Here is a 288,358-nt window from a genome sequence, read left to right on the forward strand (position 1 = left end):
CGCTCTTGGCACAGAAGCGGTAAGCAACTTTTTTCTTGTTTTGAAGGTCAAGTGTGGCAAATTTCATAAATGTTTGAATAAGATAGTATATTTTTATGAAAATCTTACAAACGCAGCAGCGCTGTGTCAAAATCAAATGTGTCGCCGCACAAATCTTTGTATAAATGAATTATAATTTAAGAATTCAATAGTCCTATAGTGTCAGAAATATAAGTCAGAAGGCATTCTCGAATACAATAAATAATCAGAAATGCCCCAGATCGATTTTTTGTAAGCAAAATTTTTCTTTTTACTAGGTACCTACTTAGTACTAAACATTCTTCAGTTGGCAGTTCGCGGCGTGCTTCTAGCCTCCAATAGAACTGGGAAGCCTTTACCGCCTTTCGTTTCAAAATTTTTCGTAGAACATGATCTTTTCTTCTCTATAATTCTGGAAAAATGAGCGTAAGTGTGATATTTTATTACTTTTTATTTTCCTAATGTAATCATAAATCCATTTTCAATTATTTGATAACTGTACACGGTATATGGATGTAATGAAAAGCATTATTATTTCGCCTAAGAATATCATTGCGTGTGTTGGTAGACCACCCATGTAGTAGTGGTATGTACTCTTGTAACTTGTAAGAAAAAAATGGCCTAGGTAAACGTCAGTACTGTTCGAACGTATTTTCATTAAATGGCCTTCAGTGATTTGTATAAAGAACGAAATATATATAAGGGAACGGAAAATGGACACGACGAGGTAAATATAACTGCTTAAAAAAATTATCCGTCTAAAATGCGTGAATGAACTTTCAAAAATATTTGTGTCATGTCATTTTGACCTACAAGTGGGAGGCGTTTTATTTTAGTGCCAGCGTTTCTTTTTTCTTTTGACGAACATCAGAACTCTTTATTTTATTGTTCACTGCAATGTTTTGAGTTGTTTTATGGCTTTTCATATCAGATATCGTTTGTTGTATGTGGGTTCTGTAACTAAATATGGATGCGCCTGTCAGTTGCATTTTGGTTATATTATATTGACTTGTATTTTACGAAACCCGGGTCGAAGACTCGCGCATACTCAATAAAGTGCATCTCCGCCTTGAACCCGGTCGTGCAACTTGCATAATAACAAATGGTTATTGATTTTTACAACATAATCTACATATATTCGAATGTTTTTGCTGCATCGATCAAAACCCAAAGCGACAATTTTCCAGAATTGAAAGTGTGTTCACGATAAACATATCACATATTTTGCGCACAAACATATTGTTTTCAAGCTTAAGACCTGCTTCGTTCTTCTATCGATAACGGACCTTCAAATGTTCCACAGTTTCCACAATATAAAGTTTTTTATAAAACTTATTTTTCTAGACATATTCCAATTAGAATTTGCTATCTTTGATATCATTGTTTACTATCATAAATCCACTGTATTGCACAGCCACCGCCTTTATCTGCCATTGATTCACTTTTCACTGCAAATATTCAATGTTTCTTCATTAAAACAGTTTAATTTATTTGTGCAATATGTTAAATCTGTGTGTTCTAGCATAAACTTGTAACAACATTTGTTTTAAGTCAGCATTGTCAGAACACCGATGAAAATAAAATTTAACGTATTATATTGTTCTATTATGGATAAAATTTGTTTTTAACCCATGAACCCAAAGTCAGGTCATTGTATCAAAAAACATTGCCACATCAAATAACTCACAATTGCATTATGTATAATAGATACCGAAATGGTCTCCTTTAAAACTGAGGCCAATGGCCCATATTTTCGCTTGATTCGTTTTCACAACTCCACCATGGATTTCTGACGTTTGTCCCTGTCGTATGCTGGCAAATCTATCTTGGATGGGCGAATCCACCTGAGGCCAAAGACCCGTGTTTTCGCCTGATTCCTTTGACAGTAACTCAGTCAAGAAATCCACCATGGATTTCTGACTTTTGTACCCGTTGTGTGCTGGAAAATCCACGTTGGATTAGCTCACTGCACTTTCCTCGATTTTATGGTATTTTGAACCTTAAAAAATGCATAAAATACATTTTATTTGCTTGCCAAGAAAATAAAGTATCTTAACCTTTTCTATGCGTCATTAATTTGTATCACTTCGTTCACACGCGGGGCTATTTATCATCAATCTAATTTATGACTTTAAACAATAATCACGCATGGATTTTAAAATTTGTTTTAAAAAATACGTCGCTTATGTCTTGAATTATCTTTTCAAGTATAAATAAACAATCCGAACATCAATGGGGCTTGATAAAAATTCGAAGTATATATTCATAATGTAACTGATATGGTATGCCCGGGCGGCCATGTTTATTTCAAGGATAACGATACACATGATTATAAACATGCCGGAGTAGAGCTCTTCAACTGTGGTGCGATGTAAGTGGTTGATTTATGGGTGCGATGTCGCGTTTGACTGGATACATGAAATATTGACACACTTAAAAAGGTTCATATAATAAAAAATAACTACACTTAAATTTACAAAAATAATGAAATAATTTTTCTGTTATTATGTCACCGTAAATATGTATCACTTAATATATTTTTTTATCGTGATTTTGAAACAGTTCTCAACGCATAACGGCAGAATCATGGCTTACATGTATTTCAGCAGCTTTGCAATTATTATCGACGTCACTGTCACTAATTTCAAAATCTGAATCTATTTCTAAAGTAGCACCAAATATTTCTTCGTCATTAAGACCACGACCCGACATTTTGTATTTTGGCAATAAAAATACTTTCAAAAATTGATAAAAAGTCAAACTTGTACAACTTTACACTTGATTTTTCACTATAAAAAAGTTTTAACCACGTATCTTTATTTGAAAATAATCTAACACTGACGAAATTTTATATTTCTTCAATAGTTTGAATGAATGTATGTAACTGAACTTATTTTAAAATATGATAAATCAGATTAATGTACACTGTAATTAAAATAGTTCATATCCACGAAGAAGCAAACAATAATTCGATAAAACAATGTAATCTACACGGCGAGCGTATCTGTTTGAGAATCTTATAAAATGCGCCTGCGCAATAACGTGTGTAAAGACGCGGGAAGAATTCAAACTGATTCATTTTTCGCTCTGAGTTGGAAGATCCCTTCAAATCTTTGTATCCATGATTAGGATACGTATTATGGATAAATATCGTAAGATGTCAGTAGTGTAAAGATGTGAGATTTTTTAGGAGTATAAGTTTTACCGTGCTCAAGCATGTTTCATACCCATAACGCCGAAGAAACTTTGCGTCGCACAGATGTGCCACCCGCGTACAGGGCATGCACAGTGCGTCGCAGGCGTGCGTCTCCCGCGGGGATAGGGTTAATATCACTCTAGCTTGTTGTTTCGTCACTTGCAAAAATATTTATTTTAACTGTGAAAAAGCGTGTTGCCAAATAACATAATTCCGATTTTCAAAAGTGATAATCTGTATTAATTTGATTTATTTTTATTGTGAAGAAAGCTTATTTAGCTGGAAAATATAATAAAACTCAGGAATATTTTCACATGGTCTTAACTATACTATATTTTTTAACATTAGAAAAACAAAAAGAATTCTTTGAAAATAAATAGTTATTCTGGGTAAACTACTTAGGATAGATTTTTTTTTTAAAGAAAGACAAACATTCCCGGGTTACAAATAACCTGACAATATTTGAAAATCTCCTACTACCACCACAGTAAGCTGAAAATGTTGCTTGTGTTGTGATGGAGGACTTAGCCAGCCGAGTCAACTCGGCCACCGACCGGTATATATAATTTTTATAAATAACTCATTATCTGGTAAGACGTTATAATTTAAAAAAACATAATTTTGCAAAAAAGTTATTTCGAAAATAGTGTTAGTCGGCATACGGCGGCTGATTGGCATTTTATCCCTGGCATGGAAAAGGTTAATAAAGTTCACTAGAGTTATCATTGAGTGTTCTGTCGTGTCTCCCGGTTCCTCGTGACTTCCTAAGTATCTGAATCTTCTTCCCGTCAAGGCAGGACATTGCTGATGAATGGATGTTTTTCACATTTCTTTTTGCTCTCAACAGCTGCATGTTTCTCCCGTTAATAGATCTATTAGTTCCCTCAGTGAGTTTCTATCCTAATTGTATTGTCTGGTTCAATTGAGTTTGGTACGTTTTCGTGAAGAATAATATTTTACTATCGAGCATGCTGACACATGTTCTGCTTTCAGATACTGTCCAGCCACAACAGACAAGGGATTGCTTATGGCATACATATTTATCCTCATCTAATGGGTAGTCTATGTCTACAAGACAGTATCAAAGTTCGCGATTTAGGAGCCAGCAATAATTTTCAATAAATATAAATACATTTTTGTTAAGGCCAACATGAAGACAATACAATACTTGATAAATTGACATTTTGATTTTTGTGCTTAACAAACCCTGTAGAAGTAATATCCAAAGGTAAAATGAATGAATAAGGTCGACAGTGCTACTGGATCTGCGTGGGCACAATTCCTCAACACTGCAGTTGCAGGTGTCCGCCTCCTCAGGGTTAATCATTTAGTTTTAGAATTTTTGTCTAAACAAAACTGTATAATTAACTCGTTTTTGGATAAATTGTCATTTACGCCCTTTTGACTTTCCGGCGTCGATATTATGACTCTCACAGAAAATTAAAAACGATGTTAGTGATAGGTTGATAAAAATGACAGTATGGAATTTGGGTTCGGTGGCACTCTGGTATCGCATCCACACGGCAAGCTGAAGATTCTGCATTTTAGACTTATTCGCACCCAAATCTTTTTTCTTTTCTCAATACTCGCAGTATCACCCTAGTGAGAGACCACACTTTAGCCATGTTTTGTAATCAGATTCGAAGAGCCGGGTACTTTATATCCTTTCTCTTCCTCATCACCTTCCCTTCCCCACACCCTTCAGCCTCACTACATACCCCAATTGTAAATGTCATAGTTCCACTGACTTCGGGCAATTTTGACTAGGGCTGTATTCAAATTATTTATAATTTAAAAAAAAACTGCAATAAAACTTCTATCCATCATTTTTGAAGAGTGCCTTTGAAATAAAATATGATTGCGGGAAAACAATCGTTGAAGGAATACTGAAAATAACTAGATTCATACTTAGTGATGTAATATATAAGTAGGTACATATTCCAAAAAAAGATTCATAATTCACATATAAATTAATGTGTTTACATAAAAAAATGCTGCGGTTCTTAGGCTGGCCGCATACATACGTTTTTCGTATTCGATTTCCGAATTCGTTTTCCGTATTCGGACATCCGAATGCACGGAATCAGTAGAAAATACATTAACTGCCGCACACGTTCGTTTTAGTTCCGAATGGAACAAATTCCTTACGCACGTTCCGAATGCGAGCCGGCGCTTTCGGAGAAACCGAATGGAAAAAACCTAATGACGTCATGTGGAACGCAGCTATTGCATACAGTTTGTTTGTGCTGACGCAAACGTACGGAAATTTCCGTTCGTAATTCAGTGTTGCCAACGGATCTTGACCTAATATCGCCGTTTCTCATACATAAGGTAGCGTAAAGTAGCCGAATTTGCTGTTAGGTGGGACATGTTTAAAATTGATGTTTTTACGTGAAAATAAAAATTTCGTGTGGGGGAGGGGGGTGGCTAGAGAATTTCAAAAAATTAAATTTGTCCCCAGAAAATAAAAAAAAATCATGGGAGGGTGGCTAGAGAATTTCAAGAAAATATAAAATTTGTCCCCAGAAAAATAAATTTCATGGGGGGGGGGGTGGCTAGAGAATTTCGGGACATGTTTAAAAATGATAGTAGCTTAATTGGCGACCAGTCGCCTTTTAGATTTTTTCGGCGCCGATTCTCGCTCTGAGTAGCCTAAATGGCGATATATCGCCCTTGGTGGCAACACTGGTACTGACGTTTATACATTCCGAATGAAGAAAAACGAACGTTTGCGCTAGTCTCACGGAATTCCGAATACGGAAAACGAATTCGGAAATCGAATACGGAAAACGTATGTATGCGGCCAGCCTTAAATGCTCGGCTTCATCAACGAATTTTTTTCCACCTCTTCGTCAATTTTTAATCTTTCTTGAAGAGTGCATACTTTATTTATCCGACAGTTAATTTTTAAGGTTGATACGCATAAAAACTAGAAAGTAAAATGATAACTGCATGCGTGCACTGCTGCGTTTAACTGTCTACCGACAACATCTAGCGATCGATCGAGTAAAATAGTAGAAAAATTGCTTGCTTTAACCCCTCCGACATTTCGCGAACTTGAAGCTAAGATGTCTTAACCGAAATGTCAATTTCACGAAAACGTTGTCTTATTACCGCCTCACAATCAAAGCTCTATAAATGAAACATTACTGAACGGAGCCGAATAGTAAAAACTGTTTTAGAAAGGTTACAAAATAGGCTTTCAAATTGTTGTATCATAAATAAATATTAACATTTGTAAATATTTAAATTTAGAATGGAAACATGAAAAATAGGTTAAAAATGACTCACGTCATGTTTTTAGGTGAAAATGGTACTAAAATCACAGATTATGTAAACAAAAATATTTATTCTATTGTATATATGTGTAATAAACACTTTTATCACCTCATTTTTTTATCATTTCATATAAAAATATTTTATAAAAATTTAATATGTGAAGCGCGCGGCGCTACCGGCAGACATTTTGCGCGGATAAAAATTTTGTGTCAATTATGCGACTGTCAGCAGATTCCTGTTTTGTATTTCCATAGACAACTTGGTAGTGATGTGTAGCTTGATCTATAATCGACCTTTTAGTTTTTGTTTGAGGGATGTAACTAAAATAATAACGGAGTAAGAACGATTTCTATGGAGAGACACGCGTTGACGTGTAAACACGCTTATTGTACTTGACTGCTGTCGTATTTTTAACGCATATATCTGCTTACGTTGCTGAGGGGTTAAACGATGCAAGGAGGAATGATTGATTCAATCTATTTTTGTATGAAATTAATTTGGGACTGTAAGAAATTAGCAAAATATGCTGGAAATAATTATTCAAGGAACGATCGATCAATCACGATTTCTCTGTAATTCGTATTGTTTGAATGTTATTAATATCGTTTCAATAATAATTTGTAATCTGCAACACAAAATCTTGTAAGATGTTTCATATTGAAAATACTAAATAAATTCTGCTTTATTTTTCTTGCACATTTCAAGGATTGTAGTGCGAATTTTCCTCTTTGTTTATAGTATATTTCAAGGTTTTTAATGAATATTACAAACATATTTCATTCCTTAGTACATGCATAGAAAAATAAACTGTTCGATGAGTTACCGTTTAAATATCAGTTGTATTGTGAAAATCAGAAAAAAAACGTCATAATACTTCCCTGATGACAATAATTAAAATAACATCAATCATTACAGCTTATACACTGTAATTTTCCATAAGGTTTTGTTACACAAATCTGGCAACAAGTACAAGTGTGTGATTATGTATATACATATATATTATTATAGTTGTATTAAGTTGTTTGTTTTTTCAACAGCAATAAAATGATAAGATTGATCTGAATATTGTGCAACACTACTAAACCTCCGATATGAAAATAGTAAGGACAAATAACATAATATTTTATATATATTATAATATATTATACCGTGTTGCACTACCTCCCTCTTTAGCCAACGTCTCAAACAGTATCCATCATCAGCGAGGTAATTGAAGATTGTGGTGGAATGTGTGCTTATGTATGTACATGAAAAAACATGTGCGATCTAATCCTCGGGTTTTTACTGAGTACCCCTTCAGCAAGAGCCCAAACTCGCGTACCCCTTGTAGGCAGAATGTCCATACCGCACAGGGCATGTACAAGGTGTGCGCATACTCCTTCAAGCGTCGCGTACCCCTGGGGGTATGCACACCGCTGATTGAAAACCATTGCTCCAAGGGGGTCTGGTATTTCAGTTTTAATTAGTTTATTTAAAAAGGTTTTTGGTTTTGGTGTGGCCGTCAAGTATACCAAGGACTATTCATGGGGTTTTGTTGATTTCAATTGTCTGCATAATTAGGCATACTCTATGTGTCTTGGAACTTCACAGGACTGGTAATGGCTGGTTCCAATTAAAAGCTCTGGAATTGCCGATTTATCAGGATGGCTGAGTTTGCACTCTCGAAAGTGTTCTGATATCTTTTGGAGATGGTTCATTCTAAAAAAGGAGGAGCGAAACTTTGGCTAAAAATGGAGTTAGTGCAACACGGCGAGTTATGTATATTATTTATAATAATTACAAAAAATGTATATTGTTTATCAACTGTGTTTTTGTTAATGTCACTAAAGAGGTAAACTTATATCAGCGTCTTGTGGCATTTCTTTGTGCCTGAAGTGAGCTCAATTTCACCTTACTTTAGGTGATATTGATTGAATATCGAATATATTTCTTGAATGGATAATCAATTTTGTTGGCATGTTTCAGTTTTCTTTCAAATCAGTATAGATCACACTTATAGATTTTCTGCTCAGTGGTCAAGGCATTATTCCACATTTTATAGCAAGGAAACTTAGGCCTCAGTGTAGGCATATTGGTCATGCTGTTACTCTTACGGCTTATTAAAATTTGACCAAATGGTGATACGGACCGAGAATCGGCAGTTAATGATTGACAATTGTTTGAACTGGTGACCGGGTAAATCATCAAAATGATAATTCATCTCTTCTTTAAAAAGTTATATAAAGTCAAGGAAAGTGATGAAACAAAAACTTTATTAACTGGGTTAAGTAGGTTAGGTTAGGTTTAAATTTTATTGTTTTTCAACATTTTTAATGACTTTATATCACTTTTTAAAGGTGTGTTGAAAAGTAACTGTGTTGAGTTATCATGGAACCGTTTGAACTATTTAAAATAAAAATAAAACATAAGTTATTGATTTGTGTCGAGATTCCAATTTGACATCAATACAAATTTTTGAATATTTTTTCTTTTGAAGAGTCATTTTCGGAGAGAGGTTTTCGGCCTATGTGCATTTATAAAAATTAAATTGTTTTTCCTGAAGGTCTTGTTTTTGCGACTGGATTCCGGGTACTATTTATCACTGATAATATTGATAAAAACCATTATCTTGTTTAGGCTAGACCTGGACAATTGTGTGGTATTCACTTATAAACAAATAAATTAATTTGAGGTTACGTTTGCAGTTCGACACAAAGGATGGCACCGGACCGGCGGAGGACGAGAACAGCATGGTGTATGACCTCATCACCAAAATCCTGGACGAGCCCGCCATCGACATTGAGGAAGAACTTTCCAAGTGAGTGATTACTGCTTAGTGACCACTCCGAACCAACTTATCTCTTTCTGTTCATGTCGTTGAAAGCTTATAGAGGTGTAATATGCTGCTACTGACAGCTCCATTGTGATGTCTATTTTTGTTGCATGTGTTGTTCATGTAGAAGAGGGAGAATTTTCTACTGATCTGTCAGCGGGGTGCTCTTATATCAACCTGTTTGCTTAAATTATTCATTTATACAGGGTGTCCGGGGGTAAAGTGCGCTAACTTCGGAGGGTGATTCTACAAGTTATCTATCTCCCGAAGTTTGCGTACTTTACGCCCGGACAGTCACCCTGTATTTAGAGTTTAATTTTTACATTCATGGGTTGCTTTATCCATTTTGATACGAATGTATCTTCCAGTTTCATGAAATTTCCTTTTTTTTTTCCTGGTCAACAATGCTACTTTCAGCTCGTAATGTTATTTCTTTCTGAATCTGTGCACCTTTGTAATACTGTCAAAATGTAAGACAAGCTTGTTGTTACATAGTTTTCAATAAGAAAAAAAATCTGGTGAAACCGGCTAGTAAATACTGAGCAATATAATTTCAGATGTGATACGTAACAATCTAAAATTCAAAAGTACTAATTCGTATGTTCGGTGTTTACATAAATGAGTAGTTGGTGATGAAATCTAAGTTGGAAGTCAGCATAGTTGCCTTCCAAGCCGTTGAAGGGGGTTCAATTCTCGACCGTGGCAAATTTTATTTAAAAAAATGATAAGACACTGATGTGATTTTTCATAGGTCTGCGCTAGTTATAAGTAAAACTGGTGAAAAATCATTGACTTTTCCCACATGTGAACATAAACCTTGATCATTCCCACCAGTAGTTATAAAACATAACCATTTACAATTAGTACTTGTTTCATTATTTTTTTGTTTTTTCTAGAGCATCACCGCCCTCCAGCTATCACAGCCCCCTGAACCCCTCTCTCAGACCCTACGACTCCTCTCTCACCCGATCCCCTCCCTTCAACTCCCAAACTTCCTATTACCCCCCTGACTCCACCCACAACCCCGTCCCTAACGGATACGGGAACATCCGCCTCAACGGATACGCGACCAACCTGGATTTCTCCCAAACGAACAAACAAAGTCAAGATTGGAACTATAATTCTCAAAGAGATAACATGGGGTACGGCAATGCAACACAGAAGTCGACGAACAACTACTATGACAACAATGTCAATACTGTGAATTACGATGGCTCCAACAACTACATCGATTGTTTGTCTGTGCCAAACTTCGATATTAACCTCTTGAGAATGGCAGCGCAAGAAGTTTGCAATAATCCTAATTTCAACATGAACAACAATAATAATAACAACGAGTTGTTTACGAATGGTTACGGGAAAGTGGATTACAATAATTACAACGGTAATGGGAATGCTAATGGGAATTACGGCGATTACAGTCAGTATTCTCCGAATCAGATGATGGATTCCCCCGGAGGTTATTCGATGAAACAAAGGGATAACAGGATGAATGGGACAGAGAGAAGTCTCACAATTCCTTTGCTGGATTTAACGGATAGGAATGGATACCACCACATGGGAAATAACGTGATGCCTCAGCAAATACAGAAACCGTCCAATTACAGAAACGGCGCAATGCCGGAACAGTACAATTGGAATAACGGACGTTACCCTGATTCGTTGCCTTTGAACGTAGACATTGATCAGATCAAGGATCTCTATAAGAATGAGAATAATCAACGACCAATACTGCCGCTGAATTATAATAACAAGCACGACGCCAGGTTGTACAACAATCCGCCTCCGCCGTTCACATATGATCTGAATTATAACGACGTTAAAGTCATGGACGGCAACAAAGAGTATAACAGGAATCCCGCCCAAGAACAACAGATAACCCAAGAGGAAGCGTTGCGCAAGATCCTGAATCAAAGAAACACCAATGCGTCGATGAATACTCCGCCCTATCGAGCAATAAGCAAAGCAAACCACTTCAAAAACAACAATGCGTACAATTATGATGCGGGCAATTATCAACACAACCAGTTTGTCGCTGCTCCTCCTACGACAGAACAGCGTAATTATAACAATGCACCCGTTAAGAAAAATGCCGTGCAAGCTTATTTAGAAGAGCAGAAATTCAAAGAGGCCGAGAACTTTGCGCTGGCGTTGCAACGAGAGCAGATGATACGCAACATCGAGCAGGCAAACTCCACGTATGTAACGCAGAAGCAGTTGTATCAGAGGAATATGGAGATGCAGAAAGAGATCCAGGAGAACATAAGGTTGACATACAATAACCAGAATTTTCAGCAAGCCGTGGAGGAGGGCAGGGTCAGTGGCGTGATGGTGCCGGCGTTGGGTCTTCCTCCACCAGCTCTCACCTCCGCCAAGGTTCTGGCCGCCTGGCTGGATTGGCTTCCCCTGATGAACCTGAGGAACTTCAGGTTTGTTTCATGCTATGATTTCTGTTTTGCAAATGCGATGGCTTGCAGTTCAAATCTGTAGTAGCTCAAGAAATTGATTAAGTTTTTTATCATAATCATCTTCCTAAGGAAGTACATCTACTAAGTAAATTTCTGTATAATTTTAACATGCCTTCAAATTTTTTGTGTATTTTATATCATATCGGATCAGTAATTCATAATTTCACAAATTGTAGCTGCCATGTTCCATTCCTTGATTTATTTAACACTAGAGGACTCAGCAATGCTTCACTATTGCTAATGTCTTTCTCGGGCGTCTCCGACTTCTTCCACCATTCACTACTGTATACCACAATGTTACCGTTAAAGAACTACATTACATGGACTTTAATTCGACTTCGTATCTCATTCCAGTCCAGAGATATTGTATTAAGTATTCCTCGAGTGTCCCCGACTTCTTTCCACCATTCAAACCACTCTCTAAACGCTCCTGGCACTAATAAGAACAAATTTTGAAATTTTCAGTGATATCGGTCGACTGCTTTTCGAGTTTTGCAAGAACAAACATACGTGGGCTGAATTTTTATTATATTAAGTAGATTGGCTTTTAACATTAAGGACGGTTTGTTTCAGAGAATTTGAACAATTCATCAAATTTCAAAGTTAATAATCAAGTTCTGTGAGAGTTCTGTTATACTGTGAACAACAGGTGATGAAATAATAACAGAACTTGAACGTTACTTTCACAAAATTTTTACTTTGAAATTTGATAAATTGTTAAATTCCATGAAACAACCCGTCCTAAATTTCTTACATTATTTTGAAAAGGAATTAACATATTGAAAAATTATTTCATAATTTTCTAATTTATAGTTGCCTCGTTGTATATTTTGAACAAATATTAAATGATATATGTACATACTTACACAAACTAGCTTTCATTAATATAATAATACTCTCGTCATAAGCAAAAAGGTGGCCTGAAATATGCAAAAGTCACATTCTGATATATGAGACCTTTCACCTATTATAATAAAAAGTACATCAGAGTGTGACCTTTGCAAATTCCTAACTGCCTTTTTGCTTACGACAGCAGAATAGGAACATACCCATAAATTTTGCATATTATGACAGAACTTTGAAATAAAAACTGTTTATTTATTTAAAATTGTTTTGAGTAATTTACTTACTAAATAATTGAGCCCCTTTTCGGAAAAATAGCTTTATCTTGATAATGCTGTTTTTGTGCAGATCCATTCAAATTACGCTTCATAGATCCCAACTACTTTCGCAGCAAAAATCGTTTTAAAATCTCAACCACAGATGACAGTACAAGGCGTATGGTGACGGCCGGTAGCACGCTCTCAGTACAAGTCGGCCATTACTTAATCGAAATGCTTAGGCGACAAAACGATAGGCGCTTGGCATATTTGTATGCATATTTGGCACTTCAGCCGGGAAAGGTAGTTCTACCCGTTTGGTCGATTGATGCTTAATGGGTAGTTCTACCTTTTATTTAGTTTAACCTATTTTCAATGGCAGAAAAGACAGAATTATTCAATGTTTTCATATGAATGTTATATACCAATCTCTTTGTAAAGGTCCCAACTATATGTACATAATTATCGAATCGTAATGCAAGACTTCTTTTTATATTTATCTTCGTGCCTTTCGTTTCTATCGGTATTTCAACAAAAGGAGAGTATATTATTTGTTATTGTAATAATTCAATTCCTGGAATGAGGGTTTTTATGATTGTGAAACCCGATTCAAATCTCTATCTCTATTCCGCACCAACTCAACTCTTATGTGAGAGATGTCGGCCATATTTAAAGAAAGTAGGTATGGAAAATACTGATAGGCGGACCATAATAAACATATTAAAAGATTAATTGAGTTGCATTTCAAATAATATTCGATTTTCGTTTAGCTGGGGTATGCTAAATATACACATAAATTTATTTTTTACTAAGAAATTTAATTTTTTCGAAGATATAGCGATTTAAAACAAATTAAAGAAATTCGCATGGGACCTTTATTTTCTCCCGGAGACAGACCCACCAGAAATGTGTTAATATGTTGTAAGACATGTCTTAAATTACTAATTTTCAAATTTAATTGAAATTTTTTTAGTAAAAAAAAAAATACTGATATATGGAAAAATGCCGTTATTTTCTTTTTCTTTTACATGTATTGTACTCAAAACTTTGTAATCCATTCATTGAAATACCTTATAAAACAACAGCCAATATCTCAGTTCACATAATGCTGTTTTTTTCTGCGTAAGGGCTCAATTATAACTGCATTAAAATATATCAGAACATTTATTTACGCAATCTTTTAGTGAAAGTTAGGTGAGTTTAGGTAATCGACAAAATAATCCAATACTCGGAACAGCAGGATTGTAATTTTCCATGTCTCCTAATGTAATCAAATATTTTGAATACTTTTTTATCTGCAGGCGTACCGACGCATCCGGCGTCCTCCACACCCGACTTGAAGTCTGCTACGAGCAGTGGCGCCAGCTGGAGCGTGAACGCAAGCAGACGGAGGCGGAACTTGCCCGCGCCTTCCCCGGCCGCATGGTGTCCTCGGCCAACAGTATCCCTATTCCACGCACACCCATCGCCGCCTCCAGGGTGGATCGCCTCGCGGTGGACATGCTTAGGGAACACACCAAGGTACATTACATCTACATCTGTATAGATTTTGCCTTTCCATCATTGATTTTAACTTTCCCTTCTTTTTTCTTCTTTCGTGTGGGGAGGGGGACAATCTATGGAAGTCTGCGAGCCAGTATAGAACCTCAGAAGTCGCCCTCTAGACCTCATAAGGCTATGCTATCTTATGACCAGGAGAATTGTCATCTAAATGGTGAAATCTCCATGAGTTTGTCTCCTGCAACGAAATTTCGTGTTATTTAGAAATGTATCAAATTAATTTGAATATGCCGAAGAAAATACTGAATAGTACCGATGATATAAGTTGTCAAAATGTTGATATTTGCGGCCGGCTGATAAGTGTGTGATGTCGTAGTACATACAATGACTGGCACAGCAGTATTGCATCACTGCCATTTGAATTATGAATTGTGTCTCGTATGACAGCGCGCAAGGTACAATTCTAAAAATTTTCCCAAGTCCACTTTGAAAGCTCATAACTTTGTTATTTTGAGAGATATCGAAAAGTACTTTTACTGTCATTGTTAACTCTTTAAATAAGAAAAAGATAACCTCATTCAGAATAAACCTTTAAAAAAAAAATTCCTGACTTTTGGGGAATTTATAGTAGGCCAGGGAATATTCCTGGGTGCACATCACTAGTTGTAGGAGCACTTTATCCTATTGATGGAGGACCAGAGTTTATGAGGAAGTGAGAACCCAGACTGTCTGTCAGTGGAGTCACATATGAGATGTGCATTTCTCAAGTCACCCAATTGCCACTCATGTTTCAATCTGTGTTTTTGAGTGAGAACTAACCAGAGGCGCCTATCTCCCTTTTCTCCCCTTTACCTCTTCCCTTAAAATTTTCTTATTCCTATCAATATCATTTAATTAAATTAATTTTCTTGTCCAGATGAAACATTAAACCATCTGGATAGGATAATCAGCCAACATTTATTCTTTCTAATTTTCGTGATAATTTTTCAGGTTATTACTCTGATGGGTAAAATGGAAGTCCTCCGCTCGTCCGCCATAAACAAGGATAAATCCGAGGCTCTAAAAGACTCGGACAAGTCGTCGTCAGCCAATGCTGGAGGCGTGGTCGTCACCAAGATCCTAACCAACAAAGAGCGCAACGGGTCACTGACCAAAACTGACGGTGATAAGGTTACCGTGCTGAAAAGGGGGGAACTGCTGGACTCCGGAGATGAAGTTAATCTCTGCGCCGAAGAGGAAGAAGAAGAAAATCTCCATGAGAGGTTTGTTAAATTCAATTTATGTATTTTATTTTATTTAGTTCTAAATGAGATGACTGTGGATATATGGAATGTCACACAACTCCTGTCTTCCCACATACCCTTGCTTCATTCACATTCATGCATCGACTCATACATACTCTTTTGTTTTTTTGACTCTTGACATGACCAGATGCAAAAATTTGATTCGCCTGAATGCCACGTCTCTCTCGGGCGTCCCCGACTTATTTTACCATTTACTTCTGCTTCCATATATTCTGCTTGTACTCCTTTATTTGTTCATCCGCCCTACATGATCAAACCAACTAAGCATCCCTTTCTTAATCTGTTTTTCTGTTCTTTTCTATTTCAACAGAACATTTAAATTAATTTTGAAAATACAACATGTTTTCACACTTAAAAAGTTTTGTTCTCATGCTTCCTTGAGAGCTGTAATGGAAAAAATGCCTGATTAGCAACCCACATTTTGGTTGTCCTAAATGCCCATACATAGTGTCTAGTTGTCAAGTAAAAATGCTATTTAGATATTTATAAGATGACAAAAACCATATCTAAATAGAGCATCTTTAGATAATGTGTAATCTAATTAGTAAAATGATCTTTATGCACAATATAAAGAGGTTTATAAAACTTTTTATTGATTTACTAAAATCAGATTCTTGGATAATGATCGGCATCGGCAACTTTGTAATCAGCACTTTCACTTGTGATACAGTAAGAAATCAGCATTGATATGCGGCCATTTTACATTTAATACTTTAGTTGCCGATAATACAGCATTCCAAAAATCACGATGCTGACCTATGCTGAAATTTGTCAAAAACAAAATCATATTTCATAAGGAATATCGATAATAAAGCACATGTCAGAAATGCACTATTTTGCGGGAGTTTACAATCTACTGAGCAGATGACTCCCTTACGAGGAGATTATAAATAATTGGTTCTTTGTGATAAATCATGGATTTATTAATACTTCGCGTATTACAATGGTGACTCGATAGTCGTCCTAACTAGAAGCTGGCTAAATGGGATCTGGGAACAGTAAGTTTGTCTGGGAGCATTCTCACTGGCCCTGGCGACTACTGGCCACTAGCTGCCATCTTGCGGACTTCCAAGCAAGCTCTATGCACTGCCCTCTATGAGTGCATCTGTGAAGCTCTTAAGTAACTCACTTCTCAACACATACTATCATACATGCGCAACGTAATATTTTGGGCTAGTGCCGATAAAGCAGTTTTGTTATTTACATATATTTATTGCTTGGGCGATCTAGTTTATAAGTGCAAAACACAGCCGAAACATAAGATACCTTTTCATATGGAGTTTGAAGTTTTTGTTTTATAACCACTCAAACGATGGAGTTTTCAGGGTGTTCAGTTTTTGTTTTGTAACACCACTGGTTTACGCTAGCTTTGTTCTTTGTTGAGTCTGCGCATTGTTGTACAAATAGTCACCTACAGCAATGAGTCTTCATCGATTTGCTGACCTTCTCATCGGTGCTAAGATGTTCCATTTTACGTATTGAAAGGTCTGTATCAGTAACTACTGATATAATCCGACGTAAATGCTGTGATCGCCATGTACTTGTGTTGCAGTGATTAGTTATCTTAAATGTGATTAGTGCTTGTGATCGAATTTATCTTAACATCATCAGATTGCGGGCCCCATTCAAATCAACACACCAAGATAATCAAATCTGCTGGTGAGTACAATCTTGTGTGTTACTCTGTGGATGGTTTGGGGAAGCACATTCCTGTATTGGGATCACAGGTTTTCATACGGCAGAGAGAGGACCCTAATCCTTTCCTCAGACCCGTACGTGACGCTAGCTACCGCCTCATCATACAGTTTTCGATTCGGCCATTCAATTTAATTAATATCATACCTCCTAATATTAATATTTAAATATATGAAGTGCGGACTTCAGTTTTAAGCCAATGAATCCATCTAGATTTAACCGTTTATCCAAAAATTTTAGGTTTTATAATTTTTTCATAAATCGTTAAATTTATAATTAATTTTAATTTATATATATCACCTACCCATATTTGGGTAGAAATCTTTCGAGTGATCAACATCTCAAGAGGTTTTTATTCGTGAATTTGATCTGACGTGATAAGTATTTTCATAATAATTTATTAAAAAACTAATTGAAGCGGTCAAAAGGTTTAAGGATTTCTATTGACTGTTGCCTTTGTGTTGTACACTTGTTAAGCTTAGCTAATTGAGATGTTAAATAGGCGTGACTATTTCAGGATCTCCAAGATATCGGTGAACACGCACGCGGAGATTGACGCGGCCATCCAGGCGTGGAAAGCGGCTGTGAGGGAAATGGAAAACGCCCGCCACCAAGAGCTGCAACAGCAGAACGAAGAGAAACGTGAGTTGGAAAATAATGCTAGTGTACAAAAGTCCTAACACACTGCGCTCCTAGCATTCGAGGCACTACCCAAGAACATTTCGTGCACAGGGCAAAAAAAATTAAACTTTATTTAGCCCCTATGGGACGTGTTAAATTTTGTTAACATCTGAAAGTCAAATTTAATATTTAAAATTAGATTTGAAATAATAGACACAATTCAACAAAATGTAATTTTTCGCTTTGGAATTTCCACGGACAGTAACAATATGCATTCGAAACTTATCAAATCTCGTTCTACACACTGCACATTGCAGTGCATCTCAGGGTAGCCATAATTTTACTGGACTGCAAATGTAGCCAGCCGCACAGCAGGGGTTAACAATGAGTAAAATATATTATTTGTGGACATTATATGTTATAGTGCAAATATACCCACCGAAGAGACAGATGAAGGATAAAGAAGAAGAAGAGATATTTAATTCATGTAAAGTACTCATTTAAGGCAGGGGTGGGGAACCTTTTTTGCCGTTGGGGGCCATTTGGATGTTTGTGGTATCACCCCGTGGGGAGGCACTATATTTATGGGGCGGGGAATGGGGATTTTAAATGGATTGACCATTTATCATTTTTACTATATAATATAATTTTTCTTTTTCCAGTCGTTTTTGCACTAGCCAACAGTGTGAAGATCCTCTCCCAGTGCGCCAAGAATGCCCGCCGCGCCATGTGGTGCGACCTCACCTTGACCAAGGCGATGGCTGCGAAGCCTAAGGTTGGTGCAATTACTTTTTTTCTCTTGTGTGCATACTGCACTAGAGTCGCCGGAGCCGTTGGGACTTTGGCATCCCCAATTGGGGTATATTAAAAAGAAATGAAATAAAATGAGAATTTCACTCATTTCTAATTTTTTATGTATTATCTTAATTTTTAATAATTTGATTTTTATTTCTATTTTCTTTAAATATCTTTTTATTAATTTACTTTATATGTATTTTTTGTTTATGTTCTTTCCCTGTTTCTACAAAATATTATTTTATATTATAATCTAAATCATGTATGACTACCGTAATATGGTAGTTGAGAAAATCACAAAAATTGTAATTTGTAAAATTAATGAATAGCAAAAAAAAATTATGAGTTGCTAGGCTGGAGAGAATGGAGAGGTAAAGGAAATGGTAAGGGGATGGTTTACTGGATTATGTATAGTTTCTTTTACTAGTGTTACAGTAAAACAACCAATAAATGCAATATAAAATGTGCCCTATCTTAATTTTATAAAAAATATATCTCTAATTTAGTTATTAACCCTTTCAGACCTGAATAAGGAATTCCAGTAAAATAAAATTATGAATGGTTAACCTTCTAACTTAAATACCAGAATTTTTTTTTACAAAGGTCGATTTCATAGTTAACCTTTCCTCATCTGTGGTGTGTATTTACTACACATTGCTTCTAATAACTTTAATAACTATAAATATAATAAATTCTGGGTTCAGATTTTAGGTATTCCTCCGCTATACATTTATGCACTGAATTAAATAATAATATTTTACATAGTTTTCAAATTCAATTAAAAATCAGATATTTTTGTTAAAAATCGGGAACAAATACACAAATACAATCAACCGTGAGACACTGCTACGCGAAGAGTGTGCGAGGAAATGACACGCTATTGATGTCCCGCTTTAGTTCGCTATGTGCGAACATGAGAAATCCACACGTCCACAATTGTATTTTGATTTAGACCATTGATACCTACGACCACATAGCTGTGTGTGCAGTACAGCGCCTGTTGTGCCAGCCGGTCGTTAGTTGGTCGCGGACCCTCGTTAGAAGTGGACCCCTCGCACGTTTTTTAAGCATTTGCCGATGGTTTTTTCATGTTCTCAGCAATTAAATTACAATTATTATCACTTTTGATATAAAATATAATAAACATAAGCGATTAGCTATGAATATTCATATTTTTCCGATATTAAATTGCTTATTTAGAGATGTGTATTGACCAGTGGCGGCCAGCTAATATGTGCTCCCGAGCGCCGAACAACCAACAAGATTTCCGACATGGCTAATCACAATACGAAACTCGGTTCGGTTATAATATCTCATTCAAAAGGTACCTACTTATTAAGCGCGCTTAACTTGCAGACCGACTTTGACTTGTGCCTATGTTCGTAGCAGTTCGTTTTCGATTGCGATCCAAAATTTAACTGCTTTGTCGCATATTCTGTGGAACAGTCGAAAGCGTGGGTCCATACCATTACATACTATTCTTTGCAAATAATACCATATCAAGAACGGCGTTCGGAGTTTTACCACCACATCAGAAGGAACGGTTTATTCAGTAGAAAGTTAAACTAAAACGCGTATGTTTGATATTATTGTCGATATCGTTGTTTCAATTTACCATCTGCTATTTTTCAGCGAATGTTACGCTTCTTCGATACAAGCATACAGGATAAAACTTGTCATTAAGAGATGAGTGATGGTCAGATTACTTATTATCAGTTCAGTCAGTATTCGCCGTTGCCAGGCATTGTCTCTTGAATTTAAAACTTTTCTTACTCTGAGAAAGTTTTGAAGTTTAATTGCAGGTTATATCGATCTTGTATATCAATTATTAATAAAGCATATCAATTGCATGTTATACTAATTTATGATTACTTTTGTGTTTGTTCAACGTATAAATTAAGAATGAGTTTGAATGTGGAATACATTAAGAATAATAGGTCGAGTTTTGAAAACAAAGTGATAATAAAAAATGCCGGTCCACCTAAAACCTGAACTGATAATAAAATAAGAGTGCAAATCTGGATCGAAGAAGTTTACTCGATCATTTAACAAAACAATGTATAACAAAGCTTGTAGCTCTGTGCATGTGATCAATTGAATAGTTTATTTTGTTTTACGTGTTTAATTTACGATGTTGATTCAGTTTGGACAATCAGCGGTGTTACTGATGTAACTCACCTTTCTGAAAAAATCAAAAAACATAATTCTTATCATTTACATTTACAAAAAGTTTTGAGCTTAAAGGTTTTAGGAAAAGTTGACATCAGAATGCAATTGGATTCAGGCTACCGTGCCTAAGGTAAACACCATAATGAGCTATTTAATAAAAATCGATACAGGTCAAATTTCCCAGAACATGATTTCAATGTGACGCTTAAAACGTATGACTTCCTAAATAAAGTTCAGTACCTAAAAGGTAAACTCTGTGCAATTTACGCCCGCGACGATTTTTCAAAAGCTAACGGCGCTTTATCAATTTTACAACTTTTTTATAGTACTTGTTTATTAGAAGACTTTCCCGAGACTGTGAAATTACTAAAACTTTTGTGCACCATTCGTGACCTTTGGAATGACCTCAGTTGAAAGCTAAAGATGTTTCTCAACGTTAAAAAGAATAAAATCTTTAAACACGTTGAGCCAGGACAGACTGAACGCACTATCAGTGTTAAGCATTGATAGAGGTCTTTGCTAAACAAAATGAACAGAGAATAGAACTTCTTTATAAATAGGTATGTACCTTTATTTAATTTATTTTATGACTTAATGTTGTAATCCAGTGAACCCCCACATATTTTGACCACCGGCCGCCACTGGTATTGACTACACAGCACCGGAACGCGTGGATTTTTTTAGCACAGTAAGGGAAAGCTTAAAATAATTTTAATAGTTAGCTTTTTTCAAAGTAACATCACATGTAGGGGTACCTGTTTAATAATTGTAATAAGATTTATGTATTCAGAATCAGCTTTTGTTGATCTATATGAATATGTATATATTTTCTAAGCCATAACATATTTCACTGAAGTTCCTTATTAAAACTGTCGTTGGTCAATTAATTTTTCAGTCTATGGTGCATGCACAAACGAACATTGCCCTCTATTTTGTCATCACTAATGACATCGCTAATGGAGATAATGATAATTTTATGTACATATTAAAAATTCAACTAAAACAAATGCACTTAATAAATTGGGATGGTCCAATGCTCTGTAGGGAACCCGCTTGCACACCGCGGGTGTAAACTGTGCACCCTAAAGCTTAAGTTTACACTTACGGAATTCAATTCAATACTTCTTGGCTGCAAGAAATCACTAACGCCATTTACTTTCCATCCATTTCCATTTATTTACTACACATAATTGTTAGTTTGTTAAAGTTTAAAAATCAACTTAGATTAACGTTTAATGTATGCAAAAAAAAAATTAAGATTTTCTAGCTATTTAAGCATATAAAAAACATGAAACAGTGATGATGAGCATATAAAAAACATGAACAGTGAAGGTTGAAAATGAGCAAAATCACCTGTCAAACTATTAACACGGCTATTTTTGTCCCAGAAATAGGTTGTACATGTCATCATCGACGATCACCCTAAAATGCCTACATAAACTCTTCCTTCTCATATGTCTTGTACGAAAACGAAAATGAGAGAAGATGATGTCACCTACAACCTCTCTCTGGGACTGCTATATTGCCTGAATAAGTAGCTTGAATACTACAAAAAAATAGTACACAAAGCCAGTACTGGAAAATAAAAATCTTTGATCTTTATTCACTCTAGATAGGGAGGAAAAAATTCTCTAAATCAATGTATTTCCAAATATAGATACGGTCTGTAAGGGTTAACCAAATAATTGAAAGATACAATTTTTTTTAAATTTATTTTTCCTTTCAGCCCAAAGAACAGAAAGCTGCCACAACACCAGCGATACCAAAACCCCAGCCTGTGACTCTAAAATCTTCAATCACCGAAGTTCCGAAAGCTCAAACATCTCCAGTTCCAAGCCTGAACTCTGCGGTGGTCTCCAACTCATCGGAACTCCTCGTCAAGAAACCTGCGACAGGTCCGGTAAGTCCAGTCGTCAAGTCCCCAGAAACCAAGAACAGTTCTCTTCAGTATACCAGGAACAATAAGGTCATCAGCGGCCGCACAAATGGAATGCAATACATGCAGAACGAACGCAACCGGTTCAATCAGCCACTCTGCAATATGGAGCGTGGTAAATTTGAAGTTAATGGAAATCACGGAACGCACGGTCAGGGTCGCCACCTGACCAAAGCCAATCATAATAACAACTACGTTACGGCCGCTCCGATTAAGTAAAATATTACTTTCGGTGATAAAACTGTAGAACTTGCAATTTAGATCAAAGATTTTATATAGTTTTGGTAGTGTATCTGAAATATAAATGTCTGAATTAATAACCTATGAATTTATTGAATTTCAGATTGTTTGAATTATAAAGTTTCAAATTTATGTAGAATGATTTAATTAATTAGTGCATTTTTTCCATAATTTGAATTGGGTCATTTTGCAAGTTTGTCAGTAAATGATTAGAGGGTTTGTGCAGTCGTAATGATTATTGTAATGTTTATGTAAATGCAATATTAGGATTGCTCCATTGACCAGGCATGTTTGAATTGATTATAGTAAAATGTGCAATTTACATATCCATATATATCTACCAAATGAAACATGTCAATAACGAGAAGTAGATCAGGAATTATTACATAAGGTTAATTTCGTCCGCATCGGTTTAATATGCTGGCTGCGTACTTCATATGCAGTTTCAATATGAAATGTATGGATTTGGTGCATACTTCGTGTCTAGTTTCGACACGAAGTGCACGTAAAAGGGTATTTTCGCAGTTTTGTTAATTCTGAAAATTTTTTTTGGATAAAATGGTATTTTTATGTCGACAAATAATTTTTTAAAATTGCTGACAGCAACTAACTTTCTAAGCACTCCCGGGTCCCAGTTGCAGTTGTTGTTAGCGGTAAACTGTATGGGCGGATCCTATCATATGAACCTGCTTTGGAAATTTCTGCCGGTTCTGATATATTCACAAAAACTGCTTAAGCAAATTGAAAATAAATAAATTATTAATATTTTCACTAAATATCAAAAGAATAATTTTATTCATTATCATAAAATATATATTCAAAGTGTTCCAAACAGTATCTTGTGACGTCTACAGATTTCCGAAAGATTCCAGAGCGGGTTTTGCAAGTCGACGACTCAATTACAGTTTCTAAATTCGATAAATTAGGAAAAATAATAAAATTACGTCTACATTTTGAAAAGTATCCCTCATTTGTGAAAATACCCCAATTCCGTTGCATAGTTTGAGTGCGTCTATATATGTGCGTATGTGTATGTTACCTTATATGTCCATGACAATAGGTATGTTCCCTGCTATTGTGATATATATAATACATTATCCCCTGATTGTTGTTGCTACCCAGGCTCGTAATGAGCTCTACTAGGCTTTCGGTTGGCACCAGTGAGTATTTGTTGAATTAATTCTCGCCGTTTGATGTATAAAATGATATTTATAATAATAATAATATTGTTTGACAGAGCTTTTAATAATATATTACATGTGTTATTCTAATTATTGTTTCGGAATCTTGCACCCGACGGCGCTTTAAGTATTTATTAATTGATTAATTATAGCCATTTGCAATTTCTTTACGTCCGAGTTCAAAGGGATCTTACTATGTAGAAAATTTAATAAAATGAATATTAGTATTTATAAGTCCTGCTGTTAGAATGTTAGTACTGAATGTTGCGTGTCTATATTTTATTAAAAATAAAATTGTACGTACTCTAAAAAATTTAAGTAAATATTATTATTGTATCCGGCGTTTTTATCGACTGGGATCGGACAGGCGGATTGTTCCGAGCTCCGTCAGCGTGATAGAGAAACGTTGTGTACTTTCCAAGACTGACGTCAGTTTTAATGTGAGTTGAGTAGTTTTAAAACGGAAGATGTTTAGAGAAGAGAGATAGCTCGTTTGCAAGCAAAGCTTTGACTGTGTGCGATCAACGTTATACATAATTCTTCTAAATCCTTATAGCTTGTCTGTTTATACTGAAACTTTATTTTTAAATTTTGCACGGAGTGGAAAAAAACTTGACAAATCGTCTTAAATTTCAATTTCCAAGACCCACATCATATCCCCGCTAAGAGAGGAATCATTTTAATTGTTTTTGATGTGTAAAAATAAGGTTTCACTGAATGTCTCGCATTTTTTAAATTCTAAAAAGAACAATGTTATCCAAATGCTAAATTGCATTTAAGAGTCTAGCTTTTGCCTTGTGTTTAATTTAATCACATTTTCTTAATCTTTATCTCATATTACGTATCTGCCATTTTCAAAGACTGAAAAATTAAATTCTTGTCCCATTTGTTCAAATAATATGTTAGAAATTCGTCTATCCGCAACTCTTCCTTTAAACTTTTGCACAAATGATCGACATACTTTCTGGAAAGCGTGAAGCATGACTTATCACGATTGAACATGGTTGAATATGATCTAGCATGTCTGAACATGTTTGAGCATGTTTTAGCTACAAAAGTTTGCCTAGCAATGTGATTAAGCGCCACAAGAAGGCATAGGAATTGTGCTTGTCTTTTAGAGACAGAATACTGTTAGCTATGGTATGAAATCTATATAGTTCTAAGAATACTATCCTTAACATATTTGTAAGCAAATCAACCTTTGAAATGTAGGAAAGATTGTCTCTTTATAAATTTTATCCTAAGTCTAGTGAAAAGACCAATCCCCTTTTTAAAGTTTGCCAAATTGTTAGTGACAAAGCTAAGCCTTTTGAGACGTGAATTTAAATATTACCTTGTTTGCCACCTGGTTTGTTCCCAAATCGATCAATGTGGGTTTTAACCTAGATTCCCGAAGAAAATAATATGCCTCGCAAACAAAGCAGTACATATAATATGGTATGTGAAGCCATTGCATTTTGAATCCATTTTTCATCTATATACGAAAGTCACGGGTCAATGTAGCGACTACCACCAGCGCATGTTGCGAGAAAACGATATTTCAAATTGTGAAAACATTAGACAAACTGGATTGAACACAGGTTTTCTCAAAGGCGCCTTTTAGAACCAAACGAAGTAATTTGCTACCATTGAGGGCCGTTAGTCTTCACACTGCATGTTGCGCTCTAGGTACATTGCAGTTTATCACAATCTAGGGTTTTGGGAATATGCATACTTACCAGAAGTAATGTTTGTGAATGAGTATCACCGAATGAACGTCTCAACTAATTTGTGTTCTGTGAATTTAGTGAATAGTTTGTAATACCAACTATCATTGTACTATTAAATTAAAACAAAATATGAGTGTATTAGTCGTGAAAAGCTAGAGAATCGTAGATTAGCCATGTAACAATAATTCTTTATATGTGACGAATAGGACAAAAGATATATTTATAGTATAATAATATCACTTGTAAAATTTAAGAATAATATTTACCTACCGACAACTTAATTTTTAGAAATTTCTAACACTTGTCGGGAATACCTTTATCTCTGTGTACTTATTTTTAACGTAAATATTTTATATTATATGTGAGCATATTTATTCAGGTGCTTAAAATATTTTTACATATTATTATATTCCGCCAATAGTGAATTTTAAGTCACCGCTTTAAATGTGAATTATTCTCTATTGGCTACGTTGTTAAATCGATTGCATGGATTTCGTCGGAAGTTCTACCAGGTGTTAGAAGACAGCTTTCGTAGCGTGAAAAAAACAGTAAAATGCCACGCGTTGGTTTGTAATTTATTTGTCAATATGTGTTATTTATTTACATATTCTAATTTATTATTGCATTTCATATACGTAATTAACTCCTTTGCTTTTTAAACTTTAACTTTTAACGCTATACACAAATTCATTTTCGTCAAAAACGTATGAAAGTCACAAAAAGTGCCGTGTACAACTGCTATCATATAAACGTCAGAAATGCTAGGTAAAGCTTAAAGGATCACCTTAAATATACCCAGTGTTTTATAGAATGTTTCAAGATATCCCCACATAACACAATTTTAGAAAATGTTGAAATTACAAAATTACAGTTGTAAGCCACAATTTTCACCCTATAATTTTTAATTTAGAAAAAATATATCTACAACGTTATTAGCAGCTTCTGTATCCCATTCAAAGTATTTATTAACCTTCACACAAGTCAATTATCCACTCGAGCGACGGGATATTTACAAAATAAATACCTTGAGCGATGGAGATTTCCAGGCATTCACTTTTGGATTCGGCCGCGCTCACTAAAACAATCATACCTCTGAATATTAATATTGAAACATGTAAACTGCTTACTGTGGTTTGAAGCCGGTATTTGCAGGTTTTATAAAAATTTTGAATTTTAAAATAAATTCCGAAAAATTGTCAAAATTTAGGCAGCCATCGCTTAAGGCCTGGAGCAATGAGACCTAAATATGGGTAGCCATCGTTCAACTGTTTAATTTTTTCCCCTTTGTCGCAATATGCCAACAACTTGTAATTTAGTTTTAGTTTTTAATTGGTAATATATAATTATTTAAATTTTCTTATTGTCACAAAGCAGGGCCAAAGTCAAATAGATATTTAAAATGTGACGTCTTAAAGAATTTGAATGCGTGACTAGACAATGTAAAACATTCTGTGATAATCCGAAATTGCAATGAAATTTTAATCGGGATGGCGTAGCTTAAATATATCCGCTTGCTATAATAATAATAAATTGATTTTAAATGCAAAATAATTAATACAATTAAAAAAAAATACTTTCATCCTTTTAACCCTTTGAAATGCCGAGCTCTCACCTCTGTGGTGCCTACAGTTAAAAACTAAACAATATAGAGTATTGTTGACCGATTACCAATATTGGATACGCCGGCAGTTATGGATACAATTTTTTAATATCCGATTGGTACTTTTGACACTTGAGAAGTTAGATCGACTAAATTGTAAATATTGTATACTTAGTTTACTTGCAGCACGTTCCATAGTGGTAGATACTCTCAGTATCACCCTGGAAAAATACTATCATTCAGAATTGAAACTTTGCTTGAAACTGTAGTCTACGATCTGAAAAAAAAACATTTCCGTCAAACAATCATATTATGTATAGAGTTGCCTAATGCCTAGCAATATAACAAAATATCTCCAAGATACATAAAAGCGATTTTTGTTGCATTGGTGTTACTTAAGGGATGGGAGGTACAGTTTGTTTATCGCATTCAAGGGTTGAAATGTTAATTGAAATTTAAATAATATTCTTAATCTTGCAAATTAATTGTGGAATTAAAAAAAAATTATAAGGTTTGTCCTGCAGCTAATATTCTTCAATGATATGTGCTTGCAAATTTGCCATCCATAACAAATTTAATATAAGGTTTTGACACCAAGCTAGTTACCATGATTGAAAAACGGTTGTATTATTACAATAATTGTCTTTGCTCGTTGCGATGTTTCAAATTGAATTTTGCATTGAGATAAAATAAACTGGGTGGACTTGAGACGTAAAAAACAGGTCACTGAATCAATAATCTCATTTAACAAATAGATCAATGTGCCCATTCTCTGTTCATCTGATGTTTTATTTTTCAATGAATCGATATTTCTAATAATGTAACATTGGTAGCATTCTTTTAAAAGATGTAACAATTCTCATAAATAATACTTATATAATTTTTTTTCAAAATCCTCAGACAATACTCACTGTACAAATAAAATATATTACCTACGAACACAAACATTTATTTATCGAACAAAATTAATAATTTAATTCTTTACCAGTGATTTCCATACCTTTTGGTTCCACAAACTCAACTATCGCCTACACTTTGGGAGTTACTGCTCTAGAGTGATCCTTTGTACAATGGTACTTACTACCCACTACTAAATCATTGATCTAATTTATCAAAAATCCACGCATGAAGATTTACTAAAAATTGTACCGCTGTAAAAATTATAAAAATAGAAAAATAATTACGTTTATTAGTTTTAAGGTGATGCACTTCGAAAATGCAAAAGCATGTGTTTTTCATTTGAAAATTTGATCACTTAGAAATATTATGGAACAACTTGGCCTTTGTCATAATCGAGCATTTTATTGCCTAGAAAAAATTATAGTAAAAATGCTTTGAAATGCTAAATTTCTTACTTACGAACCCCTTTTCAGGTATGGTATATTTTATTGTATAATGTGGCAAATTAAGTTCTTTAGATTATGATATGAAAATTTTTAATATTTGTGCCTGAACTTCACAGAATAAAATAAAACGAGCATTTTGTTAATGTTTTTTTAAAACAGGCATCGGTGTTAAGCGTGAATTTCAACCTTATCGCCATCTGCGTAAGGAGTACATGATTTCGCCAGATTCTGAATGTTACACGCCGAGGTGCATTGCCTTAAACAATACAAATATTTAAATTACAGATATGTAATTTATTAGTCACCTGCGTTATATTTCAAAATGCAAATATTGATGTTTTTACCGCTTTATAACGATATTTAAGCAATAAGTTTGAAATAGAATAATATTTATTAAAAATATATCATTTCGGTCTAAAAATACAATATTATCGAATATGTAAAACTTCAATTCACGACAACCGAAATCGAATTTAAACTAGAAATGCTACCCGTTATTATTATCCTTATTACTGATATATCACAAACAAAACATATTACACAGTAATAACTTCCCGTACTAATTTGGGACAGTGTAAAGATTCTTATAAATGTTTTTAACTAGCTTAATCTAGGAGACAATCTCTAAATATTGTGTGCTATAAATGTTGACCAATTTTTTATATACCGTATCCTGTGTGTGGTTCCTTTTGCTAGAGAATGAGCTGAGTATGTTAGAGTCCGTGCAATCTGTGTGTAGCACACCATATAATTATAAATTAATAAAACAAAAAACAAAAAAAAAATTATAATAATATATATAATAACATCGATGTTTTAGAAGATAATATGGATCTAAACTTTTGCATTCTTATGAACTTTCTAGATTAGCAAATATAATACATAACACCTTTTAGACAGATGATTTGTCCGACGTGTCAAAAAAATTATATAATAATTATAATAAATTGATATATTTTCAATCAATTTTCGTAAACTTTTTAAATGACCTGTTACAATGTGTGTTTTATTTTATCGAAGGCTCAATACAATTGCATTGAGGTTTGAAAATGTGACTATTTTTATCCATTTGTAAAATTTAACAAATCTGGCATTTATTTTGTACGCTCAATATTAATTTATTTAATCTGTTCTCAATGTCGTGATATTTATTTACGATATCTCAGAATATTAGTATGCAGTAATATTATGAGAATAACACTAGCCAACGCTGGTTTTGACACAATTTATCCTAACTCTGCTACATTAGTTAGTGATACAATAATAGAGATAATATGCTCGGTGGTTAACGGTCATAGTGGTTCTCTCGATGAATGTAAAATAGCTAATTCTAACACTGTATCTTTCTTTGATTTGCCGCTGTATACTTAGTGAGGATAGACAGCATTATTACATAACTACAGTGTTTGCCCGTGCATCAGTGTTTTAGATATTATAATAGATGAACATTATAGTCCAAGTATTTGTATTTCTATTTCCGTACTTCTGTAGTAACCAAATGAGAGTAACTTAATATTCCCATTCTAAAGAAATTCCATCTGAGATTACTTTGGTGTGATATCTGATAATGATTCTAAAATAACATTAGTCGAAATTAGTAAGTTTCGGAGAAATAATTGTTTGTTAAGAAAAAGGCAATACGAGAAGTAGTAATAAAAAACACTGGGCCGTTATTAAATACATACATGAAAACCCTTGTTGAAAATATTAAACATAGTATTTTTTTAGCCAAATAATAACAGATTGTGTTTTGATGGAATTAAAAAAAATTTAACTGCCGTTAGAAATTTGTCGCTCAATAATAATAATACAGATGAATCTCACTAATAATTCTATCTTACACGGCTGTGTTGATACTGAAAATAAAACGAAAGCGGTCTCATACATAACTCATTCTTACAAAGAAAAAAATTGGATTTGGACCTTTTGATTTCTGAGGCGCAGTTTTAAAAACTCTCACCCTGACTCATATACCTGACGGAGGATTACCGAAGGTTGCAGCAGACCTCTCAAGTTTCAGATTAGTGCGCTTCAACTGTAGTATATTACGAGCCAAATCATAATGGAGTGTTTGGATGGAATCGAAGCATTAAAATGTTGCTGGTTTTAATAAATACCCACAACAAATAAAATGAATTTAATTGTTAGTCATTTGTCGGTAGTGATATGTGGGATGGATAGTTGTGATACCTTAAATATTAGAATATATTTAATTTCAAACCTGTGCTTAATGAATACTTATGAATGTCATATTGTAGTTTAAAAAATATTGTTGTTACGTACGGTTACTAGTACATCTTGGATGTATTGTGGAGCTTCGTTTCGATCCTTCAAATCAACGTACAATTTGATAATAATTGATATTATTAATGAATGTTTTAATTTGCTCGGTATTTTATTCAATGTTTACAATATAAAGCTTGATAAATGGTATAGATGCGTATATTATATTTGTAATTTGATTGGAGAAAACATCAGAACAGATTTTATCATGAAAATATCACATATATGTATTTTGGAAAAACAAGTTGACATCAATACTGTACAACTATTGAGAAATTATCTATAACAGATAATCTGTAGCGTGCATAATTTATTCCATATTTTTTATAAAAGTACCTTTTTTTATTTATATCTGAAATTAATTGCTTTTAATGCATATTTATATTGTATGCATGTATCTCCGTAAGTCATTGTATTTAGAAATATAATTTATTTAATATTTGAAAATTATAAAAAAATTGATGTGATTCATATTCCGTATTTGATGGGGTATCCACTCGAGCGATTGGTTGTTTATGGATGCATTTACCATATTATTTAATTAGTATTGTTTCTTAAAATATTAATATGGAAACATATGAACCCTGCTTACAGCGGTTTAAAGCCAATAAATCCACCTAGATTTCGCCGTCTATCCCATATTTTTAGGTTCTATAAATTTGGTACATTATGACAAGCGATCGCTCAAAACATTTTTGTAAATTTGCCATAATACGCCAAAAATCGCCTGAGTGGGTATAGAAGGAAAGACAAATTAATCTCCACCAAACATTATTATTATTTTTAAACATACATAAATAATGTTTTCATTCAGTTTTCTTTCACAAATATATTGATAAAATTACCGATTATTGTTTCGAATAGTACAAATATTAATTAAAAAATTTTGACACCTAAAATTTCTGAAGTAATCATTTCAAAATGATGGTAGGTAAATTTTGTTCTCCATAATTCTTAAAAAATTAACGCCTTGATATAGTTAGCTTTAATCAAATGATAGCAATGTACGTAAGTCTAGCCACCATACTTACCAGACCTCGATATGTGATAATTTTCATTGCCACAAATAACGGTTTCCTGTGTTTTCTCCAACATTAAATCCAACCGGTTAACGGCTTCAGTGGATGCTTTTGATCTGGCTGCCAATATAATTAATATCAATTATAATAATAGTTAATAATAAATTATTCTCTTTGCATTCATATCCCTACTAAACGCAAAGTGTGATTTTAATCTAAGGGGGTATTTCACCACATCCGAGTAAAATCGGTAAGCGCTACTCGTCGAGTAGCGTCCATCATCCATTTCACCATTGCAGAGTAACACCGCCCTTCAAGTCTTGTTTTTACATCCTTGTTAAACTTGTGATTAAAGTTACTTGACGAGTAGATACTCAACAGTTTTCTCGGAGGTGGTGAAGTACCCCATAAATGTTATAAACTAAGTCTAACTACCTGATCCCATCGGTGATATAAATATAACATATAATACAATATTATGTCTGACCGAATTTATTTCCTAACCAAACAATAATATATATATACTTGTCAAAAATACTACTTATCCATGCATTTCGTCTAAATATTATGTATATATGTATGTATTTAACACACATTGGGTCCAATTGATAACGAACTTATTACATACGTCTGTATACTGTCCGCTTTATGCTAAAGACATATTATTTATTAATTTGTTTTTAATACATTACGCTGAAAATTTAAACAGGTGAAAATATTGTAATAAATTTTGTTCCATAGCAAAATAATTACAAAACTGCATTTAGTAAAAATATTTATTTTGCATAATTTTCTGCTAGATAATTAATATACATCCAGCTGAAATTACAGTAAATTTGCTTATTTTAAAATAAATCTTAAATGATATAGTACCTACATGCTTTTTTTGTTATGTTTTATATTATTATTAAAGTTTTTCAAATACACTTAATTGTTAAATGTGTCTATGCTCAAATAAAGACAACCATAAAGAGATTTAAATATAACCTAAAAAAACATATTTAAATTAATAATTGCTTTTCAACGCACAAACTATGATTATTTTTTTAAGATCTCAATTGATTTTCAAGTTCAGAATGATAATGTGATAACTAAGAATAATATTAAAATACAATTTTAATATTCATTGAATTGAGCATTTCACATTGCCAAAGTTATCCATTTGAATTCATGAATATTTGGCTTATAAAATCTCTGATTTCTTTTGTAAATTAACTTTGGTGCAGAGGTTTTATCATCTATCTCAGTGCCTTTCTTGTGAATGGTCGTTATCAGCAATAATGAGGATGGAAACGCATTTCTTGTTATTGTTTATTGTAGTGTTGGTATATATCATCTGACTTGAATGCTTGAATGAGAAATTTAATAGTTCTGAACATGTACTCTGATGATAGATATATTTATGTAAACAATTTTTAAAAATTATTTTATTTTTTGACCGTTACCGGTTTCAGCTTATTACCTTCGGACTGGTACAATTATTCCTTGAACTCAGTAAACTCTTAAAATTCGCTATAATATTGCATGTTCTAAAAATATGTATTTTCTTAAATTAAGAGTCCATTTCTACTCCAATGTAAAACATGTATGTATGTAAAATTATTGGAAATTCAGCTGGGAAAAGATGGGAAAATCCATATAATTGTTATAAAACTTTCCTGTTAACCCCCCCCCCCCCCTTAAATGTAATGTATATAAACCATAGTTTAAGGAATAATTGCACTGGTCTGAAGATGGCTATAATAAGCTGAAACCCGACATGGTCAAAAAATAAACAGAAAAAGTTTTAAATTGTTTCAACATACTATATTGGAATTGAAAAAGAATTAGAGAATTAAAAACTAAAAAAAAAGCTTGTTGTAGGAGAGCATTATTTTGGCAAATAAAACCTTCACAAAAACAATTTTTATAGGCTATCTATGAATACAATAAAACAACTTTTATTATATTCAGTGTTACAAATTTGGGTACGCCATATTTGTGCACCAAAGGATCTAATATTAGTACATTATTTTTAATTTATTGCTTTTGTCGAAAGAATCCATATTTTTAAAAGACCTAGTGTTAAAAATAATTGTTCTGAAACCTTACACATCCAATAAAAAGTTTTTATTTTGCAATTTTGTAATTATGTATGTAATGAACACCAAATTTCTTTCACCAAAATGGAGTTGTATGAATCCTAGTTATATGTAAACACCAAAATATTTATGAATAATTAATAATGCCGGTGTTACGCAGAGAGAATGGTTTAATTTTGTGGGAACAATAATATTCATAATTTTCACAATGTGTAACTCGAGGATTAAAACTTATCATATTGTATTATTTTATTATCCTATTTGTAATAATAATAATATACTAAATATATATATTTATATTTCTCAATGCCTTTCTATAATAACCAATCTTATCACAACTATCAATTTATTAATCCATTATTTCACCCTCGGTCAAGACGTTGTCTTTCTATCTTTGTAAATGAATAATTTATACCAAAAGTACCAAACCGTATCGGAAGCTATTTGATGCATATTATATTGTATCTTATACGGACTTGGATGAATATCACATGTAATGTACTGGGTCTATTCATTATTGATCGTAATCCCCTGGTAATATAATAAGACTTAGCGCTGTTAAAGTAAGAAATCACATGGCACGTAATACGTATTAACATGAATCCCTATTAATACTTTGCAATGTCCCCCATGTGATGGATGACTTGAACTATTAAATGATTGTAATCTTGTGTGACCAAAAGGGTCCTTATCTGAAGTTAACCTTATAAATGTTAAAATATTTGCTGTGGTAATTATATGATATCTAAGAATTTGCTAGTTGTAATAATAATTAGAAGAATGTAGATAGATTCTTGCTAGATTTTAAAGGAAACGTTAGGAAAAGTGTTGATGTACAGATCACTAGAGATGAAATTTAAATAAAACAGACGTAAAATAAATTAATTCTGTGTTCTTGGTGTGATTTTACATAATCAATAAAATACTGTTCACTCTGATGAATTTTTTTACGATTTTCGTTCATGTATGTTGTTTTCTCCATTTTAGTTAAACTTCCTAATTCAGAAAGTGCAAATTTATTAATTACTGAAAGCTCCATTTCTAGTTTTATTATTAATCTATCGATGTGTAAAATAATTATTGCTGTTTTTCAAATCTTGAGATAATTTATTATCGGAGTAATTGTGCATAGTTCTGCAGAATTCAACTAGCAATAAATATCCAATCCCATTTTCTAGAATTTAAAATAATAAATGTAAACTATTTTTATAACTTTAAATTAATTATTACTCCAGATTAATAAATAACATTAAGGATATAACTCAATAAAAAATATGTATAAATTTGTTTAATCTCACAGCCAAGTTGGTTGCAGACCTTTTTAAAATTATTTTCTTACATGGTGGATGTTTGTTACATTTACAGCTCGAAAAACGGAAAAATTTTAAATATAATAAATTGTTCAGGAGGGACAAAAAAGGATGATACGTATGGTGTATTGTTCTTGGAAGCGGTGTTACATATTGCCCAAAAAATATTCCACATTCCCTGAATGAACATAATCTGATAAAATGATTACGAATTGAATGGCATTAAAATATCAATTTTTGATAAAAATGTCGCTTTTGCGGAATTACATTCTGTGAATTATAAAATATGTATTTCTATGATTAGTTAATTTTTCTAAAAATTGTTTTATATAAACAGTATTCTGGATATTTTAAATATAGAACTTTGAATTGGATGTTTTGTTTTCTATTTAATTCATTTGAATTTGTGCAGAACTATGCTTATATCATTTCCCTTATTGGAGTAATTCATGGAATTGGACGACTTAGGCTTGTAATCATCAAAGTGTGTTACATATTGTTAAGACAATTAACTAAATGTTTGGTAGTTAAGACAAAAAAATGTATGTTCAATAAATGCAGCTAGTTATTGATGCCTATAATATTATTTATTTATTTTGCTTTTGGTTCATTATTATAATTGGTAGTTTTTAGGTTTTGGGTTGTGGAATGTGTTTGCTTTTTAAAAAGGTCACCTGTTTAAATAAACCTATCAATTTAGTTTTTCTAATTTTATCCATGCATTATTATTAGTTTTAAGTTTAGATAGATTATTGACAAATTCTGCCATCTAAGGGTATTAATCATAACTATTAACAAATCTATCTTATTATTTTCCTAAGTATAATAATATTAAATTTTGACTCTAAGCATAATAATTTGATGATTTTTTCTTAATATATATAATTATAAAATATATATTTTTAACTATTTATTATTAGATTTTCATTGGCTTAAACTGATCACCTAAAAGTCACAATTAAAAAAAATTATTATTTTTGAAAAATTAGTAATTATAAGGATGTACCATTGATATTATGTATTTTGTTTTCCAAAATATACACATTTGGATTTGGGTGATCTCTTGGGATACTTAGCATCAATTTTAACATAATGTCTATTTAGTAGAATCTCGATAAACTCAAGTCATATTTTTTGAAAATTAACCAAAGGCCAAATTATGTGAAATTTTGAGTTGTCCTAATTTTCATGGCGAAATTTAAAAATGATGGCTGATTAAAACACTGTTGATAATTTTGTGCAATGAACATAATAATTTGTCAATTTGTGAATTAAATATAAGGTTATTGTGCAATTCTTATTGTAGTTTTGACTGTGCAATCAAAAAATCACTTGACTTTATAAATGCATTTGAATTTCTTAACTGGAAATATGACACTGATAATTTTCTCGCTCAATTAGTATTTTTTATTAATCAATCTTAAATTTAATAAGTACAGCAGTCAGTACGCTTTTATGACCTAATTTTTGTCCTTGAGCCCTTGTAAGCAAACATTATTTTTGTTCTCAGCCCTTGTAAGCAAACATTATTTTTGTTCTTGAGCACTTGTAAGCAAACATTATTTTTACAGGAAATAATTTGGGATTCATTTCGAGAGATAATATTTCATACTGTTAAATACTCACCTGACCACTTAAATCAATAAAAATAATACATAGATAAATGTATATGCATAATATGTAAATTATAAACAAGATTGAACCTAATACGAATCCTTGTGGAACACCTTGATTGTTTTTAATTGTTTCCGATACTCAGATTTCAGCTTTTGTTACCTGTTTTCTTTCTTGGAGGTATTTCTTTGAATAAGTTGAGAGTGACGTTTGAAGATCATTATTCAGCTATTTATTGTAAACTCAAAATAGGATTTTAAAATATCTTTGGAATATTTGAATGATTTTTGTGATTTGCATACATTTTTGGTCTGATGTCTGAAAAAAAGTTGTGGGTCTGCTGTATTAATTATTATTAATTTTCTTCCGAATGGATTTTTTTTCTCATGTTGCACATTTACTAATAGAATTTTAAAATCATATTTATTTGTGCATATTTCAAATGGATCATCTCCCTATTATAATCTTAATTTGATTGTTCTGTATCCAATATCTTTTACATTGTTGAATGATTTATAAATACATACAATAGTCTCCTAAATGTATCAAATAACAACTTCTTTAGTCACTTTATCAGATAATATTTAATTTATATTTCCTGTTGGTATTATTTATAACAGCTTTTAAGCCTGATTTTACTAGCAAAGCCCAATTTTAAATGTTTATTTATTTATTTTGGGAAAAAAATGTTAATAATTAAGTTACTAATTGCAGATTTTATAATTAAACTCTATTTATTATGTTTTTCTCTAGAGTTGTATTAGTTTTAAGCAATATCCCTATTTTTAATTATATTTAACAAGACAACGTGACCCTGTTGCATATTGCATATTTTAATTAATTCTGTAAGCATTTTGTTTGTTAGTGTTTTAAGTTTATACAACATATTTTATTTCCTCGCTGGGGAGGTTCAAGTTAACAATATAAAGCGCTTTTCCAATTTTAGTTTATCATTTAACAATATTATTTGTAGTTCCTTTTAATAAATACAATAAAACTATTGGTTTTAAATAAAACCTGCCAAGTTTTGTCGATAGTCAAAAGAACAATGATTATGAATTTCTTAAACTTACAAAAATTAAATTGTGTCTTGTTTTTGTAACCTCAAATATAATTCAGTCATTTTTTTAAATTATTTTCCCAAAAATTTATCTGTAATACTCTACTATGAAATGTTCTCAGTAAAATGATTACAAATGACACTAAAATAAATATTGGTGTATTTTTTGTCAATAAATCTAGTATTGCTAGTTGTTTGGTAGATTTAATTAATTATTTGTGGATTAAACCATTATTATTTTAAGTTTTTTTTTTCGTAGAGGCCAACCTTGTTAAATTATTAACCAAATAATGCCTTAGTTTTACTTACAAAAGTTCATTTATTATAATATGATTTAAGATAGAACTGAAGAACATGAAAGGCTTTAGCATTCCCCAATAATAAAAGTTTAAAAAGTCCTAAATCCAAAAATTTGTTTGTTTATGCGTTTAAAAGTATTTCTGTAAAATTGTCAAATTATTATCTCTATTGAAAAATATCATTACTCTTAAATTAATATTATTTATTCAAACGGATTTTAAATAATTGTCCAAAAATGAATTGCCATAATCAATAGTATAAATTTTCAGTGTATTTACAATGTTTCGATTTTATTTACGTATATTATTCCAAAGTAAATCTACAAAATAGTAATAATATTTATGTCCATCGTTTTTTTTTTTTTTTTTTTGAAGACTTGATGCTGTGTTTTTCACTCCCTGCCATGCTATTATGAGCCTATGCTGCGTTATTATATTTACAGTAGTGCATATTTACAGTATTTATTATATTTACAGTAAGTTTGATTAATTCAATTCGTTAGACCATTGTAAGCGGACCACACAGCGATTGGGTTGGTGTGCCTTGTATGCGGACAGCAATTGTCATGCGAACGCATATAAATAAAGAATTACCGGGAGACCTAGCATCAAGTTTGCCAGTGGAACGCCGATGGGTCTCTGGAGAACATGCGAGCAATCTAATATGATCCTTATTAGAATAATTTACGATGCATTTTGACCTTAATGCTTCAAAAAATGTATGTAAAACAAAATTAGCATCGTTTGGGCTAATGAAACGTTAGGTTCCACTAATATTTTTCTGTTTTATACTCCGGCCTTCAACAGGTTAAAGAGTTAATCAATTCACAGACTGTTTGAATCGGTGAGTTCAATTTCATTTATTGTTCAATTGACGATTTTGATCATTTTAAGGACAACTTCAATGTTGTTTGTACCTATCATAGTTGAGTCAAATACAGTAGGTAAATGCAGGAGGTGCTTGCACACAGCACGTTTCGAGTTTGTTGTTAGACTTCAGATTATTCCAGTGAAAATTAAAAAAAAATTTTAAAATCAGTAAAATAACACAGTACATTTTGAACATTTGAAGATTAAATAAACTTGTCCCTTTCTCACTAATAACGATAAGTAGACTAAAGGCTATTTCTCAGTGGTGTTTGGCGAGGAAGTCACTGTTGGAAGTGTACATATGAACCAATACACATTCCTAATTTTTTTAGTTGCTTGGACAAATCTCATGGCAAGGAGAGAAATATGCATGTACTCAAGTTTTTAGTAGTAGGAAATTTATTTCTATTTGTCACCATATTTTTTTTGAATGGTGCAAAAACAAAAACCCACAATTATATCAATGTTCTAAAATAATAAAATCCTAAGTATTCTTGTAATTTTTTCTCAAAACACTTCTCTTACGAAGCAAATGCTTGAGAAATTGTAATAGTAGAAGTCTGATTTTTCGTTGTTTTCGAACACCTGCTTTTTAATTGTTACAATGAAATGTGTTGTGATTAATATTATTATTTTGGTATTGAATAGGTCGGTTGTTGGTTGGTGTTTTAATGTTGGTGAACCTGCATTTAACAAAATTTTAACTTAACGTTTGTTCTTTTAACGCGCAATATATACTTACTGAATTTTGTTAATTTTTCCATTATTATTGTAAAAATGTCAATAAAATGCAAGTTGAACTAAAGTGTTTTAATTTTATTTTGTTAACCATTCTCCAAACTATATATCTTTTTTTATGTAACACCTCTCATAAGAGCCTCTCTATCTCTACAGTGAACGCACGGGGAAACTATAAGGCCACCCGGCTGAGTAACAATGTGAAGCGGGTCAAGGAAGGGATTGGTTATTGCAAGCTTTGAGATTAAATGAAAGAGGAAAATCAGATGCTCAGATAGTTCCTTCCACAAAAACAAGTCATAGAACGACCCATCTCATCAACTGTGAACAGGTGCTCTGACTTTTGAAAGCAAATCTTCTTTCGACTCGTAGGTCAGTAGCTGAGTTGACAAATGCGTCAGGTTTCCACCCGGGCTTTGTGGGTTCAATTCCTCTGCTAGCTAAGTCCTCCATCTATGCACAGTAATTAATGATGGTAGAAATTTTTGATTGTACATAGTAAAGTCCTGTTTCAATTCAACTGTAAATTTGTTTGTATGTTCCGTTTCGGGTTCATTATTGTGGCCGTTTTAGTATTTCAGTAAAGTCTTTTTTCAAATGTGAAATCGTTGTTTATTTGGAATTTCTTATTTGCATTTTTTCATTATTGTACTGAAGGAAGTTGTTATGTATTTATTTATGCCCTTCGGGCTTTTACTTAAAGCAAGAATAAATTAATTACATTACATATTGCATTTGAATCAATTCAAATTAATATAATAATAAAATAAATAATACATTTTTTATTCACAGCTACCTGAATGTGATTTGCAATTCAATTTATCTATATAGCAACAATCTACATAAATAAAAATGTTAATGTTTCGTTTGTTCAAAATCTTAAATCTCCAAAGATCTTCACCGATTGCTTTGAAATTTTGACACAAAGTTGCATTCGAATACGCTTGTGTTTTTATATACCTACATTATATAAATGTCACCTGTGACAGGTAAAACACGCTTTTTTTGAAAAACAACGCCATCTGTTGGACAAACATGGTTTTTTTTTTAAACAGTCCCATCTGTTGGCGCTATTGTTTCTCTATCTGCACAAATAGATTGAGCTACAGCAATACGTGGTGGGGAACAGCTAGTAGAAAATAAAAATAAGATGGGACCAAAATGAATCGTTGTAATAAAAGTAAGTACAACAAATACAAAGAAAAGAGAAAAAGGTATTGATATCTGCCTGGAGTAAATAGAAAAAATTAACATTAAAAGAAAAGGTAAGTTATATGGTAATTTTTTACATAAAAAAGTAAGTTAGAGATTAGATAATATGATAATGTTAGCGAAACAAAATGTTATAAATTTGTAATTTAAATTTTAGTATCGAATAAATGCAAATATCAAATGAAGTGAATTTATTTCCAAGCTTATGTAGCCTTTGGACTGGGGAATTAATTAAATAGTTTGTTTTAGATGAATAAACAAAGAACAACTCAGGAAGTCTCGTGTTACGATTTGATACTCGGAACGTTATTAGCTTAGTTAAATCAGGTGCATCCATTATGCCATAACTAATTTGTATAAAAGTACCAAACCGCTCATGGTTCTTCTGTCATTGCGATGGTGCGGAGACATTTTTTGGACAAATTGTATAATTCCTTTTTGTAATTAAATTTTTTTTTAGATAAAATACACGGATTACAATTAAGTAGGTAGGTATTTAAGTACCTACTTACAAATCTTATGATTTCAGAGGAAATTTTGGTTTTGATTCATTAAATAAGAGTCATCTTCTTTTGGATGCCAGATCTACTGTTTATAGAACTACTGTTAGGTTATTCGTTACCCGGGAATATTTGTCTTTCTTTTGCAAAAAAACCTCATATAAGTTACAGAAATTTCAAAGCGATGAAGTCCGAACTTTTCTTCACCCGGTTTGATTTTTGCGCAGCCAGCAATTTGCGTGCCATTGTAAAAAGGACTAATAATTTATAAGCGAATTTTATTTCCGCGGACTAAAAGGACTGAAATTACAATGTGGGTTGCCTGTTTATTGTCAGATTCATTTATTGACAAATTACAGAAAGGAAGACGGTCATGCCCCCTTCGCAACTTGGTTTGTTCCTCTTTCCTTGATGGGCTAGTTTATCATTTTGAATGTTTACGGGTAGGACCAACTAGTACTTTACCTACTGTTTGAAGAGCTGTCAATATCAAGGTTTATAAAACTTACTTAGCAACAATGGAAGGCAATCAACCACTTTGATATCTATGATACACATGCAGAAATGAGGGGGATTTGTTCCATCTCATGACATTTTCTTCTTCGGGTCAGGGACTCATGGCCTCGACGCAGCACGTCCAGGCGTCCCTGACCTGCGCTACTTAGCAGGCCCAAACAGGTTGCTTTTCCCAGCTTTGTCCGTCGCGGCCCACTGGACATCATTCCTCTGGAATGGCAAGTCAGTATTTCCAGCGGAAGCCAGTCTTGTACAGTGCGAAGCCACCTCAAAAGATTGTATGTACAAATAAAACAGTAGGTTTGTATGTATAAATAAACTAAAATAATTTTACAAAAGTTTAATTTATTATTAAATTAATCACGTAATTACTATGTTAGACGTAGAATAATGTATATTTTTGTTTGTTTACAGCTAAAAGATAATCTTGCGATTTTTAGCTTAATTTGAGAATAAAATTTAAAATTGCTTTACGAAACATTCTGATTTTAGGTACAAAAAATAGTAAGCAATCATGGTGTTATTCGTTGAAATTATTTAAAATTTGTTAATTTATCATTCGCCACAATTATAACAATAAAATACAAATGATCTTATTAAATAATTATTAACACATTGATTGACATAGATGCTGCACAGCATCCTATCGGCAAGGCCAATTGGTACACAACGATGTACGGCGTCATAAATTTTCAACAGGATTATTATGACAGAACAGCTAGCAGCGACTTATTTTCGATCAAGCACCAGAGTTTTATCATCACACCATGGGCCAAAATATAATGTGTACAATTTTGTAAAAACAATTACATATACGGTCCTTTTTTGATTAAAAATTGTGTCAAAAGTCACAATACAACAATAATATGAAGACAGAACACAATTCTTCAACGTGTTAACATAACAATGCTTAGTAGCCTTCATCGCTGATACTGATGGTGTAGTCTTTGTAGAATTTTTTCAGCAACTGAGCCGAGACTTCATGGTTCGCCTTCCCATAGGCCTGAGAGTATCCATAAACATGAAGTTTCTTTTCAACAGCATTGTGATTTATCCTTCCACCTCCAATGCATTCACAATCCAGAGGATCTAATTTAGCCTCGACTTCTTCGAAGATATCTGCGTGCCATGTAGACCTTTCGTAACCTCTCAAGATGGTAATATTGTCTTCTACACCATCAACTTCTGGCCCGTGAACTTTAATTAGGATGTATTTAAATACACCATTGCTGTCGATTTCCACTAAAGGAATCTTGTTGAGTTCGATTGCCATCTTAGACACGGTTCCAATCAGCCTGCGAAAAATGTTGATGTTTTTACAGTCTTGTATTTCAAGAGATAATGTTATTTTCGATATGCCGAATAACTAGCATAAATGAACCACTCACTAGATCAATATCTTCGGGTTTTTAGTACTGAGCCCATGGGTCCTAATGTTTGCCATAGATAAAAGTCTGTAACTGAAAAATATACGTCACTACTACACATACTCACCATCGACTATGATAGAAACTATAAAAAAGGCGTAACCATAGACAATATAATTCTCATTCGGAGCCAACCCATTGGCTAGCCTAAAATCGGCCAATGACAGCGGCCTATAAACATGCATGAAGTTCGTGACAGCGGCCTATAAACATGCATGAAGTTCGTATTGGAATGTGGAAAATATACGTCACAAGTTACCCATAGAGATTACCGTGTCTTTTTTTCTGACCCACCTTTTTCTCGGAGTTATACCCCCCTGATAACTAGGCACTGTAAAGTGTCAAAAGTTTGAGATGACAGATGACTTTTGCATTTAAGGTTAAGTTTGTCAACACGCCGACAAGACCAAGTAGTAATATCAGGTAGGTTCCTACTCTGCTAGTTATTTCCAAATACCCAGGGTAAGACAGCAATAATAACCTTAGCCGTGACAACAAGTTAACTTCTTAGTTGGACCCATACCATATATTATATTTTTTACTACAAATAAATATGTACAGTTTTTTGGAAAAAAAGTTAAACGATCTCTCCAAGCAGGGCCGACCGTGCAGTTGCAATTGGAGGAGTCCGCTCCGGGCGCCGAATTGTCAAGGGGCTGATAATATCTAATACCTAACAGCGCGAACACATCCCTTGGGATTATTTTTCATCAAGACGGCGCTACACAAAAATACAAATCATCCGAATATTATTGATTTCAGTGGTCATCTATTTAGGCGTCTACCGGTTTTGACAAGAGACGCCAAAAATTTCCCCGCCTCCAAGACACTTCAATTTTTCTACAAGCGTTTGATGTCGTGGCTGACATTTTTTCGACGTATCGCTCTACAAAACGATAACAGTATTTTTTTCTTATTCGGAAGTTGTTTCGTCTTCGGTGTTGTAAATAATGCCCTGTCATCGATGTCTTCCCTTCGAGTAAAATCCTCTGGGTGCTGGTAACTGATGTACCAGTTGCCTCATTTGCTGAATAACAAACGCTGTAGTCCAAATAATTATATTTCCATAATAAAACAATTTCTCTTGCTTGCCCATGTAAAGGCCTCCCAAAATAGTCGGAACGAGACGTGGTTAGGCTATCGTTGTGCGCGTGGACAGTCAAAACACTCATGCACTGCACTTATAGAAAATAGTTAGCTGTAGTACACCAACTTGTTAAAAAATTGAAAAAAAAACGCTGTTTATTTTTAATTATTTATTATATTTAAGAGCGAATTAAAAAATCGACAGCTGCTGTCAATGATAATGATAGGTTATGGTTGTTTGGATTGTTTTTTAATGGCTATATGGGGGTCCGTGTCCGTTACGATCCTGGAGGAGATGTTGAGAGATTGCATCTCACTCAAGAAAATAGCATCATTTATAATTTTTTGGCAAAAAGGCACCATCGATGTTGGCAAAGACCGCAGTTTCTCTGCAACGTAATTTCCAAATGAATCATGTTCTTGCTTTGGTTTTTCAACAAATGGGGTGGGGACAGATACGATAGGTTGTTCCATCCGCTTCGGTATTTTATCTAAAACTTGGTCTGCTGTCGGTTGGGGTCGTTTGAAACGTGTTGAGGATCTGGATGAGGAGGAATGTTGGCTATTTGGGCTCGCATGATCAACCAACGGATCGTAGCTCTGAAAAAATCAATCAATACATAATTTAAAAACAGGTATATCTATTTATATTGTAATCACATTATTCACATATCTGGCATTTTATACAACTATCTTATACCCTCTACTCACGATCCGACTTGCTGTACAACTTGCTGGATAGCATGTTAACCTCCAACCGAATTATTATTATTCTGACGGCCCGTCAAAGGGAATAATAATAATTCGGCTGGCGGTGGTACCTTTATGGTTTTACTGTTCAGCAAGTTTTACAGCAATCGGATCGTGAGTAGAGGGTATTAGAAAGACTAGGGGATTCCGATAGGAGCGATTCCGGTTCTATTTAAGGATAAGAAACTGTCCTTAACCTTAAAATTAATGACTTTTTAGTTAACTGCGGTACCAGTTCTCTCGGATGAGAGCAAAAATGTCTTTAATTTTAAGGTTAAGGACAATTATTCGTTATCCTTAAGTAGAACCGGAATCACCTCTCTGTTCTACACATACTGTGAAAGAAAAATGGAATTCGCGAAATGTTTAAATAATTTTCGTTGGTGCAGGACAAGTGCCTTGGTAATAATCAAGAATAGAAAATGTACATTACCACCGTCATCTTTATTTTTCAAGCCGTGCTGTAGAAAATTCGCTGACAGTGCAGAGATACCTGTTTTCGGACTTTGTTGGACCGTTTGTTGCATGGGTTTAGTAAGAATTTGGCAAACAGTTTTCTTTACTTTGAAATGTTTGTTCCCGTCAAGTCTAGAGCCAGACTTTGAGAAATGAAGATGGCGGTAACATTACTACACATTACGACAAAAATAAGAGAGAGAAGATAGGCTCTTAGGTATACTAAGAGAGACGGAAAAGGTATTGTGTAAAATTAAATTTAATAAACTTGTAAATATGAAACCATTGTAGTTATTACCACTTCATCGTCAAATGGCGTGTCCGACAACATAGATGAATCCGTCTTGGAGTTTCGTGGAGCGTCATCGTCTTGAAGAAAGTTTAGGTAGCCGAAGTACCATAGTTTCGGTACGTGGACATTATCTGGGTCCGACCAGTCTGATCCAGTGTTCAGTGAAGCTTGCACCTAGAAATAATATGATTTATATTAGAGATGTACCTAACCGAAGTGGTGTTATAATGGAAGCAGAAGCTGATATTTATATTTTTTGCGGACATGTAATTGGTATTAGAAATTCAACGACGACGGGTAGAAGAGAAAGTCTTTGAACACTTTCGTTGAATGAAGTGTGATGTATGTATTTTAATACCCCAAAAACAAATCTATAAATAAATACATTTTTCCCATCAAACAAACACTTTGTGTATATACATAATTATAATAAAACAACTTTGCTTTTAATACCACTTTATTGTATATATTTTTTAAATATATACCATAAGGTATATGATGAGTTCCATAGCATTAGTAGTACTAATGTTAAGGAACTCATCCTAGATAATTGCGTTAAGCTTTAGTTATAATTTTGCGGAAGAAGAAAGCATAAATGATGAATTATGCAGAACTTGCAAATTTAGACGTTTATGACAGGTAAATAATTATGAATAGGGTGCACTTGAAAAATAAATAAACTCAAACACACAGAAAAAGATATTCCAATAGGATGTCATTTGAATGTTTGTTACTGAAGCACTTACCTTTCTTACTTCTTTATTATACGAGCCTCGTAAGGATGCAAGCTTCTTCTGAACAGTTTCCCGACTGGCACGTGGGTCTTTTGTTTTAAATAAATCAAGAATATCGTCAAGGGCACGATTTCTTTGAACCTTGTCGCGATAATCTTCATTTGTCACTTGCCACAGACATGGATATTGTCTGTACTTTTCGATGACTTCGAGAAGAAATTCACGTCCGCTTAAAGAAGCCATACCTTTCGATCCGACGGCTGATTTCATACTGACCGAATTTGAGCTCCACGTTTACTAGCGGCGCGTTTGGCTGGAGGCCATTTTGGAGTCGGTCCAAAGGGGGACACAACCGAGCCGATCCACGCCCGAGCGAGCAGGCATGTTCGCTGATATGATTAAGAAGTGTTGCCATATTACAAACACAAAAATAACCCTGCTTCGGGGGTAAAAAAATAATTTTAAAATAAAAAACCTGTTTTGAAGGTTATAAATACCATGTTTTACGTTAATTTGGTAAAGTTGGCGTATCTGCCTAAAATATTAATAATTCACCCAAATTCTGACATTTTTCATAAGTTCTGATGGCAGCACGCTACACTAGCACTTCCTAGCGGCGTGATTTGTGCGCCTTGGTTTACTTTTATACATTTTAATGGATTTTATGTGAAATGTATACTTTATTTATAAATTCAACCATATATTTAAATTATACAAACCGTTTTTTTTAAATAAGGTAACCTTCGTATAACCTTAATACTTTTTTGCTCATACATGAAAAATGCATTAAAGCACCTATATGTATTTTTGATGGTTTAGAAAGGTAATAAAATACTTATATAATTGTGAGAAATTGGCTTTATTTTATAATTTGTAGATTTAATTTTTTTGTGCGAAATTTTATTTGCCAGGAATTAAAACGAACTCATATTATATATAATTTTCTTACCTGTCAACTTTTTTTTAGAACTTGAGAAACTACGAGTGTTTTTGTTGTTAATAATATTTTTATCCGCAAACAGCACTCACAGAACCTACTTTGTGGAACATTTTTGTTTGAATCGAATATGCTACACTAGCGCCTCTATCGTTCAGCTTTGTTGATTTTGTTAATATTTTAGTAGAGTTGGACGTATTATTAATATTATAAGGTATTTGTTACATATATTTAGAAAGATAATAAGCAGATACAGGGACATTAATTTTGAACTTGTACTGAAGTTCAAGAACTATATTCCTGACATCGTGATTCCACCAAACGGCCCTTGCTTTTCGTACCTCAGTCAAAAATACATTTTTTTTGACCGGTAAAAACACCACGTCATGTTTCACATGTTTTTTTAAAACTATGGACACAAAAAAACACGATGAAAACATGGTAAAAAAAAACCATGCATCTGGCAACACTGCCATCAAGTGTACTACATATAAGCAGTGATGTAAATTCAGCTCTTCTATAGCTAGATTTAGCTCTAAATCGCGGTCGTCAGCAAAAAAGTGATTTTGCTCTTTTTTTAAATATTCAAATGAAATATGCAAAAAACTAACGAAAAATGACAATTTAAGACTTATTTCTTAAAGAACCGGCAATTTTTGTTTTAAAACTTTTTTTATCTTTGAATTTCTCTAGCCATCCCCCTAGGATACGAAAATAGATTCTCTATCTTAGCTCTTTTTCAAACCATATAGTGAAATATCGATCAATTGTTCATCGAATGATCGTTTTCCCGGATTTATAGTTTATTCCTCCCGAATTTACGGCATTCAAAACATGCAAAAATAGACCGCATCAATCGTTCCTCCATGCATCGTTTTACCGCATTCACCTCAACTAAAGATATTAGAATATTCATAAATCTTTGATCTGAACGTGGTCTCACGTAGTTTTTTGTGCATACTTTACTCGATCGATCGTTTTTATAATATTAACATACATTTTAAAACCATATTTCATAAGTAAATTATTGATTGCAATGTTAAAAAAATTAATTAAAAGAAAAAAAATTAAACCTAGTTTCGAGGTTTTAAAAATTAACCGTTCTTTGAAAAAAGTGCGCACTCTTCAATATACGTAGTCAATAATACATCTTCAGCAATAAAATCGCGAAGTAAGTCATTTTGTTTTATTTCTTTTATTTTTTGTCATTTTATTTCATTTTGTCATTTTGAATACATGTAGGATAACGAAAGATTTTTTAAATATTTATGTTGAGGGATCAGTAGGATTTATAGGCCCTGTTAGAAGTTCTACCGAGCCGAACCCTCTGATATGAAAATATCTGGAGTCGGTGAATTTTTTTTTTCCCATTTGATCTCTGGTGAGTTGACGTGTTGTTGTTCTTGTATTGTTTTGTATTTATTTTACTTATATAATGCACTTGCATAGTGTTGATTGACTAGCTGATCATTTGTGGAAAAGTGAGTGGAAGGGTTTAGTTTTTCCTATGGGGAAGATTTAACCCGGACAACGAAATCGGAAGCATTTAAAAAAAAAATAGAACGCATTTGAAATTTCAGATTTAACTTTACAAATTACAAAAATTAAAAATCATGCCTAATGTATTTCGAATATTTTTTTAATAGACACAGTAAGTTGTATGTGAAATAAATATCGTAATTTAGTATTTTCCCATATTCATCGTTTTTTTCAAAATGTTTCTTCAAAAACGATAGATAGATGTTTCACTGTATCTAGATTTCTTTCTCAATAAATAAGTCCATAACATATCTACCCCAATGTTGAAGTACAGGGCTTTCCAATAAGAGGTGTTATTTTAAAAAGCCCGCTATTTCGGTAGATGTTACTTTTGAAGCTGTCATTTTTTGACGTTTGACAAGTAAAAACTACGCCATTAATAAAAATGGAACGATACACGCTTCGACAATGCATTAAAATTATTAAAATTCACTTGAGTGAATCGAATGCAAATCATCTTGAGGGATGAGGCCCATTTCCACCTCAGTGGCTTCGTCAACAAGCAAAATTGTCGCATCTGGGGCTCGGAAAACCCAAGAGTTATTGTTGAAAAGCTTCTCTATCTTCAAAATGTGACTGTTTGGTGCGGTTTATGGTACGGCGGAGTCATTGGACCTTACTTTTTCGAAAATGAGGCTGGAGTAACAGTAACGGTGAATGGATCGCTATCGAGAGATGATTTTTTATCGCCAAAAATGGATGGTATTGATTTAGACAACGTTTACTTTCAACAAGACGGCGCTACGTGCCACACAAGCAACAAAACCATTGATCTTTTACGATTGAATATCAAAATAACACCTCTTATTGGAGAACCCTATATTTTCCCAGATTCATCGTTTTTTTTCAAAATGTCTCTTCAAAAATCATAGATAGAGGTTTCACTGTATCTAGATTTTTTCTCAATAAATAAGTTCGGAATATACCTACCCCAATGTTGAAGTAGTTATAATCAACAAAACATATAACAAAACTGTCTCTCTAACAGCTCATGAACGGTGACCGGGTATTTCATTAAAATGACAATTCAACACACCTCCAAAAAGTGATATAAAGTCATGAAAAGTGATGAAACAAAAACTAGGTTAAATAGATTACATAGGTAACTATTAAACCTAGTTTATGTTTCATCACTTTTAATGACTCCATATCACTTTTTGGAGGTGTATTGAATTTTCATTTTGATGAAATATCATGGAACCCTCATGAACATGTTTCTTTAAAGAATCGAGCTTTATACAGACAAAAACTATTTATTTATATTTCGCCAACAAACAATAATTATCTATTCACCTTAGGCTCTCAACCATACCTGGCTCATCGCCCACTTTTCAGGTATATTTTTCTTCAACGCCCCCCCACAAAAATTTAAAAAAAATGGTAGCATATAAAGCGCATATATAAGCGAAAAAATATTGGAAACGTGAAATTGACATGTTTGCAAGGTTAAGGTCACCACACGTTGTTTTGCAAAATCACGACCAATCGTTCAGTAACGTGGTAGTTTTTTTTTAACTCGGGCATGCGGGTTCGTCATCTACCAGATTATTTCTCTATCGTTATACAAGCCATATTTTACGATTATAATGATGGAGGTGGATGGATTTATAAAATTTTTGCGATTATTTGTAACCCGAAAAAGCTGTAATTATAAATAAATGTTTACAAACTCGAATGAGACCAGTAAATAGTTTTATTTTATTTATTTTTAAATAAATTAAATAATAATATTAATGATGTTAATATTATACAGGATTTTAAGAGACGTACTTACTGTAAACCAGTGATTCCTGACATTATTTGAAGTCAAAAATGTAATTAAAATTTTTGTCTTCGGTGAAATAACATAGTAAAGGCCGTAGGAGACTTAAACGCCCTGTGATTGGTCGGCGGGTTCTGACAGAACTTACACCGCCATCTTATGGGTCGTAGACTTGCACACGTTTCACGACTGTGAAATGATAATGAGTGATGAAACATTATAAGTAGTGCGGTTAGTGAATTCATATTCGGATGACAATCATTCGAACGCAAGGGAAAGTTAAATTTGTTTTTAATTTAATTAGTAAGGTCAATGATATAGTTGCCAGTGTGTACAAACTTACTTGACGTAAGCAGATTCCCACACAAATAATAAAATAATCAAGAATTGTCGCGAATCATCTATTTTTAAATGGCAAATTATTTTATAGAAATTATTCGAGCATACCGCAAAAATTTTGTTTTCGTACAATACATAATATGGCAATTTGTAGAGGTTACTGCAATTCCACGCGTGCCATAAATACAGGGTGTCCGGATGTTAAGTGGACTAACTTACGGGAACTAATTCTACATAAAGGCTGAAGTAAAAAAAAATCCTGTGGTTTTTTCCACACAATAACATTTTTCAATAGATTTTTTTTCATACAATAATTTCAACTTTGTACATGAAAAATACCTCAAAACGTTGGAATTTGGAAAAAAGTTGTTTCGCTTTTTTACTTGTAAATACTCTAATCTATTACCTTCAGAAGTTAGGGCACTTTACCCCCGGACAGCTGACTTTTCAAAACAGTTTTTTTTTTCAGATATGTTTAAAAATATATTACATTTATTTGGATTTTATTGCAAAACGGAAGTACACAAAAATTCTGAGAGAATATGCTAGAGGCCTGAGGAGGTTCTTAATTAGACAACATGTAGTGCGTTATGATAAGGGGTACGTAAATTTCGTTTTTACGAAATAGATGGGATAAAAGCGAAATCCGCATTTTATTTGCGATAAAAGCGAAATTTGAAAATTAAATACTTTCGCACCTTTTTACGTTACGTGCTTTCAAATGTTGATCAGATCAGAATTATTACAACTCTGTTCACAACAGACAAAGACGGCACGAGTTGTTGCGTAGATGAGGAGCGAGCGTATTGCAGAATCGTGTGTCAATTGCGCCTTAAAATTCGAGTTCAGGTTAGCTGCTTAGCTGGGAGGTAGTGTAGATTGCAGCATCGTGTTTTGGTAGGCGCGAGCAATTGCCCCATAAAATTCGAGTTCTGGTTTGCTGCTTAGCTAAGAAGTAGTGTGTTTTGATAAGCACGAGTCATTGCGCCTTAAAATTCGAGTTCAGGTTAGCTGCTTAGCTGGGAGGTAGTGTAGATTGCAGCATCGTGTTTTGGTAGGCGCGAGCAATTGCGCCTTAAAATTCGAGTTCAGGTTAGCTGCTAAGCTAAGAAGTAGTGTATAGTGTTTTGGTAGGCGCGAGTCAATCGCGCCTTTAAACTCGAGTTCAGGTTAGCTGCTTAGCTGGGAAGTAGTGTAGATTGCAGAATCGTGTTTTGTTAGGCGCGAGCAACTGCGCCTTAAAATTCGAGTTCTGGTTTGCTGCTTAGCTAAGAAGTAGTGTATAGTGTTTTGGTAGGCGCGAGTCAATCGCGCCTTTAAACTCGAGTTCAGGTTAGCTGCTTAGCTGGGAAGTAGTGTAGATTGCAGAATCGTGTTTTGTTAGGCGCGAGCAACTGCGCCTTAAAATTCGAGTTCTGGTTTGCTGCTTAGCTAAGAAGTAGTGTATAGTGTTTTGGTAGGCGCGAGTCAATCGCGCCTTTAAACTCGAGTTCAGGTTAGCTGCTTAGCTGGGAAGTAGTGTAGATTGCAGAATCGTGTTTTGTTAGGCGCGAGCAACTGCGCCTTAAAATTCGAGTTCTGGTTTGCTGCTTAGCTAAGAAGTAGTGTATAGTGTTTTGGTAGGCGCGAGTCAATCGCGCCTTTAAACTCGAGTTCAGGTTAGCCGCTTAGCTGGGAAGTAGTGTAGATTGCAGAATCGTGTTTTGTTAGGCGCGAGCAACTGCGCCTTAAAATTCGAGTTCTGGTTTGCTGCTTAGCTAAGAAGTAGTGTATGTTGGCGTCCGTCCATCTCTTGTCTTTCAATCAGTCACTCCCTCATGCGCGTATGGTATAGTTGTGTTACTAACGTCAATATGGGCCGCCCGAAAGTAGAATTGTCTGAACGAGTAAAAAAGTTCAAAGAGGATGGCTTGTATTTAAGCGATACTAACATCGTAACGTGCAAATACTGCAACGTGCGTTTGGAAGGAGAGAAGTTAGATACTTTGAAGAAGCATACGACTTCTGTTACTCATTTAAGAAAGAAATCTGATCCTGATCCTCAACCAGGGTCCTCTGGAATAAAAAGGCAATCCACAATAGTTGGTGCTTTTGAAGTGCAAAAGCGTGCCAAAACGGAAAAAGAGGAATTTGTGCTTGGCACTGTAGAAATGTGTTTGAAAGCAAACATTCCGTTGAATAAACTAGATCATCCAGCTGTTTGCAGTTACATGGAAAAATATGTGCCTAGCTCGGGTAACCTGCCTTCTGGAGATAATTTGAGACGTAAGTACGTACCACAGTGCGGTGTTTCGGAGAAAGATGAAGTGAAACAAAAACTAAAGGATCAGCCTGTAGTTGTGGTGGCCGACGAAACTTCTGACAAACAAGGCAGATGTGTCTTTGCAGTTTTACTCAAAACTGTCTCTTCAGAAACACAGCAGTCTTGTTTCTTAGCAAGTGTAAATTTTTTAGACACTGCCAATGCTTCCACTTGTTCTCAAGCAATAATTGATACTTTGAAAGAATACGAAATTCAATACTCTCAAGTACATGGTCTGACTCTGCAAGGTACATGGGTGCATGTTTCAACTTGTTAAAAATACTACTGGGTGACCATGAACTGCACTTTCAATGCTGGGCGCACAAAGTGAATCTTGTGGGTGACATTTTTATAAAAGAATTTAAGGAACTGAAGTCTATTGTGGCCAAGACAAAGTCAGTCTTTTTGCATTCTAGAAAAATGAAAAGTTCCTATTTAAACTTTCTACGACAGCATGCTCCACAACTCCAAAACTACGCCTGTTGTAACCAGGTGGAATTCTTGGTTTAAATCTGTGATTTATTTGAATGAGTATATACAGCAAATTATCGATTTTCTTAATGAATACGAAGACAACAATTTTAGCACTATTTACCTCAAAGAATGTTTTGAAAATGACATTCTAACCAGTAAAATTCAAGTTCAACTTACATTCGTATCAGAATTCTGTCGGAAAATTATGAAATTAATTGACAATTTAGAAGGTTCAAACTATTCGTTTGCACACATTTTGTGGAGTAAATTAGAAGTTTTGAAGTCCTCTCAATGTGAAGGCTCTTTTGTCGAAAAAAAAATGAATATTTTATCAACCGAAAATTCTATCGATCACAGCATGATGTTGAAGACAGCAGCTCAAAAGAGCTTAGATAAATTGTTGGTACACATGGGGGGCCGAATCCAACAAATGAGTGCTACAAGCACATTGTTGGTACACATGGGGGGGCCGAATCCAACAAATGAGTGCTACAAGCACATTGTTGGTACACATGGGGGGGCCGAATCCAACAAATGAGTGCTACAAGCACATTGTTGGTACACATGGGGGGGCCGAATCCAACAAATGAGTGCTACAAGCACATTGTTGGTACACATGGGGGGCCGAATCCAACAAATGAGTGCTACAGGCACATTGTTGGTACACATGGGGGGGCCGAATCCAACAAATGAGTGCTACAAGCACATTGTTGGTACACATGGGGGGGCCGAATCCAACAAATGAGTGCTACAAGCACATTGTTGGTACACATGGGGGGGCCGAATCTAGCAAATGAGTGCTACAAGCACATTGTTGGTACACATGGGGGGGCCGAATCCAACAAATGAGTGCTACAAGCACATTGTTGGTACACATGGGGGGCCGAATCCAACAAATGAGTGCTACAAGCACATTGTTGGTACACATGGGGGCCGAATCCAGCAAATGAGTGCTACAAGCACATTGTTGGTACACATGGGGGGCCGAATCCAACAAATGAGTGCTACAAGCACATTGTTGGTACGCATGGGGGGGGGGTGAATCCAACAAATGAGTGCTACAAGCACATTGTTGGTACACATGGGGGGCCGAATCCAACAAATGAGTGCTACAAGCACATTGTTGGTACACATGGGGGGCCGAATCAAGCACATTGGCAGATTATTATCGGAAGCAGCAAATGTGCCCTCTTCTTCTGTCAATTCCATAGTGGAAAGCTTCGCAAAAATCCCGTTTTTCAAAAGTGTACCACAAGAAGAACTAATTGACGGGTACTCTCATTTTCACAGACAATTACTTCGATTGGTCGGCCAAGAAGATCCTGTAGATGTAATGCAAGTTTTAGTTAATCTTGCTACCCTGGATTTGCAAAAGTAGCTATTCAATTGCCCTGTCAATAGTGTTGATGCCAAGAGGTACTTTAGTATCTACAACATTGTCGTAACTGATCGCAGGCAAACAATGAAATGTACAAATTACAACAATGCTAGCCTTTAATTGAGTTTTTAACACTGTATTTTTTTTGCGAAATAAATGCGAAATTTTCTATTTTGAGTTTTTTTAAATGCGAAATCACTTTTTTTTATTTGCGAAATTTACGTACCCCTAATTATGATCTATTATCTTGGTACCTACTTACAGGTCGAAAGTCAAAACGATAAACTCCTCAAATATTATATATTTATATTCTATAATACGGGTCGCGTAATTAGAGTTCACCCAAACAACACATTTTGTATTGGTTGATATTTACACGCTTTTGACAGAAATATAACCGTAAACGTCACTGAGAAACATCATTTTGTCTAGCTTACCCCTAAGTATTGTTTTTAGCGAAAAAAGGACAAGTGAATTTGAAAATTCAATAGATAATGTTTTACTTATTCATAACATTAATACCCGGCGTTACCCGGCTTCACACAAAGTTTTTCAAAATAAGATTTTCCAATAATTCAGTAATTTTCTTCTCATTTTGTGTGCAAAGTGTGCAAAATTTCAATAAGAAGAATCAACATACTACTTTAAGAGGTGGTAAAAGGGGATTTGAAGGTTTTTAGAAATCTCCCGTAGACAGTCACCTTCCTCTTGTTTTAAATATCAAGCGTGCAAAATTTCTCGAAATAAAACTGCAGATTTGTATTTAAAAAAAGCCACGCCGCGCTGCCCTCCACAGACACTCTCTTTTATATGTATAATAAATATCCAAGTAGAAAAAGAAGAAGACGTTCGAAAAAACAACCGAAAAATTAATCCGTTTTTAAAATTAAACGGTTTAGTGACATTTTTTTTCTGATCGAATAATAAGTTTAAAACATGCCATACGCAAGCAACGCATCCGTGCGATGGAATAGTGTTCGAATTAGCCAATGAACATTAGCTTCGATTTCCTCATCTACTGCCATAGTTTGAATTTGGAATACTGCATCGACAGCCTCCGTGGTCGAGGAATAAGGCTCTCGACTAGCAATCCGGAGGTCGCGGGTTTTATTTGATTAATTTGTGTTATTTCACAATTTAATAATACAAAATAAATTTTTGCAGAGTGGAAGATTTATTTGTATAATCTTTTTAGATTTATTTTACAGAATAAAATATATGTATATTATTTTGACACACCTACGCACTCGGAAATTAAGCGACTTCCCGATAACCGATCGATCTGAAACTCGGTAGATAGATTTGTGGTCGATGACAATGCATTCTATCAACTTTTGGTGGCAATCACACACACACACGCCGATATACACGCATTTCTCTGAAACTGGATTATTAATATATAAAATTAATGTCGATTCTACCCAATTGGGATTTGGCTCAGTTGTTAGCGTGGTTGACTCCAGTCCCTGGGGAGGAAGGTTAAATCCTTAGTAAAAACATTTTTTTTAAAGTTATAAGACATTTTTAAAGTTCACAGCAGTTAGAGCCAGTCCCTGGTGAAGAAGGTACAAGATATTTTCATTTTTTTCTGTGTCTTTTTCTTTTTCATGTTTCATTTATCTTTATTAGTATTATCTTCTTCTTCAGTGATTAAAAACAGTATAATATTATTATGTGACAGTCTAGCGAAAATAACGAAATGTGATGCATCATTATTCATTGGACCGCCTCTGTTTTATCGACATCCATAAACAAATATAACGCCATTAATATTATGCCTGTGCAAATTAGTTGAACTTCTGACCACAGTCGACAACTGCGAGGATCAAATAGGATCGTCTTCAATCAGTGAATCATTCTGTGCGAAGTTGGCAACATACAAACTACAAATAATTCATATGGTTTCAGCGTTCAGCTTTTCATTTATTTCGGTTTTGGATCTCGTCGGATTCACATCTCCGCTGTCAAAGTATAAAAACGCGGCAAAACTGACGTTTAAAATTGCCAGTCATACAAATATATTAATTAAAGCGTACAAAATTCAAGTACTTTTTAAAAATTTGAAAAAAAAGTTCTTATTAATCGAATGTGTGGTAATTTTAAAAGGGGGATTGTAAACCGGATAATGCTTGCTTGATTTTTTAAAAAAGTGTACATTTTTAGAAGACTAAAAATGATCTTCAGGAAGAAGATGCGATTTTCAATAAACGAACTCTGATAAAATAAATTAATTATATTTATTTGTAATAGTAATAATTGTGTTGTGTTAAATCTTCGGTTGTATTATTGAGTACAGCCAATCAATTGTGATCAATTAAATTGTGATATAATTGTTTAAATCGTGCAGTATTATTATAATTTAATTTTAAAAATAAGTAGTTAAGTTTTACAATTAAATAACGGTTCGAAAAGGGCAGTGCTGAATCGAGACAGCTTGGAAATTTCTGGTAAGAATATTTTTATTTCTAAATATAATTTTTTTTAAAACATACCTCCGATGGCAAAAAAGAGTTTTTGTAGGTAGGTACTTATTTCTTTACTTTTAAATGTTTCCCAAATTTACAACTTATTAAAGCAACGTTTATTTTTACCATAACACGTCTAATACATATAATTAATAGATGTTTTTTTTGTTTGACGGAGGATTTGAACCTTCCCCCCCAGGGACTGACTAAAATGAGTGAAACGCACTATCACTCAAGCCAAATCCTAATTGGATGGTACCGAGATTTATTTTGAAAACTGTTGTAATTTTTTTATAATGTCATTAAATTTTAAATGCGCGCGTGTGTGTGTGTGTGTGCCATTCATTTATTAATTTATTAATTCTTCAAGAAAAAAAAATCGAAATAAAAAAAAAATTGTGTGTTGGGTAGAACCGTTAAGGAACAACTACGTACTAACGTTTTTAATGATTATTTGTCCGAATAAAGTCAATTCATTTTTTTTTGTAAATGTAAATATGTAAAAGTTTTAATTTAACTCATTGTAATGAATTAATCGTAACATTTTAAATCGGAATTTTTTTTCCTCCCATGACGTTCGATTATGGTCAAACATTCCTTCATATTGCGAAAACCATTCGGTAAGTTCGATCGTTCGAGTAATTGAGTTCGAATCATAACGAGTATTCGGAAGAGTGAAATCATAAAAAATATTACTTAAACTTTCATGTGGGTTCATTTTAGAATCAGCGGAATTCTCTAAGCAGAATTCTTGCCCGAACAGACTAAGCAATAATTACAATAGCGTATTATCCAAGGTTGATATTTTCAGTTGCGAACTTACCAAATACAAGAGGTCCATAAAAGAATATTTCTCTGATGGTTTGTGAATAATGTTTATGTCTCTATTGTTTATATCTCTATTATGATTTGATTTATATCTACAAACTCTCTCCATGGCTCTAAATGTATTGTTTTGTAATTTTTTAGTTTAATATAATCTTTTGTTTTGTATAATTTTTTAATTCATATCCCTTTCTCACAAATTTAAATAACTTATTCCATATTGTGCTGTCTCAGTTAAAGTCACAAGGAGGAAATCCATAATTGGTTTTATTTTACTATATAATACTAATGTACAAACTGATTATATGTAAACTATTGATTTCCCGAAAATGAATAAATAAATAAATAAATAAGCCTTAAAGTTTCAATCGGTAAACAGATATCGAAGAGAATTACGCATTAAAGAGGTATTATGGTACCAAAACTATTCTGAACCAGTATAAGCTAGGGCAGGCCCGTGAAAAATCACAGGATATTATTTAAAAAACAATTAAATTATTTTTCGGTTAAAATATTAAGTATATAGGTACCTACTTTATGGCTTGTCTCAATTTTTTTTAACAAACTGTTACAACTTTGAATCAAAGCTTATCCGAGTTCTATCGATAGTTTATTGAGTCAGATTTACAGACATAGACACACGAAATTAGTATTTATAATAAATTATTCTATTAAACGTGGTCATGCTACATTTCGTAATGTATACAAAGATTTGTAATAAGGAGAATTTACATCATTATTGTAAAAAAATATTTAACTGGGATTCAAGCTCGATGTTGTGTTCGTAAAAACAGGTCTCCAACTCGTCTTGGAAGGAGTTTATAAATTAATGATTCTTTTAGATTAATCAGGGATTTATTGATACTCCGCGTATTATAAAGGTGACTCGATAGTTGACCTAACTAGAAGCTGGCTAATTGGAATCTGAAACAGAAAGTTTCTCTGAGAGCTTTCCCACTGGCCCTGGCGACTACTGGCCACTGGCTCCATCTTGCGGACTTCCACGCAAGCTCTATGCACTGCCATCTATGCGTGCATCTATGAAGCTCTTACTTCCCAACAATGAACAAATCGAGTGTGAATCGGTAAGTTCGATTCAATTTCAGTTTCCTAAAACTCATCACCACCACTGAATAGACAATTACTATAAGTGTAATTCATAACGATTTAAAAGAAAACTAAAATCACCTTTCGACTCCTAGGCGAATCAATTTCACTATAAGTAAGAAAAAATTAAGCTTGCTTCGGTCATACTGCCACGTCCTAAAAAAACTCGAATAGATTTATTTTAGCTGTTAGTTGATTCATTTAGACCTCCCTCGATTTGATTCTAGGTATAATATTAGGTAAGCCACATGCACTAGTAATTGCTAGCCAGTATTTCGGCATAATGTCACGAACGGAACATTTCAATTCGGACCCGATAACACGATCGTGACTCTAAATAATAACAAACATTTCGCATTTGGTAGTCGGCGTAGTTTGCTTCCTCTGTTTAGGAGATTTGATTTAATCACTCAATGAGAATACTTGTGTTACAAAAAATGATATGATAACAGTAAACACTCTGGCGAAATACTTTAATTCAGAATCGAAACATTGCTTAATATGGCTTTAGCCGCATTTGGTTACCATCCTCTTTCACATCTCCTTCCTTTCCCCACTCGTGTCAGCCTCTTAATTTACCCCAATTGGGTATGTCATAGTTCCACTGGCTACGGACAATTGGGTGTTTTGTGCGATATTCACATACAAAAAATAAAAATGACGTGTTTCAAGCTCCATGACATTTGATGGCTATCAAATCGTCAATTAGCACCCATTTTTAATTTTTGACATCTGAACGGTCCCCGTTTCAGCTTTCGATCAAAATGTGATCTAATAACTAGCTTAAGGTTCCGTTATCTAACTATCGAATCTAGGGATCAGCGAGTCCAGGAGGGACGGGCATATGAGTATATACCTCCCACTGTGGTGCAAAGGGATGGGTCGAGATACCAATTAGAAAGGTCAGAGGGTCTCCCCAAACCAGTCTCTCCCGATCTGGCAAGCCACGCAACTGGTGGGCAGGTGCCTCCTGAACACTCCTCACCCAATGAACCCGGGTACCCTTCTAATTCACCAAACCTAACCAATAAATGGTTCCAGGGAGGTGTACCAAAACTCGCCACCCGAATTGAAAGTAAAACAATGAAAAGCAGGTGATTTTTCATACCTATAACATGTAGATCCAGATGTGTTTTTGTTTGATTTTTTTCTATCAAAAGAATTTCATGTAATTACTTTCTTCACTCGGCATCTGAATAGAGATTTTCTTCATCTATGTATTTTGAGCCTAAAAACTTAAAGTGTTCAAGGGAAGTATGATATGTGTCGGTAGAAATTCGGTTATATTTGACAACTTATCACAATTTGATCAATCGCTCAAACGTACCGTTAAATAAATGAAACTGAGAAGAAATCAATGTCGTTCTCAACATTTTATCAAATATATGTCACATCTCACGACTTCACTAATCTACGTTAAGCGCCATTTTGAAATATTTAAATTTGAACGATTGTCTTCGAATACAAACTTAATAATATTTGCTTAACAACTGTTACATCTATTCAAGACCTTGGTGTCTCTCTTGATAGCAAGCTTTCTTTTCGGGATCACATAACTGAAATCGTTAATAAATCCCTCAAACTACTTGGTTTCATCACTAGAATCACTTCGGATTTCAAAAACGTAAATACCCTTTTAACTTTTGAACTCTTTACTGCTCCTTGGTTCGCCCCCATCTTGAATATGCTTGTGTTGTTTGGTCTCCTTTTTATGCTGTCCACATTCGACGCATTGAATCTGTTCAACATGAGATTGCTAGGAGGCTAGGATTAGAAAAAGGCAAATACTCATATGATGAAATTGAACTTACTCTCAACCTCTCTCCTTTGGAAGTCCGTCGGGAAAGAAATGACCTCATTTGCTTCTTCAAAATTATAAATGGTATTATTGATTCACCTACTCTACTGCAACTCATTCCCTTCAATATCCCCTCGCAAAGACTCAGAAATAATGAACTGCTCTTCCTCAACCATCATTCGACAAATTATGGATATTATTCACCATTGTCCAGAATGTGTAGACTGGTCAACTCAAGTCAAAACCTTAACTTTTTTGGGATAAGTCTGAATGATTTTTGCCAGTCGCTAAACAAGTGACGGAATATTATAAGTGTCCTGTGGTCCTGACCCACGGCGTATTCTTGACTTGATTCGACTTGTCACTTTATTTTCTTATATTATATCTGCCTTATGTCTTTGCTTTCATGTACCTTTGTCTACTCCTGTATTTTTCATTTGACTATATTAGTGTTATTATTTTGTAATTTGGACGGTGTCCGTTAGTAAATAAATAAATAAATTTCAGCCTAAAGCGTTAAGGAGACGATAAATTTAAATAATTATCAACATGCTTACGCGATTGACATTTGCAATTGATGGAACTTCAATCGACCCGTCAATATTTTCGCCACAGTTGCTTTGCGGGCGTCTGCAGAATCACTACCTGTGATAATATTTTGTATTCCATATGTTCGAACAATCGTGAAATAATGCAATAAATATTCCCTAATAGCTAAGCGAGGAACAGGGCCGTGTACTGATAATAATATAGGTACACTTTGTTTCAAAACTCAAATCACGGACATTTTCGCATTTCGCGTTTTGTTGTTAACTTCGCCTTTCTTCAAATGACATTTGTGATGTCATTGACCCGGTCTATTTTTAATTGCAATAAAATCCGGCCAATTCGTTCATGCGTTCCGCATTTGCTTTGCTAAATCATTATTTTGATTTAAAATATTCCTCCGATAGTGCTGCAAATGGAAATTACTGTGTTTTTACATTTTTATTACGTGACAGTTCGATATTTGAGTCCGCCATTTCCGTCTTAATACGATCGTAGTACGTTCTTATTCCTGGGGTTTAAAAATCTGTCAGCTACTAATACTGCCGTATTACGGCCGGCATACGAAATACGCAAGCGCGTGATTATGAGTAACGTATTGTACTAACCCGTTCTTGTCCCCCAAAAATTATGCAAACTAAATAGGTTGTTACAGTAGATATTTATTTAAATCCACTGACTGTCCGACTGTCAATATGAGATATCACACTTCACTCATGTTGACTTGTTACGATAAGTTAGTGATAATTACTGCAAAGCTAATTTGATGCAGGGCAGAGCCAACTGGGGCACGCGGACTCTCTAAGGACGGAATTTTTTACAGAATTTGAATAGTTCATCAAATTTAAAATTTCAAATTCAAGTTCTGTTGTTATTATATGATGTGCCGGTTGCTTTACAGTATTTTGATAATAATAGAACTTGAATAGAACTTTAACAGAACTTGCATATTAACTTTTAAATTTGATGAATTGTACAAAGTCTGTGAACAACCAGTACTAAGTATTCATAATATCTTCGTTTCCTGTAAAAAGCCGTGCTTAGTGGCCAGATCTGGATGGCCCGATATTTCCTCTTCCCCAACTTCTATCCCTCCCCATTATATTCTTTAGTATTGCCCTGATGAAGGACCACCGTTCAGAATCGAAACGTTTCTTGAAATGGCGATAATCGTATTAAGTCATCAGATCTTTCCTTCCTTTCCCCCATCATACCCCAATTGCGGATGCTAGTAAATATTTCAAGGGTGCTGTGTAAGGTGTTTGGTATAATCAGCGCCTTGGCTTCTTGGAAAGTTGGCTCCCGGAGCAGACTGCTCCAATTGCGCCTGCGTACTGCGTAGTCCCACTGGCTCAAGACGGTTAGAAGCAGTTGTAACTCATGTACGATATTCAGATACTTTAATTTTTTAAATCACTTCTTTCAAACAGTTCATATTTATAAATAAGGACGTAAAATCTTTTCTCTTGGCTACAATCAAAATCAATATGAATCGCCGTCTTGAAAGAAACCCCCCAACTTTTCCATGCTCTTTTCCAAAGAACCAACTTAACCTCTTCCTCGAATGTGCGAATGTGTCGACTATAAATAATCGTCCATTTTAGTTACAAGATTCTGAACACAGCGTCCAGAAATTTTCTCTAACTAACTAACCATCACGCCGTTTCCCCGCAAGGGTAGGCAGAGAGGACGGACCGCCAAACAACTCGGTCTTGGCACACACTTCTTGCCTCATTCACATTCATACATCGTCTCATCATACTCTTCTGTTATTCTGACTCTTGACATGGTCTGACTCAAGTATTTGATTCACTTGATCGTGCCATGTCTTCCTCGGGCGTCCCCGACTTCTGCTACCATTCACATTTGCATCGTATATTCTGTTAACACTCGTTTCTTCTCTCATTCGCTCTACATGCCCAAATCATCTAGCGTCCCTTTCTTGATCTTACTCATTACGCTTACATCAGCCTTGCACTCTTTAAAGATCTCCACATTTATCATACGATCATACACGGTTTTACCACACATACGACTCAGGGATCTTATTTCTACAACATTCAGTCTATCAGTATTCTCAGCATATCAGAAATTTTCTCGAATCTCTTATTTTCACTTGCCTTCACTTGACCCAAACTTTATTGTCTCTTGTACATATTTTTGTACACTGTTAATGGACAGTTTGTTTTTATTATTTACATGTTTCCTGTCTTCTACATACTTTATAAATAAAATAAAATACAAATATTTTGCTCATCCAAGAGTAGAAAAATGAAAAAAAAAAAATTTGCCACCCCTGACGAATCTATTTTTAAACTGAGGAACAAAATGCTCTTCGTTTTATCACCTTTTATTTAAACAATGTATCTTTTGATAACTACCTTCAATGACGTAGTTACAAAGCGAGGATAATAAAAGACACATAAAGCGATAAAACATTAATAGGTGTAAACACCCAAACGTCTCAGTCTTAACTCTTAACACTGTTATGTATATATTTTTAAAACTAACGTTAAAATTATTGTTCAGGAGCGATGCAATCTATAAAACCCTTAACCTTTTTATCAAAAGATAGTCAATAACCTACGTATTACACATACTATACTATTATTGTACAACTATCCTCCACAATATCGACAGCAACATCTAAAATTCATCTCTGCACTTAGGCGAACCAAAATAACGCTGTTTTTGTACAGTTCCATTTAAATTTGATTTTCAATTTGACTAGTCATTTACTTTACTAATATATACATATATATTTTGGTGTTCAATTTGACTAGTCATTTACTATAACGATACTTACATATATATTTTAGAGTTCTATTTGACTAGTCATTTACTTTATCAATATATACCTACATATATATTTTGGTATTCAATTTGACTAGTCATTTACTATAACGATACTTACATTTATATTTTAAGGTGTTCAATTTGACTAGTCACTAACTTTACCAAGACATGCATATATATTTTGGTGTTCACTTTGACTAGTCGTTTACTTTATCAATACATACATACAACCAATAAACACATATTTTAGTGTTAAATATGTAAATTCGTGTACTTTAATATTACTGTTGTTCGTGGTCGCTTCTTAAGAACATTTTGTTCACCTTGACTTTGATTTATTATTTTCTATTTCCTTATAAGAATGTTTACAAGAATCAATGTTGGATTATTATTATTATTAAAAAATATTTCGATAATTTTTACATACCTGTATATATGTTATATGTATGTATATTTTATGTTATACCTACATAATTATCAATAATAGTAATAATGGAATAATTTATATTGTGCCGTTTTTAAAGATTAGGTATAATGAAAGGAGAAAACTAATTTTAAAAAGAGTTTTTGGAAGAAAAAATGGCCACAAATAAGCTTAGAAAACTCTGATTAAAGCCTGCCGGGTTCATTAAGGACGCGTTGTTTCACAAAATTTGAACAATTCATTAAATTTCAAAGTTCATTTTCAAATAATCCCACATGTCGCTGTAATGCCGCATAATCCATCACTGTCGACAAACATGCTCATTTCCGAAAACAGCTGATAAAATTACATATCTAGGAATAATCATTGATAAAAACCTAATAGAGAAAAATCACATCTGCCACACAATGAAGAAAATTAGGAAATTAATTTATATATTTTTACGAATCAGAAATCACTTATCAATGAAAAATCTATACTCAATATATTATGCATTAGTACAGTCTGTTCTGCAATATGCCATTATCAGTTGGGGAGTAGCTTACAAAACTAGCCTGACCTCCATAGAAATTGTTCAAAAACTCTCAAACCTCCAGACTTTCCCACTGAACGCGTATTCGAAGAATTGAAAGTTCCTAGATTTTAAAACTTATTTATAAAAAATTCAATCATTCAAAATATGAAAGAAAAAGATACTCATTCATAACTGAAAATCGAACCAGACTTAAATATATATTTGCATGCCCTAAACTACACACTTGTTTTGCCCAGCACCATTATACCCTATAACATAACATTGAACTCTATAAAAAAATATTTTAGGGAAATCAATAGCAAAAAAAACTGCTTCCCCTAGTTTCACTTGAAAATCTCACAAATAATCCTACAATACTCTATTTATCCTAAATAACATTTTTTCTTCTTTCCAAATACAGGGTTTTCCAATAAGAGTTGTTATTTTGATATTCAATCGTAAAAGATCAATGGTTTAGTTGCTTGTGTTGCACGTAGCGCCGTCTTGTTGAAAGTAAACGCTGTCCAGATCAATACCATCCAATTCCGGCCATAAAAAATCATTAATCATCTCTCGATAGCGCGATCCATTCACCGTAACTGTTGCTCCAGCCTCATTTTAGAAAAAAAGTAAGGTCTAATGACTCCGCCCGACCATAAACCGCACCAAACAGTCACACGTTGAGGATAGATAGGAGTTCAACAATAACTCTTGGGTTTTCCGAGCCCCAGATGCGACAATTTTGCTTGTTGACGAAGCCACCGAGGTGGAAATGGACTTCATCACTCAAGATGATTTGCATTTGATTCACTCAAGTGAATTTTAATAATTTCAATGCGTTGTTGAAGCGTGTATCGTTCTATTTTTATTAATGGCGTAGTTTGTACTTGTCAAATATCAAAAAACAGCTTCAAAAGTAACATCTACCGAAATAGTAGGATATTCAAAATAACACCTCTTATTGGAAAATGCTGTACAATAATTTGTATGGATTTTAATTTTTTTTTTTTTTTCCATTATTTCTGGCTTTCACCCTTCAAGGGTGTTCTTGGCCATCATTTAAAATTATTGAGAAAGGTGTATTGAAAGGTGAATTTAAATATTAATTTTATTTAAATAGGCAAATTTCAAAATTATAATGAAAATTGGAGTCGAGTTCAGACTTAAAAGAGATGAAATGTTGAATGGAGGGGAGGCAATTTTAGTTAAGGCTTGATAGAAGAGAGGATATTTGTTTAGAGAGGGACAACCAAAAAATATGTGATCTAAAGTTCCCACTTCTAGACCACAGAATGTACAATCTGGGGAGTCAAGGACGTGAATTTTAAAAAGATGGGAAGGAACGGAACAATGACCGATCCTCATTCGAATGAGTGAAGAAATTTCTTTTTTGGAAGGAATTGCTGAAACCACGGTTTTGATGGTATAGTCCTTTGTATTGAGGCATAGCAGGCTCCCTTGGATTGACTAGCAATGTGCCAATACTCTGACCAAACATTGCGGGATCTTTCTTTGATGATGGAAAAAATGTCAGATAAGGGAATGTGGTTTACGAGGGTAACAACAGGGTTGGACGCTCCTTGTTTTGCCAAGGCATCCGCAATATCATTACCCATGATACCAACATGTCCAGGAATCCAAATCAGAGTTACAGATTTACCAGAGCTTTGAATGGATGCTATCATCACTCGAATAAGGCATACAAAATGATCATCAGGATGAAGAAGAGGACTGGATTTAAGTTTTTGGAGGGAACTGAGAGAGTCAGAGAGAACGAGGGAATGTTCAAAATTATTTTTGATTATATATTTGAGAGATTCTATTATTGCAATGCACTCAGCTGAAAATATTGAAAATTGATTTGAAATTGAATGAAATATTCTATCATTAGAATTATTGTGGTAAACGTTAATACCTATACCACAGTTAGGAGAGTCGGGAGATTTGGATCCATCAGTAAATAAAAGAGAAAAGTTGGGCCATTTAGATAAAATAATGTCATTGAACATATTATTGACAGTTCGGGCCGGGAGATTGGAATGACTTTTAAAGATTCCGATCCCTTCTAATATTGTTGGGGATAGGGTGACGTGACTATATTTTAGTTTGTATAAGGGAAGTAGATCATTTTGGATGATGTGGAGCTCTGAGAGAGACTTAAAATTTTTACAGATGTCAGGAATAGGTTTAGTTGAAGCTCTGATTGTAGATGAATGGTTTGAGTCAATGAACAACGAGACGCTGGGGATAACCTGATGACATTTAGAATTTAAACATTTAAGAACAAATTTGTCAGCAAATAGTTGACGCCTTAAATAAAGAGGAGGATCAGAACATTCTACTTGAAGGGAATTGATGGGTGACGATTGCATCGCTCCAGTTATTATTCGCAAAGATTTAGATTGAATTTTATCTAATTTATTAAGTACATTTTTTGAGGCAGTACTAAAAAGTGGGCAGGCATAGTCGAGATGGCTTCGAATAAGTGCATTGTAAAGCAACTTAATGCAAGTAGGGTGAGCTCCCCACCAAACGCCAGATAATGATCTGATGATATTTAAATTTTTTTCGCATTTAGTAACTAAATTATTAATATGGGAAGACCATTTAAGTTTCCTATCAAATGTTACTCCCAAAAATTTTACTTCAGAAGCGTTGGAGATTGGAGAATTTTTAAATAAAATTTGAACGGGGGGGTTTTTATGGCGGTTTGAGAAGGTGACACACTGAGTCTTTTGGATTGAAAGTTCAAGACCATGTAACGTGAGCCATGTGCAAAGGGCATTCATGGCTTCGTTAAGATATTTGACGGCAAGAGGGATGATTTTGGATGATAAGAAGAAAGCTATGTCATCTGCGAACTCGATAATTTTTATTTGTGGGGGAATAGTGACATGCATATCATATGTGTATATATTATACAGTAAGGGGGACAATACATCGCCTTGTGGTAAACCCTTCCAAATAGACCTACTTTGAGGAGAAATATCTGGAAGTTCAATGAAAATTTTTCTATCTAGAAATAGATTAATAATTGATTGGACAAACATGGGGGGAAGGCCAAGGCCTAGAAGTTTTTTTTTCAGGATTGGGATGGAAACATTGTCAAAGGCGCCTTCTATATCTATAAAGACGGCAAGACAAACTTCCTGTTTAGAAATTGATAAATTAATATCAGTGCTGATGATGGCAAGGTTATCCTGAGTGGATTTTTTTTTCCTAAATCCAAATTGAGATGGAGAGAGAAGCTGTTTACTCTCGACAAAAAATTCTAATCGGTTTTTAATTAATTTTTCATAAAGTTTACTGAGGGTGGATGAAAGAGCGATTGGCCTGTAGTTGGATCCAAAATTTGGAGATTTGTTTGTTTTTAAAATAGGGATGATTATTTGAGAACTCCAGTCATCAGGCATTATACCAGTCTGGAAGATTTTATTTAAGATGCTTAAGAAGTGGTTTAGAACATTATCATTACTATTTTTGATTATGCTGTAAGGTATACCATCTCTGCCTGGAGATGAGTCCTTGACTGTTGATAAACCATTTTTTAGCTCAATTAAGGTGAATGGAGAGTCTAGCCAATGATTAGACATGGGAGTATTATAGATGGGCGTTATTTCATCTAAGTTAGGAACAGAAGGGGGGGCAATTTTGTCCAAGAATTCATCTATCCATTTAGAATGGGACGCTCGAGGAGATGGTGAACTGAAGGAGGATCGAAATCTTCGGATCATAGACCAAACATCCGAAATTGGAGTGTTCGGAGATACTGAACTGCAAAAGTTGTACCACCCGGATCTTTTTTTTGACCTCAATACCCTTTTGGCATTGGATTCAGCGTTTTTGTATATAAGATAGTTCTCCATAGTCATATTGTAACGATAGGAAAGAGATTTAGCTCTCCGAATTCTTACTACTTTGGAACATTCCTCATCCCACCAGGGAGTTGGAGGGAGTTTTTTGAGAGATTTAGTTTTAGGGGGAGGATTTGATTTATTTATTGCAGTTATGAGCATTGATTTGAAGTTATTATAATCATCTTTGACGGAAAATATATCGGTGGCGGGTGAATTTAGTAGGAACTTGTCCATATGAGAGTTAAATTCATCCCATTTGGTGTGTTTCGTTTTAATCTTTGTCGAAATATGAGACTTGTCCGATTGGAAAGAAGTTTGATAAGTAATGATGATCGGGAAATGATCACTGGAGCAAGGGTCGGGGGACACCACCCACGAGGAGAGAGAAGCCAGACTAGTAGAACATATCGAGAGATCCACTGCACTGGGGTTTGTGCTGGGGCGTGAGATCCTAGTAGGAGATCCGTCATTCAAAAGGAAAAGGTTGGATTGATCTAGGAAATCCATCACACTTCGACCATCTCGGTCGGAGAAAGCAGAACCCCAGACGGGGGAATGGGCATTAAAATCGCCTAATATAAAGAAAGGAGGGCTTAGTTGACTTACAATTTGCAACCAAGTTTGTTTATTGAAGTGGGCTGTTGGGGGAAGATAGACTGAAATAAAGGATGTGTCCTTTATTTTAGCTGCAACCATTTGGAAGTCAGCATTGGGGGGTTTGATATTATTTATTGGGGAAAATGATATGGATTTTTTAATAAAAAGGGCAGCACCGCCGCCCGAACCTTCCGGGCGATCGTCGCGGAGACAGGAATACCCTCCCACATTAAAGTGGGTGGATGGAGTAAACCAAGTCTCCGAGATAGCAGCCAAAGAAATAAAGTTGGAATTTAATAGGTTAAGGAGATCAGATTTGTTAGAAATAGCACTTCGGCTATTCCACTGAAGTATTCTGACATCCTGAAGAGCCATTTTGAATAAATGATTTTAATGTGGAAATAATAGTAGCAGCGTTGGACGGTAGATTAGTTTGAGAAGAAATAAGGTCAATTAGAAGAATAATAAGAGTTTGGATAAATGAAGAATTGTCTTGGGAGAGTTTTTCAGAAAGTTTAAGAGAGTTCATTGAGGACGGATTATAATTATTTGCACACCCATTTGTGGCATTTGAAAGAGGTGAACCATTGGGATTTAAGAGCAGTGAGTTGTGTTGTTGCTGATCGTATCCAGGAGCCGGTTTAGAGATAGCGTTTTTGTATGTGAATTTAGTTGAACGAGAAGAAGTTGTTGCAGTGGAGGGAAGAGGGTTGGATGAGGAGTTGCTGGATAAAGCCTCAGCAAATGATTTTTTGACAGGCGGGAATAATTTAGAAGCCTGCAGAAAAGACAAGTTCTGAGAGGCCATAGAAATTTTAATATTTTTTTGGCGAGATTGTTCTGGGCAAGATGTGTTGATAGCTGTATGTGAGCCTGAGCAGTTAAAACATTTAGGTGAGGAGGAAGAAGGACATTGGTCAGCTGCGTGGTTTTCTCCACATTTAAAACATCTGGGTTGAGATCTGCATGCAGCTTTGGTATGACCAAAACGGCAGCAATTGAAACATTGAGTGGTGGGATATGTATACATTTCAACTGGTAATGAGTTGAAGAATAAATATATATGGGAGGGAAGAGATTGACCTTCAAAGGTGATAACAACAGATTGGGAGGGCTTCCAGGTAATTATACCCTCAGAGGAGTCCTTGTAATTTAGCCTCCTGGCTTTTATGGGATTGCCAATGTGTTGGGGGGTTGAAAGTGAAGACAGAATTTCTTCGATGGACAGATCGGTCGAGATACCTCTGACCAGGCCCATGCGAGTGACATTGAAAGTAGGGATATATGCCTTGAACTTTGAATTAGATGAAATGAAGATATTTTTGATGAAACTGTTGGCAGCTGGCCCTGAGAGGAATTCGACGGAGATTCGGAAGCGACCCTCGGCTTTTACACCTCCAGGTTTGATTGAAAGATTCTTGCTATTTGATAGGAATTTGCCAAATTCAAGAGGGTGGATGGTTTTTCCTTGCTCAGTTTTTTGAGCGTATGCTATGAATGGGCCACGGGAATGAGGAGAATAAAAGTTTGTTGGAGGAAGTCGAGAAAGTGCTGGTGGGGACAGTGAAGTCGATGGCGAGTCAAGTTTTATTGGGGAAGAAGGAGTAAATTTCCTTTTTTTGGTAGAAGTCAAGATGGCAGAATCACTGTCAGAAATTTCTACATTTTCCCCGTCTGGGGGGTCTGGAGAGGGATCTGGGGGCTTTGTAGGGGGTCCAGGAGGGAAATCTTCCTCCATTATTCACAACAGTAAACAACTACAATAATAGTATGAAAAATGACAGAAGTAAAAAAGTTTATAAATATCTGGAAATCAGCAGCGAAAAGTGACTCCTGGAAGATCAGGAGGGAGAAGAAACCTCAAGGCACAACACACTACACTTTTTTTTTGCCAGAAAACAAAAAAGAATGGTAAAAAATTAATTTTAGATAGAGCAAAACAAAACAACTGATGACAGCCAAATGTTATTGTTGCCGGATTTTAATTTAGTTAGTTAAAAAATAATTAAATTAGTGCCATATATGAACGCGTGGATTTTAAAGAACTTTACGTTTAACCTTTATTATTTTCATCTATAATAATTTCTGATAAAATGTTTTTTTTTTCCATGAATATGTTAATATTGGTTTGTTTCACAATCGTTCTACATTTAAAATTTATTTATTTTCTTCGACACTTTTTAAATGGCCGTTTTCAAATATGCATATTCGAACACAGTATACCTTTGGTCATATGTCAATGCACGCTAGTGAGTACAAGTACAGGTAAATCATTTTAAAGAGACCCTTGCTTTTGTAATAGAGTATTAGATGGATACATAGACTAAATTAGACTAGACACGGCATATTCATTTAAAAATAACCCCAACACAATTTTGGTTTGGTTCACATGCACATTTATGAAAAGGCCCACGCATTATGTCGCAATGCGAAATGGGCACTGTGCATTGCGTTTTACCTTTTTTTGGTCTATTTTGCTTCTCAGCTATGCTGGGCAAGTTCATTTTTTCAATCACAAAAATAACCGAGTTCTAAATATTTAAATTTGAATTATGTCCATATTACAACTCCTCTGACAACTAATTCTCCGTGGTTTCACTTACGAGTTTGAACGCTTGTACAAGGAGTTTAAACAGAGTTGGGTTGTTAAGTTCATCCCCATATTTGTGACGTACGCTACGTGGCGTTATTTTTAAAATGAATTTAACTAGACAGAGCTTATCTAGTATAATACACCAATGGATGGATAACATATTTTAATTTAATAATGCATACGCACTACCTAACTTTATTTGTAACAATATCCATCTAAAATATTCAGTAATATTATTATTACACTTACATATATTATATTAATAATAGATTTCTACAATCAACATTTGCACATTATTTTGAAATACCTAAAACGTAAAACAGAGGGAATAAGAACATTTCAAATACTTAAAAAATAAAATAACCTTTAAAAAACTCGTTTCTGAAAAATAAAACAAGTTTTACTGGTGTGCAGTCGGGTGCAAGTCCCAGTATATGAATTGTAGGCAAAAATAAGGTATTCTTTCATTTGAACACAAAATTCGGCTGGGATCTACATGGAAAAGTAAAGTTAATGTCTATTTTACACAGATTTTAAACAAAATTATCTAGATAAATACCACGTTCAAAAAAATAAAGTATTTGAATTACTAATCAAATTTTAGTAACAAGATTATCCTTAATTGTCCCGCAGTCAAGTGGGGGAGTAGGTAGTACCCAAAATTACTATCCTCCTTATATTGGCTTAAATAATTGACATATCATTTTAGTATTTTACGTATTTCAATGAGTTACCTTACATGAGTTACCATTAATAAATAATTGACTGAATAATTGGGATTTCTATAGCTCAAAAGCCCATAAGACAGAAAAATCATGGGATCGTCGGAAGACCCACTTGGTTACAGAGGTTTCGATTGGCATCTTGGCCTGTCAAGAGTTAAATAGTAGGTACACATTTATTGTAATACAAAATTTCAGCCTACAGCGCTGTACACAGAAATATATTTTATCGATTAAAATCGAACTAAAAAGTAGTCGGAAATTAGAATACTCATTACCTCAACTTTGGTGACTCGCCGTTGCTCCTGGGTGGTGAATACATAAGTATGTTATAATTAGAAGTTTTTCTATCCAACTATCCCTTGACGTGTTCCAATAATCGATTTTTTGATATCGTGTATGACGTTTGTCTAGCTGGCTTGTTCTACGTGGTCTTTTGTGGGGAGAGATCATTTCATTACCCAACCGAGAGTTTTGTGCGATATCTAAGTTGTTTTTTACATCACATACTCTATAATTTAGTAATTCTTAGAAGAAAAAAAACGGTTTGGTAATCAATCAGCATGAAACAAAATGTAGTTACAATTTTTTAAAATATTAAATTATATATATCCAATTGTAACGAAATTACTCATCCCCGCCGATCACCCTATGTTTAAATATAATCCTCCCTGCAAACACGCTGCAAGAGCGGACGTAAAAAATACATTACTATTGGAGAGGGCTTCAATAATTATATGTATTTTAGTTACGCTTTGACCGTTTTGCATTACTTAATGATTGACTAACAGACAAAGATGGGCGATGTCAGGTTTAAATGGTAGGCATGACAAAATATTCACTAGAAGTTACTGGAAAGGGTGAAACGAGTATTTATTTATTTGTAAGAAACAAACAGCTTTTACATAATATACAATGATAAATATACAAGTTAACTGAAGTCAAGCCACAGAAATTTCTTATGTAAAGTTAATTGGAAATGAAGTTTTAATATCTTAAAATTAATTTTGGGTTAAAGGAAGGGGAGAGGAAGAGGAAAATAGGAAGAGGATAGGAGATGCTCTCGATACATTAAGAGACACGATCGCTCCACTATATATGCACGGAGAAAAATGAGTATTGTTAATTTATTAAGTCCCCGCATATCAAATTTCTACCGATTCATAACAAGTTTCTTGCTAGCTCCCAAAAAAATATATGTTATTTTTGAAGGTAGTATCTATACATTTGCTACGCCGAAAGGTTAATTATATGAATTCCCTCGATAGAAAAAATCGCAAATTAAGCTCCGAAAATTAATAAAAACACGTTTTGTTCTGTTATTTAATAATATGTTGTGTATCTTACAGTGTATCTTTAAATGTAACTAGAGCATTTATCGAGATATTTTTGCTCTATTTCAAACGATTCGTGTTTTATTAAATATTTTCGCTTAATTATTATCGTTTTTTAATATTAGCGCGCTCCCTAACATAATAACATTCGAATTTACATATCTTCTTTTAAAACCATCTTTGAACGCTTTACCGGGTCTTAATAATTTATTCAAATTATAAGTAATCCGGCTAAAAAGGGATTGCAGGCCCTTAACAACTGAATTAATACGTTTACTGATACACTTTTAGTAAAATACGAATATATTATCATGATATCGGAACACGTGTTCATAAAAATCGTAATATTTTAGAATTTCGTCATTATATATTTTCAATACAAATGCAGGTGCATGAACATGTGTTCCGATAAATTAGGAATTTGCTAAGAGTTTATCTTGAATCGGCCTGCAATCCGATTTAACGGTATTACCAAAAAAATTAATAGATTCAGAGTAAATTAGCAATACTCATTTTTCTCCGTGTGGGGGACCCCTTTGTGTGATATTTGATTTTTACCTTCAGGTGCGTAAAGATTAATATGCAAAATAAGATTAAAAAATTCCGAAATCAATTTAAAGGCAGACATGTTGCTTTTGTGCAGTTTTCGAACCGAAATCAGTCGCGTTTCCTGTGACTTCTGGCCTCACAAGCAACGGTCGTCACCGACTCTGAATTAAAACAATTGCCAATCACGTTAATTAGTCCGCGACTGTTTCAAGCTAATTTATGACCGCGTGTTGTTACATAAAACACTAGAAAACGTCGTCGCTACGCCAAATGTCACTACTGTCGGCGTGACTGTTAATTGATATGTCTGTAACAAGGGTACACGTTTATACAGTGAACACCGCTTATAAAGATTTTTGAAGTGAAACTTCTTTACCCGCGTCATGCAATTTCGAGTACCGGAGTAAAACCAACTCATGACCGAAACGAAAATGCGGGACCGATTAAAGTTCATTTGATCTAGTCAAAGTTTTGAAGTAAAATATAAATGCTTCTTAGCTCATCTCGACAACTGGCGTTGGTGGTGTAATGGTCAGCGTAGTTGCTTTCCAAGCAGTTGATCCGAGTTCGATTCTCGGCCATCGCACATAATTTTTTTGTTTTTAACGCCTTTTTTTTTTTCAATGGTTGACCATAATATCAATCCACTAAGTAATATTTTAGGCCTGTAGCATACTTGAAAAGTTAAAGAATGATATAAAATTTTTTATGATGTTAACGATAAAAAAATTAAAAAAAACATAAAATTACCATAAAAAATGGGCCAACGGCACGCGGTGTTCCCAAGCGGTCACCCATCCAAGTACTGACCGCGCCCAATGTTGCTTAACTTCGGTGATCGGACGAGAACCGGTGTGTTCAACATGGTATGGTCGTTGGCAAACGCTAAACAATATTAATTTCTATTCTACCTGCCAATAAATATATGAAAATTAGTATAAAAAAGCCCTAATAATACTGAAAACATTAGCAAGGTGTGTGCGACGTTGATAAAAATAATCATTACATACGCGCTTGAAAAAGATCGTAATTACATCCATAACTTTGCAGGAATTTTTTTTTTCAATGGTTGACCATAATATCAATCCACTAAGTAATATTTTAGGCCTGTAGCATACTTGAAAAGTTAAAGAATTTTATGATATTATTAATGATAGTAACGATAAAAAAATAAAAAAAAACATGAAATTACCATAAAAAATGGGCCAACGGCACGCGGTGTTCCCAAGCGGTCACCCATCCAAGTACTGACCGCGCCCAATGTTGCTTAACTTCGGTGATCGGACGAGAACCGGTGTGTTCAACATGGTATGGTCGTTGGCAAACGCTAAACAATATTAATTTCTACTCTACCTGCCAATAAATATATGAAAATTAGTATAAAAAAGCCCTAATAATACTGAAAACATTAGCAAGGTGTGTGCGACGTTGATAAAAATAATCATTACATACGCGCTTGAAAAAGATCGTAATTACATCCATAACTTTGCAGGAATTTTTTTTTTCAATGGTTGACCATAATATCAATCCACTAAGTAATATTTTAGGCCTGTAGCATACTTGAAAAGTTAAAGAATTTTATGATATTATTAATGATAGTAACGATAAAAAAATAAAAAAAAACATGAAATTACCATAAAAAATGGGCCAACGGCACGCGGTGTTCCCAAGCGGTCACCCATCCAAGTACTGACCGCGCCCAATGTTGCTTAACTTCGGTGATCGGACGAGAACCGGTGTGTTCAACATGGTATGGTCGTTGGCAAACGCTAAACAATATTAATTTCTACTCTACCTGCCAATAAATATATGAAAATTAGTATAAAAAAGCCCTAATAATAAGAGAGAAGAATACTAGAAGTTTCACTTCTGTCTTGCGTAGGCTTGACACACCCACTTTTTTTTTATCTGTACCCATAACATAACTGTGATAATTTGTGAATAATCACAAATTGGCAGTAGGTACTGTTAATTGACTCATCTATAACAAGGATAAGTACAAGAAATGACAATATGTATAACAGCAACGATATAAGACAGTGAAAAAAGATTATAACGAATTAAAACCAAAATCAGCAATACTTTAAAACAATTGTCTTTAAGTAAAGAAGGAGGAAGCGCAACACGGCATAATAACCCACACATTGATCATGGTAATGCTTTTGGCAGTGAAAATTTCAAATCACGCCCAATATAGTTCCAAAGTGGAAGATTCTCTCTATAATCGCCTTGGTGAAAGGCCACCGTTCAGGATTGAAAAATTGCTTGAAATGACTTTAGCCGTGTTTTATAGCCCCACCTTCCTCTTCCCATCTCACCGCTACCTTTAGTTTCACAACATATCCCAATTGGGGAGGTTGTAGTCTCACTGGCACCAGAGCTGTTGTTACTGCAATAAACAGAACAAGAATAAAAAATTCGCAATTAAAACTTTTTTTTTCCCGAATTTTTCTGCAATTTTCTAATTCAAGTCATCAATGTGTTATCTATGTGAGGATATTGTGTCAGCGATTTATTAGCAGCAGACGCATACCTGGAGGGATGACAAACCTAGTGCTGGCACTGTTGGTGGATGAGGTTGCGTCTCTCGCTGCAGCAGCTGGTCCAGTTTCTTCATCACCTAGGATTCTTGCTGCAGAGTCTCCATCTTCTATCTTTGTTGAACGTCACAGCGGTGATACCAAGGTCTGTTATATATGTGAGGATATTGTGTCAGCGTTTTATTAGCAGCAGACACATACCTGGAAGGATGATAAACCTAGTGCTGGCACTGTTGGTGGACGCGGTGGACTCTCTCGCTGCAGCAGTTGGTCCAGTTTCTTCACCACCTAGGATTCTTGCTGCAGAGTCTCCATCTTCTATCCTCATGTCACCTGTTTCTGTTCTTCAACTTAACTTCACTTTATTTTTGTAATATTTATATTTTTCTAATACCTGCATCAACTGTAAAGCGCCCCGATATCTCACAAAAGCGGCGCTATACAATAAAGTGGAAATCTCTGAAAAAGGCGCTATGAATGTAAACTTCTTTTTTTGAAGATCCTTACCTCGAAAACGAAGACGATCAACATCATTTGTCAATAGTAATTTTACGTCTTTGATTAATTATTAATTGATTGTTTACCGTGGAAATTAAAGCGATTAACAATTGAGACATTATTTGTTGAGTATTTTGATTGAACTCACAGGCGGTGCAGATAAGCGTCATTGACACAGTGACAATCGTTCTTTCAATTATTGCTCCATCTGTAGATCCCTTTAGAATTCAGTTTCATCACGGAATGAGATTTGTTTTACCTTGGACAAGGAACCTGCGCAAAAATATTCTTGCTTAAAAATACATATATTCACATAAAATCTATGTCATAGATCAACGAACGCTTGTTATGAATATATAAGTCTTATCGTATATAATTATACGTAGAATTTGTAAATCGTCATTTAAAAATAAAACGCCTCTTTGGAGCTGTCAGTCGCGTGTCTTAGAATTCTGAAATTTTTGTGAAGTTAACTTTGCGGTACCTATATAAATTATTTCAAAAAACCCTTGTTTTATATAAAAAAAGTTTTCTTTACGTAATCTGTTTTTGATATCCTGTTAAAGAATTAAATTTGGATTTGTTGATTTAATACCGACCCGAGTGGGATTGACCTTACTGTTAACCGACAAAACTGAGGTACGTATGACGTCATGCGTAGTCCGTCAGATTTCGATCGTTTTGGTGGGATTTGAAAAATGCGAGGCGTGAACATTATTTTAACCGTGTAAGCGACATGTGTAAAAAAATATTGATATTTAAGATAGAAGGTGAACTTTCATTTAAAAAAATTGTCTGGAATTCTTTATTGCATTATATTGCGATTTTTATCACGCGGTTGAACTTTACGTTCAAGTCAATCATATTGATACAATCGCTCAACTAAATTGTCTATTATGGAAAGAAAAATCCAAATAATCTACCAGTATTTCAATGGAAGATGCTCCAAGGAACTAGCGTCATTGGTCCCTTCGGCACCGGTGTAGTCGGGAAACACATGGTTCTGTGTTTCGTCCATCCTTACGTTGGTCTATAAATAACTCTCCTACTGTTGGTTTCTTTAGTAATATTTTCTTTTTCTTTTGTTTGAACACTTACAACATAGCCTCAAATTTAAATGCGACTCTGTCTACTAGTTATCAGTGAATATATGCGGTTGTTTTTTCATGATATTATGTAACATTATTAGTGGTGTGTTTGCACATGGTAGGTACGCGTGTAATTGCCTAATCTCAAATGCCAGACAGTATAATTGCCGCGAACATTAAACTCAGATCATAAACAATGACTTACACGAGGAGCCTTTGAGTCTCAATGTCAATTAGTTAAGTTAAGATAAACCTTTGTTAAGCCGGAAGAATTTCATTTAATTATAAGTAGGGTTTTTTTATCAGAGTTGATTAATTTTAGGCGAGCCCTCATGCACCAATTTCATTTAGTTGGCTTTTTTATTGTGTGATGCGTTGACGCCGTTGACGCCAATATGGATTGTCGTTAATAATTTTATATACATTCTTATATTAATTTTATATACATTCCTATATTAGTTTTATATATATTCTTGTATTAATTTTATATACATTCGTATATTAATTTTTCATTTACTCGAATATTTTATGTGACACGCGAAAAAAAAAAGTAATTAAATGGAATTTCCTCGACACATCTGTTTCTGCTATTTAACATGCTAAAGTTATGAAGATTTATTAAAAACACACCTGTTTCTGCTATTTAACATATAGCTATAGGTATGAAAAATTCATACGGTTTCTTTGAATGCTGCTTATCTTAGATGTTTTGTCAAATATTTTCACGACGGACCCTTCATTGAAAATTATCGATCCCTCTGACATTTGTATTTACAAAATATTCCCTTTTTAAATCTTCTTCAGCAATCTTTTTCTTCGTTTTCAACGCTTAAAACGGAGTCTTAGGGGTTGTTTTACAAAATTTGAACAGTTTATCGAATTTCAAAGTTGATTTTTAAGTTCTGTGAAGGTGAAATTTGATGAATTGTTCAACGTATGTGAAATAACCCGTCCTTAATTTATCCGTAAAAAACTGCTATTCGTTTATTTACACTGTATTATTGCACTTAAAGTAGAAACAAATTTAAATAATAAGGAAAAAATTATAGGAGAATGCCCGCCTATTTTTTACACAGGTTTTTAAGTCGGTAGGTGTATACTATCAAAATACTGGACTAAGCAATGTTTTTTGGAGAATTTTACAGAATTCGTTAGGAATATTTCATAATAGATTTAAAGTGGTCAAAAATTCAGTATAAATATGCTGATGGCCAGAATTAATGCAAAATGCAAAGCAATCCAGACAACAATGATCAAAGTTCAGAGTGCAATCAATTTGAACAAGTTCTGCTTGGTAACTATTTTTCTAGGAACACTGTATCCCGTCAAATACAAAACGAGATATTTAAATAGGTCAGTGCTTTATCAATTAAGAAAAAATTTCCAAATGGAATATTTATGCCACTTTTTATTGTTTCTTTGAATAGCTGATTTTTGGTTGATTCCAGTTCTTAATTGATTGCAAGGTTGGTGTGTTGGTCAACTTTGGAATTATCTATATGAAGGTTGTGAGAATAAAGTTCTGATGTTAATCCTGATTAGGTAGTTAGACGTGAAAATCGTAGACAAAAGTAGATGATTGCAAACGAGATAAAATCTACGAGGAATATATGAACTTGTGTAAAACCATTTACAACGGTATGCAATGTGAATATCCAAAAATAAAGCCAAGTCGAAGAAACACAAAATCGAGATACAGGTAGGTCACGTTACTAGGGGGAGAAGTTTCACGCAAGAAAATGAATGAAGAAATTAGATGCACCCCAGGAAGACAAAATAACGAACACTCATATAAAAATAAAGTTATATCTACTACAAAATCGACTCCACATGATTCATCAATGTGAAAGTTCTATTCATGTTCTGTTATTATTCCATCATGAGCCAGTTGAATATGATTTAAGATTTTCACGACCAAAAGTATATGTTTTTGGGGTGATATGCCGTGTTGCGCTAACTCCTTCTTTAGCCAACGTTACAGTGTCCATCATCAGGGCAGATGTGTGATCATCTCATCACACATCCGCCCTGATGATGGACACTGTAATGTTGTCCGAAACGTTGGCTAAAGAAGGAGTTTGCGCAACACGGCATAACACCCCAAAAACAAATAAAAAAAATGAACCAGTTGTTTCACAGAAGTGAAAAAAAATAACAGAAATACCTCAAAGTTTGAAAATTAAGTTTGAAATTTGATGAATTGTTTAAATTCGTTGAAACAACTTACCCTTGTGAATCAATTAATTGAATCGGGTCATTTCAAGAGTTGGCATAACGATTAGATGCCTTAATTTCAACTTATCAAATCCAATCTCCATATTCCTTTCCAGCCCAAATCGACAATAATAACCAGATCTTCAACAAATTACACCCTTCATATACCATACAAATGTACCTACTACCCACAGCAGACATAGATATTGATATGTACTACAAAATTCCCTGGATATACTCGGTTTACTCAAAAACGAAAGCTCGTATCAAAAAAAGTTATTCCACAAAATCGAATCAATGTAGATTTACAAATTTCCCCTCGTACTACAGATGCCCGGACGCCGCGCGCCGTATAGAATGACAACTTATTAATTAATTTTATTAATTATTTAGTTAATTCAATAAAAGCATCACTGAATGAAAAATGCGAAAATATCTCAAGGAAATTGAAGACCTTATGAATAGAACTTTATTATTATTTATGCAATGCTTATATAACCTACAGTCCTGCAATTCACTTTATTGTATTTAATTTAATATTTCGTCTAAAAATGTACTCTTTTTCTTCGTATTTCACACGGAGAAAACGTACATATAAAATATTGTCAATTTATTAAAAATCTTATCAAATTATTCATATACCATCTTTAAAACATAGATTCGCAGGCCTTTAACGAATGAATTGATAGGGTTTTTTGTAAACTATCGGTAAAACACGAATACGTTATTAGGATGTCGGAACACGTGTTCATAAAAAAATAATATTGTAGCATGAACACGTATTCCGATATATTCTGAAAAGATTATTTTTTTACTAGGAAATGGATTGCAATCACGTTTTTAATAGGATTTCAATAAATCAGCCATTTTCTCTGTGAATTTTCTCCGTGTACTGAATATATGCTTTATTAATTATTTTACTTCACATATCAAAATTAGACTACATAATATGTCAATAACATTAAAATGGAATAATTTATTGTACCTACATTCCTGTCACCATCTCAGAACAGGTCACACCTAGTGAGGAAGGCAATGTAAAGTACACAATTAAATTGTATAAAAAATGAATTATGGTACCTACCTAATATTATGGTTTTCTTTAAATTCATCTATTTGAATTTAACTTTGTTTTTCATTTCATGAATGCAAATCTTGGAAGTTAAAATTAACCCACCTAATAACCTACGTTCGAGCTGAAACTCGCGAGCTGAAACGCATTTCTCTGAAATTGGATGATATTACTGCAGATAATATACAAAATAAATTTTTGTTAAGCTTCAATCCTCAGTCAAACTAAAAAAATGCTTTTTTCTTTGAAATTGGCTACTAGCCGGTCCGAAAGATAGAGCAATTAGTTTATTAGTTAGAAAATTTAAAACAGATTTTATAATAAGTTGATTTTTTATTTGTTTAAATAAAAAAGTAAAGATGTACGGTTGTGAATAAATAACAGAAAATACGTACAAGACGATGTATGAATGTGAATAAATAACAAAAAATACGTACAAGACGGTGTATGAATTTGAATAAATAACAGAAAATGCGTACAAGACGATGTATGAATGTGAATAAATAAGGATAGAAATGGTTTTAGGTTAGTTACTAGAGATGGGTTGTTTCGCAGAATTTGAACAATTCATCAAATTTCAACGTTCATTTTCGGATTCCGTTAAATTCCTATTCATGTTCTGTTATTATATAATTATAGGGTAGTTGCTTGAAAGAACTGAAATAATAAGAGAACTTAAAACAATCTTTTACTGAACTTGAAAATTAACTTTGAAATTTGATGAATTGTTCAAATTCGCAGAAACAACCCGTCTTTAGTATCCGTGTGAAGGTTAGGTGTCAATGTTATTTGGGAGATTGACCTCGGCAGATGTTTGCGAGGTTGTCAAAAGGGTTTTTTTTGCAAAGTAATTACATTTATTAATCGCATGAGGGTCAAAGGAATTCCTAAATGAGCGAATGGAAAATTTATGAACCAACGTCAGAGTTGTTGTTTTATTACATTTAGCAGATGGCGCGAATGTATTGAGAAATAGGGTTGCCAGATGAGTTTAGAAGTAGCGTTGCCAGATGAGTTTCGGAATAGGGTTGCCAGATGAGTTTAGGAGTAGGGTTGCCAGATGAGTTTCGGAATCGGGTTGCCAGATGAGTTTAGGAATAGGGTTACCAGATGAATTTAGGAATATGGTTGCCAGATGAGTTTCGGAATAGGGTTGCCAGATGAGTTTCGGAATAGGGTTGCCAGATGAGTTTAGGAGTAGGGTTGCCAGATGAGTTTCGGAATAGGGTTGCCAGATGAGTTTAGGAATAGGGTTACCAGATGAATTTAGGAATATGGTTGCCAGATGAGTTTCGGAATAGGGTTGCCAGATGAGTTTAGGAATATGGTTGCCAAATGAGTTTCTGAATAGGGTTGCCAGATGAGATTAGTTGTGAACCTGAAAACCAAAATTCAGAATGCGTCGCGAAGGGAGAATACAAACATGTATACAATTGAGGATTGCATTCAGTAGTGACTAATAAAAAGTTGCCAAAGGCAACGAGTCTAGCAGTCCATAATGAAGTTATGAAATCAACCCTTATTTATTTATTTATTAACGCCCTATCGGGCTTTTACATGCATGGCATTACGATAGTAAACTAAAAATGAACCAGCAATTCCATGGAAAAAAACTAATGATTTAAAATGACAACAATTATACATAAATATAGACAGTAAGTATATCAACTATATTAGTAATGGCAGATCTTGCCTTTTAAAGGCAGCTTCAAGAAAGCTAAAAATGTCGATATGCGAATTGATTCTGTTCAGCAGCAAGATTGTTCTCCACACCGGCATGAACATTGGCAACTTAGTCCTGCAGGGTGAGACGAAATCTTGACTGTTGATCCCCAGACATTTGGCCCCCCGACAGTTGGCCTGCAGCACAAACATATGAATATTCATATGTCTATGGCCTGCAGACCGTTGACCCCCGAAGAGTTCAACCCTCGGACAGTTGATCCCTCTGCCAGTTGACCCCCCCGACAGTTGATCCCTCCGACAGTTGATCCCCTGAAGGATTATTTCTTCTGTACGTCCTCATTGGTAAATATGCAGAAAGGATATATGGCCGTATAGCAAATGTCGATATACTTATATTTTTAATTAAAATTAATTTTAAGCTTTTTAAAAGAAAGACAAACATTCTCGGGTTACGAATAATCTGACAATATTTGAAAATCTCTTACTACTACCACAGTAAGCGGAAAATATTGTTTGTGTACTGATGGAGGACCATCCGATGAATTGAACACACTAATAATGTATTTAAGTATCACCTAAAGGGTATGCAGATAATATTTACTGCCGTAGGTAGTCGACATACTTAGTTATCCGTTGAGTTATCAAGATATATCACAAGATTCGCTGGCAAGAATTGAAAAACACTTGCCGAGTTATTTGTTTGATCAAGTGCAAGTAGTTTATAATCTTGTTTTGTATATTTCTACTAATGTTTGTAGCCTTTTGTGGCAAAATGTTTTAAATGGTCAATGATATGAATAAAAACTTCTGCAAGAATTATACGTTTGCATAAAACTCTGCATTTTTTATTTTTGGAAAAGTATAATTTTTTTTGTTTTTTTTTATTGTATCGAAAGTGGAGAGGCAAACTCCCTGGTTACGCCAATGTTCATCAATCGTTAACACAGACCAAAGAAGACTTCTAACTTCAACTATATTCTGTTTTGTAATGCATACATTAGCTTCATGTAAATAAATCTAAATATTTGTTGTTAATTTCAACGGCAATATTATTTTATAAATAGAGTGATAAGATTCTTATGGTTACATTATTGTGTTAATTAATGGAAGCACACATTATTTATTTATAAGCAACGTTCCGTTTTAACTCGACCGTTTCGGATTTTATCTATTTGTAAATTTGTTTGTACGTTTCGTTTTCATTTCAAGACTGTGGGGGCTTACATTTTTTCAATATAATGGTAAGTACCTGTGTACGAAGAAAATATAAAAAAAGGATTGTCATCATCATTTCTTTGGACGAATTGTAATTCCTTGTATGAAAACAAAAGTTACATAAAATGTGTTGTGTACAATTAACTAGTTAGGTAGCTATTTAAGTACCTACTATATAGGTAAATAGTGGGTACTTTATCATGCCCGCTTTATAAAGGAACAAATGCGTTATAAAGGAACAGATCAGCGGTCGGCGGCTTAGCTATTATTCTAGCAGCCTCATTATCCCGCAGCCAAGTGGGGGAGTAGTTTGCACCCAAAATTACTATCCTCCTTATATTAAACAATAGAGACATAAACATTATTCACAAACCATCAGAGAAATATTCTTTTATGGAACTTTTGTATCTGGTAAGTTCGCAACTGAAAATATCAACCTTGGATAATATGCTATTGTAATTTTTGCATAGTCTGTTCAGGCAAGAATTCTGCTTAGAGTTCGTTTTGCTTTGATCAACCCTGAACAGGATTTTGTTTTGATTGTTATTGATTTCTTTAGTTTAAAAGCCCATAATACAGAAAAATGGATGGGGTCATTGGAAGACCCACTTGGTAACAGACGTTTTGTTTGGCATCTTGGCCTGTCAAGAGTTAAAAGTGTTTTTATGACTGTCATATTCCAACTTTTGTTAATGCTTGATCAAATTTTGTTAATGATAATAATCTTAATTTCTCTCTTGTTCACATAGAATATAATGATATCTTGACTGAACTAAAACTACTGGATAAAGTCAAAAGTGGTGGACCCTTCTATATTTTTGAATAATTATGCCACCAATCTAACATATCCTTTGTATTTGATTTTCAATCAATCTTTACAAAAAGGTTTTTTTCCTAATACATGGAAATTCAGTTTCCTCACCCTCATTTTCAAAAAGGTGATAAACACGAATTGGTTAACTACATAACGATATGCTTTCTATCGACAATTGCTAAAATGTTTGAAAAACTTCTTTAAAAAAAATATTTTTAGATTAAACTAAGTAATTTCTCCTAAACAACATGCTTTTACTGCCGGAAAATCTACTCTTACTAACTTGTTAATATTTCAAAACTATTAATCAGAATCAATGTCTCCTAAACATAAGGTTGTTTTAATTTATACTGATTGTAAGGCGTTCGACAACGTTGATCATGATTTATTGCTGTATAAACTTCATAAACTCGGTATAGATGGATTACTTTATCAATGGTTAAAAAGTTATTTATTGAATTGAATACTTGCTATTAAAATTGATGGCATATCGTCATATAAATTCATTGCTACAAGTGGCGTTCCGCAAGGGTCACATTTAGGACCGATCTTGTTTTTGTTATTTGTTAATGATGTTTTATATATTTTCGATGATGTTCATGTCCTAATGTTTGCAGATGATCTAAAATTATTCAAGGCGATAAGAAATGTTAATGATTGCCATATATTGTCAACTAACTTGTACAAACAGCTTATATGGTGTCAAGAAAATAACTTACAACTCAACACAATCAAATGTGAAATTATGAGGTTTTATCGAATAAGGAATCCTATAATTTTTAATTATTCTATTATTGATATATCGTGAGTTTCTGTCTCGGAAATCAATAACTTGGATTTGAGTGTATGGTTTGATATGAAACTCAGTTTTATAAAGCATATAGAAATCATATCCAATAAAGCTTTGGGCTTTATTTTAAGATTATCTAATGATTTTAACAATATCTGCACTCTAAAAACATTGTATATGTCACTAGTAAGGAGTTATATCGAGTATAATTCCACAGTTTGTTCACCAAATTATGAAGTTCATTCAGACACCATTGAAGGAATCCAAAATAAATTCTGGATTACGGCTACCTTTTATTTATAAAATTTATTGAAATTATCGGAAAGAAGAATTATTTGCGATTTGATGTGTTTGTTTAAAAATATTAATTCGTTATTGAATACCCTTGAGTTGCTACATTTAATTTCGTTCCATGTTCCTGGCAGGACAGTTACAAGACAGTAACTACCATATTATTGTAGCAATTCTTCTACAACGCGCCTATAAGAAGAATCCAAAATTTGGGAAATATATACTCCGTTTTTGTAGATTTATTTAGCTGAACAATTTCGAATTATTAATTCGCTTTAATACATTGCTCAAATAGAACTGATTCATTTGATGATAAACAAAACAGAGTTAAAACTCTGGGTGTGCAAAATGAAGTTGGTCGATGTCTGATAAATTAAAAACATTTTTTTCAAATATAATGGTAAATTTGTTGTACTCCTTTATATAAAGTCTACAACAATGTAACTACAAATTAACATGAAAAGTAATTATATGTATATAATGATATTTACTATAATATGTACTTAGGTATTACATTTCTGCATTATTTTATCTGTATTCTGTATTATGTCTGTAAAGCTCTACGGGATTTCAATGAATTATATTTAATTTTTTTAGTCATACGAGTTTCATTTTAATTAATAAGATATTAATGTCTTCCATTGACTTCAATGACAACTTTCACTCGTTTCTGAATGGAATCGTCAATTTTTTGTCAGTTTTCCGTGATCTTGTCATTCTGAAATCAGATCTGAATTACAGCTTCTTTCATCTTCTCCTGCGCATTGTTGACTTTTCTCTTTTTCTCCTGCAAAAAAACTTTGCCAGTGACTATGAGTTTCTCCAATTCCTCAGTTTGGAAAACAACGTGTCGTACCTTGTTGGCAGATGCAAACCTATTGTGGGTGCCCAGTTTTTTCAGAATTGACACATTTGTTCTTCTGGCTGTCCATGGAGTCTTGATCATTTTTCTCCAGTGCTACATTCGTGGGCATCTATCATTACGTATGGCATACGAATTCTCTAAACAAGGAGAAAACTTACTGATATGAAATACTGTTAATTTAATAAAAATCTTGTCAAATTATTCGACTGCAGGCCATTCTTACGAGTGAATTGAAAAAGTTCCTGGGGCCTACTCTGTATCATTCGGGTTAACAAACCAATAAGTTCGTGGTTTAACCTTTCCTTGCCGGTGCTGTCAACTGAGTGAACATCGTCTCTAATTAATAAAATATCTCTATAAATATACTAAACACAGAGTTAAAATTTTTGGTATTCCTCCGCAATCCATTTATTTATTGCATTAAGTAATTACAATATATAAATATTTACCGAGTGTATAGCACCGGAGGACGAGGATTTTTTTAAAACCGTAAGAGAAGGTAAAATACGGGTTTGTGATGTGGCTAAACCAGCGGCAGGAAAGTTTCGAAAGATTCAGAGTAGGCCCCAAAGTATCAAAGAATACGTGTTCATACAAATACTTGATTCACTGATATTGTCGCATTCCTTCATGATATGTATTAGGAAAAGAGCACGTGTTCTCGATATATTCTGAATGACTAATATTTTATCAGGAAGTTGGCATGCTGCCACTTTTTTAACAGGATAATGTTTCTCCGTGTAGGGTTCGGATCGGGTGAATTACCAGGCTAGTCTAAAAATTTTATCAACTTATCTATTAAATATTTGACCATAACCTTCGATATGTAACATGGAACTTAGTCTTGTTGAAAAACAATACCTCCATTTGGACAACATTTTTTAGATCTGTGCAAAATGCTCCTCCAATAATTGTTGCGCTATTTCTTGTGCCGGCTGGTAGCCAATACAAAGTTTTTTTTTTCGTTTAGCTGAGGATTGGCCCTTCCTCTCCGGGGATTGGAGTCAACCCCGCTAAATCTTCGTCGAATCTTAATTGGATAGTGCCGACATTTATTTCATATAATGTAATCAAATTTCAGAGAAACATCGTGTGTGTGTACATGAGTGCCATCAGCTGATAGATTGTCATCGACAACGAGTCTATTTGCCGAGTTTCAGCTCGATCGGATGTCGGGAAGTGGGTTAATTTCCCCTTCCGAAATTTCATTCGTTCATTTAATCAAGAAAAATCTAAATTGAAATAGATGTATTTAAAAATGGAATATAGAACGACGCAAAAGCATAAAGGAGTTTTGCAAGGATGTTCGTTTCACTTATGGTTTCGAAAAGATAACCATGTTTTAAAGGTACCTAAAATATATTTTCATTTGTACTACCAACAGCTTACATGATTATTTACGTGTTGTATATTATCCAATCTAATACAGCAATATTTGTGGTTTGTGGTCAATGGCTTATTTTTTTATTGCAAATCTTCCGATTTGTTGTTTGCGGTTCTTTTCCGACCGGAAATTTATTAATATATTATATCTCTGCGGTAAGGAATAATAGAATTCATGAGAAATCCATCGGAAGCGATCCAGGGCGCCTTTTTTAACTTTTTTTTTTTAACTATTTAACAAAAAAAAACTAACCACCACGTCGTTTCCTCGCAGGTATAGGTAGCAAGGATGGACCGCCAAAAAACTTGGTCCTGGAATACACTCCTTGTTTTATTTGCATTCGTTCATCGGAGATGTATGAGAATACACACTCTTTTGTTATTATGGTTCTTGACTCTTCGGATATGTGGTACACTTGGTCGTATTCAGTCTTCCTTGGGTACTTCCAGCTTCTTCTACCATTCACATTCGTGTCATATATTCGCATATCTTAATCTTAATCTGAATATGGTTACATTTTATTTTCATCCTTACTCTACCTCACTGTCATACATCAGGGTAGATATCTTTACTCCTTTGTCGACTGCTAGCTTCAGCTCTAGCCTCAGCTCTGTGCTCAGCTTTGGTTTCAGCCCTGGCTTCAGCCCTGGCTCAGCCCTGGCTTCAGCCCTTACTTTAGCCCTGACTTCAGCCCAGACTTCAGCCCTGACTTCAGCCCTGGCTTCAGCTCTGACCTCAGCTCTGACTTCAGCCCTATCTTCATCCCTGCTTTCAGCCCTGGCTTCAGGTCTAGGTTCAGCTTTGGGTTCACCTCTGGATTAAGCCTTAGCTTCAGTTTTAGCTATCTGTCCTTTATATTTAATCAAAAACTTAAACCAAATTTAAAATGTATAAACGAGATTTCTATCCGAAACATTTATACAGAGAGGAGTCACGGAGGTCGTCATTAATATATATGTTTGAATTTTAAAATATCACTGGGAGGATTGAGGGCTGTTAGTAAAAATCAGTAAAAAAAGGAAACAGGAAAATATCCTTTTTGGTGTGTCATTTTTGACATTTACTCGCTTATGTAGAAACATCATCGTATTTTTTTAAAAATAATTAATAAGGCAATGTAATTTTTTAATAATTCCCACCTCACGGGCTCTTTTTTGAGAAGCTAAAAAAGTAAAAATCAAAAGGCAAAGCACTTTGGAAAATTGTCAATTTATAGCAAACCTTAATTGATTGTCCCTTTAGAATCAAAAAGGAAATATAATTGTTTGTGTTTGGTAACTGGGGAAAAAAGTGATTTTGAACTAACTTGCACTATCGTCACATTACGCGTGCAAGCTAGAAAATGAATATTGATAATTTATTAAGAATCTTTTAAAATTATTTGTAATCCGGTTAAAAACGGGACCCTACTTCTTAACCAAATTAATAAACAGGTTTCCTAATACTTTTAGTAAAATACAAATATATTATGAGGATGTCGAAACAATTGTTCATTAAAATCGTAATTCGGGTGCACGAACACGTGTTCCGATATATTACCAAGTTACTAAAAGTTTTTCAGTAAACGGCCTCTAATTACGTTTTTAACCCGATTACCAATAATGTGAAGTGATTTTTAATAAATTAGCAATACTCATTCTTCTCCATGTGAGAATCAAAATGATGTGAATGCTTTGGGCCAGAAATTCTAATAGGTGTTTAAACGATTTCTGGTCGTTTAGCATCGCTTGGTAAGTGCCTGCCTAGGAACAGTTGTTTTCTGTCATGTTTAAGTATTTGCAGTCTGTACTTAAATTGAATTATAAAAAATAGCTATCACACAGAGAGCAATGCACGGTATCTCCTTGCGAGTCATATAAACCAGAGGATTTGAAGCAAGAAAAGCTGCCGGCATTACTAAAATCTCCACACAAATTGTTTTACCAAAATTAAAACAAAAATAGTTCTTATGTAATCTGCAATTCCGAGCATGAAGGACTCGGTTGTGACAATACAATGTACGTGCCAATTTTGATATTAAAAAAAAAACTTTTTAACTAACTGCACCGCGTCTAAGTGCATTAGTAATGCAATTCGGTCACTTCTGTGCTAAGGATGTTAAAAAATATGCATTTTCAACGACAAATAATTTTAAAGAAATTTGAAACTATAAATGTGTTTTATTGGTACGACCTCGGTGGCATAAAAGCATCATGCTAAGCGAGAAAACTGTCGGAAAAAGATGTCCATAGATGTGTCCGTTTGATAAATTTTCCTATATTAATAAACGGATTGTAATCTTTAGAACACAGGCGTCAGGCGGGAATTCTGTCCTTGTTCTACCGGTATTTCAATAGGAGAAGCTTCGAGGAACTATCGTCTTTGATCCGTTCGGCACCGGTGCATAGTAGTTGCCTACTCATTTCACAAGCGCGCCTCGATCGTGTGAACGATTAGATCCTATTGAAATAATCATCGTACGTAATCTTGTGTAACCTATTACCCTAGAGCCAAGGTGTTCTATGTGCTTTTGTAAACATATAAATATAAAACAAAGCAACTTATTATTATTAATTATATAAATAATGTATTAATTAAATGCACTTCAATCAATTTTCAAATAAACATATATCTTATATCGTAAGCACGAGTTTGGGCTTACACTGTTGTGCCGTTAGAGAGGTCGCAACTACGTAGAAAGATATTGAGTTAAATGATCAATTATGTGAAAAATTCCAGCACTAATTTTATTTTGAGTCTAATCAGCGCTTTAAATCATTTTTTCACCTTCCTAGGTATCTAGTACGGTCGATTGGTAAAGGTTTTATCGATAATGTCGGTAAGTTGTCATCGTTCTGGAGCATGACTGCAGATCGCCAACTAACAAATAACAGTTCAAAATAACTGTTGTGTGTTCTTAATTTATTCGACTTGAACTACTGTTGTTTGTATGTTTGCGATTTGCAGTCGTGCTCGGGAAAGATGACAAGTTATCGACACTATCGACAAATCCTTTATCGATCGACCGTGCTAGATACACACCTTAAACTAAAACTTTGGCATTCTGTTTCGTATGTCTGCTTCATTCTATTCCAATTGCTTCGTGCGTGCCCCATTTGCTCCATTCCGTTCCAACTTCTCCAATAGTGCCTGCTCCATTCGCTCAACTCTCTCCAAATTGGTCCATCATGCCAGCTTCATTTGCTCCATTCTGTTTCAACTTGTCCCTGCTCCATTCGCTCCACTCTATCCAAATTGGTCCAATCATGCCAGCTCCATTCATACCATACTGTTTCAACTTGTCCCTGCTCCATTTGCTACACTCTGTTCCATCTTGTCCTATAGTGCCTGATCCACTCTGTTCCAATCGGTCCAATCGTGCCAGCTCCATTCAGTTCCAACTTTTCTAATAGTGCCTGCTCCATTCTGTCAATTACTCCAATCGTGCTTTATTTACACCAACTCTAAGAGCATCTGCTCCCATTGAGCCTGATTCAATTGCTCCCATACACGCATATATTATACACCTAAGGGTGCTTATAAACACGCGAGCCGAACTGCCGAGCTGATCCTTGACTTGCAGGAAACGAACGAGGCAACAGCAAATGTTGCGGAAGACCGCTTGCGGTTGCTTCGTTCCCTTTTCCGTAATTCGTGGCTCGGTTCGAACGTTTTTGTAAGTATACATCTTCTGAAATTAAACAATGACATATTATAATAATTGAAATCCATTTATCTAAGATCATCGTACTATTTTTTATTACAACAAAGCAGTTACGTAATCATAAATAATTCACATTAACTAAGCTAAGTCTATGCACAAGGCCTAAGGATAATTAGCTCCTTACTGATAAGACTAGGACAATGGCAAATAACGCCTTATTAAGCGAAAGGATTCGCAGTAATTACGATGGAATGCAACAATTGAATGGTATTCTGACAAAGATCTACCAAGGCCAGATCTAAAACCCTCATCTTTCAGTAAACTCTTGATGTTATTGTATTTTTAATACTACCGTAATATTTATAAAACTATAAGCGATTTTTCATAGGGGTAACTAATTAGTACGTGGTAAAAGACATCGTTATGAAATTATTTTTATTTATTTATCAAATACAAATACCGCTAATATGGCACAACTGCACAGACCCAACGGAACTATGGCATCCACAATTCAGCGTATTAAGTAAGAGGAAAGTAATGGAAAAGATAAACATTGAGAAATTCTTGGTTATTCAGGTCTAATCACTAAACACGACAAAAGTCTTTTCGGGCAACAACGTTTCGATTCTGAATGGTTGTTTACTAAGAGTATCTACCAATAAAATATCACATCAATATCAATCACCGTCTACAGTGAAACCCCGAAACTTTCAATATTCCTTTCTAAAGCACCACCACTTGTGGAAATGTGTCGACTGCATAACTTTACAAACTGTAGTAGCAAGATTCTAAACATATTTGACTGGAGAGAACTTCACAAAATTTCTCGAATCTCTTCTTTTCACTTGACTTAACTTTACCCAAACTTTTTTGTCGCTTGTTTTTTTGTATTTTTTGTTTTATTCTGACATATTTTTGTAAACCGTTATTAGATGGGTTGTATTTATTAATCGATATTTCTTTTTAATATTTGCATGTTAACCCTCTGTTGTGTTATATGGTAACGAACCAGAGTTTTGTTAAAGCATAATTGGTAAAAAGTGTACTATCAAATTATTGCAATCTTAGATTATAACCGAGGTTACGTTTAACCTTAACAGATAAACATAGCAACGTGTTTTTATGCGATATTTCGCGAAAATGCTGGAAATTTCTAGTGAATTTCCTGCAATTCAATGTTATTAAGATATTACCATGAGGTGTTATAAACGTGACAATCGATAGAATTGATGTCGATTAGTTATACTTTATGGCTACGTGATTTAATTAAATAACAATACTTTTAGCAACTACCTGAACACAATAGATGTTTTCTCAGTCTGGCTTGTGGGTCAAAGCCAAACGTTCTCACGAGATTATGTTCAATGATTTGAAGAAATACTACATAGCTAAATTGGCTTACAGTGAAACAGATGCTGACCTTGAACACGATGATATTTATGCATAAAATAATAAATAACGTATGACCAAAATTATTTTCAACTAAAATTATATAGGTACAAGAAGGACGGAAACCTGCGCTGACGGAAACCATAAAGTCTGCAATAATTGATAGATTCAAACTGGAGTTTAGGAGCCATATTAATTAATATAAGTAAGATAGAATAAACGAATAGAAATAATGTATGTAATTAAAAACAAATTAGAAACTTAAAGCTTCGATGGCTATTTAATTTATGTTACTACTTACTGGGCACAAGAGTCCCAACTGCCCGAAGCTTGTTGGGATGTGGTATCCATATCCTCCATATGGCATCATGTTGGGTGGAAGAGGATGGCGACAAGTTCCAGAGTGGAAGATACTATCAGTATCACCCTTGTGAAAGACCTGCATTTAGAATCAAAGGTTACTTAAAATCGCTTTAGCTGTGTGTTAACCCTTCCATCACCGCTTAGATAATTATTTAAATTTTTTGATTGTTTTTTTTGCTTACTGATTTAGATTTTATTCTCACTCGGTTCTTAATTATTTAAGGTTTCAAAGGGTTAGTTTTATAAATAAGGTAGTTAATATAAATTGAAAAAAATCTTCCGAATAAAAATAAATGCCGCCGACGGGAATTGAACCCCCACCTTCTAATTGCCGGTCAGGTGCACGGAACCACCGTGTTTGCATAAAACCATGTCTTGTAAACATGTGGTTTACCTCTAATAAAAAATAATAACATTATTATTATGCTTTAACTACTCAAGACTCCGTAGTAAGCGTTCAACAAGAATAAGCATTTGAAAAGAAGGTATGTAAATACGAATGTTAGAGGGAGAGCGCTTATAATAAAAAAGGGAGAAAAAATCTCTCGACAAATGCCTAAGTTGCATTTAAAGATAGACTGATTTTTTTCATATCTATAATGTATTAAATAACACAACGAAATGTGTTATTAATAATTTTTGGAGAGTACTTTGCGATTTTTACTATCGAAGGAATTCCCTAGTACTGAAATGTTTGTCCATAAAATTTGTAATGCTTAATGCCCTAGTACTGAAATGTTTGTCCATAAAATTTGGAATGCTTAATGCCCTAGTACTGAAATGTTTGGCCATAAAATTTGGAATGCTTAATTCCCTAGTGCTGAAATGTTTCTCCATAAAATTTGGAATGCTTAATGCCCTAGTACTGAAATGTTTGTCCATAAAATTTGTAATGCTTAATGCCCTAGTACTGAAATGTTTGTCCATAAAATTTGGAATGCTTAATGCCCTAGTACTGAAATGTTTGTCCATAAAATTTGGAATGCTTAATGCCCTAGTACTGAAATATTTTTCCATAAAATTTGGAATGCTTAATGCCCTAGTACTGAAATATTTTTCCATAAAATTTGGAATGCTTAATGCCCTAGTACTGAAATGTTTGTCCGTAAATTTGTGTTATTTTGTTTTCAAATTTACTTAAATTGAAGGAGTATAAGGGGGAGGAGATGGGAAAAAGGAAATTGGGGAGGTACAGGCTATTCAGATCTGGTCAACAAACATAGCTGAAGTCGTTTCAAGCAAAGTTTCGATTCTGACTGGTATTTCACCAGGACGACACTGAAAGTATGGCCAGTAAAATAAACAAAACAATAACTTTTTAATAATATATATACGATAATAACACAAAAGGGTGAAGAGATTATTGAAAAAAATGCATGTCGTGTTATAGATCACTTATAAAACTTAAATTAACAGCGCATGAGACTTGCTCATTTACAACTAGAATAATTATATCCATAATGTTGCAGTGTTACGGTCACTGAAGGGATCAGCAGATAGAAGTGTATTATGGGCGAGTCTGGTGGGCCCAAGAAAAGTATTCTCCCTTACTCTGTTGAAAGAGATCAAACTGTTGTCAAATGTCGACATTCTTTCCTGAACGGATAATCAACTTCATTGGCCTTTTTCGGGCCTAGGAGTCAAAAGTTCTACTGTAAATTAATGGTAAATTGTATGCAGCACCGTTTAGGGAATCAATCACCTTAGAGGCGCAATTTATTTATCCTTAAATTAATTTTATCAATTGAGTTTTTTTTAAATGCTAAAATTAATTTAAGGATTTGGACCCAACGCGCACAATGATCTGTTTCCAAACTTCACAACGCACATACTGGATGGTACATCCAATCTGTTGAAGGTATCAGACTTGGCCGACCTGAGCGGTGGTTGCCTAATGAACCTTTTACACGATGCTGTTTTTAATACCGATCCCCACATGCAAATTATATCAGGACCCCACATTAAATCTATTTCTTTTACACGATCATTATATTCATACTTACGATTTCATACATATAGTTGCTATCAGAGAATTAAAAAATATTTTGGAACACTTTGAACACAACAATAAAACGAGGATCAATTTGAATAGTGTCTATCTTTGAGATTAATATGATATTTAAACTTCTTTGTCTGGAGTTTTGACTCGCCATATTGACAAAAAGGATAGAAAAAAAAAATCGTGGGTCCACGGGACCCATATGACTCTCGTGAATAGACTTTGTACTTATGTGAGAATGTAGGAAGGTACCCGAAAGTCAAAACCAAAGGTAAACTAAAGGTCAAAAACCGAGTGGCGGCTCAATAGTGAATAGGATGAGAGGAGCAGAGGGGGGAAGTATCGATGTGGGTCCCATCGAACCACGATGTCACTTAAGGGTTAAGCAATATCTTAAATAGAACACATTAATTATTTCATCATGAATTCATATTATGAAAAGACAACCCGTATGAAAACTGGACGAAAAAAAAAACTGTGTAAAACGTCCATTGTACACCATAACACAATTTTTAGCTGAACTCTTTCTATGACTCGAAACAAGTGATAGACAGAACACAATTCTAAGAATTTTCCGCTCGGTGGTTACAATAATAATAGCTTTGAAGATACCGATTGTTCAGGTCCAGATGAGTTGTTGTCCTAGTAACCGTATCGGTTAAGTGCAACAATGCACTTTGCAGTTTATTCGTATGCACTGATACTGCTAATGCTTACCGTAATGCACACTGAGAAATACATTAGTGACGCACAATTTTAGATATTATGTTTACAATTAAAAGTAATTAAAGTACTTAGTTTAATAACCTTATCTAATCTAATATGGTCAATCGTGAAAAAGTAGTTAATATAATCATAGCTCTTTTTTAATCACTATAAAATTTCCCCGGGGAATAAAAAAAATAAAAAAAATTTAGAAAAAATGCTACATGTGTCTATTATTTTGGTCACCTTCAATGTAGACCTCTTTTCCTCCCAATGTACGTCCGAACACTGTGACAGTAGGTAGAGTCCATTGACTATAAACATGAACACAAGGCCTACCCTGAGACAAACGGCGCTTGTGCTTATAAAATTTTGGCGCCCCTTGTCAAAACCAGTAAACGCCTAGGTCCTAAGTAGGTGATTACTGTAATCAATAATTCTTGGATGATTTGTATTTTATTTAGCGCCGTTTTTATAAATAGTAATTTAAAGGGCGACGTGCATAGACTAATATTTTTCGTTTGAGAGTCGTTTATTTTGTCTTAAATGATTAATATTACAATTTTAGGTTATACTCATTAACTTATTCCACGTCAAGTAAACATGAGTGGTAAGTACATTTTTTTAAAGAAATATAAATATTCCCGGGTTACGATTACGCATCCGTAGCCAAGACCCGGATAAACCTCACCCCATAAACCCGTGCACTCTTACAGTCACAAAACTTGGCGAACCACTTGGGATGACCTATGGCGGAGGTGTTAGTTATCCAATAAATGATTCCCGGGGCGACGGTATCCACAGTGAAAATGCATAAGCATCAATACACACACTCCTAAACGTTAATTTTATTTTCTCTAACATACAAACAAAATCACAAACACATACATACAAACTCGGATCGATTCACAATATCTTCATTACAACATACAAAGTTGGATCGATTCACAAAATCTTCATTACAACATACAAACTCGGATCGATTCACAAGATATTCATTACAACATACAAACTCGGATCGATTCACAATATCTTCATTACAACATACAAATTCGGGTCGATTCACAAGATCTTGATTACAACATACTTTCCACTAACATACAACTAAAACGACTTTTGGACAAAGAAATATGCAATATTACTCTATAAAGTTATTTAATTATTTGATTAATTTATTTCTCCCTTTTGCAATGAAAATCATTAAAAAACTAACCTACTTAAAAATAAGTAAAAGATATGGATTATGGAAACGGGAAGGAAGAATATCGATACGATGTTGCTACTTAACAAAGATTAACTCTAAGTTATGTTTTTCTTCTAGATACTGCTTTACAATTTTTCTCTTGGAATATTTTAAGATTCTTACGAAAGATTAGAGTAAGGATGCCATTTACCGGGTACTTTTTTTTGATCAGCCATAAAACGAAGAAATGATTGAATTTTCTGAAAATGAGTTTGTATGTGTATAACTGTATTAATCTTTTATCATGTATGTACAATAAAAATAATTTTGCGGCCGTACTTAAAAACACAAAAGGAAAAATATGTGAAAGGAGAAATTTTGTCTTTGAAAAAAAGAGGTCCTTATATCGGGTACCATACCTGCCTTTTATCGGGTACCCGGTGATAGGATGCCTACCATTTATCGGGTACCCGGTAATACGCATAATTTTTTTAATAAATCATAGTTAATTAAGTTATAAAAAGTATGTTTATTTTCGTACTGTTAAGTTCAACCGTTAAGACAAATATCACATATGAAATCGAAATTCCCGTTATCGGAACATTCTACGTGAGCCCATTTTTTACATGCAATGCATTTTATCCATTTTTCTCCTCTGAAATTAGATGAATATGCTTTGTTACAGTAAACGCACGCTGCATCTTCTTCATCGGTATCTGGATCATCGTCGGTATCCATGAAAATAACAGAGTCATCGTTACTCTCACCACTGCTGGAATCTGATGTGTCCACTTTTTTTTGCTTCCGTTTCATCTTCGTTGTATTTTCAGTTTTCGTCTGTTTTTTTATAGTGCGTTGTTTACCTTTAACCAAATTTAATTTACTGACGCCTTTCTTATCTTGTTTAGCTAAAGACTCACTTAAATTGTTTTTGTATGGGGATCCTGAAATTAAACAAGCAGATCCGGTTCTTTTACTTGTGTTAGGTTTAACAGTGGGTAGTTTTTTAATGTCAATACATCTAATGGGATCATTGCTTGAAGATGCAGCAGGGGTATCTACAGTGCCAACAGTTGCCAACGCCTGAGTGAGATGTGTGCCAGAATCAAGTAACTCAGCTTCTAGCGTAATATTTTGTGATTCTTCCGGTTCTGGAACATCGTGAGCAGCAAAATCGTGGTCTCTGAATATGAAACGATTGCAAGGAAATATGCACTTTTGCGGAAACCATTGATGGCCACTTCAACAGTTGCACTACGTTGGTATGCTTGCCCCATAAGACTTGCGACTTGTAATGGAGTCACCATTCTTCCGACATTATTCCTCAACCACGTAGTTACAGCTTTTGAATAATATGTTTTAAATGGCCCCATAAAAGCTAGGTCTAGCGGTTGCATCTTATGAGTTGAATGTGGGGGTAAACAAATTATTATAACGCCATTGTCGCGGGCCATGTTGATTACGTCAATATTTCGTGTATGCGAGTAATGACCATCAAGAATAAGAATAATTTGATCCCCTTTAGAAGGCCTTGTGTATTTAACGAAGTGGCGAAACCAATCAGTAAAAATATTTTGCTGAACCCAGCCTGAAGGATGGCACGCCGATATAGCTCCTGGAGGAGCTCCATCCATGAGTTCTGCTTTCATGTTTTTACGGGGAAATATGAGCATCGGAGGTACGTAGTTGCCAGATGCACTCATACATGTTATAACAGTTATGAGGGCTCCTCTTTCTGCAGATGTTATAGCTCCGACTTGCTTCTTTCCTTTCAGCGATAATATTTTTGGCAATTTACTTTGCACAATGCTGATACCGGTTTCATCTACGTTGTAAATTCTAGTTGGGGAATTATCAACACTGTCTAATTGTGCCTCCAAAATATCAAAAAATTTTGAAACATTGTCTGGGTTGAAACCTTTAATACGTGCCAAAGACGTGCCTTGGGGCTTCCTCTTGGAAAGATGGGGGTGTCTCTGTAAAAATAATTTAAGCCATTTTGCACCAGCAGACCTTTTTTCGACGTTAAACGGATGTGGTATTTTGTTTAAATCGGCAAGTTGAAAAGCTAAACTCTTGACATCAGCGAGAGTGAGTCCGTATAACCGTTCATCCATTTGAATACAGTACTGCACAAGCTGTTTTTCAAATTCTGCTGACAGTGTAGGCTTTCTTCCAGACTTCTGGGAAATTAGTTTGTCGATGCAACTTATTTGCTTCTTATTTCTCACGTAATCTTCTAAAGTAGTCTGTGGGACATGGAACTCCCGGGCTGCTTTCATATATCCCATCGTTTTGTTTTGAACAGCTTCTATAGCTCTTTTCATATCTGAAGGATCCCATTTTTTTCGTGTTGAAGTTGCCATCTAAAACAAATATTAGCTGAATAAATTAAGCCTTTTATCGGGTACCCGAAGTTGGCCATTACCGGGTACCCGGTATTGTGGATATCACAAATCTGAACAACGAAATGATGACAGAAACGTAACAGAGCGATGAAATGTCCAAAAAATGCATGTCGTGTGAACTTAACTACATAGGTTAAAAGAAAAATAATAATAACTCTGAAAAACACTTACCCTTGTTATCAAAATATGCCGTGTTAAAACTGCCTTGATAAACTATTTATCAGATTTTTTGCAAAAATGCCTGCCACTTAATGAACGTGCGAGTGACGGTTGTCGATCTTCGCCTTATAATGGTGGATGGTAAGATCTCTGTTTTACCGGTCGATTAGTTCGCGCAGTTGGCACCAGTTTCGACATAAAGGGGTACCCGGAATTGGGCAACTACCCGGTAAATGGCGTCTTTACTCTACTTAAAAAAATGAAAATACAAATTTATGATTCATAATTTATAAAACACTGTAAGGTCACATTAAGTTCGAATTTTGTAAAAAATAATTGATAAATAAATATCTTTGAAATGTTTTTGCTTATAATAAACATGTCAATCAGCTGATTTAGAAATAGATAATAATAATTGTAAGTATTAATTACTTCTAGAAACTCTCATTATGATACGTAATAATTGATCATGTATTTGAACTTTAATAACTGATTAATAATTATTATCAAATTCATTATCACCACCTAAAGCCGCGTTTACATCAAAGTTGTCAACTAAAAGTTGCTCTTCTCAAATTTAGAACAACAAATGGAAAACTTGTTGCCAAAGAATTGGCGCGAAAGGCAGTAGTGTCAAGAATTAGGCATTAGTGTAGCTGATCTCCGAGAAGATGACGTAGATCCGTTGAGTGGTGAGCTGAGGTGAACACAAACTACAGGAAAGCAGTACCTGTCCAAGAAAAGCTAGCAGCTACATTACGTTTTTTGGCTACTGATGATTCGTACACAAGTCTCGGTTATTTGTTTAAAATCTCAAAATCAACCATTTCACTGTTTGTTATTGAAGTTTGTAAGTTTGCGTGGAGGGGGAACAGGTCTCCATTAGTTTCCTACAAGTTGCTAGCGCAAAGCGCGCCACATCAAATCTTCCACTTTTAGTTGTCAACTTTCTTTGATCTTTACCGACACTCCGCGGGAAGCCAAACTTTAGTGGAAGATTTGTCTCTCCACAAGTGGAAGACAGAAAAAGTTGCTGTATTTTGTAGAAAAGGCAACAAATTGCCGCAGCTTGTGGAAAACTTAGTGGAAGACTTTGGTGTAAACGAAGCTTAATGATAAGCCGTCATTTCTTACAAATCACGAGGTATGTAGGTACAACAGATTGCATTCATTTATCGGTTTAGGTATATACGTATAAATGTAATATTAACGGATTTTAATTCGCCCATCCGATCAGAACACTCATTATTGATTATTTTATTATCACTATCACTTTTTTTTAAATTTGACTATCTATGTTTTTAAACACAAGTTGAAATAAAAATATTAATAAAGAAAATGAAAATAATTGAATGACAACAAAAATAACACTTTTAAAAATCGTACACAAAAATCTGCCAGACTGCTGGTAGGCAGACCAAGAAATTCTTCAATGGGATGATATAGACTGCAGTTTTTCATTGGTTTCATTCGTATACGTAAAATTCACAAATTTGTATCCAATTTAAAGCCTTGCAGCAGGATTGGCAGATCTGTTTCTTTTCATCTGCTAATCGGCTCTTATCGTAAAAAAACATTCCCGTTCATGTAGCTTATGACGTAATTTTTATGTAAAAATTCTTTCACTATTTCCATGAAATTTTTAAGGCTTACTAAATGTATTATCTCACTAAAAGTAGTTTCATCTGTGTACTCAATGACGTAGGGTTTGTCGCATCGCACAGTGGGCTGAAAATCGCCTTTCATAGACATAGAGACTTGAATTTTCAAGGCTATTTTTTTGGCTAGAAATGGATTCTGCTGATCATTACTATGCTATAAAATTTCGTACGAAGCAATTGCGTGTACAAATGAAGGAGTTATCATTTTTTAAAGAAAAATTTGTATGGCACTAACATTAAAAATGAGGCTTTCTCTGGAATCATAAGGTTGGCCATTCTATCCTTAAACACAGATATACTACTATTTATTTGTATTTTTTGACATACTTCGTATTGTGGCGCAACTTGTGATTTTTTTTTTAAATCCTCAAAGTTGAAAAAAACACTTTTTAATGTTGATGATTCATTTTAATGCGTAAATGCTTTTAGGCTTGCAGTGCAAATAAAATATTGTAAACTAGACAAAGCATACTCATATGTAAAACTAAAAAAATGATAACTCCTTCATTTGTACACGCAATTGCTTCGAACAAAATTTTATAGCATGGTAATGATCAGCTGAATCCATTTCTAGCCAAAAAAATACCCTTGGAAATTCAAGTCTCTATGTCTATGAAAGGCGATTTTCAGCCCTCTGTGCATCGGGACCATAGTCTATTCTCTGTCCAACTAAAGAACAACCTGTTGGAGTACCAAATTAGGTTCGTTCTGCGCATACCACCCCCCCGCTCCTTTCCTTCACCATCGCTCGGCTATCTCCGGCAATCTTCGCTGACAATTCGTTAGTCGTTAGTGCCCGCGCTTAGCGAAATTAACCCATTCAGACCCTGCTATAAAATGGATGTTCAGCCGATATGTCCGAATTCATTATCACCAATTACGAAAAACAAAAAAGGACAGGTAAACATTATTTATGTGTTATTTGTATGACTATTCGATTTACAACAATGCATTTTTATAATTCAAGGATATAGATAGGTAATAGATGTATAAAATTTGTGAATGTTGGTGTTGATCGGTTTTTTTTATATTTATAGGTGGTGCACAAACCTCAACGGACAATGATAATAAATATGTATCGAAAAAAAAATGGAATATCGATCACATTGTTGATGAACTCGAGGACAATAATGATAATTCGTTAGCTTTTGAAATTTCAAATGAATCATCTGAGGAAAATTATTTTTTTTTTAATGGCAATGATGATATTTTCAACTTTGTATTGATTTCTTAGCCGATTTGATAAATCTGATGCCTAATAAAGTACAATATGTATTGTAATACTATCATCATCATTATTTGAATGTATTAAAATATTTTAATTTTTAATTTTATTTATCGGTAGGAAAATAAATTAAATAATTAATTTATTAAAATAGTGGGTATGAATGTGTTAACGCTCGTCCTTTTAGGAGTGGGGAGAAGGGGCGGAGACATGCGCGTCCACGGGTTGTTCTAATGTTGGATAGAGAATAGAATAAGATTAAGTGTAGGTATTATTTGAATGGTTATCATTTTCATAAGCGGTGCCACATTTTGTGTTCGATTAGTATAATATAATCCTGTCTTGTATTTTTATTATGTCAAGTTTAGTAAAATTCATTAGCTTAGGTTAGGTTAGGTTTAATTTCTTCATTTGAAAGGCAAATATATACATTTTAAATACACCTCTATGAATTTCACATTTGTTTTCGTGAATGTATGCATATGTTGGAAGCGGAAATTAACTCACTTCCCGACATCTGATCGAGCAGAAACTCGGCAGATAACCTCGTTTTAAATGACAGTGCATTTTTTTTTTGGTTTTAGGCATTTCAAAAAAAAAAAAAAGCACCAAAAAAAAAAAGCATTTAAAACGAGGTTATATTATATTATTATATTATATTATTACATCAGTTTATATACGGACATGTGTCTAGTGTGGTAGTCAAAAAGCATTTAAAAAACTGTATTCAAATATATTTTACGAATAAAGAAAAGAAAACATATATATACGGTCTTATCCAATTGGGATTTGGCTTGGTTGGTAGAGTTCCTCGTAGGAAGGTTTAATCCAAAACCACTGTTGATAATAGATTTTTTATTTATTTTATAAATTCTTCACAAATCCTACAATTATAATACCACGTGTCTGAATGTACGGGTCTGCGCTAGTACCCAATAACAGAGTAAGTTGTCAGGCCTGTAAAATCTAAATACGGATTTAGTTTTCTTTTAAATTTGCATAGAAATACACTTCTGGAATTATCTGTTTAATGTGTTTTGCGCAATATTATAGTTTGTATTTTGCTGTACCATAATAATTTCTTATCAACCCAATTATTTTCACTCGAAAACTTTGCACCTAACAATTAAAATATAAAGATATTATAAGTTGATAAGAACGTCCTTGACTGTAAATTATCATATTCATTACCTGTCATTATATTATTATATAGTTCACCACATCCGTATCCTATTTTAATATAATATGCAAATATTTAACTATTACCTACACTTAGAAGTCTTATTATTTAACTTGTAATAATGTACAACGGTTACAGATGTGTTAATAAAAATATCACATAATATTATAGCAATAAATTTACAAACTTAGTATGGTACATTTTAAAAATAACACTTCACAAATTTCGTCACTCCTTTGGGATAAAAGGAATATATTTTTTTAAGATCTTACCGCTGATGATTTTTACTTCTTTCGAACGGGAAGACTCGTTTATTTTTTTCTTTTTGTAGACCGATTATATTTGGTTAGATTTTTATTAAGTTTACATTTAATAATATCGAATCGTTAGGCTCAACTTCCGACGAGTTTTAACGATATCCCGAGCACGGTTGCGCTGTCGATAGCCAAACCGATAATGATACGAAATAAAAATAAAAAATAAGCAACACTGCCGGGTATGACGTTAAACGGTTACGTAAAAATATGAATAAGTTGACGATTTCGATTTTAATTTCTTTAATATGAATTTGTAGTTAGCATGGTATACTTTTGACAAAAAGGTTACGTAGTGATTTCATGAACGTAAATAGAAAAAAAAATCTTAAATTTAAAACACGTTGTGTCTAACGTTTTCTTAAACAAATTGTTCACTTAAATGTGATAATATTTATTTTAAGTTATCAATACCAATATTCACTCCAAAGTAGACTGTTGTGATCTCCTACAACTTAGATTTCAGAGTACCTACTAGAGCAGGCAAAATGTATTATTCTGCAACAATAACTTTAGTCCCAACTATCACATACATGCACCTATTTCTCGCTTTCACACACTTGGAAACAAATCCACCTCAAATATCGACATATTTAATATAAGTTTGCCTGTGTTCAAGAGATACCTGAATAACATTTTTATTTAGCATATTTGAAGAGCGATTGCGTATATTTGTTGTTTTCTTGTAGATTTGTGAACTTAAAAAAATGTTATTTTTGTGTTGATGTTTTAAAAATAATAACCTTCTGTTGTCACTGTATTATGCAGTAAATTATGTAAAAGCACGTCAGAGCGTTTAAATTAATAAATAAATAAATAAAATAATTAATAAATTTAACGTTCTAGACCCCCAGTAAATCTTATGCGTTCATACTTATGCTTTCGTTAATTTATTCTCACGGATTTAATGTAATGTTTAATGTATCATTATAGGCCTATTCAATTAATTAATTCCATTAATGAATTGATGTAAAACCAGTATACGTGCTAACGTGTATTATATTAAATGTATTCACACGGATACAAGATATCCTTGATCCGTTATTATTCATATTCAAAAAGGATCTTGATATATTAATTGAATTCTGACATGACAACTTGTTACGAATTTACGGATATGAATTGATATGACCGATTAGAACAAGGAAAAAAATTAGTATTGCTAATTTATTAAGAATCTCTGCAAATTATTGGTAATCCGGTTTAAAACGGGATTGTAGGCAGATTTCTGATAAATTTTTAGTAAATTCTTAATATATCGGAACACGTGTTCATACACCTTCACTATGCATTTTCCTTGATAATATGTAATGACGAAATGCGAAAGTATAAGGATTTTGATGAACACGTGTTCCAACATCGTGGTAACAGGAAAACATAGTTTAACAGAAATCCTTTTAATTCGTTCGTTGAGGTCCTGCAATCCTTTTTTTTAACCGGATTAACGAAAATTTTAAAGATTCTTAATAAATTAGCAATACCCACTTTTCTCCGTGTAGTCAGTGAATAAATGCGTCGGGTTGTCACCTTGTCCATCCTCTGCAAGCTAAGTCCCACAACAATGCACAAAAAACATTTTTAGCTTGTTATAATAATGGCAGCAGAAGGAATTCAAATATTGTCAAGTTTTTCTGTAGAGTAGTGGGGAGGGGAAGGAGATAGGAAGATGAAGTTGGGGAAGAACCTGACTATTCAGATCTGTTCACCAAACATGGTTAAATCTATTTCAAGCAACTTTTAGATTTTGAACAGTGCTCTTTCACCAGGGCAATACTGAGAGTATCTTACTCAATAGAAAAAAATGCAGGAATTGCATAAAAGTGCGACGACTGTTGCCGAGCTTTGACCAAATTGCATGGACTATCAAGAAAGTTATGAGATTGGTGTGTTGGTAGAAACAAAGAGGGGACACTGCAGTGCGTAGATGGGTGAACGAAGGGTGTACGATATTGACGACACTTTTGCGCGCTGTCATCTCCCTTGTTTCTCTTATCCAATGTACTTTCTAAATAATGGAATATTAGATCTTCGAACAAGAAAAGAAACGATATAAGTAAAATTAAAATTAATAAAATTTAACGATGTGATTTGAGTTAAAATTTTCGTGTAACGTGACTAGTATTTTTGTAATCTTTGATTAACTTGTCTACATGAACTGTTTGTGGACTACTATTGTATAATGAACCAAGAATGCGTCTAGCATGTTACCAAATCTATTAACTTTGTATTCAACCAGAATAAGGTCAATTCGTTATGTTTACCAAACGCACTAATCAGCTGATCTCAGTTCTAAGTCCTTTGATGTACACATACTTGAGTCTACTTCATAGACATATGAATATTAGTAGACCTGCCCTAAGTGATTAAAAGCGTATTATCCCCACTCCCCATACCGGTTCCATTGAGCCGGCTGGGCTCGCGTATGGCTTCCCATGAATCAAAAGAATGTGACGTCATCATTCTTGTTCGAACTAGCGTCGAGCTACGGTCGAGTTCGTTTTACGAAATAACGCGGCAAAATGGTCGGTTGCGCTATGAAAACTTGTAAAAATAGAAGTGAAAAAGAGAATAAACCCAATTGTCGTATTACATTCCATAGGTAAGCATTATTTTAATTTGTTTTAAGCTTATCACATCGTATAATATAGATCAGTTTTAGAAACATATACTATCACGCGATGGACGCGAACAACAAAGCCGTGTCCACAAGAATCAGGGATGTGCCTTCGCCTTTTGCGCTTTGATAAAATATGTATATATATATATATTTTTTTTTTTTATTAATTTAAAAAAAAAACATTACATATTACAGTGATCTTTGGCTGTCCAACTAGGAGATAAACCTGTTTTAGGACAGTCAGAAATAGGCAGATTTATTAAATGCGATTCTTGTTTTGTCTAGTGTATTGACTTTTACTTAATTATTGCTCTTTATAAATAATTTGAAAAGTTTTCTTGGTTGATACAAGCAGTTGCTAACTATATATTTTAAATAATATAAAATATATAATAGTATAGTAGATATATATAAATATATACAGGTTGTATCGGCACGTACCCGACAAACTTTAACCAGCTATTCCTTAGCACATAAGGAGTAAAAAATGTTATGGGCACTTTGCTGTCCGGTAACATTTTTTTTTTAATAAAAAATTTACTATTCATATTTTCACCACATGTCACCAATGTTTTATCCTTTGTCTAAGTTTGAAAACCCGTCTGGCAATATTTTGTTCGAGTTTCTTTGAATAATGTACTATGTACCTACGTTGGCGCGCTTTTACAATCACAACGAAATGGCACAGCACCATTCGTCTCATTTTTAACTTTTATTATTTAGTGTGTACGAAAGAGCGAGGACACTTTTTGACGCACTTGCTAATAACAGCTGTTGAACGCGAGAAACAAGGCAAATGACAGTGACGGAGTGTGGATTTTTTATTTATTTTTTGTTTTTAATGGAAAAAAAATGTTACCGGACAGCAAAGCGCCCATAATATTTTTTACTCCAAATGTGCTGAGCAATAAATAGCTGGTTAAAGTTTGTCGGGTACTTGCCGATACACCCTGTATAATAGTATCATTTGGAACGTCTATTTTTTCATGTGTTATTTCTTGTTGGAACTCCGTCGTATTAATAAAGGATAATAAACCAATCATTTTTAAATTTATTCCACTTTAATGGCGTTATTACTAATAGTTATTAATAATAATAATTTTACACAATTCATAAACAACACTTAATATAGGATAAAATGATTGGTTATCAATTTTGAAAAATTGGTATGTTTGGAAGTAAAATGTAGATACAGTGAGCATGTTTGGAATGAAAAATGTATGTGTCATTTTGCTTGCCGATGAAATTTTTATCTATTAAAATTAAAAATATTATATTTTTCTATCGTACGTCGCCACCGATCATATATTATCTTTGGATCATACTATCACACGTCGCAACGGACCACGTGTTAGGTACGCGCGTTGTTTCGTATGTACGGTACTGCTGGAACGAGAAGGAGTGCATATCACGTAATGCGCTAGGTTATACCGAGTGGCGATGTGTGATAGAAAAACATGTTTTTTGTTTTTAATTGAAGTGTTTACAAAGGAACTGTATGAATAATACGGCCAGAATCGCTTGCGCTAAATATTTCTTTAGGAAATATTTTTTATTTGATAAACGCAGCTTCTTTGACGGCGTTGGAATATATTATCTTCCACTTTAGAACGTGCCGCAAACATCCTTTAAATTATTTTAAATTAGTAAATCGTGAAATAATTCAAATTAATCAAATAAAAATTTTATTTGCACGCTGGGTTTCGAACCCGAAACTTCCCGCTTGCTAGTTGAGAGCGTTACCCCTCGACTACGGAGACCTTCATATCTATGATTTGTAATTTTTCTCACGGACACGGGCGTCATCACAGTCAACAGATTAATACCTTCTTTCTATGTTGGTTCATCTTTAAAATATATTTTTATTCAGCTGTTATTATTTATCTAGCATCGATAATATAACTATTGTACATGTTGTTTTCTCTTAAACTGTGCTTTTATTTTTGTACATTATTTAAACCCCTGTAAGTTGTTTATTGGATGCTGTTCTCACAAATATACTTTAATTATTAACCCTTTTGTCTTTTTCTTTTGATTTCTTCCATTGTCCGTATATATTTATATATACATAATTTATATGTATAACTCGTATATTTTTTAATAATATTATGCATAGTCTTAGAATACTGTTATTATGTCGGTGTATATAATACTGTTTTACTAATTTCTTGCAGACATATTATGATGCTTAAATGTACCTAAAAAAATGTTTATGCAAATATTATACCCAAAAAATAAATAAAAAGCACCTTCATCGACAAAATACTCCCAAATAATACCCCACACCTGGCTATGTGGTGGTGAGAAGTACCTAGCTATGTAAATCTGGTCACTGAACACGCCTAAAGCCATTTCAAGTAGTTGGGGCGATACTGAGAGTATCTACAAAAACAAGGAGCAAATAATAATGTAAATGCTACGTATTATTGTGATGAAATAATGTTTGAAATAATTCGCGTAAATTAATTTTAATTAAAAGTGATAATTACATTATTTTATTATTAATAGGAAAAAAAGCGGTTGTGACAACCCTAGATCATTGTTCGAATGTGGCCGTTGCTTAGAGTAATAATATAGCCGTTGTCAAGTGTGCTTGTCGCTGTTTACTGGGGTAAGTAAATTATGAACATTCGTAAAAGGGTCTTAACTAAATACTCTGAAACTAACTACGACTCTGCAAACAGAAGAAATTTACTTTGCCGAATTTGGACTTCGCAAATTTGTTCATAACGTGGCGAGTAATTTGCGCTCCCATGTAAAAATGTCTATTCATTCAAAGCAGATTTTACTTTTAAGAAGTAAATGGTGATATTATAATGCGAGATGCCTATTTACTGTCAGATTGATTTACTGACGAATCACAGTCATCTTCACTCCCTTCGTTCTTCAACAGTTGATTTTACCCCTCGCCTTTATCTTCTCGTCTATTAATTCCTATGTCTGTGGTCTACTTGCAATCATGATTCACATACGGGCTGTCCTAACACAAAGCAATATACATCATGTTCCAACAAGGTCAGAACTAAAATAAAGATAACATTACAAGGAGACAATAATTAGACGATAACAGAGACGTATAATTTTGTTTTATTTATGTATACAATAGACATAGGGTTAACATAAAATAAACAAAGACATAACAAAAAATGACTACCGACCGTCTAATAATGATTTACTACAATATGCGAGAAAAAATAAAAAAACAACAGAAACAACAAAAAATTAAGAGACAATAAATTTTGGGTCAAGTGAAGTCAAGTGAAATCAAGAGATTCGAGAAAGTGTCGGGGAAATCGCTAAATGTGTCCGAAATCTTGCCACTATAGTGGATGTTAATAGCTGATGCATTCGCACAAGGCGAAGCTTAATGCTAAATCACTATTTTGATTAATCTTTAAAACGAATCGGTGTACATTATGAATACCAAAAAATATGCTTTAGATAAATTGAAAAAAACAGATAAAAAAATAAATTACTCAATAAAAAATATAAATGTAAACTACTAAAAAAACATTTTTTCAATGGAAATGTACTAACGCGTAAAGGAAAGAACTTAACAAAAATACAGTATTATAGCCAAAATTATCTGTGACAGTTTCACTTGATTAACTTTTTTGTTTTCTTATAAAATTATTTAGAAATTAAATAAAAACTAGTTTTGTGCTTGAAATCGAACGTTGCTAGACTCCGTTTGTCAAGCGATTTTAATGCCTATTACCTACAGAATAAGCTATACCAAGAATATACACATTTTTGGCTTGTAGCTTCCTCTTAAGTTGGTGTTTTGGAAAGGAATACGGAAAGTTTCGGGGTTTCTTTGTAGATTGTGTTTGATATTGATTTTGATTGTGGCCAGGGGGGGAAGATTCTATAACTGTTTATAAATTTTGAAAATAAATTTGATGTTATTTTTGTCACAAAGTTCATTATTTATTTTAATGTTGGAAATATTCCTGGAATGTAAATTATTTTTTATGAGTTGTAATAGCAAAGTTTGTACATGATGTAGGTAAATAGTATAGTATAAGTGAAAATTCAATTTTTTTTCATAGTCCTCCTCACTAGGGTTTTATGTTCATAGGCGGTCTGTACAAACATTAGGATGTGGTAGATAGTACACTCAGTTTTTTTTTTTTTAATTTTAAAGTTTTTTTTACATATCATTGCGAATTTTGTGCGGTATTCGCACAATAAAAAATCCATGAGTCGGTACCTACTTGTAATCGGTATTCATGTACGGGCTGTCCAGAACAAAGCATAATTCATCATTGTAATGTGTTTAAAATTGAGAGAAAATTAAAATGAAACAATAGTTTAGAATATAACAGAGAGGTAAATAGAAAAGAAAACGAAAAATTTGGTAGTCGAAATTTTAAAATATTAGTGTGAACATCTTGATTAGAATGAAACAGATAAGAAAATCATAGGCCATACCAAGGTCCTAGTTGTTTGAATCCCCGGCACATGTCCTAAAATGGGTAACAGAATTATTGCTCCGATTTGCAAGCGATGCCAGCAACCTGTTAGTAATTCATTCACTTCGGTCCACAACGGAGTCCTGATACCGACCCTGATGAGGCATGAAACTCGCAGAGTAAAGATGAAAGTAGACTGAATGATCTAGTAATGAGATTCATGAAATCCGTATGAAAAATATTCGATTACGTATTGATATTTCAGGCGAGTAATTATTGCTTATAATTATTTGTTATCCTTTATGCTATGCATAAAACCTTGTCTTATAAACATTAGTTTATCATTATAAAAGAAAGACAAGTCAAAAATATTTCACCAACAAATGAAGATATAATATGTCTCGACGCCATCTAGTGAGAAATTCAGCACTAACAAAGCCTTTCCTACAAAAATAAAGTTGGTTGTTTACAGGTGGAAAAAATATATTAAGTAGTAATTGTGCATATTGAATTATCAGTGGCGTTTTTTTTTTTAATGTGTGGATGTGCAGTGGACCCTTGATTGTAATATTACTACAGATAGAACAGCGCGCCACTACTCCAAAGTAATTTAAAATCCTCCCGTACGAATTAACATCCCGCCACAACTCCTTAGAAAAAAAAAACACTAAGCCCGGCCAGAAATGATAAGGGCAAAAATTCGTTAATCGCGTGCGCCGCCATAGCTTTATTCTTCATTGAACCGAACATTACCGAAATCATTTGGGTGAAATTATCTGCTCTGCGACTGTGGACTTAAGCACGTACGATATATTCACCTTTACGCGCATCTCAATATCTGATTTATTGTTGTCAAGTAAATGATTACGTGTTTTATTTACTTGTTTCTGCATTTCAACAAATATTTGGTGCACTGATTTCAAGTAAACTGTTATTTTCGTTTTTTAAATTACTTTATTCAATGCAACATATTCGCGAGCAACAAATGTATTAATCAATGGTTGTATTAATGTGATAGTGTTAATATTGTTTTAATTCTTTTAGAAATGGTGTTCTTGATCTGCAGTCTTTAAAAAAAGACGATTTCCTTTCCTTTTTTAAATCGCTTCAATGTTGAACTCCCAATGATGTAGTCCACAAACCGCCTCTGTCTGATATAGAATTGTAACGATCATCTATGAAAGTAGAATAGTTACATATATATATTGTTTAATAGCGAGCAATTAAACATCCGGCTGGCAAAATGATAATAAATAGTAATAATAAATTAATGATTCCGGATGTATCTTAACAGAAAAGCACATACTACCGATCTAGCTGATTTTTTATATGTAATCTCTTTTCATACTCCAAGCAGGTCAGTTACAAGACAGTACCTACCATATTATTGTAGCAATTCTATATCAACGTCCCAATATCACACTCCTATGCGACGGATTCAACAGCTAGGAAACAAATACTACGATGTTGTTGATATATTAAGTAGGTACATCAATTTCATTATATAAGCAAACTTTATTGAAGTTTTTTTCATCACGTAGGGGAACATTTTGATAAAGCTATTTAAATTGACAGTATTACAGTATTTTGTCGGCTGAAAGAAAAAATATATTTTGGATTTTTTATTTTTATATTTTGTACCTACATACCGTGTGAATCAAATTCAACAATATTTTTGCATATATATGTGTTTTAAACATTCATTTCCTGCACTATTTACGAGTATAATTTCGTAAATACTGTTATTTATTTATGTAAAAGCCTTAAAAGGCGTAAAATAAATAAATATACGGCGGATATAATTGGAACTGTATACATTTTTGATTTACATGATGTATTTTGTATGCAGAGAAAATAGACCGCCACTTAACTCTGTCTTTGCACACATCCTTTGCTTCACTTACATGCATACATCGTCTCATACATACTACTTTGTTGTTCTAACTCTTCACATTATCCGACTCAAGTATTTGGTCTACTTAATCGTGCAATGTCGTCCTCAGATTTCACTCCTTTCCTAGTTCATCCGCTCTACACATCCAAATCAACTAATCATTCCATCAATCTTCCTTATTAGTCTTATCAGCCTTGCATTATATCCGAATCTCTGCTTTTGTAACACGGTTTAAACACATGGTTTTACCACAAATGCCCCTCAGTGATCTAATTTCTTCTCACACCAGGGTTAGTATCAGCTCTTCATCATGGAATGCTAGCTTCGCTTGCATCTTTGAATCTCATGAATATTATTTAAACATAGTCCAATGTCACCTCGACAACATATAAACACCTTGGATTAAAAAAGAAAATATTTTTCTTGGAATCGAAACTTGGATATTTCAACGTAATTTTTTTGGAAAGGTTAACTGACTCTTAAACTATAAATTATCACCATTTAATGAGATATTCTTAGAAACACTTCAATAATTAAATGAAATGTTAATAAGATATATACGTTATTATTCTGGATTTGCATAATGTACAGTTTAAATGGGAATTTTATGTAAATTTGTCAGTTTCTAAGTACTATGAAATAATATCGATGGAATTAAATAAAATTATTATACGGATATAAATATTGTCAAATGGGTAGGTACAGATTTATTAGTGAAATCACATATGGAATTGTTTTATTTTTATATTAGTATCATTTTGTATGAAGGTACCAAAACACGATATTTAATACTTTGAGTTTGGGAAGAGTAACTCGAGTTCCATATAATATGACAATGCTTAAGCGCCCGGGGGAAAGTCAATGATATTTACAATTGAAGTGCAATTGACAGAGTTTCAATCAATCTTTAAATACGTCTGAAGAAACAGTAGGTACCCACCTGCAACGTTCGAATACGCAGTTAAACTTTTAATTTTAATTTCCGTAACTCTGGACAATCGCGATATATAATGCAATTATAGGTTAAACTGAATTCCAAGGGTTCGAGGAGAACGATTGTCAAACGCACAGCGAACTTATCAATGACGCTTGTATGCCCTCAATGAAAATATCCACTATTCTCACATCAATGGTCAATCACTCTATTAGTAATAATTATTGTCAATCGCATCAATTTCGCACAAGATTCCCAACTGCGCAACAGTGGGACTATTTTTTTAAATATTTTTTTATTATTATTATTTATACTATAGAAACAAACAGTACATGATTTACAGAGATGAAACAATATACAGCAGTGCTCCGCAACCGGTGTGCCGCGGTCAAATTCAATGTATTTGACATTTTACAATATATCATTACGTACTTAATACACAATGACAAAATATTTTCTATTTTTGATTGTCTGCCGATACTCTTAAAATACATATTCACAATATATTAGGAACACTGATTAGAAAACTGTTATTGGCTGAAAAATTTGCGCTTCAGATCGAAACAACCGATATTAAAAATAAAGCACAGTTGATAGCTATTATACGTTTCGTTGACGAGGACTTTATTGAAAAACATTATTTTTTTGTAAGGAAGTTCAAAACGAACTACCGGTGAAGAAAATTTTCAAGTAACCGATGATTTCTTCAAAATGTATAATTTAAATAGAGCAATTGCATTGCTGTTTGCACGGATGGCGCTGCGGCAATGATGGGTAGTAAAAAGGGTTTTGTCCCTTGTGTAAAACAAAAAATCCAACGTTACAATTTACACACTGCTGCATACATCGCGAAGCATTGATGGTCAAAAATTTACCAGAGGAACTTTTGAACACGATGATTGAATGCATTAAAATCGTAGACATAATTAAATCAAGATCCCTAAACTCGCGAATCTTTGGAATACTCTCTGCAGAAATGGGAGCCGAATATGAATCCTTATTGTTTTATACTGAAATTCGTTTTCGAGGCAAAGTTTTGGCTAGATTGTTTGAGCTTCGTCACGAGGTGTGTGAGTTCCTTTTAAAATCAAAATATGCCCAAACTATATCAGCAGCTCAATGATAATTACTGGATAGCCAAACTTGCATACATGGCTGATATATTCGAGCATTTGAATGAACTTAATTACGAACTTTGGCAGAAAGAGTTGCAAAAAGGATGTTTGGAAATGTACCAAAGGACCAACATAGTACGTCCCTGAGGTGATAACTCACAAAAGTGGCGCTATAAAAATTGTCCAATATTTATTTATTTATTTATTTACAATTGAAAACAAACAATTAACTGTGGATCTGGCCCAACAACATTTAAATATGCTTCAGCAGAAATTTTGTCAATATTTTTATTCCATTAATACGGAAAAATACGATTGGATTCGAAATCCTTTTGCAACCAATGCAATAAATTCTACAGAAGCATTGCCTCTGCAAATTCGAGAGGAATTTACAGATTTAAATACTGACATGACATAAAAACTTCACTTCTCCGAAGATCCATTAGATATTTTCTGGATTTACGTTAAAAAAGAATATCCTTGCATTTCCGTCAAAGCATTCTTAACACTACTTCCATTTTCAACGACATATTTATGTGAGCAAATTTTTTCAACGCTTGTATTAATTAAAAATGATAAGCGGTCATGCTTAAAAGGTCTTGACCAAGAACTTCGGGTTGCGCTGTCAAAAATCGAGCCGAATATAAATCTTTTGTGTTCATTGAAACAAGCGCAGGTTAATTTAACAATTAATCGCTCATTAATTTATTATTATTTTATAATAATTATTAAGATTGGGGAAATATAAATATGTTATAGTTATATGTGTGTATGTATACTTTTCAAATAAAAAAACAAGAGTTTATTGTAAAATTTGTGTATCAATTTCACACCTATATATTTTAGCTTTCGGTGTGCCGCGGAATTCTAGGAAGAAATTTGGTGTGTCGTAGGTGAGAAAAGGTTGCGGAGCACTGATATACAGGAATAAGATACTTCATGTAGGGTACCTATGATATTTTTCCTTGTAATGTCTGCTAAGTGCTAAGTTTATTCCTTAATTACCAGGTGACTTGTGTAGTTTATAGGTGTGTGTGTGACGTGTGTAATGTATGTGTGAGTGTTTGTGTGTGTATCTGTATGTATGTGAATTGAATAGTTTAAATTATTGACACGATGCCACGTTTGAATTTGGACAGTGAATCCGAAAAAATGTCAATGTTAAAGTTAAGACAAATATTATTCATCAATTCAATTTACCAATTGCATCCCCAATTGGTGAATTGAATTGATGAAGGTATGGGGAAGGGAAGGAGATGGGTAGGATGAAGTTTAAAGCAACTATCTCTAGAAACAAAATACATTTCTCTAAATAGAATTGCAAAATTTTAATTTTTCGAAGGAACGCCGACATTATAATCATAATCAAGATTTCATAACGCAAGCGTAGGGCCACGATTAATTTTGTTGGGATATTTCTGTATCTTCTTACGTAACAGTACCCAGCAAAACAACTGAAAGTGTTAAATAAAACCGGTTTATAATATTAATGGCAACGTGTTGTGGTCATTGTCCGCATCGCTACAATAAGCTACCAGTTTTCTGAATAATCATATTAATTCTCTTTAGGATGTAATTATTGGTTTTAACGAATTTTCTTTAAATAAATTAAAAATAATTTTGAACGAACAGCATTTTATATTAGTTACTTACGTATTTTATATACATGGTTTTGAGGGATGTACTTGACTTACTTCCCGTCATTATTTGGAGAAAAAAATGTAAATGAAATGAATAGGGCGGTTACTCAGCTTGGTGAAAAAATAAACAGCCAAAATCAGTAGTTAAAGTAAGTTGGGTATGTCTTTTAACACTCTGGATACATCATAGATAATAGAATCAGTGGGAGATATGGCGTGGGAGTGTTCCGACTGTCGCCGAGCTACGATAAAACTGCATGGACCAACCACAACAAACCGGCCATGCAATTATTGCATATGCAATGGTATGTTATCTGAAATGATCGAATCAGCCGTTGGCTCTAGAGAGCTGGCGGTCATGCTAGCTGTCAATCTTTGTTTAAAAGTTTATTTATAATTAAAATTAAAATATCCCAATGTTGTATTGCTTTGATTGCTCCCATTGCTACGTCTGGACATAGGTTTTCAAGTGACGAACAGTTAAAGAAAAAAATGGATTACGATTTCAACAATTTGTTCCATCAGAGTATATCGTGATGCCTCTGGAATCTGTTATAATCGTAAGAAAAGTATAAATTGAACATAACTATATGTGAATCTCTAAATAGTATAAAATAAAGTCGCTTTCCGCATCTGTCTGTTTGTGTGCGTAGTTCTGCTAAACTACGCTTCGGATTTTGATAAGGTTTTAACTATCATTTAGAGAATTTCTTCCAGAAGATTTATATATATACTACATGCATATTACACACAGACATAGGAATTAATCATATGTCTATGATATTACATTTATAGAAAGTAGAGAAAAGTCTCCGAGTAACACCGGGAAATGTCAGCTAATAACTTACTTGCCACTGAACACATCGTCTGACAATTGTTAATTTCAACAACAAAACTTATTTATAAAAGTATGTGACACTCTGAATAATTTGAAAGAAGTTAAAGTTTTGAAAGTACTAAGTCTTTTTTCCAAATTGCTTTTGCATTTCCATTTCTCAATTCTGACTCTCAGACCACCATCTTTGTCAAACTTTTTTTTAAATGTCTTTAAATCCTCAAAACCCAAATTTTGCATACAGAACGATATAAAAAGATGTGTACTTACGTATAATGTTTCAGGTAACCGAGGCATATCTGACACTTCAAAGCTCGCGCTAAAATTTGTCACTTAATTTCTTATCAAATGTTGACCGTGTTTGCAAATATCAACTGACCATGACTGACGGATTTAATGAATATTGTAGGATTTTATCAATCGACCGTGCAAGATATGGAGCTATTCCTTTTCCTTGAACACACGGATCTTCATTATACAATGAGTATCAGGGACACAGAATGTCTACGGATGAAATACTGTCCTTTTTTGCAATGACACTAAAAAATGATAACTTACGGTGGGATTATATTAAGCATTATCACTGTACATTATGCAAATTGGGCTTACCCAAATTGGCAGTAGATTTTTTTCTGCGTGGTTGTTTTTATTTGAGTGGAGTATCCGCGTTGAACCATATCTGTCTTTATGTTATTTTGATGAGATTTTTAAAGAGTGATTCACCAAGACTTGTGTCCTGGTTGATTGATTCACAAGAATTGCATAGATTTAAAGTCAGTAGACTGAATCAATCAGGATCTTAACTATAATTTATGAGCAGAAAATCTATGATGGTCGGAAACGCACAATTGGTTCTATCCACAGACATAGGAATTAATAGACGAGAAGATAATGGCGAGGGGTAAAATCAACTGTTGAAGAACGAAGGGGGTTAAGCTGACTGTGATTCGCCAATAAATCAATCTGACAGTAAATAGGCATCTCGCATTATAATATCACCATTTACTTCTTAAAAGTAAAATCTGCTTTTGAATGAATAGACATTTTTACATGGGAGCGCAAATTACTCGCCACGTTATGAACTAATTTGCGAAGTCCAAATTCGGCAAAAAAATTCGGTTCTATTTCCAGAGTCGAATATTTCGTTTAAGTATTTAGTTAAGACACTTTTATAAATGTTCATAATTTACTTCCCAGCAACCAACCAGCTTTGTGTTTCGCGTCCAGACGTTTCTCGATGTGATAGTAACAACTGATTCATATTATACGATGTGAATATGCTCAAAATAAAGTAAAATAATGCTTATATATGGAATGTAATACGACAATTGGGTTTATTCTCTTTTTCACATCTATTTTTACATGTTTTCATAGTACAAGTCAACATTTTGCCGTGTTATTTCGTAAAATGAACCGATGATGCCTCGACCATAGTTCGCACAAGAATGATGACGTCACGTTTTCAAATTTCACTTGAGGCCATACGCGAGCACAGCCGGCTCCAATGGAACCGGTATGGGGAGGGGGATAATACGCTTTTAATCACTTAGGGCAGGTCTACTAATATTCATATGTCTATGGTTCTATCCATGCATACATTACCTACCTTACGTATTAATTTTATTATTAGTATCGTCCTAGTGAGAGACTACCATTCAGAGTGCTCTAAGTGACTTTAGCTGTCTTTGGTGACCAGATCTGAATAGCCATCTTCTTCCTCTCACCATTCCCTCAAGCCTCACAACATACCCCGACGGGAATGCAGATAGACATGATAATTGGGACCAGTTGGGATATGGTGGTTTAAAAAAAAAAATCATATACATTTTGTTTAAATATTCACAGAAAAAAACACAAGTTGTACGAATAATCACAATATTAATCGTACTGTTTGTTTTTCGCCTCTTAAATAATGAGCTCTGGTGTCATGAAATTTGTAAAACTTTTTTCGATATTAAATCTCATTTCAAGCCAACTAATTAAGCTACGTCATTTCCGGATACTCACAGCGTCATATAATTATTTTTTGATGTAACGTTTTACAATGAGTCATATTTTAGCAATAGGTAGGTACTTCCCCCTTTAGTCCCTACGTCAAGCAAGTTAACACATGTCTAAGAATAATAAAAATAACCACAATATTTCCCATTTTTTATATGCAACACCGTTGTCATTTATTTTTAAAATAAAAAAATATTAAATATCTGCACGTTCAAGAACAAAAAATATACATGGCTTGAATGCGTAGACATTCAAACTACGTATGACCTTCAATTCAATGTATTCATTCATGAAAAATACGGAAATACATTGCATTTCTACGTCATAAGTCATAGTCAATAGTCACAATTCAAAGCTCATAACGAAGATATTTTACGTGTTATTTATTATTCCTAAACTTCAAGATATTACCTGAGATAATCCTTTAGCTTTCCTGTTTAAGAAAATTCATTTATTTTCTGTCTGGAATAGCATTTTTATGTTCAAATACAAAATTGTTTATTCGTGGGAATTCCGTACAAGAATCCAACTGTTCCTAACCGTCTGATACCAGTGGGACTAATACACGCTCAACTGAGGTACTTTGTGAAACTAGAGGGATTGGGGAAGGGAGGAAGATAGGAAAGGAGTAGGAGGAGGAGTACCTGGCTATTTAGATCTGATCACAACTCACTTGACGGTCTCCGTGCTCGAGGGGTAGCTGGAGGTCACGGGTTCAAATCCCGGCGAGCGCAAGTTAATCTTAATAAATTAAATTGTGTTTTTTCATAAATTACTAATTTAAAATAATATGAAGTATATTTGCGGCACGTTCCAGAGTGGAAGATACTTTCAGTCTCGCCCTGGTGTAAGATCACCATTCAGTATTGTAACGATGCTTGAAATGGTCTTAGCCGTGTTTAGTGACGAGACCTGAACAGCCAGGTACTTCTTCAACCTCCTCTTTCCCATCTCCTTCCCCTCCCCGCTACCTTCAGCCTCACAACATACCCCAATTGGTTATTGCCATAGACTCATGGGTTCTTAGACTATAGGTTAGGAGTTGTTGGAATTGAATTTAGTGAACAGAAAAAAACACTACTGAAGTCATTTCAAGCAACGTGCTACGTTATTATAAGATTATACAAGGTTTGAAAAGGAGATATGTAAATATGAATGTTGGAGGGAGCGTGCTAATATTAAAAATTATAATAACCAAGCGAAAATAGTAAAATATTAAAAAATAAAGGACTCTTTTTAAATAGAGCAAAAGCTCTCGACTAATGTTTCAGTTGCATTAAAGATACACTGTGATTTTATCATGCCTATAAAGGTTCCATGCTAACTCAAGACAGTGACTATTCAACACACTTTTAAAAAGTGATATAAAGTCATTAATTTTTTTTAACCTAACCTATCCTAATCTAACCTACTTAATCCAGTTAATAAAGTTTTTGTTTCATCACTTTCTATGACTTAATTTTACATTTTAAAGATGCGATGAATTAACATTTTGATGATTTATCCGGTCACCGCCTATTATAACATATTAAATAACAGAACAAAACGTGTTTTAATAATTTTCGGAGCTTACTTTGCGATTTTTTCTATCGAAGGAATTTCATATAATTAACGTTTCGACATAACAAGTGTAAAGATATTATATTCAAAAATAACATATATATTTTTGGAACTTAAAAACTTAAAGATTAAACGAGAAACTTGCTGTAAATAGGTAGAAATTGGGAATGCCCGCCCTTTTTCATACAAAACTTAAATTTGAATTAGGGGTCATAAGTGTCATAACACCGAATAATATATTAATTAATATAATAATATATATTATTATATTCAATAATATATTATTTGATCAAAATATATAGCTAATATCTAGTACGGATATGTGCTAGTTTATTTGGTAATGTTTGAAATTATACAATATACCTAGGTCATTAAAGAATTGAAATTTTCATGTATCAGAGGCAACTTTGGCAACTATTTGTTTGTCGATAATTATTTAAAACATAATTTTCTACATTTACTATAAAAACATTATAAAATAAAAAATACAAACAATGATTAAAATAGAATTTTGATGGTCATAAATTATATAATTTACTAATGACCAATTTAAGTTGGAGCACAAATAAAAAAAAAGAAATTTGTACCCAAATATCCTTTTTTTAATAATTACAATTAATTCACAAAAAAACCAAAGTTAACTTTAAAATCATGCAAAAATGCATTCTCTAATAGCCTATACATTATTAATTAAACAAAAAATAATAAAATAGTAGCTATCGGTACTAGATATTATATTTGATTTAATCAGTTGATTAAAAAAAATATTTAAATATTGAAGACAATATTAGTGATTTCTAAACGAAAATCTGAAACAGAAAAATCAGAAAAGGAAACGGTCACATCTGGGACTCGAACCCAGGACCCTTGTCTTTCCGTGACAGTGCTCTACCAACTGAGCTAATGGGACCCTATTCCCCTCGGTCACTTTTAACTGTATACTGTACATTTTTTCACCGCACATTTTTATTGGCAACTATCTTTATGTATGATCCGTGGTAGAGCACTGTCACGGAAAGACAAGGGTCCTGGGTTCGAGTCCCAGATGTGACCGTTTCCTTTTCTGATTTTTCTGTTTCAGATTTTCGTTTAGAAATCACTAATATTGTCTTCAATATTTAAATATTACAATTTGAGGTTTTACTCAATAAAGTTATTCCGAAAAATAAAAAAAAATATTATTCAGTTTGCTTGAGTATTTTGGCGTCAAATCCGAATTGTTTAAAAAATGCTCCTGAGCCGTTCTTCTTAATCGTGGCCTTTCACAAGATGGCACTAATGTTGTGAGTTTCACAGAAATTCAAATGTCATTGTTTTTTGACATTTCAAAGGTCCCCGTTAAACTCCGATTCTAGGTCGGTTTCAGCGTTTGAACAAATAATGATCAAGTATCAAAAACTCTGCATTTTTTAACATTTACTCCACACAGGAGGTCGTGAGGAAAATAATTTCATTTAGAGCCAATGTCATCTCTGGGGATGCTGTGTGGAGGGTCTTTTTGTTGAGAGGAAGGAGTGAACAAGGGTAAGAGTCCATTGTCGTAGGAGGGAGGAAACGCAGAGTCCGGCAAATTGTTCCACAGCCGAGCTGTTGAACCCAAGAACGAATCGTAGAAGCGACCCTTTCTCACGTTCAAATTTCAACTGCGTAAATGTGTTTCCCGAGTATGCACAATCATAACGCAAATGACACTAGTTCCTTGGAGCATTTTCCATTGCCAATACCGGTACAACAAGGACAGCATACCTACCTGACGCCTGTTAAACATTGCAATCCTTTTGTTAAGATGGGGGAATCTTTCAAACAGACCACCCATTTCCGCAGAGTCAATGATTTTTTTCAGGTATGTTGGGCTCCAGACAAGAGGTGGCTGCCAAATTCAAAAGTGGGGTGCACCTGCGATTTTATTTATTTATTTATTTGCAAAATCAGTATTAATCAGTATATTGCAATATCGGTAATTAAAAATTACAAAAAAAGTAAATAACAAATACATTTACAAGTGGGACAAAAATAAAAGTTTACAATGTAAGTCTTGAATAATAATATTTCACGTTTAAATACGTTGTAGGATATGTGGAAAATATCCACATTTCCTGCAAGGAAGTTAATTAACCTAGTGATTCTTCCTAAGGGCATCACCATTGGTAAGTTAGTTCTGCACCTAGGAAGAATCAAAAGCCTGTGTTGGCGGCCTCGCGCAAAATTATCCGGGACATGGAATCCTATTTTAGTCAAAATGTCTGGTACTGAGACTAAACCGTTTAGAAGCTTATCAGGAGTAATGCCACATCCCTTCTGGAACTAAGGCTGCATACACCCAGCATTCCCGAGATAAATTCTGTTGGAAACAGCCATGGGTAATAACCGAACTCTCTCATGTAGAGGTATCGTAAAAACTTCTTTTGTATCTTCTCGACCATTAGTAGATAGACAGAGTCCTCTGGCCCCCATACCTGAGATCCACTCTCGAGAATGCTACGCACTAAGCTAAAGTAAAGCAGCCTTACAACTGCAAGCTTGGTCAAGTCTTTTGAACTGTGTATGACAAAACCCAACATCTTGTATCTTGTACAGGATCACCAGTTGTGTTCAAGTATCTGCTGGCCCTGTACAGTGCGCCCAGCTTCTGAGAGGTTAACTTCACTATGACTTCGCTGGAGCCCATGTACCTGCGCTGGTTTTTTAGAGTTGCACTATGCATATCAATGGAAGGCAGTCGGAAAGATTGCTTCCATTTAAAGAGACTAGATTGTTATTTCGATCCTTTTTTTGAATTTAGTCGCAACAAAACACATAATAGTAGCACACATTTCAAATTAATTTAATATCTCATAAGGTCGCAGCATTTCAGGCGTTGAAAACGTCTAAATGCACTTCGTCATTACTAAACTTGTGCAACTATTATTATGTCATTAGCATCGCAACCTTTGTTTGTATTTACCGACCAAGGTCTTATTACTTATTACCAAACATTTCATTGACGTGATACTCCCGCTTACAATGCTCGAAAAAAATCGCAGTCAGGCATGTCAAAAGTTGTCTTTATTTCCGGAAAGATTTTTTTAAAATACTTCCTTGATTTAAAAAAAAAATACAATTCTTATTATTGAAAGTTTTTTTTTCACATTATACATAAATACAAAAAAATGTAAGGTAAATGGATGAACAAAAAATTCCCACAAAAGCGAAGTCTGCGCGTTTAATAAAAATATGTAGTTTTTATTTCAAATTTAATGTAAAATATAAAGTATTATATAAAAAACTCATTATCTAGGAAAAGTAATATAAAATTGAGTTTACCTGATCGAATTAAAAATATAAAATATGACATTGAACAGCATTCACTTTTAGATGTGGAAGTGTAAAAATCAAACGCTAAAATTTAAAATTAAATAAAAAAATGTATATTTCTATCTTCTCGTTCTCGGTTTATTTAATTTATTTATTTGTATTATTAACGCTTTTCGGCTATTACATAATATAGCTTATAGTATAAGATATGAAGTATTACATGAAATTAGATTTGCGTAAATAATAATAAGCCCTTATGAGCGATAACACAGCTAATGTGTAAATAGCAAAGCAAAATGAGATGCTGTGCGCTCATATGTGTTAAATGCAATTTATAAGTATACCATAGGTTTATTTTCTAGATGAAATAAGCAATGTCAATTTCCCACGAAACATCTATTTACAAAGTGAGTAATATTGATACATACTTTAAAAACACCTAATTCCTTTTTACTTAAAATTACACTTAACTCGTGTTTGTGCTAGGCAATCGAATACCAAACAATAATTGTATAAAGAACATATTATGTAACTAACTTAAGATAAAGATGAGGTACACAGTAGATGTTTATGGGTAAGTAGGTATATGTTATTAGTAAAGTAATTTTCAAGTTGAAAAGATATGTAAACGAGAATTATGCAAGTCTTAACTATTCCGCAGCCACGTGGGGGAGTAGGTAGTACCCAAAATTATTATTCTCCTTATATTAGCTTAAATACTTAACATATAATTTTAGTATTTTACGTATTTCTGCGCAAATACATAAGTTACCATTAATAATTGACTGAATAATTGGTTTTGATTGTTATTGATTTCTAGGCTGGGTTTACACTTGTAAGTAAAATTTACGACTTTCGTAAATTTTTGATAAGCTACTCACAGGAGCGATTACATATGCATCCAACTTATCGTAAATAATGCTCACGGAAGTTGTTTGGAAGTTTAACTTACGAACTTCTCACAGAGACCGCTACACCAGTAATTCTATTTTTGGTAAGATGGCTTCCTGACAACAACGCGTTGCCGCCGACTTTGACAGCTGTCAGTTAGTAATATTTGATAACAGGGATTTGTTTATTTACGGTTAGATCATGGATCCCCATATAGTACCCATTTCCGCACACAACGAATTGCCGCTGCGATAATATGCACAATTTTGTCAAACAAAAACGTAAGGGCCCGCAGAGTGTGTTGGATTAGGAGTTGGCTTCAAAGAATAATAGAAGAGTAGGTATTAGACGATTTATGAATGTGAATGAGGCAAGAAGCGTGTGCCAAGACCGAGTTGTTTGGCGGTCCGTCCTCTCAGCCTACCCCTGCGGGGAAACGGCGTGATGGTTAGTTAGTTAGTTAGAAAAAATAATGGTGACTATTCGATTTTTGGCGTCAGGTAATGTTTTCTATGTATTCTTTTACTATTGCATTTTTGTATGCATTCATTGGAGATATTAATTAGTTGTGAAGTTTGATAGCTGATCCATCAGTTCGTGAAGTCGAATACTAGAATTATTATCACACATTTACACAGGCATTTTTTAAACATAACATTGTGTTAATGATAAAGAATGTTATGTTAGTCTCCATAGATTATTGCAGTGTATTATTTCATAAAACTGATCATAGCGACAAATAAACAAGTCCCAAGGAGCAACGGCAGAAAGACCTGTCAGTGTTGCAGATTTCTGTTTTACCATCCCGCCAGTGACGTCAAAACTTACGGTAAGCGACTCAACTTATCAATCTGTTTTGATAAGCTGTGAGAGAGTCGTAAATTCCCGCGTGAGCGATTAGATCTGTCAAAAACTTACGTAAGAAAAACTTCTGTAACTTGGTAAAAATTACGGTAAGCGACTTATGGTGTCGTTTACATTGGTAAATTTGTCGTAAGTCGCTTACGTGAGCAACTTACAGGAAAAAACTTCCAAGTGTAAAGGCAGCCCTACAGTTTAAAAGTCCATAAGACAGAAAATGCATGGGGTCGTCGGAAGACCCACTTGGTTACAGACGTTTTGTTTGGCATCTTGGCCTGTCAGGAGTTAAACATTTGTATGGGCGTGTAAAACAGCAAATAATAGAGAATAGATTTTTTAATGTTTTGATTCAACATGGTTTAATCAAATGTGTTAAGTGGTGAATTGTATATTTCGGGTGCAATTAAATTAATACGAGCCAATCTGATTTTGAAATGGGGTACTGCATATGAACCCACCCGTTAGAAACATTTTTATCACAATGATGTTCTTTCAATAATATATTATTGAGACATTTTTATTACCCTACTAGCTGACGGATACCCAGCGTTGCTGGGGGTTATTCTTAGGACATAGACATATCTATACCATTGCAGACTTTTCGGTAGGCCTTTTCAAGATAAACAATAAACAATAAATTAAAACTAAATGTAAATAAGACAAAATACATGCATATAGGCAGAACAAATACGCATGAGGAACCAAAGGTTTCTATAAATGGAGAAATCATAAAAAAAGTGGAAGAAATTAAATATCTAGGTGTTATTATAGACTCAAAATTGAACTTCTCAAAAAATGCAGACTATACAATTAAAAAAATTGCAAAAAAAATATCATTTCTTGGTAGAATCAGAAACAAAGTAAATAAAGAAACATGCCAGATAATATACAATACAATTATATCACCACACTTTAATTACCGTTCAAGTATTCTTTTTCTCTGCAATAAAGAGAAAATGAAAAAAATGCAAATACTGCAAAATAAAGCAATGCGAATAATACTTAAGCGCAACATATACACACGGATAAGAGACATGTTGAAGGAGCTGAATATTTTGACGGTGAAGCAAACTGTGTATTTGAATGTACTTATTTTTATACATAAAATTAACATAGGGATGATGTCTAAGGAACTGAAAAGAAAAATAAATTACAATAACGAGATACACGGACACGGGACGACAAATTCTACGCAAATTAGATTGCCAACAAGAAAAAAAACAAGCACCCAAAAATCTCTGATGTACCAGGCCGTTCAATTCTATAACAAAATCCCGAAGGAAATTGCTGTGATAGAAAATATTAATAAGTTCAAAAATGAATTAAGAAAATATGTCTATCTCAATTATTAATGTTTCTTTTTTTGTGACTTTATTGAAATATTTAAAGAAAGATTATGTTTGCCAAACAATGTACATGTTTATATGTTTATAAAACTATTAGCACACACGAAGATGTGAGCTAACTTAAGATTAATAAATAAATAAATAAATTCCTTAGTACATTATTTTGATGTATCTCATAAGGTTTAGCCAGCGTTAACAATGTAGTATTTCAAAATATATTTTTACGACTTGATTATAAAACATCGATTTTTCTCTACTTTATATATGTGCATGTATTATATATGTAAACCTTCCGGAAGAAATTTCCTATCAAAATCCGTAAACACGGATAGCGACTTTATTTTGTACTATTTAGAGATGTAATAAACGCTGGCTGGTCCTGGTGATGTTGAAAATTAAAATGTAAACCGTTGGTAATTTACCACGTTTTTTTAATGTGAATACCGTACAGGAGTCCCAACTGTTCCCAATCGCCTATAGTGAGACTATAGCATCCCTATTGGGATATGTTGTGAGGCTGAAGGTAATGAGAAGGAGATGAATAAACAGGTGGGGAAGTACCTGGCTATTCATATCTCGTCATCAAACTTCAAAGCCATTTCAAGTTACGTTTCAATTCTGAATGGTGGTCTTATACCTAATATTATTTTACATGATTTAATTGAACAAACGAATAAAATTTACTTGCGCACGCTGGAATTTGAAACCGCAACCTCAGGACTACTAGTCAAGGGCCTTACCCCTCGACAACGGAAGACCACGTGTGAAGGAATACGAAACAATATACAGGGTTTTCCAATAAGAGGTGTTATTTTGAATAGCCCGCTATTTCGGTAAATGTTATTTTTGAAGCTGTCATTTTTTAATATTTGACAAGTAGAAACTAAGTTATTAATATAAATGAAACGATACACGCTTCAACAACGCATTTAAATTATTAAAATTCACTTGAGTGAATCAAATGCAAATCATCTTGAGGAGGCCCATTTCCACCTCAGTGGCTTCGTCAATAAGCAAAATGGTCGCATCTGGGGCTCGGAAAACCCAAGAGTTATTTTTGAAAAACCTCTCTATCCTCAACGTGCGACTGTTTGGTGCGGTCTATAGTCCGGCGGAGTCATTGGACCTTACTTTTTCGAAAATGAGGCTGGAGCAACAGTTACGGTGAATGGATTGCGCTATCGAGAGATGATTAATGATTTTTTATGGCCGGAATTGGATGGTATTGATCTGGACAGCGTTTACTTTCAACTAGACGGCGCTACGTGCCACAAAAGCAACGAAAACATTGATCTTTTACAATTGAATATCAAAATAACACCTCTTATTGGAAAACCCTGTACAATAATCCATTGGAAGAATGGTAGAAAACGTAGCAGTGGAAGATACCACACCTCAATGTCTTTGAAAATGTCATGACTTGTACGATCTCTCGATATTGGAAGTACAGCATAAAACGTAAGACATAAAATATCACACTTCAAATCTTATTATTAATATGGTATGTACAAAGGTTTTATTTTATATTGTAAAGTAGAATTTTTAAATAACAAAAATAAACAATAAAATGAATAAAACACGATTATATTAAAACGACCTGTTGGTTGACACGACTTCATCTGTTGATTTCTGACGTAACGAGTCACGGAACCAGTTCACAATGTCCACATTTCATTCAAGTTTTGTATAGAGGTTGATCGAATGGAACCCAGGTTTTGTTTGAATTTAAAAGATATCATTATTGTTGATTCACTGTGCAAAAGGTATTGAAAAAACATTTATTCCCTCAATAATTTAAGTCGGAACGGAAATCGGTTACATTCGTTTGAGGACTGTCAAAAAATCTTCCTACGGTTGTTAATTAGTTGAGCGACATCATATTATAACAATAATATTCATATGGTAACCTGCTTACATAATGATGTAAATGATAGTATCATTGCTAATTATAATAATTCTAACTAAATAATGTGTATCACGAAGGAAATATTCTAGAAATTCCCATGCAATTTAAAAAGAAATCATGCAGTTGACTCACCAAAGCGTAATCAAACTTTAAATATAATAAAGATTAAATATGTAGCAAACATTTATTAGATTACCCACATGAAATTATCTTACATGCATCAAATGATTCTCGCAACAAAATGCAGTTTACCTAAGTGGTAAAGGAGAATTATTCTAATTGGTAAGTTTGAGAGCATCACACCATTTTTTCGGAGTAATGCATGTTATGGAACACTGAAAAAATGTTTATTCGGTGAGTTCATGGATGTATTTTTGCACTTTTCTACAATACAATAACAATAGTGATGAGGTGCTGACATTACCTAGTGTTCTTCAATATTAAAATCGGTTAAACTTGACAATAAAAAACATCTCCGCCGTGCAAATACAGTGCCTGTTAAAATAAAATTTAGGCTCTTTGTGGCCTGTGAAATCATACAAACATAGCACTCAGGTGGTGCGATTTAGAGAGACCTATAAATATTATTTTAGTTTTTAAAACTAACTATAACAATAAAAAAACATAACAGTATTTATGTTAGAATGTAATTTTTATAAAAATAAATTAAAATAGGATTGGAATTCCTTGTTCTGCTGTCATGCCAGCCACTTGGGTTATTTCTGTCTTAGGTTTACAGGCTAAGGACTACCCTGATAATTTAAGGAAGATGTTCTTTATTTTAAATATTGAAACTTGGAGGAAAACTAACTGGAAAAACCATTAAATTATTTCAAGGAAAACCCATGTTGTATTAAAACCCAACATTATAATATGTATGCTTATTACAAATTCAATTGTATGTTTGTGATAGTGACAGCGTTCGCTCATACGTCCATTCGAAGAAATACACATATCGTAATCTCACGTTTTAATTGTTATTTAGATATATCAATATGGGTTATGGGGCTTTCCTCAGTCTATAAATACAATTTTACTTAAGGCGACACAAGTCTCTAATAACGGGGGTTTGCTCGACGCTCACATTTTAATTATTTCAGATGAACGTATTACTAAGATTGGAAATGTTTTGAGAGGGAAAGTTATTCATATTTACGACTAATAAAAACAGGAAAACAATTTGACATTGACGGGTCGGTGGCTGAGTTGACATCGCGTATGGGTCCCACCCAGGTGTAGTGTGTTCAATTCCTCGCCTGGCTAAGTCCTCCATGACAACACAAGCAACATTTTCCGCTTATTGTGGTGGTACTAGGAGATTTTCAAACATTATCAGGTTTTTCGTAACTTGGGAATGTTTGTCTTTCTTTTAAAAAAAAAGAAAAAATATTTTATAACACGGTTTGAAAATTTTATAAAACGTTTTTCAACTATAAACTTAGTGTTAAGAACCAGATTTTATTTATCTTGTGGATGAATTAGTAACGTCCCCAGGGATCCCTATAGTAACATTAGAGACTTGAGTAATACGTTAATCAGAAATAATTAAAATAAACCTCACGGAAAGAGAGATTCTAGGCCTGCTAGGGCAAAGTCTACCGTAGGTCCGTCCATTATGCCTATAATTTTACACGATTTCATCCCTTATGTCGTTAAGATTCCCACTTTATTTTAGTGATTTGATAGGGAAAATTTACCCGCAGGTTTGTTCAATAAACCGGGGCCCGCGTCATTTTTGTGCACGGCTGCTTCACTTACGTCGTAAAGATTCTGGCTTTATTTTAGGGTATTGTCTCGTCTTAAGTATACATTAAAAATAATAACATTTTCTCCAGATGATAATTTACAGGAGAAGCGCAATAGAACAACCTTGTTATGGCGTGTTAAGGGAGGAACATTATATAAGCTTTAACCCGGGAGGGGTAGGGGCAAATCTGTGCGTAATGGTACCTGTATGTCCCATAGACGCACATCTACAAAAATCCTTTAAAAATGACTTGTTATCTTTTTCCATACTTTTCTCAATTGATTAATCAAACGGTTGCATTTAAAAAAAAATTTATTGCTAAAGCAAATAATAATATTTTCCCTTAAAGCTCATACTTTTTCGACATTATTTTCCAAAATACCAAAATAGTGAAAAAACATTCACATATTATCATGAACAGAAATAATACGTTTGCCTGCTTGCAGAACTAGACTTATTAAAAATCCCCAATTCCCCGTACCTACATATACGTGCTGCTCAATATAACATACCATTTCATAATATCGATGTTCTTAGCAATAACCTTAAGAAATATCGAACCTAAGTAATGCGTACGATTATAAATTAATGCACTAGTTAAATAAAAATGATGTACCTTGAGCATCTCCTAACCTTTCCTAAATTCCCTTTTTCTTATTTTTAGTTTTAAGCAAAATAAAACTCCAACCATCTTCTAAGAAATAAGCATGAGAAACTTAATCTCATATATTATTATCTCATATCTGTTTATATAAACAAGAGTGTCTGTGGCGGGTGGCATGGATTTGATTTTTATATTGATGAAGTTTTGCACACTTGACCTTCAAACCTAGAGGAAGGTCACTGGTTACACGAGATTTAGATAAACCACCCCATCACCTTTTCCCACCTCTCAAAGCAGATTTTTGATACAACTTGATGAAATTTTGCATTAAAAATTATAGGAAAATTACTGTCTACATCTGACTTCAAAAAACTCTTCATCAGCTCAGCTCTGGCAAAGTCGAGGACTTCAGCTAGTGCACCACTTTCTCATGGTGTTCTAAGGAAACAGATGGTTTACTCCTTCACCGTAAACGACAAGACTCTAATGTTTTATTTACAAAGTGTTGGGAATTAAGAGCTTCACAGATGCACTCATAGAGGGCAGTGCATAGAGCTTGCTTGGAAGTCCGTAAGATAGCAGCTAGTAGCCAGTAGTCGCCAGGGCCAGTTAGAATGCTCCCAGACAAACTTGGTGTTTTCAGATCTCATTTAGCCAGCTCCTAGTTAGGTCGACTATCGAGTCACCATTGTAATACGCGAAGTATTAATAAATCCCTGATATAACACAAAGAACCTATTGTTTAAAATCTCCTTCCACGACGAGTTGGAGAACTGTTTGTGGGAACACAACACAAAGGAAGCTACTTTTTTATAAAAATGACTCTAGGTCCCCAATGTCAAGGCATACAGTGTTAGTAGGCAAAATTCCCAACCGCAAGCGAGACTCGGCGTCTGCACTTCTTAGCCAGCTTCCCGAATAGGTCCTCGAAGAATATATTGGGATTGAGAGGGAAAGAACCCGAAGACCCTAGGGATAAAAGTGAGCATCGTGTCGCCAGAGGCAGAGTGGAAAGGCTCCAGTTCCAACAAGTTGTACTATACTACTAAAAGCTATGTCGCGCCGTTTACTGTTGCTTAGTTCCTTTTTTCGCGGCTCAGCTCGGAGAAATTTTGACCAGTTTAAACGCAGCATTAGGTATTAATTGTTGTTCGTCGTTGATCTGTTGAAATGAACCATTAGTCAATTAATCAATTTACTGAAGAAGATTACTGAGTACGTGTATTCCGTTAATTTGTGGTAAACAAAACAGTGATTTTCCTGGGATTTCACCAGCAATAAACAGCGATAGAGTTAATTTTAATTTACTCACTCTCTTATTACTTACGAGTATTCAGATGAAAATCGTTTCAAAATTACTAGAGGTGTTTGTTATTCAATTGATTAATTATTCGTTTTTGTAGGAAATCTCATGTATTGAGATAATTATCAATATTTTGTAGTGTTTGTTATCTCTAACCGTGTAAGCACTTGTTTGAAATAAATAAATAATTTATCTAAAGATTTAGATTAAGTCGTAAGTGATAAGTGTCAATTGTTTATATAAACGCTTAGTGCTAGTGATTTCAGTTTATTCGAATTTTATTATTTTAATGTACTTGTTATAGTTTTGTTTATGGGAAGGAAGATTCGTAATGTGAGTGAAATATTTTATTTTATCTTTAATGTTTAAATAACTGTTTTTTTTTTAAATATTTTGACAAATATTTCTTGTGCAAATGAGGAATATTTGAAAATTGTCACAACTTGATATAAAATATTGCTAATTTATTAAGCCCCCACATACCTAATTTCTACCTAAACAATACCCTATTTATAACGAGTTTCTCGTTAACTCTTTAAGTTTTTATGTTCCAAAAAACAGATATTTTTTAGTTTATAATATCTATTCATTTGTTATGCCGAAACGTTAATTATATGAAATTACATCGATAGAAAAAAATCGAAAAGTAAGCTCCGAAAATTATTAAAAACACCAAAATTATTTAATATGTTAGAGGCATGAAACAATTCACTGTGTATCTTTAAACGTAACTAAAGCATTTGTCTAAAGATTTTTGCTCTATTTCAAAAGAGTCGTATTTTATTTAACATTTTCATCATTTTAGCTTAATCATTATCGTTTTTTAATATTAGCGCGTTTCAAACCATTTTTAAACGCTTACTCCGGGGCCTTAAGAATCTCTTCAAATTATTCGTAATCCTGTTAAAAACGTGACTGCAGGACCTAAACGAATAAACTTTTAGTACAAAAAAATATGTATTATTGCGATATCAGAACACGTCTTCATAATTTTTTTTTATTTTCGTATTTCGTCATTATATATTATCAAAAGCATATGCAGGTGCATGAACACGTGTTCCGATATATATGTACTAATAGATTAACAGGACACGGCCTGCAATCCCGTTTTGAACGGGATTTTAATAAATCAGCAATACTCACTTTTTGTTGTAAATAAACAAAACCAACTATCACATTTACACGTTATCAGTGTGAATAATTAAGGACTTGAATTTGGCAAAATAATTGACCTATTCTATTGTTAATTTTAAAATTACATCAAACGTTATCTGTACCAACACTTTATCAAAACTTGTACAATAACGTATTAAATTTGACAACATTACGACAATTTATGGTAACTTCAACTAATAATATTTTATAATTTTTAATATTTATTTATTTAAACGCCATAAAATGGCCTTTACAATAGAGTGATACAACAGAGTGATTACAGAACAAGTAATGTGTACACAAAAATATTGTTACAAGTGATACAGTTGTTAATAGAAGTGCAGTTAAACAATACATAATTAAAAGAAATATCTACTAGTATAGAAATAGTTGAATGAATACTAGGTTTGTATAAAACCTAACATAAATCGAGGTATGAGGTGTTTATGATAATGAATAGTAATTAATATAAAGTAAATTCTATTAAAGCCTAGAATTTTATGATAACAGAGAATATTTTATTTGAACAGAATATTAATATGTATAAAAAAGTGACTTTTTCACATGTATAATCTAGCAAAATATTATAATAGAGTAATTAGTAGTGAGTTTATTGTTGCCTTCAAAATTAATTCTACTTGGAATAACTGGATATATAAAAAATGACTTTTTTAAATGTGAATTCCGTCTCAACTGCTTCCAACTGTCTGAAGCTAGTGTAACTATGGCATCCTTTATTGGGTATGTTGTGAGGCTGGGGGAGGGGGAGGAGATGAGGTAGAGGAAGGTTAGGGCTAGGTTATCGGGCTATTCAGATCTGGTCACCAAACACGGCTAAAGCCATTCGAAGCAATGTTTCAATTTTGAATGGTGGCATTACACCAGGGCGATACTGAGAGTATATTTCAATTTGGAACGCACCGTAAGTATACTATGTATTATTGTAAAGGAATAAATTGTGAAATAACACAAATTGATGAAATAAAATTTATTTATTTATTCATTCTAGACTTGCAGAAAATTCAATAGATGTCGCACATTAAAAATAATAAAAAATCAGATCTATTTTAAATAAGATCTAGTTTATCTAAAAAAGACGCTGTCTAGATTGCATTTAGTTCGGGTTAAATCTTGCGATCATACATAAAGATAGTTGCCAATAAAAATGTGCGGTGAAGAAAAAATGAAGACAATGTTGGTAGTTCTTATTCGAAGTATGATACAGTTAAAAGTGACCGAGGGGGATAGGGTCCCATTAGCTCAGTTGGTAGAGCCGTGTCCCGGAAAGACAAGGGTCCTGGGTTCGAGTCCTAGATGTGTCCGTATCCTTTTCTGATTTTTCTGTTTCAAATTTTCGTTTAGAAATCGCTAATATTGTCTTCAATAATTAAATAAAATTTACTTAGAGACGCAGCGATTTGAACACGCGTCCTTCGGTTTGCTAGTCGAGAGCTTTACCCTTCGAGCAAGGTGATCGTCAAGTGAGTTGTGTTCAGATCTAAATATCCAGGTACTTCTCCTCCTGCTCCTTTCCTATCTTCTTCCCTTTCCCAACTGTATAACTTTAACTACATATTTAAATATTATGCCTTAATCTGTCAATTTTTTAAACCGTTAACCTTATGAACGCATATTTTTCCACTTGCAAAAATTTAACACAGTTTCATCGTTACTCCCACTTCTCAGAGCCAGTGGAACTAATGCATCCCCATTTGGGGAATGTTATGAGAATGAAAGAACTTGAGGAAAAAAAAAGTTGAAAAAGAAGATTGAGAAAAACCTGGTCATTCAGATGTAGTAATTAAACTCAGCTTGTCAAGTAAATTAATCTCCTTCCCTTCCCCAATATATCCAACCTCACAACATAAGTCTTTTTGTGATGCCGCAGTTCCACTGGCTGCTGACAATTGGTAATTTTTGTGCGGTGTTAACATTAAAAAAAAGGCTTCGTATTTTCATGTTCTTCAGATGGACTAGACTCCAATTTTTGCCACACTTTCCAATTTAGAGGGATTTTTTAACATTAGATCCAGGAGGCCCCGATGTCGTATTTGAGGATGCTGTGCGGAGGGCTTTTTAGGGAAAGGAAGGAGGAGGTGAAAACGTTTTGGGAAGGAAAAAGGGAACAGTCCTGAGGGAACAGTCTCTCCCAATCAGACCCACCAGGCAGTTGGGTAAACGCATCCACCGCCAAGACCTAGACAAAACATACCACATGAACCCGGGCACCCCTGCCAAGTCACTAAACGTAGCGAACTACTTGGGGTGATGTATGGCAGGGGGTGTTGGATATCCAATAAATGCTTCCCGGGGCGTACCCGTACCCGCCTGCCAAATTGAAATGGGAATAATCAGATAATTAAATACTATTTTTAATATCTTCAAAAACCTTTTACATAATGCGGTGTAGATGCTAATAATTGTAATTCTCAGAAAAAACATCTTTAGAATAAATTAATATTATGGGCTTAACGTATTAAGGACGGGACGTTTCATTTTAAATTTAATTATCGGCCATTAAAATGCGAATAGAAAATTTGGTATTCAAGAATTTTTGAAGGTCGTTTATAATAAAATGGTACCAATACGTGATCTGTTACGAAACTGTCAATACACGAATACGAAGGCAAGTTATGGATGTCTCAGATTCGAAAAATTTACCATAAATTATTAATAATAATAATAATATTCAGATGATTTAAATAGCTCCGTTTTTGTACAAAATCAAAAGGGCGCTGTACAAATGTTTAATAAACTTATACAACGATCTATTAACAATATATGGAGATAATATACAGTACCATACTTACCTGGTAGGTCACTTGAGATTAACACTTATTTAACATTAAATAATTATTTACTAGCTATAATTATTTACTAGCTAAATTTATATACAGGATTTAGGACATAATTGGAAAATTGCATACAATTGGACTTTCTCTCAGGATTGGTATATTTGTTGTTCGATTGAGCTATGAATTTCGTTTCAATGTGTATGGAATAACTCTGCTAAATTTAAATTTAAGTTTTATGATGGCTGGATGGGTTGGCTGCGTCTTGTACTACTTGACTTGTTTTTAGACAGCTGAAACATTATTTGCAATAGATAATAAAAACAAATGAGATGGGCCATGAAACCATTATTAGTAAGAAAATGCAGGCATAAAAGTCTCGCCACCAAACGCATAACTTTCATTGCTAAAGCATAACAACTCACACACGGATCTGCACGGCGGATAGATCCGCCCGTGTATAATTCCGACGGACTATCATCGGTCCGATGCCCGTCTGTCCATCACGAGTCGATCCGTGTGTGAATGTACGCAACGGGTCAGCTTTCCGAGCATTACCTCATTCGCAGTTGATTAGCATGACGTCATTCAGTGATGACATGCCAATTTTTTTTACCCTAGATTTCAGGTCAAAATTTCACTAGATTTCTTAAATTGTATGAGGTGAATTTCCAGAGTTCCCCAGAATATTTCAAAATTTCCTAACAATAGCTTGAAAATTTTGACAACGGAACTAAACCTTGACAATTTCCGTAGTATCTGTGCCTTTTCCCTTTTCCTAAGAGGTTTTTCTTCTAGATCTACGAAACTTTCTCTAAACATACCGTCACTTTACTGCGAGATGCTCGCAGCTCGAATGTCTGAATGTGTGGATGTCTATATGTCTGGATGTCTATATATCTGGATGTTTATATGTCTGGATGTCTGGATTTGCTCCAGATTTGCCAGCAGATCCGTGTGTGAATTCTGCGCATTAGCCGCTTTAGAGACCGTGCAGTTTGGTCGTGGTTCTCGAAAGTCAGAATGCTTCCATGCCATAATATTTTACTATCCCTTTGATTCTGTCGTTTATGGTTTTAGCCCAAAACGTGATTTTCATCGTGAGTTTTTGAGCTTTGAAATATTATCCATTTTTAGATGAAAAACAAAATTCTGTATTTTGCAATAAAAAGAGCGTTGAGCTATCTAAAACGAGTTTTATTTAGAATGATCAATTTGTTTTTGCGTGCTTCGCTCACTTCTTAAAAAAAATATGCTAACCACAATTCGCGAAGATCAAAACATAATAATTTCAATGTGAACTTGTTTATTTTTGTCTTTATATGTTTTGATATTGACTCTGTGCCTGACCATCGCCTGAGGACCTTATTTTATTACGAGAATAATTTATTAATTGACCTCTACAATAACATGTGATGACGATGATGTTTCGAAATCAGTGATAATTACCCAAGTCATTAGGATCCAATGGATGACTACCTAAAAGCAAGTTTTTTTTACGCTGACGAGCAAAAAATGTTTTGAGTTTGATAAAGCTTTTAATGAATATTTTGCAAGCGTTGTTGTCAAGAGGATGATATTTTGAATTATTTGATTTGCCTTTATGCAGTTGTACCCGGTTTTGAAGAAATAATTAGATTGTTCGAGAGGGAGTTTCAGAGTTTTTGCACCAATCGAGAATTTTTTCTGATATTTATTTTTGCTTTAAGGAAACATAATAATAGTCTATTATATTGGGTCGTTAGTGAAATCAATTTTAATTTGAATGCCTCAGGGATCGAGGGGTATGGCTCTCGACTAGTAATCGGGAGGTCGCGCGTTGAAATCAGGGATAATTTCACAAATTATTCATTAAAAAGAATATATAGTATATTTTCGGCAAGTTACAGAGTGGAAGATACTAGTATCGCCCTGGTATAAGACCACCATTCAGAATTGAGATCTCTTCCTCGTCTCCTTCTCTTCAGCCTAACAACATTCCCCAATTTGGGATGCACTTACTCTAGACGGTTGGGAGCAGTTGGAACTCTTGGGCGGTACCGGTTTACAATATATATACATGGAAAGCTTGTTGTTAGCTTCTAGTATTAATTTTTTAATCCGGGAACTTAGTAAACTACTGCTGTAAACTCTAAACCATGTATTGTATTTATAATATTAGTATAAATAATCGACTTGGTTAGAGTATCAAACTATATTTCAGTTTAAAGCTTCATAGCTCATGATACCTACGTTGTGAGCTGAAAACATTTGCACTGACTATATTGTTTCGTGCACGTATTATGCTTAAACACAAATAAGGTATTGCGTTAAGGCCCCGTAGTAAGCGTTCAAAGATGGTTTGAAAGGGAAATATTTAGAGAGAGCACGCTTATATTGAAAAACGATAATAATTAAGATAAAAGTGTGAAAATATTTAATAAAACACGAATCGTTTTAAATAGAGCAAAAAGCTTTCGACAAATGCTTTGGTTGCATTTAAAGATACACTCTTCTTTTCATGCCTATAACATATTAAATAACAGAACAAAACGTATTTTTAATAATTTTTGGAGATTACTTTCCGATTTTTTTTATATAGAGATAATTTCTTATAATTAAAGTTTCAGCAAAACAAATGTAGACAGATTATCATCAAAAATAAGATTTTTTTCTTAAAAACTTAAAAGAGTTAAAGAGAAACTTGTTATAAATCAGTAGAATTGGGAATGCGGAGGTTTAAAGCGTGAGGTCAACCACAAAATTTACACTATCGCGTGCGGTCTAGGTACCCGATATAAGTTATGACGTGCGGTCTGCCAAAAAAATTACACCATGATGTGTGTTCCACAACGATATTTGCAGTGTAGCCATAGTGTGTCGGAAAATTTTTACCACCCATAAATAAATATGTGTGTTTACATGGTCTTCTGATAAATGTGAAATATAGCGTGAGGACTGTTACGAAATATACACTCTGCCAGGAAAGTTAATTTGGCGTGCGGTCTACCAGTAAACATAACTTTATTTATTAAATTATATTAGTATGGCGTGTGTTCCTTCGCGACATTTAGAGGGAATTTCATATAATTAACGTTTCGGCATAACAAATATAAGCATAATTATCTTCAAAAATAACTTTTTTTTGGAATTTAAAAATTTAAAGAGTTAACTAGAAACTTTTTTAAATCGGTATAAATTGGGTATGCCAAGGCTTAAGTCTAATATTAAACTTTAGGCGCCCAGTTTACACCCGCGCTATGCAAGCGTTATACCATCCAAAAAAAATGCTAGATAAACTTCTAGAGAAAAGTATCAAGTCAACTTTTTTTTATTATTCTTTATGAAAATAATTGCATGAAAGTTTATCCAGTGATTTCTTCAAAATTTGTTCATAATTGTATTTATTGATGACTTTTAATTATCCCAATTATTAGTTCAACTTCACAACAGACAATGATGTCGAATTTAAATCGTGTTTAAATAGAATCACTTAAATTTAAGTTTAAACATCTCTTTACTTCGTGTTTTAAGTTAGATGACGCGTTGGGGAATCCCTGAAGGTAGTTTGGCTTGGTCAAAGGCTTTTTTAGAGCCGGCAGTCAGACTTGTTTTATAATAATAGTGTGTATCAATATTAACCCTGTATTGAAAACCTTATTTCATGTTCGCTTTTTACAAACATTCGTCAATTACGCTACGCATTAATATGTACAACAAATTGCGTTATTGCTAAAAAAGTGTGTGTATGTAATAATATGGTATTTAAATAAAATATATACATAAAATAAAAATATTAAATTATGTTTTTTGAAAACTATTTCATGTACATAAATTATTTGCAAAAATCAATACCCGTCAAGGGAAAATTAAAATTACTGATACCAAATATTAAAAAAAAGTACAATAGAAATATAAAAATACCTCTAGAAATTGTGATTTTCATAAATCGCACCTGATAGAAAAAAGCGTACAGCTGTTTCCTACTTAGGATTCAGAATTGGAAACGAAAATCATTACCGATCATTCACTAACTGCTTGGTATGCAATCTCCATGTAGCACTTGTAGGCAAAAACCACGAGGAAAGAGAATGTTAGTAAGAAGATTATAATGGAGGAACGGATACGGTGAATTTTGGATAGTTTTAAATATAACGAGGTCAGAGCGCATTAATAAACGATAATGTGATAGGTGATAAGGCGGGTTAGAGAAGGTATTTGTTTTCAATGCGGTTTTTTTTTCTTTGGGGAACTTGTGTCCTAGGCGGCGGTGTTAAAGGAACTGACTTTAGGGTGTTTATGGAGAACGCGAGAAGAGAATATTAAAGTACAACTGCACGTAAGATTACAATTCGAAACTGGAGTGAACATCTATCAACGTATTAAAAAAATCGACATTTATTGCTTTTCGGAGTAGTCAATTTGACGAAGGTTTGTAATTTAGGGTTAAAATAAAAACCTGTTTAGATTCACGACCACCTAATTGACAGTCGCGCGTGCTGGGGACTTCCCAAACCTTAATAACAAGAAATCCCATGTGAAATGATGCACCAACCAGTATTTTTATACATTTTCATCAGCTAATTGATTGATGTGTCATCTTTACTTACTTACCACAGCAAGGAGGATTTCCGTAGTTCAGTGATATGTGAATAGTAATGGCATTTGTGGGTATTGGACTTTGCGGAAACCGCAAATAAAATCGAGTTCGAATTAAATAATTAGCTCAATTGTGTATCGTTCAGAATTCTTATCAGTTTAGTCATGTAGTATCGTATATTACCTGTCCATTTCTAATGTCTACGAATCGTAGATTTAAGTAAATATATCATGGAAAGTTAACTGAGTTTAGTACGGCTGTATTTACCAATCATTACAAAGAAATAGTTTTTTTTTCCAAAATGTATTTAGTTATTCCTACTGAGTTCTCACAGTAAACAACTGTTGTTCTTACATAAGTTATTAAAATTGATTTATTGTAAAAAAAGGTACATACTTACAGAAAATTACAAAACCTACTCAGTCGAATGAAAAATATTGTCTACATAAAATTACAAAACTCACTAAAATTACAAATAATAGAAAGAGAGGCAAGAGGCACAAAGAGATTAGACCAACAATAAATTGTTTCATATTTTTAAGCATTGGCAGAATATTTTATCTTTATCTGTACAAACTGTCAACGAAAATGTCTACTTCAAAACACTCTGTCTTATTATAATTTTATATTCGACATCTTATTTTTCAAAGTATTCAGGTGAAGCATACTATGGCGAATTGGAACATTTATTTCAATATTCGATATAACATAGTATCGAGGTGACTATTTTCATATTTACCGCCGATGGTAGAAGATTATTAATCCTTTTTAGGTCAAAAATTTTTTCCTGATGGTGGACATTGTAAGACTGTTTGAAACTTTGATTTAAGAAGAAAAAGATGCACGGTCCCAACATGCTGTTAAGAATGTAGGTTCATAGTTAAGAAATACGTTTCACATATTATGAAGGTCCCACATAGGATCCTTGTGGAATACCATAGTAAATTTATAAATATTTTATATGTAAAAATTAATAAAATACTTCGTTTTAACCACTTTTATTGTTTATTACCAACATGTTTCATGAGCAACGCTCACTTCTTCAGGGTTTTTGATAAAACTAATTATAAATAATAGACATAAACAATGGTGTCAATAGATAAATAATATACATAGACAATGGTGTCATTAAAAAATAATAGACAAAAACAATGACAACAATGAAAAGATAAAACGGATAGGGGAAAGAGAGGCAATATGGAATAATTTACAAAGGGAATAGGTTTAATATTGGGTCATTTAAAAATAATTTTTGATTGTTAATAATATTCAATTTTGCGTTCACACTCTTTCTAATCTCTAAAATTTTTAATTAAAATGGTGCCACAAAATAAGTTTGCTGAGTTAGAAGAAGTATTTTATATGTATTTTATCATTATAAAAGTGTATTATTAGTTCTCACCTTATGTGTTTTTGATTGATTGGTTACATCGAGTAAGCTAAGAACAGTTGATTCCATGATTTCAGAATATGAATCTAGCTTCAAATACATGAAATTATTCATTGTGTTTTGAGAACGAGGTGTTTATTCGCTGGACGTTACGGAAATAGCTTTAATGTTCGCTTGTGTTCGATTTGATGGCTTTTCTTTCTATTTTCCTAGGAAAATGTTTCAGACGCATGCCTTATCGTAAATTAAAAGTAAAATAAACTAATTTTTGCCTCGAGTTGGTTGGAAAAAATCTAGAAAACAAAATAAATATATCATTTAACACGTTCTATTCTTTAGGTAGAGTATAAAATACTTGTGTTAGATTGTAAACACGTAGACTCATGGTGATTGGTCAGAAATGATCCAGTGTTCGTAAAAGTAATTAATAATCACCCATAGATATTTTGTTGACTCTTATTTCGGTTAGTATCAACGAAAAACCAATAGTTAGTTTTAATAGTTAAAATAATTTTTAAAGTTTTTTTTTAATTTTTTGGGTCTTCCAAAACGCATCAATCCTATTAAGGTGACGTGTGACCAGTCTTAAAAGTCTACTTTTTCGTTTCAACCGTCGCTATATATTGTATGGGGGTCGAGACGTTTCTTATTCTTAAGATTACCCGCTTTTAACATTGAAGAACACTGGGTAGCATATCGTCACTAATATCATTGTACTGAACCAAATTGTAAAAATACACCCATGACCATACCTGATAAACAATTTTCCGATGTTTAAAAACCTGCATCACTTTCGAAAGAAATGGTATGACTGCGGATCTTGTAGACCATAGATATATTACTCACGTAGACTAGTTGTGATGCAGTTAGTCGTACCAACCAAACTGTGTTTTATTTATTTTTAAATGACGATTTATAAATTCTACGTATAAAACTTATATATTCAGAATCAGCGTTTATTGGTCTATATTCTATGTGCTAAAAAAATTATGTAGGTAACAATATTTCTCACTGGAGGTCTTTATTCCTTACAGGAAGCATTTGGGATATATTTAAGGAATGGCACAAAATCACATTAAAATGAAACACATTCGATTCTTTAGTGGGTCTATTATACCCATCATCGTTGCTTATGTTTCGTTTTGACTCACCAGTGTAGATGTGTTACTTTTGCAGTCGAGAAACTGTAATCCATAACTTCCACGGTCCAGTTGTTTATTCTGTTGACGTTCAGTTTGTTCTGGACGTTTTAATGAATTTTTCTGTTCCCGAAGGTAAGGATATAATTTTTTTTCAAGTATTATTCTTGTTAAAATGTTCTTATTCTTGGTAAAATGATTAGAAACAAGATTTTTTTTAAAGAAAGTAAAAAATTTCCAGGTTACAATTAAGCTGACAATATTTAAAAATCTCCTGCCACCATCTAACATCACACTTTGCGGAAAATATTGCTCTACGCCTGATCGAGGACTTAGCCAGCAGAGGAATTGAACTCATAACGCCTAGGTTTACAGAAAATTAAGCCATACATATTAAAATAGGCACATTTATCTTTTTCTAAAGTTTGTCCACCAAATATATTCGTTATTTTTATATGGTACAAATGTGTGTTGTTTTAAGAATACGATGTATCACGTATATAAAAATAAAAATGTTCTCATTTGCCTAAGTAAGCCATTTGAACAAATATTTACTCAAAATATTCTTAACTACTTGTTCTATGATTCTGTTGTTTTAACGAAAACTTAAAGTGATCAGCTCGCGATATATACAAATAAAATACAAATAATTCCATTCGTTTTTAGTAGGACAGACATAAATACAATAAAATAAAAGTTATATTTGAAAAATCAAAATTCTCGTCAACGTTTGATGTAAAGATAAATTCAACTGCCTACTGTTTCGAAAGTGAATTAAATAATATTTTTGAAACATAATAATGAAATGATGTTATTCAAAATTGAAAATTTCAAAGCTTAGAATAAAATTATTTTCTGTTAATTCCCTTTTAACCATCAACGTTTATCTCATCAACCATCGAAAACTAACTATACACAACATTCATTTTTCAGAAGGACATGCACAAAATACAATAATATATTTTCAGACGACGATATTTTCCAATTGTCCTTAGTTAAGTTTACTAAATACAAATTGGAGAAAATTAAATCAAATTGTTAATTAAGTATCCTCTTTCTCTGTTGTGTGTAAGATATCTGAGATATCTTAGTTATTTCATTAAGAGGAAGCTACAAGCCAAAAATGTGTATATTTTGGTATATCTTAAATTGTAGGTAATAGGCATTAAAATTGCTTGACAAACGGAGTCTAGAAACGTCAAATTTCAAGCACAAAACTGTTTTTTTATTTATTTTGCAAATCAAGTGAAACTGTCACAGATAATCTTAGATATAATACTGTATTTTTTTAAAGTTGTTTCCTTTATGCGTTCACTCATTTCTATTGAAAAAATATTTTTTTTAGTAGTTTAAATTTATATTTTTTATTGAGTAATTTATTATTTTATTTGTATTCTACTAAAACGAAACGATAGGAAAACCTTCAATTTATTTAAAGCATATTTTTTAGTATTCATAATGTTCATCAATTCGTTATAAAGATTAATCAAAATAGTGCTTCGCCTTAAGTTGTGTTTCTGTATGTGACATGAATTTTATTTGGGAACTGGTTAATGCACCGTGCAAAATGTAATTATTTATATAAAATTGTAAAACTGTTTGTTTCCACGAAATAAAATAAAAATCTCATAAAATTTCGTTCTCCTAGACTCAAGGTAAACTTGCTTTTAACAGCCACAGGTAGATCACCTATTGGCATTGCAATTACATACATAATGGTGTTATAACGCAGAGTGCTCTTCAGTGCTTCAGTCACTTAATAATCCGCAGGCGAGACGGTAGGCACTAGGCACTGTCCTTCCTTCTCACGGCGGCGAAGCCTTAAATAATCCATTGAAAATTTTAACGTGTACGTTTACGTGATATTAACAACAGTTTAAAATATAACAAAGAGTGATGACTTACACATAATAAACATATATTTGTTCACATTATCATTAATAATTTACCAGTTTATCTGATTTCGTGAAGTTTGGTTGCCAATCGATTATATTTTTTTATCGATCAAATAATTTATCAGTCTGTTAAATCTGACATTGGCAGTGTTTTTGTAGATAAATATAATATCTGATTTTGAACACTTGATAATGGTCAATTGTTTATTTGTTGACTTGTGTTGAGAATTGTGAAAAATGAACCTGTTTTGGTCGAAGTTTTCCGAAGAATTGTTTTTGTGATGAGGTTAGTAGTTTGTTTAATTATTAACACTTAACTTTTTTTCTGTTTTTATTTTTTTAAACACACCGTATGCCTTTTCTATAATATTGTCGTCATGTAAAATACTCATATATTCATATTTATCAAATAATTAATAATATGCGAACTGTTTTCCGCATAATATAACTATTTTATTAAGCACCGGCTTTGCCCGAGCGTATTTATAAAACAAAATTATTATAAATTTGTCAACAAAAAAATATTTTTGAAATTTTGATTTTCTCCTTTTAACCTTGAAATTTCAGTCAAAAAACATGATACAAAAATCACATACATAAATATAGATTCTACATGATGGTAGAAGTAAAAAAGACAAATAACTTTTTTACAAATTGCAATGTTTTTTTTCTAATACAAAAATATTTTACCATGGAAGAATATTTATTATCCTATACAAACAATTCAACTTTTTTACCTTAAAAATACATTAACGCGTTGAAATTTCGAAAAAATGTACCTAATTATTTTTTTTACTTCTAAATCTTGTGGAACTACTCTCCGATGTTAGAGCACTTTACCCCGTACAAAAATGATGTAGGTTCACACACTAACGTGCGTTTTTAATGTTTCATCACAAAGTTAGTAAAAATCAAAATATAACCATTTTTGTTGAAATTTACTCTCATTAAGATTCCATTAATAGATTTAAAAAAAATAATTACCACAATGACAACATTAAAACATGTAATTTTTTACTGTACAGCGTAAAAATTAATTAAAATAAATAATAATTGAAAATTTATAATATAATGGGCAGTTATATTCCGCGAAGTCTAAAAATAATAATGTTTCGTTCTTTAATTTTCGTAGGTTTTCTCATTTAAATCGCTTTGTGTCATGCCTTTGAAGAATCCAGACTGGTAGAGGCTGTCAGTATCGCCCCGGTGAAAAACTACCATTCAGAATTGAAACATATTTATAATTAATTTAAAAATACATAAATTTATAATTACTTAACGTTATCCACACTACCAAATTTTAAAATAGTTAAATAAAATCCTCAGCACGGGAAATCCCAGTGAGAATATCATTAAATCTATTTGTTAGAAAAAAGAAAGATAGATAATAAAGCAATATTATTATTATTACTAGTATTATTGCTCTAAATGTCTTTAGCCATGTTTGGTGACAAGATATTAATAACCAGTTGCTTCCCCCTTACTCCTTCCCATTACCTTTTCTCCACACTACTTTCAGCCTAACAACATACCCCGATTGGAGATACCAAATGACCACTTACTTTAGACAGTCGGGAGCAGTTGGGACTCTTGCGCTGAATTCACTTTGAAATATCTTAAACGATAATATGTTGACACCTGAACAACCACAAGAACTTTAAATAAAGATATCTTTAGTAGTGACGTGCAGTCCATGATACTGGAAAGTTCTTAACCTTTCTTTTTTCAGACACAAGTCCTTCTAACTGTCTGGAGCCAGTGAGACTATGGCATTCCATTATATGGGGTATGTTGTGAGGCTGAAGGTTATAGGGAGGGGAAGAGGAAGGTGGTCAAGTTCCTGGCTATTCAGAACAGGTCACCAAACACGGCAAAAGCAATTTCAAGCAATTATTCAATTCTGAATGGTGGTCTAACACCATGGCGATAGTAAAAGTATCTTCCACTCTGGGATGGAAAAAATAACACAAAATAAATAATAAAATAACAACCCCCGACCTCGGCTTGCTAGTCAAGTACCTTACCCCTCGACCACGATGTATCTTTTAAACAATTTTCAATAAATTCTCATTTAACGATTGTTCTACCATAATATTACGGTCGTAATCAACACCTCAAAAGCCATATCCTACCTTAAGTGATAGAGCAATGTAAGCCATTCGTCTTTAGTTACTCTTGACTCTTCTTCTCGATGAAGTCATTCCACTCGAATGACTTTAGACGTTTGGCGTCTGTAAGTATGTACCTTCGACGGTACTCAAGAATAAGAACGTCGACCAATGTACGTACTTTTACGAGCGGCCGGGATTGGAGAATCCGACTACAAGTAGAGCAAGTTTACCTATGTGAATTAATCAAATTTCCCTAATCTGTATGATGAACGTAACAATCTATTAGCTATTTCTGTAACATAATATTGACACATCTGTTGGCTTCTTGAATATTGAGAAACAAAGTGTTATAATCTATAGCGTTTACCAGTGCTTCCCAAACACGTGGTCGCTGAATTTCCAGTATAGTTTACTACGTGAACTAAACATTAAATTATGCGTAGTTTGAAATAGTTCTTAATCCTTACTAATGATGTAGGTATGAGTAACTCACCAACAAATGCAAGTAAGTAGTGTGTGTGTATGTATAAAACTATGAAAAAACATTAAAAACGACAATGAAAACTAATAAAACATAAATAAATAAATTTAGTATGCCTCAACACAATTGACCCTAGTGAGGAGGACTAAGAAATAGAATTTACTATACATATATTTAATATCATATTTTGTGTGTACGGGTCTTAACTATGTCTAGAAATATTAGAATTAACGCGTATATCGATAGCTAACCTAGTTCCATTTTGTCCATTTCCAACAAGTAACGAAGTATTGGAATTAGTCAATATCTTAGCCACTTTTTACGGATAAAGCTTAGAGCGATTAGAAAGTTGATATAAAATTGTCCGATAAATTTGCCCTGTATAGTCATATGCATTACGTGTAACATTCCCTTGACAGGTCTACATGGTTTAGCTAGTTGTCAACATTAACTGAATTCCATTCACATAGGTAACTTGCAATATTTCGCTAGAGTATAATTTTGATTAGTGATGTTTGGAATCGCTTTTCGAATCGTAGGTGATCCGAAACGCTCGAATCTGCCGTTGGCGCTGTTGTACTTGGCGGTCATGCCAGCAGTCAATTGTTTTTTCGTATATTATTATAATTATTGTTTATCACGAGCCGCCAACGGGAATTGAACCCGTGCCTTCTGATGTCCGGTCAGGTGCTCTGTATCCACTGAGCTATGTCGGCTTATTTCCAACCCGCCAAATGATTCAATATGCACTACTACCTCAATCAACAATTACTGCTTATTATATTTTTTCACCTATAAACAACCAACTAAGTAGTTACTGTAACTGTAGGAAAGGCTTTGTTAGTGCTAAATTTCTCACTAGATGGCGTCGAGACATATGATATCTTCATTTATTGGTGAAATAATTTTGACTTGTCAAATATTATTATTTTTTAAATAAATTATTTGTTATCCTTTATGCTATGCATAAAACCTTGTCTTATAAACGTAAGTATATCATTAAAAAAATAATAAGTATCTCATAAGGTTTAGCCGGCATTCACAATATAAGCACCCAAACATTTTTTTACCACTTGATTACAAAAAATCTATAAATATTCTATAAATATAATATGCGCGTATTACATATGTAAACCTCCCGGAAAAAATTCTCTAAATGACAGTGAAAATTCTATCAATATCCGTTGCGTAGTTTAGAGGAACTAAGCGCGCAAACAGAGACGTGGATATCGACATTGTTTCATACTATTTAATTGATTAAGGATAAAGATTGTAATTAAAATGCTTCTATGTTGAATTGTGCCTTTGTAATCGTCAAGCACGTCTGGTCGTAGGTTTCCAAATGATGAATTTATAAATTTATATCAACAGGTGAATTAATAAATTTAAACAGATAAAAACTTCTTGCTTTTGAAAACATTTTCTAATTACGTGATGCCTCCGGAATCTGTTTTAATCTTAAGTACAGTTTAATTTAAGGAAAAACGATAGCAATATAAATGTAAACAAACACTAGTGCACTACTTTGAAAACTCGAGTTAACCTGAATTTGAGAACTTGTGTTAACACTGAGAAAATTCTTATTTTTTTGTCGTACGCCACCAATCTGAAATTATCTTATTCTGGTAATAGTACGTTCATACAAAAACAATATGAAATAGGTTAAGTTTATAAATAAACTAAGTTTTTCATTTTTAAATTTCACATTTGTTTTCTGTAATGAATGAATGCAAACCTTGGAAGCGGAAATTAAATCACTTCCAATATCCAATCGAACTGAAACTTGACAGATAGATTCGTTGTCAATGATATCTCAACTTTTGGTGGCAATCACCTGCACACAAATTGGTTTATTGACATGAAATTACAGCAGTTAATATACGAAATAAATGTCGTTCCAACCCAATCGGGATTTGGCTCAGTTGGCGTGGTTGACTCCAGTCCGTGGGGAAGAAAATTCAATTCTCTGTACAACAAAATTTAAAAAAATATATATTTTTAATCGATCTATTAATAACAATAGATGTTTAAAGTAAAATAACATCGTTTTTTTTTCGGTTGATTATTTCCCAACAACGTTCGCTATTCTATTTCTTAATTCACTTTTTAAGAACTTTTTATCACACCAACCACCATTGACATCACATGACCACATTACATTATATTACAACCATCATCACATGACATGACACCACATACAACCACCATCACATGACCACATTAGCGCCATCTACTCACATACTTTTTTTTTTTAATTTGCATCAAACTAAACATTATTTATTACGAAACGGATTTTTTTCTGAATTTCTCCATTTAATTTTTCGCGTAGATTTTGTTTTGATTAAATTTACTGTCCAAAGAGGCGAAGCTCGCAGTTCACGATGAAGTACCGATACCAACCCTCTTATATGATAGTGAGGTACGGAACTGGCAGATGAAGGATGAAAGCAGCATGTGTGTTATAATGAATTCAATATGCTATTTAAAAAGATTGGCTCGTCCCCTTCCCATAATTCGTGGTTCGGCTCGTGCAAATTTGGACCTGCTTATACGCAGCCAGTGATTTAATAACCAGCAGTTTATTGTACACCGGGATTGTAAACATTGCATCACTCTACCCGCATCGATTATTGGAATTTTATTGTGAAACTGTTTTTAGCAATATATCATTATAGTTATTACAAACAAAAAGCCGCAGGTAGTGGTTTAGGATTAAGAAATCTATTGTAAAAATAATACAAGATTTGAAATGTAGGCCAAATAAAATTAACAAAGTATTGAAGAGAACACATTCGCTTAAAGTTGTTTGAAGCAGTAAAAAAATCTCTTGAAATCTATCCATATGGAGCCTTATCAATATGCGAAGCTGTTTTTGTCTGAAATTTCTACTTCAACGTGACAATTTTTACCATAATAATAATAATATTTGGATGATTTTCATAGAGCCGTTTTGGGCAAAGTCACCTCAAGGGCGATGTACAAATATATAATACATTTCTACAATGATCTATGTTATTACTAACTATATATGGAGATAATATAAAGTACAATACTTACATTTTAGGTCACTTGAGACTAACACTTAATTAACATTAACTAATTGTTTATTAGCGAAATTTAGACACACTATTTAGTGCATGATTGGAAAATTCGATATAACTGGAATTTTTCTCAGGAATGGTATATTTAATTTAAGGTTATGACAGCTTAAAAAGGAAAGTTTTTAGTTTGGACCTGAATTCTGTTGGATTTGTTATTGATCTTTCCGGAGAGAGTTTATTCCAAACCTTCGGTCCAGATACTCCGAAAGCGCGATCACCAAACTTAGTACTTGGCTTGCGCTTAGGTTCCATCAGTCTGCCTATTTCAACGTTATTCACATAATGAGCTACGAAGCTTTGATTTACTAAACATTTAAAAACTATTTAATAATCAATTTCGCAAAAGTGCTTAAATCACATGTAGAGAAAAAAATTAAATTTAAAAAAAAATAAAAATTAAAGTTGAGAAATTTCCCATCTGAGCTCTTGTATAAGCTGCCTTTGTAATGTTAGCAGACCGAAAGTGTTCCTCCTGTAAATCGATACCCTAATTCTCAGTTTCCTAAAAAAATTATACATTTGAAATGGTTTTTAGTTCTCTCACACTATTTTCTTATATCAACTGCAAATCAAATTCACGATGTCCGCAATAAAACGATACAACTGTATAATATGAATTTTACGATAAAATGACATTGACATAAATAAATTATGACCTTAGAAAGCGCTAAAACGTGTGAAAAAATATTTATCATTATGTAAACAGATAGAAATACGTAAATTATCATGGCGTCTAAAATACGTAGAAAAAAAGGTAAATAACATCTACAATTTTAAGCAAGAAAAAAAATTGATTTATTGGATAATCATATTATTATGTCTGTAATCTTACGATTATCAACGTGTGTGATAGTTGACATTATAATAATAATTGATAGTTGGTCTCTTGAGCAGGTCATGTACCTTTCAAGGCCGAAACAATCAGCTGGAGTTATCTGTTACATAGTCGGTAAGTCAAATTAAATAGTCACTTACCCGTTTAATCACATTGTCAGTTAGTCGCATAGTCGGTTAAGCAGGTGCGTTGGTAAAGATTAAATACCGATTATGCAATTATTTATTGTTGCTTAGTTAATTAATTTGTGATCTACGGATAATTACAACTTATAATAGTAATTATTATCTACAACAATGTGTGAATTATAATGTGCATGTATGGACATTTTAAGTACTTAATTACTTGTTAAGCACAGCGATTTATACCTTATAAAATTACATTACTTATCTCAAATATAATATTATGCACAATGTTCATAATTACCGTACGAGAAGTTTCCGAGAATCTAGGCTTCACAAAACTAAACTTACGTGCACATAAAACAGCTTATTTTATAAAGGACAAAAACTTTATCTACAAGTCTTGTCACTTTTCGTAGGGTATGTGCTATATGTATATGTAAGAAAAAGCTTATGATAATGTACGAAGGTATTTATTTTATTTGTTAACTTATTTCGCAAACCAATGTAACTGAAATTCTTGAACTTACCTTTTCGAAAATGATTTAAAAAAAATCTAAACAAATATTTAAAAAAAAAAAAACAAAATTTAACCGGTGATTCCTGAGATAGAGAATAAAATGTTTTCTGGTCTCCGGTGATCCTTTTTTCTGTTGTTATTTTAGTAAATTTTTTTTCGAATACAAACAAATAAAAATTATTTTGCAAGTCGTCTCTGTCAATCAGCGTAGTAACCGCAGAACCTCGCAGACCAAAACGCTATCTATATTTTTTACTTCAAATAAGCTTTTCATGTATGTCTGACGGCCGGCGTGGTCTAGTGGTATACGCTTTCGACTACAGATCCGAAGGTCGCGGGTTCGAACCCGGCGTGCGCAAATAAATTTTATTTGATTAATTTGTGTTATTTCACATTAATTCATTTAAAATAATATATAGTATATTTGCGGCACGTTCCAGAGTGGAAGATACTCTCAGTATCGCCCTGGTGTAAGACCACCATTCAGAATTGAAACGTTGCTTGAAATGGCTTTAGCCGTGTTTGGTGACCAGATCTGAATAGCCAGGTACTTCCCCACCTTCCTCTTCCCCATCTCCCTCCCCTCCCCAATACCCTCAGCCTCACAACATACCCCAATTGGGGATGCCATAGTCTCACTGGCTCCAGACGGGAGCAGTTGGGACTCTTGTGCGGTAATACTGTAAAAAAAAAAAAAAAAAAAATGTATGTCGTCTAGCACCGAGTGTTGTTAAAAACTGCAACTTTAAAGTTCCTACTATTAGTTACTTTTCAAAAACATTCCATTTTTTTTCAAATTGTGATAATATGACGTTTCGTCTTTTTTTTGTGAGTTGAAATATTATTTCAAAGTTCATGATGGAAATGGTACTGTCAAAAGTAATTATGTCACCCACATAGGCGTTTAGATAGGCTCGTATGCATAGATTGTCTAGTACAACATATACAGTTGCATCATCATTTTCACGTATGTTTTCACATGGTCTCAGCATCGTGCCATTTTGCAATCTAAGATCAATAATTGTCATGTCTGTTGTGATTTCTGATAAGTATCTTGTTCTATGTTTCATTGCATAATCCTTGGCTACTTGCTCAGGGAAAATGATAACAATCAATAAATTGATTCGTTTCTTAGCTGTGTGTGACGCACACCGATTATGGCATTAAAATTAATATTTACGTGCCGGTGGCTTTTGGCATATTATGGTAAAATTTTAAAAACGTTTTGAGCGCTCGCTTGAGCCAAATTTAAAGAACCTAAAAATCTCTTAATAGTATTAAATAAAGTCACTATCCGTGTCTGTCTGTTTGTTGGCTTAGTTCTTCTAAACTGCGCAACGGAATTTGACACGGTTTTCACTACTATTTAAAGAATTTCTTTCGAAAGGTTTATATGTATAATCCATGCATATAATATTCATAGAAAATAGAGAAAAGTCGGTATTTTGTAATCAAGTAGGAATTTTTTTTGTACGCTTACATTGCTAACGCTGGCTAAACCTTATGAGATACATCAAAATAATGTACTACGGAATTGTATATTTTAAAAAGGTCTAGAGAAAAGTCCTGATAGGTATATGTTTATCTCCTAAGGATAACCTCCAGTAACGCCGCGTATTTGTTAGCTAGTATGAGATAAACTGCGAAATCTAGGTGGATTCATTGTATTTAAATATTTTACTGCACTTTACCGCAGTAAGCAGTTCAAATGTTATTTTCAGGAATGATATTAATTAAATTAAATTAAATGTTGTTCATAAAATGTATAAATACATCCAACAGCTCGAGTGGGTAAAAGATCTCCTGCACACGTCTATAAACCATAGCGTTTTTGTTAGTTTTCATAATTTTCCGTTTGTTTGTAGACTTTGAGATGTAAAATTAAAATTTAAACAACATACAATAACAAATTTGGTGGTGGGCTGACACTTGAAAAAATGAACACCTTTTATTTGTATTTTTATCCCAAAAGACTAGGTACTAAATTTTGCGAACTTATATGGTAACAAAATAATATGAATGATTTGCATTAAAACAACTGTTTTGTTTAAGATGGAATTCATTTATTAGTGGACTGAATGTACCCCGCTAGTGTTGTGGCTCGGTCTGTCTGTGCAGATAAAGAAACAATAGCGAGTGTTGCTTTCACGTCCAACAGATGGCGCAGTTTTTATTAGTATTTTTAAATTCATTTTTTACCTGTCACAAGTGACATCTATATAATGTACGTATATAAAAACACACGCGTTTTCAAATGCAACGTTTTGCCAAAATTTCAAAGCAATTGGTAAATAACTTTAAGACATTTTAGATTTAAAAAAAACGATCATTTACATTTTTATTTATTTTATTTTTATTTTATTTTATTTTTATTTTATTTATTTGGGAAAATCAACAGATTATTTACATATATAAGAATAAACTAAATAATAAAGATAAAATCCAATAACAGATTTTCACTTAAAATTATAATAATAATAAAAAATATTAAAACAAGAAACTAAGGGTTCTGTACCCGTGGCCTGAGAAATTTACAAAAAATACAAAATTGTAAATAATAAATAAAAAATAATAACAGATCTAGAAACACAAATAATATACTAATAACCAGCTAAATTTCAAAAATTTAAATTTAACTGATATACTAATAACCAACTAAAATTCAAAACAAAATGTATTGTAAAATTTCAACACAGCAGCAATCAATAACACTACACAATAGCAATAATAACAATATAATAAATGTATACCTACAACTAAATTGAACACATGAGTATAAATTGGAAGGTAAGTAACTGGAAAGGATTCAAAGCAATAACATGATAACTTCAAGTAGAATATTTAAAATTATTTAATGTTAGTTATTACATATCTTTTAAAGGTTCCTAAATTACTTGAGAATATGTCCATATCATTAAAATTCTTATTAAATATACTACAGGCTCTGAATATAAACGCATTTTGTCTTATATTAGTAGAACATTTATGGAGATGAAAAAGTGATTTTTCTCTAGTTCTAACGCTCGGAACTCTAAAATTAATTTCAGACAGAAGGGGAGAACAATCAATAAAGCCATTGATAATTTTATGGAGATATATTATATCTGCGGAGTCTCTTCTAGTTTTTAATGGCTTAAGTCCATAAAGGTCCATCGAGCTGTTTACGTCAAGGTTTGAATTTAGTTTGAAATTTAAATGATGGACAAATTTTCTTTGGATGGCTTCAATGCGATTTATGTAAATATTATATTGAGGATTCCATATGGGAGAAGCGAATTCAAGATGACTGCGAACATAAGAAAAATACAATATTTTAAGTGTTATGATATTATTAAATTCTTTTCCAATACGGAATAAGAATCCTAGCATCCTAAGGGCTTTCTTAACAATCATATCAATATGAGCCTCAAATGTAAGTTTACTGTCAAGTATAACACCTAGATCACGAATTTGTGTAACTTTTTTGAGTAGTTGGCCAGCTATATGATAATTATGGTCAAACTTAATTTTATTTCTAGTGAAGGTAATTACATAACATTTAGAAGTGTTCATGTTGAGACGATTGCGGATACAATAATCATTAAGCCTATACAGATCTTCTTGTAGTTTAAAGCAGTCAATTATAGAATTAATAGGCAGGAATATTTTCATATCATCAGCGAAAAGTAGAACATTTGCATAATTAAAACATTTTATAATGTCGTTGATGAAAATTGTAAACAGTAACGGTCCCAGGTGAGATCCTTGGGGCACACCTGAGGGTATATTTACAATCTCAGAGATGAAGCCATTTATTGTTACTCCCTGAGTGCGCCCATTAAGATAGGAGACTAACCATCTATATAAATCCCCATGAATTCCCAAAGCTAGTAATTTGGACAAAAGAAGACTGTGGTCAATTTTATCAAACGCTTTTGAGAAGTCTGTATAGATTACGTCAACTTGGATTTGATCATCCATTGATTTAGTAATATTTTCAATGAAAATGGCAAGATTAGATACAACCGATCTTTTTTTCATAAAGCCATGTTGGTTCACGAGTATTACATACTCGATGCAGTTATATAGTTGTTCATGAACAATTTTTTCAAAAATTTTACTAAAGATTGGTAATTTAGATATCGGTCGATAGTTCTGGACATCATTTTTAGCCCCAGACTTAAAAACAGGTGTGATGAGAGCACTCTTCCAACGATCAGGAAAGATACCTTCTTTCAATGAGGATTGAAAGAGCAATAATAGGGGCTTCGAGATTACCTTGCTACACATTTTGATAAAGAAAGCCGGAATTTTATCACTACCCGCACCCAGTGAGCTAGAAATAGTATCGATTATTTTTTCTATTTTTTGTTTTGAAACTGATACCGAGGAGATATTAACTTGATTGTCAAAATGATAGTTGGTAGAGTGTACATCGGAAATAGTGTTGTAATTAAAGGTGGAGACGAAATGCTGTGAGAACAGGTTACATATTGCGAAAGGATTTTCAGCAGTCACTTCGCCCAGTTTCATAACATGAGGCAAACCAGAATTATTTCTTTTTCCTTTAACATAAGACCAAAAGTTTTTAGGGTCACGAGATATATTAAGTTCAGCGTTTGTTATAAATTGTTTAAGACATTCTCTAGACAATTTCTTTTGCCTTGATCTAAGGATACAGAATTCATGGTAGTCTAAAGGATTGGACCACCTTTTCCACATTTTAAACACTTTATATTTTTCCTTAGTCAGTTTTATTAGGGCTGGACTAAACCAATAGGGATAAGAATTATTAATATGAACTTCCTTTGACGGGACGTTTAATCGAATGATTTCATATAAAATTGTATAAAAGCGGTCAATAGCAGTATTGGTTGATAGGTTTAAAAATTCTGCATCCCAATCAATACTACTAAGGACGTTATTTATTGTTTCATAGTTAGCTTTCCTAAAAAGATTGATTGTTCGTTTGTTGTCCACCATAGGAGTTTCCAGAGATATGTTAATGTCAACAAGAATGCTTTTATGATGTTTACATTCAGGGATGAGATACTGGTCAGTATTTGATACAATTACAGGGATCGAGCTAAAAACAAGGTCTAGGTATGTATGATTATTATTTGGAAAGGTGCAGTACTGTGATAGATCAGTAAATGAAAGGGTGTCAGATAGTTTGGAAATAATTTCAGATTTAGAGCCATTCGTAATTTGCATACTATTACCATTACTTAAAGACCAGTTAATTTGAGGTAAGTTGAAATCACCTGATATGACAAAATGATCATCGTGATGTAGTCCTCGAAGTTCACATAATTTATCCATGAATTCATTTATATTTTGTGAGTGATTGACTCCTGGAGGTATGTAAACACAGCATAAATGAATTTTTATGAAATTATTAATCGTAACAGTCACCCAGATGTCTTCAGCATTCGTGTTAAAATCCTTGCGTTCATGAGCTATGAGGTGCTTCTTCAACGCAATCATTACTCCACCTCCTCTTTTTTGCTCATTGCGATCGCGCCTAAATACCAGGTAACGGTTGTCAAATAGCTCTTCACTAGCAATACTGTCTACAAGCCAAGTTTCAGTTATCATAATAATATCATAGTTGTTATTGGTAACATTAAAATAAAATCTATCAGTCTTAGAACGCAGTCCAGTCACATTTTGATAATATACATTCAACATTTTAGTACATTTAGTTGATAAAATATATAAAATATAAGATTGATAAAATAGTTGTAAGCATGTTCTAGTAAATTATAAATATTAGAGTGGTGTTGTAGTAACGCAAGCAGAGTAATTGTAGGATAAATTGGATTAAAGTTGGTAGTATTAAAAGAGTTAGTTGTTAATATTATACAAATAAAGAAAAACCAGTACAAAGGATGATATTTTAAAGTAGGAAAAAAGATAAGGTAGATAGGAAAAATAAATTGATAATAGCTTATAGTCACACGAGACGATGCTAAATCTAAGAAGATTATCAGCAAAAAACCTGAGTCACGTCAGATTCCAATGTCACCTGAATAATGGGACTAGTTTCATTTTTGCGTATAAATATTTTTCCGTATTTGATCCATCTGAATTTAAAGTTTTTATCCTTGCTTAAGTCTCTCACTGTCTTGAAGAGCGCACGGGTTGCAGCAGTCAGATGCTCGTTGACATAAATTTTGGAGTCCCCGGGAAGCTTCAAATCACTTGAGTTGAGACTGCCTTTCTTCCTTATAGCAGCAAGAAAGTTATCTCTACTGCGGCTGGCTGTGAACTTTACTACAATTGGACGAGTAAATTTAGGATTTTCTCTGGGTAATTCCTTGACCCTTGTACGAGAGATTCCATCAATATCATTTGGGAGAACATCAACACCTGCCTTGGCTCCTAGCAATTTTATGATATCTATTAAATTTTCATTTCTTTTTTCCGGTATGCCAATAATTTCCACGTTATTTTTTAATGAGGTTTGCTCAAGACGGTTTAATTTGGACAATACCAGATTATAATTAGTTTGAAGTTCATTGTTTTTGACTTCGAGGTTATTAATTTTGGAGTGACACTCTCTTAGCGCATCATTCATTGTTTTTAATTGCATAAACACTTTATTAATTTCTTCTTTAATTTCGTCCTTAAACAAAATTAGTAAATTACCAAAGTCTGGCTCTGAACCAGCCTCAGCAGCGGGTAGAGGTTTATATAGATAGATAGATTTGGTTCGACTCTATACGGAGAAAATCATTTATTTTATTTATTAATCTTAAGTTAGCTCACATCTTCGTGTGTGCTAATAGTTTTATAAACATATAAACATGTACATTGTTTGGCAAACATAATCTTTCTTTAAATATTTCAATAAAGTCACAAAAAAAGAAACATTAATAATTGAGATAGACATATTTTCTTAATTCATTTTTGAACTTATTAATATTTTCTATCACAGCAATTTCCTTCGGAATTTTGTTATAGAGTTGAACGGCCTGGTACATCAGAGATTTTTGGGTGCTTGTTTTTTTTCTTGTTGGCAATCTAATTTGCTTAGAATTTCTCGTCCCGTGTCCGTGTATCTCGTTATTGTAATTTATTTTTCTTTTCAGTTCCTTAGACATCATCCCTATGTTAATTTTATATATAAAAATAAGTACATTCAAATACACAGTTTGCTTCACCGTCAAAATATTCAGCTCCTTTAACATGTCTCTTATCCGTGTGTATTAGGGTGGATCGCCATTGTATGGAATTTTTTATTTTTTATAAATTAGTTTTCGCGGGGTGCGGAATAGATGCTCTAGGTACATACAATTAAGCATACAAAATATCAATTTAAAATTTTGATAGCAAGTACTGCCCCAAAGCAGTTGAATTATTTAAAATCTGGTAAAAAATTGTCCCTTTATAAAACAGTTTTGTGTCAACATTAATACTTTAATTTTTACTTTTACATTTCATAATGAATAAAAATTGCCGCGCCTTATTTAATAATATTAAAAAAATGTGATAATATTTATTATTCCGCGAAAATTTGACAAATTGCCGAGTCCACTTTCTCGCGCCTCGCTCGCGCACCGCGCATCTTTAGATCAACCGTCCATATCTCGCAGTACAGTTTCAAATTTTACTAACGTTGATCTTCCAACTGACCAACATTACTTTGCTTCATCTACTCCTTCTTCTTATGTTATAAATCCAACAGACAGTGGACTATCTGTTGTATCCAGAACATTGGATCGATACAGTATTTCTGATCAGGCAGTTGCTGCCATCGTCTGCGCTACATTGCAAAATATTGGATTAGTGATTAGTGAACAGATAATCTAACAAACGTGATCGATCGTAATAAGATTCGAAGTGCTCGTGCCAAAACTAGGACCACACTGACTGCCATCAACCAGCCCCATTTTGATTTGTGCATTTGCATATCGTTTGACGGCCAAAAGATAAAACATTAATCATGGAGGATGGACGCAGAAAAGTTGTGATAGAAGAACATATCAGTCTTTGAAAGAACCTAGCTCACAATACATTGGCCACATGGGCGTTAAGTTCGGTGATGCTAAAACAATAGCTCACAAATTGTTTGCATATTTTGTGGCAAAATCCATTGATTTAGCGTGCATCGTGGCTATCGGATGTGACGGAACAGCAGTTAATAATGGAACTAAGTCTGGCATTATTCGACTTGTTGAAGGAAAACTCCATCGTCCACTTCAGTGGTTGGTCTGTCAGTTACATGCTAATGAGTTAAGTTTGAGGCACCTTTTCGAATATCTTGATGGAATGACAACAGGTCCTAGAAGCTTTAGCGGCCAACTAGGAAAGTTACTCAAGAACTGTGAACATCTTCCTGTGATAGAATTTCAAGCAATAGAATGCAACTTACCTATGAACCTTACTTATGAAATTACAAAATCCCGTGACGACCTTAGCACAGACCAGCTTTATTTATTGGAAATGTGCCGAGCAATCGCCGAAGGACAATGTAATGAAAACTTAACGAAAAGAAATCCGCGTAAAATCTGTCATTCGCGTTGGTTAACAACAGCCAATACTATTCTCCGACTTTACACATCAACCAAGAATCCAACAGAAATCAGGTGATATTGACTGAATTTGTGCTAAGAGTGTATGCTCCGATGTGGTTTAAAATAAAAACACAGCCTTTAAGACATCCAAGAGCAGACTTCAACCGGCGAGACACCTCCACGAAACCATAAAATTGTCTCGTTACCTTCCAGAGCATTTGAAAAAGGTGGTAGATCCCATAATTCAACGCAAAGGGTATTTTGGCCAATCGAAAATATACTTATTAGTATGTTAAACGACGAACGAAGACAGACATTAGAGAGTTGGCTCTCAGACGGATTCTAAGTATCCAAGAACGTTGGGGTTCTCTCCAATAAGAGTATTTAAGCTACCTACTTTTAATTTCAACGCAGAAGACTGACTTGATCTACTGGGAAAAAACATCAGAAGCACCTCTTACAAAAATGATATCTAGCGAGACAATAATTGATGCCATTGCAGACCACGAAATTATCGAATCCAACATTTTGTGTAAGTTCCGATTGATGCCCTGTCACACGCAAGCCACGGAAAGATGCATCAAAGTGGTAACGGCATCATGTTCTGCTGTTTGCGGCCCTGAAAGACGTGAAGGGTGTATACAAAATAAGCTAGAATCTTGTCGTATAATGCCAGTATTGAATTCGAAGAAGGACTATAAAATACAATAACTTTTATGATTTTTGACTATATTTTTAAACAGTGTTTGTGATTTTTTTGTGTAGCAATGGTACTTTTATTGTTTCTTGATTAGTAGATAATATTATTAGTAAATGAAAAGTTATTTTTTTTATATTTTAACTACTTTTATTGAGCAAAGATTAAACCCTTCTTTTTCTAGTTTCACGCTATTTTTTAAAAATTTGAATCGACTTGGGGCAGTACTTGCACTCAAAATATCTTAATGCTGTCATAATGACTTTTAAAGGTATCTCCATAGAGCATCCATTCCACACCCCGCTGCTAAGAAAAACATATTATTATTATTCGCATTGCTTTATTTTGCAGTATTTGCATTTTTTTCATTTTCTCTTAAAGTGTGGTGATATAATTGTATTGAATATTATCTGGCATGTTTCTTTATTTACTTTGTTTCTGATTCTACCAAGAAATGATATTTTTTGCAATTTTTTTTAATTGTATAGTCTGCATTTTTTGAGAAGTTCAATTTTGAGTCTATAATAACACCTAGATATTTAATTTCTTCCACTTTTTTTATGATTTCTCCATTTATAGAAACCTTTGGTTCCTCATGCGTATTTGTTCTGCCTATATGCATGTATTTTGTTTTATTTACATTTAGTTTTAATTTATTTAGTTTAAGCCATTTTGACAATGTTTCTAAGTCACTATTTATCTTTTTGATTGCTTTCTCATAATTATCTTCTGCAATATAAATTAGTGCGTCGTCTGCAAACAGTCTTATTTTGCAATGTTTTAATATTTTTACCATATCGATATAAAATATCGCTAATTTATTGATAATCTCTTCAAGATATTCGTAATCCGGTTAAAAACAGAACTGCAGGCCCTTAACCAAAGAATTGATAGGTTTCCTGTTAAAATTTTAGTAAAAAAAGAAAAGTTTTAAAGGAAACGGCCTGAAATCCCCTTTTGATTGGATTACGAATAATACGAATAGATTTTTAAATAAATCAGAAATACTAATTTTTCCCCGTGTTAAGGCGATGCACTACGTAATAATGCAAAATCATGTGTTTTTGGTTTTAAAATTTGGTCGCCTAGAAATGTTTCAGATGCTTTAATTAAATACTGCGAGTAGAATACATCTTGGCCTTTGAAATAATCGAGTATTTTTTAGGTAATAGTCTTTTTATAAGCTCAGAAAAAAATAATGTATAAGGCCTTTGAAAACTTCTTTAAAGTTCAAATTCTCCTACTTATGAACCCACTTTTGGTATTGGTTTTATTGTATATTGTGGAAAATTAAGTTATTTATAAAATGATCGAAAAACATTCAAATATTTGTGCCTGAACATCCACAAAATAAAATAAATGTCACTTTTTGGCCATGTTTTTTTTGCATAAATCAAAACAGGTGGATGGTGTTAAGCGGGAAATTAAGCCTTATCGCCATCTACGTAAAGTGTGTTATTGATAGCGGCTCGATTCGAAATATTACACGACGTAGTGCATCGCCTTAAAAAGTGAAATAAAAATAGTAATAAGTATTTTTTTATAAAGAACTGTGGAGTTTCAAACTCTCTGAAAGTTGATATAATTAAAAGGTAGCTACTAGCTGTGTTATGTTATATTTTTTAATCATTAAATCATTATTATATATAATATAATAATACCTAGCCAGACTGGTGTTTGAATTCTTCATACCTACGTCCATCCACGGTCTTCGCCGCCACAAATATTCAGTAAAAAATTGCAACAAAAAACGTTCTTTTAATGAGAATCTAACAACAAAAAATCAGAAGATCCGCCTTCGTGTACAGTTATAAGGATCGTCAGGTGCGGATTTAGACAATATCAATAGTATCTCTAAGTATACAATAATGTCTCTCTCCGCGTTTGTCTATTTGTGCGCTTAGTTCCTCTAAGCTCCGCAACGGATTTTGATCTTCAATGTTTTCAATAAAATTTACATAACTTACAGACGGTTTACATATATGATATATGCATATTATACAGGGTTTTACAATAGGAGGTGTTATTTTGAATAGCCCGCTATTTCAGTAGATGTCACTTTTGAAGTTGTCATTTTTTGACATTTGACAAGTAGAAACTACGCCATTAATAAAAATGGAACGATACACGCTTCAACAACGCATTGAAATTATTAAAATTCACTTAAGTGAATCAAATGCAAATCATCTTGAGTGATAAGGCCCATTTCCACCTCGGTGGCTTCGTCAACAAGCAAAAATTTCGCATCTGGGGCTCGTAAAACTCAAGAGTTAATGTTGAAAAGCATCTTTATCCTCAACGTGTGACTGTTTGGTGCGGTTTATGGTCGGGCAGAGTCATTGGACCTTACTTTTTCGAAAATGAGGCTGGAGCAACAGTTACGGTGAATGGATTGCGCTATCGAGAGATGATTAATATTTTTTTATGGCCGGAATTGGATGGTATTGATCTGGACAACGTTTAGTTTCAACAAGACGGCACTACGTGCCACACAAGCAACGAAACCATTGATCTTTTACGATTGAATATCAAAATAACACCTCTTATTGGAAAATCCTGTATTTATAGAAAGTAGAGAAGAGTCAATGTTTTATATCAAGTCGTTAAAATATATGTTTGGGAACTACATTGCCAACGCTGGTTAAACATTATGATATACATCAAAATAATGTGCTACGGAATTGTATATCTTAAAAAGACCTACAGAAAAGTCTGTTATGGTATATGTCTATCTCCTAAGGATAATCCCCAACAACGCCGGGTAAACGTCAGCTAGTTTTTTTTACGAAGCCCAAAAATCAATTTGCTATGTGTGAGGCAACATAAATCTTGGACCGTGCGCTCCATCGTCAGGAAAGTCGTTTCTTTTGAGGTGACTTTCAAACCAGCAGAATTTCTGTTATTCGTCTCAGCAAAGGTTGGCTTAGCAAAAACATGTCCAACGAAGCAGTCGACAGTGGAGTGCTGGTACATACCCTAAAGTATGACAGTAAGGCGTGGAACTGGCAGAGGAAGGTTTAAAGTAGACCGAATGCTGTAGAAATAAGATCCCTGAGGCGTAAGTATTGTAAAATCGTGTGAGAAATGTGGAGATTCGCAAAGAATGCAAGTCCGATGTAAGCGCACTCAGTAAGATTAGGAAAGGGACCAAGAAAAGACTTTAAAGAAAGTAAATGACGCGGATGTTAAAGGTAAAAGAATTCGGGGGCGCCCGAGCAAGACTTGACACGATCAATGCATAAATTATTTAATCCAAGTCTTCCTACATAAACATTAACACCTACCTATATAGATGCATTATGTAAATCAAAAATTCGGAACCTGACACGGTAAAAAAACGATATCTAAATGAGTTAAAACACTATCGCGATTGCAATTTTTTGACCGCAGATTTTTGCTCAACATATTTACCATTGAAATATTACTATTCCGGTCCTTTACAAATACTTCATTTGCGGTCAGTTTAGGAGTAATGACCATTAATAATCCACGCTGTAAGTCATACAATTGATCAAAAGCAATGGGCAATTACACCGAGATATCAACACGACCAAGTTGGCGAGGATTTTGCGCTCCAACGAAGGCCAGAAATCCACTTCTTAACTTCTTACTGTTGGGTGTTTCAGAATGGTAGAACGTGTTTTTACCACCTTGACCACGGGTTGAGTTCAATGTTAAGGTTCTTGCTTATTTGCCGATTAATGCCTATGTTATAGAGGCAATTGGCTTATTCATGGTTTTATTCACATACGATTTTTTTTGCTGTGTTTATGTTCTCAAACTATTTTATAATGTGCGTTTAATTATAAGTATTGTCTCTATACAGATGCCCTGACGTTGTTCAATAGTCTTTGACATCTTTGAGGATAGTGTTTGTATAGTATTTTTAAGGATAGGTTGGAGTGAATCTTAGTATATAGTCTTGTCTAGCAGGAGGAAATACAAAAGTCAGAAAATTTTATCCCACCTACCTTTGAACAAAAAAGATTTAAATGAAATTTTCATGTTAATATATGGATCTTTTAGCTCAGATTTCAGTAAAAGGATTCCAAGGATTACAGTTAACATTTTTTTTTTGTTTTAGACTTATTGTTAGGCTGTCGTAATACAATTATGGCTTATCACCAATGAGATTATTAATTATTGGTAGTGGAATGTTATTTTCTAGAAAATATACGGGCTGTCCGTGGGTAAAGTGCGCTAACTTCGGGAGGTGATTCTACATTAAGGTAGAAGTAAAAAGGAAAAATAAACTTTTTCAAATTCAGATGTTTATTTTTTCCATAGAAAACTATTTATTTTCTCATAAAAAACAATTCTAATTTTTATCTAAAAACTACCTTAAAACATTAGAATTCCGAAAAAAGTTATTTTTCTTTTTACTTCCAAAATCATGTAGATTCACCCCCCCCCACAGTAAGCGCACTTTCCCCCGGATACCCTGCACAATCAGGTAAAAAACGTACAAATATGTTCTTGTCCATAAAGGAGCAGATTATTGGGTCAGATTGGGGATCAGCCATTTAATTTTTCCTGTTAACACAATTTGTACTCTTGCCCTTTCTATAATATAATACAAACATATAGCCCTAACAATCGCAGACAAATTAAGCCGGATTAAAATCCCATCAAGGATCATCCACAAAAATACGGGTTTTCTATGTTTATGTTAACATAAATTAGCATTTAATTAAAATATATATTTTTCCAGTTTCAGTATGTCTACATATTGTATTCATTCATTGTTATACTTTTTTGAATCCCCCTTTTACGGAAATTAGATAACACCACCAGTTATTCCCCATGGAACCGTTTTGGGTCCTAGTGTGATAACTGAATAATTATTGTTTTTTATCTTTTCTGCACATGGTAACAGTTTTTAGCAAGAGTTATCAAAACATTTTGTAGCGGTTAACCGCAAGAATATTTACATATATCCATAAGAATAAACAGCAAACATTCAACTTATTTATAGATTGTCTAAAAGTAATTGCGGGAATAAATTATGTCATTCTTCATTCATTTTTTCAAGATAAATTTTGTTTAAAATCACTGAAAACCACAAAAATCTTAAATTCTTATATTATTATGTATCTTTTGTGGGCAGATAATCATCAGTCTCATTTAATTCACTACAAGGAAAATCAGCAAAATTTCGCTTTCTTTGTTAATTTTGTAACTTTTATAATATTGATTATCTGTTTATGTTGTTGCAGAAAACTAAGTGAAGATGGCGCTTTCACTAGCACCCCGGATTTGCTGCTTATTGTTAGTGGCGCTGCTCACCTCACCTGCTTACAGCGGTAAGATTCACCATCGATTCCCAAACACCATCATTAATCATTACCATCGACGATACCAAATTACGTTACTGTGACCTCCACCAACTCTCCCAATTAGATACAGGTAGAATAATGGTACAATGATTCATCGATTGGTAAAACACATAACTATCGAAATATTAGCCTTGCATTGTGGTAGATAGTTTTTGCAGGAGAGACCACCATTTATAATCGTTAAGTTCTTTGAAATAATTTGAACAGATAGTTTGATTCTCTACTTTACATTTAATTACTTTCATTAGCTAACTTTTGCTTCCTTTATATTTGGATTTGGATGTATTTTTGGCAACCTGTACATTAATATTCAGTCATTTATTAATTGAATTTCCTGCATTCACTCATTTATTAATATCTACATATTTCCCATCTCTCATCTGCCAAAGCCCGCTCTCGCCTAATAAAATGCTTGGTAAAATATTTCTAGTAAAGATTCTCCTCCAACTTCTGGTAAATAGTCGAATTTGCTTTAATTTTTTTTTGTTATTTTCAGATTCGAACATAGACACCTTGCCAGAATCAACGACATACATAGAATACGGCGACGCTTACACCTCAGACTATGCCACAGAAGGTGAAACAATCACAGAAACAGCAGTAGACAATGAAGTATTAACAGAAAGAGCAGAGAGAAGAGTTATCGAAGACCTTATAAAAATAACGAAGAACAACGTTGAGGAAGAAGTAACAGGAAGAGCTGCCAATAGAGTTGTAGAAGACAACAAAACAGAAAGGATAGATGATGAAACAATTGAAGAAGAAGATAAGGAAGGAGAGCCAGTTGACGGAGCTGACCACCCTTGTTTCAGAATTTGTGAAAGTGGAAAGACAATGGAATGCCATTATAAGTTTGAGATCGAGTGGTATCAATCAATGAGCAAGGCTTGTTATGACTGCCCCTTCAACGCGACTGACTGTGGAAGGCTTGATTGTATTGCTGCTGATGGAGTAAGCAGACCTTTGACTGTCATCAACAGGAAGATGCCAGGGCCAAGTGTACAGGTTAGAGAATTTGTTTTCTTTAATTATTATCTCCTTCTTTTTGTATGACCTCAATTTCTCACCACGGATTTAATAGAAAGAAACATAATTGTAGAACTGTTAGTTTACCATATTTAGAAATATGATCGTTGTTTAATAACTGAAAATATCTTGGCTTTGATCACCAAAAATCAAAATAAAAAAATTATACAACTTCATCATTCTCTTATTTACTGTATGCCAACTTTTAAAAGTACGCGAATAATAGAAAAAAACATTTGGAACTGCCAGCTTTCCTCCCTTTGAAAATACTTATATGATGAAATTGAACTAACTCTAAACCTCTCTCCTTTGGAAGTCCGTCGGAAAAGAAATGACCTCATTTGCTTATTCAAAATTATAAATGGTATTATTGATTCACCTACTCTACTGCAACTCATTCCCTTCAATATCCCCTCGCAAAGACTCAGAAATAATGAACTGCTCTTCCTCAACCATCATTCGACAAATTATGGTATTATTCACCATTGTCCAGAATGTATAGACTGGTCAACTCAAGTCAAAACCTTAACTTTTTTGGGATAAGTCTGAATGATTTTCGCCAGTCGCTAAACAAGTGACGGAATATTATAAGTGTCCTGTGGTCCTGACCCACGGCGTATTCTTGACTTGATTCGAATTTTCTTATATTATATCTACCATATGTCTTTGCTTTCATGTACCTTTGTCTACTCCTGTATTTTTCATTTTAATTTATTCGTGTTATTATTTTGTAATTTGGACGATGTCCTTTAATAAATAAATAAATAAATAAATATAGGATAGTATTTTTTGAATGGCTAAAAAAAACACAAAAATTACCTATTTGGTAAATCTTTAATGACCTACTGCATTATTATCTCATTAATTTGGTGTACCACCAAGTGGTTTAGTATTTTTTTAAATTTAATATACATGTGATTAGTGAAAAATATAAAAAAAATCACACCCATAAAATACTTTCTGATCAACTCGACAAAACCTACTCAACAGTTTTGGCCAACTTTCGAGGTAAAATTATTTGAAGTAACGAGCAAGAACTACAGAAAACGACCTGCAAACTTCTTTAAAAATACGACAGTAATAACTCACTTCAATAGAATGGTTAGAAATAACTTAACCTCGACACAAAGATATTTACATTATACTTGCGCTAGCATAAAATCTGGCTATCATTTCGACGAGCTTTAGGCAAACCATATTTTTGGCACAAGGAGGGTGCGAATTTTTTTTTAATAAACTACGACATGATTCGTACATTGACCGCCGAAGAGGGCACATTTAAATAACCAGACCATTCGCAGAAACTTAAAGCTCACTAAAGTAAGGTAAACGTTTGCAGCACCGTCCATTGTGGGACTTTTCGGAATGTCGTCGTAATTGCATAATATTACTCTATGCAATTACTCTAGAAATCACTGGTATCTATGTCTCGTAACATTCCATATAAAATTGTTTTAGAAGAACTTATTAATCCTGTCAATCAATCTAGTCGTAATTACATAACATTCTACAGTCACTTGTTATGGCTTACATTAATTAAAAATAGATTAGGTACGTTTAGATTCTAAAAGTTTGTATTAAATAAATAAATTAAAAACGAAGCACGTTCTGTCAATTAGTTTTAAGGTCAATCAAATGTCACATTCATTAATATCATAAACTCAGTTAAACTCTAACGGCCCCAGTGGTTGAGTGGTTTAGATCTTTGGCGACAAATCGAGAGGTCGCGGGTCCAGATTGGTAGTTACCTTCACTAACGTCCTGGTAAATCACTTTAGCCACATTTGGTGACCAGATTTAAATAGCCGGTTACTTCCCCAACTTATTTTTCCCCATCTCCTTCCTATCTCCCCAATTGAGGATGCCATTGTCTCACTGGCTCCAGACGGTTGGAAGCTATTGGGATTATTGTCCAGTACACACGTAAAAAAAATTACTCTGTGGAAAATATAAACCCTCTACCCTTGAAAAAATTCCCTGTCTTCTCATTTATTAACCATTACGCTTACATTAACAATCTCAACCCTTACGCTTACATGCCATTATATTAATGATTCCATTACACTTACCTTGCATTTTTCCCGGTAATACATAGCTTTACAACACATGCCTCATAGATCTAATTTCTACAGTTAGGAGGAAGCTACAAGCCAAAAATGTGAATATTCTTGGTGTACCTTATATCGTAGGTAATAGGCATTAAAATCGCTTGACAAACGGAATCTAGAAACGTTCGATTTCAAACAAAAATCTGGTTTTTATTTATTTTGTAAATAATTTTATAAGAAAGCAAAAAAGTTAATCAAGTGAAACTGTCACAGATAATCTTAACTATAATACCGTATTTTTAAAAGTTGTTTTCTTTATGCGTTTATACATTTCTATTGAAAAAATATTTTTTAGCAGTTTGCATTTATATTTTTTATTGAATAATTTATTTTTTATTTGTATTCTACTCAAGCGAAGCGATAGGAAAACCTTCAATTTATCTAAAGCATATTTTTTGGTATTCATAATATACACCAATTCGTTATAAAGATTAATCATATTGAGTGATTTGGCATTAAGCTTCGCCTTACATAAGTCTAATTTCATACATCCACTGCTAGTTAAATTCTTCACTTCCATACATCAGGGTTGGTATCAGCACTCCATTGTTGACTACTAGCTTCGCTTAGTTGGTGATAATTTAATTTATTACTTATTCCCACTTTTCTCCAATTTCGAATTCCATCCATGCGAAACCACATAAAAAATAGTTTATTTCACCTCGTAAAAATCACCGCTGATATCCCTAAGAAATATACATTAGTTGCGGAGAAGCATAATAACTAATAAAAATGGTTCAACTACTCCAGATGTGCATGGCATTCTGCTTATAAACTTGATAGCTAGAGATGGTAAACTTATAATTAAAAGGTATTCGTTTTTATTCAAGGGTATTAAGAACAATTGAAAATAAACACAGCTCCTAGAACTTCTATCGTTGGATTACAGATATATGAATTTTCAGATATGAATACCTACACGGTTGACTTTTGAGAATTAGTTGAACCTAAAACCGGGTTCAGACAAAACCTCCTAGATCACAAGGCCGGAACACTGAATCAAATCAGCATCCTAACTTGTATAGAAACCTAAAAATAAAGAAATTCTAAATAACCTAAAATTTTTAAGATGTTTTAATAAATAAGAATAAAATGATTTTTTTTTTTTTAAATCCGTTTTTTTAAATTTAGGAGTCTGCTTTAAATGAGTGTCCTGACCTTGTGATCTAAGAGGTTTTGGTTCCGACCATTTTAAGTTGATTAACGTTTATTGAACGACAAGATTTCTAACAAAACTTGGACACCAAATCCGACAAGAAATTTCAAGGCCAACGCAACTATTTTCATCCCGCAATGTCAATTCTGCCATGAGCTATGGAACTTTGAAAATTCTATCTCTCTCGGAATGTATCTAAGTGAAAAGAATGAAAACCGTCAAGAAAAGTAGTTAAGTGTTAAAACTGGTGTGAAGCCAAATAGTAAATAATTAAATTGTGATTAGAATTATTATACAATCTATTTTGTAACTCGCTGGTTTTGAAAAGTAAACAATACAATCGTCAGTTTTTCTACACTGACAAGATAACTTAACAGATATTTTATTATTGTCTATGGTCTGGTAAATTAACCATTTATGATGACGAAGAAGCAGAAGCGGCAATGGGAAAACATTTTTACCATACTCAGCTGACCGCAAAGTATTTACAGTTTCTTAGCACGGTCTTTGCAGTTTCTATTGCAAATCCCGTTGCCATGGTAATCAGGTGATCATCAATCGGTGATAATCAACATAATAGCAGTAATCATTTATTGTAACAGTTTGTAGTTACACTGTGCGTGCAAATACGGCGCTTATAAACTGAACACGGTTTGTTGTCATTGTTGCCCAAAAATTAAAGTAGATATTTTTAAATGAAATTCAAAAGTAATCCGAAAGCGCTTTTCGTAAAACAAGATATTATTAATAAATTAAATTGCAAATCATGGGTCTAGTTCACTCCTTCCTCTCCACACTGTATCCTCAAAAATGACACGGGCCATGAGGGAAATGGTTTTTATGATGGCCTTCGTGGCCGAGGGGTAAGGCTCTTGACTAGCACGCCAAAAGTCGCGGATTCAAATTCCGGAGTGCGCAAGTTAATTTCACATGATTAATTTGTTACTTCACAATTTATTAATTTTTTATTTTTTTTTTATTCTAGATAAAAGAAAATTACATTTTTCACTTATTTAACTAGAAATAACAAATACATTACACATAAATATATTACACAACGATATTATTCACTTTCATTGTTTTTTTGATTGAGCATAAAACTGAACATTTTTTTTTAAATGTAGCTACACTGTTTTTTCAATTTCGTCTGGGAGGCAATAACATATGTTGCTCCCCTCGTAACCAATGGATTGCTTGCCATAGTGAGTATGTATGGTGTTTAAATGTATTTTATTGTTGCCGTGTAAAGTGTGTGTGTGTACTTGGGAAGTTTTAATGAGTTCTGTATTTGTATGTATGAGTTTATTATTTATTTTGTAAATAAGGAGACATGTATTATATTCATATAATTTTCTTAATTTTAATAGTTTGTTTCCATGTATAATTTTTTTGTTGATGTTCTAGGTTTGAAATGAAATAGCTTTTTGATTACTTTGTTTTGTGTTACCTGTAGATCATTTATATATGTTTCACATGCATTTCCCCAGATTTCAATCAAGTAGTTTAAATATGAGTGTACGAGACTATAATATAGACCTTTTTTTTAAATTTTATTTGGTAACGGATATGATATCCGGCTAAATACGCTAAGTAAGGGGGTAATTTTATCTTTAATATCATGAATATGCTGTTAAAAAGTTAGGTGTTGTAATTAATATATTATTTAAAATTATATATAGTGTACTTGCGGCACGTTCCAGAGAGGAAGATACTCTGAGTATCACCCTGGTGTAAAACCACTATTCAGATTTGAAACGCTGCTTTAAATAGCTTTATCCGTGTTTGGTGACCAGATCTTCCCCTTTCCGCTACCTTCAGCCTCACGACATATCACAATTGTGGGTGCCATAGTCTCACTGGCTTCAGACAGTTGGGAATTTTGTGCGGTATTCACATAAAAAGGCCTCCCAAGTGGAGTTAATGTTACAGTTATAAACCAACAAGATAAGAAAATATGTAAAATATCTTCACACAATAAAATCTTAAACGTGTTTGATTGAATGTCATTTCAGTTTACTCCTAGTACGCAATAGCTACTTGATGATTTTCTCTTGGAAGTTTTTACAAATTGACACAATTTTCCAATTGATAACGTTGATAGAACCGCCGCAAATTTTCCACTTAATCAATGCTCACACGCTAAAACAAATTCTTGGCAACAATTGAATGCAGTAATAATTATTTAATTGACGTGGCTAATATCAGGACTTATATTGCTTCTAATGACTCATTGGAAAACTTATTCGATCGAAGCGGAAAAGCACTAATTCCAGTACAAGTCATAATAATTGATACTTATCATTAGGATTTATAATTACTCTGTGATTAGCATTTTGTTATCCCGATTAAGAAAGCTATTCAATTAAGTGATATTAATATTCACTTTTAAACGCATCTATTTGAATTACGATTTTGTTAATTAAATCTTGGAATTGGAGATTATTCCACTTCCCATCATCCAATCGAGCTATACCTCAATTCTTTGTCGATCACAATGTATTCTATCAACTTTTGTGACATATACGCATTTTTCTAAAATTGGATAATATTACAGCAGTTAATATACGAAATGAATATCAGTCCTACTCCAGTCTACGGGGAGGAAGATGCAATTTTTCATTAAAACCAAAAAAAATCTATTTGAAATTGGCTACTTGCAAATTGTAATATCGTAAAATTGAAAATAGATGTACTTTGTCAATTTGCGTCCGTAAAAATATAAGCAATTTTTTGATAGCCCAGTTCCTTCAACTAGTCACCAGGTTTGTCATTGGGTGTTTGACAATGATTTTTGGTTCCAAAACGTGGTCTAGTATTCTGTTGGCATTTTCCCTTTTAGTATTGCCCTTGTGAGATAACAACATTCTGAATCGAAAAGTTGAAATAGCTCTAGCTATATTTAGTAACATGATCGGAATGGATATTTAATTTTTCCCTTCAACTCCCTTCACTTTACAACACTGAGGCAAAGGGAGTGTGACAAATATCGATACGGGATGTCACAGTTCCGCTGGCTTCGAGTTGTTGGAACTCTGTTGAAAAGTAAAATTAAATTGGAATCGTGTAATCTTAATCTTACCAATGCAGACAGTCCAGCAACAAGACAAGTATTCTTATTATTGATTGATTATTCCCATGCTGTGACACAACCACAAAGCAGTTTTCTCTTGAAATAATGTTTTCATCAACTGAAGTCATATATATTTTCGATTTCTTCTAGGTCTGCAAGGGAGACACCTTGATCGTTGACCTGACCAACTCCCTTATGTCTGAAGGCACCACTGTTCATTGGCACGGGCACCACCAGCGTGGTACGCCGTACATGGACGGTGCTCCGCTGGTTACACAGTGCCCAGTCGCGCTGGGTTCTACGTTCAGATACCGCGTGCTGGCTGCGCACGCTGGCACTCACTTCTGGCATTCGCACGCCGGGATGCAGCGCGCTGATGGGGCCTTCGGCGCCTATATCGTCAGGGAACCCGAAGACAGGCATCAGGAGCTATATGACTATGACAGGTAAGACATTTACAAGTGTTCCCAGATAATCTCTCGACGGAGCCCACGAAAGATGCACCCCGTGCTTAATTTTCTTCCTCGGGAAACTTTCAGGTCGGATGCTTTTTGAATGAGCGCACTATTTTTTTTTTAATCATTGAACAGTTGCCATGGTTTCATCCCTTTCTCATATGCTAGTATCCCACAGGGTTCGGTACTGAGTACAGCACTGTTTTTATAGTACGTTAATCGTGTGTACCCATTGCCAATATACCGTTCGGTTAATGGCTGTACTGTTTATGAAATATTTTAGTTAAAACCACAAAAGGGTACTATTGCAGGATATTGGCTTCAAATATTCGTTTTGGATCTTCCTCTCGAAAATATCCAACTCTCTTCCACTGTTTTTCGCCATTGGCAAGCTCTGTGAGCCATAGCTTCGTATTGGTTTGATGACTATACAGTAAATGAAATGTCTTTGGAGATGGAAAAACCATCTGTTTATCAGGGTCAATTTTAAATTATTTTCGTGGCTTGTGTAATTTTGACATCAATTCCTTTTTGGCTCACATCATTTGTCGACCTCTCTCCCAGACCTGAGCACGTCATGATCGTGATGGACTGGACCCACACCCTCGGTATCTCCGCCTTCACAGACCACCACCACTCCAACGGGTCCAACAAACCACCCTCTCTGCTTGTCAACGGTAGAGGCAGGTTCCAGGAGTTCAGCATGGGGAGGTCCTTCTACATGCCGGCTGCGAGGTTCAATGTTGAACAGGTAAGACAAACCATAAATCTTTTTCTCAATGCCAAAATCATTTCGATCTTTGGTATAGGCATTAGATCTTTTTCCTCCTTTCATATTTTTGCTTCAAAAGCATGCCATTTCTCTCCTTATTTCCGTTAAGAATACAATTAACTACAGCCGAAAATACTTTATTTTTTCGATTGCATTTGAACTTTAATTTGGAATCTGAAACAAATTGACACATTTATTTCCTTCAGAAATAAACATTTTTCATAATCTCAAACTTTCTTTCTTTTCAGTGTTATCGCTACAGATTCCGAGTGATAAATGCCGAGTTTTTGAACTGTCCCATTGAAATATCCGTAGACAACCACACCATTACGATCATCAGCTCAGACGGAAACGACTTTGAGCCTGTCGAAGGTAATTAGAATTTATTTTGCTTTCCTTACAACCTATGAAGCTTAAGTTAATCTAATCATACTCACTTATGTGACAAGATGAGATATCCGAGATTTTTCAACCCACAAACACCGTTCTTAACATTAATCACATTTCCTCATATTTATCTTCTGCCTCTCGCAAGCTGTAAATAGATAAAAAAAATACACTTAGCAAACACTTTCTCACAACTCATTTTATGTCATCATTGGCGCTACAACCTTAAAATACTCTTGAAAATACCTCCACTTTTCAGGTTCTCATATTTCTTAATATGCTGTATTTGCCTCCACAACACATCATCCAGCCGCTTACATTTAAACCTTTAACGCCCTATCGTCCCACAGTCATATTATTGAGGATCCTGTGTGATAGTCGGCTATTTATTATCCTCGAAACATGTCCTGCTTAATAGGGTCGGCTCAGTTACTGCAATCTTACTTTTGATGACTCTACTAACTCGCCATGCATAACACATTTGCCTCAAAACTAAAATTTAACCATTGTTTTTCTGATCAGTTGACCATATTTTTTATTTCTTGCAGCTGTCTCTCTAGTGACATACGCCGGCGAAAGATTTGACTTTATCATAGAGGCTAACCAGGAGATTGATAACTACTGGATCCGATTCAGGGGCCTCATGGACTGTGACGAGCGCTTCACGAAAGCGAGACAGGTGGCTGTACTGCACTACGAAGGAGCCATGGAGTTAGAGCCCCCTGGTGACCCTACGTGGGAGGAGAGTCACAGAGAAGGACTGGTAAGGGCAACATTGATGATTATTCTTCTGTTAAGTTTTTAGATTTTCACGGCCAAAAGCATTTTTGTTGTTTGTTTTTGGGGTGTTATGCCGTGTTGCGCTAACTCCTTCTTTAGCCGACGTTTCGGAAGATGTGTGACACATCTTCGGATCTACCGGATCTGCCCTGATGATGGACACTGCAACGCTGTCCGAAACGTCGGCTAAATAAGGAGTTAGCGCAACACGGCATAACACCCCAAAAACAAACAACAAAAAAGATTATTCTTCTTCCTGTTCTTAATCTTTTTCGGTTCTTATTCTTATTGTTGTTATAATATAATAATAATAATAATATTGGACAATTTGTATAGCGCAGCTTTTGTGAGATATCACCTCAGGGGCGCTTTACATGCTGTTATTTCTCGGTTTTGTCGTATTCTTGTGGTTGTTCTTCTTCTCCCTTTTCTTTAATCTTGTTTTCTTCTGGTTGTTGGTATTCTTTATATGTATAAGCTTTCCGGCATTCAGTTTTGGATATAGGCCCCCTCAAATGTGTCCAATTTGATAGATTCTTGGATGAAAACTTTGTTAAAGTCTACAATTCTTGGGGAGAAATTTTTTTATTTTCCAACGACAAATTAAAAAAGAGTAATTTGTTTGATTTTTTTGTCATTGTTATTCAAGACTTTTTTGCAGAAATTTCTCTTCAAATTGAACATTTTGAAAGAATAGAACATAAATTTTATTTTCCTCTTATTTTTGACAATATGTTTAGAAGATCCTATAGAAGTTCTCAAAGAATTGTTGTTAAAAGCATAATTTTTTTTAATCAGTATAAAATCTCTAGACAGCTGTGAATATTTTCTCGTTCATAATTAAGATTTGAAATTCAGTGACTTCAAAATGATTTTTTTCTTGCAGCAAGTGAATGCTTTGAACACAGGAACAGGCCACAATGAGACCTTGAGCATCCCAGAGCTGACAGCATTGGACGCAGACGACTTGAGTCTCAGACCAGATGCGGACATTCAGTACTACATTTCGTACGACTTCTATGCAAAGGACAACTGGCATTATCACAAGAACCCGCATTACGGATTTAACCAAGGTTAGTCCAATAACTTTATTTGACCATCACCTTTTTTAAAATATGGTTTTAATACTCACCATTATAATCGAAAACTGGTTTATCCGCCACTGAATGAATGCTTTTTAATGGTTTTAGATCAACGGTCAGGAGGTCAGGATGATCACAAGAATAAAAAAAATAACGTTTTCTTATGCAGCAACTATCTAAGTACAATAATTGAGCAAACATTTGTCGTGTCTTCAAGATAATACCGAATGGCCCATTGAATCCTGCACTTCTTCTATTCATCTTCCATTTATACGGATAGAACATCACACGAATTTTCCATTTTGCACGGAGTAAATTCATTTGCCAGTATCTGAGGTCCAGATGTCGGAGACTTAAATCAAAAAATGTTTTTTTTGATATTTTTACTAGGGACTATATAATTATTTTATTTTATTAGGTGCGTCTTTATTGTCAAACTGGGGTTTCGATTGAAATGTGCTTTGTCAGAATTCACATGTTATTTCTCCACCACGTAAAATTTGGTAATCTTGGAAATATGTCAACTTGTTTCTAAGCTAATATATATTTTTAGACAGGGTTTGCTGTGTCACATGTAATTTTAACCATTCGTTTATTATTGTTTTTCTTTCCAGTTATCGATAACAGGAGTCGTCTGTTCACCCCCCAGCTAAACCATATCAGCATGAAGTTCCAGCCATTCCCACTGCTCTCTGGAAGGAATGGCATTGACGCCGATAATATGTTCTGCAACGAATCCACTGTGGAGGGATGCAAGGAGGATTATTGCGAGTGCACTCATGTTGTCAATATCCCTCTAAATTCTGTGGTCGAACTCATTATGGTGGATGAAGGTATAAACCATCTCAGTATAAAATACATTTCTCTTATATTTATTTCCGCCCCGGGAACCATTTATTGGATAACCAAAACCCCTGCTATAGGTCACCCCCATTGGTTCTCTAGTGACATAGCAGGGGTGCCCGTGTTCATGGGGTTTGTCGAGGTCTTGGCGGCGGATGCGTTACCTACTGCGTGGCGGGTTGGATCGGGATAGACTGGTTGAGGAAGTCCTTTTGACTTCTCCAGCCGGACACTCTATTTATAAGTTTTTTTTTCCTCGGGGCCTCCTGTGTGAAGCTAATTAATGGATCAATGCAATGACGTGAACCAATTAGTTCTGAAATACCGTTGGAACAATCACCGAATTTCTGCTGGTGGTGCTTTAGATTGCAATCCATCAAAATGCGATTGTTCTAAAGATGCATTTTCATCACCTGTCAGTCACTTAAACACTCTTACACAGTCGATTCTATAAGTTTAACTCCTCTAATTTATTACGTTACACATCAACATCTCAAACCTTTTTCTTTATGTCCGGAATTGTAACGAACCTTGCTAATGGGTAAAAGAATCTTCCATTTTTTTTAAAGTCTTGTTGATAATAAATGTTTTCTTCCTTAGGCAATGCATTTGATGCCAATCACCCATTTCATCTCCACGGTTACGCCTTCCGCGTAGTCGCCATGGAGCGTATTGCCAAGAACATCTCCGTGGAGGAAGTCAAGCAATTGGATGCTGAGGGAAAGATCCATCGTAGACTAAATGGAGCTCCTCTCAAGGATACAGTTACTGTACCAGACGGCGGTTATACCATCATCCGTTGGTACGCTGATAACCCTGGTAAGTTCATTATATTTTTAATAAAACTAACGATTTTTGGATGCAGTGGACATAAAATATCCATACCACAAATGACCGATTTGACAAAACCGGAATCTCTGAAAGATGATTGTAATCATACTGTTCCTACAGGACCACCCGCACATGAAAAAGTACGCCCTTGAATCTGACCAAGTATAAAGCCGCCAAAGATGAATTTGAACCTAATATGCTCGAGCTTTGAATCTGTCAACAATTCCAACAGTATCTGTTAATTTCTACTTTTTAGGCTTAGAAAAACATCTTCCCGTTAGAAGTTGGTTTAGTCGACACTTGGACATGGATGATAACGATGACTGAATATATCTATTTACCAGCATAGTTCATGTAACTTCAACATGCTTATATTTTAACTCGTTGGTTTGATCAGAGGTTTATCGTCATGATAAGCTTTAACAAAATAATTAAGTTAGATGAAGGTGAATTCTCCAATTAATATATTTTTACTGTCATGTTTATTACTGCCTGTATCTGTGTTTTCTCCAATAAAAAATAAATTTTTAAAAAACCCACAGACTGCATCCCGTAAAAACTTTGTAGAATAACATTCATACCATTCTTGTAGTTTCAAGATGTTTTCGGTGTCTTAGGTTGCTTTATGTTTTCTATCAACCATCCCAGTGATCATCGGTTTTTTTTTTGTATTTGTCGCTTCGCGTGATTGCCCCTTATCGATAAAGCAAATTCTTTCTGTTCTTCTAGGTTACTGGCTATACCACTGCCACATCGAGTTCCACGCCGAGATTGGCATGGCACTTATCTTCAAGGTGGGTGAACACTCCGACTTCCCCCCTATACCAAAGAACTTCCCTACCTGTGGCGATTTCATCCCCACTGACGCTGATCAAAGTATGGGAAGCCCCGACAAGAGGAATCACCAGCCGGTTATTAGTATCACGCATTGGTGGCCATTGGACTATTTCAACGCCGTTTCGTCGTCTGAACGTCAGCTTCCGGGCAAGATGGTGACAATTGGCGCTCTGGTCTTAGTGATGGTTTTCAGGAGGGTACTTGTTCTGTGATTTAATTGATTTATTTATAAATGTATTGTGGTTATGACGATGAAGTATGGAAGCTCAGAGTTATTTTAAATGTGTATAAATCTGGAACAATCGATTTCAGCACTGCCCTGCGAAAACAAAAAGTATTTTCAGAAGTAAAAAATAAGTGATAATTCCTTCGCTATTTTCTGCATATTTTTTATATTCAAATTATTATTATTATTTGAAGGATTAATCATTCAATGACAGTACAAGATTTTTAAATTTCGTAATATTTGGGATATTTGCACAATACAAATACAAAAATAAATACTGTTTTATAAATTTAATTCAAGCATCTTTCCTACTGTTATGATTTACTGTGCTAGAACATCTGTTCTGCCGTGTGGTATCTTGAACAAGTAATGTTACATGTTTAAGCCCTGGCATTCCAAAAGAAATGGGCGATCAAATAGAGTTATCCAATATATTAAAATAGCAAGATTTTCATAACGTCTGATTTAGTCTAGGCTACATTATATTCTTTGCATCAAATAAGTTCTTTGAATTCTTATGGAAAATATCGTGTTATTTCTTTGATGGATGGTTTTACAAAGCAATAGTTACATTTGTTTGCTGTTCCATTCGCGTAATAGTTATGTAGTATAAGACCCTCAGGAACTCACTAATGCCACCTGTTATAGCTGTCGATGGTGTTAATTATTCGATTCTCATACAGCGTCGAATATGCAGAAGACTTTGTCAATGTAATATTAAGGCGCTGGTATTTGGTGAACAGGTACTAAGAGAGGCGAGCAACACAGTTCTTAGATTCATAAAATTGGACGCCTCAACAAGGCTCCGACAAAAGACTAGGCTTCTTTAAAATTCAATTAATTAGACAGAATCGAGAGCGAAAGTCAATTGGAACAAGGCTTTATTTAACCAATAACCAAACTTCTACCTTAAAACAAATTAATATTAGAGCACGAGAAATTTTGCAACACTTTATAAGTTATAGATTTCAGGATGTCTGTCAAACAAAAAACTAGGTTAAAAGAACATTGGTTATCTACTCTGAGCTTCTTTTATTTTTCTAAAAGACTATTTCACCAGCTCTGAGCTGACCGTTGAGGATCTACTAGTTAATCATATAACTAGCTACTATGGTTATAGGTAGAGACACCCATTCACAGCATTAACGATATTTTCGCGAATTAATGGTGTTCAAAAAGATTTTTTAATCGCTATAATCTTGTATTGACAGATCGTAAAACAAACATGACACACTCTACTGTAGAAACATGTGCCATGTTGAGTTTCAATCAATAGTGCAATAAACATGTTTCAAGTGATTTTGCTAATAGAATTGATTTTCCCTTCTTGCCGACTCCCATTCCTTTGAGTAACATTTAGCTACAAACGCTATGAAAACGCAAAATTAAAGCTATAAAAGCTATTTTTTCAAAAATTAATGCTACACATCTTAAAAATTAAAGCTATTCATTGGTGTCTCTAGTTATAGGATTTACAAGGCGGTAAAAACAATGTTTTACTTGATGGATGGCATTATTAAGTGGTGGTTAAACAAATAATTGACGATTTACTCAGAGATGGTGAAATACCCACTAAAACCTGTAAATATTTTCCTTTACGTATTTTTAAACTTAAGTTGACCTAAGATGAGGCCTATTGTGCTTTTTGACTACTTATAGAAAAAAACAAATAGAATTAACTAAGTACTTAAGTAAATGAACAAATAATTGTATTTTTGATGAAAGTATTTTAACCTTAATTATTTTTATAAAACTTTTTTTATTTGTAATATACACCAATGCCTAATTTGAGCCTAAGCCACATGCGTTATAAAAACGTACTTGCCTTATGTTCGTAGTGCTTAGATTTTACATCAGTACTTATTTTAGTATTTTCATTTAATATATGAGAAATAAATTATTAATGACATTTTTGTATGTGAATTTTATGTATTTTTGTAAAAAAAATATTTATGTTTCTTTCCAGATATTTTTGTTTCTGTTACAAGAATTAATAAAATAATGTGAACGAAATTTTGATTTCATCTGATGAATGTCAATTATTTCTTATGTGATATTTTACATAATAAATGCGATATACTTACTTAAAATCATTACTTCTCATTTCAACAGAATTATAAAATTAAAACGACACATAAATAATTAAATCATAATTATTAATTAAACTATCAAAAACCGCACATTACGAAACGGTTCCAACTGTCTATAACGTCATTATGAGGTGAAAAACGTTACGGACTGCTGTCACCAACGTTGGCCGGTGTGACGTCATCAACACCATATTCACCAACAATTCGCTTTTGTTGGTGAATATGATGCTGTTGTTTTGGCGACTGATCTAAAATGTCACATTTTACAATTAATTGTCCCATTCGTAAAAATAAATTTAAAACGAAAATGCCATCCAGATCGTCAATCTTTTGAACACTAAAGAAACCACTGAAAATACCCTTTAACGCCAATGGATGTAAAAAACGAATCAAACTGCACAACTGAACTAAAAAAGCAAAAAATAGGTAATGAATCTTGATTTTCTTTATTGATATTGTCTAGAAAATATTGATTGTATGCATGCAATTGTATAAATATGCCTGTGGGAGTGTTTACCTATGTAGTGTTGTGTATGTTGTGTTGAGTGTGTGTATGTCCATGATTTTTTATGCCTATGTTGACTGTGTTATATCTATCCATATACATATTTTATTCTTTGTATTGTAGTCACTTGAAGTGTTATTCTTCTGTATCTCTTTTCTATATTGTGAAAAGAAACAAAAGTAAAAAGTTCTTAATTAAATTTATATGATAGAAATCAATCAATGATAGAAATAATAGAAATCTATCACAGGGCTGTCGCTGTCCATACATGAACATGCTTTAATAACGAAAAAATCAAACGCTTACACCCTAAAATAAACAGTTCACTGAGAGTTTTTATGAATATATCCGAATTGAAGAAGAGGGAGAAACACTTGAAGACTCTAAGGGAAATATAATAAAATGATTCCCGGTTTACTAGAACCGGGCATCAGACTTGTGCAACCATTCCTCATGCACGTGACTGCTCCAGATATTTTTAGCCTGACTGATTGCAGGGTCAGGGTCTATCCATTCCCATGAAAGGGAGAAATATAAATCAAAACAGAAAAGCAACAACGCAGTAATCCTTTGAGTGTTATTTAATACAAATAAGAGAGCAAACAAAATTATGAAAAAATAAATAATAAAATGAATGAATCAGTTGGTTGTCATCAGCAATAATTGAATTTTAACCAAAAAATATAAAACATGAAAAAATATTATCACCTATGTATAGCAGTTGAATAACTTAGTCATAAGAAATGTAGAAATCACAAGCAATACAATTAATAATGTCAGAAGCAATATATTTGGCACCTGAAACGAAAGATGAATTTGCTCTAATTAGCAACACCAAGCACAGGCCATGGTGAAAAAACTGCAAACTCATGGTCAGTGGAAAAATAGAAGGCAGGAGAGATATAATGATGATGATCACCGACACGCTGGAGTGATCAATTACTACCTACGTCCGGAATGTCTCCGTTTTCGGTCTCTGGCTCTCCACGCTGTGCAAAACGGAGGAGTGGAGGAGCCTTGTTCACCAGGAAAATTTGACTGGGGGTGATGATACTCAGCTATGAAGAGGAATTAACACATTTGAAAGAAATACAAGAAGGCAATCTGGAAATCAAATCCAGAAATACAGATGGCGATTAACGACATCTGTCTGCACGCGCAAGAAGTTATTTAACTGTTAATCTGTATGGTGGGTTAGAACGTTACTAATGTTCTCTAATTTCCTATATCAGAACTATTTTCAATGCAATCTAGTACAGTACACTACCATTTATTACCTGCACTACACTTCACTTGACCTTTTTCTTCACCGCCTACCCAACAATAAAAATATTTAGGGAATAATTAAGAAAAATTCATTAATAATTAAACATACTAATTTTTATTGTGACTCAGAACTTTAGTTCAGTGAACTCTAGATTTAAGTGTAATTTTCTAAATTTTAACTGATTGTTGGAGCAATCCAGACCAGTAGGTATCTAAATTATATAATTTCTAATCTTATTTTCAAAAACTTATTTTTTTGTTAAATTTTTGACAGATATTTCAAGGACTTTACAAATTTATTTCATAATCATAATTTTTTACACATTCTCTACATTATGTAAACTGGATATATCACACTATAAAAAAATATTTAAAATTAATTTTGAACTCGATAATCTAACTGAGCATGAAACCAATGAAAGATTCTCCAGGATCCTATATCGCAAGATGCCTAAAATCAAGACTCAAGTAAGCACCCTTTTGGAGGCGACTAGAGACAGATCAATGAAAAGGATTGGAGCAGGGTGGGAGGGTCTAAAGATGAACAAAATAACAAAAAATTGCAATGTACAGAAGAACGTATTAAACATTATTTTGTAGAGGAGAAGAAAATCTCACAATGGCTTGTAGCACCTTATAGGCGTTTTATACGATCTTTATTTGGTACAGATTCCATATGTGTCGCCTTTCTATGTTAAATCGGTATGAAAATGTGACCATTCTTTATACCGTTTTGGGGAACTATTATTTTTTGCATTCTCTAAAGTTTTTTTACTACAACACGATATTCAATTTTCGACCTATTTCCGCCATTATCTTGGGTTGGCTAGTAGCCTAAAGTTTTTTTTATTATTTTATTATTTGATTTGAATGAGGACTGAACATTTCTGACATAAATGACTACAATCAGTGAACTGCGCTATCACTCAAGCCAAATCCTAATTGGATAGTACCGAGATTTATTTCGTATATCTGCTGTAATATTTTAGAGTGTCATCCAATTTCAGAAAAATATGTATATGTGCTTGTGTATGCGTCCCACCAAGTTTATAGAATTCATTTTCATCGACAACGAAACCATTTTGCCGAGTTTCAGCTCGATAATTTCCACTTCCAATATTCCATTTCGTTAATTATTCATTTATTTATTCTTGTTATTTGTTTTTGGGGTGTTATGATTTTAAATAAAATAACACATCTGCCCTGATGATGGACACTGCAATGCTGTCCGAAACGTTGGCTAAAGAAGGAGTTAGCGCAACACGGCATAACACCCCAAAAACAAATAACAAAAATACTTTTGGCCGTGAAAATCTTAAATCATTTATTTATTCATTCAATGAAGAAAACAAAATCGAAATTCTAGTAGATCTATCTAAAAATAATAATACTAATTTAAATCCCAGCAACAAGAATGGTATATATGCAATTCATATAAATTAAAATTATTAATTATATAAAATTACACAGAAAAGAGAAAAAATTAAGGTAGTTTTATTACGATAAAAATAAAATTAAAAGTAAATTACAGAACTTTATAATACTCATGAAACAAAATTTTTAAAATTTCTGATCTAAATTGGCTAGCAGTGAAACAGATGCTGACCTTGAAAACGATGATATTTATACATGAAATAATAAAAAAACATATTACCAGCATTATTTAAATAGAATTATGTACAACGAGGACATTCACAAACTTAATACAAGGACGTGAAACGAAATTAGACTACCAAAAAAGGACAAAGTCAATACACAAAGTTGTTTACTGTACAAAGGCTTTTATAATGCGCTGCCGAAAACCATAAAGTCTGCACCAACTCATAGATTCAAGCTGGATTAAATTGAAAATTAATAAAAAAAAAAATATTTAAATTTTAGTATGGAATAAATGAAAAGACAGGCAACTCTGTTTGCAAATCTGTGCTATATCGTAGGTGTCAAAATAATGATCGTGTAAAGAGAAGAATTTTCATATTGGTCCCGATATGGTTTTATTTATTACGATTTTGTCTTCGTTACGAAATTCATGCTGACGAGATGGTAAAAAATAATGGATTTCTTATCTAATCTAATCTCTCATATCATATCTTCTGGTTAATAATTGGCTGCTTGTCGCAATGTTTTCCGCCTCAACACAAAATATTATAATATGTATCCTATCATTCGATACATTAGAAATAAAACAGGGAGGAACTAGTAACCCATTCACCTCAGGCCATAATGATATCTTAGGTAAAATTGGAACTTATTTTGAAAAGAATGCAGACAAAATAGGTTCAATTTTTTGTTTTTTAAGACAACTTTTCGGATTACGAATAAACCGACAATATTTAAAAATCTACCACCACCACCACAGCAAACTGAAAATTTTACTTGTGTTGTGATGGGGGAGTTAGCCAGCCGAGAAATTTAACACTCGACGTCTGGGTGGGACCCAAACCCAGTCATGATTGACTTGTAAAGATTTCAGACTTTCCCGTGATTTTTCACGGGTCTGCGTTAGTTATATAATAATAGATGGGTTCTTTATCGATTTTCAGAATTTTTCTAACAATAGGTTCCAATTTTATAAATTACTCTTAAATTCAAAGCAAATTATGAGTTCATTTAACCAGAGTTACGCAGAACGCACAAATGAGTAAATAAAAAATAAATAAATAAACCTAAATGTTTTAAAAAAATAAAAAATTGTAGTAATTTATTTTATCTTTAAAAGTAAATCGCTTTTAGAAATCAAACATTTTAAATAAAACAACACTTTTGTTTTAAAAAAATATATATTTAAATAATTTCACCTACCGGTTTCGTTTTATCAACTTATTTTTTTAATCAGATCCCCAAAAAAAGGCCACCATCTTGATATTTTTTTAATTTGTATTTCATTTTCCGTAAGTTATTTTATAACTACGTAAGTAAGTGTATTCAACCATAAATTTCATCCCTCGCATCCGAAGGTTTCAAATTAGAAACCCAGTAGGTGATACATTTCAATTCTTAATTAATTTATAAGACAAGAATCATCCATTTAGCTTATCACAAAAGAATTATTTATTTTAACATTCTTAACATTTGAGAAGATAGTTCGTAGGAAGAGTAATTAACCCTTCAGGTCTTAAAATATTTTTACAAACAAGTCCCAACGAAATTGTAAAATTCATGCTCCTGAGGTGTCCAAAATGTGCTACATATTGCTTATTTTAGAAGTTGTCGTAAAAAATAAAATTTAGAAACTAGATAAAATTATTTTACAAATTGGTGTATTTGAAATTAACATTGAAATTTCTAAAAAACATTTTTTAACATTAAACTCACATATCATAGAAAGAGATAAAAAAAATAATGTTATAATATGGACGTTCCGGTCAGATCTGTCCTTCAAAGCGTGTAATGCAATATGATGTTTGTGGCTAGTAATGTCCTTCCGAGGCCTGAAAGGTTAAATTAATATATATACTGTTTTTACTGTTAGGTAGCTTCAGTCAGTACCTCGGCCAACGAGCCGTCTATAGACGACTTGAGAGAGAGCACGTGCTAAATGGGCTAAAACCAAAAGTCAAGTAGTGCGATTTTGCACGAATGACATTGCCATCAAATCTATGGTGAGGGAAAATCCCATGGCCATCTTAATTTAAATGATTAACTGCTTAACTTTTTAAATGATTTGAATGCAAAGTGGTACAAAGTGTACTATACTTTTATTTTTATATTAATTGCAATTATAACGGGGGGTATCATTAAATAATTTAAGAAGGTTTTGGTATTTTTCCGCCTCACCCCGCGGCTTCAAATTGTTCTCAAATAGCTCTCTTCGGGGCCCATTAGGTTCAGGCTAAATACGCCCAAATTACTGAAATAACAACTCGTTTCAACAAAGGCCTTATGCATCTCCATGCGATCGGAGGCAATATCGAGGAAGTTGTGGGGAGCACCCTATATCGCTTCCTTGATCATAAACTAACCCAAAATCGGGACTCCACGATATTAGTTCCAATATAAGATATTGATATAATTTCTTCATGTCTGCTGGTTCCAGTACTCTCATTACATCCATGTGATTCATAAATCAGCTCTTCATCCAATTCCTCCTTTTTTTTACATAATTGCACGCAAGAAAGCGCCGGAGCAATTCCTTTTTTTTTTAATTTTTAGTAATTGTTACCGCCATCTTGATCAACTAGCACGTTTCACACTGTGGCAGCGGCGGGTGTTTAGAAAAGACGCCAAACCTAAATAAAGTCCGATTTCAGGGAGAAAAATGGAATTATAATTTACATTTAAAATCTCCCCAGACGTGAATATAGTTCTTTCTTGGGGTAATTAAGTTGAAACGAAGTGTTATTTAACCAATTTGTAAGTGTAGTAAAGAAACTTCAATCAGAGAGTAACAACGCTATTGACTGTCCCGACTTACTGAAATTAATAAACTTCAAAGTACCACCCAGAGTAACAAGGCTTAACGACTTATTCCACATTAGCAGGACGCGTACAAATGCTGGTGTCAGGGATCCAATCAGAAGAATGTGCGAATCACTTAATCAGAATCAAAACCTCAAGGACTCTGACTTAGTTTTTGATACACGCACTACTTTTAGTAGAAAAATGAAGACTGTTTTCCTACAAAGTTCAAAGTAAACAACTTAGACATACTTCGTTTAAATATATATATTTTTTTAATTTCTGTTTAACATTTTTTATCTATTTATATATATATATATTATTGTTTTACCCTCTAAATTTTTTCAAAAATAATTTGTAAATTCTTATAAGGATATTGCGCATTTCTTTCATATCTCTATTTGTAAAATAATATTGTTATGTATATATTTTTCCCTTATTTATAAGTCAAAATATTTGTAAATGTTTTAAACTGCTGTTTAAGTAAATTCGTGAGAAATAGTTTGGATGCAGGTGAATTTTCTAGTTGATGTTTTGTATATTCTTGTCAATTGATATCTGTATCTGTTTTTTCTCCTAAATAATAAAAAAAAAATTTTAAAAATTTAAAAAAAAAAAAATTAAAAAAAGATGTATACCCACGAAAGGTATTTCTAGAGTTCTTTTAGCCCACATAATATAAAAACAAACAAAATTGTTTGATGAAACTGTTGCCTAATTTTTTCGATTCGCCTCTGAGCTTATCATTTATTGGCGACAATAGCTTGCGTACAATGCTGGAAATAGTTGGTGAAAAATATCAATAAGCATCTCTCATATTTTTCAAATTCTCTAACCTAAACAATACAAAAATTGTGACCAATCTGAGTGCCCAAGATGTCGATGGAACTGTACTACGTTGTTCTTACAATTGTGCTTTTATCATGTACGTGTTCGTGTTTGAGGTGTGCCTATCATTTGGGATATGGACTTGGCCGTGAGCAAATAACATTACTAATTATTGATTATCTATTGTATTCATCTTGTATGTATTTATTTTGTTTGATCATCGTTTTAGATTGAGTACTGTTATAATAGTGTCTCAAATTTGTTTAAAGCACTTTTCAATTGATAACACTTCAATTAGTTTTGGACTCAGCTTTGTCGTTATCAATGCAATATCTTACTGAATTTGTCAGTTATAATGATGCATGAATTAAAATGCCAACTACTTTTCACACAATCTTGCCGAACTTGTTGTTATAATACACTGATAAAGACACAGTTGTATCGAAAAGAAGTTGGTAAAAAGTGGTATATTTTGCACTAAAACTAAAACTGTTTCTAATCAAAATCTCATAGAAATTGTGAAAAGTTCAGATTGGTGGATTGTGTACATTATACATTGAGGGCGTTGCATTCCTTTAGATGGTTTTAAATTGCATCACCATAATAGTTGATATTCCTTGAAAACCAAAATGACGAAACATAAGTACTCGAGTGATTTATGCCAAATTTATAGAACCTACACATATGGGATAAACGGTGAAATCTAAGTGGATTCATTCATCTTTGGGGCTGCTGTGTGGAGGGTCTTTTTAAGAAAGGAGAGGTGGAAGCACTGAGAAGGAAAAGGATAAGAGGGCTGGGTAGGAATCTTGGTGTCAGTGTGACCAAGAGTAACCACTGCGGTGCAAGGCGATGTTTTGGTAATCCTGCTGGAGAAGTCATAAGGTCTCCTTCAGCCAGTCTCTACAGATCCAGCCTGCCACGCAGACCCGGACAAACCTCACCCCATGAACGCGGGCACTCCTGCTAAGTCACCTGCCTCCCAAATTGAAATACTAATATGGTAAACATATATATACAAGCTGTTAAGGAACTTACTTGACATACTTTAACCAGTGACTCATAAAATACAAACGAAATTTTGGTCTCCAGTGACTTTTTTTCTTTATTTTATTTTATTTTATTTTATTTTATTAGGAACATTAACAGGTTTATAACATAACATGCATAGAGAGAGAGAAAAAATAAGTAAAAGAATTAGGTTACAACCCAATAACCAATGTTCACATCACGCAATAAAGATAAAGAAGGTTAAAAAGCAATAAACGAACAAAGAAAACAAAGAAAGGTTAAAAACAAGAAATGTTAAAAACAAGGAAATAATAAGAGAAAACGTATATATATATATATATATATATATCCCGCTACATTTGTTGCGTCCGACCCCTAAAAACTCCATAGCATTGCAGCGTCCACCGACTTACAGCGTCCGATATACGGACGCTGCAATGTTTTGACCTCAAAATTGGCCAGAACGATGCTTACCCCATGTAGAATCGTATGGCAAAAATTTTTGTGGAAGCAAAAAATGTCTCAGAATGTCTGGAAACGAATATTGAACGTTTGAAATTTTGCCGACAGGTTCGCTACACGATGTATATATCGAGCAGTGTATGTTTTTATTCATTTCTACGATCTTGCCGCGTCCACGAAGTAATATAATTTTCGATACATAACGACGATCATGCTGCGTCTACGCATTACATCGTTAGTATTGCGTCCTCAAGACCGATTACGAGTAGATATTATTTTATATACATAACGACGGTCGTGCTGCGTCTACGCATTACGTCGATAGTACTGCGTCCCCGTAGCCGCTCATGAGAATATACTATTTTTAACTCATAATGACAATCATGATGCTTCCATGCATCACGTCGATAGTATTGCGTCCCAGTGAACGATCACGAGTAGATATTATTTTGAATATACAACGACGGTCATGCTGCATCCACGCATTACTTTGATAGTATTGCGTCCCCCTGGCCGATCACGTTGAAATATTATTATGAATACATAACGACGGTCTTGCTGCGTCTACGCATTACGTCGATAGTACTGCGTCCTCGTGGCCATTCGGAGTACATTGTTAAATATTATTTGAGCGTTTGGTTGAGTAAATCATCAGATTTGGCAAAATTTTGCTAATTTACAACGATGCCGCTTGATACTCAGAACTAAGAATCGTCTTGCGTGGTTTTATAATGCATAACGACGATTTTGCTGCGTCCACGCATTACTTCGATAGTACTGCGTCCCCATGGCCATTCACGAGTACATTTTTATAAATTATTTGAGCGCTTGGTTGAGTAAATCATCAGATTTGGCAACGTTGGGTTAATTTACAACGATGCCGCTTGACACTAAGAACTAAGAAGCATCCTGCGTAGTTTTTAATGCATAACGACGATCATGATGCGTTTACGCATTACGTTGGTAGTATTGCGTCCGTTGTTGTTTTTTTTTTAAAGAAAAAGCTTTTTTTTGGGAGCGAAACCCGGTCGGCACAAAGTATAAAAAATAAAAGTGGTGTTTACAAAGTTATTGTTTTATTTTAAATTAAATATTGTTGTCAATTAAACAAACAATTAATAAGTTCCCGAATATTATTTGAATATAAAATAAATCTTATAGAATAAAATAAAAACCTCAAGATATGAATTGAAATCTAGCAAGAATATCGTAACACAAATTGTGAGGATTATTATTAATATATTCATAGAATTATAACTATATATTTTATCGCACCTTCATAAATGCAATGAAAACTTTAACTTAAATGAAATCAACAAAAAATCAAAATATAGAAGAATACGTATGTGAAACATACAGCGAATGCACTAAAATCTAGAACAATATAATAAATCTACTAACAATCTTGCACTTAAACATAAGGAGTATAATTTGAAACATGGACGAACTTCTGGTATACCTATGTATTTAACATTATGTCCACAACCAGATTTTTTAATACTATCCGAGGCACACTCGCATACAATACATAAAAATATACCAAGTATTCCAAACTACAAACAATATGTCACAAATTATCACAAAAATAAAAGTAGTGGAATTGTAGTCTATGCTAAAGAAAAATTTACCTAATATCAATGTTAACGAAATACCAATATGTAACGCAAACTGTTTGTCAATTAATGAATCTAAATACTTAGCCAATTAATATAATCGCATGTATCGAATACATAGCTCGTTATACCCTTATAATCCAGTAGGTACCCAAGCGATTCCTTCAGAAACTTGATCAAGGTGCTTAGGCTGTGAACATCTTGGAATAATTATCGATAATAACATCAAATGGAAAAGTCAAATAAACTCCACAGTAGACAGAATGAGAAAACTCATCTTTATGTTTTTTAGACTTAGAAATACTGTATCATTAAAAATACTTAAAGGTATTTATTTTGCACTTGCACATTCTACACTACTACAATATGAAATCCGTGGTTTGCGGGGGGGGGGGGTGCGTATAAATCATACCTACGTCCACTTGTGACAATTCAAAAAATATTAATAAAAATCATATTTAAAAAAGCCATATAACTATCCAACAATAAATGTTTTCCAAGATTTCCCGGTTCCCCTTCTCACAAAAATTTATGACAAAAATACTCGTACATTAAGAACTTCAATTACATAAAGATTTATTTGATAAAAATAATATTCCATAATTAATTTTAAGCTAAATAATTATTTATATTGGAGGACTAACCGTACCACTAGTTCGAACTACAACAGCAAAACATCATTATTTATTTAACGGTATAAAATTATTCAATAAATTACTCCTGGATATATCTGAGGAAAATTATGACAGTTACAAAAAAAAACAATTTAAAATTCTCTAATACCACCTAATAAATTTTCTTATTGTTTTAAATTATTTATTTATTTATTTTATTTCAGGGAAATCAACAGTTTACAATGTGGTTCATTTATACACGTGTAATTTACCTAACTGAGAAACCAATTGCAGATTTCCGCAATATTCTATTCTATTATGTATGTAAAAATTTAAAAACTATACTTACAAGAACTAAAAAATATTAAATTTATCGAAGAAAGCAAACACTCAGTCGCTTGACATTATACAAAATGAAACAAATACTTTGTTTTAAACCACTTTATTTTTATTTATATTTCGTCGACCGGTTTGGATTGAACCCAAATATTGTATAAAATAAATATAAAGTGGTTTAAAACATAGTATTGTTTCATTTTGTAAAAAATATAACGTTATTCAAGAGGGAGATTATTATAACATGAGATTATTTTAACTGGAGATTATTATAACAGGAGATTATTAAAACAGAAGATTATTATAACGTAATACTACATAATATATGTCATTACATAATATAATAACATTTTATGCAGTTTGGTACACGTTTAATACATTTTTAATATAGTTTTTATATTTATTTTGGTTACATTGAAGATAGAATCAGAGAGAATGTTATCATACATATGTTGAACATATTCTTCTAAGACAAGCATTTTTATTTTACTAGATTACATGAGCGTGTGTGCCGTGTAGGTACTTTCAAATCAATTCTGCTTAATAAACTCCACATATTATGTTTCTGCTTATCATTCCTTGGTATTATTTATAACTAACCTGTTTTTATTACTTTTATTGTATTTTCTTGTAAGGCTATTAATAGTTTTTGTAATAATATTTGCAATATAAATATGTAAAAATATATTGTTGTCCTCTCCTAAGCACAAGCATCTTACTTATCAGAAAAGTGATTTAAATATTATTTAATATTATGTTGTAAATATTGTAACACTAAAGATGTTAAGAAATAAAAAATAAAAAAAATATTTTTATATTGAACTTAATGGTATTAATAAGTTTAACTCATTAATTAAAATATTGCAATTTGAGGTTGAACTAATTAAGTTAGATATAAAAACAGATATTATTATATTGAATACGTAACGACAGAAGTTCTACGTCGATGGTATTGTATCCTCGTGACCAATCACGAGTAGATATTATTTTGTATACATAACGACGGCCGTGCTGCGTCCACGCATTTCGTCGATAGTATTGCGTCCCCATGGCCGTTGGCAAATTTGTACATTTTTATGTATTGTAAGTTTTTTAGATTCTCACGGCCAAAAGCATTTTTGTTGTTTGTTTTTGTCACACATCTTCGGATCTACCGGATCTGCCCTGATGATGGACACTGCAACGCTGTCCGAAACGTCGGCTAAAGAAGGAGTTAGCGCAACACGGCATAACACCCCAAAAACAAACAACAAAAAATTTTTATGTATTGTTTGAGTTCTTGGTGAAGCAAAACCCCAGATTTGGCAACATTCAGTTCATTTACAACGTTGCCACTTAGCACTCAGAACTAAAAAGCGCCTTGCGCGGGTGGACATTTTTGTAAGATGGTTTACAGTGGACGGTAAATTGATATCCCGACCTAAAAATGTCCGACCGCCCTCTGCAATGGAGCGAACTGGCGCGTTATGAAATGATACATTTTTACTAAGGATATCGTTGTAAAAAAAATTGTCGCACGCCTGCGCCCAGTAGGTACGTTTGTATACAAGGTGCAACAAGATATTCATTAAAACTTCTCACTATCAATAGACAGTTTGTTGTCAGGTCTGGTGTGTTTCTGGATGTCAAAAAAATAAAACATAAATATATATACATATATTTTTTATATACCGCACAAGAGTCTCAACCGCTCCCGTCTGGAACAGCGAGACTGTGGCATCCCCAATCTGAGTACTAGGGTGAAGGTATTGGGGAGGGGAAGAAGATGAGGAAGAGAAATGTAGAAAAGTACCTGGCTATTTATATCTGGTCACCAAACACGGCAAAAGCTTGGAAATAACGTTTCCATTCGGAATGGTGGTCACACACCAGGGCGATACTGAGAGTATATTTCACTCTGGAACGTGCTGCAAACACACTTTATATTATGTTTAATGTATTAATTGTGAAATAACACAAACAAATAAAAAATTATTTGCGCACGCCGGGTTTGACCGTCAGATTACGGGCTTCGGATTGCGAGTCGAGAGTCTTATCTCTCAACCACAGATGCTGTAATTAATTAATTAATTCACTATGAACGTGAAAACTTCACAAGAAAAGTAAGAAATATTTTGTGTTGTTTATTTATTTGTTAATTTATTTATTACACCTAATAGACGTTTACATTCTAGTTTGATAGTTGAGTATCGCAGTTATTATAAATTCTTCAAAATTAAAACAATAGAGAAAACAAAATAGAATGAAAAAAAAAAATGTTACAACGAAAGCGTATAATAAAATAAGATACATTGGTAAAAATGATAAGAAGTCTCACATAAGTAGATATTCAAAATAAAGAAAAGATTGCAAAAATTATAGATGTCTTTTTGTCTCGATATATAAAAGAATTAAAATAAACAATATTTATATTGATTATTTTTAAGGTGAAATATATCTCCCATATCAGAATAAGTCATGTAATCCTAAGGGGTTTAATAATATAAGGGGCATAACAACGGCCTAAATTTACCTTTTGAAACTCTCAAAACAAATCCAAGAGTCTTAAGGGCCGTATATACGGAAGACGTAAAAATTAAATCGACCTTCAAAACGCCATGTAACAAACAAATAATATACACTCGGACGCAAGAATATATTATTCAGTATGGACGTGAAACCTTTATTAGAATAGTCAGCAATATACGGCAGACGTAACAATTAAATTAGAGTGAACGGACGTGAAACCTATATTAAAAGGAACCTTCAATATACAAAAAATATACACCCGGACGTGAGTATGTACGTGACGCTAGAAATGTATGAGAGTGTAATAAACATCAAAACCTGCATTATTATGAATATTAAAAAAATATGATATTAGCGATTATCGTGAGTAAAACATAGTGCAATATTCACAAAAACAATCTAAAAAAAAGAACTAGAAGTGCTGGACGCCCAAAGACGGATTTACGCACGGACGCAATAAATGTTGTGGGACCTATATATATATATATATATACACACGTATAAACACATACATATATATATACATACACATGCATATACACATATAAATCTTCTACAAAATCATAGAAAATCAGTAGGAATTGGACATCCAACGTAGATGTGAGGGGTTTGGCGGTTTCTCAACTGAGTGACCAGTATCGACAAGGAGAAGAATTTTGTTGAAAAACAACATTAATTTTTAAAAAAAATCAAAATATAATTTACAAAACGAAATAGATATTTTTTAGTGGTTCTTGATTTATTTATTAATCTTAAATTAGTTCACTTCGTCGTGTGTACAAATAATTTTAGAAACATATTTTTTGAAAAACATATTAGGTATATCACAAACAAAACATCAATATTTGAGGTTGAAATACTTCTAAATTGCTTTTTAAAATGAATCATATATTCAATACGGGTCAAACAGCTAAATATAGAGGTCAACTTTCGAATTTTGTTTTTGAGAATGTGTTTTATGAGGAAAGTGTTGCTTTAGCAATAAAGGAGGAACCACGCGCTTTGGAGCACTTGGCTTATAACTGGTTGGCGAGACATTTCTTAATTATTTACACTATTTCATAAAACCTACGTATGAAATCGATATTACGATTACTTGTTTGTAACACCGGCACCGCCCAACGACTAGTTAATCTAATCGTCAAAAGTAACCATGGGAACCTTCCGAGGAACTAATAAACCCTTTTATCAGTTATTGATCACGTATCTAATGAACAGGCTTTATCGGGAATGGTCGACATCGAAAGTTAAGTAGATATTTAACCTTTGCAACGCCGACGTGCTCCTGAGACCCGAAATACTCGTACCTCCGTCGCACAGTGGATGGAATGAAACAAAAACTAGAATTAATTGTTTGTCGAGTATGTAGTAGTGCAACAATATTTTTGGTATATATTTATGTATAGTCAATATTCTTACTGAAAATAATAAATATTTATAAATTTTAGTAAAATTAATTTCAAATTATATCTATGTACACAAAAACACGGGAAAGAAGTAGTTTCAAACAATTTTTAACCTAAAAATGGTAGAAAATCTATGTGTTATAGGCGTTTTCGTTGTCATCAGAGTCTAATCATCACTCTGTGACTACCACAACCATCACAACCCCTCAATGCCTAAAATAATTCTTCACAAATAGGTCTTTCTAAAAATAGCAAAAATGCTTAAGGAAGGAAAAAAGATGACGAAAACTTATAGATAACTCAACAAAAGGTGAGACATCATTCTATAATACGTATATATTATTTTCGTTTCTAAACGCTTATTGAAATATGCATTTGAAACGTGACAAAATTATTGGTTCATCAAATATTAGCTGAAATCTCACACACGTACGATAATTACAAATAATTTTATAAATGGAATAAAAAATATCTCAAGGAGCGTCATCCATGACAATTTTTTGTAAATTTATCCAAACGTCATTTAGGACACAACCGTCTTTGCTCACGCGGCATAAATAAACCACTCACTAGATCGATATCTTCGGGCGTTTTGTATGAAAAAAAGATTGTAAACAACTTAATCACAGACATACAAGCCCTACGGAGCGATAATAGACAAAGTAGAAAAACTAAGGGCCATTTTAAAAAAAGGTGCGCCCATAGACATAATAATTCCACTCAGTCTATTCCATTCATTCTATAGCTCAAAAAACTATTTTAAAAATAAAATCGAAGAATCAGAAAAAAATGTCGAAATGCTCCCTGAGGTCCTGAGGACAAGGTTCCGTCTGACAAAACATTGTCCAGGGAAAATGAAACAGTATCGTTATTTTCAGCTCATTTTCTAAAGGCGAATTTTTGTCATGGAAACTTGTTAAGCTGAGACGAAAAAACCCAAAAATTACGTGAAAGTTGAATTTCTTTATAAAGGGACCAAGGAATTTGAATAAATTAATGAAACATAAAGAACACAGATGATAAATTGTGCTTATTTACGACAGTCGAATGCTGATTTTTTTCTGCTTAGGAAAATAAAGAAGAAAAAAAATTAATGGTTACATATGTTTAAATAATTTAACCAAAATAATAAGATAAAACAGGATATTCATTAATCAATAAAATAAATAAGGTAGCTCGATGTAGTCAAGAAAGCGTTCGCAATGAGCACTTTTTAACGAGTCAATTAACGTCTTTTGCTTTTGATTGCGAAATAAGCCACAAACTGACGCGTAATTTACGTCGGAATGAACAATATTATCGTAAAATCTTTAAAAATTCACTTCGAACTTGAACTTACGTAGGTAGTACATTAGGTAGCTTTGAATGTATGTTTGTATAGCCGCTACATTACAATGTGACATTATATTTTTACCACGAAGAACATTATCAAGCAACATTTGAAACGAGATGATATTACATTCCGTAACGGTTTACGATCATAATTATGGTGTTTGACAACTGTCACGGGTTTCAAGTCCAGACTGAAGTTATATGCCCATAGGAACTAACTGAATAATGCTTTCACGAACATCCAGTTTACGGCACATTTCGCGACATTGCCAAGCAGCTGTCATGCGCTTTTTGGATATTTAAATGAACACGTAAAAGAGAGAAGTTTTTTTTTAATCTTAAAATTTTGAAAATCACTCAATTCAGGCTATTTCTTAATTTCGTCCATAGTGCGTCGTCCACTAAATTTCGCGCGACTTACCGTGCTCAAACTGATTATGAACTACTGACTGAATTATTTTCGTAAGAAAATGATGTTTTCGTTTCTTGTAATGTCTTATCAGATAATGTGTTTATACATTTATTAAAATTATTTTATAATCTACCGTAAGTAGTTTCTCCAGAACAGCTATTTATATCCAGATCAATGTTTTTTGACTCTATCATGTAATAAAAATATATTTTAAAGAAATTCTTGCAATTTTTTTTATAAATTTCTGTAAAGCTAAATAAGTGTTTGTCATAATAAATAGATACATAAAACACTGAAGTAAGCACACAACAAACTACACAAACTGACGCAATAGTAACTTTGTTTTTATTTTAACGTGGCTGCTCTTTACAAAACTAGAAACAATAACTCTTAACTCATTTTCTATTCTGTTTCCAATCGAATAAAATTTATTTTAGTAAGCTGCGAACATTTATTACAATTTTCTCTTACCCACATACTCCCTTCAACCTCACAACATACCCCTTTTGGGGACGCCATAATTCCACTGGTTCCGGCAGTTGGGAGCACCTGGAAGTCTTTTTAGGTTTTTGCATAAAAATCAATTTAAAGTCGTTTGAGGCAGATTGTAGATATTCTTCAATATAATTTATCCAAACCACAGAGACTTCGAGCATTCATTACAAAAAAAAAAAAAATATATATATATATATAAAGGGTGAATATATATATATATATAAAGGGTGGGGCAAATGTATCACCCGATGTTCTTTTGCTGTATTTTTTATGATAAACTTTGGTTCTGCTTGTTATTCCGCGTTATTGCTTAGTAAACCGATTGTCATGTCTTATCGATTTGTATTCTGCGTTTTTTTACTTCACAAATGTCAAAACCGAATTGACATTTGGTGCCAAATCGAGATCAAATTTATGTGCAAAATCGGTTTTACCTCTTACGTTTTATGCACCGATTTTTTTTTTCTCCTTTACTTGACTACCACTGTGATAAATGATAAGAACTTTAGTGAAAATAAATCATTCACTGATCAGCCTTGAATTATTTATACTTGTTTCCACATACCTCGCAAACCATGATTGAGGCAATAGCTACCGTTTTATTGTGACAACTCCAACACGGAATCAAAATTATATACTTCCGTTCGCCCTGTGCAGAATTTGTTTAATGAATATAAACATGTTTTTGATTTATGTATTTAACATATTAATCACTAAATATAAACAAGTCTTAATCTAATTAAATAAACTTATCTATTGTATTCCCAATCTACTATGCTTCCATCTGGCATGGTGTTATGCTCATTTAGATGTTTTGTGTTTTAAAATAATAAACATATAAAAGTCCAGCCAGGCGTGAAATTCAAAATAATGTAAGATCTCACGGCTAGAGACAACAGGATAAAAAATTTTCGTGTTGATAGTCATCCGTAATTATTATATTTTGCATGATCGATAACTGGGCCTTTCATACTAATGGTTTTGGCTAAACACATTAGCGCGCGTAATTAAAAAGCAAACTAATGGATGAGAGATATATTTCTAAAACTCATAAACTAGTACAGATTCGAGAATATAGAACATAACAAAATATTCGACTCACAACAACATAAGAATGCTATTGTCTTTTCTCAACAGACATGAATCATTGCTGAGATTTTTATCAAGGTGTTCATAATTCTTATCACAAGAAGACAAATTTGTTTGATTAGTTCTTGACAGTTATGTCTTTTGATTTAACGAATGACGGATGATTTTGTTATGATTATTTATATAAATAACTTATTCTAAAATGTGCACGTTGTTCAACTGCGAGCTGATATTACTACGAGTATTACGTATTCGTGTTTCATCATGTTTCAGTGAATTTAAATTGTGTTTCGGCAAATATAACCCTAGTTTTATCAGTTTCGCGAACTTAAACTTTGAAGTTCACCATTGCCACAAATTAATATATTTTGCGTCATTATTTTCGTGAATCTTAACATAAAAAACCATTTGTTTCGTGAAGATAATTCGATTAGTAAATTTCGTCAACCCACCTCTTGAAAACCACTTATTTCAAGAACTTTGTATTAAAAAGTCATGGGAGTCGTGACAGAATTTAGCGATTTCATAACCTCAGTGACCAAATTGAAGTGGTAGAAATGTGGAACTTTTAAAATTTATGCATAATTTTGTGAGTGTTGCAGTTTTATAAAATAAAAAATGGACGTCGCAGGGGAAATATTAATTGTCAGCGTGGCTTTTTTCGTAATTTCCCTCGGTTTTCTTTTAATTTGCTGCAAGTGTCTCTATGGAATAATGGATTATATGAACAGTGAGTAATTTTTCATATTTTAATTTATTTGTATCAAAGTACATAACTGGGTAGATTTTGTTACCGGAGTCCACTTGTGACATGAAATATTTATAATTAGTTTTCACAACAAATCGATGAAACGATTTATTTTCTAACAGAAATATTGTTTAATTAATATTGATCACACAATGCCTCATCTTGATTTTTCGGTTGCGTTTAATTTTTTAGCTTTATCGTTCATGATAACGATGATGTAATGAACATTCCTGGCAGAAAAGGTCATTCGTAATACCTGCAAGACGTTGTCTTGTCCTTAAATTCCTGGCAGAAAAGGTCATTCGTAATAGCTGCAAGAAGTTGTCTTGTCCTTAAATTCCTGGCAGAAAAGGTCATTCGTAATACCTGCAAGAAGTTGTCTTGTCCTTAAATTCCTGGCAGAAAAGGTCATTCGTAATACCTGCAAGAAGTTGTCTTGTCCTTAAATTCCTGGCAGAAAAGGTCATTCGTAATACCTGCAAGAAGTTGTCTTGTCCTTAAATTCCTGGCAGAAAATACTGTAAAATTTAAAAAAACGATGTTCAATTTTGAAGTTTTGATTTGAAATAGATTGAATTTCTGTTTGTTTTAAAACCAAAATAAATATCTTTAGAACCTTTTTTTAATATTAAGGCTTCTGAATTTTGTTCTCAGATCAAATTTGCGCCCTCTTGCGAGAAAATGCTCAAGGTTTGAGCAAAACGTTCAATAACACCACCTATTTACGCGATATAATAATCATTTCTACACTATTTGGTAGGTATCCACATCAGGCCCGAAGGAATATATTTAGTAAGCGGAAGCTACAAGCCAAAAATGTGTTTATTCTTCGTATACCTTATATCTTAGGTAATAGGCATTAAAATCGGTTGACAAACGGAGTCTAGAAATCAGAGTATCGATTTCAAATAAAAAACTGTTTTTTATTTATTTTGTAAATAATTTTATAAGAAAGCAAAAAAATTAGTGAAGTGCAACTGTCACAGATAATTTTAGCTTTAATACTGTATTTTTTAAAAGTTGTTTCCTTTATGCGTTCATACATTTCTATTGAAAAATCATAATGTACACCAATTCGTTATAAAGATTAATCAAAATAGTGATTTGGCACTAAGCTTCGCTTTAATGGAATTTTAAAACCCCTATATGTTTAATGAATGACCCTAATACTATAAGAGAAAAATCACAACATTTTATTAATCTGCGATGAGATCTTTTTGTAGCGCGGTTTGCCTTAAATTTACATAAACTTCTTTTAACATTTAAGGCGACATAAAACATAGCGGGGGTTTGCTCGACGCTCACATTTTAATTATTTCTGATCCTTACGGATGTAAGTTATTTATATTTAAGATTAATAACAACATGACCTTTCTATTAAAATATTTTATGAAAACGGTTTAAACATTTTATAAAACGATTTTCTCCTGTAAGATTTGCGGTAAGCACCAAATTTTATTTTTCTAGAAGATGAATTACCACCAGCATGATGAATTACTACCAGCCTCAGAACATACTTTGTCTAGTGAGGAGGGTAAGGAGAAAAATTATGTATGTACATAACTAATAATAAATAAACGCCCGGGTTGCTGGCACTGAAATTGAATTAGTAACTTCCCGGAGGATACCTCTAGAAACATTTGAGATTTTAGTAATACATTCATCAGAAATAATTAAATATGGAATATCGATTTTCAAGGCCATCTAGAGCAAAGTCGACCGTAGGTCCGTCCATTGCGCCGGTCCGCACGCCGTTATTGTTTTTACAGGACTTCGTCACATATGTCGTTAAGATTGCCACTTTGTTTTAGAGATTTGCTTGGGCAAATTCAACCGCAAGTCTGTCCAATACACCAGAACTGCGCGTCGCATATTCTTGTGCACGTGTGCTTCACTTACGTCGTTAATAATCTGGCTTTATTTTGGGGTATTGTCTCTTCTCAGTAACTATAGCTTCTCACATAGCTCAATTCAAGTATCTTATATCAGTATTATTTATGGTGGCACGTGTTGGTTTATTATTTCTCGTTCTTGCAATATTTATGGTGGCACGTGTTGGTTTATTATTTCTCGCTCTTGCAACTTCTAGTTCAAAACTCAAACTCAAAATAACCCCACGCATCGATTTCTTGATTTCACACTTATTTAATAAAAAATTTCCGACATAAGAAAAGATTTATCGTGTCTTGTGTTTGGTGAACAAAAAACCATTTAAGGCGATGCACTACGTCGTGTAATATTTTAAATCGAGCCGCTATCAATGACACCCCTTACGTAGATGGCGATAAGGTTTAAATTCCCGCTTAACACCATCCGCCTGTTTTGATTTATGCAAGAAGGAAACATGACCAAAAAGTGCCTTTTATTTTATTTTGTGTATGTTCATTTTATAACTTACTAATTTGCCACATTATACAATAAAATCATAACCGAAAATGGCTTCGTAAGTAGGAGATTTTGAACTTTAAAGCAGTTTTCATAGGTCTTATACATTATTTTTTTCTGGGCTTATAAAAAAACTAATCTAAAAAATACTCGATTGTTTCAAAGGCCAAAATGTATTCTACTCGCAGTATTTAATTTAAGCATCTGAAACATTTTTAGGCGACCAAATTTTTAAACCAAAAAAACATGATTTTGCATTACTACGTTGTGCATCGCCTTAAATACATCATGTCACCGACTCTTTGTGATATTATAATTTGGGGAGAAAAACTATATATTATTTTTTCATCTATCTATTCGTCGTGTTTAAATTATTATATAGAAAAAGTGTGATAAAAAGCTTCGATTCCTCACGTAAAATAAAAAAAAAATGTCCGGATTGAGAGTTTCAAGAAATCAGATGTACACAGCGACTTCCCTATTGTTTTGAAGGTAAAGTGTGCAAAATTTCATAAATGTCGGATTGATCAGATTTGTATAAAAATATCCTGCCTGGTGTCCGCCATCATATAGATAGAAGAGTGTTTATGGTGAGCAGCTCCGTGGATTTGATTTTTACACAAAACTACAATTTTAATTTGATATTAATGAAATTTTGCACACAAGACTTTCGAAACAAGATAAAGGTCTAATAAATTTCTAAAAAAACACCTTCATCCCCTATTCCCACCGGAGTTTACACACTATTGATGAGATTTTGCACCTATATGTAAATATAATTCGGTGGTGTTTTGAGGCAAAGCTGAAAAGAGCCTTTATTAATATGTTATTTATTTATTTATTTATATATAATTTGTACATTTATTTACAACAATTACAGGTAATAAAGCCTAAGACGTTATAATTGTACCATTTATGCAGTGTATATGCAATGCCAAAAATCTCGCAAATGCGCTATAGGACACAAAAAATAAATCTAATTTTTTATCTACCGCATTCAAAAAGCACGTAGCTCTCCCCACAGGTGAGTTCATTAATAAATTAGTGCGGCTTGCTCTACTATATAGAAGATTGTGATGACGTCCTCGAGAGTGAGACTCTGGTACAAAAAAATTTAATTGGGCCAGTATCTCATTATTAGATAAGTGACCGTTTATTAGTTGGAAAAAATATTTAAGCAAAGCAATACCTCTACGTGTCTCTAGGGAGTGGTAATTGGTCATGCCTAATATATAAATCGATAGGTAAAGCCAAGGGTAACGTCCATAGAGCCGCGAGAATAAAAACCTTTTTATGGACTCTTTCAATGCGTAAAGTGTATGTTAATTCATGTGGAGCCCAGATGATCGAGTTTGATTCAAGTACACTTAGGACTAGTGTGTTATATAATAACGTCAGTGTTTTTGTGTTACGAAACGGATATGAGTTTCTAATTACGAAGCCGAGAAGCTTGTATCCTCTGCTTATTAAATCATCGATGTGTTGGTGAAAAGTTAGTTTGCTGTCGTAAATAACTCCTAGATCTTTGATTTGGTTTAGGTGTTGGAGAATAATTTCATTGATTGTATATTCAAATACATGCGGTTTCTTTGATCTTGTATACGAGACAATATTGCACTTGGGTGTACTGAAGTTCAAGCCATTTATTTTGGCCCAGTTTGAGACGCAGTCAATGTCACGTTGAAGGAGAATACAGTCAAGATGGTTTTTTATTGTGCGATATAGTTTCAAGTCATCTGCAAATAGTAAATACAGCGAATGTGTGATGACTGAACCAATATCGTTGATAAAAATCAGAAACAGAAGTGGTCCAAGGATAGACCCCTGAGGAACTCCAGAAAAAACTATGAATTCCAAAGAACTGGAACCCTTATAATAAACAAACTGTCTACGATTTCGAAAATATGAAGCAAAAAAACAGAGTAGTCTTTTGGAAAAACCAAATGAAGCTAGCTTATTTAGAAGAATGTCGATGTCAACCTTGTCGAATGCTTTTTCCAGGTCGAAATAAGCAACATCCACCTGTCCCCGATTGTCGAGAGTTTGTGATAAGAAATCTGAGATGCATAAGAGGTTTGATGTTACTGACATCTGGGGTCTAAAACCATATTGACGGTCATCAAGAATTGGATTAACGTGATTAAGTATATATTTATGTAGAATTTTCTCGAATATTTTCATGATGGAACATAGAACGGCAACTGGTCGATAATTCCGGATATCGCGTTTGTCTCCCTTCTTGTAGATAGGGGTTATTTTAGTTAATCTCCAGATGTCTGGGAGAATCCCGTTTTTTAGGCATACATTGAAGAGATGACATAATGGTGGTATTAAAAGGTCGGAACAACCCTTTAGTATAAATGTTGGAATATTGTCAGGACCGATGGAGTGAGGTTTCTTTAAATTTGAGAGTGCCTCCTTAACATCTTTTTCTGAAATACTGACCAGGTCGAATGAGGGTCCAATCTGTTCAGTGTGAAGGGTAGAGTCAATATTGAGAGTTGGTTGGACATTTTTGTAAACAGATGAAAAAAAGGTCGCAAAACTATTAGCGATTTTATCATCAGTAGTCAATTCCTCTCCGTCAAGAATCATAGACTTAAATGAGTTGTTGGATTTTTTTAGATCCTTAATGTACTTCCAAAACTGTTTGGGATCGAAAGATAATTTTTCTTCCATTGAAGTTAAATGATTTTTAAAAGCTTCACTGATTTCGTGTTTTACGATGGAGCGATAGGCTGAAAAACTAGCATAGTCCAAGTTGTGACGTGTTTTTTTCCATTTCTTATGAAAAATATGTTTAATTTTAATATTTGAAATAATACTATTGGTGTACCACTTAGGATATACTCTGTGTGCCGTAGTGCGAGGTGTGGAAATGGGTATACACTTGTCGAATATATTGTAAATTGAATTGTAAAAATTTGTACATAATGCATTTATGTCTGTTGGACTTTGACCGACCGGTTGCCATGAGCATTCAGAAAGCAATTCATATAATAAGTGGAAATTTCCTTTGTTGAATCTCCATGCGTTTATGGTTCTAGCTCCGTGATAGGAGGGAACTTCTATTGAACTTGGGTTTAGACATGAACTTGAAACACCTGAGTGAGCCTCACTAATACTTATAGACAAAGCAGGGTGGTGCTTGTCCTCGTTTGTAATAGGGTCATGACATTTCTCAACACACTTTACAAGATCCTTGGCATTACATAAAACTATGTCCAGAGTGTTATTATAATCATTACGTATCAAGTTATATTCTTGCAAACCGTAGAAACATTTAAAATAATTAAACATGTTCACAATATTGGAGTTACAGGAAGGGAGGTTCAAATCACCTTATATTAAGATATTTTTGTCACTGAGAAGATTATAATTACTTTCTATTTTTTCGAACATGTTGTAGTATAACGAAGTTGAAGAACGAGGTGGCACATATATCACACATACGAAAACAGTGGAAGATTTCAAGGATAGCTTCACCCACAGGGATTCAGTGTCGGGGAGGTCCATTGAAGAAATCCTCTCAGCATGGGTTACAGAATCAGCACGAACAGCCAGGACACCCCCGGCTCGTGTGAGGCGGTCACGACGAAAGACAAAATAATTTTCTGCAAATAGCTCTGAATTATGCACACTTGGTTTCAGCCACGATTCAGTGATTGCTATTAAATCAAAGCTATCTCGAGCAAATAGGTTGTTTTTAAATACTGCCAATTTCGTATTTAGCCCTCGAACGTGAACTCGAGAGACACTGCATGTACATGTACACACTTTAACACTACCGACATACGTTGTCAGTAAATTTTTAAGGGAATTCTGTTCCCTTTCAAAAAACAACATTTTGTCACTCAAACTTTCAATCGTTTTCGTTAGTAGGTGAAGACCAATCAAAATTTCATTACTGTCACCCATTTCGGTTATTATCAAGCGCTGATAATAGGAAAAAGAAACAAAATTGTAGCGCGACAAAAAAGACGTGCGTTCCGGGCGATATAAAATGAGCGTGTGGATCGTTATGATCTGTTGACATGTTTTGACCGAACTAACCGCCATGATTGCTCACATATCATAACACGAACATCGTGTTTAGGGATTTTTAAATCTAATTGGAGTTATCACGTTTGTATCAAACGTAAATAAATGCATCAGTTACTGTTTTTCACCCTTAACAGATAATGTCCAAATATGCAGTTATCAGGTTATTATATTTGATGAGACTTTTCTGTGTTCTCCGGTTTCCCTTTTTCGCATATCGCTATCAGGTATAGTATTGCAAGCAACAATTTATTGGGAAATGGCCTGCTGTTTGACAATGCCGAACGGACTGAAATTTTGCACACGTACTATGAATTATAGTCTGAAGTGGAATCAATAATAATATCATCGTAAAGTTGATAAACCCGGGACAGACTGAAAGCAAACGGGGACCACACAGGGTAACCACGAGCAACCAAGAATGACCGGGGAACAGAAGGCTGGGAAACAAAATGTTTCGAAACACGAGGAAGCCACAAGTCTTGGCACTTTTCGTAGAATATGTGCTATATTCGTAAACAAAAAGTAAGATTTGTACATATTTTATTTCCAATACTCTTATACCAATTTTTATTTTACGTTCTTTCTTATTTTGTATTATTTAATACATCTTTTTAAATTTCACTCTTGTTTTCGGAAATGAAATAAACCTACTTCCTGACATCCAATCGAGCTGAAACTCGGCGAAAAGACTCGTTGTCAATGACAACGCATCTTATCAACTTTTGGTGGCAACCACGTACACACCCGGACGTATACAGATTTCTCTGAAATCGGATGACATTATAGCAAAATGATTGTCAGTCCTACCCTATCGGCATTTGGCAAGGTAGAGTTGTCGACTACAGTTCCTGGAGAACCAATAAAAAAATTGTGTATTCTTGAAAATGTCTAATAAAAGTATATGTATTATAGTTTAAAAACAACTCTGGTTTTACAGTTTGTTTTTGTTTCCAACCAGATGTAGAAAATCTTGCAAAAATCTAAATAAAGATTCAAAATTTAAAAAAAAAAAGTTTAGTAGGTACTTAAATACCCATTTTGTTTTATTTTCCAATGTACATTTGTTACTTAAATTTTGTTTACTTTGCCACCGGTTTCGACACAACCGTGTTATTAACTAGAAATCTTAAAACTAACTTAAAAACTATACAAGTACAGAAAGATTAGATTTTATTAGGTGGGGGTAGTGGTTGGAGTGGGTCGGGGGAAGGGGGGGCGAGAAAAGTAGAAGGAGTCAACAAAACAAAAAAACATTGTCAATAAAGGTGACTTACAAGGTGCTATTATTATATTGTTAATTTATGCTCTAGCATTGGTTGAAAGCACAGACCTAACAGATTTTTATCAGGGGTGTTGTTGTCCATTTTAACAAAATAGAAGAATTAGCGACACTGTATCCACTTAAGGCAAAGCTTAATGCCAAATCACTATTTTGATTAATCTTTATAACGAATTGGTGTACATTATGAAAACCAAAAAATATGCTTTCCTTAAATTGAAGGTGTTTAGTATTTTATATTTTTTTATATTTCCTTTAATTGTGTGTGTGTGTGTGTGTTTCTGTAAAAAAAAAAACAAATTGATCTCTATAGATACTTTTTACAAGTTTAAAAAAATATATTTTAAACACCACTGTTTTATCCTTACTAGTATTATTACTTATTATAGTTAATACCCACGCTCAGGCTTCGCCTTTTTTTGTTACTCTTTCATTCTATATTACTATGTATGTACCTGAATTGTATATGTATCAAAAATTTTGTTAATAAAAAAAAAATAAAAAATTTAAAAAAAAGGTTTTCCCATCGCTTCGCTTGAGTAGAATACAAATAAAAAAATAAATTACTCGATAAAAAATATAAATGCAAATTACTACAAAAAATATTTTTGCAATATAAATGTTTGAACGCATAAAGGAAACAACTTTTATAAAATACAGTTTTATAGCTAAGATTATCTGTGACAGTTTCAATTGATTATTTTTTTGCTTTCTCATAAAATTATTTACAAAATAAGTAAAAACCAGTTTTTTGCTTGAAATCGAACGTTTCTAGACTCCGTTTGTCAAGCGATTTTAATGCCTATTACCTACGATATAAGGTATACCAAGAAAATAAACATTTTCGGCTTGTAGTTTTCTCGGACATTAATTGCTAACGAGATATACAGACCTATCGGGTATTATTTAACAATAGACGGTGCTCCGGGAATGGTTGGGAAACACAAAGTTTTAGAAAAAATTATTGAAAATGAGGCCTGCAAAGTTAGTAAAAAATACTTCGATGCTAAATTTTCATTGCATTATTCATCAGGAGAATTTATGTTCCCTTAAAATGGATCATGTCATGAAGGTGGTCTTCAAAACAGTGAACTTTATTAAGTCGAAAGGTCAACCCCTTCACCGTCAGTTCCAGTCTTTTGATTCACAGTATAATGACATGTTATATTTTATGCAGAAGTAAAATGGCTGACCCGCGCCAAAATGTTGAAAAGAGTGTTTGATTTGAAGCAAGAAATACAATAATTTTTCGCAAGCAAGTCAAAACGTATCCCAGAATTTGAAGACAATGAGTGGGTTAGGGACTTTGCATCTCTGGTCGATATATTTAGCCATCTAAATGTTGTTAATACTCGTCTACAGAGAAATATCAACTTATTAATAACATGTATGATCTTATTTCCGCATTCTAAACGAAACATGGGCTTTGGGAACAACAGTTCAACACAACACAAGGACAAAAATCTTCACTCACTTTCCTACATTGTTATTGCAGCCAGACGTCTCAAATACACTTCGTTGATATCCGACTTGAACCTAGAATTTGAAAACCGATTTCTAGATTTTAAAAAGCATTATGTGCTTTTTGCTGCATTCTCCGTAGACGTGAAATTCCAGGAATTTTACAAATAGAACATTGTGAAATGTGTTGTGATGTTAAAAGAAAAGTTCAATAAGGTTGGTTTGGAAGAGTTTTACTTGGACAAGGAGAAATATCGTGCATTTTACAGATATGCTCTTTCGATGATTTCGCTATTTGGAAACACTTATGAAGCATATTAAAACTCAAATGAGAATACGAATCACTGATGAGCAGATGGAAAAGTGTTTGCGTGTAGCAACAACATCATTCGTTATCACGTATCATTGATACACTTAGTTAGACAAACAAAATCAGACGTTTATTTAGACGATTTCGTTTATTTTTTTATTAAATTTTTTTGTATTGCCTAACTCTTATCTAATAAATATGTTTGATTCTCATTTTTGTTATATCTTCTAAAAAAACCTATATATTTCTTGTTTGCCTTGAATAATTAAAGAAATTTTGTTGTACGGCCCGGTAGGAAATCTCATTTCTTAAATCTGACCCGGCTGCTGAAAAGGCTGGCCACCCATGCTTTAGCCGATCTGATTCTGATTCCTTATCTCCATCCCTAAAGCCTGAGAACATACCTACCCCAATTGGGGATGCCATGGTTTGGGTGTCATGGTTAGAAAAATTTTGAAGCAGCAGATTTTTCAAAATCATGTCGTTAGATTTGTTTCAAATTTTTCTCCAATGAAAAATTCAATTTTGAAGAAAATTTATAGAGAAATTACCTGCCCCGATTGCCCTAAAATAATATTTTTTCATTTTTAAATCTTTTGTAGCAATCAGTGTTTAATTAATGACTAAGGTTTTCAGCAATCCAGATACGAGCTTAAGCATGATTATATCTGATTTCATTGATTGTATGATTATCTATTAATTAATTGTTTTTTATTTATTTAATCAATTCAATTCTAAATGGTTTAGACCTTTTCTCACTACTTGATTTTATTTTGTCGCAGCCTGTTTATTATACGTTGCATCCAACAAAATCTAGCTTCGAAGCCTGAAAAATCAAACAAACTGTGCTAATTGAAGTATTAATTACGTTCAAATACACAAGGTGTAGAATTTTCGTTTTTTACGTGAGGAGTGTTTAATTTTAGTATCAAAAATTGTACGAGTTACGTGTTCAGTTGCAAGGGAAATCAATGTACTCGACCGATGATGTCGATAGATACACTAGAGTTTTGGATTGTCGCAGTGTTGGTTGTCATGGTTCTAGTGAGTTTTATACACGTTTGCCGAAGTCCTTCAAGTAAGTACAATTATTAATAGTTCATTTTAAATATTTATGATTGATTTCTGGGCCAATGACTAAGCAATGTAACGGGATTATTAAATAAATTCCCAGTTTTAAGGCTGAACATAATAAGTCTTTATTTTAAGTACAATCAATTTGAGAGCATATCACGTATTTAAAGCAGTTCAACAATAGTAAGAAAGTGTAATAAACTTTAACTTCCGCTTTATGGGTTCACTCAGGAATCAGGTTCTAACTGTATCGTTCCTTTCGGAGAACGTAATATGTTCCCTTATTCGTTTGTTTTACCAAAAGGTTTTATTGAGTATTTTCTCTCTCTGGGTTAGTTGAACTTCGAAGCAGACGGTTACGAGGCGTCTCTTGGGGTCGGACGTCAGACATGCCTGAGGTTCACTGAAGTAGCACGGCAGGCACCGGGAAGCAACTTACTCTAGTACTCAAACATGACCTATACCTGAATATGTGAAACATGATCGGCGGGATGAAAACTATCCAAGACCATCCCTCGTTCTGATTAGCAAGAGTCGAAGCTATGCTGGAACGAGAAAGTATTAGAGATTGAAGAACTATTCAAAATACTCTCGGAAAGTAATTGGATGGTTTATTATAGAACATATTTATCCAAAATTCTTTTTTTCTTCATAATTCACCCTATCAACAATAAGAATAGAGCGCTTCAAACGCGACGAATAATATCTGACCAAGCACTATTGAATAAAATTACAAATCCATTCTCCAGAACATAATTGAAATTCATTCTCCGTTAACCGTAACGGTAACCGGGAAAAAAATGAATATTTACAAAGCAGAATATGATTATAATACATTAGGTTAGTTGAGGTTAGGATAGATTAGGTAAAATAAGATATTTTTTTCTTCACATTTCCTATATTTTTTGTTTTGTCATTTATTATGTTCTATTTTGTTATGCACTACCCAATAAACTGGTCTTTGTTTCGCCCGAAAGCGAAAAGATTCCCGTACTATGGTATTAATCTCAACAACAAAATCCCACTCTCATTCAAAACTCATAGCAATAGTTTAGCATTTAAATCTAAAAAAACTCTGGATACAATATAGGGAGATTAGAAATAGATAATGTACTGATACAAAATACAGACTGAAACTGAAACTACTCAACTGAACAAAAAAACACCCTGTATAATTATATTTTTTTCAGAAAAAACAACATTCAATATATTTAAAATTACTTTATATTATTCTAACTGCAAAATTTTAATATTATGTAAATGAAATCCTCAGCACGGGAGATCCCAGTGAGGATATCATTATATCCATTTGTTACAACAATAAAAATATAATAAGACACTTATTATTATTATTACAAAATATTCAGGAGCAATGTTACCAATTTAGAAGTTATTTACCTAATCGCCAAAACTAGTCAAATTATATATATTTAGACAAAAACAAAACTCCGATGCCGTAGTCACATAATGAGGAGCAATATACACAATTTTACCCATCATGGGGTGAAATCACAGAACAGTGAAATCGATAACTTTACAATATGGGATCGATAGGCGTAACTACCGACGATTTTATACCTATTTACCGGGCAAGATCATCATCATTATCACTTTTGGCTCTACAACCCCTGGTGGGTCTTGGCCTCCTCAAGAGTCTTGTCTTGAGGTGTCGTAACAATATGTTTTTTATGGGGTGGAGTTGTTAGCCCTACGCCCAACCCCCAACCTGGAGGACCAGGGGTTTCTGTTGGGGTTTTCCTTCCCTTAGCTAGCTGGTTCCCGTTTTATGGCGCCGGAATTTCGCCATTTGCCCTCTATCTATCTGCTGTGATGTTATAACGGTGGTCATCACATTGCCCAGGGTTCGCGGGGTTTTTCTGATGACCACTCGTGGACGCTAAAGAGTCGGACTTTTGGTAGTGTTGCTGATGGTATGCAACGTGTCGTTACGCAGTATTTTATAGGCACCTTCCTTCCAGCAGAGAGTGTACCACTGCGACCCCACCAATCATTCGAACCCCGGGCAAGATAGCGATGATTAATATCCAGACCGATGTTCATAATGCAAAAAATCAGAATCGGCATATACAATATATACATTGGCAACACTGGCGCATCTCTCTATGAATTGACATTCCTAAACGCTAACGGCTACGAAAAAGTTAAAATTACCAAAATTTGAAAGTTAAAATATGAAAGTCTTCTTATACTTTATGACACTAAAAAGGGAGTTAATTAGCTCATGAGGTCATTAGTCATAACTAACAACTTTTGTTTCTCGAATCTGGAAGGAAATAAATGGATTGAGTTTTAGATAAATTAAATAAGTATATGGATCGTGTATGCGATTTCTTTCAATTTTAAGAGCTTAGTTAGTTCACCCTCATTCATTAATAATCCATTTATTTTGCATAACAAACGACATTATCCAAAAAGTCGTGTATACTAACAGATTATCCGACACCTTGGAGACCGCGCTAAAAGTAATGTCTTTGTCTACTGTCTGTTGGAATCATATTCTGACCGTGCTCGCAAATATCGCTAACTGACCATAGATGACGGATTTCGATTAATTTTATTTATTTCGGCTTCATCTATCGTCGTTGCTAGACCTACTGGTCAGCAAGACATTGTTTATTTTTGTCGATATAGTAAAGAAAGACAACGCGCCGCATGTCTTGGAAATCATCAGCAATCAGATAAAGAAGAAAACATAATGTTTACCCCCTTCCAAGATTAAAAAAAATTATAGTCCCGTGTAACGCCACTGTACTTCGAATGAAAAAACCGAACACATCCTGCCAGATCACATGCTTTTATGACGTATGTAACATTTTCTTAGATATGTGATAAAAAAAAATCTCTTGCAACTGTTGGCAAATGGCAATAATATTGTTGTAGCTATCTTTGATTGGCTGATAACTTTGATAAACAGATGTTAATCAATGTTCTACGTCTAGTTTCGTCTTTGTCACGCATTGGTAGCTTGACAATAATTATATTAGCAAGTGTTCGATTCGCTGTGCATTGTTAAAACCTTCAATACCATGCTTTGTTTCTATATGGGCAGATGGGCAACCATCGACGTACCATAGAATATTTCTTATAAAAAAGAAAAAATTAGTCTAGACTTCCTTTTTCTTTAAAGGTTGCGCCGTGTTTTGTAGGTAAAAAATAGAAAAAAACGAGTGCCGATAGATTTACAAAAGTGGTACAAAGCTTTCTGGATTTTTTTAGTCCACTAGCAGTAATATCTACATCAGCTAAATTATTCGAATCGATTCTTTTTAAGTACACACTACCACAAGTGGAGCCGTTCTTAACTTCGGAACAGCATATCTTTAGAAAAAGTCGTTCAACATAAACCAACCTCTTGGTGTTTTCTGATTACATATAAAAATCATTGCATAAAGGCCACCACGTACCTAAATTGTTCATGTAATGACTTTTCAAAGGCCTTCGATACTGTTAATCTCGACATCTTACATGATATGTAAGATTCTAATTCTCTATCAACAAACTTGCATTGAACATAAAGAAATGTCAGTTCATTAATTTTTACAGAATAAATAATCTAATATTTTTTCAATATACATTAAATGATAAAAACTTAAATTGCGTCAGTGAAATTATTGACCTAGGTATATTGTTCGATAGCAAACTAACTTTTGTGATCATATTAATAACATTATCAATAAGGCTCTTAAGACTCTTGGATTTGTTTTGAGAATTTCAAAAGACTTCAATAATTTAGGCACATTTATCATGTTGTACAAAACCCTTGTTAGATGCCAACTAGAGTATAACTCTACATTGTGGTCTCCCTTTTACAATATTCATTCCGATAAAATATTATCAATTCAATAGAAAAGATTCAACATAAGTTCTTGAAGTATGTAAACTATAAATTGCACATTCCTATATATAGAAAACATTGATTATAACTACTTACTAGATAAATTGTCCCTATTAAAACTTTCTGAAAGAAGAATAAACACAGATTTAATAGTACTACATAAAATACTTCATTACAAAATTGACTGTCCTGAGTTACTCCAATTAATAAGCATCCACATACCCAAAATATCTTGCCGAAATTTACTACCCTTTTATTTTTACAACACCAGGACACTGTCTTATCAAAATTCCCCAATTCCAAGACTTCACAGTCTCGGAAATAAAGACTCTGATCTGGGAGATATATTTCATCTTAAAAATAATCAATATAAATATTGTTTATTTCAATTCTTTTATATATCGAGACACAAATAGACATCTATAATTTCCGCAATATCTATATATTTTTATTTTTATTTTGAATATCTATTTATGTGAGACTTCTTATCATTTTTACTAATGTATCTTATTTTATTATATGCTTTTGTTGTAATATTTAATATTTTTTTCATTATCTTTGTATTCTGTTTCCTTTATTGTTTTAATTTTGTAGAATCTATAATAACTGTGATACTCTACTATTAAACTTTGTAGTGTGTAAAAGCCCATTAGGGCGTGTAATAATAATAAAAATAAACTGTAGTGGGACCTATATATTTTAAACAGTGTATTATAGTAAAATATGTTTTTTACTCGTTGATTTATTGCTAGACTCGACTGTTCCAATGTATTCTATTTTTGTACGATCGGAGTAATCCAAGGATCTTCTTTAGGTGCCCTCTTATTTTCCATATTTATTAACGACAATTAGATTTTCAAGTTCTTGGTTCACTTTATTTTTCTATACTTAATCCATTTTCTTTGAAGAATTTTGTTTTGCATAATGAGAGCTCTCGGTCACTTGTCACTCAATGCAAATCCTTGCTTCTTGAGGTGGACTCCGTTTATCGCTTTTGACCAATTTAATCTTACTAGCCTTACAGATAGGATTATTCTGATAAGTACTAGTTTGAGTTTCTGTATTACTATTTGTGTTAGTGTTAAAAATGTATTTGGCGAATGTTATTTAATGAATGTTATAAGTAGTCCTAAATAAGACTAAAATTATAATACCAATAAAAAAGTGCCGGTTTGGTAAGAGTATAAAAGAAGATTAAAAAAATACCTTTCATATTATCAAAATTTTGACATCTTAAGTACGTACTATAAAAACTAGATATAAATTTATTATCCAAGATAAATGCACAACTTATCAGTTTTATTTGCAAAATGTTACTTTCGTATATTAATTTAGTGTACGATTCAATTTATTCCGGCATAAGTGACGTTAGTTTTTCTTTAAAAAGTTTTTTTTTTAATTTAACTACTGTTGTAACAAGTTATATTAAACATGGATTACGTTATGGAATCATTTCTTACAGGGTGGTTTGTTGTTTTGACTCTCCTCATAATTATAAACCTTAAACGAAAATGTGAGTAGTTAAAATTACATTATTCTTAAACTTATTTGAACTATGGTTGCATAAATTCAATAGGTACCTCCTTCTTACTAGATGATGTTATTTAAAACAAGACTGTATCTGTTTGGTTTATATGATACGAGTATTTTTACATATAGATACAATTTAAAAGGCCATAGATGTATTTTATTAATTATTGTTGCCACAACTGTACCGAAAAGAGAACACTCCTTTAATATTTTGCGGCTCTGCCCCATAGCAAAAGGCAAAATAACACCTGACGAGTCCTCGGCCGAGTCATTCATTCACTTTGTTACTTGGCTGAGAAACTTATTAGAGAGTAGAGGTGATCATATCTAGAGGGGACAGTTAGCGAGTCAGCAAATAACCTATGTCAGTTCGTTCAGATTAGTTTATAGTGCTGCTAACATGGGTTCTCCAAGTATGAAAAATAGAAAAATGATGAGATTTATAACTATAATCGTCAAAACTACAAAAAGTAGGTGGTATAAAAAAAAAACTAATCCATAAAAATTATCCCAAAAATACTAGATACGAAAAATTCATCATTTGTATTTCTTGCTAGAGCAATCCCGATGAGATACAAAACTCACTGTGGGAAGTGAGGAACTTACAATACGTAGGTCAACATAAGTGTATATCAACATTATAAAATGATTTTCTCTACAACATGGTATGGTCTCTGGCCGATCTACATTAACTAACCTTACACTTTATGAAAACTTTATCTCAAGTGCTCTTGCTAATAGACAACAAATTGACTCGATTTATACGGATAATAGCGTTAGTTAGTAGGTAAAGCGTTTGACAAGGCTTGCCATGATAAATATAAATAAATAAATTGTTGAAGCTAGGAATAAGTGGTAAATTACAATGCTGGATTAAGAATTATTTATCAAAACGTGTATTAATTGTCTGTATCAAGGTCACTTGTTTTACGAATTTGAAGCTATTAGCGGCGTGCCTCAGGGTTCGCACCTAGGTCTAATATTATTTAAAGTATTCATAAATTATGTCACTTCCATATTATCTGATGTTAACATATTTTGATTTGCTGATGACATGAAAATATATAAAATCATTAAACATGAGTGGTGTTACATCAACGGTGGTGTAGCATTAAAAAACTCACACTTAATATTGACAAATGTCATATCACGAATTCAGAATAAAAAAACCCTATCAAATATAGTTATTTACTGAATAACCACAGCTTATTGTCTGTACCTGAAATAAAGGACCTAGAATAACCTCTGATACTAAACTAACATTTACTAATTTCACATTAATATCATTTCTAGTAATGAAAATGAAAATGTTGGGCTTCATTCTAAGAATATCTAAGGATTTCAAAAATATCCTAAAATATGAAATGAAATAAAATATCCGATAATCCTTACCGTTAGAAAATAGATGAATACTTAATCAACAATTACTGGTTTAACTCCCCTGTATTAGTTTCGTTGATATATTACCTAACCTAACCTAACTCGACCCATTTCACCTTATTATTGCAACAATACTGCCACCAATGCAGAACAAAATTTAATAATATATCGCTTGCATAAATTAGGTTATAAATACTCTGAAATTGATCACCAAAGTCAAAATTGGTATAAAAAATACAAAAGATGGATAATTTATTTTTTAGATTCTAAATGATAAGTAATCAAGCATACATTATTGATAACATTATCGTTACCTTGATAATTGATAATCATTTATGGTTGGCGGGGTTGGCAAATAATTTTTCCAAATCATTATTGACAATCATTTTTTTTCCTACCTTTTATACTTGTTTAATACTTTACACTTTATACTTAACTATATAATTAACCTTTAGGTACACCGTATATTACAAAAAAAATACTTTATACCTAATACTTTTTAACTTTATATTTATGTCAATGGCACAAGTTGTGTCGTTCGTATTTAAACAAATAAATAAGTTTCACATGCAAAACAGTAAAAAATAGAAAAAGGGTGGTTGAGTATAGCAAACAAGAAAAACAAAAAAGGAAATAAATTGGATAAACACATAATCACAAAGCCAATGTAGAAATGTACAAAAAGGTACATACCCACTAATACATTATGCTTGATTAAAATACAGGGGATAAAAAATGAGAGAAAAAGAAAAAAGACAAAGCACAACACGACAAGAATAACGTATTTTCGTTTTTATATTTACTTAATAAATATTCCTTTAAAGTGAAAAACATTCTTAGTGTATACATTCCGACGCGTTCGTTATCGGGAACCATACGCGATATGTTTTTGCTATACCTTTCATTCGTTAGGAAGGACGATTATTTATTAATTTACAACAGTAATTAATTACGCTTATGTATAAATATATGAGATATAGAGAAAATGTAAATATATATATATATAATAATAAATAAAACAAAAAATATATTAAAAACAGTCATAATGTGTTTGACGTAATCTTCTATATAATAAAAAAATGTAAATGTTCGTTTGTTCAAAATCTTAAATCTCTGAAAGTTCTTCGCCGATTGCTTTGAAAATTTGACACAACGCCACCGTTACATTCTAATACGTGCTTGTTTTTATATGATTTATTTATCCTATATTATAAAGACGTCACTTTTGACAGGTAAAATCAAGTTATTTAAAAAAAAAAGGAATCTGTTGGACGTAAAACCAGCACTCGCTATTGGTTCTCTATCTGCACAGACAGACTGAGCCACAGCAATGCGTGGCGCGGTATAGCTAGTCAAAAGATAAATAAAAGTACTTAATAGTAAAGTAAGTACCTAATCATTTAAATAAGGTAGATCTTCTGGCATTGTACAGTGTACCTAGCCTCCAGTCAATGGGAGTGAGCCCTTTGCAGTAACAACTTATAAAATTATTAATAATTTATTGGATAGCCCATTCCTTATGGAATGCTATAATTTATTCGTACCAAACAACTACTGAAAGGAACGACACCCCGATCTAATATGTAACCCACATAGCAGAACAGACGTAATGGCTCGGCATAGAATGACACGAGGTATGGCGCAATTAAATAATAAGTCCAAAATATTTTTAGCTTTGAAGGATTCAAGGGGCAAGTAAATGCCATAAATTACCCATTAAAATATTATTGCATGTTTTTTTAAATTTTAATATTTAGTTTATTTTACATCTTGTTACTTGTTGAAAAAGAAGATTATTTTTAATTAACCTTCAGAGTTCCGCAATATAATCAATATCAGTCTTGAGAGCAGAGCAACGAAATTTTAAAATTTGGATTTAGAAAATTCCCACCCTTATTTAAAAAAGTCATACCTCCGAATTTCATTAAGAAAAATTATATTTTATATCTCTCGAAGATTAAAAGAACATACTTTTTTGACTGATTTCACTATCTTACTTCACTGATTTTAATTATTCGGTTTACGCAGAGTTACTTGAAAAGTGGTTGTTTATTTGTCCTCGGGTTAGCATTGACAGCGTTAATAGAGTTAATTGTTTGGAAAAAAATATAACTTTAATTAAGCTTTTATTTTATTTTTTATTTATTCACATTTAAACCCGCTAAACTACTTATGTAGTTTGTCAGCAGGGACATAGAGACAACATTTATACACTCATAAGATACAATTTGAACGGTACATATTACATAAATTGGTTACATTGCAGAAAAGTTTAAATAGCAGCATAAAAGCCTTATATAATAAGCAAGTAAAAATAAATGTATGAACAAATTAGTATTATCAACAAGTACATCAATAGTTTCATAAATAGAGGTAGGTATTCAGGTATTACAAAATAATTGTTTTTCCATTTTCTACGAATATGAAACTCCATTTCAGGGGCATCAGTATAGATCATTATTATCCAATAACCATTTCCTTAGATTATATTTAACATTAGCAGTATACATGTTATTATTTTTAATTGTCATTGGTAATAGGTTAAAAATTTTGGGTACTATATAGTTTAAAGTTCTTTCACCATATTTATTAGTACATTTCGGAACTACCAGTCCTTCATTTTGAGTGAATCTTGTGTTATGTTTATGGCAAACTCTTTCCCTATACAATGAATCAGACAATATAACATGTTGAATTACAATATTATAAAACAATAATCCTCTGACAGGTAAAATATTCAGAGACTTGTATATTAATTTAATGTTACTTCTGTGTTGATTGTCATATTTATGGATTAACAATTTTATAATGGAGTTTTGTAATGTTTGTATATAGCTTATATTAGTTTTACAAGAATGTCCCCAAGAAGTAATTCCATAACGTATAGTGGATTCAGCCAGAGATAAGTAGATTAACTTTAAAGTACTTATAGGCACGAAATATTTTATTTTATAAATCCTACCCACAATAGCTCGTAGACGTTTACAAACATTAGCAATGTCTACATCCCATTTCATGTAGCAGTCAAATATACATAACTTTTGACAAAATCAATGGTTTCACATGAACAGGGCTGTGCAACATTTTTATGTATGCAGTCAAATGTGTGTGTATATAATGAAGGAATTACATTACATCTGGCGTGTGGAGATCTGATGTGCATAATTTTAGTTTTTTTGGCGTTTATAAAGAGGCCTGCATCATGCGACCATTTCAGTAGGGCAATAAAATCATGTTGCATAAGGTTCATTGCAGTAACCAGATCTTCGTGCGATATTACGAGCGCCGTATCGTCTGCATATACAAAATGTTTAACGAATGAAAACAATTTTCTCATAATTGAGACATAAATAATATAAAGGGTTGGCCCTAGAATTGACCCCTGTGCAACACCTGTTGAGATATATTTTCTTTTGCTAAATTTTTTAAGAATTTTTACTCTTATTTGTCGATCAGTTAGTAAATTTTTTAATAAAACTAGCAGCTTTCCTCTAATTCCTATTGCCTCCAGTGTTTCTAATAGTTTATTTGTATCAATGGTATCAAATGCCTTAGAGTTATCTATGAATAAAACCAACACTTGTTTTTTTAGATTTAATTCATAATTTATGTGATTTGAAAATTCCTGAAGCAGCATTTCCGTACTTTTTTTCTTTTGAAATCCATATTGGTTGGGATCCAACAAAGAGAAAGATTCTAGATATTTATTAAGTTTTATAGAAATGTATTTGGAAATGTATGTAAATCCAGCTTTGGGAAGATGCATACAGCAGGTTTGGGGGTCCCAACGTTAAGTCCTGAGCGGTTGATTGATGGTATCATCTTCTGTGGGCCATTTTTCACAATATCGGCAAATGATAGGCTTGCTTCCGTGGCATCGGCTACTCTACGCATCACTGGTCCTAGATCCGACTCCAACTGCAATATTTTTTCTAACCTGTGTTGGTTTTCTGCTTTTTCAATCGCGATCTCTCCCTTTGCCACTATTAATTTGGCATTGACTGTTGCCAGATCAGCTTTGAAGCCCTCTCGTTCCAATAACAGCTGTGAAACTGATCTGAATACAGCGGATACATATGCGCTTATCCGCAGTTGTTGGTCCTTTGAGACTCTTGACTGCTTTTCAGCAAGGACATCTTGGAGTGCTCTTAGACTTGCTTCAGTGTCGTTCAGTATCTGGACTGAGGACACTGGGATTTCACTCTCATTTTCAGACACGTCGGAATAGTCCGATGCTCCGTCAGATTCCTCATCTTCAACCACTGGAGAAATCATTCCCGAGGCCTTTTTTTGTGATGGGGACGTCATCTTGTCCAGCATTCTTTTTTTACGCCGATGGCAGCATTCATCAGGCATCGGTGGGATGGACATTTCAATGAGAACAAACACACAATCTTAGGTTGTTTTAAAACTTTCGATAAAAATGTTTAGAATCCGCTAGAATAGTATTATTTTATTACTGTTTTATCAAATAAACTTTTTTGGCACTTAAATTTTCCATATAAATACTGTTTGCACACGAATTCGGAGGTTTTTTTAGTTTTTTTTGCAAGAGCAAAGTGTAAACACAAACTGTTGTCACTGCGATTATTGTTACAATGCTCTAATATTTATTTAAAAAAAGATTATAATGAAATGACGCAAGCGACTACTGTGAAAATATTACAATTAAAGCAAAAATCTTCATTTACAAAAACCCTGAATTTTTTGATACCCATAGCGTCTTAAATAACAGAACCAGATATAGTGTTTATAGTTTTCGGAAAACATTTTGCGATTTTTTTTTCTATCAAGGAATTTTTCCAAACTCGCCATCTGAATAGAATGAATCAAACATAATTTTCGAGAGCTTAAAACTTACCCCCTTACAAAAACGTATTTTAAATTTAACACAAATGATAAACAACCATTTAATCAACATTGCTAGTTGCTTATTAATTACGTTCTATTTAAAGCACTCTTATTAGTAAGGCCCTTAGAGTTCAAGGTAAATAAGAAATACGTCGGTAGAAATTGGGAATGTCCAAGAAAATCTTTGAAAAGCGAAATGAGTCCTTGAAAGGTGAGATGAGAAAAAAATAGCACAAAACCACAGAATAAAATTTTGGCTTCGCTACACACTGTAGTCAAAATAAGATTAGATTTTTATCATTAAAAAAAATATAACAATGAGATATTACATCTGTGAAAACACGCCAGCATTAAGATATTTTTGACGTCAGTACAATATGATAACAAATCATTATTGTCTATAGGCACTGTCCATAGCTTAACAAACTTTTCACTCGACCTCTCTTGTCTCTGGTCCTCTTATACTGGAGGTTGGACGTTATCACAGACATGTTTTAAACAACATTGTGATTTGTATCGATTAGTAAAATGTTGACGTTGGTTTTTTGTGTTCTTGTATTGGCAGCCTGGGGAATAATAGCGCTTCAAGTTTATTTGAGAAGTAGAAGCCATGGTACAGGAAATACTCGTAAGTAATTTTTACTTTTTTAACTAAAAAAACAAATTTCAACAATCACAAACTATCATTAATTAGACCCGTTAGACGAGCGTACAAAAAAACATAAAAATCTGACGGTAAACACAAGCTTTGGACAAATACACCACATATCTAAGTTATGCACCACAAATCTATGTTATTTCATGCAACTAGTGGCCTACCGCAAGGGAGTCATCTCGGCCCCATTCTCTTTCTTATATTTTTAAATAATTTCATACATTGTTTTGACGATGTAGAAGTTCTGCTTTTTCCCGATGATATTAAATTAGACAAAAAATATCTAATATAAGCGACTGCCTAATCTTACAGTCAAACATCGACAAATTACATAATTGGTATATAGCTAACAACTTATTCCTCAATATCGATAAATGTAAGACCCCACTATTATTCACATAGACAATAGCAAGCGAAATCTTAGAAAAATTCAACGAAATTCGGGACCTTGGAGTTATGTTTGACACTCAATTAAATTTTGTAAATCACGTACAACAAATAACTAACGAAGGTATGAAGACACTGGGATTTATAATCAGAACCATCAAAGACTTCGACTTGTTGGAGGTTATAAAATCGTGTATCTGTCGCTAGCACGCAGCTTGTTAGAATATAATTCAATAGTGTGGTCCCCATACTACCAGATTCATATAAATAAATATACTCCAATACATTCCCTAGAAAATAGAAGAAAAATAAATGACCTAACTTTTTTATTTAAGATTATTCACTCCAAACTAGACTGTTGTGAACTCATAGATTTCAGAGTACCTACTGGAGCGACTAGGCAAAATATATTATTCTGCAATAAAAACTTTAGTACCAACTACCACATACATGCACATATTTCTCGCTTTCACACACTTGGAAACAAATTCACCTCAAATAACGACATATTTAATATAAGTTTGTCTGTGTTCAAGAGATAGATACCTTAATGACATTTTTATGTAGCATATTTAAAGAGCGATTGCCTATATTTGTTGTTTTCTTGTAGATATGTTGTGAACCTAAAAAGATTTGTTATTTTTTTTTATGTTTTAAAAATAAAAACCTTCTGTTGTCACTGTATTATGCAGTAAATAATTTAAAATATGTGTCATGTAAAAGCCCATCAGGGCGTTTAAATTAATAAATATACAAGGCAATTAAAGCATTCAACAATTGATTTGAAGCAACAGTGGCGGTTCTTCCCTTAGATCAATTGGTGTTTGACCCCCCAAATTTATAAGACAACAATAATAATCAATTAAATTCAACAAAACAACTGGTATTATTCTTAATTTATTTAAAATGTAACGCGAAACAGCAGCGGCGGCGAGTGGCTAGCAGTGATATCTGTTGTCTCTAATAGAAGCTTTCATTCACAAGTCCACACGATTCGCTGGGTCAATTTAAAGAATGTCCACTTTTGCATCTTCTGTCCCTATGCGCGCCATAGAATAAACGAGATGGCACCATATTTTTCGTCGAAGTAAAAATTAGGTACCGAAGAAAGCTTAGGGACGCTTAGGTCATGACCGTGAGGGAGACAACACGATGAATATTATATGTTTTATAGAGATGGTGACATAAACAAATGTCGGTTTTTCATTTTAAACGCCTTTAGTGTGTGAAACAATGGTTGTTTTTCAATTAGATAGTTTGGGAAAGGTTTGGAATAATTATTTATGTTGTTATCGATTTAGAATGAAGCTGAAAAATGAAACAAAACAAAAAACGTAAAAGATCTTTCTCAAATAGAATCAAACTCTTATTTTATTTACTTCAATGTACAACTACATTAAAACTTCATATCTTTAAAATAATTTGCCGTAAGTAGGTACATGGATTGTGTATTTATTTCAAATTTACTATATTAACATAATATGTATTTAGAGTGCGCGACTTATTATTTGTAACAAATTGATATAGATAATAATATATGGGCATTTTTCACAATATCAAATAAAGATTAGTCACACATTTTTTTCAAATGACCTACTACGACTTTAACCCTAAAGCCGCCTCTGTGAAGCAATAATTATAAGCCTGATACACCTCCAAAAATTTTTTCAAGAAAACATAGTCGCTGTCGACGGGAATTGAACCCGCAGACTTCTGATTGTCGGTCAGGTACTCAATTCAGTATTCAGACAATTCATTACCGGCATTCAGTTTTTAGCAAATGGGACTTATATAAAATGTTATTCTAGAAAAGGACAAGGATGAAAAATATTCATAAAATCGTCTGTCAATACAAACATCGACTAAATATGATTTGGAAAAATATATACATTATTAAATGATGTTTTAAAATGTGTATAGATATCCAATAAAAAATAACAAATACATTATTTTCTCACATCTTACATATCGAAACACAGTAGATATCTTTATTATCGACAGACTGTAAATATCTTTACTATCGACAGACTTTAGATATTTTACATATTGACAAACTGTACATATATTACAAATCGACACTCTGTAGATATTTTACATATCGACACACTGTAAATATCTTACATATCGACACACTGTAGATATCTTTAATACAAAAAACATTATTTAATGCAAATACCGCACAAAAGTACCACGCTGCTCCGTTCCGTCTGCATCCAGTGATACTGTGGCAACCCCGATTGGTAGTTATTGAGGATGGGAAGGAAATGGGGAAGAGTAGCTTAGAAGGGTAGCTTTGTCGTGTGTGGTCGTATTTAACACAAATTATCAGATTTTTCTGAAAACCTTGTTCTGGCGTCATAAAATTTTCACAGCAATTAATGTGATTTTTAATAGGTACATCCCTAGGTACTATTTTTGAAGCATCATGAACTTTGGAGATTTTAAATACTATCGAACTGTCGATAAGGCAAGACTCCATTTTGTTCGTTACAAAGCTCGAACAAAACCATTAGGAAACCTAGTACCGTAAATATATTATCAATCAATAATTCATAATTATATGATTTTATGTTATCAAAATTACATTGTGTTTGATTGATAAGAGAAAACATTTCGAAATAATAATTTTTTAATTATAATTAATCTGTTTTTTGATTAGATTCTTTATTTTACTGAATTTTTCTGTGAAAAAAAATAAAATAACGTAATATATTACAAGACAAATCTATATCACTCACAAGGCCAAGGCTCAACCAATGTATTGGTTGATACACAGAAATTTAAATTTAACGTTATCATCAAATTTGTTGTGAAATTCTAAACGTAAATTATATGTTCGTTTCAGATTTTGAACATGATTTTTTTTAAAGCAGCGGTATCTGTTGGACAAACATCTTTTCTTTAAAAAAAACAGCGCTATCTGTTAGACGTAAAATCATCACGCGTTATGGTTTCTCTAACTGCATAGATAGTCTGAGCCAGAGCAACGCGTGGCGGGATACACCTACTTTGATATAAAACTAAAGTCAGCGTGTAACGGGTACCTTTCAAATGTCAAAAAATAAAATGAATATTAAAATTGAATTTCTGTAAAACAAAACATTATTCCAACCTTTCGTTTACTACCCAGCCTCGCCAGAGAGTTGAATTTTTTAAATAATATACCTATGTTATTCTCATTTTCTCTTATGTTTTGCAGACAAATTTAAAAAATGTAACCAAGACTTCACAGATTAATTATATTTTAAAATTATTTTATCATTTTTTTCTATTCTGTCAATAAATAAAACACAGTGTGCGCTGATTGCCATTAGATTATAATGTTCTATTTGAACTTCTAATTTAACTTCTAACGCACTTAACCTCTAGTGCGCCAAGACACGGGGCCGGCCATATGAGAGTGCAATTGGAGCAGTCCGCTCCAGTGCCAATTGCCAAGGCGCCAAGTTGCTGATAATACTAACACCTAATGCTGCGTATACGTTTGTGAACCGAGTATCGTAGAAATTCCACTCGCGGTTGCCTTGTCCCTTTCCATAATTAAGATTACTTTTCATAAAAACGGCGCTACACGAAAAATAAAATCTTCGAAATATTACCACCTACCTGGGCTAGGTTTTGACAAGGGGCGCTAAAATTTTACCCTCGCCAGGTTTGGCTCAAGGACGGCCCGGCAAGGCATCCACCCTGGATTTGCTAATAGCTCACCGCACTTGTCTCGGTTTTATGGTATTTTTAACCTTAAAAAATGGTTCTAACCCACTAAAGTATATTTCATTCGCTTGAAAAGGAAATAATGTAATGGAAGGAGAGGACAACTTATTAATCCTTATCAATAACTTAAGAATTTAACATATTAGATATTTAGACTTATTTATACTTATATTTTTTAAGATTATAAAGGTAATTAAAACAAGAAATGTATACAGGATGTACATAAAACATTAGAAATAACAAAATAGTCAAGAAGAATATATCTAATGTTAAAATTATATGGTCGTACTATAAAAATATGATTTTTTTTTTAATATTTGTCGTATGTGTTTCTATTCGCATGTCAGCGGGTAATTAATTAAATGATTTTATTCCTTTATATACATAGTGATTCTGTGCTGTTGTGGTACGTACGGGTGGTACAGTTAGTCCACCAACAGAAGTATTCCTTATGCTAATATTTGGTAGTACCTATATTATCGGATTATAGTATTATTATCCTGTAAATACATAGAAATTAGTTTATGTATTTACAGGAAAGCCTCACATGACTTATTTTTGCTGAAAAATATATTAAACCTAAATAATTTTTTCGCAAGTTTTCATTATATTTAAAAAATTACATTAAAAAAATCTAAATACATATATCCTGATGAAACTACACAGGATAGACATATTTTTTTAAATATGTAAACACTTTATCTGGTAATACGCCACAATTTATAAAAATATTGTTTTGCTAAAAAACAAGTAAGGTATCTATTACTAAAATGTGTCAAAAAATGTGTGTAAAACTCTAAGGAGTACAAAGTCGCGGAAGATCGGCATTTCAAGGGTTTGCACTAGTTTCTCATTTTCAGAAAAATTGTTACACAAAAGGGGATTTTAATTATTTTTCTACTAATAAAAACTTCCCGGGAACTAGAACACGAACTCAATCAACTTGAAGGAGAACAATGTGATAGCAAAATGATGCAGAATTACACTGAAACAACATTAACTCCTCGGTCTAATTTGTTTCAAGTTCTGTTATTATTTTAGTTAAGTGAAACACTAGTCAGTAATACTTGAATAGAACCTTCACAGATCGTGAAAATCAACTTTGAAATTTGATGAATTGTTCAAATTCTGCGAAACAACCCGTCCTAATTGTTCTTAGTTTATTGTATTTGAGAACGGAATAAGATAATAATATTATATGTTTATTTTTATTTATCTCTTCTGCTTTTCCATCTGTCGTCGAAATTTGGTTTTCTTTATGCAGTCGGTAAAGTAGATTTTATAAATGAAGCCTAAATCATCTTTGGTTTAAGTTCTTAAAAAATTTCATAGATGTCAGTCAGAAATAAATGTTTCTTATCATAGCTTATTATAATTGATTAGTTTAGACATAAGATTATGCGCGAAATGGACGAAAAAATTGCAAGATACGAGATCGCGGCCATTTTAATGGTTCACTAAAGATTCTTTTATCATTTTAAAAATCGGAACTGATTTGTCAAGAATTCTGACTATGATTTTTTATGGGTCGCTGCGCTAGTAAATAATATTATTTTTAGTTTTTGAACGAAGAACGTATGTATTATATATATAATATAAGCATACTATGGATACGTATACTCAATCATAAAATACGGAATAGTTTTTTGGGTAAACTCAGTAAATGCCAAAGTTTTTATCATCCAAAAGAGGTGCCTAAGAAAAATTACTATTAACTCTGATCACCGGGATTCATGTAGACCAATGTTTTAAGATCTCAAACTTCTGACAGTGACGGACATATATAATGGAGTTATGCCTGTTAGTTCGATCATCTCCAGAAAAGTTTCCACGGAAAAACTCAACACATAAACACGCTACAAGGTTCACAGAAAACTTATTAATCCCAAAAGCAAACACAACAGTGTTATTGTAATAACACAAAGAAGGAGTTAGCGCAACACGGCATAACAGCTCAAAAACAAATAACAAAAAAAACACAACTATATTTCAAAAAGGACCACACTACATGGCCACTAAAATATATATAACAACCTTCCACGTAGCATCAAACAAATAACCGACATACTCAAATTTAAATCATCACTACAAATATTTATTTTAAACAAATGTCACTACACTTTAAATGAATAACTTAGATAAATTAAATACCTCTGTTTTTTTATTTTTTATTTACATACATTTGTTAAGATGCAATTGTTGGGTTATGTAATATAATGTGTATTTGTTGGGTTAGCTGGAAGAAATAGGATGTAACCTATAAGCTTTACCCTTTGTACTCTGTATTTTTGTGCAGTAAATGTTTTTTGAATTTGAATTTATTATTCTAATCACTATCGCGGCAAATGTATAATATTTCGCATTATTGGACAATCAGTTGCAACCCCGTACACGATCAATATCAATGGTTTCAAAAAAACAATCAATTCGGATTCACTAGCAAAGTAGCTGGTAAACACGTTCTAGAGTTTGAGTCAGTAGCAACAAAACAAATAAAATACATTTCGTTGAGATGGAAGTATGCAATTATTTACGTAAAAGTCAAATTTGGCATTTATTTATTAATTTATTAACGCCCTTTTCATGGGCTTTTACATAAGAATAGTAACGTTTATACATGGTGTCCGGAAACTCGTAGTACAAGCGGGAAACTGGAGAATCTACACCACATGGCGAACCCAAATAAACATAAAGTTTTTTGATTTGAGCATTTTCACAAAAAAAAACAAAAAAAAATATTTTTCGGCTATTTTAGGGTTAAAGTTTTTTCTGGTGTTTAGGGTTGAACAACAGATGTTTTAACCCTGCAGAGCAGAAATATTTTATGATTACACCGGATTAAATGAAGGGTGATTTCAAAATAATGCTTCAAATCCGAGTTTCTTCATTTGTTTCACTTTCAAATAGTTTTAGTTAGTCGGGTACTTTGATCTTCAGTAATAATTTATAAGAATTTGATTAAAAAAAAACAAAAAAAAAACAAAAAATCAACTTCTAACTCGATTTACTCAATAACGAAAACTCAAATCAAAAAAAAAATACTACAAAATCGACTCCAAATGTGATGTAGATTCACCAGTTTCCCGCTTGTACTACGAGTTTCCGGACACCCTGTATATTAATACAGTACATATTTATAATACATAACTGAACTGCCTCAGTAACAATCTTTTATTATTGTTAAGTGATAAATTTAAGATGACCACTTACTCGGTATAATTATTGACCGCCATAAGTTTTTTTTTATGAGGAATGCATATGGTACTTATTCCCAGAATTTCTGCACTGAAATAAATCCCGAAATCTCTTATTACGTAGTGAAATCGGAGAGCTTATCAATGCAAGCAATTCTGGAATATAAAATCATTTAGAATTTTATATATAAATACTATAAATAAGTCAGTGAAAATTCTTTCGGTCCGATAATTTAAGCATTTTAATTTCATTTAAAAGTGTGTTCAAGTTCAACAAAATTACTGGAAGTATTATTGCTCGGCTAAAAAATGATTTGATTCTGCAACTTGTGAAGGATTGAGCGTCCGATTTAGCCCGCTTAAATTTGAGCGAGGAAATCGTGCTTAGCGAGGATACAGATAGATTGATACACCGGGCCTTAGTTTATTATGATTAGGTACAGCAAAATTATACGCACTGTAAACCCAATTTTTTTGTTTCTTAAATATTACGTACACAAAGAACATCCAACAAAACCTAATAATCTCCTTGAATAAGCCTAATCTATGTAGACGAATAATATTATTTATAGCTAAGTTATAATATAAGTCTTATATAATCTCACTGAAACGTCACAGGTGAATCTATTTATGATAAGAGAGATAAAGCATAGCTCTTATTTATAAAATAATTCAACCATCATCATTGTATTCCGGCATATCTGATAAATGCCTCGCATTTAATACTAATTCGTTTGCGTCGCCATGTTTTTTCGATTTGCGAATAAAAAATACATTACCTATCACATAACGTAAATCAATTGTTTGAAGTTTTAAAAAGTTTTGTTTCTGTCCATAAAAGTTGCCAATTCTCGATTGAGTGATCGTAAAAATGGTTGTCTGGTATTTTGCGGTTGGTATGGGGATATTTGTTCTCCTGGCGGGTGTGATGTATTTCTGTAACGGTTGTAGAATAACGTCTCCACATAATCGTAAGAAACCATTATTTTTTTCTATTATATTTAATATTTGAGCCAAGTGGTGATGGTTGAATTTTGGCGCCTTGAAAATTTTTGTTTATTATAACTGTGGACCCACGAGGAATAGGTTTTACCAGTGATAATGTTTAGAAAACTTTAAGAGGAAGCTACAAGCCAAAAATGTGTATATTCTTCGTATAACATATTATATTTTAGGTAATAGGCATTATAATTGCTTTACAAACGGAGTCTAGAAACGTTCGATTTCAAGCACAAAACTGTTTTTTATTTATTTTGTAAATAATTTTATAAGAAAGCAAAAAAGTTAATAAAGTGAAATTCTCACAGATAATCTTAGCTATAATATTGTATTTTTTAAAAGATGTTTCCTTTACGCGTTCATAAATTTCTATTGAAAATAAAATAAAAATTGTAGTTTACATTTATATTTTTTATTAAGTAATTTATTTTTTATTTGTATTCTACTCAAGCGAAACGATAGGAAAAGCTTCAATTTATATAAAACATATTTTTTGGTATTCACAATGTAAACGAATTGGTTATAAACATTAATCAAAATAGTGATTTACCAGTAAGCTTCGCTTTGACTCCGTTATAAGCGTTCAAAAATAAGATGACTGAAGATAGGTTGAAAGAGAGATATGAGAATAAAATTATATATTAATAGTTGTTGTGAAAATATTTAATAAAACGTGCACGACTTACTTAAAACAGAACCAAAATCTCTAAACATTTGATATTTTTTTCATACATATACATTGACATCTTTAATAACATGTTGATTGAAATTTTCAATAGTTTTGATATTCCAAATGTACAACAAATATTTCCTAAGAATATAATTGAAACTATTAAAAAATACTGCATCCTCTACAATACCGCGTATTCATCACACTACATCAAATCATAATGACATTAAAATATTCCAAGTCATAAAACCACATTCGGACAAAGAAACTACATTTATTTTGCGAAAAAACTCCACAACATCCTTCCTCCACATATAAAGCGAATAGAATGATTACGAATCAAGAATAAAAATCTGGCTGAAAGAGATTAATGAAAAATCTGAAAATAACATTAAAAACGACATAGAAAACAAATAGAATAGAAATGAATAAATTTAGTTCGCCTCAGCACAGGTCACCCTGGTTAGGAGGACTAAGTAATACAATTTACTATGCATTCATTCACTAACATATTTTGTATGTACAATTTTTAAAGTCGCTTTACCAGAAAAATGTTAAACAGAACTATATGTGTTTTTTACAATTTTCGGAGCTTACTTTGCGATTTTTTTCTATTGGGGGCAATATATACGATTATTTTTTAAACTCGGCATCCGAATAGAGATTCTCTAAAAAAATAAAATATAAATTATATTATGTCGGTAGAAATTCGGAATGGCTCTGCATTCCTGAAGATGATCTTTATACATTTTTTTGTTAAGTTGAAAAAGTAATTATGCAAAATTCAGACGATAAAAAAGGATTTCTCCGAAAATTATTATAAATAAATCTGTTCCTGTTATTTAACACGTTGTAGGTACGAAAAAATTCACAGTGTTTCTTTAAATGCTGCTTAAGACATTGGATTAGAGATTTTTGCTCTATTTTAAATAAGTCATGCTTTATTAAATATTTTTGCTTACGCCTACAATAGATTTTTAATATAAGCTCGCTCCTTTAACATTCGTATTTACATATCTCAATTTCAAACCATTTTCTTTTCTGTTTGAATTCTTACTACGGAGCCTTATTGGCCCTCCATCCTAGCGATCGAAATCTTGGATGGAGGTTTCACAAATTTTTAATTCATTCGAAGATGTTGTGCTGGCAAAAAAATCGATAATGCAGCTCTGCCTACCCTAACCCAAATTACTACACTATTCTCACGATTCACGTATTTGAATTTATTATTAAGATATATAATTCCGTAGTACATTATTTTGATGTATCTCGTAAGTTTGTAAGTGTACGAAAATATATTTTTACGACTTTGTTATAAAACATCGACTTTTCTCTACTTTCTATAAAAATAATATGCACGTATTATATATTTAAACCTTCCGGAAGAAATTTTCTAAATAGTAGTGAAAACTCTATCTAAATCCGGGGCGTTGTTTAGAAGAACTGAGCGAATAAACAGACGAACGCGTACAGCGACTTTATTTTATATTATTTAGAGATAATCAAATTTGAAGGCATATTTCATCACCTTTCAAAAATAGTTATTAGTTTTTGAATACGTTTACAATATTCCATTTATTTGGATTTTGTTGGCAAGCGAAAATACACACAAATTCTCAATAACAAAATCAAAACCACGATGTGTCCCTTTCATACTCACAATACATTATTTTTTTATTATTATTGTACAGCAGAATATTTGTTCCAATTACAGTAAAATTACCAATTACAGTTCAATGAGATCCGAAAAATCATACTAATTTTGAACAGCGTGTTTCTACGATTAAAACAATTACATTATCGTACCTATATGTTTGAACAATATGCCGCACTGCCGCAACGCAACATACATTAAAATATCATTTTTACAAAATAGATTATTATAATAAGTAAGTTCTGAATCAGTATATATGTAAAACTAAAAACACGCATTGTTTTATTTATTTATTGTTTCTTTACATTGTATTTTTTTTACGTTTGTAAATGTTAATGACACGAAGCGCGGCAATTAAAGTCTGACGGTACGACAGCGCTTGAGCGCACGACGCCGCGACGGTAGATTTAGCAACTGCGCAGTAACAATGCCAGACACACACCGCAGATTTAGCAACAGAGCAGTAACAATGCCAGACACACACCGCAGATTTAGCAACAGAGCAGTAACAATGCCAGACACACACCGCAGATTTAGCAACAGAGCAGTAACAATGCCAGACACACACCGCAGATTTAGCAACAGAGCAGTAACAATGCCAGACACACACCGCAGATTTAACAACAGAGCAGTAACAATGCCAGACACACACCGCAGATTTAGCAACAGAGCAGTAACAATGCCAGACACACACCGCAGATTTAGCAACAGAGCAGTAACAATGCCAGACACACACCGCAGATTTAGCAACAGAGCAGTAACAATGCCAGACACACACCGCAGATTTAGCAACAGAGCAGTAACAATGCCAGACACACACCGCAGATTTAGCAACAGAGCAGTAACAATGCCAGACACACACCGCAGATTTAGCAACAGAGCAGTAACAATGCCAGACACACACCGCAGATTTAGCAACAGCGCAGTAACAATGCCAGACACACACCGCAGATTTAGCAACAGAGCAGTAACAATGCCAGACACACACCGCAGATTTAGCAACAGAGCAGTAACAATGCCAGACACACACCGCAGATTTAGCAACAGAGCAGTAACAATGCCAGACACACACCGCAGATTTAGCAACAGCGCAGTAACAATGCCAGACACACACCGCAGATTTAGCAACAGAGCAGTAACAATGCCAGACACACACCGCAGATTTAGCAACAGAGCAGTAACAATGCCAGACACACACCGCAGATTTAGCAACAGAGCAGTAACAATGCCAGACACACACCGCAGATTTAGCAACAGAGCAGTAACAATGCCAGACACACACCGCAGATTTAGCAACAGAGCAGTAACAATGCCAGACATACACGGCGGAACAATTTTACCTGAAAAGTAACCATAAATGTTGGAATTTCGAAAAAAATATTTTTTTACTTCTACTATCACGTAGAATTACCTCCTGAAGTTACTGTTTAAAAATTAATGTTTTTTTTAGTCCCGTACCATTCATCCGACAGTGATAAAATTTTTCAAAATTGTTCTTATTAGTGCCAGAAGTATTTAGATAGTGGTTTGAATGATGAAGAAGTCGGGTACGCCGAGGAATACGTAACACAATATCTCTGCACTGGAATGAGATACGGAGTCAAATTAAAGTCTATGTAATGTAATTTTTAACAGTGAAATTGTGGTGTTAGTGCGCCCTACTGTCGAATTTGGCAGCCATCTCTGGTCCGGAGCCCCTAAATACCTGAAAAAAACCCTTGACTCTGTGCAAAAACGGGCGGTCCGTTTGATAGATTCGCCAATCTTAACAAACGGACTGCAATCTTTAGAGCACAGGCGTCAGGTAGGTATCCTGTCCTTGTTCTATCGGTATTACAATGGAAGATGCTCTGAGGAACTAGCGTCATTGATCCCTCCGGCACCGGTGAGTAGTCGGGATACACGCCAAACGCGCGCCAAACATTTGTAGACGGTTGATATTTGTCACATGAGAACGGGTCGCTTCTACGATTCGTTCTTAAGTTCAACAGCTCGGCTGTCGAACGAACTGCCGGCCTCTGTGTTTCCTCCCTCCTACAACATGGGACTCTTCAAGACCCATGTTCACTCCTTCCTCTCCACCAAAAGACCCTCCACACAGCATCCCCAAAGATGACATAGGCCCTGAGGAAAATTTTTTTCTTCAGGGCCTCCTGTGTGGAGTTAATATAAAACAAAAAAATATATATATACCAGTGAATGATAGAAGAAGTCAGTCATTCACTCGAGCGATTGATGTCATATATATACACCAAATTATTTAATTAATGCCATTCCTTAAAATATTTATAAGGAAACAAATAAAACTGCTTACTCCGGCTTAAAGCCAGAGAATTCACCTAAATTTTACCGTCCATATCATATCTTTAGGTTGTATAAATTTGGCACAATACGGCAAGTGATAGCTCAAAATGTTTTTACAAACTTGGCATAATATGCCAACAATCGTTCAAGTGGATATTACATGCTATCCCTTAAGACGAAATAAGATCCTAAAAAAATATCAGTTATGGGCGTGAACGCGATTTAAGTGGGCGAAGCAAATTAGTTTCACACGCGCTCCGCTCGAATTAAATATTATAATATTTCGGGGTTCAGAGGAATGAAGTACGTTGCAATGGGGAACACCCGACACCACGAACAGTTCGAAGTCAGAGCAGCGATGAAATCCACTAGATGGTACCCATGAGTAAGGTTTGAACATGAAATGCTTAATAATGGGCGTCTTTCAAACTATGTGAATAGTAATATTAAGTTGAATGTGCATGTTTTAGGCAAATTTCGATAGAAACGTTACCTATTGCAGAAGGAGCTCATGATTTTATGATTCTTATCAGATTTCTGTAACCATACTGCTAGACGGTAGGCAGTATCTTATGACTCGTAACCGACGTGTTCTTCATTGACAGATGTCAAAGCAATACGGTATTCAATCACGAATCATTTTCATAATATCTGATCATAATTATATCTGAATATATTGACAAGATAAATAAAATATCAGTCATTTTCAATATTTATTATTATCGTTTACAAAAAGTTACATAAAACAAATAATTATGTAATGTAAAAAGCATAAGATGCAACTTTTTTTGTATAAAGGCCATCATTTATTATAATATAAGTTAGAAATAGTAAAAATAATTTTATATAAAAAACTAAAATAATTATTCAATAAATAGCATTTCGTCGAAATCTAAACGACGATTTCCAAATTGACGTTCTTTACATACAATATCTAAGATATGTGGAGGATCACGAACATTCATAGACCTTGTGACTCCAGGATCGATAAGCTCGACAAGAATGCAATCCATTTAAAAATTAGTTAATTTAATAAGCATTTTTTCTTCCCAGAACTTGTCATCTCGAAGTATACGCTCAACTATCTCTAAGTTAGATAATTACAATCATAAAAAGAGTCGTGCTGCGAAATTCTATTTAATACAGTTAAAGAAAAAATATGTCTTCTATTCTCCTTCCTTCCAGAATAACGGGTTTCTTCTCTTCCTGTGTAAACAAAACTTTTACTTTATTTACGTCAATTTTTTTTTTTTTTTTAATTTTTTTTATTAAAAGTATACAATACAGAATATAGTATATTATATAAAGCATTGTACTCCCAGGAGTTAATAAACTCATTGCGGGAATGATACGCATTACATGAAACATATAGCTGTATGTATTAAATGGACATATGATGGGACATACACAACATTATTATTTCAGATAGTCATTAATAAGATGAAGTTTGAGCATGTTAGTTTGGGTCTTTTTACATTGACTTGCACATTTGATCTCGTTGGGTAGTTGATTATATTTTGTGTGAGCTATGTATTCCAGGGATCTTAGTCCATATTTTGTTGATTTGATTTTTGGTATATGTAGTTTGTTGTGATTTCTTGTGTTGTGTTGGTGTACGTCGTAATTGTAATAGAGTGTAGTGTTGGAATGTGCCGAGTGTTGAATTACTTTTAATATAGTTTTCGTTATTTCAAAAGTGGGAATGGTATTAAAATGAAGTATTTGGGTGTTTCTGTAGATGTCTTTGACATGTGTGTCCCAAGGTAAACTGAAAATATTTCGCAGGGCTCTATTTTGGACGACTTGGACTTCTGAAATCATTTTTTTTGTAGCAAATCCCCAGATTCCGGCGAGATATATTAGATGTGAGTGAATCATAGCATGGTAAATCGATTTTAATAGAGAGGGAGGAAGTAACCCGCGAAGTCTATATAAAACACCAGTTATATGAGTAATTTTGGATAGAACATGTTTAAATTGGTGATTCCATGTGAGTTGTGAATCAATGAAAAGGCCAAGATATTTTGTAACATCAGCCCTTTCAAGGGGGTTATTATCAAGACTTATATTAAGACATACATTTTTTTATTTGCAAACAGTATGTAATGTGTTTTTTTTTTATGTTTAGGCTAAGTTTGTTTAATCGCAGCCAGTTTGCCAGGCAAGCTACATCACTTTCCATTTCCTTTTCAAGTTCGTTTAAATCATTATTGTGATAAAGAATCACTGTATCATCTGCATAGAGTTGTATTGTACCCTTAAGTCCCCATTTAGCAATATCATTTATATATATATTAAAAATAGTAATGGTCCAAGTACGGAGCCCTGAGGCACGCCACATTTTATCGTTCCCATGCTGCTTGTCCCCTTTCCAACAAAGGTCTGACAGTGTCGGTTAGAGAGGTAGCTACACAGTAACTTCAGGGGAGTGCCTACTATGCCTAGGTGTTCTAGCTTCTTTAGTAGTATCCCATGGTCAACCGTATCGAAAGCCTTTTTTAAATCTATAAATAAGCCTGCAGCATGCTTACCCTGGTCTATATGCTTTTGGAGGGCGTATACAAAATCGAAGGCAGCACATTTTGTGTTAGATTGGTTTCTGAATCCATACTGTTGGGATGCGAGTAAATTGTTTTATAGGAGATATTTAGTGAGCCTAAGCTTAATAACCTTTTCAAAAACTTTAGAGACGACAAAGAGGATGGATATAGGACGGTAATTAGAAGGATTTTTTTTGCAATCATCTTTGTAAATCGGAATTATTTTTGCTATCTTTAGTTGATCTGGGAAGATTCCACTATTCAGGGATTGATTAATAAGAAAAACAAGGTGGTCAGCTAATATATCTTTGCAAAAGTTCAGGTACACTGGTGTAATTCCATCTAAACCTGGAGATGCATTAGACTTTAGTTGAGAGATGATACTGAGAACTTCTGTTTTATTTGTTTTGGCCATGTATAAGGACTGGATTGCTTTTTGATCCGTGTTTATAGTGATAGAATCATCTGGATATGATGCTATTGTAGCTGCTAAGTTTTCCCCAACTGATATAAAGAAGTTGTTAAAAGTTGAAGCTATCTGTGTTGGGCATGTTATTTCTTCATTCTTAATGAGAAGACATTCAATTTCATCTTTCTGGGGTGTCGAGTTATTTGTTAGAATTGCATTTATTATTTTCCATGTCTGTCGCGGATTACGCAGGTTTTCTTTAAATATAGTCGTGTAGTATTTGGTTTTAGCATATCTTCTATAGTTGGTAACTTGATTTCTTGTTTTATTTCTCAGTGCTGTGAATATATCACTTTGCTGATTTTTTTCCAGATTTTAAACGCATTGTTGCGCTGTTTGGTAAGTGCATTTAATTTTGCATCAAACCATGGAGTATTACCCCTCCGTTGGTCTCCTATGCGTAACTCAGATTTATGTTGGGATGATTTTATTGCTGTTTTGATGTATTCATTAAAATTATTACAGATTTCATTGGCATTACTGGTGGTTTCGTGTGGAAAGTTGTGGGATTCTACATATGTTTTTAACATGTTTTTATCGGTTTTGGTGTTGTTTGAAAAAGAATGTATTCTATTATTAGTGTGATGTTTCAAGCTGTTTTGGTAATCTAATATCAAAATGTTATGATCACTTAGGTAGGCATCTATATTTGCAGTAGTTGAGGAAATATTTTGTCTGTTTGAGATGATATGGTCTATTAGAGAAGTAGAGGTATCTGTTACTCGTGTAGGATAGGATGTGTTACATATGAAACAGTTGTATGAGTCTAGCGTGTTGATGTATTTAAGAGATGTATTATTTTTTTGAAGAATGTCAATGTTGAAATCACCAAAGATAAGGGTATCATCTGTACAGTTATTTAAAATAGATTCATGATACATTAAGAATTCGTTAATGTTTGAGGTAGGCTTTCTGTTTATAACATAAATATTTAACGGTTTAAAATTTCTATTACGGATATATAATTGAAAACAATATGTATGGGAAATATGTATTTGAAAATTTTTTACGACTTCAATACGTTCATAATAAAATTATATGTTTAAATCAGTTATTACTTGCTCAGAATTTTTCTCCGGTGAAATCGGTCCTTTAGGCATCGGATTATTGATATATTAAGTATTTTCGTGATTAAATAAAAACAATATTAGAAACATTATGTTAATTCACTTTTCAATCAAATTTTGGAATTATACACACGAGCGTATAAGTACGTATAGACGGGTATATACAAGTGTATAAATTACCTGCTGTAATATAGATAGAGGTGGTATATTGCTGAGTCTAGAAGCAAGCATTAATTGCACATTTTTTCTGTGTTCTTTATTCTGCCTTTGATTTTTTTCACCCTGCTTACTAGCGGATACCTGTTCTTTTTTTCTTTGTTGCCATATGCCTTTGCCTTTGTTGTTATATGATATTGGTCGGTTTTTGTATTGATTTGTTGATGATAAACGTACCTACATGTTATCTGGGTTATAAATGTGAGAATGTTGTCGATATATTTGGGGATTCCGTATTATAGGCCAGTACACATAGCGCCAAAAAGGGGGTTGCGATCGTAATTATTCCGGTAGTCCCAATTTTTTTATATGTTTTATAAACTGATCCCATGATGTATAATCTGAATTTCCGACCATGGCGCACCTGTGCTCGCGCCACCATTTAAAAAAACCGGCTGTAATCGCGCCAAAATCTAGTTTTTCCAAAATATCTCATTCTCAATGCAAATTTTGGCTAAATTAGCTAGATAATTAAAGTAAAACATAAAATTACCTACAACTTTTGTGAAAACAATTTTCTTCAATCTCTAATAGGTACCGAGGTAGAAAGTCGTAAAGGTGCGTATATTTTTGAAAAAAACAAGTTTTTTGCGCGACTAGCTTTTGTTTTTTGTAAATATCTCGTTTCCAGTACAATTTTGTGAAAAAATTATTGATACTAATTTTGTAGAAAATAAAATTTCATAAAATAAATAGGTATTTAATTTATGTGTTTTAACTCTAATATGTATCCAAGCTCTTATCCACCAAAACCAGTTAAATTACCCAACAACAAATTTTTGAAATTCGAAAGTGTGCCAAGGTCGGAAACTCAGATTTTACATCAGGGGACCAGTTTATAAAACATATAAAAAAATTGGGACTACCGGAATAATTACGATCGCGAATCGGTAATTGCCCTGGAGTATTAGTAATGAAACGAACTCTTCACAAACACTTTATTGAAATATAAGAGAATACCACTCCTTAGTAAAAAAACTCCTTTTATTTTACCATAATTTATTAGATATTCCATTGTTACAACTAACATGACTGTATAATTAGAAATTAATGTAAAAGCCCAGTAGGGCGTAAATAAATAAAACTAGGAAAACGATTCTAGTGAAGGGGCACTCTATAACATTCTGTGCCGCTGGTTGTGACAACCGGACAGACAGCCGCGTCGCGTGAAAAAAAGATTAATAGTCAAAAAGTCTACTTGGGCTAGAAATGATACATAATAACATAACGACAATACTTTAGTGTCATCTTTTTTCTCAAGTGCCTACACATTTACGCATTTAACAATGTATTCTTTTGTATTGGTTATTATTTATATTTATATTTATTATTTATATAAAAAACCTTTACTCACTTGAGGAAGAAGTTAAATTATAAAAAACAGAAAATTTCACTAATAGATTTCAAAGTAATCGTTTGATTAAATAAAAAAAATACGTAAAAGAAATGACCAGAGCGACGGGCCGGGTGACACACAACCTTACAGGCCGGAACTTTCGCGGCGTCTGAATCAATACGTAGTAACTCCTTGTCAACCCGCACACAAATATACTACGCACAATAGAGAGTTTTGAAGTACTGGCGGTCGTTTTTCGTGTATCTGGCCAGAAATTGGATTTTCGCGAGTGTTTTTATTTTAATTAATTCTTATGAATAAATTAATAAAATCTCTAATCTTTTGTGAGGGAATCGTCGGGAAGTTACTAATTCATTGTCTAGAAAAATAAAATCTGGTACTTGCCGCTTATCTTACAACATTTTACATTTAATAAAATGTACTTATCGTTTTACATAATATATTTAATTGTAAGGTCCTGTTTTTATTAATCTTAAATATAAATAACTTGCATCCCTTCGAATCCCTCTAGAAACATTTAAGATTTTAGTAATAAGCTCATCAGAAATAATTAAAATGTGAGCGTCGGGGCAAATCCCCGTTATCAGGGTATTGTGTCGCCTTGCTCTTCAAAAAATACATGTTATTTTTTAAGATAATCTCTATTTGAATACCGAGTTTAAAAAAGTAATCAATTAAATCCCCTCGAATGAAAAAAAATCTCAAAGTACCAATACTCTTTTACTATAGTTGCTTTCGCTTATTAGTTTTAGTCGTTTTTAATACTAGCGCGCTCCCTCTCTAATTTGTAGTACCTACTACAAATTGCTTGGAGAGCGAAATTGAAATTTTTTTTAACTCCCTCTATACACTTCCAACTGAACCTATGCTGGATCCGACACTGTTACTTATTAAGACATTCATTAATAATAATTGATACCGATAATACTTATAACGAGATAAACTAATTTGAAGTGACACACCAAATGATTATAAGTCGAGGTAACTTTTGGTAAATTTCCGTAGTTCTACCTTACTAGACTATTACTTCCTACAGTTTTTTTTTCCGTATTCATAGTGAGATTTTCTTACAAATATAGCAAACATTTTCCCTGCATTTTGGAAGACACTTAATTTACACGTCTTAAATACAATTTTATTAAAGGCCCCGTAGTAAGCTTTCAAAGATGGTTTGAAAGGCAAATATGTAAATACAAACGTTAGAGGGAGCGCTAATATAAAAAAGGATAAAAATTAAGCGGAAATGGGGTAGATGTTTAGTAAAATACGACTCGTTTAAAATAGAGCATAAACCTCTTGAAATGCTTAATTTGCATTTAAAGATATACTGTGATTTTTTTCATGCCTATTACATATTAAATAACAGACTAAACCGTGTTTTCAATAATTTTCAAAGCTTCCTTTGCGATTTTTTTTCTATAGGGGGAATTTTATATAATTAACGTTTCGGCATAACAAAGGTATGGATATTATCTTCAAAAATAATTTATTTTTTGTCTTAAAATCTTAAAGAATTCAAGATAAACTTGTTATAAATCGGGAATTAAAAAATTGGGAATGCAGGGGCAGCGTGCGGTCAACCACAAAATTCACACTATCGCGTGCGGTCTAGGTACCCGTTAATATACGTTATGGCGTGCGGTCTGCCAAAAAAATTACACCGTGATGTGCGTTCCACAACGACATTTCCAGTATAGCCATGGTGTGTCAGAAAATTTGTACTACCCGTAAATAAATATGTGTGTATGCATATTATGACGTGCGGTCTTCTGTTAAATGTGCAATATACCGTGAGGACTGCCACGAAATATACACCCTGCCAGGGAAGTTAAAATTTGGCGCACGGTCTACCAGTAAACATAATATTAGTAGGACGTGTGTTCCTCCGCGATTTTTTGGAATGCAACAACTTTAAAGGCATGCGGTTTACCAGAAGATTTTAACTATAGCGTGCGGTCCACCAGAGCAATTATCAACGTATGATTTTAGTAAGTAGAATAGAGCATCAGGATCTTTAGGGAGATAGCCGGACTGGCGTTTCCTAATTGTAATATGGTACTAACATATCCCTTTCTACGGCCCTTACCTTAACCTACTTCACAGCATCGCCCAATCGGGTGACGATAAAGTGCCCACGATTGTACACCGTTTATCAGACTGGGGGCTCATGAGAGGTGTCACGCAAAAGCATAAATACACATATTTCCGCGATCTTTTTTGATAAATAATGATAAGCGATTCAATGATAATATTTTCCCCGTCGTAAATTATTTATAAAATTTTGAAATGAGATATCTAACAATAAAATTTCCCATTTGTAATCGTTATACAAGTCTTTTTTCTAGCGATAAATTTGTAATAAGATGACAAATTTCACAATCAGGCAATAGGTACTAATAGATGGGCATATGTATTTGTGAATCTGTCCGCCGAGCAAAACCGCCGACGACATTACACATGCGAACATCCGGACATTCGGACAATTGAAAATCACCACTGAAATCAAGCGAAATTTTGATTTGAAATCTAGGGAAAATTATTTTGTTCATTGGCTCATTGAACCTGTCCGTCGCGTCACAGTAATACACGGGCGGATCCGTGTGTGAATTTTGCGCATTACTATTTGTATGGTAATAATATGACGTAGGTTCTGTCTACGTAGTTTACTCGAGCTGCTAACAAGAGTAACAAGAGCTACTAGCGGAACCTCGAGCCACGTAGATACATACATCGGCGAGCATGACGTCACAGCCCCAACGGTCTCGCATACTTTGGCGGCAATTTGAAATGCGTACCTATTATTAAAATCAAATATATACAGATATTTTTAGATTTTTTTAAAATTATTAAAAAAAAAAAACTCTAAAAACTTGTGTTACAAAATTTTGACAATTTTTACGTCGCTTTCGATATTTTCATATTTAAGGCCTTTTAAAAGATAATTTCTAGAATTATGATCTTTAATTAGATATACACTGCTTTGAAAAGAAACTGATGCCTCCTAACGAAATTGATTTTCTGTTCAGGAACAAAATTTCAATAAATTGAAAAAAAAAACAAAATTTTGTCGGGAAGCTGAAGGTAGTGGGGAGGGGGAGATGGGTGAGAAGAATGTGGGGAGTACCTGGCTATGTCTCTGGTCTCCAAATAAGGCTAAAGCCATTTCAAGCAACGTTTCAATTCTTGAATGGTGGTCTTATGGAACCAAGGCGATACTGAAAGTATATTTTTCTTTTAAAATAAGTAATTATGGTCTTTTATGACATCACACCGTCCTGATGGAAAACGGATGGGGTCTAAAAATAAATTCAATTCTTAGGTAAAATTAAGTTACACATTACATGGACCACTGAAGGCAAACAAAGGGATATTCACATCTGTATTTTCGTCATAACGGGTCCGATACTATTTTAAATCTGGATAACTACCAATGCCGGGTAGATTTAAAGTTGGCAGTGCGGAACTTCCATTGGGCTTTTTGTTTTTAATGGAGAAATAGCAGCCGCAAACTAACGCATATCTCGCCATTGTAGGGTAGGATACGTATTCGATTCTATCAATTCGCCAGGCCCATTCGCAGAACCTGCTCTCCTCATATACTCCGTGTTTACTGTCTGTCACTACAGCCCTTCACTCAACACGGCTTGATAACTTTATCTTCAGAAATTTTAAAAGAACAACACACAACAACATGCAAAAATCTGAACTGTCAAGATTGTCAAGATGGCGTCACATCCGTCACATGTGGTCACATGGTTTCCGAAATTTCCGGGGAGGTGGAGCGTAGCCTCTCTTTCTGTGACACGGGTCTTATGCTAGAGAGAGTGAGAGATCAAACCACGAGGGCTTTTCATTGGTCATGGCTGTAGTGACGTCATTAAAAAACCAAAAACCCCTGACTGAACATTTCAAACACTTGTGTGATGTTCTATCCTTCAGGATATACAGCCGTGGACTTCTTGCCACAGACTTCCAACACTCCTTGGATGGAAGATACCTCTTTCAGTAATAAATAGGTTACTTGTTATTAACTGGTTTATTTAGAATATCGCGTGTACAATATAACCGCGTTGGTCAACCTTTATCGGTACTAGCTAGATTCGGTCTCCCAGTGGGATTCCAATCAAACCTAACCTAAAGCTGAGACGCCCTCTGTCGTCGGAGGCTAAAACTAAGAGCACTGCCATCTGTGTCTGAAAGCCCGAAGCTTTATACACAACATCTTCCCCCTGCTAAACTAGAAACCTGTCTACGATATTTCATTGTTACAGTATTATTTTTAAAATCACGAATCTATACAATCGCAAACAGATGTCACTAAAATCAATATTATTAAAATCAAGAACTAAATATTTGAAAATATATCATTACACACAAAATTAAATAATTCATTAAGCACTGACTCTACTCCAAAAAGATGTTGACTCTATAAGTAGCTGATTCTTTCCCTGGAGGTCATTTCAAAGACGTCTGGGACGAAGTCGTCCCGCCCATGGTGCTGGTTCATTTTGTGGTGGGCTTCCGTTTCTCCCTGGAGACCTGAAATCAAGAGAACACCGGTTAAAATCTCTCAAAAGGAGTGACGTGTCAACCTCATCTGCCCAGCATTTCGTCATATCAGACGCGAAAAGTTCACTCTCAGCCTCTTCCTCCCTGTGCTGCGGACATCCTCTCAGTTGATCAATATGCCTTTTCCACGACATCTGTGTCCCCACAATTTTAATAATATACAGTTTTTTTCCAAGTCTTTTTTCAACAATTCCTTTTGCCCAAGAACATTTATTCACTTGTCTGAAGTCTCTCGCTAAACACTTCTGACCTATCTGAAAACTTCTACAAACAACCCCACCGAAATTCCTAAACTGATTTACCTGACCTTTATTAATATTCGCATTCGCTAAATTCTCTGTCGAGGTTGCTACGTTTTCTTCAAAACTTTTAGGTAAAAGGCTACTAAAGGTTGATTTTAATCTCCTACCAAACATTAGCACTGAGGGTTCAATTTCAGTTGTGGAATGTGGAATATTCCTATAATCACTTAAAAATTCATATAATCTATCTTTATAATTTGACTTAAGTACGTTATTAACAAGAATTTTCTTTAAAAAATTCTTCACTGTTTTTAACGAGTTTTCAGCCTTTTGCTTTGGGGATGACGCACTGGCGTTGTTAAAAACTCAATATTATTATATTCTAAGAAATCTTTGAACTCCTGACTAGTAAAAACGGTTCCATTATCAGTTACAATACAGTCCGGGTACCCAAAATTTGAAAAAATTCTCTTCAACTCATTAATCGTATGACTTGAGTCTGCTTTCGGTATTTCCACGCAATCTACCCATTTTGAGAAAGCGTCGCAAATAACTAAAAACATTTTCCCCGAAATTGGCCCACAATAATCCAGATGCAGCCTCTTCCATGCTGATCCTGAATTAGGCCAGACTGATAAATGACTCTTAGGTGGTAACGGCCTAACTGCTGCACAATCTTTGCAACTTTGAACGATTTTCTCTAAGTCCTTGTTCATTGACGGCCACCAAAAATAACCTTTGGCTAATCCCTTCATTTTTACAATGCCCAAATGCGATCTGTGTAACAAATCTAAAACTATACTCTGAAGCGAACTTGGAATTATAATTCTATGTTGCCAAAACAAACAATCATTTTCAATAGATAATTCATTCCTTTTAATCCAGAATTTCCATAAAAAACTGTCGCGATTTACCCACTTGGGCCACCCTCTACGAAGATGCCCTAAAATTCCTTGAATTTCTGGGTCTGAGCCTGTCGCTGCGACTATACGCTTTACATCTAAGTGTTCACACTTTTCTATATAGCCTATGAAATCGGAACCTAGATCGTTTTCCGATTTTTCCTCTGAGTTTTCCAACGGCAAACGCGATAAATAATCCTTATATTCCTCTTCAGGGTCCACCGAATTAATTGTAATTTGTACTGAAGCGATTTCTAACCCAAAAATATCCATGAAATCTCTACCTACAATTAGATCTGAACCTCCCGCAACAATTATAAATGTAACATTATTGTTTTTATTTTTGAACTTCACGTCAAAAATAACTTTGCCAATAACTTTCAAAGGATTCCCTGCGTACCCAGTAATGATACGGTTATCCGCCAATAATTTTAATGAACCAAAATGACGCTTAAAGATTTCTTCCTGCATTACACTTAACGAAGATCCCGAATCGACCATCGCTCTTAAATGCTTGTCGTTAATTATAATGTCTGCTGTGAACGGTTTTATTGAAGCTATCACATGATTATTACAACAAAAATCCTCAACAATTGGATTTACACTATTTGAAAAGTTATTATTCACACAATATTTTTGCAGAAGACCTACTTCATTGCATTTGTAGCATCTCGCATTGCGAAATTTGCATGAATTAGTACAATGACCCGTTTTCTTGCAAATTCGGCACTGGGTTTTCGCACCCGATGGTACTGTATACGACGGTTTGTTTACAGATGAACTCGCGGCAAACTTTTGTTTATTGCCCTTAGAAAAATGCCTATTGCTAGTATTCTTACTGATGATGTTAACCTCTGATTTAACTGAATTATTTGGAACGTCTAAAACTGACATACTTTTAGCTATTTCCTCTAGTTCGCTAAGTGACAATTTCAGCCCTTCCAAGTAAATCTTGTCTTTAATGCGACCCGGTAATAATCCAATGGCAAACATATCTACTAATTTTTTCTCCAACCTAGCTTCAATTCACAATAAGTTGACAAAGATCGTAATCTAACCCCAAAATCTTTAATGGATTCGCCCGCCTCTTGTCTTGCTGAAAAAAATACTTCGCGTTCTTTGAATACTGAACGCTTTTTATTGCAATGTTTTTCAAGAAGTGCCCATAATTTTTCAAATGATACGTCCGTAACTCTAAGTGGAAAACACAAATTTATCAACAAAGAGAGTGTATCCGGCTCCAAAAGATTTAACAGAAACGCCCTTTTTTTATCCGCGTTAATCTCATCATTTATAACGAAAAACTGTTCTAGACGAAGCTTAAACACGAACCAATCTCCCTCGAGATGATTAAAACTCGGAATTCTTCCCGATTCCATATCTACACGAAGCACAGACCACAATAAAAACACACAAGAAAAAAAAAACAAAACCCGGAACAATAACCTCCAACAAAAAAAACAACTACTTAACTCAGGAACTCTTCTTTCCGCCGCCAGTCTTTCAGAAATTCCTTCAAAAGTTGTTATTATCCACCGCTCGCCTTGGCAATAGATAAATGCTGCAAACACCGCACGTCCTGGCAATGTTTTATTGTTCCAAATTAGCTCCACCGCTCGCCTTGGCAATGGATTATTTTCCTTTGTTAAAATGGTCCACTGGTAAATTGCCTCTTAATTCCTAGAACAGAAATCGTCGATCCTAGGCCTCCACGGCCCTGGATAACCAATCTTGTCTCCCTTCTCCACGAAGGAAAACACAATTGGAAGTCACCCCGTGACTTAGTCCTCACGTTCCTGGTTGACAAAATTCTGCTGCCGTGTGACAACAAAAAAAAAATTCTCCAGTTATCCTTCGACTGCGCCAGCTGTGATGTTCTATCCTTCGGGATATACAGCCGTGGACTTCTTGCCACAGACTCCCAACACTCCTTGGATGGAAGATACCTCTTTCAGTAATAAATAGGTTACTTGTTATTAACTGGTTTATTTAGAATATCGCGTGTACAATATAACCGCGTTGGTCAACCTTTATCGGTACTAGCTAGATTCGGTCTCCCAGTGGGATTCCAATCAAACCTAACCTAAAGCTGAGACGCCCTCTGTCGTCGGAGGCTAAAACTAAGAGCACTGCCATCTGTGTCTGAAAGCCCGAAGCTTTATACACAACAACTTGCTTGTACCTAGATTACATGAAATTAGTAATAGGTACGCAGATGTAGCGGATCTGTTTAACTGCACAGAAGCTAGGTACAAAAAGGCTTGAATATCATATCTTTTAAATCATGACCAATAAAATGTAAGTCTACTCATACTTACGTAAAAAATCAAATAAATATGTATACAAAATGAAGTGCCTGGGGCAACTGAGGAAACTTTGGTCAATAATAATATTCAATACGGTGAACCAACAGCTTGATTGGCACTTACCTACTTTCAACCAAAACCTGAATATAAATGTATACATTTTAGCATTTGTAATATATTATATCATGTATTTATACTATCATATATTTCAATCAATACTAATCTAACCTAGTTTACCTATAAGTTTTGCATGTACTTGTATCTCTAACTTTTTATATCCATCTAGAGTTTCTGTTAATTGTATATTTTCTGATGTCACAGTTTATAATTTACTGTATATGGTATATTTTATAACTTTGATATTAAAATAAATAAATAAACTACTTAATTATCCTAAAATGAGACATATTATATTCTTTTGATATACTATATCAATTTTTTTCTGTATAAATTCTATGTAATATTTATCCTTCAAATCAAGTTATCTCTTCTACATTATTTATTTATTACCCGTCTCGGACGTTGTCTAGTGAGACGGGTAACTTATCTACCAACATTGTCAAAAATCCTTTTTTCAATACAATAAATGACCGGGTTGCCGGCAAAATATTAAAGTTTCTATCGAAACGTGTTCCACTACCGATAATCGGTACGGTTCCATGATAACTCAACCCATTGACAATTCAACACACTTTTAAAAAGTGATATAAAGTCATTAGAAACGATGAAAAACATTTTTTTTTAACCTAACCTAACCTTACCTATTTAACCCAGTAAATAAAGTTTTTGTTTCACCACTTTCCATGACTTTATATAACTTTTTAAAGATGTGATGAATTATCATTGTGATGATTTATCCGGTTACCAATCGGTAGGTACATACCGCGCGTAGACTGGATTTTGTAGTTTCAGGTCGTTCGGCGTTAGTGTTGGAGTCTAAATTGGACTAATAAGACATACTAAAATCGAAACAATCTGTTCGTTTCATATCTAATCTAAATATAATACATCAATGGATGTATCTCACTTTCCGGTACCTATTCACACGAAGAACAATAATAATTTACCTCCCAATATTTTACCTGGTTATAAATCTTAATCCCATTATTTATCATAGCCGTTGACGTTCAGATAATTATTCTCGTGCTTGCATATCAAACGTAATACGATCATTGTTTATCAGCAGGTAAACTGTACCTATGTTGTTTTATGTCATTCGTATTGTGTAGATTGCCAACATTCGACGTGATTCTAGAATGCATTCTGCTATCACTGCAAAACATAACCCCATCATAACCGTATCTTCACTACGTGAAGTATCAACTCGTATAACATAACCTAAGTGCATGTGTATTGTAGTTTTGTTGCATTAAAACACATATTAACTATGAACAATATGTCAAAGTGATCGTGTAAAATGGTTTACGTATATTTTCTTATTGGTTTCGGTGCCGTTGTGTTATTTCTGACAATTATGCTGTTGATTCTTTCCATTATAAATGGTTGTAGAATCTGTACTAATTGGTCAAGTGGTAAGTGGAACTGTGATAGATTATATTACGATATGCAAGAACACTGTGTGTTTATTTGGTCAAGGTCATCTCATGTACCTTATATAACGTAGCAAATATCTGCGTAAAAATATACGTAAAAGGTTTTACTAGCTACCTACGTAATATTCATCTCGTAGGAGTATTCAAGATAACATTTTCATTTAAATTAGATTAGGTTGACCACCATTCAGAATTGAAACTTTGCTTGAAATGGCTTTTTCCGTGTTTGTTGACAAGATCTGAATAGCTAAGTACTTTAACATCTTCATCTTCGTAACATCGTCACACTGGCTCCTGGCTGTCGGGAGCAGTTGGAACTCTTGTGCGGTTTCATAAAAAGAAAATTGAAAAAAGAAGTCTAGTTCAACCTGATGGTAATTATTCGGAATCGCTGGACAAGGGTTATATGAAATATTTATATATAAAACCTTCTGATTTACCTTAATTTACTTTAAAAGGAATCTGACTGCATTTGGGATATTTTTAATTTTAGCATTTTAATTTTTAATTACGTAAATCGAAAATTCACTCTCGTTGTATGGGATGACAGCTGGAATGGTTTCTGTTGATAAAATTTTCTTTTGTTTGTATTCCTGATACGAGTGGCTATATTTTTTACCATGTGCAAATACTAGGTAGGTACTATTTTAGCCAAACTCGAAAAATAAAATAAAGATATTTAGGTATGTTTTATAAAATAGAAAAATTAAAAAAGGTGATGTTATTATAGGTTAGGTTGGATAATTTTAGGTTAGGTTGGTTTATTATTAGGATTTAGGTTAGGATAGATTGGATATTATAGGTAAGGTTGGATTATTATAGGTTAGGTATGATTATTATTAGGATATAGGTTAGGTTGGATTATTATAGGTTAGGTTAGAATATTGTAGGTTAGGTTCGATTATTATAGGTTAGGTTGGATTATTATTAGGATATAGGTTAGGTTAGGTTAGGTTGGATTAGGTAGAATGAAATCACAAACCAGTCTATACAAACCTAGCGTAGCCCACAAACTACTTGAAAACTGGGATATAACTCTAAAGGGGACGCGAGCAGGCGTTATTAAAGGTTCCCCAACATTTATAGGTTAAGTTAGGTTGGATTATTATAGGTTAGGTTAGGTTGGATTATTATAGGTTAGGTTAGGTTGGATTATTTTAGGTTAGGTTAGGTTGGATTATTATAGGTTAGGTTGGATTATTATTAGGATATAGGTTAGGTTAGGTTAGGTTGGATTAGGTAGAATGAAATCACAAAACAGTCTATACAAACCTAGCGTAGCCCACAAACTACTTGAAAACTGGGATATAACTCTAAAGGGGACGCGAGCAGGCGTTATTAAAGGTTCCCCAACATTTATAGGTTAAGTTAGGTTGGATTATTATAGGTTAGGTTAGGTTGGATTATTATAGGTTAGGTTAGGTTGGATTATTTTAGGTTAGGTTAGGTTGGATTATTATAGGTTAGGTTGGATTATTATTAGGATATAGGTTAGGTTAGGTTAGGTTGGATTAGGTAGAATGAAATCACAAACCAGTCTATACAAACCTAGCGTAGCCCACAAACTACTTGAAAACTGGGATATAACTCTAAAGGGGACGCGAGCAGGCGTTATTAAAGGTTCCCCAACATTTATAGGTTAAGTTAGGTTGGATTATTACAGGTTAGGTTAGGTTGGATTATTATAGGTTAGGTTAGGTTGGATTATTTTAGGTTAGGTTAGGTTGGATTATTATAGGTTAGGTTGGATTATTATTAGGACATAGGTTAGGTTAGTTTAGGTTGGATTATTATAGGTTAGGTTAGGTTGGATTATTATAGGTTAGGTTAGGTTGGATTATTATAGGTTAGGTTAGGTTGGATTATTTTAGGTTAGGTTAGGTTGGATTATTATAGGTTAGGTTGGATTATTATTAGGACATAGGTTAGGTTAGTTTAGGTTGGATTATATTGGGTTAGGTTAGGATATAGGTTAGTTTAGTTTAGGTTTGATTATTATAGGTTAGGTTACTATAGTTTAGGTTAAATAAAACAATAATTATAATAATAACTAAATATAAGTTTTTTAAGTAACATAAAAATATTTTATTTTTCGAGTTTGGCCAAAACAGTACCTAACTAGAATTTGCATTCTGAAATGATTCAAATTCTAGCTACTCGTATCAGGAATACAAACAAAAGAAAATTTTATCAACAGAAACCATTCCAGCTGTCATCCCATACAACGAAAGTGAATCTTCGATTTACGTAATTAAATATTAAAATGCTAAAATTAAAAATATCCCAAATGCAGTCAGATTCCTTTTATAGTAAATTAAGGTAAATCAGAAGGTTTTATATATAAATATTTCATATAACCCTTGTCCAGCGATTCCGAATATTTACCCTAACTTTTGATGCTGATTTCGGATACCAAAATTTAATCATCTTTCAGGAGCTGGATACGCATAATATGAATATATTTTTTAAATAAAATAACGCTAAAAAGACAACTATTTATGAACCTGCGTTTGTCTTGATAATATATAATGACGAAATGCAAAAATGTTAGGATTTTTATGCACAAGCTTTCCGACATCGTGACAATTCATTGGCATTTTACTGAAACCTATCTATTAAGCGCCTGCGATCCCGTTTTTAACCGGAATACGAACAATATTTTTATCAGTAAGTTTTCTCCTTTATAGCTGATATTTTTATTTAATTTAATACCTTCTGGTAAAGGTCACATGTACTACATTACTCCGTCTACATTATTTATAAGTTTATTAGAAATTACTTTACAGTTGCAATGAATTTATCAACATTTGCAAAGTGGCTAGGTAAGGGTACCCCATTGTTGATTGTTGCCCATCTTATAAATTACTAGCTGATATGTACACTGTACACGTCTGTATGTGAAATAATAAAAAATAATCTCTCCATGGATATAAATGTTACAGATAACTTTGCTAAAACTTATAAGAAAAAATAACTAGTTCAGTGTTTTTTAGCCAAGATTTGATGTACTCTTTAAAAGATTGAAGATTTACACAAACATGAAAGTAGATTTTTCTAAAACTCGCGAAAAATAACACAAATAAGTTATAAATATGTTGAATTACACGAATGACAGTAAATCGACCATTTCATGAACAAAACACGAAACATGTACGGTTTTTATTTTATGTATTAAATTTAATATGAAAATGTTAACAAAAGTCTTACCGGGACATTTTGACACGAATAGGAAATACTTTTGAAAGAATTCAATATTTAGAAAACACATTCCTTCTGTGAAGGGAATCAGTGAGATAAACTGTCACATCACTTTTTGTGCTGTTTATACAATAAAAAATGTAAATATTTTTTTAGCTTTCAATTGAGAACGAAAAAATCCCGCAAATTTGTAATTTCATACCATGACAATTTTTAGGATTTTAATCATGGAATCAAGTATAATATAATATGTAATTAGTATATATAATATGTGAAACAAACTGAGAACAATAATTATTTCTCTTGCCAACGACGCCAATCACATATCTTCGCATAACAGAAAAAAACGTAAAAATACTTTAATAATGTATGAATCATGGACGCCCCGGTTCAGAGTTCAGAGGCTCTAATAGAATATGTTTGTGGTTAGAAATGTCCTTCCGAAGCTCGAATCGTTAAGGCGAAGCTTAATGCCAAATCACTATTTTGATTAATATTTATATCAAATTGGTGTACATTATGAATACCAAAAAAATATGCTTTAGATAAATTGAAGGTTTTCCTATCGCTTCGCTTGAGTAGAATACAAATTAAAAATAAAAATTACTCAGTAAAAAATATAAATGCAAACTACTAAAAAAAATATTTTTTCAATAGAAATGTATGAACGCATAAAGGAAACAACTTTTTTTTTAAATACAGTATTATAGCTAAGATTATCTGTGACAGTTTCACTTGATTAAATTTTTTGCTTTCTTATAAAATTATTTACAAAATAAATAAAAACCAGTTTTATGCTTGAAATCGAACGTTTCTAGACTCCGTTTGTCAAGCGATTTTAATTCCTATTACCTACGATATAAGGAATACCAAGAATACACTCATTTTTGGCTTGTAGCTTCCTCTTAAAATACAACTTATTTTTATTTCTATGGAGAGTTTTACTTTCACCTTACAAAATTTCACCCAGTTTACTAGAATTCACCTTCAAACTTTACTCCAAACCATGCTTAACATGGTACATGACATTATTACCATAAAAACTCTACAGTTCGCCCTATTCTAGAATATGCCTGCGTTATTTGGTCCCAATGTTATGATGTTCACATTAGTCATATCAAATCCGTACAGCATCGCTATTTTACTTATGTTAAGTTAGTTAGTATTTTAGGGAAGGAGATAGGTGTGTGTTAATATTTGTGTGTGCGTGTATGTGAGATGTGTATCAAGTAAATATGATAATTTTTTTATTTTAAATAAAACTTTGTTCAAAAAGTTTATTTATTATTTTACAAAAAATATTAAAAAGAGGAAAAAACAATATAAAATAGTGTAAAAGATAAACGAGATAGCAATAGATTACACATACATTAGAACAATGGTTAGAGATTATTACGCATTTTGTAAATATACAGATTATTAATACTGACCCAAAATGGTAAAGAATTATAAAGATAACGTCGAGTCAAGACAAGAACAAGGTTTTGATGGAATTCACGACTTCTGCCATATCAGTACAAAATATTACTTGCGTAATGTCTGCCAAAATCATTAAGACTTACATACTTAAAAAATCATAGGTCCTGACTTGAGTTGACATTCTGGACATTGGTGAAAGGTATCTGTAATTTGTGGAGAGTTGATTGAGGAAAACCATTTTTTCCTGACTTGAGTTGATTGAGAGTTAATTGAGGAAAACCATTTTTTCCTGACTTGAGTTGATTGAGAGTTGATTGAGGAAAACCATTTTTTTCTGACTTGAGTTGATTGAGGAAAAAATGGTTTTCCTCAATCAACTCTCAATCAACTCAAGTCAGGAAAAAATGGTTTTCCTCAATCAACTCTCCACAAAAATCATAGATCCTGACTTGATTTGACATTCTGGTGAGTGGTATCTGTAATTTGTGAAGAGTTGAAACAGAAAAATCAGAAAAGGATACGGTCACATCTAGGACACGAACCCAGGACCCTTGTCTTTCCGGGACACATAGTCCTATAGTCACATAGTCCGAAACACATAGTCCTAGATGTGACCGTATCCTTTTCTGATTTTTCTGTTTCAGATTTTCGTTTAGAAATCGCTAATATTGTCTTCAATTATTAAAAGTTATAAATATGTTGAATTACACGAATGACAGTTAATCGAAAATTTTATGAACAAAACACGAAACATGTACGGTTTTTATTTTATGTATTAAATTTAATATAAAAATGTTAACAAAAGTCTTACCGGGACATTTTGACACGAATAGGAAATACTTTTGAAAGAATTCGATATTTAGAAAACACATTCCTTCTGTGAAGGGAATCAGTGAGATAAACTGTCACATCACTTTTTATGCCGTTTATTCAATAAAAAATATGCAAATTTTTAGCTTTCAATTGACAACGAAAAAATCCCGCCAATTTTTAATCACATACCATGACAATTTTCAGGATTTTAATCATGGCATCAAGTATAATATAGTATGTAATAAGTATATATTATAATATGTGAAACAAACTGAGAACAATAATTATTTCTCTTACCGACCACGCCAATCACATAGCACAACAGAAAAAAACGTAAAAATACTTTAATATTGTATGGATCATGGACTCCCCGGTTCAGAGTTCTTCCTTCAGAGTTCAGAGGCTGTAATGGAATATGACGTTTGTGGTTAGAAATGTCCTTCCGAAGCTCGAAGGTTTAAGGCGAAGCTTAATGCCAAATCACTATTTTGATTAATATTTATATCGAATTGGTGTACATTATGAATACCAAAAAATATATATATTTTTTTTTATTAGTAAAAAAAAGATACACGAATTACATAATATAACAATTACATAATATAATTACACAATATAGTACAGTTATTAATTACATAATATTAGTATTTGATGTACCCTCATAAATAAGCAGGGCTTGTGTGTATGGGGGTGTTGTTATATTGGTTTATATTTCATACGATTCATTTCAACTGTTCGGAATACTTTATAAAATAAATATGAATATGTATATAAATAAATATAAATATTATATATATAAATATTATAAATATGCTTTAGATAAATTGAAAGTTTTCCTATCGCTTCGCTGGAGTAGAATACAAATAAAAAAATAAATTACTCAGTAAAAAATATAAATGCAAACTACTAAAAAATATATTTTTTCAATAGAAATGTATGAACTCATAAAGGAAACAACTTTTTTTAAATACAGTATTATAGCTAAGATTATCTGTGACAGTTTAGAAATCGCTAATATTGTCTTCAATAATTAAATATTACAATTTGAGGTTTTACTCAATAAAGTTATTCCAAAAAATAAATATTTATAACTTATTTGTGTTATTTTTCGTCAGTTTTAGAAAAATCTATTTTCATGTTATGACATAAAGTTAGGTATAACGGTTACATCTTACAAGAACTTCTTTAAGGTGATGCACTACGTCTTGTAATATTTTGAATCGATCCGCTATCAATAACACACCTTACGTAGATGGCGATAAGGCTTAAATTCCCGCTTAACATCATCCACCTGTTTTGATTTATTCAAGGAAAAAATATGGCCAAAAAGGGCTTTTTATTTTATTTTGTGGATGTTCAGGCATAAATATTTAAATGTTTTTCGATCATTTTATGAATAACTTAATTTTCCACATTATACAATAAAACCATAACCGAAAATGAGTTCGTAAGTAGGAGATTTTGAACTTTAAAGCAGTTTTCATAGGCCTTATACATTGTTTTGTTCTGGGTTTATAAAAAGACTTATCTAAAAAATACTCGATCATTTCAAAGGCCAAGATGTATTCTACTCGCAGTTTTTAATTAAAGCATCTGAAACATTTCTAGGCGACCAAATTTTCAAACCAAAAACACATGATTTTGCATTACTACGTAGTGCATCGCCTTAATGTGATGTTTTTTTATAAAATAAATGACTAATGCACGAGTTAGTAACCATGTATCGAAGAAATAAACGTGCGTTAAACATTTCATTTTTTTCTTTGTTATTCCATGAAATTAAAAGAATAATTTATTTTTTTGTATTAACGAGATGAAAAGAGAGGTGGCAGATTTTTGCGACGATTTTTTGTGTTTTTTTCAACTATTATCGTTTGAAATTAAAATATTGTATTTTTAAAATATTAAAGTATATTTCAAATAAAAAAATTTAATAGGTAATTTTATACAGTTTTTATAATTGTATTCGTTTTTAAGATATCTTAAAAATGAAGAAATATATGGAGCATTTAAAACACCTTAGAAAATTTCATAAATTCGATAAGAAATTGTTATTATTTCAAGTTTATCCGACAGATAGGCAACCTTATTTGATTGGATAATCATTAGATATATCATTTGTATCGTTCCTTTAACGTTATTTTATGTCAGTTTATATTTTAATTTTCAATTAGTAAGGTTTTCACATACACGGTCGTTGATCAATTGAATATAATTTTCACCACGTTTTTTAGTAAGACCGTGTATATTTTTTGAATTCAGATGCCCCCTAACCTCCTCTTTACCGTATTTAAAACAAATCGGTGGAGAACCCTAGAACTAAAACAACGTACATGAAAGAGTACAACGTACAACGTATATGAAAATAAATGATTTTAAGAGATAAATAAAAACACTCATTTTCTCCGTATACAAACCTACGTACATCCAAATTATGTTTAATATTAAACTATTTCTTTGAAACCACTTCATTAAATATATTTCCTTCGCTGACCGGTTTTTTGAAAAACCCTCTTGGTCATAAATGATCTACTTTTTCCCAAATGAGTAACCATTTAAAATCCATCCTTCATTGAGTGATGAAAAATTCATGCAGAATATTAAAATGTTTTAATAATATTATTATAACTAACGTTTGAGTATGACAAACTGCTGTGAATGGCAGCCACCTCTCGACTGGAGCTCCTAAATATCTGAAAAAAACTGTGCACAGACACGGGATGTATACTTTATTATTTCCCTTATCATGACGGACGGATTGATGTCTTTAAAACAAAGACATTCACTGAGAATGCTGTGCTTGTTCTACCCGTATTTCAATGGAAGGTGCTCAGAAGAACCAACATCGTTAATCCGTTCGGCATCGGTGTATAAACGGGAGTCACACCGAACGCGTGCCCAATATGCTGTATACAGATCAGCATTTGTCACATAGGAACGAGTCGTAATACGTATTCTAGCGTTCAACTGCGTTTTTTGTGTGGTAACCCAATACTTTTTTTCACTCGGCTACTAAGGGGTGATTCAACAAATCATTTAAGGTTTGTGATTATTTAACTAACATGTTTTTTATTTGATTTGCAGGTAGAAAACCGGAAGACAACCCATCAGTATTCATAGTCAGTACGCGGGAGCAGAGGGCGGCGGCGAGGGTGGCCGCCAGGGCTGGAGCTCCCACCAGTGGCAGGACATCCCCGCCCCTGGACATGCACACGCCCCCGCCAGCATACTCCGAAATGTGGCCGGGAGATGATCCAAGAATCCATGGACCAGGTTGGTTATACAAATTAATTTTTGGCTTACCGCTGATATAGTAATCCCAGAGAGCGGTCCTAAAATGCTTATATAAAAATCTTCCTTCTCACACGTCTTGTTTGAAAACGAAAAAGACGGAAGATACTCGAACGTTGACCTCTCAGCGAATATCATAGCTATATTGTTATCTCATTTCTCATTGACGATATATAGGCAAAACCACCTCGATCCAGGCCAGGACAATGAATCAACGTATTTACGTTCTACTTCTTTTTAAAAATTTATTTCTATAAGATCCTCCTAGATTACAAAGCATTCAACGTTATTTAGGTATTTCATTAAAACATTTTAAAATGTGATATCAAAGTAGTTATTTATGGTAAAACGTCTAAATAATATATTTCTACAGAAGGGTCTCCTATAATCAAGAGGCTGACCCGATTCAGTGTCCTGAACGGGTTAAAGTGGTTTTGGTGTAGGTCGTGCTCCACGCTATTAGAGTTAACTCAAGAAACAGACACTGTCCAAAGTTGACAACTAAAACTAAAAGTTGCTCTTCTCAAATTTAGAACAACAAATGGAAAAGTTGTTGCCAAAGAGTTGGCGCGAAAGGCAGTAGTGTCAAGAATTAGGCATTAGTGTAGCTGATCTCCGAGAAGATGACGTAGATCCGTTGAGTGGTGAGCTGAGGTGAACACAAACTACAGGAAACGACGTAGGTAGTTTTGGTAGGTAGGTAGTTGACGTAGATCCGTTGAGTGGTGAGCTGAGGTGAACACAAACCAGTAGCCAAAAAACATTACGTTTTTTGGCTACTGGTGATTCGTACACAAGTCTCGGTTATTTGTTTAAAATCTCAAAATCAACCATTTCACAATTTGTTATTGAAGTTTGTAAGTTTGCGTGGAGGGGGAACAGTTCTCCACTAGTTTCTTACAAGTTGCTAGCGCAAAGCGCGCCACAACAAATCTTCCACTTTTAGTTGTCCACTTTCTTTGATCTTTACCGACACTCCGAGGGAAACCAAAATTTAGTAGAAGATTTGTCTCTCCACAAGTGGAAGACAGAAAAAGTTGCTGTATTTTGTAGAAAAAGCAACAAATTGCCGCAACTTGTGGAAAACTTAGTGGAAGACTTTGGTGTTAACCCAGCTTTATTTATCGTTTTTAGCGAAAAAGGACAAGTGTGCACGCTGTTCGCGTTAGAATATTAGAAAAAAAAAATGGGTGTGTCAAGCCTACGCAAGACAGAAGTGAAACTTCTAGTATTCTTCTCTCTCTCTCTTTTCATTTCATTCTCTCTTTTTTTCTGTCTATTGACATATTTATAAGTAGCATGTGATAAAAAAAATTAAAAGTTATAAAAAAAGAAAAAAAAAATTAGTTAAAGCGGGGATCGAACCTCGGTTCTTCACGACCACAGTCGTGCGCTCTGCCTGTAGACAGCGAAGATGAGTTAGGAGAGTGAGTTAAACTAGGTATATAATATTAGCTAGGCTCCTATAGCGAAATGATCCCGTTTTTTCGTCACGGTCATGAGTCGGTTTTACTCCGGTCCTCGAAATTGCATGACGCGCGTAAAGAAGTTTCACTTCAAAAAATTCCTGCAAAGTTATGGATGTAATTACGATCTTTTTCAAGCGCGTATGTAATGATTATTTTTATCAACGTCGCATACACCTTGCTAATGTTTTCAGTATTATTAGGGCTTTTTTATACTAATTTTCATATATTTATTGGCAGGTAGAGTAGAAATTAATATTGTTTAGCGTTTGCCAACGACCATACCATGTTGAACACACCGGTTCTCGTCCGATCACCGAAGTTAAGCAACATTGGGCGCGGTCAGTACTTGGATGGGTGACCGCTTGGGAACACCGCGTGCCGTTGGCCCATTTTTTATGGTAATTTCATGTTTTTTTTTATTTTTTTATCGTTACTATCATTAATAATATCATAAAATTCTTTAACTTTTCAAGTATGCTACAGGCCTAAAATATTACTTAGTGGATTGATATTATGGTCAACCATTGAAAAAAAAAAAAATGGGTGTGTCAAGCCTACGCAAGACAGAAGTGAAACTTCTAGTATTCTTCTCTCTCTCTCTTTTCATTTCATTCTCTCTTTTTTTCTGTCTATTGACATATTTATAAGTAGCATGTGATAAAAAAAATTAAAAGTTATAAAAAAAGAAAAAAAAAATTAGTTAAAGCGGGGATCGAACCTCGGTTCTTCACGACCACAGTCGTGCGCTCTGCCTGTAGACAGCGAAGATGAGTTAGGAGAGTGAGTTAAACTAGGTATATAATATTAGCTAGGCTCCTATAGCGAAATGATCCCGTTTTTTCGTCACGGTCATGAGTCGGTTTTACTCCGGTCCTCGAAATTGCATGACGCGCGTAAAGAAGTTTCACTTCAAAAAATTCCTGCAAAGTTATGGATGTAATTACGATCTTTTTCAAGCGCGTATGTAATGATTATTTTTATCAACGTCGCATACACCTTGCTAATGTTTTCAGTATTATTAGGGCTTTTTTATACTAATTTTCATATATTTATTGGCAGGTAGAGTAGAAATTAATATTGTTTAGCGTTTGCCAACGACCATACCATGTTGAACACACCGGTTCTCGTCCGATCACCGAAGTTAAGCAACATTGGGCGCGGTCAGTACTTGGATGGGTGACCGCTTGGGAACACCGCGTGCCGTTGGCCCATTTTTTATGGTAATTTCATGTTTTTTTTTATTTTTTTATCGTTACTATCATTAATAATATCATAAAATTCTTTAACTTTTCAAGTATGCTACAGGCCTAAAATATTACTTAGTGGATTGATATTATGGTCAACCATTGAAAAAAAAAATTCCTGCAAAGTTATGGATGTAATTACGATCTTTTTCAAGCGCGTATGTAATGATTATTTTTATCAACGTCGCACACACCTTGCTAATGTTTTCAGTATTATTAGGGCTTTTTTATACTAATTTTCATATATTTATTGGCAGGTAGAATAGAAATTAATATTGTTTAGCGTTTGCCAACGACCATACCATGTTGAACACACCGTTTCTCGTCCGATCACCGAAGTTAAGCAACATTGGGCGCGGTCAGTACTTGGATGGGTGACCGCTTGGGAACACCGCGTGCCGTTGGCCCATTTTTTATGGTAATTTCATGTTTTTTTTTATTTTTTTATCGTTACTATCATTAATAATATCATAAAATTCTTTAACTTTTCAAGTATGCTACAGGCCTAAAATATTACTTAGTGGATTGATATTATGGTCAACCATTGAAAAAAAAAATTCCTGCAAAGTTATGGATGTAATTACGATCTTTTTCAAGCGCGTATGTAATGATTATTTTTATCAACGTCGCACACACCTTGCTAATGTTTTCAGTATTATTAGGGCTTTTTTATACTAATTTTCATATATTTATTGGCAGGTAGAATAGAAATTAATATTGTTTAGCGTTTGCCAACGACCATACCATGTTGAACACACCGGTTCTCGTCCGATCACCGAAGTTAAGCAACATTGGGCGCGGTCAGTACTTGGATGGGTGACCGCTTGGGAACACCGCGTGCCGTTGGCCCATTTTTTATGGTAATTTTATGTTTTTTTTTATTTTTTTATCGTTAACATCATAAAAAATTTTATATCATTCTTTAACTTTTCAAGTATGCTACAGGCCTAAAATATTACTTAGTGGATTGATATTATGGTCAACCATTGAAAAAAAAAAAGGCGTTAAAAACAAAAAAATAATGTGCGATGGCCGAGAATCGAACTCGGATCAACTGCTTGGAAAGCAACTACGCTGACCATTACACCACCAACGCCAGTTGTCGAGATGAGCTAAGAAGCATTTATATTTTACTTCAAAACTTTGACTAGATCAAATGAACTTTAATCGGTCCCGCATTTTCGTTTCGGTCATGAGTTGGTTTTACTCCGGTACTCGAAATTGCATGACGCGGGTAAAGAAGTTTCACTTCAAAAATTCCTGCAAAGTTATGGATGTAATTACGATCTTTTTCAAGCGCGTATGTAATGATTATTTTTATCAACGTCGCACACACCTTGCTAATGTTTTCAGTATTATTAGGGCTTTTTTATACTAATTTTCATATATTTATTGGCAGGTAGAATAGAAATTAATATTGTTTAGCGTTTGCCAACGACCATACCATGTTGAACACACCGGTTCTCGTCCGATCACCGAAGTTAAGCAACATTGGGCGCGGTCAGTACTTGGATGGGTGACCGCTTGGGAACACCGCGTGCCGTTGGCCCATTTTTTATGGTAATTTTATGTTTTTTTTTATTTTTTTATCGTTAACATCATAAAAAATTTTATATCATTCTTTAACTTTTCAAGTATGCTACAGGCCTAAAATATTACTTAGTGGATTGATATTATGGTCAACCATTGAAAAAAAAAAAGGCGTTAAAAACAAAAAAATAATGTGCGATGGCCGAGAATCGAACTCGGATCAACTGCTTGGAAAGCAACTACGCTGACCATTACACCACCAACGCCAGTTGTCGAGATGAGCTAAGAAGCATTTATATTTTACTTCAAAACTTTGACTAGATCAAATGAACTTTAATCGGTCCCGCATTTTCGTTTCGGTCATGAGTTGGTTTTACTCCGGTACTCGAAATTGCATGACGCGGGTAAAGAAGTTTCACTTCAAAAATTCCTGCAAAGTTATGGATGTAATTACGATCTTTTTCAAGCGCGTATGTAATGATTATTTTTATCAACGTCGCACACACCTTGCTAATGTTTTCAGTATTATTAGGGCTTTTTTATACTAATTTTCATATATTTATTGGCAGGTAGAATAGAAATTAATATTGTTTAGCGTTTGCCAACGACCATACCATGTTGAACACACCGGTTCTCGTCCGATCACCGAAGTTAAGCAACATTGGGCGCGGTCAGTACTTGGATGGGTGACCGCTTGGGAACACCGCGTGCCGTTGGCCCATTTTTTATGGTAATTTTATGTTTTTTTTTATTTTTTTATCGTTAACATCATAAAAAATTTTATATCATTCTTTAACTTTTCAAGTATGCTACAGGCCTAAAATATTACTTAGTGGATTGATATTATGGTCAACCATTGAAAAAAAAAAAGGCGTTAAAAACAAAAAAATAATGTGCGATGGCCGAGAATCGAACTCGGATCAACTGCTTGGAAAGCAACTACGCTGACCATTACACCACCAACGCCAGTTGTCGAGATGAGCTAAGAAGCATTTATATTTTACTTCAAAACTTTGACTAGATCAAATGAACTTTAATCGGTCCCGCATTTTCGTTTCGGTCATGAGTTGGTTTTACTCCGGTACTCGAAATTGCATGACGCGGGTAAAGAAGTTTCACTTCAAAAATTCCTGCAAAGTTATGGATGTAATTACGATCTTTTTCAAGCGCGTATGTAATGATTATTTTTATCAACGTCGCACACACCTTGCTAATGTTTTCAGTATTATTAGGGCTTTTTTATACTAATTTTCATATATTTATTGGCAGGTAGAATAGAAATTAATATTGTTTAGCGTTTGCCAACGACCATACCATGTTGAACACACCGGTTCTCGTCCGATCACCGAAGTTAAGCAACATTGGGCGCGGTCAGTACTTGGATGGGTGACCGCTTGGGAACACCGCGTGCCGTTGGCCCATTTTTTATGGTAATTTTATGTTTTTTTTTATTTTTTTATCGTTAACATCATAAAAAATTTTATATCATTCTTTAACTTTTCAAGTATGCTACAGGCCTAAAATATTACTTAGTGGATTGATATTATGGTCAACCATTGAAAAAAAAAAAGGCGTTAAAAACAAAAAAATAATGTGCGATGGCCGAGAATCGAACTCGGATCAACTGCTTGGAAAGCAACTACGCTGACCATTACACCACCAACGCCAGTTGTCGAGATGAGCTAAGAAGCATTTATATTTTACTTCAAAACTTTGACTAGATCAAATGAACTTTAATCGGTCCCGCATTTTCGTTTCGGTCATGAGTTGGTTTTACTCCGGTACTCGAAATTGCATGACGCGGGTAAAGAAGTTTCACTTCAAAAATTCCTGCAAAGTTATGGATGTAATTACGATCTTTTTCAAGCGCGTATGTAATGATTATTTTTATCAACGTCGCACACACCTTGCTAATGTTTTCAGTATTATTAGGGCTTTTTTATACTAATTTTCATATATTTATTGGCAGGTAGAATAGAAATTAATATTGTTTAGCGTTTGCCAACGACCATACCATGTTGAACACACCGTTTCTCGTCCGATCACCGAAGTTAAGCAACATTGGGCGCGGTCAGTACTTGGATGGGTGACCGCTTGGGAACACCGCGTGCCGTTGGCCCATTTTTTATGGTAATTTCATGTTTTTTTTTATTTTTTTATCGTTACTATCATTAATAATATCATAAAATTCTTTAACTTTTCAAGTATGCTACAGGCCTAAAATATTACTTAGTGGATTGATATTATGGTCAACCATTGAAAAAAAAAAAAATGGGTGTGTCAAGCCTACGCAAGACAGAAGTGAAACTTCTAGTATTCTTCTCTCTCTCTCTTTTCATTTCATTCTCTCTTTTTTTCTGTCTATTGACATATTTATAAGTAGCATGTGATAAAAAAAATTAAAAGTTATAAAAAAAGAAAAAAAAAATTAGTTAAAGCGGGGATCGAACCTCGGTTCTTCACGACCACAGTCGTGCGCTCTGCCTGTAGACAGCGAAGATGAGTTAGGAGAGTGAGTTAAACTAGGTATATAATATTAGCTAGGCTCCTATAGCGAAATGATCCCGTTTTTTCGTCACGGTCATGAGTCGGTTTTACTCCGGTCCTCGAAATTGCATGACGCGCGTAAAGAAGTTTCACTTCAAAAAATTCCTGCAAAGTTATGGATGTAATTACGATCTTTTTCAAGCGCGTATGTAATGATTATTTTTATCAACGTCGCATACACCTTGCTAATGTTTTCAGTATTATTAGGGCTTTTTTATACTAATTTTCATATATTTATTGGCAGGTAGAGTAGAAATTAATATTGTTTAGCGTTTGCCAACGACCATACCATGTTGAACACACCGGTTCTCGTCCGATCACCGAAGTTAAGCAACATTGGGCGCGGTCAGTACTTGGATGGGTGACCGCTTGGGAACACCGCGTGCCGTTGGCCCATTTTTTATGGTAATTTCATGTTTTTTTTTATTTTTTTATCGTTACTATCATTAATAATATCATAAAATTCTTTAACTTTTCAAGTATGCTACAGGCCTAAAATATTACTTAGTGGATTGATATTATGGTCAACCATTGAAAAAAAAAATTCCTGCAAAGTTATGGATGTAATTACGATCTTTTTCAAGCGCGTATGTAATGATTATTTTTATCAACGTCGCACACACCTTGCTAATGTTTTCAGTATTATTAGGGCTTTTTTATACTAATTTTCATATATTTATTGGCAGGTAGAATAGAAATTAATATTGTTTAGCGTTTGCCAACGACCATACCATGTTGAACACACCGTTTCTCGTCCGATCACCGAAGTTAAGCAACATTGGGCGCGGTCAGTACTTGGATGGGTGACCGCTTGGGAACACCGCGTGCCGTTGGCCCATTTTTTATGGTAATTTCATGTTTTTTTTTATTTTTTTATCGTTACTATCATTAATAATATCATAAAATTCTTTAACTTTTCAAGTATGCTACAGGCCTAAAATATTACTTAGTGGATTGATATTATGGTCAACCATTGAAAAAAAAAATTCCTGCAAAGTTATGGATGTAATTACGATCTTTTTCAAGCGCGTATGTAATGATTATTTTTATCAACGTCGCACACACCTTGCTAATGTTTTCAGTATTATTAGGGCTTTTTTATACTAATTTTCATATATTTATTGGCAGGTAGAATAGAAATTAATATTGTTTAGCGTTTGCCAACGACCATACCATGTTGAACACACCGGTTCTCGTCCGATCACCGAAGTTAAGCAACATTGGGCGCGGTCAGTACTTGGATGGGTGACCGCTTGGGAACACCGCGTGCCGTTGGCCCATTTTTTATGGTAATTTTATGTTTTTTTTTATTTTTTTATCGTTAACATCATAAAAAATTTTATATCATTCTTTAACTTTTCAAGTATGCTACAGGCCTAAAATATTACTTAGTGGATTGATATTATGGTCAACCATTGAAAAAAAAAAAGGCGTTAAAAACAAAAAAATAATGTGCGATGGCCGAGAATCGAACTCGGATCAACTGCTTGGAAAGCAACTACGCTGACCATTACACCACCAACGCCAGTTGTCGAGATGAGCTAAGAAGCATTTATATTTTACTTCAAAACTTTGACTAGATCAAATGAACTTTAATCGGTCCCGCATTTTCGTTTCGGTCATGAGTTGGTTTTACTCCGGTACTCGAAATTGCATGACGCGGGTAAAGAAGTTTCACTTCAAAAATTCCTGCAAAGTTATGGATGTAATTACGATCTTTTTCAAGCGCGTATGTAATGATTATTTTTATCAACGTCGCACACACCTTGCTAATGTTTTCAGTATTATTAGGGCTTTTTTATACTAATTTTCATATATTTATTGGCAGGTAGAATAGAAATTAATATTGTTTAGCGTTTGCCAACGACCATACCATGTTGAACACACCGGTTCTCGTCCGATCACCGAAGTTAAGCAACATTGGGCGCGGTCAGTACTTGGATGGGTGACCGCTTGGGAACACCGCGTGCCGTTGGCCCATTTTTTATGGTAATTTTATGTTTTTTTTTATTTTTTTATCGTTAACATCATAAAAAATTTTATATCATTCTTTAACTTTTCAAGTATGCTACAGGCCTAAAATATTACTTAGTGGATTGATATTATGGTCAACCATTGAAAAAAAAAAAGGCGTTAAAAACAAAAAAATAATGTGCGATGGCCGAGAATCGAACTCGGATCAACTGCTTGGAAAGCAACTACGCTGACCATTACACCACCAACGCCAGTTGTCGAGATGAGCTAAGAAGCATTTATATTTTACTTCAAAACTTTGACTAGATCAAATGAACTTTAATCGGTCCCGCATTTTCGTTTCGGTCATGAGTTGGTTTTACTCCGGTACTCGAAATTGCATGACGCGGGTAAAGAAGTTTCACTTCAAAAATTCCTGCAAAGTTATGGATGTAATTACGATCTTTTTCAAGCGCGTATGTAATGATTATTTTTATCAACGTCGCACACACCTTGCTAATGTTTTCAGTATTATTAGGGCTTTTTTATACTAATTTTCATATATTTATTGGCAGGTAGAATAGAAATTAATATTGTTTAGCGTTTGCCAACGACCATACCATGTTGAACACACCGGTTCTCGTCCGATCACCGAAGTTAAGCAACATTGGGCGCGGTCAGTACTTGGATGGGTGACCGCTTGGGAACACCGCGTGCCGTTGGCCCATTTTTTATGGTAATTTTATGTTTTTTTTTATTTTTTTATCGTTAACATCATAAAAAATTTTATATCATTCTTTAACTTTTCAAGTATGCTACAGGCCTAAAATATTACTTAGTGGATTGATATTATGGTCAACCATTGAAAAAAAAAAAGGCGTTAAAAACAAAAAAATAATGTGCGATGGCCGAGAATCGAACTCGGATCAACTGCTTGGAAAGCAACTACGCTGACCATTACACCACCAACGCCAGTTGTCGAGATGAGCTAAGAAGCATTTATATTTTACTTCAAAACTTTGACTAGATCAAATGAACTTTAATCGGTCCCGCATTTTCGTTTCGGTCATGAGTTGGTTTTACTCCGGTACTCGAAATTGCATGACGCGGGTAAAGAAGTTTCACTTCAAAAATTCCTGCAAAGTTATGGATGTAATTACGATCTTTTTCAAGCGCGTATGTAATGATTATTTTTATCAACGTCGCACACACCTTGCTAATGTTTTCAGTATTATTAGGGCTTTTTTATACTAATTTTCATATATTTATTGGCAGGTAGAATAGAAATTAATATTGTTTAGCGTTTGCCAACGACCATACCATGTTGAACACACCGGTTCTCGTCCGATCACCGAAGTTAAGCAACATTGGGCGCGGTCAGTACTTGGATGGGTGACCGCTTGGGAACACCGCGTGCCGTTGGCCCATTTTTTATGGTAATTTTATGTTTTTTTTTATTTTTTTATCGTTAACATCATAAAAAATTTTATATCATTCTTTAACTTTTCAAGTATGCTACAGGCCTAAAATATTACTTAGTGGATTGATATTATGGTCAACCATTGAAAAAAAAAAAGGCGTTAAAAACAAAAAAATAATGTGCGATGGCCGAGAATCGAACTCGGATCAACTGCTTGGAAAGCAACTACGCTGACCATTACACCACCAACGCCAGTTGTCGAGATGAGCTAAGAAGCATTTATATTTTACTTCAAAACTTTGACTAGATCAAATGAACTTTAATCGGTCCCGCATTTTCGTTTCGGTCATGAGTTGGTTTTACTCCGGTACTCGAAATTGCATGACGCGGGTAAAGAAGTTTCACTTCAAAAAACAGATATTTAAAATTTTAATATATATAAAGCGTATTTTTTCTGTTTCACCAAAATTTTCTTATCTGAAGTCGAATAATAAGTTTGAACGTGATATAAGCAAGTAATGCAGTTTGAGTAATGTGTTTGGGTCAATTTTGGCAATACCTACGACATTATGTGATAAATCACCACCTCGACCCAGGTCAGGACAGACGAAAGAAGGCCAAATTATATTTTAACAATATAATTGTTATATCTGCCTTTACTATGCAGACTTCGGTGTTGGGAACTCTTTGAAATTAGTAAAAGGTCTAGATTAAGCTACACTGTTCATTACCCGAGGGTAGGTAATTCTCCGGTCCCCGAGGAGCTTGCTCTCTGACAATAATATGATCTCACAAGTACCTGTTACACCCTAGCGACATCTGACGGACTCTGGAGTAAGCTTTATGACTAGCGCCATCTATCGATTAAATACTCAACCTTATTACAATGCATACATTAATTTATTTTCACGTCAAACTAAACAATGTCTAAACAAAACTGATACATGAGTCATGTATTACACCATTTATTATAATGATCTATACGAAATTCCCCTTGTCCAAAATTAGCCACTCATCGTTGTTCGCGAAATGTCTTGCGATATAGAAAAATAACTATTTTTATGTCTATTAACTTCATTCTGTCATAGATTTTGACATCTTATCGACATATTGGAATGATATTTTTGATTGATGAATTTATTTAGATTGAATGAAAAAAATTACATCTTTTATTTCATTTTAGAGAATAGTTATGATTCATCGAATAGCCTTTCTAACCTGTATAAAATTACATTAAGTTTTATTCGATTTGTATTTCGCGCCAGATCTTCTGTGTTCCAAAACAATTCACAAATTTATGCAGGGTGTAACAGGGTGTAATACATATTTTTTTAAAGTACATACTATACAAAAACACATATTTATCACCTCTGAACACAATTGTCGATTCTGTATTAATCTGTACTTTATTTATCAATGCTATCGATTATTTTCTAATCATCCAACTATATTATAAACTTATAAACTACCCTTCCCATTTTTTCTACCTTACAACTCCTGTGGTGATCTGTCTTTTTATTACTACTATCTGGCTGTTATTTACTTACCGGTTTTGTTTTATATTAAGTACTAAATTATAATTTGAACTAAACTTGTCAATTTGACTGGCCTAAAACAGGATCCATTCCTAGTTGGCTAGTCAAAGTTTCCGCATGTTTAATTGTATGATTTTTATGTAAAATAAATTTATTATTATTATTATTATGTACCCGAATGATTTCAACCGGAGATTTCTGATCATATTTTGAGTAAAAACATGGATGTCATTTTGTTGTCCCATGTTTTTTTTTCAATTAAAAAATCACATGTCGCCACTGTTTACACTGCTACATGTCGCGATGGAATCATGTGGTAAACGCTTCGTCTGGTCCGTTACCGTGCTATAGAATATATACAGGGTGTCCGGAAACTCGTAGTACAAGCGGGAAACTGGTGAATCTACATCACATTTGGAGTCGATTTTGTAGTATATATTTTTTTTATTTGAGCTTTCGTTATCGAGTAAATCGAGTTTGAAGTTGATTTTTTTTTTTTTTTTAATCAAATTCTTATAAATTATTACTGAAGATCAAAGTACCCAACTAATTAAAACTATTTGAAAGTAAAACAAATGAAGAAACTCGGATTTGAAGCATTATTTTGAAATCACCCTTCATTTAACCCGGTGTAATCATAAAATATTTCTGCTCTGCAGGGTTAAAACATCTGTTATTCAATCCTAAACACCAGAAAAAACTTTAACCCTAAAATAGCCGAAAAATATTTTTTTTTGGTTTTTTTTTTTTTTTGAAAATGCTCAATTCAAAAAACTTTATGTTTTTTTGGGTTCCCCATGTGGTGTAGATTCTCCAGTTTCCCGCTTGTACTACGAGTTTCCGGACACCGTGTATAAGGTGTGCGTATCACGTAACCTGCTAGGTTGGGTGCAACTACTCAATGGCGATGGATGATGGAAAAATATTTTTTTTGTTTTTAATTGAAAAAAATATATGTCATCGAACAGTAAAATTAAATTTACAGTTTTTACTCCAAATGTGTTCAGGAATCGCTTGTTAAAATCATTCGGGTAAAATCATTCGGTAAATCGTTCGTGTAACACACTGTATATACAAATTTATATGTCCTTAAAAATTGTTAATTATATATAATTGAAAGAGTTTTTTTATTGATAAAATTTTATACGGTTATGTGTACCAAATCGTGCAGCATATTTATGAAAAACTTAAGGTTATTAAAAATGTACAAATATTTTTTTTTATGAATTTATGTAACGATTAATAAGTTAACAATGTTTTTTATTTATTTATAAATTATGTTTTTAGAAAATCGGTGGCTATTTTGGTTTTCAGCGTCTAGGCCTTTACTTTTTTGTGTCGTTTATCTGACTAATAAATATTCATCAAATAAACAACACAAAATATCCATGTCTTTATACAGGTGATGATTGCTTTCGCACTGCTGCGAATACAACCATCACCACCTCAACCCAGGCCACAACACCGAATAAAGTTGGCCGCCTATTTATACAAGATCATCCTAAATTATTTTAAAAGCCATTTTATCTTAGACTGTTTCAGAATGTCTCGGAATGTTTTCGTTTTTGATACTTAAAAATAAAATGCCATGATGGGTTCAAACTCGTTTTAATTACTGTTAATTTACAGAACAATTTTTTAATTTCCATCTATTGAAAATAACCATATTATGTAAATGAGCACCATCTACTTCTTTACACTCATTTAGCCTGGAACTAAAATGTTCAATCACTATCTGAAGATTTGCTCTTGGCATTGATCTTGGCGTCTGTGATTCTTCGCTTTAAAACATTCAAGTTGGGCGGTAACGGGTTGAAAATTTTACCTTTTAAGTAGCCTCTTATTTGAACTCCTCGGTGGCCAGTAGATATCTCCTCGGCCACCAATTACTCTTTTATGGAATAAATCGTAGAGAGCAGTTAACGAGTCATTTGTTACCTGGGAAGTGACTCCATCTAGCTGGAATATGGTAATATCGATCTGAACAAAAAACATTCTTAGCCACCCGTTATCTATTCTTTATACTACAATATAAAATGTTTTTATGAGGTAGGTGGTAAAATAAGGTTGAATGGCTTATGGAAATTAGGCAGTGGGTACAACGGCCCCGGTAACCATTCATTGGATAACCAAAACCTCTGCCATAGATCCCCTAAATGGTTCGCTGCGTTTGGCGATTTAGCAGGGGGGCCCGGAAGCAAGGGGGTCAGGTTTGTCCAGGTCGAGCGATGCGTTTGCCCACACATTGCCTTCCGTTTAAAGACCCTTTGACCTCTCCCTCCAGTCAGTCGACTTGCACCGCATTGGAAGGGATTGATATATACGTCCGTCACTCCTGGACACACCGACTCCCATTCCTACCCACCCCTCAAACTTTTTCCTTTCCAGGACATTCTCTAATTCCTCTCCTCAAAAGAACCCTGCACGCAGCATCCCCTAAGATAAAATAGATCCTGAGTGAGGTCGTTTTCCTCAGGGCCTCCTGTGAGGAGTTAATTTAATAAAGGTATATGTGGCCTTCACTGATTCAGGGTCCTGGCCTGGGTTGAGGTGGTTTTGGCATAACGCCCTCTCCATGTTTATGTTTTCTGATAATTCTAACTATTTAATTTTTTTATTTTCAGATTCTTTCGCTCCTCCCTCCTACAACGAAGCAATGGGAACCACTCCCCCTGACGTGCGAGTCGTTTGATAGCCACTATAGAACGACTCCTAGACCGTAATAATGTACATAAACTATGATAAAATTATATAATATAAGATATTCTGAGATCAACGAACTTTATAAAGTGATGAGATTATTTTAAGAGAACTCCGATATTGTAAATAGCAACAAAAGCATTAAAATACTTAACCTAAGGCAATGTTTATGTTTGATTTTATTTTTTTAACCCTCACCTGCTCGTGCACTTTTTGCGGCGTCGAATCGACGAAGGTTTTTAATGAAGAATCCTTTTAAGTACAGATATGTTCTTCTGAGTGAAAGGTTAACTCATCAGAATGACAATTCAACACACCTTAAAAAGTGATGAAACAAAACTAGATTAATTAGGTTAATATGTTAGTTTTTTTCTTTGCTTTTAATGATTTTTTATATCACTTTTTAAATGTGTGTTGATTTCTTATTGTGTTGAGTTATTATGGAATCGTTTGTCTGTCAGGGTTAATGATGCCAAAAATAATCCCTGATTTTTAACATATCATCTAATTTTGTGTTTGGTATTGGTTATTCAATATTTGCCATCTACATACGTGTCACGATCAAGTGAAACGTTATTTTCACGTGTATTGTAATAGGATTGCATCAATCTGTAATGCACAAATATGTATATTATAATATTCTTCTGATTTTTCCAGAAAATTTTGGTAACCTATTTACCAATTGTAAACCTACCTACCGAGTGATAGATTTCAATAAACTAGTTTTAATTTGATTTCAACAAATTAGTTTTTAACGTAATCTTTTTTTTATTAGCTTGTCTATTGTATGCTCTGAATTTCCATTGTTTTTTTTTAACTTGTAGGTGCATCAGCGAAGGTTTTTAATAAGGATAATGTTGAACAGGGTTTGCAATCCCGGTTCAATATTATTCAAATGAGAACTATATAGTAAATAATATAAGCAATTTTGTTACAGGCCCTTATAACTTCATAAAATTAATGAAAAACATATTTTTCACACAACTGCAGTAAAAAGCACTGAGTATGTAACACCTGTGATTATTATTTTAGACAGTCAGACGAACTCATATTATTCTAGAATTTGGAACCCTTTTAAAATTAATATATGAAGGAGATATTGCAAAGCCCTTTCCCATACGGCACACATATATTTCACTACATATGGACATATTGGGTAGTCACAATTTTGCCTCACTCAGTCATTTGGAATCCCCAATATCAAACTTATATTGATCATATTGAAAACATATTTTTTTAATAAAGATCTGTCAAATCACTGGGTGTTTTACTTATACAAAATTGTGAACTTGTTGCCCTGAATGCCAATTTGTCCAGTATAGCACTTTGTAAGTCTAATATTATGGGACGTATCTGTAAAATATTCAAAACCCTACGAGGTGTACGTATTTTCATTTGGTACCTTGAAAACATATAAAATCAAACTGGTTGAATCTATTTCTGGATGCAAAAAATTGTACTTATTATTACTGTTTTTAGTTCTTATTGTTAATTTTTGTAATTTTATTTATTTTTTGTATTTATAGTAACGCTGTCAAAAATTTTGGCTAATGTAGGAGGTATCACAACACGGCACAGTACCCCGAAAATAAATCATTACAAGTCTAAAATAATAATTATAATATAATACTTTTGGTTTAGATAAATGAAGAATGATCCATATAGATAAAGGCAAAATTGTAAATGGGGACGAGAATATATTTAGAAATTTCCAAATTACTAGTATTAATAGGGATGAGGTTTATAAATATTTAGGATACCCACAATTAAATAAATTAGACTATACTAGTATTAAAATGATATTAGGATTAAATTTCAAACTAGGATCAGAAAATTTTTAAAATGCAATCTATCTGCTAAAAAATTAGTAAAAGCACTTGGGCAATACCTAGGTTAATGTACTAATTCGGCATAACTAAATGGTCCAATACAGATTTAGATAACTTTGAACGATTAATTAGAACTACACTAATAATTAGTGTTATTATACATCACACTAAAACGTGCATGTATTTTCTTGTTCACCGCAATGTAATCCAACATAACCGATTTTAGCGGACTCTAGCGGCAGCCTGAAGAACTTTCGTGCAACATGAATTTAATTTAGTTGCACTAACATCATATTGATGTCAGGAATGTCTCTAAATCGTTATTATATAATTTTTTTTTTTGAGTGTTTTATTTTAAATAGCTTCTCCAATCCGACCGACTCGTTTGTAAAGAGCAAATAATGTAATTAAATATTTATATAATGTAGTATCTGGCTTGCAAACGTATTAATGCATTACGATTTAGCGGACTCTAGCGGCCATCCCAAGAACTTTCGTGTACGATTAATTTCATTCTGTTTTACATAGATGTCGGGCATGTCTCTATATTGTTATTTTTCTAAAATATTATTGTTGATTTTTTCATGGCCGAGTGTTTTATTTGGCACTGTCACTGTAAAGTGTCTGACAAATGAAAAATATCTTTACAAAACTGAAATTAAATTGTAATGCGAATACGGTACAAGAGACCAAACTGCTTCCGAACCTCTGTATCCACTGGGACTATGCTATCCCCAATTGAATGGTAGTATGTGAGGCAGAAGTAAATGGGGAGGGGAAGAAGATAGGGAAGATGAAAGTTGGGAAGTACATTTGATCATCAAACAGCTACGGCAACATTGCAATTCCTAATAGTGATCTTTACCAGAACGATACTAATAGTATCTTCCACCCTAGAAATTTTATCGGCACAACAATAATAAATTCACTTATTGCAGTAATTAATTCTTACGTTACAGATAATTTATTAGATTCTAAATAAATAAAATAGCATGTAAGCAACAAAAAACATTTAAAATTCGCAGTGGGTGACCTCCGGGGTTTTATTAGCACGCTTGGTTTTACATGGAGGTCACGCGTTCGATTCTACTAAAACTACTTTTTTACCACTATTTATTTCTACTATGAAAAATACGTTTATTTAAGAAAAATCAATATTTTTTGTAACTATAATTGTTAAGCCGTGTTTCAACACTTTCTTGTAGATTTTTTCTTTGTTTTGAATAATTTTGACATTTTGACAACAATTTTTTTAATCTTAATCGTTAACAACACTGTTGACAATGACAACCTTTTAAAAAACAATTTCCTCTTTCCAGTACGAAACACACGCGCAAAACAACATAATATGATAATGCAAAAACTTTTACATTATCATATTATGTTGATTATGTAAAATATATATTTAAAAAAGATAATACTACATTACTATAAAAAGGAAAATCCTAATTTTTTGGTAGTTCAGATATAGACACAAAACATGACGTAAACAAACTGTTTCAAGCAAAGTTTAAAAAAATCAACTGTATCAAGATGTTAGATTGTTGTAAACACTAGTTATTGTAAATTATTAATTACAACTTAAATTTTATTTTGCTCTATGTTGTATTTACAATTTATTTTTAATACATTAATTGATTTCAATTTTCAATTTAGGAGACGGGTTTGGGTACTGTCTTCCCGGGAACAATTTAATAGATAACCAAGACCTCTGCTATAGGTCACCCCAAGTGGTTCGATATCGTTTCCTTGTTGACCGCCAGCTGCGTGGTGGGTCACATAGGGTGAGGCTGATTTGGGGAGACCACTAGACCTCTCCGAGTGGTCTCTCGACCCATCGCATTGCGTAGCAGCGGGAGGGATAGATTCATTTACACTGATCACTGATCTCTTGTACTTACCTACTTTCCCAGAACTTCCATTCCTTAAAGAGACCCTCCACACCCCATCCCAAAAGATGGCATAGGGCCCGAGGGAAATTATTTTCCTCCGGTCCTGCTGTGTGGGTTTAATGTAAAAAAAGATGGTGTAGTTTTTATGATTTCTGGCAGCGCACGTCACTTTGTATAATTAACTGTTCTGCGTATTGGCTTTGTCCTTTTTTGGTTGTCTGATTTCGTTGCAGGTCCTTGTGTAATGTCTGTGAATGTCCTAATAACACAAAGAGAGTTTATAAAAGAGTTATCAGTGGCAGGATCGTAGCGAAGGCCAACGATTGACGTCGCAGCCTGGGATTATTTTGACAAGTACGGTATTAACTGGGGCAAGGTTAACTCCGGGGCGCGTTCAGCACCTAGCAGGCTGTTTATACTAGCTCTCAATCCGAGATAAAAATATTCTAAGGGTTAGATATGTCGCGAAATTTAGAATTTTTTTTAAATTTTTTTTTAAATTATTTATTGAGTTAGTTTATACAACATTGAATATAAACAAGATAATATTTCAGTTTGTAACTTTAAATATTTTTACAATAAACAACATTTCTTTTTAAATACATTCACTCTTCAGACTTTCAGGCATTTCATCATACATCTTTAGTCCTTTGTACATTAGGCAGTTCTGTGATTTTGATTTCTTCATTTGTGGCAATCTCATTCTATTTACATTTCTGGTTTCGTAATTATGAAGATCTCTATTAAAAACAATTTCATCCTTAAAATATTATGGCATTTGGTTGTTCATGACTTTATGCACAAAAATTAACACATTAAATAACAGTATCTTTTTAATGGAATCCAATTTAGCTGCTCTCTCATTTGATTAATGCTTACGTATTTGCCTTTTCCCAGTATACATCTCAAAGCTTTATTCTGTATAACATCTAGTTTGTTCAAATTTCCTTCATTGGCCAAATATAACTAAGTAGAGCAATAATCTAAATGTGGAGCAACTATAGTTTTATAAATGAGCTCTGTAGTGTTTCCATTTAGTTTATTTCTTAATCTTCTAAGAAAATGGACTTTTTTGATACCTTCTTTAGCACATATTCAAAATTTGCTGTGAAAGTGAGTTTTGAATCGAGTATTACACCCAGTTACTTAATTTCATTTACTTTTTCAATGTTTTAATTATTAACTGTCAATTTTAACTCAGTATTATGCTTTTTGTTGCCTATTTCCATACATTTTGTTTGGTTTACATTTAGTTTTAATTTGTTTAATTTCACCCATTTCGCTATATTTTTTAGGTTTTTATTTAATTTGTTGATTGCATCTATGTACTCTTCACATGAAATGTAGATTAATGTATCGTCTGCAAATAATCTAATTTTGCAATGTTTAAAGGTTTTAATTATATCATTTTCTGTAAATAATGAATAGAATTGGATCTAATACCGACCCTTGCAGAATACCGAGGTTGTTTTCTATTGGTTCTGATTCTGAGCTTTCAACTTTTGTTTCATGTTTTCTTTTGTGGAGATATTCTTTAAACAGATTTAGAGCTACTTCAGAAAGACCTATATCTTCTAATTTTTCCAATTTTTTTTTCCTTTCTATCGTTTCAAATGCTCTTTTGAAATCTAAGAATGCTGCAGTGGTAATTTTTTTGTCTGTTTCTTTCTTCCATGTATCAAACACTATGTTTATTGCCGCTTCACAAGAGTTATTGTTCCGGAATCCTGATTGCTCGTCACATAATATATGATGTTTTTCCAAATACTCAACGAGTTGTTTCTTTATGACAATATCTAGTACCTGTTCGTATTTTGATAACATATTTATTGGTCTAAATTCTTCACATTTTTTGGTACTAACAACTTTTGGAATCGGGATCACAATAAATTTTTTCCATGTGATTGGAAATTTTCCACTTTTTAACGATTCATTTATTATGTTCAGTAGATGAGGTCCTACAACTAGCATTGCATCTCTCAAAACTGTAAAACTTATTCCATCTGGACTCTTCTTTTGATTTGGTGCTTTTAAGAATCTGTAAAAGATATGTTTCATCAATCTCTTTAAACACAAGTTTTTCTCGGTTTAGGGGAACATTTCTCACGTGGTTGTCTTCCTTTAGTATTTGTATACTATGATGTAATTTTATTATGCTGTTTACAAAATATTTGTCGAAGCAATTCTGTATACTACCCTGTATCTGATGTGGACATTCAATGTCATGTTTCATCCCTTTATCTTCGGTTTGCAGTAATCCTTTTATGGTTTTCCACATTTTTTTAGTGTCTTCTTTTTCACAGATAATTTTATTTTTGAAGTAATCGTTCATACTAACTTTCCGTTGTTTTGAGTATTTATTTCTTGCATTTTTGAATGCTTTCCAGTCTGGTGAGTTTTTTGAGATTTTTGCGATTTTGTACAGTCTATCTCTTTCATATTGTATTGATTGTAGTTCTATGTTATGCCATTTATTTGTTCCTTTTATTTTAGTAGTTTGGATTGGTAATAACTGATCAATTACTTCTTGAAGGTTATTTATTAATGATTTATACTTTTCATTTAATTTCATTTGATGAAGTTCATCCATATCACCCAGAAGTTCAATTAACCTTTCACTGTTATAAATTTTTTATTATATCTGAATTTTATTAATTTGCTGGTTTTCGTATTAGTTCTTTTTGTGTTATGTGTAATGTGTATAAGGTTATGGTTGGTTATTTTTGGCTCATCTAGAACTATTAGTTATTAATTTTTTTATTAGATTCAAATCTAATCTGTTGGATGTGACAAGGTCAATTAACGTCCTGGATTTATCTGTTATTCGTGTCTCACTTTTAACAAGTTGTTTTATTCCCGATGCTTGGATAATTTTTTTTCAGTCTTTTAGTATACGTATCCTTCAATTTTTTGTAATTTATATTAAAGTCACCAGTTAGGATATTATCGTCTTCTTCTTCGAGATTTTGGGTGCACCAGTTCTCTATAAATGATAGAAAGTCTTTGGTTCTTGCATTTGGAGAATGCTAAATTACTTCTTATTAATAGTAATAACACGACCCGATATAGTTGGCGTTCATCGTGCATACATTTCAAAGTACAAGAACCTAGATTTTTAAAATGAGCGTTTAAAATAACTACTAGCTTTACTTTTTTAAATTTTTAGTACCAGTTATTTATTTATTTCAGAAAGAAGAAAATCAAATTTAATATAATTGAAGTGAGTTTTCACATAAACGGCGCTCTACAAATTATCCAATTATTTTTATTATTTTAAACTTCCGATTTAGTTGTCCGGGTTAAATCTTCCCCAAAGGAAAAACTTAACCCTTCTCACTTTTCCACAAATGATCATCTAGTCAATCAACATTATGTAAGTGCATTATATAAGCAAAATAAATACAAAACAATACAAGAACAACACGTCAATTCACCAGAGATCAAATGGGAAAATAATTCACCGACTCCAGATATTTTCATATCAGAGGGTTCGGCTCGGTAGAACTTCTAACAGGGCCTATAAATCCTACTGATCCCTCAACATAAATATTTAAAAAATCTTTTGTTATCCTACATGTATTCAAAATGACCGACTTTTGCATCTTTATATATAATTTTTTTGATAGATCTAATACGCCTAAATTTTTAATTATAGAGCTAGGTATAATGCCAGTAGCCGAAATAACGAATGGTAATATTTTTATAGTCTGAGAATGCCAAATTCTTTTTATTTCATTTCCTAAATCTGTGTATTTTCTTATTTTTTCACTAACAGATTTTTGAATATTACAGGAATTTGGAATAGCGACATCAATGATATAAGTTATTTTTTTAATTTTGTCATGTAAAACTATATCGGGTCTATTATGACTAATCGCTCGGTCTGTTAGTATAGTTTTATCATAATATATTTTATAAAATTCGTTTTCTAAAAATGTTTTTTTTTTTTTTTTTTTTTAAACTTCCGATTTAGTTGTCCGGGTTAAATCTTCCCCAAAGGAAAAACTTAACCCTTCCACTCACTTTTCCACAAATGATCATCTAGTCAATCAACATTATGTAAGTGCATTATATAAGCAAAATAAATACAAAACAATACAAGAACAACAACACGTCAACTCACCAGAGATCAAATGGGAAAAAAAAATTCACCGTCTCCAGATATTTTCATATCAGAGGGTTCGGCTCGGTAGTACTTCTAACAGGGCCTATAAATCCTACTGATCCCTCATATTATTATTATTATTATTATACAAACTATTTAGATCTGTTCATCTTACCAACTTATCTTACCAATGTATTGTAATTTTCAAAGTTTTATATATTTCCATCTTGCATGGTGGAGTATCTAGTTTCGATTTTTTTTGTTTCAGTGGTTGTTTTTTATTTTGTCTTCTATTTTCTTTTTGATATTGTTTTTTTTTTATCTTGCTTAGAGTTTTTTTTTAAATTTTGTTGTGTTTATTTTGATGTTATTTGTAATAAATAAAAATAACATGTAAAAGCCCAGCCGGGCGTGAAATTAGAAATAAATAAATATTACATTTCAATTCACCAATACACTATCGAATATCGTGTTATTTCAAAACCAATAAATTCAAACATTCTCCTGAAATGGTTCATTTCGAACATAATATTATAAGATTATGTGTGCTTTTTTCTTACGTTCTCACCTTCTCTTTCTGTTGCATGGGTTATTTTTGAGAAAGATGGAGAGGTTACTTGGAGCTATAAAAACGGTAGGTGTATAGTCCGTGCATTGTTGGTGTTTCACAGCATGAAGAGAGAAAATAATGGCTGGTGACTGTCCTAAGAGATTAACACCAACCTACACAAAGTTTATAAATGATCATAATATAATCAGGAAACATTTCTAATCCTGTTACAATACTTTCTCTATGCCATATTCATTATTGACAGCATCCTTTAGGCGGTTACATTGGAATTTAACCTGCAAATCGCTACCATTTTGTTGGACAGCCTTCAAGAAGATGGATCTGCATTCTTATCTGCAAGGTTGTCTGGAACTTTGGCTTTATCTGGAGAATATATCGCCGGACAATTATTAAAAAAATAACCGCCATGTAATTGTTGTACTCGAGTATTCGTGAAAACCTGAATTATGTATCTAACTAACTGAATTTTACCCAGCATTGCTGGGGTTATAATAATAATAATATTCGGCTAATTTACATAGCGCCGTTTTCGTGAAAAATCACCTCCAGGGCGCTGAACAAATATATTTCTTAAATAGTTAATACTAGAACTAGTGACTTACATCTAAGACCTATATCTAGTGACTTACGACTAAGTATTATAGCTACATACTTAATGACATATATATTTACATGTGTAGAAACTTACAACTAACATTAACATTAATTATTTAATTTTACTAGCGCCAGAAGAAGAAGAAAGTTCGATTGGATTAGGACGTTTTTATAATTATCCTTAGCAGATAAACATATACCATCGCGGACTATTCTGTAG

General features: G+C 33.5%; 5 protein-coding genes and 17 non-coding genes across 29 annotated transcripts; 17 read left to right on the forward strand and 5 right to left on the reverse strand.

Annotated features, from left to right (window-relative positions):
* Positions 1–627: 627 nt before the first annotated feature.
* Positions 628–29,736, forward strand: LOC149412051 (uncharacterized). The gene is made up of 8 exons (XM_089646335.1): positions 628–745; positions 9,178–9,290; positions 10,202–11,734; positions 14,175–14,394; positions 15,364–15,635; positions 17,890–18,014; positions 18,656–18,768; positions 22,684–29,736. Exons 1-8 carry the CDS (start codon positions 680–682, stop codon positions 23,110–23,112), a joined length of 2,871 nt encoding a protein of 956 aa, XP_089502461.1. The 5' UTR covers positions 628–679; the 3' UTR covers positions 23,113–29,736.
* Positions 29,737–42,837: 13,101 nt separating this feature from the next.
* Positions 42,838–43,864, reverse strand: LOC149412052 (14 kDa phosphohistidine phosphatase-like). Its single transcript, XM_089646364.1, has one exon. It carries the CDS (start codon positions 43,742–43,744, stop codon positions 43,382–43,384), a length of 363 nt encoding a protein of 120 aa, XP_089502490.1. The 5' UTR covers positions 43,745–43,864; the 3' UTR covers positions 42,838–43,381.
* Positions 43,865–45,082: 1,218 nt separating this feature from the next.
* Positions 45,083–47,605, reverse strand: LOC149412053 (uncharacterized). Its single transcript, XM_089646493.1, has 3 exons — positions 47,229–47,605; positions 46,489–46,656; positions 45,083–45,584 (listed from the first exon to the last, which is right to left on the reverse strand). The coding sequence occupies exons 1-3, from the start codon at positions 47,484–47,486 to the stop codon at positions 45,213–45,215; spliced, it is 798 nt and encodes a 265-aa protein (XP_089502619.1). The 5' UTR covers positions 47,487–47,605; the 3' UTR covers positions 45,083–45,212.
* A 10,576-nt stretch (positions 47,606–58,181) lies between these two features.
* LOC149412054 (multicopper oxidase 3-like) lies at positions 58,182–186,223 on the forward strand. 3 transcript variants are annotated; one of them, XM_089646534.1, is made up of 11 exons: positions 58,182–58,394; positions 170,255–170,341; positions 170,871–171,379; positions 177,885–178,180; positions 178,754–178,940; positions 179,210–179,333; positions 179,897–180,111; positions 181,015–181,201; positions 181,825–182,043; positions 182,654–182,872; positions 183,614–186,223. In XM_089646534.1, exons 2-11 carry the CDS (start codon positions 170,269–170,271, stop codon positions 183,931–183,933), a joined length of 2,349 nt encoding a protein of 782 aa, XP_089502660.1. In that variant the 5' UTR covers positions 58,182–58,394; positions 170,255–170,268; the 3' UTR covers positions 183,934–186,223. The 3 variants fall into 3 exon arrangements, with proteins under 3 accessions (XP_089502660.1, XP_089502659.1, XP_089502658.1); XM_089646533.1 differs by lacking the exon at positions 58,182–58,394 and adding an exon at positions 136,000–136,056; XM_089646532.1 differs by lacking the exon at positions 58,182–58,394 and adding an exon at positions 148,549–148,959.
* LOC149412055 (5S ribosomal RNA) lies at positions 76,836–76,954 on the reverse strand. Its single transcript, XR_016304754.1, has one exon. It is a non-coding gene; the product is annotated as a 5S ribosomal RNA (ribosomal RNA).
* On the reverse strand, positions 77,278–77,396 carry LOC149412056 (5S ribosomal RNA). The gene has a single exon (XR_016304755.1). It is a non-coding gene; the product is annotated as a 5S ribosomal RNA (ribosomal RNA).
* On the reverse strand, positions 77,720–77,838 carry LOC149412057 (5S ribosomal RNA). The gene has a single exon (XR_016304756.1). It is a non-coding gene; the product is annotated as a 5S ribosomal RNA (ribosomal RNA).
* Positions 186,224–193,050: 6,827 nt separating the features above from the next.
* LOC149412058 (uncharacterized) lies at positions 193,051–279,281 on the forward strand. 6 transcript variants are annotated; one of them, XM_089646449.1, is made up of 3 exons: positions 193,051–193,182; positions 264,543–264,731; positions 279,072–279,281. In XM_089646449.1, exons 1-3 carry the CDS (start codon positions 193,083–193,085, stop codon positions 279,137–279,139), a joined length of 357 nt encoding a protein of 118 aa, XP_089502575.1. In that variant the 5' UTR covers positions 193,051–193,082; the 3' UTR covers positions 279,140–279,281. The 6 variants fall into 6 exon arrangements, with proteins under 6 accessions (XP_089502575.1, XP_089502573.1, XP_089502577.1 ...); XM_089646447.1 differs by lacking the exon at positions 193,051–193,182 and adding an exon at positions 204,566–205,042; XM_089646451.1 differs by lacking the exon at positions 193,051–193,182 and adding an exon at positions 215,315–215,617.
* LOC149412059 (5S ribosomal RNA) lies at positions 266,487–266,605 on the forward strand. The gene has a single exon (XR_016304757.1). It is a non-coding gene; the product is annotated as a 5S ribosomal RNA (ribosomal RNA).
* LOC149412060 (5S ribosomal RNA) lies at positions 267,309–267,427 on the forward strand. The gene has a single exon (XR_016304759.1). It is a non-coding gene; the product is annotated as a 5S ribosomal RNA (ribosomal RNA).
* On the forward strand, positions 267,751–267,869 carry LOC149412061 (5S ribosomal RNA). Its single transcript, XR_016304731.1, has one exon. It is a non-coding gene; the product is annotated as a 5S ribosomal RNA (ribosomal RNA).
* Positions 268,193–268,311, forward strand: LOC149412062 (5S ribosomal RNA). The gene has a single exon (XR_016304760.1). It is a non-coding gene; the product is annotated as a 5S ribosomal RNA (ribosomal RNA).
* On the forward strand, positions 268,893–269,011 carry LOC149412063 (5S ribosomal RNA). Its single transcript, XR_016304761.1, has one exon. It is a non-coding gene; the product is annotated as a 5S ribosomal RNA (ribosomal RNA).
* On the forward strand, positions 269,593–269,711 carry LOC149412064 (5S ribosomal RNA). The gene has a single exon (XR_016304762.1). It is a non-coding gene; the product is annotated as a 5S ribosomal RNA (ribosomal RNA).
* On the forward strand, positions 270,293–270,411 carry LOC149412065 (5S ribosomal RNA). Its single transcript, XR_016304763.1, has one exon. It is a non-coding gene; the product is annotated as a 5S ribosomal RNA (ribosomal RNA).
* LOC149412066 (5S ribosomal RNA) lies at positions 270,993–271,111 on the forward strand. Its single transcript, XR_016304732.1, has one exon. It is a non-coding gene; the product is annotated as a 5S ribosomal RNA (ribosomal RNA).
* LOC149412067 (5S ribosomal RNA) lies at positions 271,815–271,933 on the forward strand. Its single transcript, XR_016304764.1, has one exon. It is a non-coding gene; the product is annotated as a 5S ribosomal RNA (ribosomal RNA).
* Positions 272,257–272,375, forward strand: LOC149412068 (5S ribosomal RNA). Its single transcript, XR_016304733.1, has one exon. It is a non-coding gene; the product is annotated as a 5S ribosomal RNA (ribosomal RNA).
* On the forward strand, positions 272,699–272,817 carry LOC149412069 (5S ribosomal RNA). The gene has a single exon (XR_016304765.1). It is a non-coding gene; the product is annotated as a 5S ribosomal RNA (ribosomal RNA).
* Positions 273,399–273,517, forward strand: LOC149412070 (5S ribosomal RNA). The gene has a single exon (XR_016304766.1). It is a non-coding gene; the product is annotated as a 5S ribosomal RNA (ribosomal RNA).
* LOC149412071 (5S ribosomal RNA) lies at positions 274,099–274,217 on the forward strand. Its single transcript, XR_016304767.1, has one exon. It is a non-coding gene; the product is annotated as a 5S ribosomal RNA (ribosomal RNA).
* LOC149412072 (5S ribosomal RNA) lies at positions 274,799–274,917 on the forward strand. Its single transcript, XR_016304768.1, has one exon. It is a non-coding gene; the product is annotated as a 5S ribosomal RNA (ribosomal RNA).
* Positions 279,282–288,358: the final 9,077 nt, after the last annotated feature.

This window comes from Hesperophylax consimilis, chromosome 24 (assembly GCF_061612785.1).
Source record: "Hesperophylax consimilis isolate HC1 chromosome 24, BYU_Hcon_1.0, whole genome shotgun sequence".
Taxonomy (NCBI): domain Eukaryota; kingdom Metazoa; phylum Arthropoda; class Insecta; order Trichoptera; family Limnephilidae; genus Hesperophylax; species Hesperophylax consimilis.

What these genes read in the sequence shown, in the direction of transcription:
- LOC149412054 (XM_089646534.1), top strand. Translation starts at nt 170,269, where the DNA reads ATGGCGCTTTCACTAGCACCCCGGATTTGCTGCTTATTGTTAGTGGCG. An exon ending in CACCTCACCTGCTTACAGCG is followed by an intron (nt 170,342 to 170,870) that starts GTAAGATTCACC and finishes TGTTATTTTCAG; the next exon opens with ATTCGAACATAGACACCTTG. An exon ending in CGAGGTTCAATGTTGAACAG is followed by an intron (nt 178,941 to 179,209) that starts GTAAGACAAACC and finishes CTTTCTTTTCAG; the next exon opens with TGTTATCGCTACAGATTCCG.
- LOC149412053 (XM_089646493.1), bottom strand. Translation starts at nt 47,486, where the DNA reads ATGAAATCAGCCGTCGGATCGAAAGGTATGGCTTCTTTAAGCGGACGT. An exon ending in ATAATAAAGAAGTAAGAAAG is followed by an intron (nt 46,657 to 47,228) that starts GTAAGTGCTTCA and finishes TATTATTTCTAG; the next exon opens with GTGCAAGCTTCACTGAACAC. An exon ending in CGCCATTTGACGATGAAGTG is followed by an intron (nt 45,585 to 46,488) that starts GTAATAACTACA and finishes TGATTTTTTCAG; the next exon opens with AGCTACGATCCGTTGGTTGA.
- LOC149412058 (XM_089646446.1), top strand. Translation starts at nt 255,893, where the DNA reads ATGGTTTACGTATATTTTCTTATTGGTTTCGGTGCCGTTGTGTTATTT. An exon ending in CTGTACTAATTGGTCAAGTG is followed by an intron (nt 256,008 to 264,542) that starts GTAAGTGGAACT and finishes TTTGATTTGCAG; the next exon opens with GTAGAAAACCGGAAGACAAC. An exon ending in TCCAAGAATCCATGGACCAG is followed by an intron (nt 264,732 to 279,071) that starts GTTGGTTATACA and finishes TTTTATTTTCAG; the next exon opens with ATTCTTTCGCTCCTCCCTCC.
- LOC149412051 (XM_089646335.1), top strand. Translation starts at nt 680, where the DNA reads ATGGCCTTCAGTGATTTGTATAAAGAACGAAATATATATAAGGGAACG. An exon ending in TGCTTAGGGAACACACCAAG is followed by an intron (nt 14,395 to 15,363) that starts GTACATTACATC and finishes ATAATTTTTCAG; the next exon opens with GTTATTACTCTGATGGGTAA. An exon ending in GAAGAAAATCTCCATGAGAG is followed by an intron (nt 15,636 to 17,889) that starts GTTTGTTAAATT and finishes TGACTATTTCAG; the next exon opens with GATCTCCAAGATATCGGTGA.
- LOC149412052 (XM_089646364.1), bottom strand. Translation starts at nt 43,744, where the DNA reads ATGGCAATCGAACTCAACAAGATTCCTTTAGTGGAAATCGACAGCAAT.